Source organism: Aquarana catesbeiana, linkage group LG11 (genome assembly GCF_042186555.1).
Source record: "Aquarana catesbeiana isolate 2022-GZ linkage group LG11, ASM4218655v1, whole genome shotgun sequence".
Taxonomy (NCBI): domain Eukaryota; kingdom Metazoa; phylum Chordata; class Amphibia; order Anura; family Ranidae; genus Aquarana; species Aquarana catesbeiana.
Window position 1 is genome coordinate 49,846,492 of NC_133334.1, and position 288,358 is coordinate 50,134,849.

Sequence of the window (288,358 nt, forward strand, 5' to 3'; positions counted from 1 at the left end):
CTGGACCAGCTGGTCCACCAATTCAGTGAAGGCAGGAGGAAACTGATCACCCTCCAGGTCAGGGCGCAACAGCTTTGCCCACTCTGTCACCGTTTGAGACACCAGGGCAATAGCCGGCCGAAACGACGAACCTGCAATAGTGAACATAGTGCGACTCAGAGACCCTGCCTTCTTGTCAGCCGGATCTTTAAAAGCCGGAAAGTCTTCAAACGGAATCATGGTGGCCTTGTTCAATCGAGAAGACCCCCCTCAAAAGGATAACGCACAGCGGAGCACTTTGGGACCGCAAAGGGATGTTTTGGACGCTCCCATTCCTTATAGACAAACTTGTCAAAAAAAGGAGGGATAAGGGAACACTTTTGCTGCGTGAGATGGCTTGTGCATGCCAAACGGGACTGGCACCTCCACCGTAGCCGCATCCTCCATTTTTAAAGTTTCCTGCACAGATGCAATCAGTGTGTCCACCAGCACCTTCTCGTGCGTAGCCACCGGGGCAGAGGAATCATCCCCACTATTCGAAAAATCTAGGAGCGCGGCCACAGACCCCGCAGGGTGGGCCCCGTCCACGGCAGCCGAATCAGATTCAGGATCTGACAAGACAGATGAAGGGAAGGCGGAGGGTGCTTCTTACTAGTCCGCCGCCCAAGAGCCACCTCCAACCGGGACACAAAGGGCTCCAGGGCCGCCGTTAGTGCGTCAACGGATGGCCATGACCCAGAGGAACCTGCAGCCTCTGATAGGGGATCAGGTGGGGGAACATGCTCCTGAGACTCCATAGGGAAAGAAGAGACGCCACCACACCAAGAGCGACCACTGCAAAGGGACACCCCCACACCGGTAGCAGTTACTGAAACAGGACACCCCACAGCCTGCAGCAAAGGAAGGGACCCTACCAGACTCACCACCCCACTGGCGCAGCGCTTGCTGCCTCAGTAGACCCGCGCACGCACGTGGCGTCCGAAGAAGAGAATACAGAAGTCAGCACCGGGTTAGGAGGAGGAGCTTCCTCCTGTTAACCACTTAAGGACCGCCTAACGCCGATTTACGTCGGCAAGGCGGCACGGGCAGGCAAAATCACGTACATGTACGTGATTTGCCTCTCGCGGGTGGGGGGTCCGATCGGACCCCCCCCCGGTGCCCGAAGCGGTCCCGTTCTGTTCCCCGGCGATCCGAGATGAGGGGGAGGCCATCCGTTCGTGGCCCCCCCCTCGCGATCGCCGCCGGCCAATGGGAACACTCCTTTGCTGCTGTATGCTAAACAGCAGCAAAGGAAATGATGTCATCTCCCCTCGGCTCGGTATTTTCCGTTCCAGCGCCGAGGGGAGAAGACATCAATGTGAGTGCACAACACACTACACACACAGTAGAACATGCCAGGCACACAAAACACCCCGATCCCCCCCCCGATCGCCCCCCGATCCCCCCCCAATCACCCCCCCCCCCCCTGTCACAAACTGACACCAGCAGGTTTTTTTTTTTTTTTTTTTTTTTTTTTTCTGATTACTGCATAGTGTCAGTTTGTGACAGTTACAGTGTTGGGACAGTTAGTATTACCCCCCTTTAGGTCTAGGGTACCCCCCTAACCCCCCCTAATAAAGTTTTAACCCCTTGATCACCCCCTGTCACCAGTGTTGCTAAGCGATCATTTTTCTGATCGCTGTATTAGTGTCGCTGGTGACGCTAGTTAGTGAGGTAAATATTTAGGTTCGCCGTCAGCGTTTTATAGTGACAGGGACCCCCATATACTACCTGATAAATGTTTTAACCCCTTGATTGCCCCCTAGTTAACCCTTTCACCACTGATCACCGTATAACTGTTACGGGTGACGCTGGTTAGTTCGTTTATTTTTTATAGTGTCAGGGCACCCGCCGTTTATTACCTAATAAAGGTTTAGCCCCCTGATCGCCCGGCGGTGATATGCGTCGCCCCAGGCAGCGTCAGATTAGCGCCAGTACCGCTAACACCCACGCACGCAGCATGCGCCTCCCTTAGTGGTATAGTATCTGATCGGATCAATATCTGATCTGATCAGATCTATACTAGCGTCCCCAGCAGTTTAGGGTTCCCAAAAACACAGTGTTAGCGGGATCAGCCCAGATACCCGCTAGCACCTGCGTTTTGCCCCTCCGCCCAGCCCACCCAAGTGCAGTATCGATCGATCACTGTCACTTACAAAACACTAAACGCATAACTGCAGCGTTCGCAGAGTCAGGCCTGATCCCTGCGATCGCTAACAGTTTTTTTGGTAGCATTTTGGTGAAATGGCAAGCACCAGCCCCAGGCAGCGTCAGGTTAGCGCCAGTACCGCTAACACCCACGCACGCACCGTACACCTCCCTTAGTGGTATAGTATCTGATCGGATCAATATCTGATCCGATCAGATCTATACTAGCGTCCCCAGCAGTTTAGGGTTCCCAAAAACGCAGTGTTAGCGGGATCAACCCAGATACCTGCTAGCACCTGCGTTTTGCCCCTCCGCCCGGCCCAGTCCAGCCCACCCAAGTGCAGTATCGATCGATCACTGTCACTTACAAAACACTAAACGCATTACTGCAGCGTTCGCAGAGTCAGGCCTGATCCCTGCGATCGCTAACAGTTTTTTTGGAAGCTTTTTATTGAACTGGCAAGCACCAGCGGCCTAGTACACCCCGGTCGTAGTCAAACCAGCGCTGCAGTAACACTTGGTGACGTGGCGAGTCCCATAAGTGCAGTTCAAGCTGGTGAGGTGACAAGCACAAGTAGTGTCCCGCTGCCACCAAAAAGACAAACACAGGCCCGTAGTGCCCATAGTGCCCTTCCTGCTGCATTCGCCAATCCTAATTGGGAACCCACCACTTCTGCAGCGCCCGTACTTCCCCCATTCACATCCCCCAACGAAATGCAGTCGGCTGCATGAGAGGCATTTTTATGTGCTCCCGAGTACCCCTACCCAACGAACCCCCCCCAAAAAGATGTTGTGTCTGCAGCAAACGCGGATATAGGCGTGACACCCGCTATTATTGTCCCTTCTGTCCTGACAATCCTGGTCTTTGCATTGGTGAATGTTTTGAACGCTACCATACACTAGTTGAGTATTAGCGTAGGGTACAGCATTGCACAGACTAGGCACACTTTCACAGGGTCTCCCAAGATGCCATCGCATTTTGAGAGACCCGAACCTGGAACCGGTTACAGTTATAAAAGTTAGTTACAAAAAAAGTGTAAAAAAAAAAAAAAATATATATAAAATAAAAAAAAATAGTTGTCGTTTTATTGTTCTCTCTCTCTCTATTCTCTCTCTCTATTGTTCTGCTCTTTTTTTACTGTATTCTATTCTGCAGTGTTGTTATTGTTATTGTTATTATGTTTTATCATGTTTGTTTTTCAGGTATGTAATTATTTATACTTTATTGTTTACTGTGCTTTATTGTTAACCATTTTTTTGTCTTCAGGTACGCCATTCACAACTTTGAGTGGTTATACCAGAATGATGCCTGCAGGTTTAGGTATCATCTTGGTATCATTCTTTTCAGCCAGCGGTCGGCTTTCATGTAAAAGCAATCCTAGCGGCTAATTAGCCTCTAGACTGCCTTTACAAGCCGTGGGAGGGAATGCCCCCCCCCCCCCACCGTCTTCCGTGTTTTTCTCTGGCTCTCCTGTCTCAACAGGGAACCTGAGAATGCAGCCGGTGATTCAGCCAGCTGACCATAGAGCTGATCAGAGACAAGAGTGGCTCCAAACATCTCTATGGCCTAAGAAACCGGAAGCTACGAGCATTTTATGACTTAGATTTCGCCGGATGTAAATAGCGCCATTGGGAAATTGGGGAAGCATTTTATCACACCGATCTTGGTGTGGTCAGATGCTTTGAGGGCAGAGGAGAGATCTAGGGTCTAATAGACCCCAATTTTTTCAAAAAAGAGTACCTGTCACTACCTATTGCTATCATAGGGGATATTTACATTCCCCGAGATAACAATAAAAATGATTTAAAAAAAAAAAAAATGAAAGGAACAGTTTAAAAATAAGATAAAAAAGCAAAAAAATAATAAAGAAAAAAAAAAAAAAAAAAAAAAGCACCCCTGTCGCCCCCTGCTCTTGCGCTAAGGCGAACGCAAGCGGCGGTCTGTCGTCAAACGTAAACAGCAATTGCACCATGCATGTGAGGTATCGCCGCGAAGGTCAGATCGAGGGCAGTAATTTTTGCAGTAGACCTCCTCTGTAGATCTAAAGTGGTAACCTGTAAAGGCTTTTAAAGGCTTTTAAAAATGTATTTATTTTGTTGCCACTGCACGTTTGTGCGCAATTGTAAAGCATGTCATGTTTGGTATCCATGTACTCGGCCTAAGATCATCTTTTTTATTTCATCAAACATTTGGGCAATATAGTGTGTTTTAGTGCATTAAAATTTAAAAAAGTGTGTTTTTTCCCCAAAAAATGCGTTTGAAAAATCGCTGCGCAAATACTGTGTGAAAAAAAAAAATGAAACACCCACCATTTTAATCTGTAGGGCATTTGCTTTAAAAAAATATATAATGTTTGGGGGTTCAAAGTAATTTTCTTGCAAAAAAAAAAAAACTTTTTCATGTAAAAAATAAGTGTCAGAAAGGGCTTTGTCTTCAAGTGGTTAGAAGAGTGGGTGATGTGTGACATAAGCTTCTAAATGTTGTGCATAAAATGCCAGGACAGTTCAAAACCCCCCCAAATGACCCCATTTTGGAAAGTAGACACCCCAAGCTATTTGCTGAGAGGCATGTCGAGTCCATGGAATATTTTATATTGCGACACAAGTTGCGGGAAAGAGACAAATTTTTTTTTTTTTTTTTTTTTTTTTTGCACAAAGTTGTCACTAAATGATATATTGCTCAAACATGCCATGGGAATATGTGAAATTACACCCCAAAATACATTCTGCTGCTTCTCCTGAGTACGGGGATACCACATGTGTGAGACTTTTTGGGAGCCTAGCCGTGTACGGGACCCCGAAAACCAAGCACCGCCTTCAGGCTTTCTAAGGGGCGTGAATTTTTGATTTCACTCTTCACTGCCTATCACAGTTTCGGAGGCCATGGAATGCCCAGGTGGCACAAAACCCCCCCAAATGACCCCATTTTGGAAAGTAGACACCCCAAGCTATTTGCTGAGAGGTATAGTGAGTATTTTGCAGACCTCACTTTTTGTCACAAAGTTTTGAAATTTGAAAAAAGAAAAAAAAAAAAAGTTTTTTCTTGTCTTTCTTCATTTTCAAAAACAAATGAGAGCTGCAAAATACTCACCATGCCTCTCAGCAAATAGCTTGGGGTGTCTACTTTCCAAAATGGGGTCATTTGGGGGGGGTTTGTGCCACCTGGGCATTCCATGGCCTCCGAAACGGTGTTAGGCAGTGAAGAGTAAAATCAAAAATTCACGCCCTTAAAAACGCTGAAGGCGGTGATTGGTTTTCGGGGCCCCGTACGCGGCTAGGCTCCCAAAAAGTCCCACACATGTGGTATCCCCATACTCAGGAGAAGCAGCTAAATGTATTTTGGGGTGCAATTCCACATAGGCCCATGGCCTGTGTGAGCAATATATCATTTAGTGACAACTTTGTGCAAAAAAAAAAAAAAAAAAAAAAAGTGTCACTTTCCCGCAACTTGTGTCAAAATATAAAATATTCCATGGACTCAATATGCCTCTCAGCAAATAGCTTGGGGTGTCTACTTTCCAAAATGGGGTCATTTGGGGGGGGGTTGTGCCACCTGGGCATTCCATGGCCTCCGAAACTGTGATAGGCAGTGAAGAGTGAAATCAAAAAGTTACACCCTTAGAAATCCTGAAGGCGGTGATTGGTTTTCGGGGTCCCATACGCGGCTAGGCTCCCAAAAAGTCCCACACATGTGGTATCCCCGTACTCAGGAGAAGTAGCTGAATATATTTTGGGGTGCAATTCCACATAGGCCCATGGCCTGTGTGAGCAATATATCATTTAGTGACAACTTTTTGTAAATATTTTTTTTTTTTTTTTTTTTTGTCATTATTCAATCACTTGGGACAAAAAAAATAAATATTCAATGGGTTCAACATGCCTATCAGCAATTTCCTTGGGGTGTCTACTTTCCAAAATGGGGTCATTTGGGGGGGTTTTGTACTGCCCTGCCATTTTAGCACCTCAAGAAATGACATAGGCAGTCATAAACTAAAAGCTGTGTAAATTCCAGAAAATGTACCCTAGTTTGTAGACGCTATAACTTTTGCGCAAACCAATAAATATACGCTTATTGACATTTTTTTTACCAAAGACATGTGGCCGAATACATTTTGGCCTAAATGTATGACTAAAATTGAGTTTATTGGATTTTTTTTATAACAAAAAGTAGAAAATATCATTTTTTTTCAAAATTTTCGGTCTTTTTCCGTTTATAGCGCAAAAAATAAAAACTGCAGAAGTGATCAAATACCATCAAAAGAAAGCTCTATTTGTGGGAAGAAAAGGACGCAAATTTCGTTTGGGTACAGCATTGCATAACCGCGCAATTAGCAGTTAAAGCGACGCAGTGCCAAATTGGAAAAAGACCTCTGGTCCTTAGGCAGCATAATGGTCCGGGGCTCAAGTGGTTAAAAACACCGTCTGGGCTACACAGTAATGGCCGTGACTGCCTGAGCACAAAAACCACCAAATCATGGCCGTCAGCCATAAGTCGTCAGCAGGCACTAGGGGGAAAAGACGCCGGCTACACGAGGCTGACACAGACCCCAGGAAGGCCCCTGAAAGAGAAAGAGGATCCGGGCACTGGACCCCTGGGAGCACCCAGTGCCTCACCCTCCAGTAGGCACTGCACCTGGTGGCACGCAACCCCTGCCCACCAGTACTCAACCCTATCCCCCAGGATCCATCATGGCACCACACTACCCCATATAGAGGAGGGAGGGGGAAGGGGCTACCAGGGGACCTCCAGGGGACCATCCACCCCAGGAAGAGGGTGGAAGGGCGGAGGGAAACGCGCAGGACTGACCGACCCTGGGAGGGGCCCGCATTTACCGCAAACCCACAAAAGGGGAGAGGGGGGACATTTACTCAACATACCAGGACCAGGTGGGCACTGCTCCTGACAGAACCTCCTCGCCACCGAAGTGGGGGGCTGTGGGCCATGAGGGACACTGTGACTCGAGCCAAGACCCGGTCGTATACGATCTGTTGTATTGTTGGAAATAAGAAACTAAATGGATTTATAATCAAAGAGCAACTAGTCCGCCAGGTTTGAACACTGCATTATCCTTTAAATCCTTCCTATAGGGAATGTTTTGGAAGTAATCCTCACAGTTCCCCGCTGATCTCCATATACAGGTTATGGTCAGGTGTTAAGTTGCGACCTCTATATAGGAGTAATCACTTAGGCAGCCATGTAAACTCACCATTGTTTACATTGTTAGGTCTGCTTTCTTTAGCTATGTCATTTTATTATGATGGATATCTACTCTAATAGTGTTAATTAAATGTCCTGTCTAATAGTTCTAGATCGCACATATACCGCTGAGAGTGGATGGGTCATTTTCGGTGTTGGTTATATTGTTGAGACGTTTGGGTGTCCCCTGTGAATGGGGAGGTTAGCGTCTCCTCGACTACCAGCTGTCTTCATCTTCTTGGTAGCTGGGTGGCGCCTCTAGCTCTCCCTTCGCTGCTCACACGGCGGCCGGTGAGTCACTGCGCATGCGCTATCCAGGGGATACTCGTAGCAGAAGTGATGTTGGTGAGCTGACCTTGCACATTCACTTCCGGTTGGGACCATATGTAAAAGGGCAGCCCCAGATGAGCAGTCTGTTGTGACGCTCATCACGGCAGCCATGGAGGACCGCATTAAACACATATCATAGGTGGAAGAGGAGCTCCATCCAGCCTCTAGCCAGGACTGTGACGAGCTAGTAATGGCCTTGAATCGCAATGCTACTACACCCCAACCTTAGTATCCTATGGCTTATCCTCCATTTCCTTGGGTGGAAACACACCAGGTAGTTACTTATACTTCCTGTTCTTTGCATGTTTTGCATCTTTATATGTATACACTGTCCCTATGAGAATTCTATTTGCTCTTTGTGATATTATTCAGTGGTTACAAACCTTGAGGGTCAGTATGATATCTTTCTTGGCCCCATTCCTGGTTATAGATACATTAACAGTGACACTATTGGGCCGTGGGCTAATTGTTTGGTTGACGATCCCCCTATGTGCACGCTATTCAATAATTTGGTGAGGTATTTTCTGTAGTTTTACCAATATATGCCACCTTACCATCTACAATTGAGCCAATCCTGCACTCATGGGTCATATATATATATATATATATATATATGTTACTTTATGATGCTTGTGCATCTTAACATATATACTTTGAACTTCTAGATCATAAATGTTACAATTTTCTAAACCATATGGCCAGACGCCACAAGATCATATTGGTGATTCTGACATCACCTGTTTGTCACTGGATGTGACCCATCCTCTCTCTTTGATTAAGCGATATTTTCTCGATCAATGTCAGGACATTTTGGCGAGCACTTTAATAAAAATGTTGTTGAACTTTGCTAAAATGATTGTTAAAATTGTTGTTTATTTCTGGTACTAATGTTATATTTCTCTATAACTTGGACAACGAAGATGCATGGTGAACAGCCCCGAAGAAGCAGCGATCCAGTCTGTGATACGCGTCAGGTATCCTATACACACAAGCATCGGTTCAAGTTTTTTGAAACCAAGTATCAAATTTGGTCATTGTTGAAATGACTGAATACTGTTACCATTTTAAATTGGGTACATTTTGTAATAAATTCTATATTTTTTTAATTATCCCTTGTGGGTGTGCTTACCTTATGACAGAAATATGCATCTGTGAAAATCCCATTATTCCTTGAGGGAAAGATTTGCTCTCTCACCCTTTCTTGTTTCACATATCTCAGTATTATTATAGTGTGATTTTCTAGAAAAGTTAATTATCTTCCATCCTGCGCATCTGTTACTGCGTATTGTTCCAATTCAGAAAAGGATAAAATAACAAAACCGAATAACATTTCCAGTAGTCTAAAAAGGTAACTATGAATATTCCCTGGTTTCCCCTTCCCTCCACTACTCTCCATACAGGAGGGGGAGGAAGGGGGAAGACCAAGTCCATAGGCAATTCCAGAAGAAAAAGAGAAAGAATGAAAGTAAGAAGAAAATATCAGAGAGGGAAGTGCACTACCTAAGATTAAACTTTCCCTGAGATCTCACAAGGGGTCAGACAAGAAAAACGAAGAACCCCCCTAAAAACGGGGGTTTAATGCAGCCAATGGTATATAAAATTCAAGAAAGGTAATGGAATGGTCAAGTTTAAATTTTATTGGTACAAAAGTTAAAAAATTAATGACTTCTGACATTAAGAGTCAAGACATGAGCTGTAGTACAAAAATTTGTTAAAAAAGCCGGCAACAGTATATAGTACAGTACAATACATCCAAAGCAACAGGATCAAGTTTACTATTGATGTACTGACGCGTTTCGACCCTAAGTGGTCTTCTTCAGAGGACAGATGATTAACCACTGCGAAAAATGTAAACGTATATCACAATCTTTTAGAGTAACACAGATCGACATAAAATAAATAAAAATAATAAATACATTGCATCTATGTATGTACATAAGCATCTCTATGCATTAATTACCAATCCATTTGCTTTTAATGGTTGGCCGTGATGTAAGGGAGTTATGTATCACGGCCAACCATTAAAAGCAACTGGATTGGTAATTATATAATGCATGGAGATGCTTATGTACATACATAGATGCAATGTATTTATTATTTTTATTCTTCATTTTATGTCGATATGTGTTGCTCTAAAAGATTGTGATATACGTTTACATTTTTCGCAGTGGTTAATCACCTGTCCTCTGAAGAAGACCACTTAGGGTCGAAGCGCGTCAGTACATCAATAGTAAACTTGATCCTGTTGCTTTGGATGTATTGTACTGTACTATATACTGTTGCCGGCTTTTTTAACAAATTTTTGTACTACAGCTCATGTCTTGACTCTTAATGTCAGAAGTCATTAATTTTTTAACTTTTGTACCAATAAAATTTAAACTTGACCATTCCATTACCTTTCTTGAGTTATATACCATTGGCTGCACTAAAGCCCCGTTTTAGGGGGGGTTCTTCGTTTTTCTTATGCATCGTATGGGGTGCGCAGCCCTTTTATTCCCACTTCTCTGAGTGTCCTCCTCCTTTCCAGGGGTCAGACAAGTATTTAATACAGGGTTCCCAGATCTTATCAAATAGGGCTCATTTGTCCTGTAGGATCGCAGAAAGGCATTAATTTACCATGATCCATGGCAACTTGTTTTTTTACCAGATCGAAAGGGATCGTGGGCGTCTTCCATGATCTGGCAATTGTTATTCTGGCTGCCGTAACGATAAAAGCTACAAGTTTCCCTTCCTGTTTAGGTGTGCCTTCTACCGGGCGAGAAGATGAAATTATATAGAGACGGATCCAAAAACGTTTCACCTTGGGGCAGGACCACCATATATGGGTCACAGTGCCTTCCAAGCCGTACCCTCGAAAACAGGGAGGGAGGGAGAGGCCCCTGGGACAAATGAAGCTATCAAGTACCAGCTGAGCAAAAACTTGTCATTTGCTTCAATGAGGTATTTATATATATGATTTTGACGCACACTGTGACAATGTGGACCATTCATCTAGGAGTGAATGTCTCCCCGATGTCTTGTTCCCACGTCTTCATATAGAACAATTTTTCTGGAGTAGGAGGTCAATATATTACAGATTTTAGAGATAAAGCCAGTGTGCTTATCAAAGCATCTGCATAAATACTCCATTGAGGTGGACGTGGTTATATCAGCTGAATGTTGTAAGGTTTGCAGAAAATGCACTATTTGCACATAATGAAAAATTTCTGAGTTTGGAAGAAGGTATTTCTCTTGAAGGGTTCCTTGTGATAGAATCCCCATGTGATCACAGAGATCAGCAATACCTATGAAACCCTTGTTTGTCCACCAAGCAAGGGTCTGGGGATTGAGACCTAGGGTGAATTCTGGGTTGCCAGCTAGGGGGGCCATGGGAGTGTGGGGGGGGGGGATTTGAAATTATGGGGTTTCGTTAATCTATCCCATAGGTTTAATGAAAATGATAGTGTGGGACACATGACCGGTCTGTCTTTTGGTTTAAGCCACATCAGGTGACTAATTGGTTTTGTGGGATGTAGTGAAGATTCAATTTTCATCCAGAAGGATGGAGATGTTGAGGAGTGGTAGTGAATGAGCTGTGCCAATTGCGCTGCATAAAAAGATTTGGCTAAGTCTGGGACTCCCAAACCACCCCTCATCTTAGGCGTGTATAGAGTGCGCTTGTTCACCCGAGGTCTCCTACACCCCCATATAAATTTCAAAACCTTATTTTGGAATTTGTGCAAGTCTGACATACAGATTGAGATAGGCAGTGTTCTGAATAGATACAGTAACCTTGGCAAGATTCATCTTGATCGCGTACAGTCTGCCGAACCATGAGGGAGGATTATTAAACCCATTGTTGGAGATCAGCCACCATCTTGCTACATAGAGGGGGATAGTTTGCCTGATATATCTAAAGTGGGGGTTAGGAAAATTCCTAAATATGAGAGGGCTTTCATCTGCCATTTAAAATGAAATGAGTTTTGTAGTTGCGCTACTATGTCCGTGTCCAGTGAGAGGTTGAGGGCAACGGATTTCGAATGATTAATAGAAAGACCCAAAATCATGGAGAAGTGGTGCAAGGTTTGGCAGTGACATGACCGGGGATGAGAGAAGCAAGAGGATGTCGTCAGCAAACATAGCACGCTTGTACTCAAACTCCCCACAATGTATGCCCTTTATGTCGGGGTGACTCCTAATTTTAATTGCCAAGGGTTCCAGGGCCCATAAAAATAGAATATGAGATAGAGGGCACCCTTGCCGAGTTCCTCTATGAATATCCATTTGAGGTGAGGCGTATCCCTTAAACCTGGATTCTTGCCATAGGTACGCTATAAAGAGTCTGCAACACCCCCAAAAATTTTGGGCCAAACCCGTAGCCTTTCAATGCATAATAGATAATCCCATGACAAGGAGTCAAAGACCTTACAAAGGTCTAATGACAATAGCATGCCCTCCCTGGGTCCCCGATTATCCCAGCTGGCGGAATTGGCATTTTAATTCAACAAACATGTTCACTAGAGTTGAGGCCAAGGCTATGTTCAGCTCACTCAAGTTACTCCACACCAAACCATGTCTGTATGGAGCTGGCTTTGTGCACAGGGGTATAGTTATTGTGGAACAGAAATGGACTTTCCCCAAACTGTTATCACAAGGTTGAAAGTACACAATTGTCTAAAATATCTGCTGTAGCATTAATGATACATTTCAATAAAAACTCAATTGTGTCCACGTTTTATTTTTTTTGCCAAACTGGTGTTTTGCTCTCACTGGAATAGCTCTCAGTGGAATAGCAGTATTTCTAGGAATAGGTCAGACTCATGATGTTGGATGATTAAAGCAGTAGTAAATCCGCATCACACAAATCCCAAGAAATTGTAAGGCCACTATGCTATTTCTCCATGTACCTCAGTACTAATTATCCCCATAGCACATTTCCTACTTGACTTCTTGTTCCGGTCGAAGCCGGCGCCATATTTGTGATGTCCGATTCCATACAGCAGTATACTTAACCTTTTACTTGTGTTTGCTAGATAATCTCGCACATGCGCAGTGAACAATAATAGTTATGGGTCTGGACTCTCGCAGGATTGCTTTGCAATACCATGGAGTGCAACGATGGAGGCATGGCATCTGAATGAAGAGACTGACGGCACAATGAGTATGCTGCCAATGGGGAACAAAATGTGCATGCGGCAGTGACCTCACGCTGACAAAAATGAGGTGAAATCTCCTAAAGTGCGTGGATTGGGATAGCATGAAAGACACCTACAGTAGATATAAAAAGTCTACACAACCCTGTTAAAATGTCAGGTTTCTGTGATGTAAAAAAAAAAAAAAAAAAAAAAAAAGACAAAGAAATAATTTCAGAACTTTATTCACCCTTAATGTGACCTATAAACTGTATAACTCAATTGAAAAACAAACTGAAATATTTTAGGGAGGGAAGAAGTAAAAATAAAAAAATTAAAATAAATGTGGTTGCATAAGTGTGCACACCCTCTTATAACTGGGGAGCTGTGTTCAGAATTAAGCAATCGCATTCAATCTGATGTTAAATAGGAGTCAGTACACACTTGCCTCTGATTAACGCCAAATAAAGTTCAGCTGTTCTAGTAGGTCTTTCCTGACATTTTCTTAGTCACATCCTACAGCAAAGGCCATGGTGCACAGAGAGCTAGCTTCCAAAGCATCAGAAGAATCTTATTGTTAAAAGTTATCAGTCAGAAGGGTACAAAAGAAAAACCACCAAGCCGGCTAAACTTTGCAAAAACACATCTGAAATCTTCCAAAAGCATATGGGAAAATGTGTTATGGTCTGATGAAACCAAGTTTTAATTTTTTGACTAGAATTCCAAAAGATATGTTTGGCGCAAAAACAACACTACACATTCACCAAAAGAACACCATATCCACAGTGAAGCATGGTGGTGGCAGCATCATGCTTTGGGGCTGTTTTTCTTCAGCTGAAACAGGGGCCTTAGTCAACGTAGAGGGAATTATGAACAGTTCCAAATACCAGTCAACATTGGCACAAAACCTTCAGGCTTCTGCTAGAAAGCTGAACATGAAGAGGAACTTTATCTGCTTACATCCAAATCAACAAATGAATGGCTTCACCAGAAGATTAAAGTTTTAGACTGGCCCAGCCAGAGCCCAAACCTGAATCCGATTGAAAATCTGTGGTGTGATCTGAAGAGATCTGAACAGGAGATGCTCTCGCAATCTGACAGATTTGGAGTGTTTTTGCAAAGAGTCAAGATGTGCCATGCTGGTAGACTGATACGCAAAAAGACTGAGTGCTGTAATAAAATCAAAAGGTGCTTCAACAAAGTATTAGTTTAAGGGTGTGCACACTTATGCAACCATATTTATTTTTTTTCATTTCTACTTCCCTCCACCTAAAAGATTTCAGATTGTTGTTCAACTGAGTTGTACAGTTTTTAGGTCACATTAAAAGGTGGAAAAAGTTCTGAAATGATTCATCTGTCTCATTTTTTTTTACATTACAGTAACCTGATATTTTAACAGGGGTGTGTAGACTTTTTATATACACTGTAGATGTAAACCATTTCACAATGCTTTACATGGTGCAGAGTAGGTCAGGAGACTTTACTACCACTGTAACAAACAAGCTTTATTTCCATGGCTCACAAATGCCACTTCAATCAATCAATTTAGGGTGGTATACAACAGTTCACTTTCTGGTTCTAGTCTTCCTGGAGTATGTTCTTGTGGGGAATCTCTTACCCATCCAGAGAAAAACCACTATCCCAGTACAAACTACAATAGGTGTCTCTGGCTATCAGATCAGCGAAGAGCCTTTTGTCCTTGTCCTACCCAAGAATCCTACTCGATAGCCCCTAGGGGACTCAGGATCAGGACCCCCAAGGTATTAGGAGCAATCCAGCTTATCCTACGTTTATCTACACCTGCAATCACGAAGGGTTGCATTCCCTATCCTGTAGGGTGACCTCACTAGATGTAAGCTTTTTCTTTTCTACCCAATATCTAAATTTTTGGTTTGATTTAACAACTATAATACATATATGCTCTACTCTAGAAAGGCTCCCGATCCTCCTCGTCTTTTTCCGGTTGACATATTAAACCATCTTATGGGTCTAGAATTTGTTTTTTTTGGCTTGACCTGTTGGACCCCTGAGGACCACCACCACTCACACCCCTTGCCCCTGAGGACCGCTGCTACTCACAACCCTGGTGACTAGATTTATGAAATTGAACATATATTTTTTCATGCTAATTGCATGTGTGCCAAGTAACGTGTACAAGTATTTATTACCTCTCACAGGAATGACAGTACTCCCCTTGAGAATGCCTTCTTCTGTTTTCTCCAAATGGACAATTCAGACATCATCCATGGTCAGCATCTCCCTCCTGGCCTGAGATGCTGGCTCAGAGATGAAAGTCATGTAAATACTGGTGTCTGTGCAATTCTTGGCTGTGTTCACAAATTTCTGATACAGAGCAGCCCCTGCTGCAGTCTCTCACCTTGTGACTTGCGACAATGTTACATTGTTGTGTAATGATCCCTGGAGGGGAGGAGACGCTTCCTTTTTTTAAATGCTGTACCTATATTTGCAGAGGGCTTAGCGGTTACCTTTCGGCACACCCCACAATAACCCGAGAGAATGCTCTGATCACACAAACAGAAATCAAACAAAAACAGAGAATCTTTAGCTGGTGTCACAGGGTTTTACTGGCGCAATGCTCTGCAGATTCAACAATTGTTACATGAATTGAGTCATGCCCTAAAAAGGTCACAATGCATTATTGGAATGATGCTTTTTGCACAGCACCTTGAAAAAAAACAACAAAACAAAAAAAAGTGTTACACAAAAGAGCAAACCAACCAAGCATTACGGTTTACTGGAGCAATGCTCTGCAAGTCTTATGTTACAGCGGGGCACTGGAGTGATGCTCTGCAGGTTTGAATGACAGGAGGAAAGGGTAAACGACAGTCAAGTGAAAACCTTCCAGTACTCACTGCTACATAGTACACTGGAGCAATGCTCAGCCATTGAGATTAATGGTACAGCAGGGGTTAAAAGCAAGGCTCTACGATAGACACTAGCAATAAAGCCATTACTGGAGCAATGCTCTGCAGTATTGTTAATACAGGCATTGGCAGTTATTGTAGGCGGGGTTCAGTGGTGCTGCTGTACGCACTGAAAGGGAGGGGCTTTCATAAAAAGGGGGGGGGGGGGGGAAACATAACAGCCCAGCAACTGCCTTGGATTGTGCATCCTTCCTGCCAGTATGCAGCTCCTCACCGGCGCCCCCTGGTGGGTTACTGCAGGTAGAATGACTAGTTAAAATCTGCACAGCTGGAAATTTGGGATTCACATCAGCGGCTCTCATTGTATTTAGTTTAAAAGGGAAAAAAAAAAGGCTTTTTGTAGTTCACATGCAAGAGCTTTCAATAAAAACCTAGCCCATCCTGTAACATTTACGGTTAATACTGCCAACATTTATTAGGGTCTCCAAGAGACCGTGCCAAGTGTGCGTTAGTGGGTGCATACATCCGGATGAGCTCGCCCAAATGTCAAAGGTTAGGAGGAGTTGGTGGTTACCTGATGCAGCTGCTGGCATGCTGCTGTGTGGGTTTCTGGTAAACTGCTGATTGGTCTGGCAAGGTAAGGGTTAACACGGGAGCTGTGCTACTGGCCTCTGGCAAGGATCTGGGGTGACATATTCACACAAAGTAGGGGAACATTTATCCATCAGAATCAAACACACACACACACACACACACACACACACACACACACACACACACACACACACACACACACACACTGTAGAGTAGACAGAGAGGGCAGATAAAAAAAAAAGCTGTTTTAGACCTGCAAAGAAGGACAGGTCATATTTGCAAAAAAGATTAAAAAAAAACAAAACAAAAAACAAAAAAGCACATCTGAAAACTGTAACTGCAGCATTTTTTTTTGGAACATTTTGGCAATTGGGCAAACCATTGTAGTGAATGGGGGCTGATTATGGGTTTGTGACCACTGCAGGAGAATGAGTGTCTTACACTGAAAACAGATGCCACTCTGTGTGCATGTGGTGGAGAGAACCGATCGTCAGCGTGCATCGCTGAGTCTGAACGGAGGTGCAGAGCACCCGGACACGCAAGCCTGGCATGGAGGAGAGGCAGCTTATAGGCCTCGTCCTTCCCTGTAGTGCATGCATCCCTCCTTGAACTTCAGTCAAAGCAAGAAGGGCAGTAACAGTCTTATAGCAGCTCCTTGCACTTGACGGGGAAGGTTAGTGCTAGTTCCCCCGCCATGACCAATATATAGCTTTGGAAACAAAACAAAAAAACAAAACAAAAAACTAAAATCGGAACGGGGATTCTAATTGAGAAGACTCTTTTAGGTTCACCTTCAAGGGAGCCGAGAGAAGAGTATGAGCCTCAAACCCTTTCCTAAAGGGTGATTTGGGGGGGGGGGGGGAGAGATGTCTTTTTTTCTATACAAAGTAGGATGGGAAGAGAAGGGGGCAGTGTGATATAGGTCAGCTGCGATTTTACACTTCTCTGCACCTCCCCTCCGCACACTGGTGGAGGGTCAGCTATCAAATAAAATTTCACTGAAAGTCTATAGCACCATAATCCACAGCTCGAAAGCCCCCCACCATAAACAGGTGGTGGGGGAAAGGGGGAAATCTGTCCTTACAGCAGTACCAACTTGGCGACTTCACGTTTCTACCTCTCCACGCCTGGAAAGTTGCCGCTGTTCGGAGGTCGCGCATTAGGGTCACCGTTGTTATTGGTCAACGGCACTGGCAGTATGGAGCGGCTTGGCTGAAGGGGAGAAAGGCGCCTTTCCAGTTCTGCTACGGTCTCTCTAGACGTGGAGGGCTGTGCAGAGTGCGGGGTGGAGGCGCGCGAAGCTGAATCTGTTGCCGTCTGGGAGCTGCGGTGGATTCGGTGGCTCACGATGATGTTGTTGCCGAATCCCCCCATCGATGCCATGGTTGTGCTCTGCTCCCTCTGGACTACTGCGGTCATCCCTCCTTCTGCCATAAGTCGCTGGATTCTGCTCAGAGCGTCCTCCTGTCCCTCGCCTGTCGGACATGAAGGGGCAGAGTATGAGGGAAGCGAAGGACTGTGGTATAATAGAGAGAGAAGCATAAACAAGTCCGGTATAAGAGGTCAGCTACAAAAGACAGCACGTTTGAGGAAGGTACCCACCCAGGAGCAGTGATAAAAACAAACCACACTGTGACAGTTCAGTGACAAAACAACATAGCGCTGTACAATAAGGGCTCATTTACACTTGCTTCAACTTTAACACATAAAAGCGCCTACCGCTTCAACATGCCTTTTTGATGCTTCTGTGATACTTCAGGGATGCTTTTTTTGAAGCTTTAATAAAACTTGGCAAATGCCCTGTGTATGTTGATTTTCTATTTGTTTTAAAAGGACCCAGCAGTACCCCCACTCAGCAGATCTCCAGCTCCGTAGTACCCTCAGCTCTGCTGACGCCCCGCTCCGTAGTACCCCCAGCTCTGCTGATGCCCCGCTCCGTAGTACCCCCAGCTCGGCTGACGCCCCGCTCCGTAGTACCCCCAGCTCTGCTGACGCCCCGCTCCGTAGTACCCCCAGCTCTGCTGACGCCCCGCTCCGTAGTACCCCCAGCTCTGCTGACGCCCCGCTCCGTAGTACCCCCAGCTCTGCTGATGCCCTGCTCAGTAGTAACACCCAGCTCTACTGATCCTCTGGTTTGCTGATCCTCTTCCCTCTCTGGTCCCTGCCCACCTATTGCTATATTGCTCCCATGCTGCTCACCACGTTTGACATCTGCTAGTTTCTCCTGCTCTAGTCCCCCAGCTCTCCTGATCCTCTGCTGCTCATTCCCCTCTCTCTTGTCCCCACTCACCTACTTTAGCATCCCAGGTTGCATAACATTGCTCTGCTCACCTTCCTGATGCTCCATGTTGCACACCAGATGAGACATCTGCTCCAGACACTTCCAGAATATATACACATGACCCAGAAGTGACTGCTGATGACATCTTTCCGGTTTGCTTGATGGTTTCCCAGTGCATCCTGGGCTATCTCATATGTGCAATACCTCCAAAATACAGTGAAGCTAATGCTAAATAAAAGCGCCTCAAAAAACTCAATAGACTTCTATGGAGCCTTTGTAGACGCTTTGAAGCACCAAGAAAGCAACATGGGGTGTAATTTTTGAAGTGAAGCAATCACAACAACATGTGAGCAGGACTGAAAGGTAAGCATTTTATGACAGGTGCTTTGATTGGCATTCAGAGCGCTTTTAAAAAAGCAGGTAAAATGCCAGATTTTGAGGCAAGAGTAAATGAGCCCTAAAAGTGTATGTCCAACCAAACATTTATTCTTCGTTGTGGATAGAGCGGGGACGGATTAGAACCCCTGTCAGATTGCTGCATTAGACAGCTTTTCTCTCACTTCCTGTCCAACTGACGTTTACCATACACAAAAAGGGGAGCCATCCAACAGCAACACATACATAAGTAAAAATGTTCTCGTTAATAAAGCAGGGGGAAGACTAGAACCCGTCACTTCTGTCTGCAATTATATTGCTTTATTTCTCACTTCTTGTCTGGTAAGATGGTTGTCAGCGAGACAGGAAGTAAGGCGAGAACTCTCTAAGGCTACACTCACATGGGCATGCGATTATATGCATTTATAGAACATTTTTAAATGGATATAAATGCATGTTATGATTTAAAATGGTATATTTCACACCTTGCATTAACTTGTGTTTAGGTGCATTTGGTTTGGCCCCATTTAGAAAAAATAGAAATCAGTGCAACCAGGAGCAGGTTAAATACTCTGTATACATCTAAATACCTTAACACTAGAATCTCTGCATCTACAGACATCCACAATCTAACACTAACCTATCTAACTCTGTAAAGAAGAAGTCAGTATACATACCTTTTTTGAAGCCAACCTGATCCCACGCTGAGCTGTCAGGTGCATGAAGAGGACACAGCCCACAACGGAAGCCCCATAGTAAGTCGTGGGTGACGTCACTTACCATTCATTTCACAGCCATTGTCAGCTGTGACCTCTGCAGAGCTTCCGCCGCTGGAGACCGGACCGGTTAAAAAAAAAAGGTTATTTAAAGCGATTTCTTCTTTATAGGGCTAGATAGGTTAGGCTTATATAGTGAATGTCTGTAGATGTAGCGCTTTTAGTGCTAGGATGGACTACTATAACTTATGTAAACACATGTAAATGCAGGAGAAATGGAGCTGGAAGTAAAACAAACGTTTGGTTACAATTCCCAGATCAATTTCTCCAGTGTTTATTTAAATAAATGCAGGAAAGCCATGCTAATGAGGGCTAACAGGGCCCCGGAGAGCAGTAAAAAGTCAAAAGGAGTTGTAATCCTTCACCACTCTATTCAAAGCTAGAAAAAAAGATTTAGGCTTGACATCCACTTGCACAGACGAGCTTTAGCCTGATAGAACAGCGTGTACAGCAAGCATTTACAAAGCATTTGCAAAGCTTTTAACCCGCTTCAAGCAGCTTTGCTGAAGACTTTAAAGTGACCTTCACATACACTTTTAGTAATGGTAAACAGATATTAAAAGGGTCACTCGGCGGACTCTGCTAGCTCAGCGGGAGATTGATCCGTTTGATCCCCGCTGAGCCAGCGGATGACAGGTCTGGACCCATCAGAGGCCCGCTGATCTCTATGGGAAGATGGGATGAAAACGGACAGCATGTCCATTTTCATCCAATCTGCTGGACGGATGGCGAACGTATCGCCATTCATCTGTTTTCAGCGGATCTTGTCGGATAAGGTGGCAGGCGGACGTCAGTGGACACATCTGCCTGCCCATACAAGTCAATAGTTGGCCCGCTCGGATCTGCCTGAAAAATGGACAGGCAGATCCGAGCAGGTCCATCGTGTGAAATGGGCCTTACTCTATACAAAACAGAAAAAAAAAAAATTTTACCTACAGTGGCAGTTTTAAGGTAACATAGGATGTCAATTAAAACAAGCAGCTGTCAGGATTCAGAAAAACCTCATCTAAATTTAAAACTTTAAGCCTGCTAGCAAGGTGCTTTAAAATGCACATTCAGCACTCCCATTTAGACATACATTAAAGAATAACTAAAGACAAAACTTTTTTTTAGTTTTGGATAGAGTGGAGGGGGATCAGAACACCTTTCAGTTTTTATTGCTATCTGTGCCTCCGTTAGGAAGATTCACCCTCTATTTGTCCTGTTTATCATCATTGAAAGTAAAAGAAAATCCCAAATTTTGGGTTGTCCCCAGAAAAGTAAGAGGAGAAATCTTCCAATGGGGACACTAGTTCTGGTGAACTAGGGTACCCAAGGAATTTCCTTAAAGGAGTTAGAATGCATTAAGGTGAAAAACCTCAAGACTTTACATGCGCAGTAGGAAACCGGGAGGGTGAGATTGGACATCTGGGACATGCTACAGACTAAATATGGGTGGCACAGTGGTGTAGTGGATAGCACTTTCGCCTAGCAGTAAGAAGGGTCGCTTCTTTTCTTCCACCATGGGTGAAAGGAAAGAAAATTTCGATTCCCCCATCAACGCATGGAGTGTTGATGGGAGAATCCCTCCCGCATTGTGTTCTGCTGGCAGAAAGCACGGGTAACCTTCCCTGCCGGCAGAACACAATTACTGTTTTCGGCTTCTAGCCGGCAGGCACTAAGCGTTCGGGAAAAACACAACAGGCTGGTTGTAAACAAGTCAATTGATGGTTTGACTTGTTGGTTCCCATATATGGATAGATTTTTTTTCAGAAAGCGAACCCTTTAAAAATAGTCTTCAGCAGGGCTCTAACAATTAGACTGAAAAAAAGACTATTAAAAGGAGGCTCTATCCAAGCTGGAGTTTCTAGATTTTAAGAGCACATCTCAGTACTGTTCGTGATGCTTTTTTTATTTGCATTAACAGTCAATTTTTTTAGAATGAACTTTGGCGTTTGAGAGACTTGTTCGTCTCTGGGAGGATCACTGCTGGGTGAACTAATCTGGGAGAAAGGTTTGTCATCTTTGGTGTAAGGTTTAGTACCAATCTATCTAAATCTGTGAAGTTCTCCATAAACAGACTGCACAGTAAAAACCATCAACAAATTTACAAATATTCCAAATCCTTAAAGTGTCACTGAAGCTTACTTGTGGAATTCAGGAATAGAGAACACAAGCGAACATTTCCTCACCTGATCCAGGGATCTCTGAAGACTCCACATTCCCTTCTTGTGACTCCAATCTATTTCCCACCTCACTAGTAGAGCTGCCAGGCTGTGCTGTCTGCTCTATACTGGAGCCTGCTGGTACAAAAAAAAAAAAAAAAATTTATGCTATAAGCAGAAACAAGACACAGAGCTAAAATAGGCAGAAAACTAAAAGTTTCTACCTCCACTTACCATCTTACTGACTATAGTGGTATGGATTTCTATAGGTTTACTGTGCTTTGCATTACCTTACTAAACGAGCCTGTATATGTGCACTTGTGTACAACTTAAGTCACAAAATCTAAAAGCTCCACCAGCAGCATGTGCTTATTTAGAAAAGGATTTTGAATTGTTTACATGACAGAATTGCTAATGCTGCACATTACTTTGCAAGTGGTTGAATGATCAGATGAAAACAAGTCAGCTACCCACCCCATCTCCACTAGCCAAATCATGGAGCCCAAAAAGAAAGCCTTCTCTGAGAGATGACCTGCTAGCTTTAGACAAGCATGTAACCCAGGACCATTCCACCCCATCGTCCATTCTTCTGCAGTCTGGTACCTCTCTCCTCCACTTCCTCTTCTCTCCCGCAGAGCTGACATTTTGTAACGATTTTCAGTCTAAAGTTTGTACAGTATACCTAAAGCATGTTCTTTGGAATCTTTTGTTATATGGTTGTCAATGCATGATCCGATATAGTGGAAAACTATTAAAAACTGGGACAACTAATCACAATGGGGACGAAGATGTTCTGGAAAATACACTACAGAAAACAGTCAAGAGAGGACTTGAACCTTGATCCAGACACAGCCAAGTGGTAAAGAAGGTAAATTTAAGGGCACAGCAAGCTAACACTGATTCCATCACTGGATTGTAAGCTCCAAAATCACAATAGCTATTAATGATGTAGATCACTTACCCTCTTAAAAGGACAAATACAGTTTATGTCATGATGTTTCAAATAAATAGAAAAGAAGTGCGCACTGAAAAAATAATGTAGCAGCTAGCACAAAGGTGAACATACAACCTCCAATAGACCATATGATAAACAGATTTGGTGCAACGCTTTACACAAATGACAGAAAGTCCATGCGTTTGATAAAAAAAAACACTAAAGTCCTGTGTGTAATGGACTGCCGTGAACTGACAGTCCTTTCTCGATTCAAAAGCCCACTGTGACAGTGTCAAAACACTCACCAGGGAGCGAATAATAACCAGCATTCAATTATAAACACTTGCGCCCAAAGTATTACACAGTACTCCTTATCCGTGATAACCCTCCACTATTCTATACACTCAGACGGCAAGCCATTAAACACCATGAACCACTGACATAGGACTTGGCGACGACATATCCAGAACTGTAGGAGGTTCTCACAAGGAACCGGCGCAGTGCAAAAGCAGCTCACCAGTGGGAGCCCAAATAATCCTCATTAAGTGTAGCATTTATTAAAATCATGGTACAAATCAAGCAACATAGAAGAAAAAGGTAAGCCAAACAAAATTTACATAGATGGCCACCTGCACGAAACGCGTTGGGCTGGGCCTACACGCTGACGTCATTGGCCGTGGTAGGAGCGGCGGCCATCTATGCAAGTTTTGTTTTGCTTGCTTCTACTTGTATGCTGCAGCTTGATTTGTACCGTGATTTTAATATACTATGTGAGTGTTTTTGGGCTCCTGCTGGTAAGCTTTCTGTGCACAGCGCTGGTTCCTTGTTTCCTTGCGAGGTCCTCCTAACCCCCCCTACAGTTCTGGATAGGTTGTGTACAGTTCTATGCCAGTGGTTCAAGATGTATAAACATGTATCTGGTGGGTGTATTGCATGGTGGAGGGTAATCACGGATAGGGAGCACTGTGTAACACTTTGGGCGCAAGTGAATTGAATGCTAGATATTTTTTGCTTTCTGGTGAATGTTTTGACACATCGCACTGTCATGGAGGGCCTTTAAATCAAAAAAGGACTGTCAGTTCATAGCAGTCCATTATACACGGGACTTTCGTTTATTTATCCAACACATGGACTTTTTCATTTATGTAAAGCGCTGCACCAAATCTATTTATCGTTTGAAGTTTTCAAACATTGCTAAAATAGCTGAACTACCACAATGTTATATATGTGCGATTAACTAAATTAAACTTTTAATCGTACCTGCGTGTTACTATGTGGTGTGATTTTTTTTTAATCCATTTGAATGCAGCACTACTTTTTAAAACACGTTGCACCAAATAGCATGGTACTGTGGTACCATGCTATTTGGGGACTGCATGCGCACTGTGTTTACGATCTGCATATGGGTGTAACATGTTCCAAAAGGTGAACTTATCCTTTAGAAACGCATTTACTGCTTTTTGAGAACATTATATTTGAATATTTGACGGCCCATAGCCAAAAGTTCTATTAAAGCAATTTAAGCTATTTCCAAGAGAGTCTCTAAGAGATCGCAGACCAGAAACTAGCTAAAAAATGCGCCAGTATTCTTCTGGACTCAGACAGCCCACTCACGACATGAATTACTATAATCAGGAGGGTATTTTTATTTCAAAGCAAGTTACAGCAGTCTGCAAACCAATGCACCTACATCTTTTAAGCATTCATAGGTTGAAGACGTGACTGGAGAAATCTACAGCTAAATAAAAAAAACAAAAAAAAAAAACTCCCTTTTCACATTACCCTAGAAGGCAGAGTCCATTTAAATTAATCTTGATAACAGACTATGAATTTTTTTTTTATCCTGAACCAAAAAAAAAAAAAAAATGCACAGGTAAGCTTATATAAAATGTGCAGCCGGAGGGTGTGATCAGAAAATAAGTGAGTCACTACGGATGTAGATGATAATATGAAGTTTAACACTTACCTTCAGAGACAGAGACAGCAGGTCGAGTCTCTGGTACCTCCCGTTCTGTCTGAGTCTCTGCATTCTGCAACTGTGGGGCAGGGGTCTGAGTGCCCTGGGATGTCACCGAGGTGCTAGGATTGCGCGGCTGGAGACCAATAGCATTCATCAGACCCAAATCACGATCTGACCGCCACGTGGCACGGCTGGTCCTACAAGAATAAGAGAAATATGTAATACATGACTAGCACAGAGCTCATCAAATATAACCTCAAGCCCCTTTGTTTACTGGGTTCATTTAAATCAGAAGGATTATTATTCCTCTTACGGAAGTACACACGATCCCTTTTTATCATGTGCTTACTTTTATTTGAGAAAACAATGTTTTGTATCTAGGCCCCAAGCTAGATCATACAGTCTACCAAAATCATTAAAGCTGAACTCCAAGCAGATATAAAAGACACAAATTAACCCAGCCCGGTATTTATTAATACAAGCCTTAAATGTATTTTCTTTAAATGTAAGCAGTGTTAGTATCCAAATTCAACTTAATATCAGCCTTACAATCCCTGTATAGACCGTTGGAGGGAGAAGCAGCACACAGAGCTAATCAGATGTGTTGTAGTGCAAGGAGCATGCTGATAAGAAAGAGAGCAAAGTGACAGGGAGTTGAGCTCATACTTTTGCAACTTCTCCTTTCACTGTCCAGTCTGGGGGAGGGACCAGATCTGTAAGTGTTACTTGACTGCAGCAGAGAAAATTCAAGTCAGAATTTCAGTTACATGTGTATTCTAAATGGTTTAAAAAATTACTGCGCTGTCCTAAAAATGTGAAAAAAAAAAAAAAAAAAAAAAAAAATCAGTGATTACAGGCCCAGGCTGGGTATTAAGCCAGAAGCGAATGTGATCTCCTATAATAGGAGATCAACAGGAGTCCGTAAGCAGCAGTTTGTGTGGAGGTGGAAGGCACATCTTTTTCTCATCACTATTCCTGGGTGTACTGTGTGCCGATTTCACATTGGAGATCTACCATCAATAGAATGGACTGTTTATATTGTGTTAATAGTGTACTGATTGATCAATTTTTATTCATGAATTTCACTTCATAAGGGTTGAATAAGATTAATTCATTGCACCGATTCATTTTTATGGAAAATATAGCGCGACTTGATATTGGAAACGTGTATTCTACATGATAAAGAATCCACTGTGGGAGTGCAGCCCCAAAGTATGGCACTGCAATGGCCACAGCACTGGTAAAACCAGAAATTCTAAATAGGAGGCACAGTCATAATTAAAAGGAGAAGTACAGCCAAAGCTTCTCCTCTAAATCACAGGAGTGCAGTTGGTTCTGCCCGTTGTCAGCTGACATCACAGAGCCGGTCCAGGCTGGGGAAGATCGTGACCATATGGTCGAGATCCACCCAGGAGCCTGGACCGTCACCTGGCTCAGCCTCTCAGCGAGACGCTGAGAGGCTGAGCCGGCTGCTCAAGTCCCCTCCACAGCCCACCGCTTCAAAGAACGCCCGGGGGGGGTTCGGGGGAGCACAGTAGTGGTGACTGACAATCACCAGCTCTCTGCTCATGGAGCACCGAGAACTGAGCAATCAGCAGCCTTTTATCACTCAGTCTTAGAGCCAGCAGAGGACCGATGTTGCATCCACCTAAGCAAGTATAATTCTTATTTAAAAAAAAGCCCAAACTTCTCTTTGCAAGTCCCGATACTGAAGTTCCTCTGAATATGTAAACGTTTAGGTCTAATTTCCAGAGTGCCTTGGGATTCCCCAAACCACTTAGGGAGATCAAAAATGCAACTTGCTTACAATTGACCACTGCACTAGACTGGTACCCACCCATCAAGGCATTTTGATAGCTGCATACTAACCAGCTCACTGCCTGTATAAGGGCTGAGGGCTTTTGGCAAGAGTACAGAGGCAGGGTGCTGTGATGTTTTCAGGAAGCTATGTTCAGTACCATGCTGCCCCCCCCCCCAATCACCAGTCACTGTATGCCTGTATTGAATAGAGCAGCACCTTTCAACCAGGGTGCCTTCAGGTGTCCTTTGCCAAAATGCCTAAAAATTGCCCAAAAAGTTTATACAAGCCAACAGCTGGATCAAGCCTGCCTTTTAGTTACACAAAGCCATAGGTTTTCATTGTGCACCATTGCAACCTTCCAGCTGCTGGCGTCACAACAACCAATGGCATCATCGGTTGATAAGGAGGACATCAGACGCCTGCACGGCAGCATCCTTGTTTACTCCTGACTGCAGTGATGATCAAGTGGGGAAAAAATCCGACAAGACAGGCATTAAGACAGGCATTGCCCAGACATTGAAATTTGTCTGGTGCCTGCTCGATGTATGACCAGCTTAATTCACCTCCAATGCTGGGTGTTCTACCCGTGTGGATGTTGCTGCATTATGTAAAACTATTAAATTTCGCCCCCCCCCCCCCCCCATTTTAGAATGGGTTGTCTCGAGATTGTGAATAATTTTATGAGTGTCTTGACAGAAATAAGGTTGAGAAACACTGGTATAGAGAAGCACAGAGAACCAGTGATGACTTCATCAAGCCTCAAATAGATTAATGAAATGGAAAGCTCTTCATATAGAAATGTCATTAGCATGTTGATGAATGAGGAGGGAAGTAGCAGGAAAAGCAAAATATAAACAGTTCAAACTTCAGCTTTAATATCTTCCTGGAGTTCATGTTTATTTAGTCCACACCAGTGGCATTACTAAATTTAAACTCTTTACTTTCACAAACTGAAAACCTTACGAAGATAAATTTCACTTTAACATCATCATGTAACTTTTTTTTTCCCTTTACAATGGGCCTATAAAGTTTATAACCCCATGTAGGCTAATAAAGGCTTTCAAAAAGGGGGCCCCACTCCAGTGATCATTCATGTGTCTCACCCAGGTCTCTCGCTGCTCCGAGTAGTGCTATGCTGTAGAATAGCCTCATTCATTTGCTCCCAAAACTGGTCACATACATTGTCAAATGCCCTACATAAGAGAAAAATCAAAGTAAGACAAGTTCAGAAATAAATCCTATGAATTAATTTCTGTTACAAATTAGGCATTTAAAGTGGTAGTAAAGTCTGCTTTTTGATTTATATCTATAGGCAAGCCTATAATGAGGCTCAGTAAAGTTCTCCTAATTGTGCACCGTTTAGGAGAGATTTACTTTAGTAGCAGCTGATGTCACTGATGCATGCACGGTGGCGTACATTCAGAGCTCTGTGCGGCGGCCGTTACTCCCATGTGCATGCGTGGGAGTGACGTCACTGTAGGTCAAACGGTCAAAGCCCGCGAACATGGAAGGAAAACTGGGTGAAGATGAAGTGGTAAGGAATATAGACGATGGTAAGGTGAGCGCTAGGTGCTTTAAATCCTCTAAAAAAAACTCAAATAAGTGATGACAAAAAAAAAAAAAAAAAAAAGTATAAATATATACATGAATAATAAATACGCTGTCCTTTAAATATTAAGTGGGTAGGTAGGCTATCCTGCCTAACTAAAACAAAAAAATGTGATAAACGGGCAGCTGCCCTTTTAAATGCCAAATGGCACTAAGCAAAGCAGGTAAAACATTGAAAGTGGCGCTTGCCCAAAACTGTGCAGAACAAACTAATCCTCAAAAAAAAAAAAAAAAAAAAAAAGGTGATGTTGTAGATATACATACAATCCAGATCTGCAAACAAATCATACACGTTTTATAAGTGCATAATTTGTGAGTCCAATCACCAAATACGTTGGAAAGGCCTTCCTGCAAAACACCAGATTCGTGCTCCATCACATGCTGACAAAGTCTTATACTCACCAGCTTTAATAGATCAGCAGGCACTCGGTAAAACATTTTGATGTAAAGGCAATCCTCCCGCAGTTGTATCTCTCCTCTCCTGATGCTTTTCCCAATCAAAAATGCCAGGCTATAAATTCTGCACTGAGAAAACTGTATATACTGGCATTATCTATTGGGAAAAGCATGTGAGTGCATACATATACTTTTTAAACTTGCATTTTAAATAAACGGCATCACAATATATCCCCCTCTTGTTGGGATTTCTTTAAACTCTGGTATACTGGGAACCATCAGGAGAGGAGAGACAACTGCGGGGAGGATTGCCTTTACATCAAAATGTTTACCGAGTGCCTGCTGATCTATTAAAGTGTTACTAAACCCACAACAGCAAAATCAGTCAGCATATGCAGTACAGCATGCTTGTTACACTCACTGTGAAACTTAAGGGGTTAATCCTCTGCATTGTGTAAAAATGCTGTTTGACCCTGTCTTCTCTGATCCTCCCCAATAGATCTGCTGATAGTACAGAGCCTTTGGAGTCATTCCGCACATGCTCAGTTTGGAGTATTGCTGAAGAGTTTTTTTCTTCTTGGGTTGGTGCATGTGATTGGCACATGGCCAATCAGCACTGTCCAGACAAAACGTCAAGGGTCATGCAACCGCATAGGACAGTCAGAGGAGAATGAAAACTTCTCCTGTAAGCTTTAACCAGACACTGATAAAAGTAATAAGACTGCTATATACTGCTGATGAGAAAAGGTATTTAGCAGTTTATATTTACTAAAATAATTGCATTTCCATGTTCTGTGTACTGTGGGAGACCAGATATACTGGAAGCGAGGTCCTGGGTTTAGTAACACTTTAAATCCAGTGAGTAGGATTTTGTCAGTAGGTGGCGGAGTACGGATTTGGTGGAAGGGCTCTGCAACATCATTATTAAATTTGATGATTGGACTCACAAATTATGCACTTATAGAACACATGTATGATTTGTTTGCGGATCTAGATTCTATGTATATCCGCAATTTCATATTTTTGTGGAAGAGTTTGTTCTGCACAGTTTCCATGTTTTATCTGCTAAGGGTAAGGAATAGACAAAATACTTAGTTTGTGTTGTTACTTGTGTCCTGCTTGAAGAATTTCCCTTCACTTCCTGCCTTGGAGACCTAAAAGGGAAATTAGAGGAAATCTCTCTGAAGGAAACAGGATTCCCATCTTAGAGAGATGCCATAAAACAGGTTGAAGTTGAAGGATTTCCCTCACTTGTTGGAGAGACAAAACTAAAATGTTGGACCTAAACACTTTCTGCCTCGGTGTCAATAATTAGCAGAAGAAACACCGAGCTGAATCTCCCTAGCATGGGGAAGGGGGGTTCACACCTTCCCATATTATACCCAAGACTTAACAAAAAAAAAAAAAAAAAAAAGAAAGGGGGCCTTTTCATACACTTTAAAACTGAACTCTGGGATAAGCAAATATTGTCTAAATACAAAAGGCATGTGTATCCTTCCTTGAATCTTGGTGTTGTGTGTATTTCTTTCAGATCTGTGCAGTAATCCAGTGTAAAAGTTTGCCTCTGTAATAAAGACCGGTCACTGCTGCTCTCCCTCTTTATGCAGGGTGACTGGTCTTGTCTCCGCCCCCTCCTGTAGTTTTCTGCAGGCAACCTGTAGCAGGTGGAGCCTCTTTGGCCCCACCCACAGCTCTGCTCTCTACACAAGTACAGAAAGGTGATGTCATTACTACTTTTACAAGATAACTGGGTTTGTAAAGGCCATTGGTGCATACAATGTGGTTTCATATCAGTGGCTGTTGAGGAATATATTTAACTGAACATTTCTGTGCCTGGAGTTCAGCTTTAAGGGTTAAAAGTGGTAAACATGAAATTCTGCACCCTTATTTTTGTACTGTAACAGTTCAAGAAAATTGATACAACCAACCATAGATAGCCAGATGCTGCCTTAGAATAATTGGTGGGAATAAATCTTGCAATTTCTTGCACAATGCAGTATTGCGTGTGGCAATGTTCTGACTTGCTGGCTAACGCATTTGAAGCTGGGGGCACATATTATCTATCCAAAATACTAACTCTTAACGGCCCAATGTCCTACTGAACATCACATTGAGCGGCTGAATTAGGGACACGTTCTGGCCCCTTCTAAATCCACAGGTAAAACAAAAAATCCTTTTAACTGCCTTTACATACCATTACTTAAAATACTAAAAGCAAGCTGATAATCCATATTCACGTGAATATTAAAATTACAAAACCAAACACCCGTGTTCCCTGTGTGTGTGCGCATCAGACATAATGAACGGCTTTGTACCGGCCACACAGCCTCAACAATAGCTTTAAGCATGACGCTGTGACCTCCGTGGTGCTGCAGAAACCAGCCACAAGCTCTGAAAATAGCTGTACGTTCCCTACAATAATGAATTGTTTTGATCGGCACAGCCTCCTTCTCAAACTTTATCCTTTTGAACAAAGCATATTTCCAGCGGTTGCCAGGCAACGCCTCTGATGCCAATGACTGTTGTGACTATTGGCAAGCCTTTGTCTTCGTCATCTGATCAGGATACAATTAGACAGCCAGCCCTAGCGAATTTTATTAAAGCGGGGTTCCACTCAAATTTTTAACTTAATCTTACCCCCTTCAGTTAATTGCATAGATGTTCAAATGCCGCAGGAAAATTTTTTTTATCGCTGTAATTACCTTTATATTGCACTTTATTGTGGCACTTCCTGTCTCTCCTCCCATGGGAGTAGGCGTGTTTATTGCCTTTCCCCGATGCCGCACTGTCTCCTGGGAGCTTAGAGTCAGGCTTCCCAAGATTCAGTGCAGGAACAATGATCATGCACGTGAACAAGCTGTGAATGAACAGCATTCACCGCATCCAGGAAATCAATGCTTGTGGGCTTCACATGACCACAAGCAAGATGGAAACAGCCAGCATCACATTTTTAAAGTTATTCTTCAGTACGAAAACAGACAGAGGTGGAAATATTACACCCAAACTGAGTATTATTTTGGGATTAGCAAAATGTCTCGACCTAAAAAAAAAAAAAAAACAAACACATTGGTCGCCGGATTCCCACTTTTTCGCCTTGCTCAGTGTAAGTCAGGGCGATCTTCTCCGAGCTAAATCCATTGAATGGTCAACAGATTCAAACCATCTATGGGCAGGCCGAATGTACCAAAGTTGATCGATCAACATGGGTACATTCAGCCTGTCGGAAGATTTTACATGCGAGTATTGCTAGCAGCTATTATAGCCGCTAGCAGTAAGCGCTGTGTCCTTCCTGCGGGGACGGTTTCCCCCGTGGTTGCAAGAAAGAAAATCACTCCGTCTATGGCCAGCTTTAGGCTGGCCATACATTAAGCAATCTCCTTTTTTTAACCATGGGTTGAAGGAAAGAAATTCGCTCGATTTACCCATCAACACATTCAGTGTTGGAGGAAGCCCTGCGCTATTGTATCCTGACAGTGGGAGGTTTCTAGCCATCAGAATATGATCACTAATGGCAGCTATAGCCGCCGGCAGTGATGGAATGAAAAAAAAAAAAAAAAACCCAGACAGGTTGGAAGTACCAAAGTTAATATATTGATTGATTTATTGATTGATATGATTGACGGCCGAGATTTGAACTCTGATGTCTATGGCCGGCTTAAGACTGCCGAGTCCTGGATTGCCTCGATAACAACCTCCCCATCGAATTTCAATCCATCTATTGCCAAAAGTATTGGGATGCCTGCCTTTACACGCATATGAACTTTAATGGAATGTTTGATCATTCTTCCAGAAGCGCATGTGTGAGGTCAGGCACATAAAGACATGGACGTGCGAGTTTGGGGTGGAGGAACTTGACTGGCCTGCACAGAGTCCTGACCTCAACCCGATGGAACACCTTTGGGATGAATTAGAGTGGAGACTCAGAGCCAGGCCTTCTCGTCCAGATCAGTGCCTGACCTCACTTCTGGAAGAATGGTCAAACATTCCCATAGACACACTCCTAAGCCTTGTGGACAGCCTTCCCAGAAGAGGTGAAGCTGTTATAGCTGCAAAGGGTGGGCCAACTCAATATTGAACCCTACAGACTAAGACTGGGATGCCATTCACCTTTATGTGCGTGTAAAGGCAAGCGTCCCAATACAGACAGACAGACAGACAGACAGAGAGAGAGAGAGAGAGAGAGACAGAGACAGAGACAGAGACAGAGACAGAGACAGAGACAGAGACAGAGACAGAGACAGAGACAGAGACAGAGACAGAGACAGAGACAGAGACAGAGACAGAGACAGAGACAGAGACAGAGACAGAGACAGAGACAGAGACAGAGACAGAGACAGAGACAGAGACAGAGACAGAGACAGAGACAGAGACAGAGACAGAGAGAGAGAGAGAGAGAGAGAGAGAGAGAGAGAGAGAGAGAGACAGAGACAGAGACAGAGACAGAGACAGACACACACACCACCCACTCAATATTGAGTAGGTTCCCTTTTGATGACAAAACACTAATCCATTGAAGCATGGACTCCACTATACCTTTGAAGGTATTCTGTAGTATCTGGCACTAAGCTGTCAGTAGCAGATCCTTGAAGTTCTGTAAAGTTGTGAGGTGGGGGACCTCCATTGATCAGATTCATTTTTCAAGCACATCCCACAGATGCTCGATTGGAATGAGATCTGGAGAATTTGCAGGCCAAATAAACCCCTCAAACTCGTCCTGTTCCTTAAACTATTCTTAATCAATTTTTGCAGAATGTGCAGAGCGCATTATCCTTGCCACTGAGAGGCCAATGCCATCAGGGAATACAGTTTCCATGAAGGGGTGTACTTAGTTGGCATCAATGTTTAGGTAGGTGGTACGTGTCAAAGTAACATCCAAATGAATGGCAAGACCCAAGGTTTCCCAGTTGAACATTGCCCAAAGCATCACACAGCCTCCACTGGCTTGCCTTCTTCACACAGTGCATCTTGGTGCCATCTCCTCTCCAGGTACGTGACACACACCCAGACCATCCACATGATGTAAAAGGAAACATTCATCAGACCAGGCCACCTTCTTCCATTGCTCCGTGGTCCAGTTCTAATGCTCACTTGCACAATGTAGGCACTTTGGGCTGTGAACACAGATCAGCATGGGCACCCTGACCAGTATACTGCTATGCAGCCCCATACACAACAATCTGCAATGCCCATCTATTCTGCTTTCAACATATTAACCTCATGGACATGTTTACTTGCTGCCTAATATATCCCACCCACTTTCAGGTGGCATTGTAAGGAGATAATCAATGTTATTCACTTACCTGTCAGTAGTCAAAGCTATGGCTGGTGTGTGTCCTGTATCTCTTACCAATGTCAAGCAGAACTAAACCCATCAAATTAATGGCTTCCAATAACCATTACAATCAAGGCATGCCGTGAATGATAACTGTCACAGTTGCTAGTGCCCTCAACTGAACTGTCAAGCCATCAGATGGATGGTGTCATCGCTCATCATATGTGCGACACCATCACAACTGCAGATCAAGCAGAGGCCAAGCTGCCAGCTTCTATGGCTTAAATGAACTGGAGAGTTTAGTTCTGGTTTAAGAGCCATCTAAGACCACTGATAATTCTATATATTTAAAGATCTGCCAAATGCTTTTATGTCTGCACAACAGTTCCCCCTTCTTTTGACCCGTAACCACAAGATGTTCTAGAAAACCATTAACGAGAAGCGAAGAAATAGTTTCAAATAAAAACGAAAAAAAAAAAAAAAAAAAATAGATCTTAAATATCGCATAAGATAACGTTAGTAAGATGAGCTTGCTTTTTTATCTACATGCAGAGACCAATAGCTAGATCAGGATTAGGAACCCCCTCATGGTCCACAATTTGTATTTAAAGCTGAACTCCAGGCACAAAAAATGGTATATAAATAGGTTACTCAATAGCTACAAAGAATATAAATCCTTTTTGTGTTCATCAAATGCCTTTGCGCAAAGTCCGTTATTACCTTATAAACGTGGTGGTGACACTATCACTGTGCTGCACATAGCCTGTAGAGCTGTGGTTGGGGACCCAGTAGGCCCACCCTCTTCAGGCTCTCTTTGTAGAAAACTATAGGAAGGGGCGGATACAAGACCAGTCACCTTGCACAAAGCGAGAGCAGCAGCGACCGGTCTTCATTACAGGAAGCTTCTGCATAGAGGCAAAGTGCAGGAGTTGTTTTATGATGGATTACTGCACAGGTCTGAAAGAAATACACAAAGGACACCAAGATTCAAGAACGAATACGCAAGCTTCTTATAATCAGACAATACTTGTTTAGCCTGGAGTTCAGCTTTAAAGGGTGCAAATACAATACACATCAAATCTGCTGGTGCTTACACTGCATTGCTGAAACAAACATTGAGAGAGGGCCTTAGTTGACAAGCTTCTTTTCACTTCAGATATTGCACTCCCATACAAGTCTACAGGAATGCAAAAAAACATCTTGATGCAGGTTAAGTGGAGCTCAACTGCACCTTGCAAAGAATTCTAAATAAAACCTTAGAAGGATCTCAAATTGATGCCATCGACACAAGTCCAAAGTCTGCCGGCACAGGCCCTAGACCTGCATAACTAAGCTTCAACTAAGCTTTTAGTAGGCAAAGGTTATCTGGCATAAGACAAGTAGGTGCATTCTAGGGTTGGACCGATACTAGTATTGGTGCTGATACCGAGTATTTGCACAAGTATTGGTACTCATGCAAATGCACCGATACCTGAAACCGAAACTTTCAGGCTTGGTTCTTTGAACGGTCACTGGGCAAGGTCCATAAAGACATGTATGAGCAAGTTTGGGGCGGAGGAACTTGACTGGCCTGCACAGAGTCCTGACCTCAACCTGATAGAACACCTTTAGGATGAATTAGAGAGCAGACTGCGAGCCAGGCCTTCTCGCCATCAGTGCCTGACCTCACAAATGCGCTTCTGTAAGAATGGTTAAACAATCCCATAGACACACTCCTAAACCTTGTGGACAGCCTTCCCAGAAGAGTTGAAGTTGTTATATCTGCAAAGGTGGGCCAACTCAATATTGAACCCTACGGACCAAGACTGGGATGCCATTAAAGTTAATGTGCGTGTAAAAGCAGACGTCACAATACTCTTTGGTAATATAGAGTATTATTCTATGCAGCTCACAGAAAGCGACAAGGACACTGCATGGCTGTCAAAATCAATGGGTGAGCGAGTTTGGGGTAGAGGAACTTGATGGTCCTGACCTCAACCCAATAGAACACCTTTGGGATGAATTAGAGTGGACACTGCGAGCCAGGACTTCTCATCAGTGCCTGACCTTACAAATGCACTTTTGGAAGAATGGTCTACACGTGTCAAAACCTTGTGGACAGCCTTCCCATAAGAGTTAAAGCCGTTATAGCTGAAAAGGGTGGGCCAACTTAATATTGAACCCAACGGACTAAGACGCCATTAAAGTTCATGTGCATGTAAACAGAGGCTTCCCAATACTTTTGGTAATATAGTGCATCTTCCTTCCTAGCTATCCTCTTAATTACCGATTGCCCTGCCCCACCATATAATAGAGACATGCTTGTAGTCCATATCAGGAGATGCCTACAGTGACAACCATAGCTCCCCTTCATAGATACAGTGGAGAAGTAACAGCCACCCAGGCACAGGAAGTCTGCCATCAGCAGGATTACCAAGTAAAAATAAAGCAAAAAAGCTTGAAAGAAATAAACTGAACACAGCCACCACACCAAGAACTAGTAAGCTGTAATATATGACATTTTTGGCTTTATACTGAGGAGATGTGACAATTTTATTAAAGGACAAACACACACAAAACCAAAAGACCATTGTCTAAACTTGCCAGGTCATCTTGCTTTTTTTCTGCTCCTTCCAAATGTGTTACGTTCAGGCCGATTGTTTGCTGCTGTACCAACTACACACAAACATCATCGTATGTATTTAATAGACAATACACAGTTGCACATTTGGTTTGCTGACGTGGAAATCTGCTACGTTCTGCAGGAACATACATACGCCCCTGGCAGACATGAATGGAGGGAGCAGACAGCTGCTATAGGCTGTCAAAGTCAGCGGAGGAGTGTTGACATGAAGATCGCAGATCTAACAGCAGCCTCAGAAACCTAGGGGTACTCTATTGGTGCCTACGTGAAATTAAAAAAAGCGCTTTTGGATGCGACGTTTCGGTTTTAAATAAACACCTATAGACCGGAAAGCCGTTATCAAATAATGAACACGGTAGAGCACTGTGCCCTCATCCACCTGCCTACTTAATGTCACCATACATCCTCATTGCTTCTCTTCCCTCTGCTAGGTGACAGGCTTCACTGGAAGCGGCATGGGGGAACACAACAATGTATGTGAAAGGTTCTTGTTAATCAGGGATATTGATCCTTTAAATCAATAAACCGCAGGAAGCGATAAACTAATGGTGCTAAAAAAGATGAAACCTGATTTAGAACGAATTACGCCAAACTTCATAACATTAAAATGACACGCACAGCTCATTAGCAGCCATGTGCATACGGTGCGGCTCCCGGGGTGGCAGTTTGATGCCCCCGGGGAAGCAGCTGCTGGCCAGGCACAAAAACTAGCGACTGTACAAGGGCTTAACAGAGGGTGAGCATGAAAGACAGAAGTAGATTTCCCTTATAATCCACTATGGAGGAGCAAGAGAAAATGCAGGATGAAAAGCAGGCAATTTCTGAGCTATGAGCATTTTCTTCAGCTCATGACAGTTTTATAACTGCCGTCTATTGAATGTCAGACAAACATTTGGAATGAAAACCTGTTAAAACAAGATTCATCTCTTCAAGTGCGATCATCATCTCATATTAAGTCAGAGTCAATTTAAGTGAACCTTAGCATAGGGCAAGTATAAAACATTCATAAGAAAACCTTCATAATCATTCAAGACTGAATACTCAGATTCTTCCAAAAGTCCAGCTTTGATTGGTTCGCTGTTAGGGTGGCCAGATATATCTTATATTGGCCAATGATGCAAGTACTGTATATACTCGAGTATACGCCGAGTTTTTCAGCACATTTTTTTTCAGCTTATACTCGAGTCACTGTGTACATCTGCAGCCTCATGCGCCTGATCTCCCAGCGCTGTGACACGCAGTCTAGTTGGCGGCCGTCCAGTGTTACAAAGCCCCGCCTTCTCCTCGTCCATGATAGGCGGAACACTGACTCACTGCTGGGAACCTAAATCAATGTTCAGTCACAGAGGAGAAGGGCTTTGTTACACTGGACGGCTGCCGACTAGACTGCATGTCACAGTGTCGGAGATCAGATTAATGAGGCATGCAGATGGGCACAGTGAGGCATGCAGATGGGCACAGTGAAGATGGCCATTGTTGACCCTCTTTTCCCACTTACAGTAGCTACTGCATTTCTCACCCTAGGCTTATACTCGAGTCAATACGTGTTCCCATTTTTTTGGTGGTAAAATTAGGTGCCTCGGCTTATATCCGGGTCGACTTATACGGTAATTCAAGTATCATTTTCTCATGAGATTGTGCAGGTGTTGAGACCATTTCCCTAGATAATTTCTTTTTTTTATCTTCTGCTTTTGTTGTTTTAACTTTGGATAGTAAAACATTTTTTTTTGCCAGTAAATACCTTATACAGCCAGCTTCCTGTTTCTTGCCTGGTAAAAAGCCTAGGATTATGACACCATGCACAGCTCTCCCTCTTGTGGGAGTTTGTCAGGAAGGGAGGGAGATGAGCCATAAGAGGGCCAATGAGAGATGCAGAGCTGGAGGTGTGCCTCTGTGTGTGTGTGTCTGTAAATCTAGGAAGTGAACAGGCAGCAGCTTCAGCTGCCCACAGTTAAAATGGATGCAGCCAGACTCAGTGGAGGGAGATTTCTGCAGCATATTTGGCAAGTACAGAATCACAGTATATATAAAATAATGAGCAAAGTGGTTGGAGGGAAGCTTCAGAATGGCAAAGATGTTTTTATTACAAATTATGTGAGCAGACTGAAGTTCCTCTTTAAGGGAGTCATATTTGAGGTGAGTGCGCATTTGGGGAGCAAAATGCGGAAGTTTAAAAAACGCCAATTATTTGCACGGTGTGGGACATTTATCACATTTACAGATTTGGACATCTAATAGTCACTTAATCAATTTATAATAAGAGACATTTGTTATATGGTTATTATATAAGTGGGAACCACCTTATTTTTAATGTTTTTTTTTTTTATGGCAACGTGACCTAAAAACCAGGGTATGGAGGGTGGGGGTTGGGATATGAGTGCTATCAAAAATTGACACTCCAGAAAGTGTGGCATTCCTATAAAATCTGGGGCAGTTATAACTTCAATAAGGAGGAATACAAAATTATGTGATGACAGGGTCTCTTTAGGAAATGACAATTTTTGATAAAAAGTGAACATGAATAATTGGTATTTTGCAATTTAAAAGTTAGTATCACCACATAACCAATATTGTAAAGATTTCTTGTCAAATAATTTTTCCCCCTTTTTATATTTTTCCTCCTTGTGGCTATTCTCAGAACTTTCAGTAGTCCGAGCCAGGAGGGAACGCGTCACAGTGGCTCCAGGAAGACCTTGCAAGGCACGAGAGCCACATTATAGGCACATTATATTCGCTTAAAGATTTTGCTTCAAAGACATCTGCAAAGGGGACACAGCTATACTGCCACTGCGGCAGATGGGTTGTAGTTTTAAAAATGTACTGCAAATGTCACTGATGAGCGCCCTCATAGTCGAATGACACTTCCTACAGCTCTGAATGTGACAGCCCATGCGAAGTACAGGAAGAGCTGTAGACCGTGTCTGCAGGAGCGCACTGCACCCTTGATCCACCACCTTGTCATTACCTAAAAGCCAACAAATATTATAAAACTGGCTAATTAAAAGCGGAACTAAACCCTTCTATACATTACAGCAAAGGAAGCTGCCATCTTAGCCTTTGATCTGCAGTTGCCATGGTGCTGCACATATTGCTCTGTTATGACACCAGCCATCTAAGGGGCTTGACAGTTCAGTTGAGGGCAAAAGCGAATGACAGCATTCCCGGCATGCAACTGCTTTTTTGAAAATATGGGTTTAGTTCCACTTTAAGAGATGTAAAAATAGTCCTCTGAATGTTGGTTTTACAAATTTTAAGAATTTTAGCACATTTGATTGCAGTCTCTTACTTCCTGCTGTTTAACGGAAATTCACATATTAAGTTCCTTCCTCCTGTACTTAGAGTGTCTGTCATAGTCACATGTCTTGAATTCAAATGTTTTGGGAAACCGTTAAAACGTCAGGTTTAGTTCAGCTTTAACTGTTGCCCTTGTAAACATGGCATTTGGAGATGATTTGTATACTGCATAAAGAACTTCCCCAGAAATGTAATTTCCTGTTCATGTGATTATCTGATTTTTCCGTACTGGAACTCATCATGTGACTATGACAGACACTCGACATACAGGAAGAAAGGAAGTAACTTAAAGAGGAGGTCCAGCCCCCCCCCCCCCCCAACGAAAAATTGAAAGTCAATAGTTACAAATACTGCAGCTGCTGACTTTTAACATATGGTCACTCGCCTGTACAGGGAGCCCGCGATGTTGGCACCGCAGCCGATCTTCGGATCGGCTATTGGTTGCAGCCACCGCCATTCCTGGTAAGGGTAAATCTTTCGGCTTTACAACCGTTTCCCTACTGCGCATACACGAAGCGCGCTGCGTTTTCTAATTGGTCTGGCTGCGGGGGAAGGAATAGGGGGCTGAACTTCCGGGAGACGGTTTTCGGAAGTGGGGAACGGTACCTGTCAAAGACCCCTTCCCCCTGAAAGGTGCCAAATGAGGCGGATGAGACGGATAAGCAGAAGTTCCACTTTTGAGTAGAACTCTGCTTTTATATGTGAATTTCTGTTAAATAGCAGGAAGTAAGAGTCTGCAATGAAATGTACTACACTTCTTATATTCAGAGAACTATTTTTGACTCTTGTAAAGTGGAACTAAACCTATAGTTTAAAAAACAACTGTTACATTCACGGGAATGCTAACTCTCATTGGTTGGGCTCTCAACAAACCTGTCAAACCATGAAATGGCTGGAGTCATAACCGATCACATGTACAGTACCATGGCAGTTGCAAATAAAACAGAGGCTCGGAAGGCAGCTTCCTTGGCTGAAAGAGATAGGAGGGTTTAGTTCTGCTTTAACAAGTCCAGCAAAAAATGAGCAGTTTGTATGAGCTTCTCTTACAAATTGAAAAATAGAATTTGAGCGAGACTTTCGTCTGTGATTTTGGGAAAAATGTCAATCCTGTACAGCTGGGTTTAGTCAGAAAATATATCTTATACTTACTCTGGTCGGCAGATCACCAGGTCTCCCTTATTGGTACCATACGCTAATCCCAGTCCAGGCTCCGGCAACCACCGAGCCGAGTTGATGCTGACGTGACGCCTTTGGTCGGCAGGCATTGGGTACAACACGTTAAAGACACGCTAAAAGTCAAGAAAAGAAGAAAAAAAAAAAAATCAGCAAAGGTTCTACATCACCACTAAGATGTAAGCTACATCAGGTTTACATTCTCCAGGCCTGGGGAAAAGAAAAGTGCATGAGCAGCTGACAGCTACCATATTCCAGACGTCATGTTTCCAGTGTGTGAACAAAATGACAGCTGGCATACAACAATATGCTACAGGCAACCAATATTTACCTTGTATATTCAATCCTCTTGAATCTCTTCTATAATGTCCTTTTGACTTTTTTTCCCCCCTTTTTTAAATTTATTGGTTGCCAGGCATGATATGCACATACAGGATACACTAAGGCTAAACTCTGGGATAAGCAAATATTGACTAAATACAAAAGGCATCTGCATTCTTGAGTCTTTGTGTCCTTTGCAAAAAAAAACCCCAAAAAAACACTCTTTTGCACTTCTAACCGATGCAGGAGCTTCCTGTAAATAAAGGCCAGTCACTGCTGCTCTCTCTCCTTTTTCAGGGTGACTGGTCTGGTCTCCACCCCCTCCTGTAGTTTCTACATGCAGCCTGTAGAGGGTGGACCTGGATAGAGCCCTCCCACAGCCCTGCTTGCTGTACTTTACAAGGTAATAACTGGGTTAACAAAAACACATTTGGTGCACACAAAAGTGGATTTATAACCTTTGTGGACATTGAAGATATTTTAAATAAAGTTTTTGTACCTAAAGATCTGCTTTAAAGAAAGGTCCAACAAAGTTTCTTGCAAAAGGTGAATAATAAGTACCCTTTCTGGTGGGCAGACACTCCTAGCTTTGCGCTCCTAAGGTGGCAGAAGAACAACTTAACAAAACTTCCAAGTGTGTCAGATGCCTGGTCCCGCCACCTCTAGGCCAATACTGCTATCATAGCTCTTAAAGGAGGGTGAAAACAGGAATCACTGCCCACCAGAGAAGTACTGTCCATCTTCTTTTGCAGGGAGCTGTAGTTCTAAAGCCTAAAGTTTTTTTTACCTGAATGCATTCTCTGAATTAAAGTGGGAGTAAACTCCCATGGACCATTTTCACCTATAGGCAAGCCTATGGTAAGGCCTACCTATAGGTACGGTAAATATCTCCTAAACGTGCAATGTTTAGAGGATATTTACTTGTGAAGCCTACAGTGGCTTCAGAAGCGCATGCGCTCTGAAGGAACGGCATACAATGCATACCTTCAGAGCCCTGTGACGTGAAAAGCACCTTGCAGGCGCTGCAGGATTTCAGTCCTTCACGGCGTGGTGGGTTATCAATTGTTTTCCTGGTGACTATGGTCCCAGCTGCCTTGAGATCATTGACAAGATTCTCCCGTGTAGTTCTGGGCTGATTCCTCACCGTTCTCCTATCACAAACTCCATGAGGTGAGATCTTGCATGGAGCCCCAGACCGAGGGAGATTGACAGTTATTTTGTGTTTCTTCCATTTGCGAATAATTGCACCAACTATTGTCACCCTCTCACCAAGCTGCTCGTCTTGTAGCCCATTCCATCCTTGTGTAGGTCTACAATCCTGTCCCTGACATCCTCGGACAATTCTTTGGTCTTGGCCAAGGTGGAGAGATTGGAATCTGATTGAGTGCTGTGGAGAGGTGTCTTTTATACAGGTAACAAGCTAAGATTAGGAGCACTCCCTTTTAAGAGAGCTCCTAATCTCAGCTCGTTACCTGTGTGGAAAACACCTGGGAGCCAGAAATCTTGTTGATTGAGAGGGGATCAAATACTTTTCACTCATTAACGTGCAAATCAATCTATAACTTTTTTGAAATGCGTTTTTTCTGGATATTTTTGCTGTTATTCTGTGTCTCGCTGTTAAAATAAATCTACCATTAAAATTATAGACTGATCATTTGTCAGTGGGCAAACATACAAAATCGTCAGGGGATCAAATACTTTAACCTCACTGTACTTACCTGAACTTGTAAAGGAAACTTGTAAGTTCTGTATATAATTGTATTCTATTTTGTATGTATTGCACTCTGCCCTCACTGTGCAAACAGCGCTAATAAAGTTTTCATTACACGTTTGCATTCTTTTGAGTCCTGATTAGAATTAGTCTGCCTATGTTACGCCCCTTGTTACCATAAACTTACAATTGTAATATTAATGTGATACCTACGTAATCATGTGTATAAAAACCTTCAATTGTGTCATAATAAAGCAGAACAGTTATTTGGAAAGATGCTGAGTATATCTTTTGTGTGTTCCCCACTGGAGTAGTTATTAATTTGGAACCACTAAAAGAAGTCTATAAAATTTCATGTCAATCCCAATCCAGCGATGTGCACAAGACTACTTTGGCTCTCTCTCTCCTCACTGGTTTAGACAAACCAGGGGAAGCCATTGGCTCCTGCTGCTGTCAATCACAGCCAGTAAGGAGGGAGCAGGGGGTGGGGGTCCAGCCATGCTCTGTGTGACTTACGGAAACAGAGCAAGCTTGGGATCAAGCATGCACGAGTGCCCTCATAGCAAGCGGCTTGCTATGGAGGCACCACTGGGGGTGGAGTTAGCGGAACCAGGAGGGCAAGCGGGGGACCACAGAAGAGGAGGATGGGGGCTATGCCCAAAACCACTGCACAGAGCAGGTGAATATAACATGTTTATTTTTTTTCAAAAAGGAAAAGTTTACAAGCACTTTCAATGTACAAAACAGATTGTCAGCTTGAAATCATCTTGACAAATACTACAACCTACAGCAGCCTCAGAGGAAAGGTGTTTAAAAAACAAAACAAAAAAAAACAAAAAACAAAAACAAAAAAACAAAAAAACTGAAGGCCCCCCTCCCCCTTCATTTTTAACTTTTCCCCCAGCTACATCACTAGCCTAGTCTAAAAATACCAACCTAATAACCCTCTTCGTTCCTCCCAAGACCTCCTGCTCTCTAGCTCCCTCATCACCTCCTCCCGTATCCGCCTCCAGGACTTCTCCCGAGCCTCGCCCATCCTCTGGAATTCCCTACCCCAATCCGTCAGACTGTCTCCAAAATTATCCACTTTTAGGCGATCCCTGAAAACTTTCCTCTTCAGAGAAGCCTATCCTGCCTCGATCTAACAACTGCACTATTTTCTCCATTAGCCCATCCCCCACAGCTATTACCCTTTTGTAGAACTTGACCCTCCCTCCTTGTAAGTTCTAACGAGCAGGGCCCTCTGATTCACCCCGTGTTGCATTGTATTGCAACTGTACTGTCTGCCCTCATGTTGTAAAGTGATGCGCAAACTGTCGATGCTATATAAATCCTGAATAATAATAATAACAACAACAACAACACAACAACAACAACTTTACCCACAACACAAAATTTCAGACACAAAACCATAAAAGGATTCAGAATTATAATAGTATGGTCAATTTTTAGACAGCACGTGAAAATAAAATCAACGCATGGAATACATGTTTTGTTCATCTAGGAAATAAGTGTGGAGATTTCCTATAACTGCAGCTGCCATGACCATTTTTGGCTGTAGTGTAGAATAGGGATTGGACAGGCTGATAATCTCTATCTGGTGGGATGAGGACACATGTGGAATACTACATCCAATGTGACGTCTCACTAGTCCGGCCTTATCTGCTGTACGATGGGGGGGTGGGGGTGGGGGGGTGTTTGCACGCAATGTGCCACTGATAGATAAGCCATTAAGACTTCATGAAGAAGAATCGATAGCGGCACAGGGATACTGAAGTCTGGAGCAAGTGGGTGGAAGCAGATGTATTAAATGTCCTAATGTCAATAAGTGGCTTAACCCCAAAGTGCCATGGTCCCCCCTCCTATAGGTTATTCCATGCATGTACAATGCCACTAGCACAATTGCAGGAAAAAAAACCCTAATAAGCCTTCCATCAGATTGGCAGCTGATTTCTCCAAGCTCCTGCACTGTTAAAAAGGAAATTAAATCTTCCATAGTTCTGTTATTATATTAAAGTGTTCTGAGCTAAAAGAAAACATGTAATACATCTTTGCAATATATGCACATTGTCCCAGGTTTATTTCTTTAACCACTTGCTTACTGGGCACCTTCTACCCCCTTCCTGCCCAGGCCAATTTTCAGCTTTAAGAGCTGTCGCACGTTGAATGACAATTGCACGGTCATGCAACACTGTACCCATATGAAGTTTTTTTTCACACAAATAGAGCTTTCTTCTGGAAGCATTTAATCACCACTGGGTTTTTATTTTTTGCTAAACAAAGCAAAAAAGACCGAAAATTGTGGAACAAAACATTTTTCATATTTTGTTATAACATTTTGCAAACAGATTTTTCTCCTTCACTGATGTGCGCTGATGAGGCTGCACTGAGAGGTGGCACTGATGGGCGCCGATAGATGGCACTGATTAGCAGCACACGTGGGCGATAAGGGGACCAATGTCCCTCTAATTCCTCTAACAGAGGTTTTTTTTTTTTCCCCTTCATGCTAACAGTGTGCAGGAAAAAAAAAATAAATTAAAATGATAACTGGCATCTGTTTCCGTGATCAGCTGTAGCTCCAGCCATAATTCTGGTATTTAAAGTCAAAGCAATGTTGTACATTCCCAGCTAGGCAGTCAGTAAGTGGTTCAAATGATAACACATGGAAATGTGCATGTACTGCAGAGAAATACCTAAAAGGGTAACTCCACTTTCGTGGGGAAAAAAAAAGCAAATAAAAATAAATTACACAATTGCAACTTACGTCATATTGTAATTGAATGTTATTAAAAATAACCTTTCCTTTTCAATCTGCAGTTCTGTAAAATGCAATGCAATGTAATATGGCTACCTAGAGGTGTTCTGTACACAGAATGGGTACAGAACGCCCCCCAAAAACAATTTCCTACTTGTGTGATTGGCTCACAGATTTACAGATTTCCCCAGAAGTCTGCACTAAGATTCAAGTCAGATTTTTGGCATCCCCTGCAACAAAAATGTCATTTTTGGCGAGATACTTCCAATAAGAAATCACATCTAAAAAGGGATGCAGACCCTGCAATTTTCCTTATTAGAGCCCTGCAGGTGCAGCAGCGGGTTGATAATCAAGAAACCACTCCCACTAGATTACCTTTCCATAAACACACAAGGAACAGAATAGGTAGGAATCTGCAAACAAAGTTTGTTAAAACCCTTGCAATGTACATAGATCACCCAGAGGAGAATGTTTTTTTTTTCAAATAAAAGTGGAGTTTTTTTTTTTAAATATATATAAATAAAATGTGTGTATGTGTATATATATATATATATATATATATATATATATATATATATATATATATATATATATATATATATATATATATATATATATATATATATATATACACACACACATATATACACACGTGTGTGTGTGTGTGTGTATGTGTATATATATATACATATATATACATACACACACACACACACACACACACACACACACATTATGTCTCAATGGCATGCCATAGATGAGAGGAACTATGCTGTTAATTTGAATGATAAAGTATTAAGCACAGAAAGTATGCAAGGGTGTAGGGTATAGAAAAGCTTGTAATCCTATTACAAAGAACAGTGGTAACTGGTTATATTTAGTGATGGTCCTTTATATCTTAAAAAGCATGTAGCCATTTTATAACACAAGTGGTGCGGCCGTCCTCCATGAGACACTATAAATATCATGGCAGATGAGCGCTCGCTTTTGACATTTGCTTGCACAGATCTGACCTGACATTTTCAGAAGTGGCCTTACCTAGAAAGAACAATTCTAAATTTCCACAGGTTTACCCATACATTAAATGTATGTCTGTTCAGTGGTATCAAACGCTTGGAGATTGTATGGGCTAGCCCTCTGTGCACCTTGTCTGTTATTAGGAAGAAACCTATAGAATATTACTAGATCATTTTACATAAGGATAGCGTATCCACTGGCGTTCTTTGAGCTATTAAGCTCTCCTTAGTACTTTGTGTTTGTTTAAGTTTTCTAAACTGGTCATTAAGATCCAGAGTCTGTGCCTGCTTTCAGCGTCTAACCTCCGCTCTTTCCTCGCGTACATTCGATCCCCAGAGAGCTTTCAGGCTCATGTTGGCGATAAAGGCTTATCCATTCAACCCCTGTGCGGAGGCCGCATGTGTCATAATTACTGAGGAAGCTGCTTCTAATCGCATGACACTGTTTTATACAGAATTAACAAGATTGGAACTTTAGAAGAGATAATCAGTGGCACCGCCTGTGCTACTGTATATTCCCTAAACCCCAGCCACCATCCAGCCCGCGTCCTCTCCTCTCTGCAAATGTCATTTGCAAAGCCCTCCATCACGGCCTGCAGCGTTGCCTTAAAAACCTCCTTCCTGATGGTGCCACGAGCGTCGCTCTCATAATCCTGCACCTGTGCCCTGCAGCCTCAATTGCTTCTGAGCTCCGCACCCTCATATAGCACCTCCAGCTCACCCCAACATTCCCCAGCGGGTGCGGTTGCCATGGTGCCAGTGTCAGGTTGCAAACGGCTCCTTGTAATTAGAGCACTGACCTGCCGACCATGACTATCTAGTTGGATCCTTAACAGTGGAGGTTCAGCTTAATTACCTGTCGGGTCAGCTGCCACTCATTCTACCCTTCAATATTAAGTGACCATTAAGCCTAAAAAGCAAGGACCTAAAGGATCTGCACCAGAAACATTGACAAGCTGAAGCTTTCACCAAGAAAAATATTGCAGATTAATATTCTACAATGGAGAAAGCAGTTCTGCGTGCATGAGAAGTACTTATGAAGAGTAAAAGCATTTTTGGCAAATTTATCTTTGCAAGAACAAATGCACTTGTCAGATTCTGGGTTTACTAATGTACTGACCAGCAAATGGCTATAAACATGACTATTAATATAAAAAGTGTAAAGTCATCCTACAGTCGGTTTTCAGTGATAAATGTACTTCAGTTTTCACCTTTCTCATTTGCCTCTTTTAATCTTCCTCCGATATTTCTCTACACTTATTGTTGCAGCTTTTGCCTGTAAAAATATCCTTCTTTTCAGTTAGGAGCCGGTCTTTTGTTAAAATAAAGTTTATAGGTTATGGTTAAAGCAAACATGTAGCAGTTCTGTATATATACACTGATCAGGCATAACATGACGACCACTGTCAGGTAAGGCCCATTTCAAACGGATGCGCTTTTGCAACGCTTTTCCAGGGCGACAAAAGTGCATGAAAACTGTTCCCCATTAACGCCTATGTAACTGTTCACACTGCAGGTGCGCTGCTCTTTAAAAAGTGCTGCATGCTCCATTGACTTACAATGGAAGGTACCTGTTTGTTGCAGTTTTCAAAAGAGTACCAAAAAGGCATCTTTCATTGTAAGTCAAAAGGAACGCATCAAAAGTGCATCGGTGTGAAAGGGCCCTAATCTGCACAAAAGGGCATCAAGAGCGCATCAGTGCAAAAAGGCCCTAAGGTAAAAAAAATATTGCCTATCTTCTTACAATGGCATCTGAAGGTGGGTGGGATATGTTGAGGTGTTGAAAATATAAAATACAGGCAAGTGTAAGGATCTGAGTGACTCTGACAAGAGCCAAATTGTAATGACTAAACGAGGGGGTCAGAGCATCTCCAAAACTGCAGCTCTTGTGGGACGTTTCTGGTCTGCAGTGGTCAGATCTACCAAAAGTGGTCCAAGGAAGGAAAATCATAGAACCAGCAAAAGGGTCATGAACCGCTAAGCTCACTGGTGCATGCACAGAGCGAAGGCTGACTCGAGCAGTCTGTGTCAATAGAAGAGCTACTGTAGCTCAAATTACTGAAAGAGTTAATGCTGGTTCCAACAGAAAGTGGACAGAACACACAGCAATTGGTTGTGTATGGGGAAGGATAGTTCCAGACTGGTTGGGTGTCCATACTAACCTGTGTCCACAGGCAAACTAGCCTACAATGGGGTAAGTATCAGAACTAGATCATGGAGCAATAGAAGAAGGTTGTCTGGTCTGATGAATTCAAGAATAGTTTGAGGAACACAATGAGTTTAATTGTCGACTTGGCCGCCTCAATCAAATTGTGCCTCGGTGGGACGTGCTGGGAAAAAAGTCCAATCCATGGAGGCCCCACCTCGCAACTTACTGGTATTAAAGGAGTGTGTGTATGTATGTTATATATGTGTGTGTCTGTTACCTTCACTTTGCTTCCCTTGGTTTCACCGTCACCGGGTCTAGGGGTTCCGTTGAGTTTACTGCTGGACGACACACACACCAACACTGGAGTACGTTTTCAATGCTTTATTAAGCAGTCAAACTTTAGGAAGTAGCAGGAAAGACTGAAAAGGAAACCTTCAGGAGAAACTCAAATATCTTCTTACAAGATCTTAGCGACAAATGTCCCGGTAGAATTCAGATAATTATGTGGAATGCATTCCCCTTGTGGGACACACTCTTTGCTCGTCTGGATAGGCCTCTCTCACCGGTCTAGCAGCCAGTACGCAGCACGAATCTAAAGTCTCTGCCACAGACTTATTTGGAGGGGTAAATCTGCACGATCCTCTGCCACAGGATGCATCAGATCTTCTGCAGTGGTCAGTCACAGTGCCTGAACCTTTAAGCCGAACCGGCGACACTATGCTGTATAATTACTTCTTTTGGATACGTCCTGTAACAGAGTCACCAGGCCCCTCTATAGACCAGCACGCTGCGTGATCTCTCCAAGACGGGTCCTCCCCTGGGATCTCCTCGGCTGTCCAGCTTTGTCACACAGGACCAACAGCTCAGGACCATTCCTCGGCCGCGGTGGTAGGCCCCAGACAAGCCTCTTGACCCACCCCTGCGCCGCAGCATCGTGGGCCTCCTGATCGGAGGACCACGAGGTAGCTCCTTAACGCATACCTGTTGGCCAGGAGGGCCAGCAGGGGGCTGCAAAACGACCTTAGAACATGGCGTCTGTCCCATAAATACCCCCTTCCCAGAATGCAACTCGGAGGACCACCTCCACCGAGCTTGTCTCCGAGACAGAGGAACATCTATACACTTCGACACGTTGCCTTTCCAACACTGACCAGTGGTAACAGCGACACCCACCGGTCAGCACGGAAGCACACACGTCGTCAGCCAAGCTGGAAGAGGCGAACTTTTAACCTTCCTAACACACAATTTACCTAATCTGCGGTAGATTGTAAATCTACCAGCACATAAATAAATAAATAAATAAATAAATATATATATATATATATATATATATATATATATATATATATATATATATATATATATATATATATATATATATATATATATATATATTTTTTTTTTTTCCTTTTTGAAGTGTAGAGTAGGACCGCACACAGCTTTTAATCTAGTGCCAGCAAAGTCCTCCCACTGACCATGTATATACAAGAATAAAGTTCCAGAGGTTGCTGCACTTAAAAATTGTTGCTTTATTCCATCAAATCTTTGGAAAAAGATATGATGGAATAAGTAGGTAGAATCATTCCAGACAAAATCGTTACAATCATCTGTTCAGACAAAGATTACGTTTCGGGCTGATTTGTTTGCGCCCTTCCTTAGATCGGTCAGAATACACATGTGAGTCAGAACAGATGTGTTCTGACTGATCTAAGGAAGGGCGCAAACAAATCAGCCCGAAAACGTAATCTTTGTCTGAACAGATGATTGTTCTTTTTCCAAAGATTTGATGGAATAAAGCAACAATTTTTAAGTGCAGCAACCTCTGGAACACACATTTTATATATTTTTTTTTTTTATCTACCATTTCTAAGCGAGATCAACATCAAACACCTACAAAAAACATCATGGGAGCAATAGAGACTGGCACAGGCAATAATAATAAGTGCTATTTGGTGGGTGGCTTGTGGCACCAGTCATTTTTTTCTGAGGACTCCAGGAAGAGGGGCTACATGATGGCCGCTGACAAACGCCTGGGAATACTGCTGCCCCTTTTTTTTTTTAGGTCTGCTGAGAAGTCGGGCCTTCGACTCTGCTGCAAGCTCAAAACTTGGCAGCTGCGAGGAGGAGGGAGAGGGGTTGCTGAGGCCTTGGTGTCAGGGACGAGTCAAAGTAAGGAAATGGATTCACTGAAATTAGAAGAGCGAGGGAGGCTTGGCATGTGTTCAGATTCCTATAGAAGCACAGCCAGCCTGTGTGTGCTGAGTTACTGGACTACCCGCCTGCATGCCAATTTATTTCTGGCATCTCAGCGGAGGTCTGAAAACATCACGGTTATACACAAGCTAATGGGCTTTGGGGAATTTCACATTCGCTAACAGGCAGCAGGGCGCGAAGACCGTGTATTTAAATCTAGGCAGTATGAACAGGCTGAAAGTGGTGATCGAGAGTGTGTGAAGTGCTTGATGATCATCAGCTACAGAAAAAAAAAAAACGAAATTCAGAGTACATTACATAAAATCAAACCGAGCTTTCATTTTCAACCTGCGCTAGAAAAACGACACAGCTGGAATCAGATCCAGTGATGGTAACACAGAACAACACTAAAAGTACTGATTTTAAAAAAGTATTAAAATGTATTTATAGCCAAAAAAATTTTATGGTAGAAAAGTGTTTTTGCCGACTATGTACCATTAAGGAAATTTCCCATCACTTACTGCTGTAGAGATGCAACAGGAAGTTAGTGGAAATCTCACAATATGAGGACAACTCCCCTGCTAGACAAGTGTCCTCATTGGAAGATTTCCGCTCACCTCTTGTTCTGAGGACAACTCTAAAATTTTGGACCGCTTCTGGTAATTCTGGTCACCAGTACAAATAGAGGTGATGAAACTCCCAAATGTAGAGATGCAGACTTAAAGCAGAGTTCCACCCACTTTTACAAGATGGTCTTGAACTAAAGACCACCCCTCGTTTTTGGAAATCAATTTTTTTTCTTTCCTAGCTTTTTAGAAGTACTAAGTGTACTTCCATCCTAAGCCAGCGCAGTACATCACATCCTCTACTGCGGCGAGCCCTCCTTCTCGCCCGCTGCCTTCTGGGACCTGTGTGTCCCAGAAGACGAGCTGGCCATTTACAAAGCGTCATGCGACTCACGCATGCGCAGTAGGAAACCGGCTGTGAAGCCTGAAGGCTCCACTGCCGGTTTCCCTTTGTTGGAATGGCGGCGCCTGCACCCGAACCGGTGGACAAATTGGCCTCGGGGGGGCCGACATCGCGGGCTCCCTGGACAGGCAAGTGTCCTACAGTACTTGTAGCTGCTGAATTTAAAAAAAAAAAATTTTTTTGCTGCTGGAACTCTGCTTAAAAAACGTTCAGCCAGGTATGGTACATACATAGGACCAAAATTAACTGTATAAAATATCCATACCTGGAATTCATCTTTAATTCCCCATTCTGAACAACTAATAGAGAATTGTCATGTAAGAGGAATGAAAAGCAACATACAGTACCTGTTTTTTTTTTTTTTTTTTTTTAACTTAAGTGGATGTAAACGCTTATATATCCAGTGAAGTGACTGATGAAGCTGAAACAAATCCTCCTACATAAGTTGTACCTGATTGTCTGCAGTCTTCTCTGCATCTGTTCAAAGTCCATAATATTTCAAACCTGTCTGAGCCGTTAGAAAAAAAGGGGGCGGAGAGCTGGAATTACACTCTGCAGAGCTCAGTGAGGAGAGCTCTGAGAGCCGATTAGAGGGAAGGCACACTACTCTCCCCACCCCCACAGCATAAAGTAACAGAGCTGAGGCTGTCAATCAGCTGGAGCCCCCCCTCCCCCATCACCAATTTGTTCTTGGTGCTAGGAAAACTTGTCAGAAGTGAGTTATGCTGATTAGCAGCAGAACAAAACAGCAGACAGAAATGAAGCTTAGTGCTTTTAAATGAGACAAGTACACATTATAGAGGGATATCCTTTGTTCATATTTTATGTCTGGGGTTTACAGCCACTAAGTATCTTTTCACTTTTTTTGCATTCACATTTTCTACCGATCGCTAAGGCTATTCTATTTTGTTTATCGTTTTTCATTTATTTTGTCTCTTGCATTATGACGAGTCCTCTTTTTGTGTACAGCATATGTGCTGACCTGAAGCAGTATTTTAACCTAAACATTTTATTCATTAATGACATGAATATTTTTACATCCTAATAGGCTCCAGCTGGCTGATCTTTCTTCACTGGCTTCTTATTGGTTTTATCAGTGGCTTATGATGCATAAGCACCTATCTCTACACCAGATTCCCACCTCCAAGACTACGCTCTGTGAGCGAGACGAAACGCGTTGGTCACATGGCATGGATGGAGCCGGGCTGAAGTCGTGTCTATTGATCCTGTATTTGGGCTGTGATCGTGTGCGGCAGTTTGATCTGTTTGTCTCCTGCAAATAATTCATGTTTAAAAAAATGTTAAAAAAAAACTTTCATCAAATGGACTAAATGGACATATATCAGACGTGACTGGTCTTATTGGTGCCACGTGAAGCTGTTGGATCACTCAGCAGCACTCTAAGAAGCCTGCTTTTTTTGGCTGCATGAGGTTGTATAAAGTCCAGAATAAATGAGATTGGTCATGATAGGAATAGAAGGTGTACCCTTGATGGCCTTCTCCTTGCCAACTGCTGTCTCTGGCTTCATCACTTATAGATTCAAGTACTGAATCTATTGGATCAGCATGACAGCCAGGCATCTAGTATTTTATCTGGAAGGAGAGGGCAGCAACATACATAACCTAGGCTTCATTTATAAGGGGGAAGTTTATTACATAGGCAATATAGCCATTTTCCCTTATTAAAGCAAACCTATCGTAAGAGGAATAAAAAGGGTGCTGCTATTTGCTGACCATTAGATGCATTCTTCACGTGTAATGTGTCTACACCACTCCCTGTGGTCTCCCGCAGCCTCACCAGATACAAGTTATTTCATTCTTACCTATTTTCTCCTAAAAATTAATTTATCTCATTTTTTATGCTACTATACTGCGATTGCATTTTCTATGCCCTTTTTTCCTCTCTGAGTTTTTTTATTACTCCTGTTTTTGGAGAGATAAACATTCTTACAGTGTCTGCAAATGTCAGTTGACTGGCTGTCTCTGGTTTCAATACCCTCCGAATGATCTGTATAATACAAGTCCAGGACTCACAAGGATTAAAACCAGAGCGCCAGCATGACAGCATTTTCAGAACAGGTCAGTTAAGGCGGCCTCCATGTTCCTCTAACAGTTCAGTTTTATTTTACGTGCCATCTATGGTTGCTCATTAATAATAAACACAGCTATGACATATTCAATAAAGAAAATGATGAGAAACACAAGAACTTACCCTCATAGACGTCTCTCCTCCGTGTGGTTTTTGCAGCCGGAAGACCTGAGCCACCATGTGTTCTGTGGAAGGATGCAGCAGGATTCTGCGTGAGGCAAGGCCAACCATAACGTACCGGCCCATCGGAGACAAACTTACAGAGATGGCATTGGGACCTGCACAGAGATGATGTAGTCAGTCAAACATCTAACACCCAAGTACATTTGTTTTTATGCAGAACAGTTATTCCTGTGTATCCAAGCAATGTTATGTGCATCATTGATGTCAATGGGTGGTATCTAAAAAAAAAAAAAAGCGCATTAGAAGACACCTATACAGCTAGCAAATGGCAGAAAGTTATGTGAAGTGGAACTCCAGCCAGTAACATTTTCCCTTGTTTGGATATAGTAATGAAGTTAGACTTTTAATCAGATTTTCTTCTTTGCTGCCTGTCTCTCTTCCGGAGAGATCAGGTAAAAAGAATGCCAGCACTTCAAAGGCCCCTTTCATCCTGGCACACTCTGCCAGCAGGTCCGCTTGCTCAGCGGAGAAAATCTTTATGCCAATCCCCGCTGAGCAGACGGATGACAGGTCTGTGTCTGCTCCGCTTATGCGGAGCAGAAACAGACACAACCCACTTTCCTGTATAGACTGTCGAATGTAAACGGACTGTATGGACCGCCATCTGATCCACCAGACGGATGGGGAACAGATCCCCCATAGGACTATTTTTTAGCGGACAGGACGTCAACGAACATGTGTTGCCTCTCCATAGAAGGGAATGGATGGTCTGATTGGTCCGCCCATGTGAAAGGGGCCTTACACAACTTCAATTTACTAGTGTTTGGCAAACCAACATTTCAAGGACATGCATCAAGGTAATAACCTTTGTTAAAGAGGACTTGCATGCCCTTCAAATATCAGGTAGCACCGATTAGTGTGCACTTACACTTGCAAATGCACCCTGCCTGCGGTTATATGCGAGAACCCCAGTAGGGGTACCAGCAATTAGCTGCGAAAGGAAGCCCCATTGGAAGCAATGGGAGGCTGCCACAGCTAGTTGTGCCCACTTGCATGTAACCTCTCATGAAGAAATTACGTGAGTGATCTACCCTTTACCCAGACAGTTTGTGCCTAGGGCTGATCACTAGCATGCGATTGCTGCATGATAGATCACACGCGAGTGGGTGCAATTAGCTGCAGGCGCCAGCAGCCTCCTCGCTTGCTTTCGATGGGGCTGCCTCTCGCAGTTCCACAACGAGTATAACATGCATGCTTTATACTGCATATACAGACAGATTTTACTGCTGTAAGTTTACTACCACTTTAAGCCTGGTACACATGTAAAGTTTTTTTTTTGTTCCACTCAGTGGGTTGAACAAAAAAAATTGACAGACCACCGTGCCAACACAAGCAATGTTAGTGCGATGATCTTCCGTGCTGTGCCTCTGATCTAACAAGCGGACTGTCCCCCACTCCCACCAGAACACACTGATCAGCTGCGAGTGCTGATCGGATGCTGGTTTTCCAGCATGTACTTCCAACAAAAGCTGGTCGTTAGATTGGCTTTTGTTGGAAAGACAGCTGTAAACACTGACCGAATGTTGGCTGGTTCCTGTGGAACTGGCTGATATTCGACCCATGTGTACCCAGCCTTAGAGTCAATGAAAATTGCCTAAAGAGTGCTAAATTTCTCTATCAGATGTTTGGACAATAAAACCATTGGCTGTGCGCCCTTTTTCAAGATTAGCATTGGAGATACATGTGTGGAATGGAGTCAGATACATCCTTCTGGAGACATTTCATTCATTTTATTTACTGATGACACGGCAGGAAATCTATCCAAAGTTAGAGGAAAGCCTTCCTTTGAGAGTTATGTGGGTAGGTGCCCCACCTATTTGGGGGATTTTTTTTACTATTTGATAATGTCAACAAGGGGATTTCCTTTCACCTTATGTCCCAGTGACCACTGCCATGGAGACAGGAGGTGAGGGAAAGTCTCCCCATTGAAGACACATATGCTTATAAAGCAATGGTTGTAACTCTTCATAAAGTAGAGGAACTTAGTCACTATAAGTCTGCAAAGGTTTGTGTCATCAGCAAAAATGGACACATCCTTTTCTGTTCCATCCATGCGGTCTCTAATCAAAAGGGTGAAGAGGTCCCAACTGTATTGGAAACCTTGGATCACGTGTGCCAGAAAAGTCTGCTTCTTTGGGCTTCAGCAGTCAGTTTGAAGAGAGTAATGTAGTGCAATATAGCAAAACGAGAGTAGGAATCTGGATGCTGATGTGATATTTCACCACTCTTACATACTATGATCAGAGTACAAAAAGATATGTCAGGTTCCAGATGACATCTTACCAAAACGCTTAGTGAAGAGGATTTCGCCCAAGTTGTGCGGAGCCAAGGAATAGACAGCTAATATGCCTTCGTCTGGGAATCCTCGCTGGCTGCTTGGGATGAAGGCTGCAAGTAGCTGCCCATCAGCAGAGATGTCACAACTGGCATCGTTATAGATCTTACAGTTCTGAACAAGTACGTTAGCTGTAGCTGCAGAAAGAGGCAAAAAGCAATTATATCATTCTACAGTAGCAATAGAGGCAATAACATAGGAAAATAATAATAAAAAAAGCCAACAGTCATTGCAAGAGCCACTTACCATTACTGATCTCTGGTAAATCATATTTTGTGAAGTCCCACCACTGCAATCTGTAGGTTGTGTTTGCAATATTACTGGCCACAGCAGACTGTCCATCTCCAATCACAGCACCTACCGAAAAAGCACATCATCACTTCAATGAGATATGCCAGCAGCTTTATTTTACTTTTGTATAAATGTAAAGTTAAAAACCCTGCAATAGAACTGATTTTGTTTCTTTTTGGCTCCCCAGGTGCCATGATATCTGAACTGGTAATCCAGGGTAGTAGAGTTTACCCCACAAAACCCGGAAATTTGTGATTCTAGTTAGGACAGAACCAGGGAGGCAGGTGAACTGCGCTGCATTATAATTTGTCAGAGATTTACCTGGTATTTTCACGAAAACTGCATCTCTAAAATGATTGAAAATGACTTTTGAAATCATAACATCCTAAAGCTTACATTAGATTTTGGTGATTGGTTTTACATTAACTTTAAATAGAATCTTTACATCAGACCTGAAAGAGGGATCACTTTGGTTAAAAAGTGTGCAAAAGAAAAAAGGTTTGCATCATGCATGAAGGCCTGACTTAATCTATGACTAAAAGGTTTTAATCCTAGCTATACACAGCGCGAACTACCGCCAAACTCCTTCAGAATTGGATGAAATTCAAGTCGTGGGTAGCCCTGTTGCCCAACCCAGCTTGACAAACTTAATTTGAAAAGAAAGTGAAAGAGCCAGGTGAAAAATTGTTGGTTGCACAAGCGATGGCTTCCTATCAGATGCAGTCGCTGTTGTGGGAACTGCGGCTGTCTGAATACAATGGCAGGGGGTGGTAAGGGCAGGGAAAGTTCCATTAAATGTATGCATGTATGGCTAGCCTTTAGTCCCTATGTTTAAGTGATTGTAAAGGGATTTTTTATTTTTTTTTTAAACAACAACCTGGTATACTTACCTGCTTGCTGCAGTGGTTTTGCACAGAGCAGACCCAAACCTCCTCTTCTCGTGTCCGCCGCCAACAGCCCTGGATCCTCCGAGTGTTTGCTAGGGGGTGGGCACTCGTGCATACTCGCTCCCAAGCCACTGTCTGTGTGTCCATTGACACACAGAGTGCGGCTCAGCCCCGCCCCCTCCTTGCTGACTGACTGCAGACTGACCAATGGCTCCCGCTGCTGCATTTGAGCCAGGGAGTAGAGAGAGCGAGAGCAGTGATGCACAGGACTGGATCAAAATCAGGCTCAAGTAAAAGGGTGCGGGAGGGCTGTGGGGAGAGCAGCACACAGAAAGTTATGTAAGGTACAAAAACCTCTGCCTTAAAACTAATTTAAGTTGCAAACTCTCAGCTTTCAAGCATACTTAAAAGGAAAGTCCAGCCTGAGTTTTTTAGGCTGGGCTTCTCCTATGGGTCACAGGAGTGCAATTCGTTTTGTACTCCTGTGACCAGTTTTCAGCGGAGAATGGTCTGAAGTCCGCTCACTGCTGACATCACTGCTATCAGCGCGTTATCCCGACTTAGGACGTCTGGATCCGCCAGCTGCCTGGACTGATGGCAGTCTCAGCCTCTCAGCGAGCCACTGAGACAGCCGCTCCCCACCCCTCCACAGCTCAGTGCTCCAACGAGTGTGGAGGAGAAGAGCAGGAGAGATGCCGACTGACAGGCAGCAGCTCTCCGCTCAGGGAGGTGAGAGAACCGAGCCATCGACTATGTTTGGTGGCTCAATTCTGAGTGCAGAGGCAGCGGGGGACAGATACAGCATCGGTCGGATGCTGCATCCACCCAAGTATGAATAGGGGGAGAAAAAACAAAAAAATTCTTGTACGACAGGAAAAAAAAAAAAAAATCGGAAGTGATGTCATGTGTTGTAATGTTTTTTCAGACGACGACTAAACGAAAATCGTACGATCTGGAATTATACGAGGAAGATTTTCGTGCATGTGCGATCGAATAATATCGGATGAACTGTCGTGATCGGATGTCGAAAGTAGTGTACACACAATAAGAAAATCATACGATTCTTCCTCGGACGACCGTTTTCGCCCAATATTCGGATCGTGTGTACAGGCCATTAGACAGGTTATCTGGTTGTCTGCAGGTTGGTTGGTAAGTTAAGCTTGCTTTTTCCCTTGGATTTATCCTTGGCCTTGTTTGTACCTGATTTTGACAGAAACCTTTTGAACTGATAACTTCTTGCGCTCTCTGCCTGTGCACAAGGAGAGAGAGATGAGATGAGGAATGGTCTATGTTTTTTGTAATGGATCAGAAATTAGGTGGGCAGGGCTGACACCACGTGCATAGGAGTTCAGAAATGTGTTGTCATGTTAAAGATGAATGTAGGAGAACACTATATTTCTGGCAAGTTATTTTTCTGTACTTGCAGTGTGTTTCGAGGGATAAACCACTGCAGAAAACTGCATGCATCCCAGAGATATACTAAATATGTTTTGTTTTTATTTTGCCTTCAAATATGCTTATACTACAAGCCCGAAAAACAGGTTCAAGAAAATGAAGTGCCTGAAAGGGTTATATGGGTTACTTTCTGCTACACTTATGTCAGAAGCCAAGTCATGAGATAAAAAGACCCCTTGCAGCTTACTCAGGACTTTCATGCCCTGAAAACTCTGAAAGGGAACAGACAGGGAGACAGAGGGGTCAGTGGAACATGTCTCAGCCAGCCCATCATTCCGAAGCCCTAGAGGCTGCACACTCCAAGAGCTGCCTAATGGCAAAGAAGGGGGTGATTGCAGCAGACAAGCACTCCTAATGGAGGTCCCATTAGGCTGCCTTCACACTCTGCCAATGCATAACTGTCCCCATGAGGCTGATGGCTCATTAGGGAAACTCATTTGCAGCGTCTCCAACTAGACAAAAGCTGGACGCTCAATATGGAGATACTTAATGGAGAGAGATTCCTATACTGGTGCCCTTTCATTTAGGAGAGTAAACTAATTAAATGTCCCAGTTTTAGCCGCAGAACTGAAGCGGAGCAAAAGGGGTCACTTCTGGGTCACAGCATCGACTAGAGACAGCTTTTGTCAATTTCTCTGCAAAGTTTTACAGCCGACCACAAACAGGTAATGACATTACATTTTAAAACTGCATAACGAACAAAATAGATGAAAACTTACACAGCATAAAAAAAAAACTGCAGTCTATAAAGCATCATCGACTGAGTAGGTTGATTGCTCTCAGGATGGTGTAACATTTACAAAGTAAATCAATTGATCAATCAATATTTAAAAAAAAAAAAAAAAACACATGCTTAGCAGGCTGGCAATCAACTGTAAAAGAAACTGTTGGAAATCAAAGCCGATATATACAGGAAATATAAGGTTTAAAGGGGTTGTAAAGGTTTGTGTTTTTTCACCTTAATGCATCCTCCGAAAAATGATGCACATAGCATTTGTGAACAGTTTTTGGAAAACAACTGAAAGCTATTGCCCTGTGACATATCCTTATCGCTCTCTAATCTTGTAGTAAAGGCATTCACAGGTTTTAGGCAGGAGTAGCTGTCCAAAGCCTTTACAATGATGAACGGAGATCCCTCGAAGTATTGGACAGAATCAACCCTCTTCTATTTTAATGTATTGTATCTGTACGGTCCTTCCCTTTAGATCAATTTTTCTCAACCTTTCCAACACAGAGGAAACCTTCAAATAACTTTCTGGTCTAAAACGTACTATATCTACAACTCCGGGTACATGGTCAATGTGAAGAATGCTCCTTACACTTGTGGTCAGTGTGGCTCCTTAAGCCAGCCATAAATTCCCCCATCAACACATTGTGTTGATGGGGGAATTCCTCCCTGAGAACACAGTAGCTCAACGGAAGGATGGGGGGGGGGGGTTGGGTCAAGGGGAGCCATTCCTGCTGGGAGAACACACAGTGGTTATTGCTAGAGGCTGGCAATGATGACATGTAAAATCCAACATGCTGGTTGTACCCCAGTTGATCAACTAGGGTAAAATCAGCCAGCCCATGCATGGTTCGAATCTTGGACGGTGCCTGCTCAATCGACCAAGATTTGAACAGTCTATGGCTGGCTTTACACCTGTGGTCAGTGGGAAGATGGATAGCTAAAAATATCAATGGAGGAAGAAATTGCCCATTGCTCAAGGAACCCCTGGTAACCTCTGGAAGAACCCAAGATTTCTATGTAACCTGCTTGAGAAACCCCGCTTTAGATTGTAAAGCTCTGCGCAACTGTTGGCGCTATTCTATATGAATCCTGTATAATAATAATAATAATAATAATAATAATAATCTTCTCTTGCTGGGACACATACTCCTGTTCAAGACTCGTAATCACCTTTACTGTTTTCTATTTATCTGTTGTTCCAGTCCACCACCAGCCCTCATTTAGGTGAAATGTCGTCCAGTGAACATTTTACATTTGTCCTGAATAAGCGGGGTGGGGGGGGCGGAATGAGTCGGGGATCGTCGAAACGCATAAAATCTTATTCAACTATGCCATCGGAAAGGATTCCAGTAGTTTTTATTGAATAATAATATATACGACTTAATCTTAACCACTTCCCGCCTGCCATATAGCAGAATGACAGCCGGAAAGTGGGGTAAAGTGGTTTAATTATCCTGTCTGGACGTCATATTGTCATATTACATCCAGCAGGATAAGACGCAACCGCATACACGCAGGGGCGTGCAGCGTGGCGTGTCAGTCTGACACATCACATCTCCGATCTCGGTAAAGAGCCTCTGATGTAGGCTCTTTACAATGATTAGCTGTGTCAAATCACAGCTGATCACAGTGTAAACAGGAAGAGCAGTTTATCGGCTTTTCCTCCACTCGCACTGATAGACAAGAGCAAAGAGCCGCCGATCAGGTGCTCTCCTGACAGGGGGGGTCTGCGCAGATCAGTGTTTCTCAACTCCAGTCCTCAAGGCGCCCCAACAGGTCATGTTTTCAGGATTGCCATTATTTTGCACAGGTGATTTGATCAGTTTCACTTCCTTAGTAATTACCACAGCCGTTTCATCTGAGGGAAATCCTGAAAACATGACCTGTTGGGGTGCCTTGAGGACTGGAGTTGAGAAACACTGGCGCAGATTGATCACTGTAGACCCACCGAGGATACCCACCCGTGCCCACCAGGGATGCCCACCCATGACTACCAGGTATGCCCACCAGGGATGCCAATCAGTGCTCATCAGTAATGCCTGCCAGTGCCTCCTCTTCAGTGCTGCCCATCAGTGCCAGTGCCGCCCATCAGAGCGGCCTTCATGCCGTCTATGCGTGCCCATCAGTGCTGCATATTAGTGCCGCCTCATCAGTGCCCATCAGTGAAGGAGAAAAACGTACTTATTTACATTTTTATATCAGAATAAAGAAACATTTTTTCCTCAAAAATGTACGGTCTTTTTTATTTGTTTAGCAAAAAGTAAAAACCCCAGTGGTGATCAAATACCACCACATGAAAGCTCTATTTGTGGGAACAGAATGATAAAAATTTTGTTTGATAACAGTGTTGCATGACCGTGCAATTGTCATTTAAACTGCAACAGCGCTGAAAGCTGAAAAATGGCTTGGGCAGGAAGGGGGGGGAAGTGCCTTGTATTGAAGTGGTCAATTATGAATAAAATATAAAGTTTTTTTCTTTTTTTCTTTGGTTGACATCAGTGGTCTATTCAAAGTCCTATTTTCTAATCTTTTCTGAATCTCCAAGTTGAATGACAGTCCATCATGGGTTGCATCACTACATCGGCCCGGGTTTACAGTACTTCTGCAGAGAAATGCTGCAGACATTGGATAAATCTGAGGACACTCACATGACCATCAAGACTGCTCAGTTTATGATAAAAAAAAAAAAAAAAAAAAAGCGTGTGGGAGGGGAGGGAGTATTTTTTAATCATTTTAATTGAGAAACTGTGTTTTACCAATTTGTGAGATTTTTAGACCGCATCAAAAAAAGAAAAAAAGAAGAAAAAAAAAAAGCCAACAATGTAATGTCTGCCACCCCAATAATGAAAGCGAGAGACTTGTTGTTTATTACATCTCAGCAATCCACCTGTGGTTTTCAATATTGATCAACAAGCCACGTTCCCTCCTACTCCCAGCATGGCCTTGTGGCCGTGAATGTTTACATGCTTCCAGCTTTATGTCTAATTATCTTGCTAATAAGCTGAACATCTCACCCACCCTGGCTAGTTCTCCGCAACTGCTAGTCAGTGAAGGAATTGGTCAGCTCCATGTTAAAGGCCTGCCAAACCCAGACATTTAATGAAGCTGGACACAACTATTGAAGAAAACTTCTAATTAACTGCAGATTTGATACCGTACCGTTTTTCTCTTGTTTGCCACAGTCAGGAAACAAACCCTCTATTAACACATCTGTCACAAACTTTTCAGAGAAAGTTTAGAGGCGATGCTGTAGACCTTTTTCAAAACAAAACCTTAAATTTATCGACCTTTTAATTTAGGGGTTGATTTACTAAAGCTGGGGGGTTGGGGGTTCAAAATCTGGTGCAGCTCTGTACAGAAACTAATCAGCTTCCATTTTTTTTGTCAAAGCTGAATATAACAAGCTGAAGTTAGAAGCCGATTGGCTACCATGCAAAGCTGCACGAGAGATTCTCCAGTTTTAGTAAATCAACCCCACAGTGTTTGTCTATATATTTGCTCAATGATGTTCAGGGCTAAAAAAAAATCTTATCTAAAGCCAAAACATTTTTTTTTTTCATGTTGCATAGAATGGGCAAGGATTTGTTTTGTTTTTTTCAGTCGTGTACTCTTGCTAGGGAGAATCACCCTGTTAGTCCTAGGGTTCACATCCTGAGGACTGAAAGTTAGGGGAAATGCAGAAATTATGGGTGGTCACCAAAACAGTAACAGAAGGGAAAGCTTCCTTTTGGGGGACAACGAAGGTCCATTTCACATTGGCAGTGCTGCAGACTTGCAATTGTTGGCGGATTGCTTTGTCACCAGTGGCTGGCCCATGGTTAGCATGCAATCATAAGGCAATACGGTGGCTCATACACACTTGTTTAAAGAGATTTTACACTGAAATTCCCCTCGACATGTTGCAGTTGTGCGTGTTGCAAAAGTGCATCTCAACTGTCTGAATTTTTCTTAATGGAGAGTCAGTGATCCGTGCTGATCGCCAACTCTGTCTATGCATACCTGAAACATAGTAAACTAAGGAAGCTCTGTACACAGCTATTCCCGTCCATTCATTCAGTGCAGCCGAGTCTGCAGAGAAGGAGATTGAGGACTGTCCCCTCAATCTCCTTTGTCTTAAAGGTGAAACATCAGAAGTCTGTCAAGACCACTTATATCTCACCAAGTTCCCCCAAAGGGGGCTCCTAAATAAAAAAAAAAGAAAAAAAAAAAAAAAAAAAGGTAGAACATCAAATAAAGAAACTATTGACACCAGTAGCAGAACTACCAGGGTCACACTGGGCTCGGAGGGAAGGGCCCTGGCTGGGGGGGGTCAGGAGGGCCCTTAATGGGTTCTTGCACCAGAACCCTGAAATTTCTAGTTATGGCATTGCACCAAGGAAAATCTTTGTGAACTGTGTATTTACTACAGATCTTTTCAAGGCATAGGTGGCCCTAATATCTGTGCTAAACCATGTGGCCAAAAGTGTGCAGACACCTGACCATCACACCTCTATGCTGAATTTTCCAAAACCATGGCCATTATTATGAATTTGCTCACCAATTTTGTGGCTATAAAACCCCCCACCACTCCACTTCTGAAAAGGCTTTTCAGGTGATGTATGTGGGAATTTGTGCCCATTCAGCCAAATAAGCATTTGTGAAGTCAAGTACTAATGTTGGATCAGCGCATAAGGTGCACAAGAAGGTTCCTCCACAACAAACCATGTTTCTATGGAGCACAGGGGCATGGCCATGCATACAGGAAGGGGCTTCAACAAAGCCACAAGGTTGTAAGCTCACAATTGTTTTAGAATGGTTTGTAGGTTGTAGCACCCTTTAAAACCTGAACTTTGGACGCCATATAATTTATTTAATGGTCAGATGTCCACTAATTTTGTATTTTTAGTTACTCTCAAGATCATTTGACCAAGCAAACCTCACCACTACATCAAAGCAGCAAGGTCTTTGGAAGGAATAGATTTTATTTTTTGCTGGAAGTTACTTGGTGGCAACTACAACAGTCTAGATGAAGCCAATTTCCTCTTATATTCCATTAATACATTTTTTCCACCTTGGTTATGAGCTCTTTAACAACTGTACCAAAGCAAAAACGTGAATCTGCTCATTTGATCATGCATGCTCTAAGCTGGGACGGTAGCCTTCATCTCTGAACCTGATAGGTTAATGAGTAAACAGATGCTCTCTGGTTTGGAAAGAGTAAGGGGGAGCCAGTCTCGCTTTCTTTACAAACGCTTGCTGACCCAGCACTGACAAGCGCTACAGACGTGACATTTCAGAAAGATTCCAAGGCTGACGGCTCATCTGCGGGGAAATTCATTTCCAAATTATCCTCTGAAAACAATTCTGCGGCTGATTTAATGCTCAATCGAGTATTAAATGGCAGGGAGGATCAGGCAAACGAGCCCCCCACAGCAGAAAAAAAAAAAAAAAAAAATATGACTCGGATATTAAGGTGCAGTGAGGCAGCCATATACCAGCAGCACAGTTCTCATTGTACAAAATGTCTAATTATTCTGATATCTGTTAGCTCCCTATATTCCCTTACAAAGATTAATGCTGAAAGACAGGTAGAGCCGGCACTGAGTTTTGTCTAGATTCAAGGGGTGTTAAACAGCATATGCCCGGAGGATGTTTTAACAGTAGGTTAGGACATTATGAAAAGCATAAAACAGAATGCATTTTGTTTAAACTTCCTCAATAAAACAGACAGGTATTTTAACTTCAAAAATTCTGCCCAAGAGTACCTCAAATCTGAACTCCAGACCTTACTTTCAAGCGATTGTAAACTATTGTTTTATTTATTTTTTTTTAAGTGGCCCTGAACCACCTCCTCTCTGGTCCCCCTGCTGATGCTTGTGGCTCCTCTTCTTCTAAATACACCCCCATAGCAGGCTGCTTGCTATGGGGTCACACCTGCGGGCCTGCTCCCAAGCCTTTCTGCCTGTGTCTATAGACAAAGACAGCGGGGCTCAGCGCCATCCCCCTCAAAGGAATTGATACAAGCGGAAACCAATGGCTCCCACTGCTCTCAGCCAAGCCTGCGAGAGCAGAGAGAAGTGCCCATCAGTGCGGCAGGTTAGTGCCACCTCATCAGCGCACATCAGTGGAGAAAATGACTTATTTACAACATTTACCGACATTTATTTTAGTAAAAAATAAAAATCCCAGCAGTGATTAAATACCACCAAAAGAAAGCTCTATTTGTGTAAAGAAAATGATAAAAAAGAAAAATAGTTGTTTGAGTACAGTGTTGAATGACCGCGCAATTGTCAAACTAACAGCGCTGAAAGCTAAAAAATGGTCTGGGCAGGAAGGGGGTGAAAATGCCCAGTATTGAGGTGGTTAAAGTCTTTGTAAAGGCAGAAGGTTTTTTATCTTAATGCATTATATGCATTAAGATAAAAAGCCTTCTGTGTACAGCAGCCACCACAGCACCCCTTAATACTTACATGAGCCCCCCCTCTCTATCCAGCCATGTCCACGAGTGCCTCGGCCATCCGGGACTCTACCTCCTGATTGGCTGAGACACAGCAGTTCCTGTGCTCCATTGGCTGACTGACAGCAGCAGGAGCCAATAAGGAGAGAGAGGGGCAGGCCAAACGGGGCTCCGCATCTGAATGGACACACGAAACTGCAGCTCGGCTCATGTGCCCCCATAGCAAGCTGCTTGTGGTGGGGGCACTAGACAGGAGGGAGGGGCCAGGAGAGCTGGAGTTGGACCCAAGAAGAGAAGGATCCAGGCTGCTCTGTACAAAACTATTTCAAAGAGCAGGTAAGTATAACTTTTTTTTTTTTTTAAATAAAAACAAGACTTTACAAATCACTTTAAAAGGGAAAAAAGCTGTCTAAACCTGTCTGGCTCTGTTTTTTGTTGGGTAATAATGGGCACCTAGTGTTGCTATATGGTCTAAAGCTCACCACACAAAAATCTCCAGTAGATCTGCCAGTAACTATGTACAATAGTACAAGGGCCTACCTGATAGGATAGATAAGCTATGTCCTTATATTACATAGTTTTGGTAAATCTAAAGTTGAATGCACAAAGATTGTACAGTGAGGTTGGAATGTGATTGGTACCCCTAAGGGCCTTCTTATGGGCCAGTGCGGCCAACTAAGGCTTCCTGGCAAGAAATAGCTGAGGGAGATGACCAGTTGTAGATTGGAAGTTGTGTAGTCAGTACTTTCAAAACAGATCGTCTGGGTATTCAAGACTCCCGAGTTCCCGATGAAGCGAGGTGGTGTGCAGGCATCTAGAAGGGCCTGCTTTTGGGCCCAGCACCATTGGTAAGGCCAATAGACCTATTTATTTATTTTTTTTTACACACACAGCTGTCATAAATACCTGGTTCTGTCTCAATATCAAACTCCTTAAATCCAATACACAGCTGAAAGCCAGCAACAGTGTAAGTCAGTCCATCACCATTTCATTGTACGGTGCTGTTCACCTAACATGAAAATCTTCACAACAGAAGGTGGTACAAACAGGACCACTAATACTTCTGAGCTCGCATTGTCCAATCACAGGCTAGGGCAGGTCCTAGATCAGGATTCATGGCCCAACTGCAGTGAGATCTACAGAGGGGACACGGGGAGCAGGACCTAAATGTTTTGTCTAACAGGGGTGTCCATATCACAAGACAAAGTGAGCAGAACTACAAATCCTTTGGCGGGTTGGCAGTTTCTATATTGCAAGTGAGCTCCGCCTTTAGCTTTTTGCTTTGACTCTGCTGGCTACTATTAAAATGATCTTTAGAAATTCTTTGCCGATTGAGAGTGAAATGCTGAAACAGGTGACATAAGGACACATTACAGATATATGGAGAAACATTTTGTTACAGCTCTTAAATCATACCAGCAGTGAAACACATCTTTATTCCAAGGATGCCGCAGCTTTAATCACCATTAATTCCCGGAGGAATAAAGCCTGGTAACTATGGCAACTGGACGGGGGAGGGGTTGGGGGAAATCTAGCATCTAGGGTGCAAGCTTTGCACACACTCCATAAAGGGCACAGGACAGCAAAGGCAAAGTCCTCCGCGTGTAGAGCTCTCACGGATAGCATACAGCTGTCTGGGCTCCTGTGTTGTCATGGAAACCAAATCACTGGCTGGATCTCCCTCGTTAGAGCGCGAGGTAATTGGGTTAATTATCCCCTCACGGAAAGGTTTACTGATGCACCTATTCGAGGGGGTCAATGGAAAAAAATGGGAGACAGAAGCAGCTGCAAACGCGCTGCACATTTTTCAATCCCCTCAGAGAGAATGCCTTGTGGAATCCCCAGATAACGGGAAGTCGAGGGAATTGAATGAATGGGAGGTATGTTGCGGTTCACAGGAAACTGGAAAAAACCTCCTATAGTACCTCTAGAGACACTTAAATATTAGAATTGATAAAAGCAGACACAGGATACAGCAATCCTTTACCACCATGTAGGCCATCTAGCATTACAAATGCACGATCCATCCTTACTTACATGGGCCAAGGGCAGGAAGAAGAAAAAAAAAAAAAAAAAGAGAAAAGTGATCTTTTGGCCATGGTTACCATAAAATGTCAATGTTCGTGACAGCTGACCATGTGAGGCTTCCGACTGGGCTAGCAAATTCTTCTGTATTGGAGCTTGTTTTTGCCCACAAATCACTGAAAAATCTATGCAACAGTCACCATCATATGAAAATCTAGTAATAAACTGTGCAAGCATCATGACCACTCAGTATCAATTTAGCATTCTAATTACTGTACAAGGATCCTGCCGTGTATAGCGTGAGCATCAAAATGTACATCAATACTTCCATATATAATTTGTGACGAAACATGTAGGGCGGAACAAAGAGTCGTGATGTCACCATTCATGCGCAATCATGAGGAATTCTCTTATCCAGCAGGATAACATGCCGCTGCGCGCCCACGGGGGCGCGCATCGCGACGATCGGTGGAGCGGGGTGTCAGTCTGACACACTGCTCCACCGATCTTGGTAAAGAGCCTCCGGCGGTGGCTCTTTACCACGTGATCAGCCGTGTCCAATCACGGCTGATCACGATGTCAATAGGAAGAGCCGTTGATCGGCTTTTCCTCACTCGCGTCTGACAGATGCTAGTAGAGGAGAGCCGATCGGCGGCTCTCCTGGCAGGGTGTCTGCGCAGCCCCCCCCCCCCCCCGGACGCCCACACTACATCACCAGGGAAGCCGCCAGGACCCCCAGGGAGCCAGGCAATATGTGGATGGCCAGGTATGTACCCCATGGCCATCCACATGTGCCCAATCTGTCACAATTAGTGCTAACAAATGGGCACTGACGGGCACTCTTAAATCAGTGATGCCCAGCAATGCCACCGATCAATGTGATCAGTGCCAGTGTCCATCTGTGCCACCTATCAGTGCCCATCTGTGCCCACCCATAAGTACTCATCTGTGCCATCTATGAGTGCCCATCGGTGCTGCATACCAGTGCCACCTATCAGTGCCCAGTGCCGCCTATCAGTGCCACCTCATTTGTGCCCATCAGTGCCGTCGTATCAGTACCCGTCAGTGCAGCCATATCAGTGCCCAGAAGAAAACGTACTTATTTACAAAAATTTTTAACAGAAACAAAGAAAAACTTGTTTGTTTTCCAAATTTTTGGTCTTTCTATTTGCTGCGCAAAAAATAAAAAACGGCAGAGGGTATCAAATACCACCAAAAGAAAGCTCTATTTGTGGGAACAAAATGATAAAAAAATTTGTTAGGGTACAGTGTTGCATGACCGCGCAACTGTCATTCAAACTGCGACAGAGCTGAAAGCTGAAAATTGGCTTGGGCGGGAAGGTGTCTAAGTGCCTGGTATTGAAGTGGTTAATAAATGCTGCATTGAAGATTTTACACAATGCAAGCTTTGTGCTTTTTTTTACCTTCCCAGAGTACTGGTCTTGAAAGGTGTGTACGGGGTGAAGGAGCGATGGATTTGTACAAGTGCTTTTCCACTTATTTATTTGGGGTCACATGCTCTCAGGTAAGCATATACAGTATCTCACAAAAGTGAGTACACTCCTAACATTTTTGTAAATATTTTATTATATCTTCATGTGACAAAAAAGTATTATCCCTATCGTGGGGTCACCAGTACAACATTTATACATTGAAATCATATCCCCTCTTGAGCATCTCTTCTCCAGAGAGAATAAGTTCAGTGCTCGCAACCTTTCCTCATAACTAATATCCTCCAGACCCTTTATTAGCTTTGTTGCCCTTCTTTGTACTCGCTCCATTTCTAGTACATCCTTTCTGAGGACTGGTGCCCAGAACTGGACAGTTTACTTTAAGTGCAGCTGGACCAGAGTCTTGTAGAGCGAGAGAATTATCGTTTTATCTCAGGAGTTGATCCCCTTTTTAGTGCATGCCAATATTCTGTTTGCTTTGTTAGCAGCAGCTTGGCATTGCCTGCCATTGCTGAGCCTATCATCTACTAGGACCCCCAGATCCTTTTCCATCCTAGATTCTCTCAGAGGTTCTCCCCCCCAGTGTATAGATTGTATTCATATTTTTGCCACCCAAATGCATTATTTTACATTTTTCTACAGTAAAACCTCATTTGCCATGTAGTTGCCCACCCCATTCATTTGTTCAGATCTTTTTGCAAGGTTTCCACATTCTGCAGAGAAGTTATTGCCCTGCTTAGCTTAGTATCATCCGCAAATACAGAGATTGAACTGTTTACCCCATCCTCCAGGTCGTTTATGAACAAAATAAATAGGATTGGTCCCAGCCCAGAATCCTGGGGGACCCCACTACCCACCCATGACCATTCCGAGTACTCCCCATTTATCACCACCCTCTGAACTCACCCTTGTAGCCAGTTTTCAATCCATGCGCTCAACCTATGGTCCATGCTAACGGACCTTATTTTGTACAGTAAACATTTATGGGGAACTGTCAAATGCTTTTGCCAAATCCAGATACATCACATCTATGGGCCTTCCTTTATCTAGATGGCAACTCACCTCATCATAGAATGTTAATAGATTGGGTTGGCAAAAATGATTCTTCATGAATCCACGCCGATTACTGCTGAGGATACCGTTCTCCTTACTAAAATCTTGTATATAGTCCCTTATCCCCTCCAAGACCTTGCATACTATCGATGTTAGGCTAACTGTTCTGTAATTCCCAGGGATGTATTTTGGGCCCTTTTTAAATATTGGTGCTACATTGGCTTTTCTCCAATCAGCTGGTACCATTCCAGTCAGTAGACTGTCAGTAAAAATTAGGAACAATGGTCTGGCCCTCGGATGCAAGCCATCTAGTAGAGGTGATTTATTAATGTTAAGGTTCCCAAGTCTAATTTTAATTCTGTCCTCTGTTAACCGTGGAGGTCCTTCCTGTGATGTGTCTTAAGGATAAACACTGCAGTTCTGGTTACTGAAGCCCCCCCGATTCCCTCGTGAAGACCAAGGAGAAGAATAAATTCAATACCTTCGCCATCTCCCCATCCTTTGTAACCAGATGTCCTTCCTTATTCTTTATGGCGCAGATATGGTCTGTCCTCCCCTTTTTTATCGTTTACATACTTAAAGAATTTCTTGTTTTTTTTTTTTTTGCTCTCCTCCGCTATGTGTCTTTCATGTTCTAGCTTGGCCATCCTTATTGCACCCTTACATTTCTTGTTGCATTCTTTATAAAGTCTGAATGCCGATAATGATCCCTCAACCTTGTATTTTTTGAAGGCCTACTCCTTTGCGTTTATATGCATTTTTACATTGGAGTAAAGTCATCCAGGACTTTTGTTTGCCCTTTTAAATTTATTACCCAATGGGATGCACTGGGCAATGCCCTTATTTAATATGCTCTTAAAGCAAACCCATCTCTCCTCCGTGTTCTTTTTTCCCCAAGATTTTATCCCAATTCATGCCTTCTAATACGGTTCGTAGTTTAGGGAAGATGGCTCTTTTAAAATTCAGTGTCTTTGTATTCCCCTTATGTTTCCTATTTGAGTGATATATACTGAAGCCAATTGAGCTGTGATCGCTGTTTCCTAAATTGCCCTGCATTTCCACATCCGTGATCAGGTCAGTATTGTTGGTAATCAGTAGATCCAGTAACGCTTTATTTCTAGTTGGTGCGTCTACGATCTGAACCATGAAATTGTCCTGCAAAACATTTAGGAACTGCGAGCCTTAGATGAATGTGTGGTTCCCTCCACCCAGTCTATGTCTGGATAATTTAAATCCCCCATTATGATAACACGTCCCATCCTTTCTCCTGATCCAACTTGTGATAGGAGATCTGTCTCCCCTTCCTCCCTCAGGTTAGGGGGCCTATAGCATACTCCCAGTATTTTCCCCTTAGCTTCATCCCTTTGGAGCTCTACCCATATGGATTACACCTCCTTCCTAGCTCCCTTAGTGATGTCATCTCTCACATTCACTAGTACATTATTCTTGATATACAGGCATACCCCTCCCCCTATATCCCTGTGATAAAGGGTATACCCTTGAATGGTTGCCAGCCAATCATGAGAGCTGTTGAACCAGGTCTCTGAAATTCCCACAAAATCCAAATCCTCCTCATACAACAGCATCTGTAGTTCACCCATCTTGTTCGCCAGGCTCCTGGCATTGGTGACATGCCACGTAGTTTAGACCGATCGCATACTATATTCTTATTGGGTGTTCTGAGATTGCAACTAGGACTTGTTACTATACTTACGGTTTATGTGCTTTAGTCAACCTACCACTAATGCCACCAATACTACCCTCTGGAATATGTTCCGCACGGACTATCTCTACCTCTGGGCCCTCCCCACTTAGGGGTGTAATCACTTTTGTTGCCAGCGGTTTAGACATTAATGGCTGTATGTTGAGTTATTTTGAGGGGACAGCACATTTACACTGTTAAACTACACTAATTTACATTGTAGCAAAGTATAATTTCTTCAGTGTTGTCACAAAAAAAATAAAATATTTACAAAAATGTGAGGGGTGTACTCACTTTTGTGAGATACTGTATAGGTGGTCGCTTTGGAACAAGCACTGGGTGTTTTTCATGTTGAACTTAAAGACACAGAGCACTCTTAGGGACTTATTGACTGGTGCGTTCATTCTATAGATGTTTATTTCATGTTAGTTATTGGCAGTCTTGCTGATTTACTTAAATCTTTCACATTGATGTATTAACTTGATATACATTTTGATGCTTACAATAAGCGCGGTAGGATCCTTTGTAAATAGAACCCATTGTGTATGCTATTGTGCTTGACTGTAGGGATGTGTTCTTGGCATCATAGTCAGCATTTTTCTCCAAACACGGCGAGTCCCACTCCTCAAGAAGGCACATGTACAGTCATCCCAATGAACATCTAAATGATTCAGAGAAGGATGGGGAGAAAGTGCTGTGGTCAGATGAGACCAAAATTGAGCTCTTTGGCAATTAACTCGACTTGTCGTGGTTGGAGGAAGAAAATTGCTGACTGACTATGACCATAAAAACACCATCCCCAAAGTCAAGCACGAGGTGGAAACATGATGCTTTGGGCCCTGTTTCTCTGCTAAAGGTACAGGCTACTTTGTCACATTGAGGGGCCAATGGATTGGGCCAGGTATTGTAAAATCTTGGATGAGAACCTTCATCACTCAGCGATAACACTGAAGATGGGTCATGATGGGTCTTCCAGCATGACAATGACCCAAAACATACCGCCAAGGCAACAAAGGAGAGGCTCAAGAAGAAGCACATTAAGGTTTATGGAGTGGCCTAATCAGTCTCCAGACTCTAAACCTATAGAAAATTTATTGAGGGAGCTGAACTTCCAGTTGTCAGGAGACAGCCAAGAAACCTTAAGGATTTAGAGAAGATCTGTAAAGAAGAGTGGACCAAAATCCTGAGATGTGTGCAAATCTGGTAACCAACTACAAGTAACGTCTTACCTCTGTGCTTGCCAACAAGGGTTTCTCCACAAAGTACCAAGTCATGTTTTGCTTGGTGATCAAATTCTTATTTTACTCACTGAACAGCAACTTAATTTATAACATTTGTGTTTTTTCTGGGTTTTTGATTAATATTCTGTCTCTATCATTTAAAATACACCTATGAGAAAAAAAATGATAGACCCTTAATTTCTTTGTAAGTGGGAAAACTTACAAAATCTGCAGGGGGTTTAAATAATTATTTTCCCCACTGTATTGGTTTTGTAACCATTTAGCTTTGCGGAAAGACTTAGGGTTTACTCGCAGAGCAACGCATGGTAAGACACAGTAAAACATGCAGTGCAATGTTAATTGCACCACAATACACGTCTACAGTGTGCTATAAGACATCTTCATTAAGCCCATCACAATGCTGATACATATTGTTATGCTTAAAACACAGCACAGAACCTATTCATTTTGTGCATTGAGATACGTTGACAGTCCATTAATTTTTAACGCAATGAGCCTTAATGCACAAAAACATGCACTGCAGCACACTGACAATGCGATTAAGCCCCTAGGGAGTCAGAAGTCTCAATGCAATCATCTGAAACATACACAAGCCTTTGAAAGAGCGTATAACACTTAGTCCTTGTACATATAGGCATCTTTATGTTCAAGAGCAGTGCATACAGCAAGTTTTAACAAAGCTTTTAGCCAACTTGGAGCAGTACTGATGACGCTTTAAAAGCAACCTTCAGTTCCAGCTTGGAAATGTTGAAAACAGTTCCTACATAGAATGCAGGCTGTCACTTTTAACAAGCTGTTACCAGGCTTTAGGAAGCTTCAGCACTACGTATAACTCGATTAAAGCCTGAAAGCAGCTTGCCTAAAGTGACAGCTAGCACACCTTTTTGGATGTGTGGGAAAAATGTCTTTAAACCAGTTGCCTACTGGGCCCTTTTACCCCCTTCCTGCCCAGGCCCATTTTCAGCGCTGTCACACTTTTGAATGAAAATTGTGCAGTCATGCAACACTTTACTCATATGAAACTTTTTTCACAGAAACAGAGCTTTCTTTAGGTGGTATTTAATTACCACTGGGTTTTTATTTTTTGCTAAATGAAGAAAAAAAAAAAAAAAAAAAAGCGAAATTTTTTTTTTATAATTTGTTATAAAATGTTGCAAACGGGTAATTGTTCTCCTTCACTGATGTGCGCTGATGAGAGGCACTGATAATCTGTGCCCTAAATATCAGTGTACATGTCCCTAACATAAGTTATCGGCTCTCTCCTAAGGCTACTTTCACACTGAGGAATTGCAAAACCGCGGTAAAAACGCTCATCGGTAAAAATAGCGCTAACGCCCATGCGTTTTAATCGCGTTTTTTAAGCGTTAGCAAACCTGACCATGCGGTCATGTGATCTTCCCCACAGTTTCTGGGCGGTTTTAAAGCGGTATTACCGCGGTTTTACAGCGTTTCCCATTCATTTCAATTGGGGTAGACGTTTTTACAGCGGTATTTTATGCGCCCCAAAGATGCTCCAAAAAAGCTGTTTGCAGAATTTTTTCCAAAGCACAGCCAGCACAACGCCTCAGTGTGAAAGGTTACACTGAGATACATGGGGGTGTTTTTCATGCGGTATTTAGGCGGTGATTTTAGCGCTAAACCGCCTGAAAAAACGCCTCAGTGTGAAAGGGGCCTAACAGCGTGCATGAGGAGAGAAAAGCCAATAACCGGCTTGTGTTTACATCCTGTGATCAGCTGTCATTGGCTGACCATGTGGTAAAGGGCTGCTGTGATTGGCCCTTTACCCCAATCTGTATTTGAATATGTATTAAGGCTACCCACAGGGGACGCACGGGCAGCACAATCATGGGAGGACATCTCTCTACACCCACCCAGCATTGGAAGTCTGCACTGTAGCCGTCTTTCAGCTATAGCACGGTCAGCAAGCGATTAAACTGAAGCTGGGGTTGCTTTAAAAGTTAAACAAAGATACTCAATGTTGAAGCTACAAATATCTATGTTTTTCTGTGCCCGACGAGGTGCAGGTGGGGCCTACAGCTGGCCACAGAACTGAAAGGCTGTATGGTCCCTGTACTTGTGTAAATGTTGATGCTTTTGTGCATCAGCATTTATCTGTGCTTGCCTGAACAAGGTTTTTTCAGAATGTGAAAGTTTCACGATTGGGAAACACATGGTATACAAACCCACACAAGCATTAGTGTTTACATAAGTACAGGGGCATACAACCATTCACTTCCCCAACTTCACTTCTGGCACCAGAAATTTTACGTTAAGCATATTTTATGCCAGCTCACATTCATGTGCTTAAACTCTGCAAGATATTCACCTCAACCTACCAGCCATGCAACAATAACATACTTAGAAGGCAGTGTTATCTTCACCCCAGGCATCTTCCAGGTGCTGAGTTTTCAGTCCCTTGATTGGTGATGTGATCCTGAGCATGCTCACGGGAGTCAGTTCATTCCAGCACAGCCACAGTGTGCTGGGAATGCACGCTGGGCTGCACATATATTTGTTTTCCATGTACCCCATTCACACCGACCCACTGGTGTTATTTGTGGTGGAGTGAGCTTTAGTAAAATGCAGTATGCATTTTTTCCACTGCAAATCAAGGATGTGTGTGTGAGCTACTCAGGCTGTATGGGAATGAAGTCCTGTGCCTGCCGCTGCGAGTGCTGGCCAGGAAGGGAGCTCATCTATGCTCCAGGCAATGGTAGAGAGTGACTAGCTGTCCAATGAGCCGCCCATCAAGTCAAGACCTGCTGTATGATAGTGGATGGCAGTCTCAGCCTGGACCGCAGCCAGGCCATGCCCCCAACACATTTCACTATGCTCACCAGAGCTTACTCATGGGGATGGAGTTTCCAGGTGGAAGGGTGCGGTTAAATGCATTATTGGCCACCACTTAGTGAAGGCTTCACTGCCACTTTCTCTTAGTGGATTAAAGAATGGGCTCAGGGTGCCGACATCGCTGGATCCCTGGACAGGCAAGTGTCCTTATATTAAAAGTTAGCAGCTACAGTATTTGTAGCTGACAACTTTCCTTTGCCCTGACTGGAGCTCCTCTTTAAGGAAGTGCATACACAGAGCAACCATAGAAGATCTGGTTGCAAAAAAGTCCTAAATGGCCAGCCTCCTGCAGGGTTTGTGTAAAGAAACGACATTCGTTCCTTAAACACACAACCTCTATGACCAGCCCTTCACACACCTGATATTCATTCTTTCGCTAAGTGGTGGTCGATAATATATTTAACCGCCCCCTTACACCTGGAGACTCCATCCCATGCGTAAGCTCTGGTGGGAGAATGAAACGCATTGGGGACATGGCCTGGTGGGGGTCCAGGCTGAGACTGCCATTCACTATCATATAGCAGGTCTTGACTTGATGTGCGGCTCCCGGGACACCTGGACACTCTCAACCTCTGCATTTTTCCACAGAGCACTGGATGGTGCTGCATGCTATCACTGAAACACACATCACACTGCTTCCCCTGCTGGAGTTGGTCCTGTCATTAGCCTGCATGGTAAAAAGGTGCATTTTGCCATTTGTGCTAGCATAAACCTAGCTTTAGTGTTAAAATTGTCTTAATCCTCTAACCTTTACTGCACAGCTTGGTCTGTTTGAGCAGAAGTTTTCATACTATTGCCCATGGTCTAAACGTGGCTCACAGCTGCAGTCAGCGACATAGATCTAACAGCGGATGAGCAGAGAAAAAAGGTCCGCTAGCAACCAATCATGTGCCTGCCCCAGGATTCACAGGAAAATGGAACTTCCTCTGTCCAGATCTGCTGCTTCTATCAGCTCCTGCTCTGCTGCTACAACCATGCTCCTACCCAGAGGCGGACACTGGTGTGAAGTCCGATGTAAGGGAGCATTCTGATGTGGACTTTGATAGGGACCCTGAAAAGGAGTGGGGGGGGGGGGGGGGGATTCTGAAGTAGACTCTGATAAGAAAAGTGCATAAAGAATTTAGAAAGAATTTGTTTCACTAAAGTTTTTTCTCTTTTCTAAATCATATGCTAATTACAAATAAATTCCACGTAAAACATGTTTTTTTAAAACAGATTTTTTTAGCCCACGAACATATGTACGATGGCCCTCATTCTGAAAAGCTGGAGACCCCTGCATTAAAGGGAGATTGAAACGAAAGGTTCTTTAAACCATAAGGAGTCAAATGTGTTTTTAAATGCAGCAGATGCACAAAAGACAAAAAAAAAAAAAAAAAAAAAAAAAAAAAAGAATTTCAACCTAGTTTACACCACTGAAGCGCTTTCACGTGCATTTAAAAAATGTGCAGCATGCTGCATTTTCCCAGCCTGGAATTCACATGACTGCACTTCAAACACATGCAACTGCAACTCAAAAAAAAAAATAAAATATTTTTTTTAAATGCACCCCAAAAACATCACAAAATTCATGTAAACACCATTATGGTTTTAGTACAATTTTAACGTGTGTATGCAAATCCTAACATTTAACCTCTTATTTTCTCCTGCCAGAAATCTAGGAAGCTAACATCTTTTAGTGAGGTCATAATTCTGCACTGAAAACTCAAAACACTTATCAGCCCTGCCCAGTTCACTTTAGTGGACTACAGAACACTGCCGCCTAGGTTATTGAGGCGAGAAGGACTGTTCTGTATTCCTAACACACTTCCTACCCTGGGGCGACATTGCTGCTCCTCCATAGATACAGTACAGTGAGTGTTATTCCTCCCAGGACAGGAAATGTGTCATTGGCAGGATCAGGTAGAAAGAAAGGAAAAAAGAAAGCCTGAAGGAAGTAAATTAATGCCACCACATCAAACAACTCACTTATATGTTCCTGGGTTTAGATACACATAAAAATAGTCATAAAACAATTCTCCATTTCTACAGTTGTCTAAAGATTGTATTGTCTCCCTGTCCTTAAAGCCAAGTTTCATCTACCTGGATGTATTTCCAATACCTACAACTGTGTCATGCAGCTCGTGCCCAGTTCCCGGTCTCCCCGTCCCTGGCTATGGATCCCATTGAAGAACTGCTAGCTCAGGAATCACTATCTAAACTGTTGTCTGGTCTCTATTTAACTTTGCTGAGTGTGGAATCTCCTAAGATAGATGGGCTCTGAAACAAGTGGAAAACTGACCTTATTGACAGACAGGGAGGACTGGGAAGACTGCCTGGAAGATAGTACTAGATTATTGATCTCCTCAAAGGATAAGTTTATACAGGTCAAATTTTTACACAGAGTCTATTATACCCCCAGAGACTGCGAAGAATCTACCCTCAGAGATCACAAGACTGCCCTAGATGTGGTAACAATGTAGCGACGTATGTTCTGGAGTTGCCCGAGGATTGCTCGGTATTGGGAGGAGGTAGTGGAACTCATTAGTTGTCTCCTTCAGCTGACTCTCCTGGTCTCTCTAGAATTGGCTCTGTAGGGAATTCAAGATGACGAGCAGAGGCCTAGAGGCAATAAACTGTTGCTAGCCTATCTCTTCTATTATGCCGATGGGCAGAATTGAACGCCTGTTCCCCTACCCTCCATAGGGTCATGGAAAAAAATGAATTAATGCTGTTCTTCCTCTATATAAATTGACCTACATCAATAGGAATTGCCCTAAGAAGTTCGATAAGGTGTGGCAGCCATGGACAGCCTAGGAGGAGGTATTTCCTCCTTGAACCTTGCCTTGGGACTGATGTGGCTGCAACACCTTTCTTTCACCTTGATCAAGCCTTTGTAAGGCATTGTGTTTTTTTTTTTCTTTGGGTTTTACTCTTAGCATTGTGTTATTCGTTTACTTGATGTATACTTTGAGTTCTCCAGAGATGTCTGTGTGTAGTGCATTTCTTGATAATTGTCCATATCTTTGTCTCAATAAAAGGAACTTTTTTTTTTAAACAAAAAGAAAGAAGAAGATTGTATTGTCGTTTAATGTTGCCCTTACCCGCCAGGACTCTGTTCACAGAGGAGTGCGTGGCAAGTCCCGGCTGACCTCGCTCGTGGAAGATTCCAGCATATGGAAGGTATTCAGGCAATAGAAATCTCCTGCAATGAAAGGGGATGATGAATACAGTGCAAATCATTAAAATGAGGGAGAACAAAACATTGGCAGAGCGAGGAAGTGCTGGTGGTGATCACAGACAAAGCACGGTGCAGAGAAGTGACAGGAAGACAGATCTGAGAAGTTTGATGAAGACAGGTGGAACATGGAGGCAGCATCTCACGGAATAAGCCAAAAATGAAAAGCTCTGACAGATGCGTTAGCAGGCAAATGATTGTTTCACCTGGGAACAAAGCGGCCCAGTGATGGTGCAGACATGCGGGCGTTCCGAGGGGTCCTGTGCCTGGATCGGTCCCCATTATCCCTGAAACGGAGAGAGAAGAATTATTTCTGTTTGCCAACAGACTTAAAGGAAAACTCCACTTCTTTTTAATGATGTTAAAGCCAATTTAAAATACCAAAACTATATAATTGGACTACACACCTATCTATCCAATCACTGTATCAAATCAGACAGGCCTGGTCTATGTATGGTAGATCAAGCCTAATATACCATCAACTACATAGTTGATCGTAAAAATGCTCTTGGATAAAATATCAGGGGTATAAACAGACCCCTGCCATCTCACCTATGAGACAGAGAAAGGAATTGAGGACACATTCAATTCCTTTCTCTGCAGCCTCAACTGCACTGCAGATGAATGAACAGGAGACAGGGGCACCTGTTCATTCATAAAAATAAACAGCAGCGAAGCGCCAAGACGGCCAACATAAGGCGCTCACTCCAATAGGAAAGATCTCAGCTAGTGCTACATAGATAACGAAAAAAAATCAAGCACTACAGTAATCAGCAATACTAAAGGGTGACAAACAATAAAATCAGTCAAACCATGGATTAAAACATAAAATAGAAAAGCGGCTAGACAATTTGCTAAACAATCAAACCAGCACTAGAAGGTATGCTGCTGATCTAAATATGAAGGGGAGGCTCCATCTATATCAAAACACAAGGCGAGGAGGAGAGACCACCGAGCCCATAGTGCTGTATAAGGCCCCCTTCACACGGGCTGACCAATCATGTCCGCCTGTGTTTTTCAGGTGAACCCAATTGGATCAACCATTGCCCTCTATGGAGCAGTGGATGTAAACAGGCATGTAAACGGACAGGCGGTCTGTTTACTTCCGAATGCCCATAAAGTAGAGCGGCTGTGTCTACTCAACATAAGCGGAGCTGGCGCTCACCTTTCATCCACCTGCTCAGTGGGGATCAGTAGACAGATCTCCTGCTGAGCAGGCAGATCACCTGGTGGAGTCTGCCCCATGTGAAAGGGGCCTAAAAGGTTAAAAAGCTTTATTACAACTCCAGTAGTTCTACTCACGTACAAAAGCATAAGCAGAGCACTGCAGCAAGACAAGGGAGTCTGTGCTGGGGCTCCAAACCTAGACTCCAGAAGGGGAGAGGATTGGTGGACAGCCTCCAGACCGCTGTCATACACTCAGCTGGGTGGAACATGAAACAGCCGCTAGGATCTGCCGCTCTGGCCGGACCAGCACTGAAGCGAACGTCACCACAGGAGTCTGTGCACAGGATTTTCTCTATCAGTTGTGAGTGAAGGATCCCGGCAGCTGTTTCTTGTTCCTCCCAGATGAGTGTTTGACAGCTGTCAGGAAGCTGTCCGCCGATCTTCTCCTCCTCCTGTAGTCTGAGTTTGGAGCCCGAGGACAGACTCATCTGTCTCGTTGCAGTGCTTTGCTGATGCTCTTGTATGAATGCAGAACTATTGGAGTTTGCATAAAGCTTTTTAACCTTTTATACAGCACTACCCTAGTTATTTTAGAGTGACTCAACTTTAAATGTAAAAGAAAGCGTTGACACCCTCTATGCTGTGCCATCTGACAGATGTATGAATCACAAAGCTTAGGAGAATAACAAATCCTCTAATAGAGAAGATTAGACTAGATAAGATGTGTTTAGAGGTTTGCCTGAAGTTTAGTTTTGAAGTGCCTAAACACCTACCATGCAACAATGTGCTCTTCACCAACCACCCGTGTGAAAACCCAAACCAAATGTTTTTCAGGTATATGTAAATTAGACATACAATTGCTGCCCACTTCTATAAATGCAGGTTTGGGCTACATTCACACTGGTGATTAGGGCCGGTCTAAATTGTAGAGGCAGAAATGAGAGCAGCTAGCTGCAGCCGCTGGCCCCGTCTACTATAATGAAAGGTCACTGGCAGCCGCAGCTATTCCCGACTCTCCGCACACCCAGCGATTACTTGATCAATGCTGGGCACACTTTATGTTTGGTATAGACTCAAAACAGCACAACGTCCAAACCATTACCCTCAAAGTGAGTGGTTTAATTAATTTCAATAAAATTAATTATAATAATAATGAGAAAAATAAAAAGCGGAACATATTGCTTCATAAATGGAAAAATTATTCAGCTATTTCTACTGGCAGGAGGCCTGTGGAATCAAATTAGACTTCATGTACACGGGACATTTTAAAACCTCTCCTGAATGATTTACCTTGACACATAGTAACCCACGTTTAAAAACGTCCGTTGTGCTGTGTTTACATGCCGCGTTTGCGTTTAGATGCTTTTTTGCATTGCAAATAGTCATATGCATTTCCATTAAGAACGCCTGTAAACAGAACGTGGCTAAACGCAAGTTACCGCGTTTACAAGCTGTTACAGGCGTTTCAAATGCCTCTGAACATCTGTCCTGAATGCATTTTTTGCTTTTCAAAAAAATTCTTCTAAACGCAACTGCCTAGAAATTATAATAAACGACCCTGTGTACATGTACTGATAAGATAACATGGATAAGATAACAATGGCTCCTGCTGCTATCAATCTCTCCAATGAGGACCCAAGAAAGTGGCTGGAGCTGCTGGGCTTAAATTGTCACTTGAAAGATCGAGCTCAGGTAAGTAAAAAGGGGAGCTTTGGGGGGCAACTGCACCACAGAAGGTTTTTCACCTTACTGCATAGAATGCAGTAAGGTGAAAAACCTCGAGACTTCACTCTAAGTCAGAATAGCAAGAGGCCAAGATAAGAACAACACATAAAACTTAGTGTTCCTTTCAGATTGGGATTCTGGGTCTGCTCGCCACTGGAACGCCATTGACACTTGAAAACAAAGACACACTGGAGGTCCACCGTTTCCGGTAAGGGCATAGTCTTATCGTTTTTTGATTCCCCACCGATTTGGGGACCCTCTCTACACCTCCTTCTTCCTCTCTTTCCGTTTTGGGTGAGGGTAGATGAACTTTGGTTGCTTGTTCTTCCTCCATTGGAATTTGCTTGCCCTCATCAAGTGTTTTGATCTATGAATGGGACGTTTATAATTTTTTTGATGTACCGTATTTATCGGCATATAACACGCACTTTTTTCCCCTTAAAATCAGGGGAAAATCGTGGGTGCGTGTTATACGCCGATCCCCACTGTCTTTGTGCCAAAAAAAGAGCGATCGGTGCCGAAAAAGAGCGAGCGTCGCGAAAAAACCGAGCGCCGCCGGAAAAAGACTGAGCCTAGTGCTCGGCTCCACTCGCAGTCATGCCGTCCCGCCTCTCTGCTGTCTCTGAGAGGATGAGGAGCGAGTGCTGCTGAAAAGGACCGAGACGAGTGCTCGGCTCCACTCGCAGTCCCGCCCAGCTCCTTTGATGGACATAACACTCCGTCCAATGGCAGGACTGGGCGGGACTGCGAGCGGAGCCGAGTACACAGTATACTCGGCTTGGTCTTTTTCCGAAGCACTCGCAGGGAGGCGGGGCAGAGTGACGAGCCGAGTACACATCGGCGGCAGATTTAAATGGCGCAAAGGGCAGGCTGCACTGGGCAAGGCTGCAAATGGACACTGATCATTCTGCAATGATGGACAAGGCTACAGATGAACACTGATAAGGCTGCAGTGATGGGCATTTAAATGTAAGTTTTTTTTTCCTTAAACTTCCCTCCTAAAAGTTTTTTTTCCTTAAAATGCCCTCCTAAACTTGGGGTGCATGTTATACGCCGGCGCGTGTTATATGCCGATAAATACGGTATTTATGAACTTTATTCACTTACTTTTATTGGTCACTTTTAATCTGTCACTTTTACATCTTCATATGTATTACCTATAATCACCTTCTATGTCACTAATCATTGCATTTTTTACTGCAAGCGCACTTTACTTTTTAATATTGTTGTTTGCCACACTGATATTCGTTGGTTTTTGTTGCAGCCCTTTGCTCTTGAGCGCGGTTTTCCACCCCCAAACCCTCACATATACCAAGAGAATTGAACAGCCTCAGATGATACACAGAGATGAAACAAACCTTCCCACATAAGTTTTACTTGTATATATCTGCTGTTTTTACCTTTATATACTGTTTAGAAAGTGCACATGGTGTTAGAATTTTCTCTTCCTGGGTCCCCTGCAGGAGGGGATTATTGCCAGACACAGAGACAGCTGATTGGAGGAAAGGCACACATCCTCTCTCCACACAAGCAGAGGTTGCCTGTGTATAGTTTAGTGCTAATTTATAGCAACTTCCGACACACACTTCAGGCTCCTGTCTCAGAACTTGTCAAAAGATATCAGGCTGATAACAGAGGAACAGAGCAGGACAAAGCTATGGGACTTAGTACTTTGAAGAGAGATAAAAAAAAAAAAAAAAAAAAAAAAAAAAAAAAAAAAAACACTGCAGATAGATGTGCCCAGCTCATATCCCATGAATCGGGTTTATATCCAATTTAATGTGAGTTATAACATTTTTAATAATCTGCTCACTAGATGGCGCTTCCCTTTCTATACACACAAACCGGAGCGGTGGAGGAAACCGCATGCAATTTGGACAGGAATCGAACCGCATTCCTGTTGAAAATCACACAAGATCCTTTGCAGGGCAATTTGCGCTCACTTATTCTGTATTGATGTCAATTGCACCGCAAAGTATTGGTACTTGGTATCAGTGAGTACTTGACCGAAAGCATCAGTACCCGTACTTGCCGAAAAACAGTATTGGTGCAACCCTAGCATTTACTCACCACTGGGTTTTTCATTTTTTGCTAAACAAAAAATGACCGAAAATTTTGAAAAAAAAAAAAAAAAAAAAGTTTTCTTCCGTTATAAAACTTTTCAAATCGTAATTTTTCTTCTTCACTGATAGGGCTGCACTGATAATCAGGTCACTAATAAAACAATGTATTCCCTGTGACCAGTCAGACTTTTCGGTTATCGGCTCTCCTCTCCACACACACTGTGTGAAGAAAGGAATGCCGATAACAGGCAAGTTTGTTTACATGCGACCAGCTGTGATTGGACATAGCGGTTTACATGGTAAAGGGCCACTGTACTTGGCCCTTACCATGATCTGTGATCAGCTGTGTCCAAAAGGCAAAGGAGGTCATAGAGCGCGCCCGATGCACGCACCAGGGTGTGCATGGGAGGTGCGCACGTGGTAGGACGCCAATGAACGTCCACCCAGAACCGGAAAGCCATGTTATAGCCATATTTCAGCTATAGCGTGAGCGGAAAGAGGTTATTGAAAGCGACATCTTCAAAAATACTGCTAAATAACTTTTAAAAATGACATTAAAGTGGAAATTAAGCCATAAAAAAACCTGATAAAAATAATGTGCTTTAGCAAGAAGCATACATTCCACAATATTAATCATGTCACCAAAATTGCCTCTGGCATGCTGCAAATTGCCTCTGGCATTGTTCCAATTTATTTTTGCTGGAGGCTGCCATTTTGCTGAAGCCCAGAGCCCATGAGCAGCAGTAAATCTTTAGGCTGTCAGATCGGACTTTACAAATTTGGCAGTGCCTAAAAAGAGAGCAACTGAGCATGTGCAGAGCAGGAAGAGACGCATACTAGCTCATTATTTCTTGTCTTGCAGGTTTTTTTTTTGTTTGTTTTGTTTGTGGGTTTACAACCAATTTAATGTTCTGACTTTCCACTTTAACATGCTTACGTGAGAGTTTTAGTTACTGGGTTTACATCTACTTTATTGATCAAACCCTGCATAAATTTGATCACTTGCAAGGAAGAGGCAATTGCCGTGTTTTGGGCTGTGATGGAAAAACACCATAGGGGAAGGCGAGTTAAATCTTAGTAACTGTCACCGATTAGTTATCACCAAAAAATAGGTGACATGGTCCTTAGTCTTATGAAATGTCACACAAACCCGGATTGTCCATAGAGCGTCTTGGCCTTTAATGTTTTTAGAGTGATACTTACACCTGAGCAATTTTATGTCCGGACCTAGCCAATCTATGCATCTATAGGCAAATTGGAGAAGGCTCGGTATTGGCTGGGACCTGAGTAGCAATTAAAGACATCTCGGTGTCTAATGTTTTGATGTGTTGGCTCTCGTGAAACGTAGATTGCAGTGTTTCAGGAGTTAAGTATTTAATGACGCAGTGAAAACTGTAAAAACCTATTTCTGCTAACAAAGAATCTGCAGGTGCACAGACACAAAGGCGGTACTTCCCGCCACGCTGTAAAGAGCAGGCAGCAGCTAGGAGCCGCTGAGCAAAGAGAAAGGACTCTTCTCAAACTGTGTCAGCACCCTGCAGCCTACATATCAAAGGCGCATCTGACAGTTGCCCCCATGCGATGTTCAGACAGTTGCGGGATCTCACCACCATTCATATTCAAGAAATGCACACTATGCAGAAATCCACCTGCATGCGTATAGAAGGACTGCAGGGCAGATACAAAATGCAATACAGAAGGAAAAATAGCCAAAGACTGAGCGTTTGGGGAGCCCGGCATAAAATATCAAAACATGGCAACCTGCCACATGCAAGACTTAGCCCTGTTTCACACCAGTGCAACCTGACAGTCGTATGAGCGGCAATGGAACTGTTAAAACTGCTGCAACTCAAGTTGTGGCTACTTTAAAAAAGGTTCCTGCACTATTGCCGTGCAACTTGCATTGACATCTGTTAAATGAAATTGCACAGATGTCGTCAGCAAGCAGCACATGAAATCGCACTGAGGCTCCATTCACACCTGGGAGTTTGCGATTGTGGTCAGAATCGCTGCGACTGACAAGTCACACTACGCATGTTCAGAGGACATTCATTTTCAATAGCACCTAAACACAGGTGTTATTCTACTGCAATTGTGGTGCGATTCTTTTCACCCAAAAGAAGCCCTTGCTTCATGATTTACGATGCGGCAATTGTGGTAGAATTGCAGCCGCATTTAGGCACCACTGAAAATGAATGGTACCTGAACAAGCGTGGTGCGATTTGTTAGTTTTGTAGAGCGTTTTGGGATCGCACGTATTATGCCCACGATCGCAAACGTCCAGGTGTGAACGGGGCCTGGTAGTCAGCTTTGAAGTCGCACTGAAGTAGCGTGACTTCAAAGCCGCACTGGTGTGAATCAGGGGTTAAAATGAAACTATAATGTGGCTTAGCAGGGATAGGCAATTAGTTCACTTGCATCCACACTGACCTCCAACAGCACATACTTGCTTTTAAATTGCACCTCCCCACTGGTGCAGCAGGCACCTAAGTTGTAGCTTACACAAGACTATAGACTTTCCCCACGAGACCGTGCTGACGATCGGTGACTGGCCTAGGGCTGTCCCGAGTCATATGCACCTCCATGCATAGCTTACTGAAAACATCACAGCATCCTGCTGCCTCAATACTCCCCCTCCATGATGCCAGCAGTAAACTGACACTTGGGAGTGATGCAAATCTCAAAATGTCTTGATGGGTGAATGTTTGTCTGGAGGAGTGAGCAATTCTTGACAGACAGCATTTGCATGAAGTCCACCCAAGGTAACACCCACGATTCAAAGAACGTAAATCAGGGGTGGCCAACCACTGACCTGCGGGCCATGTATGGCCTGCGACATATCTGTTCTCTACACTGGTTACTCTGGGCTGCTTTCAAACTGTTCCACAGGTACACTGCAGTGCACCCGTGGGGTACCTGCACTGGGCCATAGACTTCTGACTGAGCCATAGACTGTTATTACCTGTGGGTTTGGTGCGCTTTCTAAAAGTGCGGCAAAACTCCAGAATGAAGGAGTTTCGTTGTGCACTTTCAGAAAGTGCTTCACACCTGCAGGATAGAATAATAGAATTCTACAGCAAAGTGCAGGTAACCATCAGGAAATCACAGGTGCACTGCGCAGCACCTGCGGTGCGGGTAAACTGCAGCACAGTAGTGTGAAAGCAGCATTAGGCCCTATTGTGGTACAATAATTTTTATTGAAAAAAAAAAAAATGCACAGGTGAACAGTTTACCCACGCAGGGGGATCAGATGAAAGACATAAATTTACATAGAAAATAAATGAACCCAAAACCGATCCAGTTTATAAAAGCAAGAGCTCAGGGCCTTAGGCCTTTTCATGTGATCGGTCTGATTGGGTTCGCCTGTCCATTTTCCAGGCAGACCCAGCGAGACCCTCCAGTCATCTCTGTGGAGTGGAAGATGTAAAATGGACTAGTGTCAGTTTTACATCCGCCTAACACCAATCTGATCAGCTAAAAAAACAGAAGGGGATATGTCTCCTGTCTGGGAAGATTGGAGGGCCCATAGAGTACAGCAGGCTTTGTCCATATCCACTCTGCATATGGGCCTGTCATCTGCCAGCTCCGCTCATTGTGTCCCACGACTGGTTACCAAGTTGCATAAGTGGCCCTCGCTCTTCAAAAGGTTGGGCACCCCTGATGTAAATTCAATGAAAGGGCGTGCTAGGGACAAGGCTAAAGGGAAAGGGCTAGATAAGGGGTGGGCAAGAGGAACAGGATAGGAGCAGCGAATAACAAAGCTAGACTGGTGGCAGACGTGGGGGAGCTGTAGGATGAAGACTGGAATGCCGTGCGGGAGTCCTGTCTCCCCATAACTTTTTGATCGCCTCACCTACCTGTATAATTTTGCATAGAACCTACCTAACTCCCATCCGTTGATCTGGATACTGGCCACATCATAGTACTTTGTGTCCTAGATGTGGTGAGACCAGCGGCACATTTAACCACTTGATGTGGTCATGTCCTGTCAGGACATGGCTATTGATCACAAGGTGTCCAATTTCTACATGACTGAATGAGCTCTGCCTTAACACTTTGCCCTAAGCCGGTGGTTCTCAAATCCTGTCCTCAGGACCCACTAACAGGCCAGATTTTAAGTATTACCTTGGGGAGATGCAGACTAGAATACTGCAATCACTGAGCAGCAAATGATATCACCTGTGATGCATTTCAGTTATCTTGCAAATCTGGCCTGTTAGTGAGTCCTGAGGACAGGAGTTGAGAACCACTGCCCTAAGCAGTGCCTTATGGGCCTCCTTCCCAATACGGATAATGACAAACCGCTCATTTTCCCGAAAGAAACACTTTATGACCAGATTGCTAGGGTATGGCTCAGGTCTTCACCAACAGTCCTGAATTGGGTGGCTGTCATTAACCTCACGCTGCTATATAAGAAAGTCATACATTCATAAAGGGTACTCGGCTAAATATCATAAGATTTGGGATATATGGCTAGATCAGATCACTAAATGCATAGACGATGAATCTTTAGTTGTACGGAAGTGTCAACTTTATGCGATCATTGCACTACCTGCTGTCTATACTTAATTTGCACGTCTATGTGTCATAAGCTCAGTACTAAATCGCTGAGTGTCCGCATGCTACTGTACTACTGAAACTTGTAGATCCAGGAATTACATGCCAAGTTCTCACTAGATCACTTACAGGAGAACATTACGGTTTTTGTAATGATTTTAGGTTTTATTTTTAAATGGAAATCATTATTTCCTTTGTAATGGTCTTTATTATACTGTTTTTGCTTATGTTTCTCTTTTCAATAAAGCATTTGAGAAAAAAAAAAAAAAATATATATATATAATAATAATAATAATAATAATAATAATAAAGCTGGGCGGGAAAGACGAGGAGTACAAGTTAGACAGGAGAGGTGATGTGTAATAAAGAGGGAGAAGAGACATGAGGAGTAATGAAGATGTGAGAAGTAACTGAGTAGGAAGAGAGGTGACGAGTAACGAAATAGGACGGAAGAGGTGACGAGTAATGAATTAGGACAGGAGAGGTGACGCGTAACGAAGTAGGACAGGAGAGGTGACGAGTAACGAGGTGAGATGTAATGAAATAGGATGGTAGGGGTGAGACGTAATGAGGAGTAATAAAGTAGGACAGGAAAGGTGAATAGTAAGGAAAAAAAAGATTGGGGGGGGGGGGGGGGTAATTAAGTAGGGTGGAAGAGGTGAGAAGAAATAAAGTAGGACAGGAGAGATGAGAAGTGATGAAGTAAAGCAGAGGAGGTGAGGAATAATGAAGTAGGACAGTAGAAGTAAAGAGTAAAGAAAAAAGACAAAAGAGGTGAGGAGTATTAAAGAAGGATGGAAGAGTTGAGGAGTAATAAAGTAAGTGGGGAGTACTGAAGTAGGATGGGAGAGGTGGAGATTAATGAAGTAGGACGGTAGGGGTGAAGAGTAATGAAGTAGGATGAGATAGGTGGGGAGTAATGAAGTAGGATGGAAGAGGTGAAGAGTAATAAGGTAGGACAAGAGAGGTGAGGAGTAATAAAGTAGGATGGAAGAGGTGAGGACTAATGAATTAGGACGGTAGGGGTGAAGAGTAATGAAGACGAGAGAGGTGAGGAGTAACGAAAAGGATGGAAGAGGTTAGGACTAATGAAGTAGGAGGGTAGGGGTGAAGAGTAATGAAGTAGGACGAGAGAGGTGAAGAGTAATGAAATAGGATGGAAGAGGTGAGGAGTAATAAAGTAGGATGAGACAGGTAGGGAGTAATGAAGATGGAAGAGGTGAAGAGTAATAAAGTAGGACAAGAGAGGTGAGGAGTAATAAAGTAGGATGGAAGAGGTGAGGACTAATGAAGTAGGACGGTAAGGGTGAAGAGTAATGAAGTAGGACGAGAGAGGTGAGGAGTAATGAAGTAGGACGAGAGAGGTGAGGAGTAATGAAGTAGGACGAGAGAGGTGAGGAGTAATGAAGTAGGACGAGAGAGGTGAGGAGTAATGAAGTAGGACGAGAGAGGTGAGGAGTAATGAAGTAGGACGAGAGAGGTGAGGAGTAATGAAGTAGGATGAGAGAGGTGAGGAGTAATGAAGTAGGATGAGAGAGGTGAGGAGTAATGAAGTAGGATGGAAGAAGTGAGGAGCAATGAAGAAGGATGGGAGAGGGAAGTGGCTTCTTGAAGTAAATGGCATTGGGAGAGCTAATGGGGTGACACCATGCCCCCCCCTCACTGTGGAATTGGAATTAAATGTCAGTTTTCAGAAGGCAAAATATGTCATGTACAGTAATTTCAAAGTGTGGATTTTCTTGCTCTATAAATCTCCACGTCATACAGCTCAGCATAGATACCTCACCACGAAGAAAAGAAAACATCCTGGCTTCTCATAATATTGCAAAGACCAACCAGCACTGTTTAAAGGACACACTGCCAGCCTTTCAAGAATGAGCAATAAATCTTTGTCATGTTTGGAGCACAAACAAAATAAAAAGCTTTTCTTTCACGTTCATAGAAATGTGGACTGGCACTGGATATGAGGAAACGCTCCAGGATAAAGGAATTTGATTACTTCACGTGTCCCTATTATATCAGGATTACAGATTACACGAGAGGCGACACATGCTGAGGGTTGAATATATAAATAAAAAACAGCCTGTGAACTCATTTGTCGACAGAAAATTTCAATGGCCCCACAGAATTTCTATTAGTCTACAATCCATTTGGAATCCATGAATAACTTAGCTGGATTGGAGTTAAAACCTCTTTCCATATCACAACACCACCATAACAATATGGCAATGTACGCACAGGTAACGTACTGCCTAGCACTGTGGTTTTAAAGCACACAAGGCAATGTATGTCGGGACCCTCATATGTATTTTTAAGGATTACCCATCCAAAAATGTATGTCAAGAACAGATCCCATTAAAGAAAACGTGGGATAGGTAAAGGTTTTCTTTAAATAATAATCATACATTTAAAGCACATTCACGTTTAATATACACCAAGCAAATTAAGCTATTAAAAAATGGCAATTTAACGTTTCCTTTATTATAACTCCACTTTGAGAATTGTTAATAAGGGCCGAGTCCATCAAGAATTGCTCACTACCCCTTTATTGTCTGTTTAAAATGAACTTACAATGGGGGGCGGGATTTGATCCCCTGCAGATTTTGTAAGTTTGCCCGCTTACAAAAAAAAAAAAAAAAGTCTAATTTTTATCATAGGTGTACTTTAAATGATAGAGACAGAATATCAACCAAAAATCCAGAACAAAAGCATGATAAAAATGTTATAAATTGAGTTGCAGTTCAATGAATAAAAAAGTATTTGATCCCCTACCAACCAACAATAATTCTGGCTACAGTATGTGCTCACACGGTACACAGATTAGTCCTGTTAGAAGAAGGTGCTCCCAACGACAACTCAGGTGTAAAAAAAAAAAAAAAAGACACCGTCCACAGAAATTTTTCTACCATTCAAATGTAACCATTATGGGCAAGACCGAAGAGCTGTCAAAGGACGTCAGGAACAAGATTGTAGACCTGCACAAGGCTGGAATGGGCTACAAGACCATCACCAAGAAGCTTGGTGAGAAGGAGACAGCGATTGGGGCATTTATTTGCAAATAAAAGAAAAACAAAATAACCAATCGCCCTTTATCTGGAGCTCCATGCAAGATTTCGCCTCATGGGGCAAGGATGATGATGAAAAAAGTGAGGGATCAGCCGAGAACTACATGGAATGGTCTCAAGAAAGTTGGGACCACAGTCACCAAACAAACCATTGGCAACACATTATGCCTCCATGGACTGAAATCCTGCAGCGCCAGCAAGATTCCCCTCCTCCAGAAAGCACATGTACAGGCCTGTCTTAAGTTTGCTAATGAACATCTAAAAATGATTCAGAGCAGGATTGGGAAAAAAGTGCTGTGGTCAGGTGAGACCAAAATTGAGCTCTTTGGCATTAACTCAACTTCCCGTGTTTGGAGGAAGAAAAAAAGCTGACTAAGACCCTAAGAACACAATCCTTACAGTCAAGCATGGAGGTGGAAACATTATGCTTTGGGGCTGTTTCTCTGCTAAAGGTACAGGCCGACTTTGCTGCATTGAGGGGCCAATGGATAGGGCCATGTATTGTAAAATCTTGGATAAGAACCTCCTTCCCTCAGACTCTGGTATAGACAGCTGTTGCAGATAGTCAAATGGAAGGACGCTGAAAAGCGTCCTTTAATACACACGCCCCGCCTGTAGTCAACCAATCGGCGTAGCCGATGCGACGTCATCCAGACCGGCCGCTCATCGCAAAATGCGCATGCACCCAACGTAATCACGCCGGCATTGAAAGATTCCGGCGCTCGGCGGAAGACAGGGGAGCAGCAGAAGCGAACAAGGACCAGGCAGAGGAACAGTGCCCTCTGTCTGGTCCAACAACAGTCCACAAAAAATTGCAGAGTTTGGCACTGGGCAGCCACATAGTACTAGAAAATTGGGCCTGACCCGACAGTACCAGACAGCAGATATAGTGCATTTACAATACATCAGTGAAACAGAATAATACATATAAACAGATACATAACATAGTAAAATATTAATTGGTACCCACTATTAAAGGTGGCAGAACCAACATATATTATCGATATTATCATCAATATCTGTTACACAGCCTATGTGTGGAATTTAATACTTGACCGTGGAATGAGTGGCTCTTCACCCCCAAGTTTTTTTATACCAATTACCCATGGCTATGTAGAGTATTCATTTTTAAACCTTGTTATACTGACTTTTTCTAATGTAATTTCTAGGTTTAATTAAACATTTTTACGTATTAACTACCCATGTGGTCGTGCCTAAAAAGTCCAAGCCTCCTACTCCAATTTTTCCAACTACAAGAAATGTCTTACCTCTGCTCTGTGCTTGGCAACAAGGGTTTATCCACCAAGTTGTGTTTTTTGCTTGAGGATCAAATACTTATTTTACTCACTGAACTGCAACTCAAATTCTAACATTTGTATCATGTGTTTTTTCTGGATTTGTGGTTGATATTCTGTCTCTATCATTTAAAATACACCTATGATAAAAATGATAGACCCTTCATTTCTTTGTAAGTGGGCAAACTTACAAAATCTGCAGGGAACCAAATAATTAGTTTCTCCACTGTATGCCCATGCAGGGCCAAGCAACAGGTTAATTTTAATTCCCGCTAACCTGAAAGCACAAATTCACCGACTGTCCACATCCATCTCATCCATCCATTCAGCATTGACAGCCATGTGTAAGCTCAGAGTCATTTAAGATTGAGCTTACACATTGCCGAGGACACTCCCCATCGCCATACAACAGCTCTAGGACAAATTAGAGTCACATGCTCCTCCAGACCAAGCACCTTCCCTACTTCTGGCAGTGGCGTATACACTATATTACCGAAAGTATTGAGACACCTACCTTTACACGCACATGAACTTTAATGGCATCCCAGTCTTCGCCCGTAGGGTTCAATATTGAGTTGGCCCACCCTTTGCAACTATAACAGCTTAAAGTTTTCTGAGAAGGTTGTCCACAAGGTTTAGGAGTGTGTCTATGGGAATGTTTGACAATGGCCAAACATTCCCACACACACACTCCTAAACCTTGTGGACAGCCTTCTCAGAAAACTTTAAGCTGTTATAGTTGCAAAGGGTGGGCCAACTCAATATTGAACCCTACGGACTAAGACGAGTTTAGGGTAGAGGAACTTTACTGGCCTGCACACAGTCCTGACCTCAATTTGATAGAACACCTTTGGGATGAATTAGAGAGGAGATTGTGAGCCAGGCCTTCTCGTCCACATAAGTGTCTGACCTCACAAATGTGCTTTTGGAAGCATTCTTCCAAAAGCACATTTGTGAGGTCAGACACTTATGTGGACGAGAAGGCCTGGCTCACAGTCTCCTCTCTAATTCATCCCAAAGGTGTTCTATCAAATTGAGGTCAGGACTGTGTGCAGGCCAGTAAAGTTCCTCTACCCTAAACTCGTCTTAGTCCGTAGGGTTCAGGGTAGAGGAACTTTACTGGCCTGCACACAGTCCTGACCTCAATTTGATAGAACACCTTTGGGATGAATTAGAGAGGAGATTGTGAGCCAGGCCTTCTCGTCCACATAAGTGTCTGACCTCACAAATGTGCTTTTGGAAGCATTCTTCCAAAAGCACATTTGTGAGGTCAGACACTTATGTGGACGAGAAGGCCTGGCTCACAGTCTCCTCTCTAATTCATCCCAAAGGTGTTCTATCAAATTGAGGTCAGGACTGTGTGCAGGCCAGTAAAGTTCCTCTACCCTAAACTCGCTCATCCACATCGCTTTGTGCACTGATGCAGTGTTACGTTGGAAGAGGAAGGGGCCATCCCCAAACTGTTCCTACAAAGTTGGGAGCATGAAGTTGTCCAAAAGGTCTTGGTATGCTGATGTCTTAAGAGTTCCTTTCACTGGAACTAAGGGGCCAAGCCCAACCCCTGAAAAACAACCCCAACACCATAAACCCCCCTCCACCAAATGATTTGGAGGGGTGGCCCAAAACTTTTGGCAATATAGAGTGGAAGAGCGAGTTTCAAGTGGAGATACTTGACTGGCCTACACAGAGTCCTGACCTCAAACCAATAGATCACCTTTGGGATGAATTCGAGCGGAGACTGCGAGCCAGACCTTGTCCAACATCAGTGCCTTACCTCACAAATGTGCTTCTGAAAGAATGGTCAAACATTCCCATAGACACACTCCTAAACCTTGTGGACAGCCTTCCCAAGAGAAGAAGAGTAGAAGAAGAGATGAAGCTGTTATAGCTTTAAAGGATGGGCCAACCCAATATTGAACCCTACGGACTAAGACTGGGATGCCATTAAAGTTCATGGCCGTGTAAAGGCAGGTGTCTCAATACTTTTGGTAATATAGTGTATCTGAGGCAGAAAAGGATAGGCAAATGAAATGAATGAAGGTGCCATTAAAGGCCAAGTCCAACCTTTAGCAACCTATTACATGTTGCAACCTTCCTACCTCCATAGCACCCATCTACACCCATGACAGCGTGTGGGGGTTCTTCTCCCCCCCTCAGCGGCTGTCAAATTTGAAATCAGAAGTGAAAGCATGAACCCCCTTTAAATGGAAAACCAGTGCAACATCACTGTTAACTGACACTTTCTCCAGCTCTCCAACTGAAAGCCCACTGATCGTAGGTGCAAGGTTTTTCAGGCCACTGTTAAAAAAATTAAAAAATATTTTCCTGCAAAAATGTGTGCATTTTATTATGTTAATATAGTTGATCTTGGCCTTTAAAAATGTAAGTTCACCTTTTCACAAAACATTTAAAAACTTTAACATTATTGATCATCTCCTCCCAATACCGTCCACCCCCACTCCCCCCCCCGTCCCCATTGCACTTACCTCCTTTGTGGAGCTAGGGTATGGCTCGCTAACCAGTCAGACGATATAATAGGCCTGGGATCTGAAAGTCGTGCTCTTCTTCTAGGATGGATCAGAGTGATTCTGGCCTGTGATCGTGTTGACCAATCAGAATCGTTCTGATTCGTCCCAGCATCCCTAAGGAAAAAAGAGAATATGACCACGGTTCTCAAATCCCCGGACCCCACACTGGCTGCCAGGGCAGCGAAAGTTTCCACAGAGGTAAATGCAACAGGGACTGAGGGGGAAGGAGCTGGGGACGGTTGTGGGGAGGGTCTACAGTGTTCATTAACAGTTAAATTTTTTGTGAAATCTGAACTTATAAAATTTAAAGCAAATAATAAATGCCTATTTTCTTGCAGCTTAAAAACTAAATAAAAAAACTTTTTTTTTTTTTTTGGTTTTGTTAGGTACCTGTAAAGCATTGCATCAGCAGATCATGGGTGTAAAGCCACGGTGCTGCAGACCGTCTACGTAGCCGTTTGCTCATACCTACGGGCAGGAAGTTACACTCTGACTCCATGAACTACCTAGTCCTAGAGCAATCAATAGCGCTCTGGTGGTTTTTTTGAGAGCTACAAGCTGACAGCCGCAAAGGCTGTTGCGACTTGTTTTCCCATTCACAGAATAATGTGAATAAATGCCGTGGCCTGGAGGGTGGAGCGGTTTTTATTTCATTTTTTTAAGATAGTGATAGCGAGCAGAGGATCTTCTCAAAACTGGGACGGGGGAGGAGGTTGGGTGTGGGGGCCAGTGCATTTGTAACATGGTACGCGTTACAAAAAGTGAACTTATCCTTTAAGCTCATTAGGCCGTCTTTATAGCTCTGGCCTCAGTAGATTTGGAGTAATAACACAAAACGCATCTCTGCCATTCTTGTGGGTGTTTTTTCTTTTAAAACATTACTTAAAAGTGACAATAATAAGTGACACTAAAGTTATTTTTTTTTATAAACAAATAACAAATATGTCATACTTACCTCCACTGTGCAGCTTGTTTTGCACACAGTGGCCCTGATCCTGGTCTTCTGGGGTCCCTCGGCGGCTCTCGGTTCCTCCTCCCCGCATCAGATAACCCCCTGGGAGAAGCGCTCTCCCAGGGGGGTTACTTTGCGGGCACGCTCCCGAGTCCAACATTCGGCGTCCATAGACGCCATATGCAGGACTGGGCCCCGCCCCCCGGCAGCCACGTCACTGGATTTGATTGACAGCAGCGGGAGCCAAGGTGCAACACTGCAAGGTGTTTTTTCACCTTAATGCATTCGCTGCATTAAGGTGAAAAAACACTTACCTTTACAACCCCTTTAATTTAGATGGTTGTGGGTCACACAGGCTGCCCTTGTGCTATTTTTTTTTATCTGTGGTTACTTCATTACATTTGCTGCAAGTCCTACCCAATGTTTAAGTCGTGTAGAAAAATCACTTTATGGTTCCTGGCACTGAAAGAACCAAACCATTCACAAAAGAAAAACAAAACAACATTTCATATTGAATTTTGACTGCGAAGAACCTTTAGATAATACAGACTGTTGTCCCACACCACCACACACAGATGACTCACTCAAACTCCTCAAATTCCAGGTCACCAGCTTCCACAGCGCTTTGACCTTCGCTGGAGGAAGGGGCCGATGCAGAAGACCTCAGGCGATTCTGCTGGTAACGCATAGAGCGCTGTCGGATACTGTCCCTCCGAGATAGGTACTGGATCATTCTTTGTGCGTAATAAGCAGCTGGAGACAACCTGCAGATCGCAAGAGACAAATTATGAGTTTCTTCAAATCAATCAATATTAAACAAAAAAAAAAGTACAAAGACTAAAAGGATAATTCAAACTATTTTTACACCTTTTAGCAGATAAAAGGCTATATGAAGAATGCTTGTTATTCAGAGAATCAGTCTAGCCAAGCACTTTCTGTATTGACAGTGGAAATCATCAATTATGCTGCTAGATTCACATGAGCTACTGAGATGGTGCATCAGTTAGTAGTTAAAACCAAAGCCAACAAATAGGGATAGCCAGCTTTATGCAGAACTGCTGCAGTAGTAAGAAAAGGTGGTCTTCTCTAGACTTTTACACGGTCACGATTAATATACAGGCGGTCCCTGGGTTACAAACAAGATAGGGACTGTAGGCTTGTTCTTAAGTTGAATCTGTAAGTCGGAACAGGTACATTTTTTTTTTTTAAAGTGTAACTCCAGCCAAAAAAATCTATTTTTAAGCTTTTTGGATAGCATAGGGAAGGGTTGTCACCCCTGTAACATTTGTTTTGCTCTCTGTGCACCTCTTCAGAAGATTTCACCTCACTTTCTGTCCCAATGAAAATTGGATTTTGAAAATTTTGGGTTATTAGGGAAACAAGGATTGGTGATAAAGCATCAGTGGAGACACCTTTTTTTCCCATATTAACTCTTACAGGAGAGAATTTCCCTTCCTAGGGGTAGGGGACCGCTTGTAATCAGGATGTCACTTTAGGGGGCACTTAAAAGGTACTATTGAAAAAATACCCCCCCCCCCACACACACACAGATATAAAACTTCCATGCAGTTCACTGCTGCACCATTCCTCTGTCCAAAAAGGACTAAGGTGCTGGGAAGGGTGCACAGCAGCTAGATGGCCCCCTGTGCAAGGGGCTTTAAGGAGAACTTGTATGGAAAAAGTAAGACAGACATTGAAGAGGAATGCATCATATAAACACATCGCTTACAAAAAACTGGGATCAGATGACCAACTTTCAAAGTACTGCTTCTTTTAGGTAGGTCCTATAGCTATGACTTAACACGTTTGTGAACCAAAAAAAAAAAAAAGTATGTTATACAGCACAGTGCTACACCCTCCCCCCGTACGCTGACCACGATATATCAGGGCTGCTGAGCCCTGACACCGCGGTCAAAGTACGTGCCTCCGTCATCCGCAGCCCTGCTAGCCGTCTCCTCTGTGCTCTCCCCCTCCCTCCCTGTCCGCTCGTGTCAGCGCCTGCGCCCTCTGCTCCTGCTGCTTTTATATTGAATGTAAAATGCTCCTATCCCCCCTGTATTATAACAATAAGTTACCCAGTGTCTTTATTATATAATAAATATGCTTATCTGTACCGCTAAAGCAGCAGCTATCTGTGACTCCTCGGCTCTCCCCCCCCCCCCCCCCCCCCCACTGGCTGGAAGAGGAAAAGGAGAAAGAGAAAGAAGGAGGGAGGGAGGGGGTGGAGGTGGAGGTGGAGAAGGAGGAGGGAGGGGGTGGAGGTGGAGGTGGAGAAGGAGGAGGGAGGGGGTGGAGGTGGAGAAGGAGGAGGGAGGGGGTGGAGGTGGAGAAGGAGGAGGAGGAGGGAGGGGGTGGAGGTGGAGAAGGAGGAGGAGGAGGGAGGGGGTGGAGGTGGAGAAGGAGGAGGAGGAGGGAGGGGTGGAGGTGGAGAAGGAGAAGGAGAAGGAGGAGGGAGGGGTGGAGGAGGAGAAGGAGAAGGAGGAGGGAGGGGTGGAGGTGGAGAAGGAGAAGGAGAAGGAAGGGGTGGAGGTGGAGAAGGAGAAGGAGAAGGAGAAGGAGAAGGAGAAGGGAGGGGTGGAGGTGGAGAAGGGAGGGGTGGAGGTGGAGAAGGAGAAGGAGGAGGAGGAGAAGGAGGAGGAGAAGAAGGAGAAGAAGAAGGAGAAGGAGAAGGAGAAGGAGGAGGAGAAGGAGAAGGAGAAGGAGAAGGAGAAGGAGGAGGGAGGGGTGGAGGTGGAGAAGGAGGAGGGAGGGGTGGAGGTGGAGAAGGAGAAGGAGGAGGGAGGGGTGGAGGTGGAGAAGGAGAAGGAGGAGGGAGGGGTGGAAGTGGAGAAGGAGAAGGAGGAGGGAGGGGTGGAGGTGGAGGAGGAGGGGTGGAGAGGGGAAGGAGGAGGGGGTCGCACTTTGCCGCAGCGAAGTCCTCTGGAAGTGGGTACCTGTCAAAAACAAGTATCTGCTCCCCCCAGAAAGGTGCCAAATGTGGCAGCAGAGGCGGGGAAGAAGCAAACAAGTGGAGCTTTCCCTTTTGGGCGGAGCTCCACTTTAAACTTCAACTTTTTTTGCTTTTGGAAAGAGGAAGGATTACAGCCCCTGTCAGGTTTGTTTAGTCATCGTTGTCCCTTTATATTTTCCTGATCTTTGCCACCAGGGCAGAAAGTAACAGGGAACACAACTTTTTTTTTTATATAGTCACAGGAACAGTAGGCAAGAGGAATTGCATCCAGTATGGTCGCCCTTAAATATAAAGATTATTTAACTTACCTGGCAGGGTCAGGGTAAATGGGGTGTTCTCGAGAACCAGTGCCATCATAGCGAGACAGAGAGATCAGTGAGGACTCCAGAAGCCTCCTAGAACGAGAGAAAGAAAAAAAAATTAGAAATTAGGAGAAATAAAGGATCTGAAATTAGTGATCTGCTGAAAATGGTAGTCTGACTGCTTTACTAATCTGCGGCTTAGTAGTTTGAGTCACTGACCTCGTACATGCATGCAGATCAGAAAAGTCAGATGTTCTTATCTGAATACTTGTTATGGATGTTAAAGTATTAGCGCTAAGCACAACAGCCAAATAGCATTTTAAGGAGTAAAGGTAGGAAATAGGGGGCTAAGTTTCCCTCAAATAAATTTTGTTTCAATTTCTTGAGGGTAAAAATAAAAGGGACTTCTTTGAGCAGCAAAAACATCTGTGAAATAGGCTTTAGTGGTAGTTGGCCTTTAAAGTGGTTGTAAAGGCTGTAGGTTTTTCACCTTCATGCACTCTATGCATGAGGGTAAAAAAAAAAGAAAAAAAAAAAAAAAAAGAAAAAAACCTGTGTGCAGCATAGCAGCTCCCCCCCAATAGTTACCTGAGCCCCATCTTGATCCAGCAATGTGCATGAGAGCCTCAGCTGTCCCGAGTCTCTCTCTCCTCTTTGGCTGAGGCACAGCAGCGGGAGTCAATCACAGCCAGTGAGCCAATGAAGAGAGTGGAGGGCAGGGCCAAGCTGTGGCTCCATGTGCCTTATGGATGCATAGAGTGGGGGCTCAGGAACGAGCATGCACCAGTGCCCCCACAGCAAGCAGCTTGCTATGGGGGCACTGGCCAAGGGGGAGGAGCCAGGAGCACCAGCAGGTGACCTGAGAAGAGGAGGTAAGAGGAGGCAATTATCACGTTTTTTTTTTTTTTTTTGAATAAAAAAAGAAAACACACACACACACACACACAAACCTTTAGAATGATTTTAGAGTGTAACTAAAGGCATTTTATTTTCTCATTTTGGATAAAGGAGGAGGATTACAACCCACATTTTTTTTTGCCATCTCATGGCAGGTATACGTCAATATAATTTTGTGTACATTAGCAGTGAACAGATTGGACAACTATATGAACTATTTATTCTCTTTAGCCCCAGATTTGTCCAACTGGGGAAGCATGTGTAGACTAAATGCAATTTTCCAAGTGCAGCAGCACTAAACCGGAATCGTCTGTACCATAGATGGCAAATTATTTTGACGAATGATAAAAATCTAAACACAAAATAAAACATGACAGAAGAATATTTTACATGCTAGAACACGTATTTGTATTCTTGCTCTAAGTCAGCGTCAACAGTAAAAGTAAAGCTGAACGCCAGGCAGACATATGCAAAAAACATCACTTGATGCAAGAATTTATGCATTAAAAACACTGAATGTATTTAAATACAACTAGCATAAGTACCCGAACCTGTATTAAATATTAACCCACTGTAATTCCCCATACAATACCACTTGAATCTGTAATATTAACCACCTGCTACTACCCACAACATCACAAAGTGGCAGCAATCTAAGCGAATTCTGTGCACAGCAATGATTACAAGTGGGGAGAAAGAACAGCTTTTAAGTGGTTCTAATGAATGGGGGGCTTTTTTTTTTTTACCTTAGTGCAGCTCAACCCCCAACCTTATACTTACCTGAGCCTGATCTTGATCTAGTGCTGTGTCACTGCTCTCTCCTCTCACTGGCTCAGAAGCAGCAACGAGAGCCATCGGCTCCTTCTACCGTCAATCACAGTTAGTGAAAGGGAGGGGGGGGGAAGCCACACTGTTAATAAACTTGGTAACGAGCCTGCATGAGTGCCCCCATAGCATGCGGCTTACTATTGGGGCACTCAGGAGCACCGGCTGGGGACCCGAAAAGGATCTAGGCTGCTCTGTGCAAAACCACTGCACAGAGCAGGAAAGTATGACATTTGTTTTTTTTAAAAAAACAAATATCCCATGCTTCGCTTTTAAACCCCCCCCCCCGAACATTATACATTTTCTGAAAGCAGAGGACCTGCAAAATAATAAGAGTTACAATTTTTAAGGGCACACAAGATTTGCCCAACTGCTTTTCAAAACTATTTCAGTAAAAAGGTTTTTTTTTTTTTTTTTTTTTTTTTACTTTAAGAGAAGACTGTCAAGCAAGTAAATACCAAATACGTCTATGGGGAAATTGCTTGCAAAATGGCAATAAATTACGACACTAAAAAAAACGTCTACAGGCATTGAAAACCTATACAGCTCATCAGTTTAGAGTTAAACTGTAAATAATGGCTCTAGAATTACTCGTCTTCCTCTAACAATCAATACGTTACGCAATGGTCCTTTACGTACATCAAATCATCCTCATCCGAGGCATTAGTCCAAAGCAAACCCATTCATATTTGTGTTGTATAAACCCAGCTGGTACCTTACAGTAACTTCTAGCTTTTTGACATTGACAGGAAAAAAAAAAAAAAAAAAAAAAAAAAAGCCGGCCTATCATTTCTGGCCTGTTACATATTAAGAAACACTTTGCATCAAGTAATTAATAGACCGGGGTTCATAAACTTTCTAATCCAAGAACCCAAAGAAGAAAACGGCTATCACACTGGGACCCAAGAAGAAAAATCTTACCAAAACGTTAGCAAAGCCAAAGACATAACGATGCGATGGCCGTATAATACATTGCAGGTGCTTCTCATCTTTTCTGTAAGCTTCATGAAATACATTTTGACAATTTCAACAATTTAAACTAGGGGGGGGGGGGGGATCTTGGGCAGGAAGGTTTATCACATTTTAATAATGGTGCCCCATCATTGGTGTCAGTGGGAGGAATAGTGCCCCCATCATGGGTGTCAGTGGGAGGAATAAGTGCCCCATCACTGGTAGGAATTATGCCCCATTGTTATTGTCAGTGGGAAGAATAATGCTCCAAGGGCCAGATAAGGAAAAGCAAAGGGCCACCATTCGGAGACCACTGCTCTATACTATTTCAACCAGTTACTAAGAAGCTGGAGCCGACAGCATAACCTAACCAGTCATCATGTGGAACTTAATACTAGGACTTGTTCTAAAATACACGACAACCAAAGACTGTCTATACTAAGTCATAGATAAGAATCACGCTGGATGAGATTCAGCACTGGTAATGTGTGTTTGAGCTTCCTTCCCTCACAGCTCATTGACTTAACAGTTGACTAAATGGCATTTGTTCAGCATTTTCTGTGCTCACTGATCCCGGACATTGAAGCCTTTTTTTTAGTCATGCAAACAGCAAACCTTTAATTCCATTAAATGGAGAATCATCTTCCGCAAGGAACATATTTTCTGCCTGGTGACAAAGAAGACAGGAGGAAGGATATATCTGCAAGGAGGGAGTAGTAGAGGATGGAGACTTGGGGACAGTATGAAGAAGAAACTATATAAAAAAAATAAATGCATTAAAAAAAAGAAAAAAAAAAAAAAAAAAACCACAACACTAAAAAAAAAAAAACCCCACAGTAAATCAAGCAAATTTGCAAATCTAATATTTAGTGTTCCTGTTGTCCCCTAAAAGTTATTCAAGGATCCTCAAATGTACTACTTAATTTTCCTAAGAATATTTCCGACACAGACTTAAAGGAGAAGTACAGCCAAAGTTTGTTTGGCTGTACTCCTGTGGATTACAGATGCTGTGACCCATTTTCAGCAGACAGCGAGCTGAAGCCTGATGTCGGCTGATGTCACAGAGCCGGTCCAGGCTTGGGCAAAACCGCAACAATGAAGTCAGGATCCACCCACATACCTGGGTTGGCAGGGGTTAGGTCGCTCAGTTCTCAGTGTTGAAGCGGGTGGAAGACTGCTGCTGCATCCACCTAGGCAAGTATGAGTCCATACTTCTCTTAAGTTACATTATAGAAAAGTTCACCAGCATCTTTGTACATGGGCATCCATTCCAGCCCTCCATCTCCTTTAGATATAAGCAATCTACAAGCTTATCCATGTAGCTGCCAATGTGCAGTCCTTTACAGTGGAAATGCAGTTTATCTTCTGCTCACTTTCAGGTTTTCTTCTGTTAAAAGTGGTTGTTAACCTTTACATATAGCCACTAAAGTGACTAACCTCAGCTCAGGTGATACATAAAGATTAAACAAAATCCCTCATATGTTGTACCCATCAGCAGCCCTCTCTTCTACAGCCCTTTAAAAATACAGCATTTCAACAGCGTTGCTGAGCTCCAGAAAGCAAGGCACAGGCATCTGTATGATGTCACGCACTGCACAGCATAGAGCAGGGAGCCCAGTGTAATCTGAGACCGCAGTGGAGGAAAAAGACACCCCCCACTCAGTCATGCACAGCTGAGGCCATCACCTGCTGGGTGCTGGAGGCAAGGAGGGGGGGGGGGGGGTGTTCTTGGATTGTCTGGTGTTGGCACAGAGCCATAGACCAGTGTTTTTCAACCCTTTTCAGTTAAGGCACCCTTTAAAATTATGGACCATCTCGAGGCACCTCACTCTAAGGCCCCTTTCACACTGGGGCGGTAGGGGGCATCGGTGGTAAAACAGCGCTATTTTTAGAGCTGTTTTACTGCGGTATTTGGCCGCTAGCGGTGCGGTTTTAACCCCCCGCTGGCGGCCGAAAAAGGGTTAAATCCACTCGCATAGCGCGGCTATAGCCGCGGTATTGCCGCAGTATAGCCGCGCTGTCCCATTGATTTCAATGGGCAGGAGTGGTGAATACACCGCTCCTTCACCGCTCCAAAGATGTGGCTGACAGGAGATTTTTTCTTCTCCTGCCAGCGCACCGCTTCAGTGTGAAAGCCCTCGGGCTTTCACACTGAACAAACAGCGGAGGCTGTTTTGGGGCGGTTTGCAGGCGGTATTTTTAGCGCAATAACGCCTGCAAACCGCCCCAGTGTGAAAGGGGCCTTAAACATAAAAAACTATTTTAATAGTTTTACATAATGCAGCAACTTTCATACATGTAGGAAACCCAACATTAGAGGTGATTTATTCTTCCAAAAGCAAACACACTTTTGCACACTGGTACGGACTAGTATTCCTAAGTTTCTCTTCTCCATCAATTTCTCTTCATCAATCAGCTAATATGGCCCCAGTGCTGAGGGAGATTGGCACCGGACAGGGGGGGTCAAACAAAGGATGTGGAGGCAACAGACGACCTCCTTATCGAATGATAACATTGATAGGTTGTTAAAATGCCAGTGTCTAGAAAGTCATAATGGTGCATAATGAAAACCCATAGCTTTGTCTAATTAAGGCCCCTTGCACACTGCAGCTTGAAAAAGCGCAGCACAGCTTTTTTTTTTTTACCGAGCTAAAATACAGTCCATTAATTGTAATGTGCCTATGCACACAGGTGCGTAAACAACAGCCGTGTATTCTTCAGTAAAAAAAAAAAAAAAAAAAAAAAAGAAAATAGAAAAATCTGCATTTTTGGTCAGTAACTTACGCCTCATGAGCGCAATTGTGAACAAATGTACGTGATTACACGCCAAGTGTGTGCAAATGCCCCATTTACATATTGTGCAGAACAAAAATACCAGAATACATTTTGCGCACGTGCGAGAACCCATATGTGCGCAAATACATGCAGAAAAATAACGTCTGAAAAAGTAGATGCTCAAACAGGAGTATGGTGTGCTCATACTTGGTGTGCTGGATAGAGGCGAGTACACAAAGATGTGTATTAGTCAATTTTCATTTCAGAGGTTTACAACCACTTTTAATTGTTTAGCTGCCAAATACTGCTGAATCTAAACAACCTGTGGACAAATTAATTGCATTATACCCGGGGTGGATTTTATTTAAATAACTAGTAAAAAAAGGTTTGATTTAAATCATAATTTTTAACCAATCAACCCTCGCCCATCCTCCTCACCTAAGCCCACCCTGGCAGGACGTACTCCAGATCCAAGAACGTTGGGGAGTGGAAGTCTCTGGTTTAAAGTTTAAAAAAAGGCAAGTAACCCACAATAAACAGAAAAAAGGAAACCCCTTTTGGAAAAAGAAAAAAAATATAGCAGACATAGCCACCACTAATGTCGCGTACACACGACCGGACTTTGACATCAAAGGCCTGACGGAACGAATCCGGACAATTCGATCGTGTGTGAGCTTCATCGGATCTTTTCGGTCGAAAAATCTGACGGACCTTAGAAATAGAACAAGTTTCAAATCTTTCTGACAGACTCCATTCCTATCGAACAAACTGTTCGCCTGTATGCTAGTCCGACGGAGGAAAAACAATGCAAGGGCGGCTATTGGCTACTGAACCTCCTTTTCTAGTCTGGTCGTACATCACTGCGTTCAAAACCATCGGACTTTGGTGTGATCGTGTGTAGGCAAGTCCGTTTCGTTGGAACTCTGTCAAAAAGTCTTTCGGAGTTCAGTCAAACGAGAAGTCCGCTCGTGTGTACGCGGCATAAGTCTAGCTATATACCGCAGGAGTGGGTCCGCCAACCACAGTTACCAGACCAATGGGGAAAGAAAAAAAAAACAAAAAAAAAAAAAAAAAAACACACGTTTCGGTGTGCACTCCTGGAGGGTCAGAGGAAAGGGAGGGGCCTTTTAAATTGTGTGATTCCTGTAGAGGGCGGAGCCAATCATCTCTCAAGTAGCTGTCCTGGAAGATGAAGGGAAATCATCGATTTCCATCCACCCTGGTTATACAGTAGCATCTCTAGCAACTCTGAAACCATAAATCTGGTTTGAGGAGCAATGCAATAGTTAAATTATATTATAAAAGAAAACTTGTTACGATAGGTCATTTCTATAGTAAAGAACAAAAAAATTGTGAAAAAAATGATAGCTCCGCTCAAATATCAGCCAAAGACTACAGTGACCTGCTCAGAAATGACAGTAAAGTGGATGTCTAAAAAATGTATAATCCACAATACTAAACTGCCATCCTGATACTCTCAGCTATTGGTAGAGGGAATTGAGCCCCTAATTGTTGAACTGCTGCGCTGGCAGATGAACACAGGTACCTCCACAGCCAGAATGTGGCTCTTCCTTCTTTTTGAAGAGTCTTTTAACAAGTGCCGAGCATCTGCTAGTATGAACACCTGCAGCTTTATAAGCTTATCATTATACCTTTTCAATAAAAGTGGTTCTTTGCTTTTATATGTATCCAATCCTCAATAATGAGAAAAATTTAACATTTCATGTGATGAACCCTTTTAAGCTCTTCAACCAGTGCAGATGAGCCCCTCTCTGCCTTTCTTTCATGTTTACATTATTCCTGTATGGTGCCGTGATATAGGGGGGGGGGGGGTCTGCTTTGTATCCATCTGATCTACTTTAGTTGCACGTATGGGGAAGGGAGGGGGGGGGGAAGCAAAAACATATTCCAAGAGTGAATGGAAGTGCGCTATGCTCAAAGGAGCTAACTGTACATGACACTTTGATTAATTCTGCCCATAAACTAATTTAAAAGTCAAATACAAATTACAATAACATGTCAAGAAACACCAGAAGCACAGATACTTGGATACACAATGTAACTAATAAATATCATGTTTCTTGTAATAACATACACCTGAAAAGAGGGTTTCCCCATAGGGTTTGCTCATGTATGGTCATAAAATAACCTGAAATTTCCAGCAAGAGGCAAACCAGAAGGATGAATAGGAGAAAGTCCAGCCTCTTAGGCATATTTTCTATTACATGCTGCATTGTGTCCTTCAAAAACTGACTTGTCTGAAAAGTGGTTGTAAATTCATAATAAATATTAGATAGAGATATATATATATATATATATATATATATATATATATATATATATATATATATATATATATATATATATATATATATATCTATATCTATATCTATATCTATATCTATCTATATCTATATCTATATCTATCTATATCTATATCTATATCTCTCTATCTCTCTATCTATCTATCTATCTATATATATACACCCAGAGGAGCGAGTGGCCTCAGGTGCTACACAGATGAAAAAATCTACCTACATAAATTGTACCTATATATGCAGTCTTCTCCACGTGTCTATAGGCATGTTTGACCATTCTTTCAGAAGCGAATGTGAGGTCAGGCACTGAATGAGAAGGCCTGGTTCGCAGTCTCCGCTCAAATTGATCCTAAAGGTGTTCTATCGGGTTTAGGTCAGGACTCTGTAGGTCAGTCAAGTTCCTCCACCCCAAACTCGCTCATCCATGTCTTTTAGATCTTGCTTTGTGCCCTGGACCAAATCGTTTGGTGGAGGGGGGATTATGGTGTGGGGCTGTTTTTTCAGGGGTTGGGTTTGGCTCCTTAGTTCCAGTGAAGGGAACTCTTAAGGCGTCAGCATACCAAGTCATTTTGGACAATTTCATGCTCCCAACTTTGTGGGAACAGTTTGGGGATGGTCCCTTCTTGTTCCAACATGACTGTACACCAGTGCACATAGCAAGGTCCATAAAGACATGGATGAGCGAGTTTGGGGTGGAGGAACTTGAGTGGCCTCCAGAGTCCTGACCTCAACCTGATAAAACACCTTTGGGATGAATTAGAGTGGAGACTGCAAGCCAGGCCTTCTAGTTCAACATCAGTGCCTGACCTCACAAATGCTCTTCTGGAAGAATGGTCAAACATTCCCATAGACACACTCCTAAACCTTGTGGACAAGCTTCCTAGAAGAGTTGAAGCTGTTATAGCTGCAAAGGGTGGGCCAACTTAATATTGAACCCTATGGACTAAGACTGGTATGCCATTAAAATTCATGTGCGTGTAAAGGCAGGTGTCCCAATACTTTTGGTAATATAGTGTATCTGTGAATTTGACATGAAGCCTGAATATAGGTTTGGTTAGGAAGGCCTAACAGCAGATTTTTTTTTTCATTTTTGAAGACCTAGACTATATATAGCCCTTTGTTGCTGCAGACTGCAATGCAAGGGTTACTTTAAAAAGAATAAAAATGTTTAAAAGAATGATGACATGCTAATGCTTATATAAGATCTTAGTCATTGAGTTTAGATCTACCTTAAATAAAATGATTGTAATAAGAAAAAGAAAAACCTTCTCACTAGCTTGTCAACAGGTTGACAGAAGTAAATTGTAATAAAGAGGATGCTCACTGGAAATGTGAAAGAGCATTATGTAAGGATAATAGGAAGCAGGACTTGGATGGAGTCATTGATGAAAGCCACAGGTTTAAAGATGCCCTGCAGCGCACAGTGCCGTATTATGTGTGTCCCTGCAGCAGGTGTGTTGAGGATGCATGCAGAGAACCAGACTCTGTACAGAGCAAACCTGCCTGCTATTCACACGGCTGCAGAAATTAGGGGGAAAAAAAAAAAAAAAAAAAATCTGCTTTAGTAGGGGGAAAAAAAAAAAAAAAAAAAAAGTGAAGACGCACACGCCATTCACCAACTCTTCGGAAATTTTTTTTTTAAAAAAACCCAAGTGCCCGATTCACGAGCGCAGGGATTTTCCTTTTGATTTGGAGTGCTTTTGTACTTGTCGTTTCATTAAAAATGTTTCATTTTCCCCCAGATTGGAATTTACATATCCTATTAGGACGAACAAAGCCGTGGAAGTCGTGGAGCTGGCAAGCCTTGTCTGCGTTCAGGGGCTGCACTCCCTCTCTCTACAACCCCCCCACCTTCCCCATCTCTGAAAAGGACGGGCGAAGCAGGCTACCATTCTCCAGAGTGGAAGAATGGAATTGAGGGCAAAGAAAGATGCTGAATTGTGTTTAACGTTACTCAGAAAAACTTATCTGTGACAGCAGGTTTAAAACAGCGCTGCAGGAAAACGCCAACTTGCCTCGACCGCATGGAGCCTGGAGCTAAGCTTCTTTTGAGAGCGGACAGATAAAGAAGGAAGGAGAGAGAGCAAAACCAGATAAGGCGTGAAAAAAAAAAAAAAAAAAAAAAAAAAAAAAGAGAGGAGAGGATACAGGAATGCATACAACTCAGAAGCAGGCAGAGAGAGAAGGGAATAAAAGGAAACACAGAATACACAAAAACAGGACAAGGGAAACACAAAAAAAAAAAAAAAAAAAAAGGGGGCAAAGGACATGCAGGCAGGACACTGGTAATAGGGCTGTGACCGGGGAAATAAGAGCAGGGATAGGCAGGGATTACAGCTCCCATATTCAGTGTGGATAAATAATGCAGTGCAATAATGCTATTTTAATGCAAAGCATTAATTCTTCTTGCTATCTGTATTCAGAAATGCCAAGAAATTTGTCATGTCGATTATTCTGCTTAAGTTGAAGGCTTCAGCTGTAAGCCGTTACCGCTGGACAAAATATAAAAAATGGAAATATACATTAGTCATCCACTGCGAGTTCATGGAGGAGAGTGCAGCGTAGAAATGACAATCACCTTACATACGTTCCACCATTTAATGCTTCCATCAAAGCGCTGCCAGGCAGGATTGGACATAGACAAAGCAGGGCTCTGGATCAAAATCAAAGTGGGGAAAATAAGCCAAAAAAAAAGGTGGCACAGCGCCAACAGCTTTATTATCAGAGGAAAAAACTATGGTGGCAGTGATGCCAACTGACACAAGTTCTGCCATTGACAATTGCCACGTGGATATGGTGGCTGGACAAAAATGGTAGAGATCTCTCATTACCAGCGTCCAAAGATAAAAAGCGTGGCTGTGATTTGACCTGCCAGCTGAAATACTGGTTTTAACTCCACTTTCATGGGGAAAAAAAATATATAGCACATATAATTGTAACACTAATCCTATTGTAATTGACTAAAATGACCTTTCCTTATCAATCTGCAGCCACTGTAATTTTCTAAGAATGCATTGCAATACATGGCTACATGGAGTGGTTCTGTACACAGTGTGTGTACAGACCACTCCTCAGATACAATTTCCTGCTTGTGTGATTGGCTCTCCAATTTTCCCAGAAGTCTGCCTAATATACAAGCTAAATTTCAGGCATCCCCTGCAACAAAAATGTAATTCTTAGAGAGATACTTTCAATAGGAACACGTCTAAAGGGATGCAGGCCCAGCGGATTTCCTCATTAGTACCCTGCAGCTGCACACCTGACAGTTAATTATGAAACCACTCCCATTAGACCCACTCAGTACAGAGGCACAGACAAACACACATGGATTACTTCAGAACAAAAAGGTAATTATCTGCAACAAAGGTTACATAGTTACATAGTAGGTGAGGTTGAAAAAAAGACACAAGTCCATCAAGTCCAACCTATGTGTGTGATTATGTGTCAGTATTGCATTGTATATCCCTGTATGTTGTGGTCATTCAGGTGCTTATCTAATAGTTTCTTGAAGCTATCAATGCTCCCCGCTGAGACCACCGCCTTTGGAAGGGAATTCCACATCCTTGCCGCTCTTACAGTAAAGAACCCTCTACGTAGTTTAAGATTAAACCTCTTTTCTTCTAATTTTAATGAGTGGCCACGAGTCTTGGTAAACTCTTCTGCGAAAAAGTTTTATCCCTATTGAGGGGTCACCAGTCCGGTATTTGTAAATTGAAATCATATCCCCTCTCAAGCGTCTCTTCTCCAGAGAGAATAAGTTCAGTGCTCGCAACCTTTCCTCATAACTAATATCCTCCAGACCCTTTGTTAGCTTTGTTGCCCTTCTTTGTACTCGCTCCATTTCCAGTACATCCTTCCTGAGGACTGGTGCCCAGAACTGGACCGCATACTCTAGGTGCGGCCGGACCAGAGTCTTGTAGAGCGGGAGAATTATCGTTTTATCTCTGGAGTTGATCCCCCTTTTAATGCATGCCAATATTCTGTTTGCTTTGTTAGCAGCAGCTTGGCATTGCCTGCCATTGCTGAGCCTATCATCTACTAGGACCCCCAGGTCCTTTTCCATCCTAGATTCCCCCAGAGGTTCTCCCCCCAGTGTATAGATTGCATTCATATTTTTGCCACCCAAATGCATTATTTTACATTTTTCTACATTGAACCTCATTTGCCATATAGTCGCCCACCCCATTAATTTGTTCAGGTCTTTTTGCAAGGTTTCCACGTCCTGCGGAGAAGTTATTGCCCTGCTTAGCTTAGTATCGTCTGCAAATACAGAGATTGAACTGATTTATCCCATCCTCCAGATCGTTTATGAACAAATTAAATAGGATTGGTCCCAGCACAGAACCTTGGGGAACCCCACTACCCACCCCTGACCATTCTGAGTACTCCCCATTTATCACCACCCTCTGAACTCGCCCTTGTAGCCAGTTTTCAATCCATGTACTCACCCTATGGTCCATGCCAACCGACCTTATTTTGTACAGTAAACGTTTATGGGGAACTGTGTCAAATGCTTTTGCAAAATCCAGATACACCACGTCTACAGGCCTTCCTTTATCTAGATGGCAACTCACCTCCTCATAGAAGGTTAATAGATTGGTTTGGCAAGAACGATTCTTCATGAATCCATGCTGATTACTGCTAAGGATATCGTTCGTATTACTAAAATCCTGTATATAGTCCCTTATCATCCCCTCCAAGAGTTTACATACTATCGATGTTAGGCTAACTGGTCTGTAATTCCCAGGGATGTATTTTGGGCCCTTTTTAAATATAGGTGCTACATTGGCTTTTCTCCAATCAGCTGGTACCATTCCAGTCAGTAGACTATCTGTAAAAATTAGGAACAACGGTCTGGAAATCACTTGACTGAGTTCCCTAAGTACCCTCGGATGCAAGCCATCTGGTCCCGGTGATTTATTAATGTTAAGTTTCTCAAGTCTAATTTTAATTCCGTCCTCTGTTAACCATGGAGGTGCTTCCTGTGTTGTGTCATGAGGATAAACACTGCAGTTTTGGTTACTGAAGCCCCCCGATTCACTCGTGAAGACTGAGGAGAAGAATAAATTCAATACCTTCGCCATCTCCCCATCCTTTGTAACCAGATGTCCTTCCTCATTCTTTATGGGGCCAATATGGTCTGTCCTCCCTTTTTTACTGTTTACTTACTTAAAGAATTTCTTGGGATTTTTTTTGCTCTCCTCCGCTATGTGTCTTTCATGTTCTATCTTAGCTGTCCTAATTGCACCTTTACATATCCTGTTGCATTCTTTATAAAGTCTGAATGCTGAGGATGATCCCTCAACCTTGTATTTTTTGAAGGCCTTCTCCTTTGCTTTTATATGCATTTTTACATTGGAGTTAAGCCATCCAGGACTTTTGTTCGCTCTTTTAAATTTATTACCCAATGGGATACATTGGCTAATGCCCTTATTTAATATGCTCTTAAAGCAAACCCATCTCTCCTCCGTATTCTTTGTTTCTAATATTTTATCCCAGTTTATGCCTTTTAGCAAGGTTTGTAGTTTAGGGAAGTTGGCTCTTTTGAAATTCAGTGTCTTTGTATTCCCTTTATGTTTCCTATTTGTGTGATTTATACTGAAACTAATTGACCTGTGATCACTGTTACCTAAATTGCCCCGCATTTCCACATCCGTGATCAGGTCTGTATTGTTGGTAATCAGTAGATCCAGTAATGTTTTATTTCTAGTTGGTGCGTCTACCATCTGACCCATAAAATTGTCCTGCAAGACATTAAGGAACTGGCGAGCCTTAAATGAATGCGCGGTTCCCTCCGCCCAATCTATGTCTGGATAATTAAAATCCCCCATTATGATAACACTTCCCATCCTTGCTGCTACTCCAATTTGTGATAGGAGATCCGTCTCCACTTCCTCCCTCAGGTTTGGGGGCCTATAGCATACTCCCAGTATTATTTTCCCCTTAGCTTTATCCCTTTGGAGCTCTACCCATAAGGATTCCACCTCCTCTCTAGCTCCCTCAGTGATGTCATCTCTCACATTCACTTGTACATTATTCTTGATATATAGGCATACCCCTCCCCCTTTTTTACCCTCTCTATCCTTGCGGTATAGGGTATACCCTTGAATGTTTGCCAGCCAATCATGAGAGCTGTTTAACCGGGTCTCTGAAATTCCCACAAAATCCAAATCCTCCTCGTACAACAGTATCTCTAGTTCACCCATCTTGTCCGCCATGCTCCTGGCATTGGTGAACATGCCACATAGTTTAGACCGGTCGCATATTGTCTTCGTATTGGGTGTTTCGAGATTGCAACTAGGACTTGCTACTATACTCACCTTGTGTTTTTGTGCTTTGGTTAACCTACCACTAATGCCCCCAATACTACCCTCTGGAATATCTTCCGCGCTGGCTATCTCTGCCTCTGGACCCTCCCCCCCATCGCCTAGTTTAAAAACCCCTCTAACTTTTTGGCCATCTTCCTTCCCAGCAGATCTGCACCCTCCTCATTTAGGTGCACTCCGTCCCTTCTATAGTACCGGTTACCAACTGAGAAGTCGGCCCAGTCCTCCAGGAACCCAAACCCCTCCTTACTACACCAGCTCTTCAGCCACTTGTTTACTTCCCTAATCTCCCTCTTCCTTTCTGGTGTGGCTCGATGTACCGGTAGTATTCCTGAGAATACTACCTTGGAGGTCCTTTTCCTCAATTTAGCTCCTAACTCCCTAAAATCGTTCTTTAGGACACTCCATCTGCCTCTGACTTTGTCATTGGTGCCAACGTGCACCATGACAGCTGGGTCTTCCCCAGCCCCTCCCAGTAATCTGTCCACAAGATCCGTGATGTGCCGAACACGAGCGCCCGGTAGACAACATACTGTTCGGCGCTTCAGGTCTTGGTTACAGATTGCCCTCTCTGTCCTTCTAAGAATTGAGTCCCCTACCACCAGAATCTGTCTTTCCTTTCCCTTTGCTGCCCCCCCACTCTCACTGGAGGAGTTCTTCCCCTGGCAGCTAGGAGAGTCCCTCAACTCCAGCAGTGCTGGTCCCTGACTGGTTTCACCAATGTCACTCAAAGCAGCGTACTTATTGGGATGCTCCAGTCCTGGATCGGCCTCCCTGGCACTTCCCTCTCTACCCCTCCTGACTGTCACCCATCTACTCTTTGCTAGTGCCAGCACCTCTTTGTCTCCACCCGCCTCTGTGCTGGCCCCTGCCGTGTACATTCCTGGCTCTCCTTTAGTATGGAGGGACTTCTCAGTGCTGACAGTTACTTCCCCAGATTCAGAACCTGGGCTTCCAGGGAAACAATGTGCTTACATTTTGCACAGCAGTATTCGCCCTCGATCTGATGATCAAGGAACGCATACATGCGGCAAGATGTACAAAGAGTCGCCTCTCCACACCCGCCGGGCATCGTACCTATTAAATTTAGTGAGGATTGGGGATTTTACCCTGTCCAAATTACCCAACAGCTAGCTTCCTGGCACTAATACTCAAGACAATACACAGGTACACAACAAGACAATACACAGGTACACAAGACAATACACAGGTACTCACAGACCTACGTGCAATCGCAGAACAGTCGCAGACCTATGTACACTCGCAATACTCAAGTATACAATACACAAGTACTAACGATCCACACACACACTACTCAGACAACACTCATGTACTCACACTACACAGGTACTATGACCCGTTATAATCTCCTGTTTTAAACTCTGGTTTTAACTCACCACTTAGAAAAGTTCCACTTGGTTTAAGTTCCAGCAATCTCCCAATGAGCAGGCTCAGGATGAGTCCTACACACAGTTATATAGACTGCAGGCACCTGTGAGCAATCACCCCTCCCCCTACTTAATAGCCTGAAGGAACCAAAGAAGAGAAAAAAAAAAAAGCTATTTAAAAAGTGACAGAAAAAGCTAATTGAAAAGCTAAAAGGAAAAGCCCCAAAAATGCTACCCAGCAAACAAAAAGTAAAACTTGTTCACTCTCCCTCTGGTTTTAACTCACCACTTAGAAAAGTTCCACTTGGTTTAAGTTCCAGCAATCTCCCAATGAGCAGGCTCAGGATGAGTCCAAGGTTGTTATACCCTTGCAATGTACTTAAATCACCCAGAGGGAAATGTTTTTTTCTCTCAACAAAAGTGGAGTTACACTTTAAAAGGAAAACTGGTGGACTCCAATCAAGTTTTAGAAATATCTCAAGGATGATCAGTGGAAACAGGATGCACCCGAGCTTAATTTTGAGTGTCATGGCAAAGGTTGTAAATACTTATGTAGATTTTTATTTTTAATAAATTTGCAAAGATTTCAAACAAACATCTTACACGTTGTCATTATGGGGTATTGTTTGTAGAATTTTGAGGAAAATAATGAATTTAATCCATTTTTGGAATAAGGCTGTAACACAAAATGTGATAAAAATTGAATTCACTGCATTCTGGTCCCAGGTTTAGAAGACCTGAAAATGGTTGGTCCGTTGCAAAAATGATTTTTTAAGACTTTGAGACGCCTGTGTGTGGCTTCATTCTTCAGGACCTCAAAGTGAACAGAGAGCAAGGGAAAGCTCTGGAGCGAACATTGCACCAAGGGGTCAGAGGGGGGTGCTGGTTGGTACTTACAGTGGTCCCTAGTTGTTGTAAGAGCTGTATTTGGAAAAGGACAGCCCAGAAGTACGTGACACTTTACCAGGGTTCCATTGAACCCCAAAGTTCTTGCAGAGGTTTGTAAGCAGTTCCTTGAGCAATAATTGTTGCCTCTCATAAGTTCCCATTGACACAATTGATCTTTTTATTTAATCTATAAAGGGGGGGGGGGGTTCTTCCCAATGACCACAAGTGTAAGGAGTATTCTTCCCACTGACCACCATCCCAATATATCATGGGTTGTAGATATAGTAATTTTTAGCAGGGGTTCCCCAAGATGGGAATAATAAATATGTGTGTGTGTGTGTGTGTGTGTGTGTGTGTGTGTGTGTGTGTGTGTGTTAGAGATATACACACACACACACACACACACACACGCGACCATTTCCACACGTTCAATCTCATAACAATGTATTTTTATTTATACTGTGCCTCATCTATGAACTGCAGAGACAGCTATTTTTTTAGTTGCAGCTCTATTCATGAGAAAGCAGTGACCTCAATAAGCCACTGTCTGTCTAAGCAAAATCTATGTACCTTAGCGAGCTGATAAAATGTATTCCTGGGACTAGAGCCTCAGCTATTGAGTCTAAGCGACATCAATTCCCAGCAAATTAACAGACCGCAGTCTTATGGCTATTATTACAGCTATTTTGTGCATCAGCAAAATTCTTAGCTCCTAAAAGACTGGACAAAAAAAAAAAAAAAAAAAAAATTAAAAAAACTACAAAAAAAAAAAATGGACTTTGCCAACAAATTTAAGGATTATCCTCCAGTGGGAACAGGACAAGTCTATTCACACATATAGGATAACATTACAGCCCTAAAGTTCTGACAGCTCAAAGTAATCCCTTAATTTCTGGGATTTTTAATGGGCTTTCATGATCATGTTCTTAGTCAAAGTCCAGACAAAAAAAAAAAACTTATTTTATACAGTGCGGGAAGGACTAGAACCTCAATCAGGTTATTAGATCTACTTGTGCCCATGTTAGGAATATTTTCCAGTGGTTTTATAATGCCAGCAATATTGAGGGGCCAAAGGGAATCAATGGAAGCACATACACTAGATTACCAAAAGTATTCAGACGCCTGCCTTTACGTGAACTTTAATGGCATCCCAGTCTTAGACAGCCTTCCCAGAAGAGTTGAAGCTGTTATAGCTGCAAAGGGTGGGCCAACTCAATATTAAACCCAAGGACTAAGACTGGGATGTCATTAACCACTTGCCAACTGCTGCACGCTGATCTATGTCAGCACAATGGCAGCTGTGGGCAATGGGCGTACCTGTAATCCCCTTTAAAAGACGGGGATAGCAGGTGCACGCCGCGTACAGCGTGACCGTGCCTGCGGGTCTCCCGGTGATCGTGTTCCGGAGCCACAGAACAGGGAAGTGCCTATGTAAACAAGGCATTTCCCCATTCTGGCTTGTGTCATGACAGAGATCACTGCTCGGTCATCGAGAGCAGTGATCGCTGTCATGCGAGTTGAAGCCTATCCCCACACAGTTAGAATCATTCCCTAGGACACACTTAACCCCTTCATCGCCCCCTAGTGGTTAACCCCTTCCCTGCCAGCATTTACACAGTAATCAGTGCATTTTTATAGCACTGGTCGCCGTATGAATGACAATGGTCCCAAAATAGTGTCAAAAGTGTCCGACATAATGTCGTATAAAAATCAGATCGCCTCCATTACTAATAAAAATGCCATAAATCTATGCCCTATTTTGTAGACGCTATAACTTTTGCGCAAACCAATCAATATACACTTATTGCGATTTTTTTTTACCAAAAATATGTAGAACACCACATATTGGCCTAAACTGAGGAAAAAAAAATAAATATAATATAATATAATATATATATATATTTTTTTTGGGGGGGGGGGTATTTATTATAGCAAAAAATAAATATTGCGTTTTTCCAAAATTGTCACTTTTTGTTTATAGTGCATAAAAAAAAACGGAGAGGTGATCAAATACCACCAAAAGAAAGATATATTTGTGTGTGTGTGGGGGGGGGACACGTCAATTTTGTTTGGGTGCAACATCGCATGACTGCGCAATTGTCAGTTAAAGCAACGCAGTGCCGAATTGCAAAAAGTGCTCTGGTCAGGAAGGGGGTAAAATCTTCCAGGGCTGAAGCAGTTAAAGTGCATGTGCATGTAAAGGCAGGTATCCCCCCCCCATATACACACTTTATTTTCCCTTCATTCCCAAGCAGCTTAGTTTACGAGAAGCCTTACATGCAGGGGATTCTGATTCTATGGGTAAGTTGGAACAATATAGAACAAGCAGCCAAAGCCAGCCATCCCTATCAGGGGCCAGGCAATGTTTATAAAAATCAGATTAAACATAACCAAGACAACTTTCTGTTTCAATGTTTGCAGGATAGCATTAACTAATATTTTCTGCAGCTGCTCTTTAAATATCTTACATAACTTATGTCAAAACCCCTTTTACACAAGAGGATTGCTAATTCATATTTAAGTGGCCTTGTGTATGGCTATGAGCAGCCGCCGTCTGTCCTAAAAAATAAAACATGAAAAATGTGCCGTTTCAGGACACAATGACGTTCTAATTCAAGGTTCATCCTGCTCCTTTTCCCCAGAGATGAGGCTCTGCCAGCTATCTGCCATTTCTGCCCCCAGAGGGAGCCGTTTAAGTACAGCAAGCATAGATCAGATGAGTTTCACTTCCTTTGAGGCAGGCGGCTGTGCCCTGGCACACAACAATCGGGGTCAGGAGACCCATCATCCCAACAGCTGTAAGGTTTGAGGTTACGAGTACAACCAAACGGAGCCAAAACTTGGCCCTCTGGCAATGCCCGAGTATACATATGGCACGGCTGCTCAATTATCTCTATCAGTGTATGATGCCATGCCAAGAACAGAACACAAAAAAAAAACAAAAAAAAAAAAACAAACACTTAACAGCCAAACTATGAAAATGATGCAATTGTACGATATTATGCTAGTGGAATACAAAGCACAAAGGCGGCTCGCTATATTTACAGCTTCAAACGCAGACCCTGGCCGAACTCAAATATGCTTTACCGGTAAAGAACACCACACTGCTGACACCCAGTCTGGGATCCTTTCTTCCTAAAACGGCTCCTTTACACCCATCTGTTTGTTTTTTTTCAAAGTGTCAACTAAGGCCCCTTTCACACGGACGGACCACCTATCCGTTAACGGACAACAATGCATTCCTATGGGCAAACGGATAACTATCCGTTACCCTCCGCTTCCATTTTTTTTTTTTTTTTTTTTTTTACGTACAAGGCTACGTCCAGGTCCGTCAATGTCCAATCAGTTAAGATCCGTTTTGAAGAAATAATTCAAAGTTCATACTTTGACAAAAAAAAAGTGAAGTGAAAAAAACTTTTAAAAGGGTTATGCAGAATAATAAAACTAAAACTGTTTTGAATATATCATGTGCTTTTGTGTCTTTTTATGCTACAGGTAAGCCTATAATTAGGCTTACCTGTAGCTACACTGGATATCTCCTAAACCTGCACGGTTTAGGAGACATCCCCTGTATTTATGCCAATGTCATCGGCACATGAGCACTAAAGCAAAGTGAGGCAACAACACGTACGTGCTGTTGCTTCAGTTAGACTGTGCCGTTAGCGGCAGCTCCCGCTCGCGGCTCCGGAGCCCGCGATACCCGGAAGTAGCTCCGGAAGTAACTCCGGGAGCATTGTCAGCCGCCGGAGCGGGGTACGAGGATGGGTGCAGGGGCTTTGATCTCAGGTAATAACGAGCTAGTGTGCTATGCATACTAGCTCATTATTCCTTTGTCTTGCAGGGGTTTTTTTTTTTAGTTTTTTTTCTAGGGTTTACAACCACTTTAAAGCTTGTAGGAGGAGTTTTAATTCTCCTCTGACTGTCCTTTGAGGCTGCAGGACCCCTGATCCTCTGTCTGGATACTGTCAATTGGCCCTGTGCCAATTACATGCACTCTCCCAAGTGAAAAAAAAAAATCTCTCTAGCAATACACACCAAACTGAGCATGTGCAGTCTGTCCCCAAGGCTCTGTTCTATCAGGAAATGATTAGGGGACAACGGGAAAAGGAGGAGGATCAGAAGAGACAGGATCAAACAGCCTTTTTACACAAGGCAGAGGATTAACCCCTTAGGTTCCACAGTGAGTATAACAAGCATGCTTTACTGCATATATACAGACTGTTTTTACTGTTGTTGGTTTAGTAACACTTTAGGCAATCTACAAGTACCAAATCAGGTATTTTTATTAGAGTATATATAGGAGTTATTGACCAAGGCTGATAAAGCGACATCAGGGATAGAAAGCCAGGAGCCCTAAGGTGGCCACACATTGGACAATATGTTCAACTGTGCCCTTTACAGGGCACAAGATATTGTATCAGAATGCCCCAGGGACTACTGTGTCACCATATGAAGTTGCTGGATTATTCTGTTATTCTCAGATAAATTAGCATTCTTTCACACTATAGGAGGGGGGGTCACCCAGTAAACTATAAATGGTGGAGTGTGCCTAATGAGGGAACTGGGGATCTCCTGCATGTTTCAGACTCAGAATTACAGCCATTTATGCCGTATAGATCCAGACTGCATTTCCCAACAATTATCCCCAATACCAAACTAGGAAATAGTTAAAAGGAATCACTTGAAGAAATGCAGGGCAAGAGGGAGCCCCCACCACCTGCTTCTATAAATAACTGGAGCCCCTTGCAGAGATTCCGCAGAATGAGGGCAGCACCTGCCTGCTCAGTGGATGTTCACTGACAAGAGGAGTTACATCTGGATGATGCCAGGAAAGCCGGACAGACCTTGGCCTGATGAACTTTCATTTCCTGGAGAGCTCATATGGTTCAGGTGCTCTGTAACCCCCCCTTACAGCTGAGTTGCAGTTGAGAAACTACAAGAATCAGCATGCCTTGCACAATTCTGGATGAAGAGACAAACTAGCATTTACATTTTCTCAACAGAGGTCTTGAGTTGTCAAAACATCACAGCTCTTGGTCTAAAGCCCCGTACACACGATACGAAAATCAGACGACAGATCGTCTATTTTTTGCATGCTAGTCCTTTATCAAATGTGAAGAGTTTACTAAAGTTATGAAAATTCTTATATGACAATAAAATAACGAAAGTGATGTCACGTGTTGTAGTGCATTTGTATTGTATTTTGGAACAACAACTGTACTGATTAAACAAAAATCATACGATCTGGTATCGCACGAGAACATTTTTCATGCTTGTCCGATCGGATAATATCGGATGAACTGTTGTGATCGGCTCTCGAAACCTCTGTACTAACGATCTAATTATCGCACAATCGATTCAAAAGCGGTAGTTTTTGTACAATTTTCGGATCGTGCGTACGAGTCTTAAGGGAGGGCTGCATAAATTTCACCATATAACGTTTTTTCTCAATCAAAACGGAGCTTTATTAATGGTTGAACATGCAAGTTGCGATACACGTATAGTAATATCAGCAGTATAAACATGTCATTATCCAAGCAGGTGTATTCTAGTGCGCTGGAAGGAATTCCACTTGGTTTATACACTACAGTCAAGCCTGTAAATCTGTTTTAAAATAGCAAAAAGAACAACGAAAACACAGTGAAGTGAAAGAAAATACACCGTTATTTCACCTTACAATAATAGGTTATACACTGGAAGGAGTGTGTGGTCTAGTGATTTTCTGTTGCTGTAGTATGGTAACAGCCTGTAGTATTGGTAAGGCCTCATGCACATGATACTCCTGTTTGCACATCTACCCTTTTCAGACTTTTTTTTAATGCATTTTCGCACACATTTGCACATGCGAGGAAGCTTGTTCTCGCATTTACAATGTCAATGGGCAAATATGTGCGAATTTGAGCAAATGTGTGCGAATGAGCCCTTACTGTTTTGAGCACCCTAGAAGGCTGCTTTCACACTGATCCGCAGGTGCAGCGCAATGCACCTGAGGCTTTCCTGTGGGTTAGCAGCACTGAGCCATAGACTTCCATTACATATTGCGGGTGTGGTGCATTTTCTGAAAGCACATCAAACCCGCAGGATATAATAAAAGTCTATGGCTCAGTGCTGCTAACCCACAGAACTGCGCTGCACCCATGGATCAGTGTGAAAGCAGCCTAATAGCTTTTTTTTTTTTTTTTTTTTTTTTTATAAGTGCTAGTATACCCATTGCAAAAGTGCAGTGTATGTGATGTTCAATACTAGTGGTGCACCGAAATCAAAATTCTGGTGTCGAAACTGAAAATTCAGGATACAATTGGCTGATAACCAAAACCTAAAAAGACAATTTTTTTTTTTTTTTTTTTTTTTTTTTTTAATTTGGCTGTCGATTTTGCATTAAAGTCAACGGGAGGCAATTTTGCACTGAAATCAATGGGACAAAGCATGCCATTATCAGCACCTTTTCAGCAAAGCGCTGATAACACTTTTTTCAACCGATAGTTTTCAGTGGCCGATATATCAGTGCATCCCTATTTAATACACTGACCTTTTCCTCTCTAACTTCTGCTGGCATCGCTCTTCAGGCTGCTAGAAAGGTCCCAGGTGAAGTGCACTTGGAATCACTCCGCCTGGGACAGGAGCGATGGCTACAGAGGAAGCATCAGCTAATGCAGCTTCCGCTCGCCCCACAGCCGCCTGCCTCCTCTGCTGCTGGTGCCATGCACTATAATGTTCTGGGATGGTGGGTCACCAACCCATTGATCGCAATCTGGCCTTGCCAACCCGCCTTTCAAGAGCATGGGCATGCCCTTTCCTGGTTTGAGCTAACAGGTCACATCAGAGGGCTCAGTGGGCCACAAGTTGAGCACCCCAGGGTTATGGAGATCCATCGATCCCTTAATTTTATTATTTTTGAAAGAGAAGCCCTAAAGCTGTAAATACTATACAATTTTCTTTAGATTTGTTTCCTTAAGATTTACCAAAACCATCAAATATGAGGTCAAACCTAAACACTTTCAGTTTGTATGCAATCAGGCAGGCCCTTGCACTACAGTTGAAGGTAAATCTAAAGGAAATTGAACAACAAAAGTTGTATAGTGTGTATCCACATTTAGGTTTATAAACAGGTTGATTAAATGGCAGGGTTGCATTAACTTCTGTCTTCTACTGGGCCAAGGCAGGTGGTCTCCAACTAGACTCTAGAGCTAAGCTAGCAGTGTCTTTGCCAAGAATAGAGATTACTAGAAAATGTTGGTATGTGTTGGGGTTTAGATCCAAAATGTTAAAAATGTCTAGTAGGCAGGCCTTTAGGTCCAGAGTAATTGGAGAGCCCAAGTCATGTATAAATGTCATTATTTGACACTAGTAGTCTTGTATTAACAGACAAGACCAAATTAGAAGTAGAAGATGACTAGGCTTCTCTGGCACTTGGGGTAAAAAGGACTATAAGAAGGTCTCACCCTAAATAAACAAATAGGGGTTAAGTATTTTGATGTGATATGTAAGTGGGTAAGCGAATCTGATAATTTTAAGATTTGTTTATAAGCTTGATTGTTTTTCCAGGCGGCGGGGTGGCTATGAGTGAATCGGACAGTGGAGGCTGTTTATCATAGAGCTGACCAAGGACCAGATGGTTCCCGGCCATCTCTATGACCCTTGGAGGCTTTTAGCGACGTCATGACATCACTTCCAGCACAGACAGATGTAAACACTGCCTTTTTTTAGCTGGAAAGCCGGAGATTGCGTCTTTTTTTTTTTTTTATCTTGTGCTTTCCAGCCTAGAGGAGAGATCTATGGACTTATTGACCCCCTATTACAACGGATGTTTACATTTCTTGTTAAGGGAATAAAAATGATCCAAAAAAAAAAAAAAAGTGTAAAAATATAATTTTTTAAAAATAAAACAAAAAACAAATAATGTAAAGCGTTCCCACATTTTTGCAGTCCACAAAGAGAACTGGGATCAGTGCTAACTGATAACAGTCAGCAGAGGCAAAGAGCATGGGATGTTCACTAGATTTCTGGCAGGATCAACGTATCTTTCAAACATTTATAAAAAATGTGTTAAATGCTATATTTAGCAGACCAAAAAAAGAAAATATATTTATAGCTAGGGTTTACATGCACTCTAAGGCCGGCCATACACGGTTCGAATCTCAGCCGGTTCAGATTCGAACCGTAATGGGCAGGCTGAATGTACCAAGTGGATTGATCGATCAACTTGGGTACAACCAGCCTGGTGAATTCACTTGCAATTATCGCAAACAGCTGCTATAGCCACTAGCGATAATCACTGTCTTTTCCCTGCGGGGACGGCTTCCCCTGCTTGTTCGCGCCCCCCCCCCCCCCCCCACCCCACCGGGAGAAGACAATTGCCAATTCCCCCGTTAGCACTGTCCGTGGTTGCAGGAAAGACATTTGCACTGTGTATGCCTTGCCTAAGGTACATGGATATCTCACTAACAAGTTTAACAGTCCTTTGTAACCCCCATACAATATCTCAACCTACTTATAGGTTAGAAAACTGATACCTTATAGACCACCTTTAGTGGTCTTTCCAAAAAAAATCAAAGTTTTCTATTAGCTGAGTTGCTGACAATGGCTGACTCAGGACCTTGTGTTTGATTTTATTCAATATCTACAAATCACTTAAAAGTAATTATTGTGAAATGAGAGGAATCAATCAAGCCAGATTTCCCCTGAGCTTTCCAGCTATGAGAGTCTGTCTGCAGCAATTGGCTGCAAGTGTTCAAGGTGATGTTGCCAGGGGCAAACCCAGTGTGATTCTGCCAAAATCAATCAGTGAATCTTTACAGTATCCACGTGTGCCCATTCACATTTCAAAGCCAGACAATGTATACAAGCGCTATGATCACAAGGCCTGAAGCAGATGACAGCAAAATTAAACCAGATGCAACAGAGCATTACAATGTGCTCTCCAGTATATCTCCAGAACTCATTCCTTAAGATGATGTCTGCCAAGTACCAAATCGAGATTTGTCATTTAGAATAAAACTAAACCCAATTACCAAAACAGCATATAAACTTTAACATATTACTGTAATCTACTGGATTTAATGAGCAGAACTGTAGCTCAGTGGTTAGCACTTCTAGGGTTCTCAGTTTGAATCCTGGCCTTTATGGAGTTCTCACGTTGTCCCTCTGTTCATTCTGGTTTCCTCCACTAAAACATGCTGGTGGATTAGGTGGCTATTGTCTAGCCCAGCGTTTCTCAACTCCAGTCCTCAAGGTGCCCCCAAAAGGTCATGTTTTCAGGATTTCTCTCAGACGAAAACGACTGTGGTAATTACTAAGGCAGTGAAACTGATCAAATCACCTGTGCAAAATAATGGAAAGCCTGAAAACATAACCTGTTGGGGAGCCTTGAGGACTGGAGTTGAGAAACACTGATCTAGCCTAAGGCCCCTTTCACACATGCGGACCGTATGTCCGTATTTCATCCATCCGTTTTCGGATGAAATACGGACATACATGCATCCCTATGGGATAGCGGGTGTCAGCGGATGTACATCCGCTAACACCCGATGTTGTCCGGCTCCGCTCTCGTCCGATTCTGCGGACGGAAGAAAATCCTATTTTTCTATCCGTCTGCAGAGCGGATCGGAGGAACACGGACAGACGGTCCGTGTTCCTCCGATCCCCCATAGGGGAGAGCGGAGATCTGACAGGGCGGTCCCTGCACAGTGTGCGGGTCCCGCCCTGTCATCTGCTGCTCAGCTGGGGAAAACGGAGCGATCCCCGCTGAGCAGCGGATAAACACGGGGCAGATCAACACGGATCCGTCCCGTGTGAAAGGGGCCTTAAGCCTAGTACACACCACTAGTTTTTTTTTTTTCCTTTTTTCCCCCCAACAGGAGGGTTAAAGAGAAAAAAAAAAACCCACCACTGACATCTCCAAATATTAGTTATTAGTAGGGGTGTTTATAACATAATTTCTAACTTGTGTTATATTTAAAGATCTAAACAGCTTTGCCAAAAAGAAATTACAGAAAAGATTTAAGTTCTTCAACACAGAAGCTTATTAAATCTAAAACCTTGGATTGCGAGCAAAATACGTTCCGGAACCGTGCTTGTAATCCAAAGCACTTGTATATCAAAGTGAATTTCCCCATAAGAAATAATGGAAACTTAGATGATTCATTCCACAACCATTTATTCATAAAAGCTTTAGTTTATATTCCATATAAAGAGATTTTAGCAATCTGATTGTGTAATCATAAAATATCCATCCACATACGGAAGCCTCCACAAGGGGATTAGAAGCAAAATCCAGCCGGAGCTACACAGTATAAAAAAAAAAGAAGAGAGGCGCCTCTAAGTGTAGCAATATGGTTACATTTAATGAAGGTACAACATTTAGCAACTCACATGGTTGATGATTAAAAGAGGCCCATCTAAGTATCCAGGCATCCGGAGTAAAGCTGTCCACATAAATCATCCGCCTCACCGCCAGCTCTCACCCGCTGTCAGTCTGAAATCGTGACCGGTGTTCTGCCAAATAAGTTCCGCTCGGCGGATAAGTTCCTCACTCTACTGCGCATGCGCAGTACGATCCGGCGGAGATAGCCGAAGCGGAACAGCTGAAAATCAGCTGTACACGGCGCCTGTAAGAGGGCCCCTCGCGGGCTCGCTTCGCTCGCCACGCTTCGGGCACGGCCTCGCTGCGCTCGGCTCTTTTAGATTCCCCCTCTAGGTCCACTTGGATGGTGGGGAAGGAATCTGGACCCAGAGTGCAGGCGCCGTGTACAGCTGTTTGAAGCGTTTGAGCTTCGGCTATCTCCGGCGGCTGACAGTAGTTGGTACTGCGCAGGCGCTGCGCCTGCGCAGTACAGGGGAGGAACTTATCCTCCGAGGGAACTTTCTCGGCAAGACACCGGAAAGACTACCCTGCAGTAGAGCGATCTGAAAGCGAGGCTTGAAGAGCTCGTAGAGCGCAGAGTGGAAGGGATGACGTCGATTGCAATGTGGACAGCTTTACCCCAGATGCCTGCATACTTAGATGGGCCTCTTTTAATCATCGACCATGTGAGTTGCTAAATGTTGTACCTTCATTAAATGTAACCATATTGCTACACTTAGGAGGCGCCTCTTCACTTTTATACTCAGTTGTGACATGACGCTACTTGTATATCAAGACATCGCTTATCAAGTCAAAATATATATATATATATATATATATATATATATATATATATATATATATATATATATATATATATATATATATATATATATATATATATATATATATATATATATAAAAAAAAAATCTGGTCTTGCAAAAACACTCTCAATCCAAGGTTTTACTGTAATTAGAAAATTAAAAGTACTCTTTCCTACATTAAAAGAAGTGTGGGATTCTAAAAAAAAGCACTGGTCTGATGCTGTGGCTATCCCCCCACCGGCTCTCAGAGAACTGAGCAATCACACGACCGCTGATTGCTCAGTTCCCTGTCTGCTCTGAGCAGAGAGAGGTGACAGTCAGCGGCTCTCTGCTCTGCCCCTCCAGTGCTCACTGGAGCACCGTGCTGGGAGTGGCCGGCTCAGGCTCTTAGTTTCTCATTGAGCCATCTGCGTGGATCCCGACATTATTAAAGGAGCCAGGACAAGCTCCGGTCTGTGATGTCAGCCAACAGCAGGCTTTCCTGGGTCACAGGAGAGCACAAGTGCATTCCTGTCACTAACCATAGAAGTATGGCCAAAAAAATAAAAATCTTTGGCCATTCTTCTCTTAATTTTCCACCACTGGAAAGATTACTGGTTGAAAAGATCTACTGAAGTAGACAAAAACACACTGAAGCATCTGATGAAACAATAGCAGGTGACTCTAAAGCCTAGTACACACGGGGCGAATGTCAGCCGGCATCAGCTGGTTCAATAGAAACTGGCCGACATTCAGGCTGTGTGTTTTGCAGCCGGTCCAACAGAAGCCGGCCACTTGGCAGGCCTTCTGTCGAAGGCTCGTGACCAATAAAAGGTCTGTAGCACAGCAGGGAAAATCGCTGTACTAACATCGGATTGGTGGTACAGTGGCTCTGACCTGAGCTGTGTGTATGAGGCTTTAGTCATGTCAGACCTCCATGGCTTCATACCTACAGCTTTCTCAGCCTCCCTATTGGCCAGTGAGGCTGACCATCTGCATGACAGACTAATAATGTGACTTCGGAGGCAGGGCCAAGCTCACCACTAGAAAATCTGGTCAAAATTTGCATAGGAGTGCACCCAACATAGTAGAGCTGCACGATTAATCGTTAAGAATCGTTATCGTGATTTTTTCCCCCCTTGCGAGCTTGACAAAGTATTTCCCGATTCTTTCTATGCAGAGAATTCTCTCTGCTCTGCTGAAGCAGTCAACCGTCAAAAGAAGGGAAAAAACAAAAAAAAAACAAAAAAAAAAACAAAAAAAAAAAAAAAAAAAAAACGGGGCTGTCTGCCAAGTATCACAGCATTCTTTAGCAGTTGATCCAAGTATAAACATTGTAACAATTTGATGTTTAGATCAAAAAAATACACTTCGTTGTGTAAAGGAGGAAAGTTTAACCACTTACGGACTGCCGCACGCCAGTAGAAGTCCTAAATTTGAAGAGGAATATCATTGTTATAGCAGCAGCTAGCTCCACTTTCCAAAAATAGTGGTCTCTGCGGCAGATTCGGCGCAAGATCACTTTTAATCGGTGGCGTGAGAGGGGCCCTCGCCTCTCACCGCGCTCTGTTGCCCTCCGCCGCTTACTGGAGCCGTCGGCAGCGGCAATCGGATCTTCTCCCTTGCAGGGTATAGAGACAAGTGAGGGGGAAGATGGCCCCCACCCGTCTCCATACCATTACAGGGCGGAAGCGACGTCAAAACGCCACTTCCGCCCATAGCTCTTAAAAGGGCCTTTTTTTAATTGCATTTTAGTGTAAATATGAGATCTGAGGCCTTTTTGACCCCAGATCTCATATTGAAGAGGTCCTGTCATGCTTTTTTTCTATTACAAGGGATGTTTACATTCCTTGTAATAGGAATAAAAGTGAAACCAAATTTTTTTTTTTTTTTTTTTTAAAGAAGCGTAAAAATTAATAAAAAAGTAAAATAAAAAAAAAAAATTTTTTTTAAAAACGCGCCCACCGTTTCCCACCGAGCTCGCGTGCAGAAGCCGACGCATAAGTGAGTAGCGCCCGCATATGAAAATGGTGTTCAAACCACACACATGTAAAGTATCACCGCGATCGGTAGAGCGAGAGCAATAATTCTCGCAGTAGACCTCCTCTGTAACTCAAAACATGCAACCTGTAGAATTTTTTTAAACATCGCCTATGGAGATTTTTTTAAGGGTAAAGGTTTGTCGCCATACCACGAGCGGGCGCAATTTTGAACCGTGACATGTTGGGTATCAATCTACTTGGCGTAACATTATGTTTCACAATATTAAAAAAAAAAAAAAAAAAAAAAAAAAAAAAATCGGGCTAACTTTACTGTGGTCTTATTTTAATTCTAAAAAGTGTATTTTTTCCAAAAAAAGTGCGCTTGTAAGACCGCTGCGCAAATACGGTGTGACAAAGTATTGCAACGACCGCCATTTTATTCTCTAGGGTGTTAGAAAAATGTATTATGTTTGGGGGTTCTAAGTAATTTTCTAGCAAAAAAACACTGTTTTTAACTTGCACACAACAAATCTCAAAAAGAGGCTCGATACTTAAGTGGTTAAACACAAACTTTTTCTGACATTTGTTGGTCTCAAGTTAAAATCATTTTTTTTTTTTTGCTAGAAAATTACTTAGAACCCCCAAACTATACAACTATCTCTATCGACCCTAGAGAATAAAATGGTGGTTGTTGCAATATTTTTTGTCACACTGTATTTGCGCAGCGGTCTTTTTTGGAAAAAAATTACACTTTAATGACTTTTAAAAAAAAAAACTAACCAGTAAAGTTAGCTCAATTTTTTTTGTATTATGTTTAAGATTTAATGCCAAGAGAATCATGATCTTTATTCTAAGCAAAAAAAAAAATTGCGATTCTCATTTTAGCCAGAATCATGCAGCTCTACAACATAGGGGTCCCAGAAGACCAACAGGATTGCACTTGACATGCCATCTCGTGTCAGAAGTGTGTCAGTGCCTGTGATGACACAGGGCCCTGTTTTGTGAATAGTAAAAGAGAGGGTGGGAGCAGAGGCACAATCTGGGAATGCTTCTCTGTAAGAAGAACTCTTCCCATGCAGCTGGGAGCCGAAAGTGCTGTTGGCGCTATAAATTCTGGCAGCTGCACAGTGGCCGCTTGGCCTTGATTAATCATGTTAAGAAGCACTTAGTTCATTAAATGAGAATAATAGAAACGATTAAAGCTTTACAAAATGTACAGCTGGATGTCAGGTACAAAAAAAAAAAAAAAAAAAAAAAAAAGTAAAATTTACACCGATCAGCCATAACATTATGACCACTGACAGGTAAAGTGAATATCCTTAATTAACTTGTTACAATGACATCTGAAAGTGGGTGGGATAGATTACGCAGCAAGTGAACTTGTTGGCCCTGAAGTTAACGTGTTGAAATCAGAAAAAAAAAAAAAAAAAAAAAAATGGGCAAGCGTAAGGATTTTTGGTCCTCTGACAAGGACCAAATTGTAATGGCTGGACGACTGGGTCAGAGCAACTCCTAAGCTGCAGCTCTTTTGGGACGTTCCTGGTCTAGGGTAGTCAGGATGTAACAAAAGTGGTCTAAGGAAGGAAAACAGGCAAACCAGCGACAGGGTCGTGGGCAACCAAGGCTCTTTGATGCACGGGGAGAGGGAGAAGCTGGCCCTGTGTAGTTTGATTCAATAGACAAGCTCAAATAGCTGAAAAAGTAAATGCTGGTTCTGATAGAAAGGGGTCAGAACACACAGTGCATCGCAGTTTGTTTTGTACGGGGCTGTGTAGCCGCAGACCTTTCAGTCAGGGTGCCAATGCTGACCCGTGTCCACAGCCAAAAGCACCCACAATGGGCCTGTGAGCATCAGAACTGGACCACGGAGCAATGGAAGAAGGTGACCTGGTCTGATGAACTCAAGAATGGTTCAAGAAACACGAGTATGAGGTATTGACTTGGCCTCCAAATTCTCCAGATCCCAATTCAATTGAGCATCTGTGGGATGTGTTGGAAAAACAAGTCTGATCCATGGAGGCCGCACCTCACAACTTATAGGACTTATTACTGATGGATTGGTGTCAGATACCACAGCATACCTTCAGAGGTCTCGTGAAGTCCATGCCTGTATGGACTATGTTGGGTGGTCACAATGTTTGTGGCTATTGAGGAATATACAAATCGATCAGTCATAAGGATATAAAATCCACTTTGTGTGCATACACTGACTTTACAAACCCAGACACAACCTTCTGAAAAGGTAGCAGTGACATCATCCGTGTGTTGTGCAGAGCCTCTGCAACCCGCATAGCTGTGAGAATTCCAGAAGGTCCACCTACTACTGGCTGCCTGCGGAAAATGAAGGGAGGGGGTGGATATAAGAGTCATCCTACACAAGGAGAAAGTATGGCGGCGACCAGTCGCTATTACAGGAAGCTCCTGCACAAAGACAAAGCTCAATACTGGACTACAGCACAGACCTGGAAGAAATACACAATGCACACCAAGATATAAGCATACTCCTACATATACCCAGTGAAGTGGCTGGCCTCAAGTGATCCTCTTACATTAGGTAGTACATGTTTATCTGCAGTCCTCTCTTCTCTACAGCTGCTCAAAGTCCAGAATTTATACAGTTTGAGCCATCAGAAAAAAAGGGGGAGGAGAGCTGAAATTACTCGGCAGAGCTCAGTGAGGAGAGCTCCGATAGCTGATTGGAGGGAAGGGGCACAGCCCCTTCATACAGCAACAGGGCTAAGGCTATCACAGTGTGCTGGAGATCCCTCTTGGTCACCATTTTTCTCTTGGCGTCAAGAAAACTTGTTTGAAGTGATGCATGCTGATAGTAGAGGAACGAGGCAGCAGACAGAAATTACACTTTGTGCTTTTAAGTGAGACAAGTACACACTATAGAGGGTAGGGTTGCACCGATACTAGCATCGCTGCCGATAGAGTATTTGCAAAAGTATCAGTACTCATGCAAATGCACCGATACCTGTAACCGATACTGACAGGCTCGGCTCTTTGAGCTCAGCGGGTCTCCCCAGGGTTAAAGGGCGTCCGGTAATTGGAGCTGTCAAAAAAAAAAAAAAAAAAAAACACATTGCTCAGCCCTGAAACACTAAAATAAAAAGAAACCTTGTTTCTTTTTGTATCTTTGTGTTTCTTCATCTGCAGATCAAAGGGATGAACAAATGTTCCTCTGTTTAACCTATTAACCCTTAATATACTCTAATCAGCCTTAATTAACTCCCTATTCTCCTCCATTAAATTATTATTCTCCTGCTCTTTTTTTTTCACGTCTATTTTATAAGTGATAAACAATTAAAACTTTTTTGTTTGCTTCGTTCGTGAATATTTTTACACATCTATATTAACATACACATTTCACGTTGAAAAAGCGCTTAAAAAAAAAAAAAAAAAAAACACACAACAATTTCATCTGTAAATAACTTTTCAATGCTTTGTACCATTGCTGATAGCTGAAGTTACAACAAAACAGTTGGGGTAGGTATCGGCGAGTACAAAAAAAAAAAAAAAAAAAAAAAGAAGTATCGGTACTCTTACACGTAAAAAATGGTATCGGTGCATCCCTACTAGAGGGATATGCTTTGTTCATATTTCATGTCTGAGGTTTACAACCACTTTAACCTGGAGTTCAGCTTTAATAATGGACCTGCCTGGAGATGGGTTTTGATACGGCAAAAATGCAATAATTGCCAACCAAAAAAAAGGCATTGCTCTTTACCTTCTCTCCATCACCTTGGCCTACTGGCTCTTATAGGTACAACTGAATACTGTTCATCTACTCAGCAGTGTTTTTGCATACTGATCCACAGATCATACATCATAATACCAAACCCTGTGCTTCTATCTATACAGTACATTCAGATGAGCAGCTCCCTTTACACCAAACAACCTCCCCTCCACCTGTATGCACTCATAATAAGATGCACCACCAAACAGTATCAGTCAACCATCCCCTGCTCATTAGGCATACAACAGCTGAGTCATTAACCGGAACAGAGATAATTAACCTAGCACCTCCGATCTGTGATGAGTGTGAAACCTCTCATTTTCCATCTCTGTCAGGGAACAGGTCTCATCTCCTCTATAGGCTCATCTCTCGCTGTGAGGTCCTGACTTTTGCAATGTGTTATTAAGAACAGTTTTTGTGTCAGCTCTGAACATGTATCGTATTGCCTCTAATTGTTATATCCAAATGAATGCCTGCAGCAAATCACACCCTGCAGCTTTCTATATGTCAGTTTGGAAAGATTCATCATGGGAGCAAGCATCCTCTATAGCCAGCTGGTGCTATTACACAACATTCACATCCACAGCTGGAGGGAGAGAGCGGGATACATATATAAATATATATGAAGCTAGGCCACCTATATATAGAACAGCTGCACCTAGATCAGGGCTGAGCTACTGTACTATCCCTTTACTCATACAGGAGATACGGCTATACTGTATGTGTAGAGATTGTGCCATTGAATTCTATTCAGAATGGAGTTCTGAAGTTTGATCTGCAACAGATTTGCCTGAAAAACATGGTGGTGAAGTGGATGGCACTTTTCAGCGATGGGGTCCTGAGTTCAAATTTCATCAACTACAGTATTCTGCATGCATCAAAACAAAAATACGGTCTGATTTCTCTTATGCATACAGTATCTCACAAAAGTGAGTACACCCCTCACATTTTTGTAAATATTTTATTCTATCTTTTCATGTGACAACACTGAAGAAATGACACTTTGCTACAATGTAAAGTAGTGAGTGTACAGCTTGTATAACAGTGTAAATTTGCTGTCCCCTCAATATAACTCAACACACAGCCATTAATGTCTAAACCGCTGGCAAAAAAAGTGAGTACACCCCCAAGTGAAAATGTCCAAATTAACCCCAATTAGCCATTTTCCCTCCCCGATGTCATGTGACTTGTTAGTGTTACAAGATCTCAGGTGTGAATGGGGAGCAGGTGTGTTAAATTTGGTGTTATCGCTCTCACTCTCTCATACTGGTCACTGGAAGTTCAACATGGCACCTCATGGCAAAGAACTCTGAGGATCTGAAAAAAAAGAATTGTTGCTCTACATAAAGATAGCCTAGGCTATAAGAAGATTGCCAAGACCCTGAAACTGAGCTGCAGCACGGTGGCCAAGACAATACAGGACATGTTCCACTCAGAACAGGCCTCGCCATGGTCGACCAAAGAAGCACGTGCTCAGCATCATATCCAGAGGTTGTCTTTGGGAAATAGACGTATGAGTGCTGCCAGCATTGCTGCAGAGGTTGAGGGGGCGGGGGGGGTCAGCCTGTCAGTGCTCAGACCATACGCCGCACACTGCATTAAATTGGTCTGCATGGCTGTTGTTCCAAAGATAAAGCACAATGGAATACAGAGTAAAAATAAATATCAATAAATTGTTTTAAATTGGCAAACAAATAAATTTGAAATTAAATATTTTTTTTTTTTTTTTTTTTGCAATAACAGTGTGGGCGGATTTCTGCCAGTCACAGGCTGTGTCACACCCCTCCAGCCGGTGTCTTAGAATAAGGAGGTGAAGACTCCATCAAGATGTAATATCCCACTCCCATTGTGTTTAGCTGGTTAATGGGCATGGAGGGAGGGATGGAGGGAGGGAGCAGGCTGTCATTTACCACTGTGTATATGCCCACGTGTGACTCTATAGTCACATGGACTGCTTAGATGTGATAGGGCGGAAATGCTCAAGGTAGAAAATACACTGAAAACTGAGCATGTGCAGAGCTGCCAACACAGCTCTGCAAAATCCCCAGCTGCATTGGGGACATGGACAGAAGGGGGAGATGGAGAACAGCAGGTTTTTAATGATGTGGGTTTATTGACTAGACAGATAGATATCCTTGTTCCAAGTCAGAGACTCACTAGGAATAAAAAACACAGGAAAAGGAACAGAATCCCAGAGCCTCATCTTTAAAAAAAAAAAAAAATGTACAAACATCAGCTGATGACCGTGCAGGCAGAAAGAAAAACAGGGAAAACAAAAAGGAAACCCAGGTGTCAGTATCCTGAACCCCCCCCCCTCCCTTTTTTTTTTTTTTTTTTTAATTGATCTATTTAAATGCATCTCCAATAAATCACAACTGATAGAAGACTGACTTCCACATTAATAAAAGGGGATCACCACAAGAAATAGAAGAGAAGCTCCATGCAGCATCCTGGTCAGGATCATTCTAGAATTGACAGTGTTTAAACTTATTGATATCCATCGTAGACCATTACTAGTTTTATTTTTGGTTTTGAAGGGTACATGCAATAACAAAAAAGACAGATCCCTGATCTCATTCAGTCCGTGATACACTTTATACAAATATAGATGGGGCATCGGTCTGCCATATAAAAAAAAAAAAAAAAGAAGAATTTGCCATAAATGGTGTAATATGTGCTTAGTTTTTGCAATTAAAGAAAATGGATAGTTTTTAACACGAAATTTAAGCTGTCAGTTCTCCAGAAAAAACGTATGAAGTCAGTGAGGCGTGCACGGCTGAGAATACAAGATGGCTGTGTCACCTGAGATTGTCTCTGCGCTATTTAATGTCTTTTCATATACCGAGTACATGGAGACGCAGAGCTCCTATAGGCTTCTACAGTGTTACTGTGCAGTCCACCAGCGCCACCAAGTGGTAAAACAGAGAATGCTGATGATATAAAGAATAGGAACCGATTTTAATACTAATTTTTATTTAAACTAAACAGGTACTGAATGCATTCTAAAGTAACTGGAAGATAGAAATCACCATAATTATCTTCCATTTTTATCTTTGTCAAGAAGGGGGACTGCCTGCTCTCACCAAATCCCAGAATTTGGGTTGGAGTGCCTTATTGATAGGATCAAGGTGGGGGTCATGCTTAAACTGAACAGGTACACATTTAATGTCCTGGCACCAGGAAAGCATACTTGCCTTTAGCTGCTGGAAGTGAGAAAATTGAAAAAAGCCCTGTGAAGCCGACTGACTCGATAGATTTGGGAGTTGAATTCATTTTCAGGGCAGAAGTCTACCAATTCCTACTATTTACAGGTTAGCTTAAGACTTTTTTTTTTTTTTTATGCAGTACAGGTATACTTAAAATGGATTTGTACACCTTTAAAGAAAAATAATAAAATGCACTTTTTTTTGCAGGTAAGAAAAAAAAAATGCATAATTTTTTTTTCTAAGGAACCTGTATAAAGCATTGCATTGGCAATTAGCAGATATCGGGTGTAATGCCAGGGTCCTGCAGACTGTCAATAGAGCCATCTGCCCATACCTCTGATTACGGGAACGCATATCAATGAACTATGAGCGAGCTCACCACCACCCTCAAAGTTCATTGAGAACTACAAGCTGTCTGCCGCAATGGCTGAGGGTAGTTCTAGATCGATTATTCACAGAACTCTGAATGAATGACATGGCCATGTGGGCAGAGCCACCACATATCCTTACCGTTTTGGTATTTTGAAAGCGGATGCGGGGAGAGGATTGCCCACCCTGTCACAATAGGGGATCAGGGGTGGCGGTAGGTGATTTAGTAACATGTAGCATATTACACCCCAAATATGAGTAACATGTTACTTAAAGGTGAATCTATCCTTTAAACACAAATGACTAAGAGGTTTGGCACATCAAGCCACCCATCGACACAACAAATTAGATAATACGCAAATGATTTGCGGTAAAGTGATATTAAAGTGATATTTTTTCAGAAGACGAGGTCCACACTTCCCTATTGGGTGTAGTCCACTTCTTCCGAAATTTCTTTTTCCTTTTGTAGCAGGGTGTCCCAAGGCCATAGCTCCCCGTTTGCTGGTGTCTCCTTAGCAAGCCCTGTACTAAGCAGACACCTCCCCAAGCTGAGCTGTGTGAATCCATAGACGAACACAGCATTGGCAAGCCACACCCCTGCACCCTCATTCCAGCAGTTTGATGCCAGCAGAAACCCAGCAGTTTGATGCCAGCAGAAACCCAGCAGTTTGATGCCAGCAGAAACCCAGCAGTTTGATGCCAGCAGAAACCCAGCAGTTTGATGCCAGCAGAAACCCAGCAGTTTGATGCCAGCAGAAACCCAGCAGTTTGATGCCAGCAGAAACCCAGCAGTTTGATGCCAGCAGAAACCCAGCAGTTTGATGCCAGCAGAAACCCAGCAGTTTGATGCCAGCAGAAACCCAGCAGTTTGATGCCAGCAGAAACCCAGCAGTTTGATGCCAGCAGAAACCCAGCAGTTTGATGCCAGCAGAAACCCAGCAGTTTAAGGATACAGAAAGTCCAGGGAGCGGCGCTAATGGATCCTGTGTCCATGACCAATGACAGCAGGTAACTGTCTGGGGGCAGAAGGAATCATAACATTGCTGAGACGCATTTGCCTTAATGCTGTGAAGGCATTGAGGTATAAAAGTGTAGCCCTACTTTAATGCTAGAAACGCTTTCAGGCGGACCAAAACGGACCCGCGAGTCTCCCCTATGGAGTGGCGGATGTCAGCAGACACATATCTACTGACACTCGCCGCCATCCAATTCCCGCCCACAAAAAAACAGAAGGATGGTGATCCTATTTTCTATCCGTCCGGCTGATCAGAGCAGATGAAAACGGACAGGCGGTCCATTTCTATCTGATTTCCCCATAGAGGAGAACGGGACTGGTGTCTGTATCCGCTCTGCAGAGTGGAGCAGAGACGGACCTGTCATCTTCCTGCTCGGCAGGGATCAGTGGAGCATTCCCTCGCTGAGCAAGCGGAATCCGCTACACAGAGGTTCTCGTGTAAAAGGGCCCTAAACCAATGTTTTGAGTTTAGATACACTTTAAATCCGTTTGTGTTTTTTTCAATTTAGTTAGTCTGTACTAGCTGTTTGTACACAGCAGCATTAAGACTGGGAGCTAGAAGCCAGTCATGTGCTACTTGCAAATGTAGCAAAGAACATGCAGACGGAGAGTGAGAGCAGAGTGAGCTCAATTAAAGGGGTTGTAAACCCTTGTGTTTTTTCACCTTAATGCATCCCAGCACCCCCGTTTTACTCACCTGAGCCCGTTCGTTCCCTCTGCGGAGATGCGCTCACCTTCTCTGCCTGGCTCTTGATTGGATAGATTGATAGCAGCGCAGCCATTGGCTCCCGCTACTGTCAATCAAATCCAATGACGAGGGCGCCAGGGGGTGGGGCAGAGTGCTGCATTTTGTGCCTATGCACGCTAATGCTGGACTCGGGAGTGTGTCCTCAGGGACAGCGCTTCTCCCAGGGGGTTTACTGATGCAAGGAGGAGCCGCGAGCGCCGCCGGGGGACCCCAGAAGACGAGGTTCGGGGCCACACTGTGCAAAACGAACTGCACAGTGGAGGCAAGTATAAGGTTATTAAAAAAAAAAAAACACACACCAAAGGTTTACAATCACTTTAAGTCCTAGTGCAGCCTGAATGTGTCCTCTGGGCTGGTCGGAGCTGCTCTCACCACTGTGTGTCTGGTGGGAAGTGCCCAGCTACTCAAGTGGAGAGGACACCACTGTATGTGGTTATCCACCTGGCTGTGCTGTGTGATGGGTTTGTGTACAAAAATACAAATGGGTTAGCAGATAAAACCAGCTCCCATGTGTTATTTTATCTGTGCATCTCAAAATCTGCCTGGAATACAGCTTTTAAAGGCAGAGTTTGCTTTTCAGGAAAAAAATAAATGCACATTTTTGCATTTTTTTTTCCTGCAGAAGCCTAGAAAGCATTCTACCCGTGATCAATAGATCAGGCTCCTGCAGACTCTCAGTATAGTTGTCTGCTCGCACCTCCCATATGGGCAGACAGCTACAGAAGAGCAGGAAGGATCCATAAACTAAGAGAGCGCTCACCAGCACCCTCACAGTTTATTGAGTACTACACACCGACTGCTGCAGTCAGTGGTTGTAGTTCATTCACAGAATTCTGTGAGGGAATGATGCGACCGTCTGGGCAGAGCACCGTACAGCCACGCTATTGTTCAATTGTGGCAGCCAGTGTGGATAAAGAACCCACGCCCACTGTCACAGGGGGAGGATTTGGACTGCTGGCGCACGTTACACCCTAAATATGAGTGTAATGTGTAACATGCTCCCAAAAGTGAACTTATCCTTTAACTAGGACTATGAAAAGTGGAAAAATCTCTTCTATTTTTATTGAAAAAAGGTAAAGATCATGCATTGGTTGAAATGAATATTTATAAGTACAATAACATCCATCTAACCTGGTCGGATTGCTGACAGGACATAATATAATCAGCCTTCCAGTGAGGAGAAAAAAAGAAAAACAAAAGCTTTGCTCTGTTTGGACTGCTTAACATTAAAGATTTTTTTTTTTTGCATGTTCTGCCCTATTTCTTACCTCCTCAAAGAATCCTCTTCTGTGCTCTCCTCTGGCAGATCCTGCGGTAAGGCTTCTTGGGATACATTCGGCGCTCTGGTGACTGTAGCAGGCTGACTGTAGACCCGTTCCCAGTGTCCAGTCTCAGGGTTATACACTACACCCACTGTTCTCTCGTCCTGTGATGTCCCAGGTTCCAAACGGGCACTTCCACCTGGCACACTTCCTATATCTGTTCTATCCACCCCTGATGCCACAGGCTGCTCTGTGCTGCCAGCTGTCAGGCCAGCTTGGAAAGAACTGGGTGAAGGGACTGGTGGAGTTTGCCAGGATGATGTGCCTGCTGCTTCAGGATAAGCTGGTGGCGTCCTTTCCCAGCGCAGCGTGTCATTGTTGAAGGTCAGCAGGTTGTGGCATGCACGGCAGCGATTCAAGTGTCCTCTGGGCTGGTTGGAGCTGCTCTCGCCACTGTGTGCCTGGTTTGGCTGGTGGGAGGTGCCCGGCTGCTCAGGCTCTAGGTTATTATTGAGCATCTCATGAGCCTGTCCCTGTGATGTGCCTGATGCCCCAGGTTCAAGCTCATGCAGCCTATCATACTCCAGGAAAAAACGCCTAAGGTCACACTGCAGATCCGTTCGGGCAGAGGTGGGGTGGACAGGTGGCGGAGCTCCTGAGCCCTCCTGCTCTGTGTTTGAAAATCCTCTCCCTTCAGTGGCTGAAGTATATACAGATGAGGAATCTCCTTCCTGTTGGCGCAAGACAGACAAAAAACCTACAGATGCAGCACTTGTTCTGGGAGGAGGCATGGGTTCCGTTTCCGGCCTGGATCCCATGTTCAGTACAGTGCGAGTCCATTCAGAACCAGCCATCTCTGTTGAAGGCTGCTGGTAGCGGGACAGCTGCCCTGTAAGGGAGCGACGTGTAGGTCCCAGGCTCAGATTGCGCAGTGTGTTACCGGCTGTACTACTGTGTACACTGCTAAAGGCAGAAGGTCGGCTTAAAAGTCCGTGGTCATGCTGGGCAGATGACTGGTGCTGCTGACGTTCCAGAGAATGCTGGGGGTCACTCTGTACTGGTGAATAGGAAGTGGAGGTCAGCCCTGAAGAAGTAGAGGGAGCACCAGGCGCTTCGGGGTGGGGGAACAGAGGCGAAGACAGCCGTGCACTAGAGCAACGGATGCATAGGCACAGCATATTAGGGTCTTGGCAGCAAGGAGCACTGACCCCGGGGGCCCGCTCCCGCATGCGAGAATATAAGAGCCTTTGGTTGCTCTCTGCTGCGGGTGGAGGGGGAGGAGGAGGTGAAGGCGTGGCTGAGTCTTGTACAGGAGGCTGCTCTCCAGCTTGTGTTCCAGAGGAGCGGGATGACAGCATGTGCAGGAAGTTGTGGAGCAACGGGGTACGTCGTACCGGCTGAGTCGGTAGCAGCGATCGCTGGCGGTAGATGGGGATCTCCGCGCTGTCCAAGGAAATCTCAGACTCCTCATCACTCTGAAAGAGAAAAAAATATCAACAATGGTGTGTGGAGTCCAGCATGCAACCTGCTAAATGTGGCAGAGAGAAGACAAGGAGCAGCTTTTGTGATGGCTGCCCTGCCCAGTGGAGAAGAGGCAATAAACAGGTGCTGAAATACTGACCTAAACAGGATCAAAACTCTGGTTACATGCAACCCTTATTCTTCTTTGCTACCTTCTGTGTTTAGCAGTTGGTGCGTCTTACACACCCCCAGGAGCTGTATATGTCGGGACAAGTGGCTGACAGGAAAACTTATTTTAAAGCTGAAAGTGGTTGTAAAAGCGGAAGGCTTTTTTACCTTACTGCATTATATGCAGTAAAGTAAAAAGCGTCCTGCATGCAGCTCCCCCAGCAGCCCCCTCTAAATATATACCTGAGCCCGATCTCGATTCATGGATGTTCACGAAAAGCAGAGACTCCCGCTTCTCATTGGCTCAGACACAGCAGCGGGAGCTTTGGATCCTGCTGTTGTCAATCACAGCCAGTGAGGGGGGAGCAGGGGGCGGTGCCAAGCTTCACTTGGTGTGGGCTCGGGAGCGAGCACACACAGGTGCCCCCATAGCAAGCAGCTTGCTATTGGGGCATTCTGCAGGGGGGAGGAGCCAGGAGTGCTGGCAGGGGACCCGAAAAGAGAAGGATTAGGGCTGCTCTGTGCAAAATCACTGCACAGAGCAGGTGAGCAAACCATGTTTTTTTTTTTTTTTTTTTAATTAAAATAACAAACAACCCACACACAAGCTTTAAAATCACTTGAACTCCTGGAAACTTAAAGACTATCCTTTGAAGCAGGGTTGTGCCCACATAGCGAGGGAATAAATGCTTGTTTCTGTCTAGGGGATTTGGTAAAGCAGAATCTTTGATGTCATCAAGACCTATGCAGGAACCAAAGCCCTGTAATGGACCTGAGGATTTTGAAGGACAGTCCACCAAAGCATGGGAAAGCACCATCTACCAGGGGAGTAGGAGATAAGGCAAGTAAAGTGCTTCTTGCTGCCCCTACACAGAAACAAGCAGAATATTTAGGTTTTCAGAAGTTGGGCATTAAGATTTAAAGCAAACTTTGACCCGGACTAAATATTTCAGATTAATGCTCAATCCCAAACAAGCCTGTTTTTTTTTTTTTTTTTCCAAAGAGGACCTTTACTATGAAAGCTGTGCCTAAAAAGGCAAGTTAATAAATCAAGAGCAGGGAGATGCATGCACTCCAGGTCCTTAGGTACAGCTTCCTCTCCATCATGGAGAGTAGCACAGTAGTGGCATCACCATTATCATCTAGCAGTTAGAGGCAACAGTGTTTTAAATGATTTCACAATGCTGACGTACATTTTGCCTGGAATTCCTGTAATCTCATAATTGTATATTTTTCAAGGTACTGTCGTGCCACGGGTAAAATGTCCAAACTTTCTATAGAACATGAATCGTTGCTTTTTGAGCTCAGGTCCACTATAAGCATCTTACCGGACCAACTAGTAGTATAGGAGGTACTGCTGTTTAATGCACTGCCTGCCATACATAAATCCCCCACAGAAAAATGTACTTTATGCTCCCATTTATAAGGGTTATTTTAATGGCGTTAAAGACTTCATGACACAGAAGATAAATCTCATCATTGCTGCAACCAACAGGTTCACAAAGCTGTAAATGCTCTTTGCAGCAAATGTAATAAAACCTTTCTATGGAGAAACCCTTGCAATTTGCATTAGGCAATAGACTTATCCATGAGATTACAATTACATCTGCATTATATTTATGGTCTTACCTGCTGGTTAGACGGGTTTACAATAGCAGTAAGAAGATAATGCCCAAGGGGATCAAATCGTACCAATCTAAGAGATAAACACAAGAGCATTAGAAAGAAATTACACAGGCAGTTATTTCTTGTTGGTTTAACATGATATTTGCACTCAGCCATTCATTAGTAAAGTATTACATATCACATATTACCGAGAGCAACAACCTACGTGCCAGGCAATGCAACTTTACTGTAAATCTTTAGGGTAGGGTTGGCCTAGAACCTCTGTCGGGTATTTCTTACTGTCTGTGTCCACTGGCAGGGTTCACCCTTTTCAACTGCCCTGGTGACCACAAGTCTTAAGGTGTCAGCATACCAAGACATTTTGGGCTATTTCATGCTCCCAACTTTGTGGGAACGGTTTGGGGATGGCGCCTTCCTGTTCCAACATGACTGCACACCAGTGCACAAAGCAAGGTCCATAAAGACATGGATGTGTGAATTTGGGGTTGAGCAACTTGATTAGCCTGACCTCAACCCAATGGAACACCTTTGGGATGAATAAGATCGGAGACTGCGAGCCAGACCTCTTCGTCCAACATCAGTACCTGACCTCACAAATGCACTTCTTGAAGAATGGTCAAACATTCCCATAGACACACTCCTAAACCTTGTGGACAGCCTTCCCAGAAGAGTTGAAGCTGTTTTAACAGCAAAAAGGTGGGCCAACTCAATATTGAACCTTTTGGACCAAGACTGGGATGCTATTAAAGTTTATGTGCGTGTAAAGGCAGGTGTCCTAATACTTTTGGCAATAGAGTGTATATACTATAGTCTGTACTTTATAACTTTCCTACAAACTAAATATACCCTGATTTAGGTTATTTTCACCAAAGACATGTAGGAGAATACATTTTGGCCTAAATTTATTAAGAACAATTATATATTTGCAAAACTTTATAACAAACAAAAGAAACTGGTTTGTTTTTTTGTTCAACATTTTCTGTCTTTTTTTTATTTAGCAAAAAAAAAACCCAGTGGTGATTAAATACCACCAAAAGAAAACAAAATGATAAAAATTTTGTTTTATAGTGTTGCACGACCGCGCAATTGTCATTCAAATTGTGACAGCGCTAAAAGCTGAAAAATTAGCCTGGGCAGGAAGGGGGTAAAAGTTCCCAGTATTGAAGTGGTTAAACACTAGTTGATTCTGTACCTTCTAGCCTCCCAATAATAGTGTGATGTTACACAGCACCCTTGATCCCTGACAATTTTACCGCAGACACAATGAGGCCATACTTTCAAAAGTGACAACCCAGAATATGCGACAGGTAAGAAAGTCATCTGCCTTACAGTCAGTCAGTATGAATGCCAAAAAAACAAGCCAAAAAAGGCGGCACAGTGAAAGTTACATGCTGTGACAAGCTGCAAAGAAATGGGGACACATGAAGTACACCTGCATCATGTGGAAGCAAAGTATAAAGCACAGGCATGGACTGCAAAGCCAAAATTTAGCATGTTATTATTATAGGCTTACCTGTAGGTAAAAGTTAATCATTTGGGTATACAACCACTTTAAGTTCACGAAAAATAGAAGAAAAAAAAAAAAAACTAAGCTCAACTATACTGACCACCCTTTCGGACATTGCAGCCGTGATGCCCTATGCTGCCGGTGTGTGAGTATCCATCATAATACTCTCAATGGCCGGCACGCACTCGTCAATGTAACAACGTGACTGTTTTGACCAATGAGAAGTGCATCTGAGGCTCTCTTCTGGTAAGCTGTCTCATAAGGAGAAAGCGCTTTCCATTGGTAAGGGCTTGCCATTACAAGTATTATGATGGATACTCACTCTGAAGCTGTGTTTTTCAGTGTACGGCAGCTTGAGGTACCATGGCTGCTATGTGCAGCAGAGTCTGGATGGGTGGCCAGGGTATTTGGAGTTGGTTCACCTTTTAAATTTTATGAAAAGGTGAACTTTAAGCAGTATGGGCAAAGCTTTTTTGGCCCTAGTTCTCTGATGTTCTCCCATTGTCAGCTGACGCCACTCAGCATGTCCAAGCTATGGATCCACCCAGATGCCTGGACCGCCAGCAGCTCAGGGATCCTCCACAGCCTTGTCTTCCAGTGAGCACTAGAGCAGCAGAGTCACTGGTCCTCTGCTTGCTGAAGACTGAGAACTGAGCAATCAGTGGTCTTTGATTGCTCAGTTCTCAGTCTTAGAAGCAGTGGGAGACCAATGCTGAATCCACCTAGGTGAATATAAAATTTTTTTATAAAAACCCATACTTCTCTTAACCTTAAAATACATTTTTGCTTTATGTACACTTTAATTATTTACACTTTAGAATGTCACAACTGGTCAAATATGAAGACAAAAAAAAATTCCCAAGATGCAGCAGGTAAGATACTGTACCTAACCCAGGGCTTGACAAATTTGCTTTCAATCTAGGTGCCAGCTAAAAAAAAGTTAGGAGACAGTTTGTGCGCATGCACATCGATATGTTACATGTTTTGTAATTGACGTTTTCATGTGTAGGCGTCCCAAAGCGGTTTACGTTTGTACGTGTGTATATGTGCATATCTCCCCAGTGCTCCACTGAATGTAATACACTGCACTACATGCTTTCCTGGGGAAACTGTCAACAGGGATCCGGAGGTGATATCATTCACATCGCTTCCAGGTCAGGAAAAAGATGGGGAGGAGAGTGGACGCAAGTCTGCTCTCCGCCCTCTCCTCTACCCTGCGGCACTCGCTATGCTGGTCCAGTGCCCACATAAGGGCAAGCGGAGCCTGGCATACATAGCCGAGGGGTGCGCAGGCACTTTAATCAACAAAGCAGAAGGCACGTGGACCATCCCCAGTAGGACACAGGCCCAAGGGGGAAAGGCAGCATCACAGCCTGTCTGTCACCTAGTCTCCATATGCATATGATGGGCAGCGGCTCACCAAGGAAGAACAGTGCAGCAAGGTGGGGGTGATTAGGAGATTCAGTGACCAGGCATTCTCACGCTACCTTAGGCTGTGTGGTTGTGGCAGGACAGGGAGAAACAGAAGAGAATGCAAAAACTTAAGACAAAAATAGGGGGAGGGTGTGTAAAAGGAACTGAAGCTGTTCCAGCCAGCTGCCCCACACTCGCCGGCGGTAAGGAAACGGCACCAGATCAAGCCTGCAACACCTTTAACTACAACCCAGCTGTTAAACTAGAAAGAAGATGTCGGAGGTGGATGGGCAGTGAGAGCAGGTAAGGCAAACCCTCTGCGCCGTGACTGCTTGTCGCAGACACCGCACACCAGAGGGCACCAGTTCCTCTGCAAATGTATGCCTTGTATCTCCCCCCTTCAGCAGGCTGCAAAGCAACGGCCTCAGTTACTGTCCAACCTGACCACTTAGTCTGCGTACCCGCACGGGGTTGGCACATGGGAAGACCAAATCCAGGCAAGACCCCTGCTGCAGTGTAGCCCAGACACCAGGATGCCATTTCTAGTCGCCATGGTGACCTGGCGCCTGGGGTTTGTCGAGAATGTACCTAACCCATATAGGTCAGGCATTGCCTTTTGAAAGACATATGGTTTCCCAATGCATTTTATGGATTACTCGCTGTAGCTTCAGTCTAGTTTCACATAACTTACCCGTTAAAATCTTTTTAAAATGAGACGGATTAAACTATATTGAAGAAATAGGTTCACAAGAGTAAAGCTATAAAAAGTCAATAAAACATGTTGCTAATTTTACACTCCTTTAAAATTTAGCAACACATCTCTCCCTCCTACATTTCAGTACAAAGTAACTGCTCCCAGATCGCTGTGGGTTTATGTGCCGTGTAGTAAATTTAATTTCTCTTGAGCCTCAGTGAATACTGACACGAGTCCAAGTTGCTGGGTTTCATTAACTGCTCGTTTTCATGGCTTAGGGTTCTAGTATTACACCGCAATATGACAAAGGTTGGGGCAGATAGATGCTGTGTCAAATTGGTCAAATACAAGAAATGCTAATAAAGGGTTTGAAAGCATTTTATTAGCGCTCACCCGAAGTTCTAACACATTTGTGACATCTTTGCATTCCAATTTAGAAGCAAACTTAGGAAAAAGTTCTGGACGTGCAAGCCTTTTTCTCAGACCTTTGATGGTGTTCATAAAGAACGCAGTGTTCAAATCCAAAATGTGTGATCTTTTGTTGGCAAAGGCGAGCATCAACGGCTGGAGAATTGGTTGAGGCATCATATAGCAACATCCCGCTAACAGGCCAGGGAGGGGCACAACCGGCTTTTAGAGTTTTTCAGGCTAGCTTTTAAAAAGCAAAATTTTCAGCAAAAAAAATTCAATTAAAAGCAGTGTTCTGCCCAAAAAAAATTAAAGCCAGCAGCCACACATACTGCAGCTACTGACTTTTAACAACAATGGGACACTTAGCTGTCCTGGAGTCTAGCGATGTCGGCACCACAGCTGATGTTTCCATCAGCTGTCGGGTGCTGCTGTCGCCATTGCGTGTTAGAGCCGGTTCACACAGGGGTGACTTGTCAGGCGACCTAGCCGCCTGACAAGTCGCCTCCCGTTCTGTACAATGGAACCGTTCTAATAGGAGCGACGCAAAAAGGTTTAGAAAAAGGTTCCTGTACTACTTCGGGGGCGACTTGCATAGACTTCTATACAGAAGTCGTTTTGCAAGTCGCCGCGGAAGTCGTTTGCAGGTCGCCTCGCTGAGGCGACCTGCAAGTCGTGCCGCCCCTGTGTGAACCTACACTAAGGGTACCCGGTAGTGTAGCTTCAGGCCGGGAACCGTACTGCGCGAGGCCCCACTCCTCTCTCCTACTGGCCCGGCGACAGGGAGGAGAAGGTAGCAATAGGGAGGGACAATATCTCTTCAATTTACTAAATACCATTATCAAGGATGCTACTGATCACAAGAACATCCATCTTTCTCGGTGGAAGAAGTCTTCTCCCTCTATAGTCATTTTTGTGGCAGTCCTTTCTGTCCAGTTTTCCTCCATACTACTACAACACAATATTTGGTCACTGTAAGACAAGTTAAACCAGTCCTTATAAAGACAAAACCATTAGCCACTAAGGCTCACGCTAACCCTGGCCCAGTGACTCCATAATCTGGTACTGGATTGAGGAGAAGATGCACGCAATGCATGTCAGCTTGTCAGGCTGGGAAGGAGCTCTGGACTCAGTCAGTGCAGGGGACTTAATCGTTGGAGAAATCCCGGTCTCCCAAATCAACATCCTGGAACTATTTTGAAAACCATTTATCATTCTCCTTCCACTTCACAATTATGTGCCACTTTGTGTTGGTCTATCACAAAAAATCCCACAAAAATACATTTACGTTTTTGGTAGTAACATGACAAGATGGAAAATTTCAAGGGGTATAAAAGACTTTTTCAAAGCACCGTATGTGTGGGTACGTTTAAGGCTAGGTTCACACCTCTGCATGTGGCCCGGGGGGGGGGGGGGGGGGGGGGCAGGAATCACATTTGTTTCCACACCCAAACTGCACTGCTCTTATGACAGGCGAAGAGCTGCCATTCATTCTGAATGGCACCTCCACGCATCTCAGCACATAGCGCGATCGCAGGTGCGGGAACCGCAGGGAAATCGTATGGTCAAAGAGACCATGCGATTTTCCTGCGGCCACATTATTGAAAAAGGTGCATGTACCTTTTTTCTGCAGAAATACGGGCACAGCAGCCCATACCATTAAAACGGGCTGCCGTGCCCACGCAAAACACGGCTCACATGAAATGCAGAAGTGTAAATCTAGGCTTAAATCTGTACTACAAACAGATATAAAAAGATAAAAATAATTCAAGTTGTTTTATTAAATACATCATTAAAAATATTTTTTATGCGATTAACACAAGTTTCTGAATTTGACTTATTAACTACCTGCAATCTACTGCAGAGCAGTACTAACACTGCGGGAGTGAGGGAGCAGAACTGTAAGTCAATCAGTTGTGTTGCATGTAGTCACCCAAGAAGGAATGCAATGACAGCAGAAAAGAGCAAAGTGAGCAGACATATGATCTTATATGTCTTCTGTGGATCTTTTACTGGCCACAGATCATTTTTGTGATGGCGAGAAGACACTGCTGTATTCATTCTACAGTTGAAAATCAGAAAACAGTAGGCATAATCCACTTGGCTGCTGACTGGCAGGGATGTGTTAATCTTAAAGCGATTGTAAAGTCTCTTAACAAACATGTTATACTCGCCTGCTCTGTTGCAGTGGATTTGCACAGAGCAGGCCAGATGCCCCTCTTCTCGGGTCCCTCTTCTGTGATCCTGGCCCCTCCCTCCTGTTAAGTGACCCCAGAGCAAGCAGCTTGTTATGGGGGCACCCAAGCCGAGCCAAAGCTCCATGTGTCCATTCAGACACGGAGCTGCAGGTCGACCTCACCCCCTCTCTCTCCTGATTGGCTGACTTTAATGACAGCAGCTGGAGCCAATGGCGTCGCTGCTGTGTCTCAGCCAGTCGGGAGGGAGAGTCCTGGACAGCCAAGGGACTCATGGACATCACTGGACAGAGATGGTGCTCCGGTAAGTATTAGAGGGGCCGAGGGGGGCTGTGGCACACAGAAGGCTTTTTATCCTAATGCACAGAACGCATTAAGATAAAAAAACCTCCTGACTTTAAAAGGCTGGATGGACAGAAATACACATTTTGTAAAACAGCCTGCATTTCATGTGCATGTGAAGGGGGCACGAAACAGACTTATGAAAAGATAACTAGTAGCATGAAACCCCAAATCACACAGGAGGATGGGACAAATTCACGGGCAAGTAGAAAAAAAAAAAAAAAAAAAAAAAAAAAAAAAAAACTTTGTCCCCCTCCACGTTTTACCACATCAAATCTCTTGGCAAAAAGGAACTTACCGCACACGTTCCATCTCACTGGCCGTCTTCACTACAGCAAAGGGTTCTCGCCGACTCCAATCCCAAAAATGGATTTCATTGGCAGTGGCGATGAGCAGCAGCTGAACTGTGGGGTGGAAGGCCAGGGATGCAATGGCGTTGTTACTATCTGTGAACCAGCTCTCACTGCCGCCCTGAAGACAATAAAATTAAGGAATGTAATTGGTTACAGAACTCCATGACGCTTGTAAACCATAAAAATTAAGTTCTCTTATTTGCTACGTTTTGGTCAGTTAAAATTTATCATTGGAAGCATTGTTTTTTTTTTTTTTTTGCATTCATCAAACAAAAATAAGTAAAAAAACAAAAAACACACCACTCGTTTCAAACATGCTTGTGTTGTCAGCCCACAACAGGACTTGGGATTTGAGTGCATTTCTGGTAGATTAACAGGACTATTTTATTTCCAGGGTCTTTAAAAAAGAGATAGAACATGGGGAAATGTGCAGAGATATCTTGCCTTAACATACACTTTAAGTGCAGGTATCACGTAGATTAGCCCTGCACTATTACTATAAACCAATGGAGGAATCGGGCAAATGTTTTCAGATATTTTTTTTTTTTTTTTTACACAACGGAAATCATTTATCAGCAGACTGACAGGTAAGTCTCTTATTAGCAAAGTGTCTTAATGTAAGAACAAAACTAAGCCAGAGACTATTTTGCTCTACTCGAATCCTAATAAAAAACATTACCCATGAAGTAAAACATGAACAACTCAAGGCAAAGCAAACTCCACCAAAATGCACTTAAAATGAATTAGACCCCTTTCCCACTGAGGCAGTTTTCAGGCGTTTTAGCGCTAAAAATAGCACATGAAAACTGCCTCTTATTTACTGCAATAGGTGCTTTCACACCCGGGCAGTGCGCCTTCTGGGACGTTAGAAATAGTCCTGCAAGCAGCATCTATTGGGCTGTTGCCCCTGCCCATTGCAGTGAATGGGCAGCGCTTCCGAAGCGCCTGAAAAGTGATTCAGAAACGCCGCAACACGGGAGGTTTCAACCCCATACTGCGCACTGCTAGCGGCCGAAACGCTGCACCAATGCACCACTTAACCAGCGGTAAGTCGCTGCTTAAACAAAAAGAGGCTTTACCGCAAATGCACAGGCGGCCCCAGTGTGAAAGGAGTCTTACACTTAACTTCAGCCAGGTTATGCACATTTTAAAATTTACATAATCTAAAAATCGGCAAATAAGCTTTAAACAAGCACCTCAAGGACTGCTGTAGCTGCAGGCACGATACAATAATACATCTTCAAAGTTCAGGGCAAAAGCACCCCCCTCAACTATGACTCAAAAACCAAAGCTCATCCTGTCCCCCGACACCTAGCAGCAAGTATGCAGCCTTCTACCCCTTAAAAAAAAAAAAAAAAAAAAGAGAGCAGGTACTCTGGGGAAAACAAGGGTAGTCAAGCTGCCGAGAGAACCGCTTCAGCTGGAGACGTTTGAGGATGATTTGCTCCACAACGCCTAACACTACAAAGGTTGGTGAGGGATGGTTTTAAAGCTCATTTCCTGCTTATTAAGAACATGCAAACTACTTATAGAGTAACTCCACTTTTTTTGAGGAAAAAAAAAAACAAAAACAAAAAAAAAAAAAAAAAAAAAAAAAACAACAACATTCCCCTCTGGGTGATCTATGTACATTTTAACAAACGTTGCAGATTCCTATCTTTTGTTATTCTGAAGAAATCTGTTTCTCTGTATCCATTTGGTAAATTAACCTAATGGGAGTGGTTTCTTGAAGCGGAGTTCGTCATTTTTGTGTTTATGAAAAGTCAGCAGCTACAAAGAGTGTACCTGCTGACTTAATAAACGTGCATACAGTCAACATCAACCATAAGTGCTATTCGAGCCAGTCTTGTGCAGACAGATAAACAGGCAAAAATCAATAAGAAGAACCATTTAGGCTACTTTCACACTGAGGCGCTTTACAGGCGCTACAGCGCTAAAAATAGCGTCTGCATAGCGCCTATAAAGAGCCTCACCTGTCTCTCCAGTGTGAAAGCCCGAGTGCCTTCACACTGGGGCGGTGCACTTGCAGGCTGGTCAAAAAAGTTCTGCAAGCCGCATCTTTGGAGCGGTGTATACACCGCTCCTACAGCGCCCCTGCCCATTTAAAACAACCGGGCAGCACCGGCAAAGCACCTATTTGCGGGCGATTTTAACCCTTTTTCGGCCGCTAGCAGGGGATAAAACCGCCCTGCTAAAAATAGAACCACTTTACCGCCGACGCCGGCCCCAGTCTGAAAGTAGCCTTATCGATTGTTGCAAATTAAAATTCTCCTCTGCGTAGATGGTAGACAATCAGCTTGCTCAACACTATAATTTACCTACATCAATACTGAACCATGAAGAAAACGAATGATAATAATGGAATTGGTAGATATAATTAACGTAGGTATAAATGAACTACCATTGAATAAAGAAGGAGAGGGGAAAGGGGAAATAAATAAAATTAAATGAAGGATTTATGTATATGTACAGCTAAGTGGTTATATAGTAACACCATGTAAACCAACAGAAGGTTATACCCTGTGACCAGACAATATATAAAAAGTGTTGTACAACAAAAAACAACAAATGATGATGCAGGGTCTAGAGGATACTATGGATCTCAAGACCCTCATTTAACGTATTGGGGGACAAAGAAGCCAATTTGTAGATCCAGAATGCTTTCCGTTTGCACAATAAAGAGAACCTTTCATTGTCAGTTAGGGAACCACTTGAAATATATTCAAATGGCTACAACCTTTAGACACTGGATGTTCTTGGCATGGTGACTTTTGAAATGGCAGGGAACACTAATAAATCGATAAATGGGTCTTTTTATTGATGTTTGCCTGTTTGTCTGCACAAGACTGGCTCAAATAGCACTTTCCTTATGGTTTCCATTGAGTGTATGCACTTTTAATCACATCTCTCCTGGTGTGTCCATCCATATAGCTGCTTATTGGGCACAAGTAGGACATAAAAAACTACTCCCATTGTTACAAACGTCCCAGTTTTCTGTTTTCATGCCCTTTAACAACCACTCACCTGTCCCACGATCCAGCCTCACCCCACGTTACACACACACACACACACACACACCCCCGTCCTCCCTTTGCATCTTTACTATGGGCACCCGGCTGTGACAGCTTGTGGCTTAACAGCCAGGTGCGAGCTGCGCTCTGTAACGGGTCCCGAAAACTTCTGGAACCTGTCATATGTCCCAGAAGAGTTCAGGAGGGGGAGGAGAACTTTTGATTGTCTAAGGCGACCGGAACGCAAGTGGGATCGGATACCCGCTCCCCCCCCTCCCCAAAAGCTCAGTTTCACAAACAGGAGACAGGGAGGAGGCCTTAAAGTGGAGCTTTGCTTTAATTATCAACCAGCTGCTGCACCTGAAGGGCTCTAAAAAAGCAAACCTGCAGGGTCTTCAGCCTTTTATATGTGATTTCCTATTGGGAATATCTCACCAAAAATTAAATTTTTGTTGCAGGGGATGCCTGATATCTGATTTGCATCTTAGTGCAGACATCTGAAAATCAGGGAGCCAATCACACATGCAGGAAATTACATTTCTTGGGGGAGCTCTGTAAACATGCTGTGTACAGAACACCTCCAGGTAGCCATATTGATTTGCATTTTACAGAAAATTATATAGAGCGGCAGATTGAAAAGGAAAAGGTAAAAAAGTGGAGTTACCCTTTAATGAACAAAGCCTGTCAAAAGACTCAATATAAATATGAATTAGAGAAAGAGAAAAAAGCCTCCCATTTGTGCAAGGTAGTAATTACTTAGAAGAGATTTAGGATGGAGAGAGCTTAGGGTTAGTATAACCAGTGTGATTACGTTCACCAGAGGTCCAAGAGAAAGGGTGGATTTACAGGCTCTTGAATGTATTGTCAGTCTCCTAGCTCAGAAGGGCGGGGTTAACCACAAGAGAGTCTGCATTACTTTACAAATCTTTTGGATGAATAAATAGTTCCTGTGATATCTATGAACAGAGATAATCACCAATTCTATAATTTGTAACATACTTACATGTAGATCCCATATCCGCACTTCCCCATCAAGGCAACCAGATGCAATGAGGCCTGGGATGGTAGGGTGAAAGGTTACACACCATGGGGTACGACGATGTCCCACCAGAGAATGTATACAGCGTCCAGTTTTCACTTCCGTAATGTAGATGTTGTGGTTGACATGTGTGGATGCTAACAAGGTTCTAGAAGAAACAGGTTCAAATTTAAGAGTTTTAAAAAGGCAAAACACACAAAATATTGATCGTCCATATTAAATAAGAGAAAGAGCAATGCCTAAAAAAGGTATAGCCCCAAACATTCTTAAAAAGAGAACTTCAGCCACTTCAGCCTGGCGATGAAGTCACTCCAGCACATGTGCGCAGGGGTCGCTGTTTATGGCATGGCTCTGAATGAACGGCACAGGTATGCACCAGTGATGTCATCGGCTGCATCTAAAGTAAATATCTCCTAAACTGAGAACGTTTAGGAGATATTTACACTACCTATAGGTAAGCTATAGTATAGACTTACTTATAGGTAAAAATCACATATGGGAGTTTACTCCCACTTTAAAGTACAATTAAAGCTCAACTCCAGGGTAAGCACAAACTGTCTAAACACAGAAGTCATGTGTATTCTTCCTTGAATCTTGGTGCGTTTTATATATTTCTACCAGATCTGTGCAGCAATCCAGAGTGAAACTTACTCTGAGCAGGAACTTCCTGTAATAAAGACCGCTTACTGCTGCTCTGTCCTTGTGCAGGATGAATGGTCTTGTCTCCACCCCCTTCTGTCGTTTTCTGCAAGCACTGCAGAGCGGGGAGACGCCAGTTTATTGGACCCATACACACACTCTTATGGGATGAGACATAGATATGAAATTTGGATGTCTTGGTGTTACTGACTAATTAGGAGCCTTATTAAAAGAAGCTCTGATCAGCTATCTCTACTGGATATAGGACATCGTCCTGCCAAGCTGACAGAATTTACTTGTTGCTACCCAACAGGTAGATACCAATTTTGGAGCCTATTGTGTTCTATGACCTCACCGATTCTTGTCAGGCGCCCATCTACGCCCCCTCCTGCGCAGTGGCTTCACCTATTTTTTCCTCTGTTGGAATAATTTTGCATGTAAAAAACAAAATTGTGACTATACTTACTCCTATACCCCCGACAAAGGTGTTTAACCAGAAACGCGGCAGGTACCAGGCATTACTATATATCGGAGAGTATTATTGTGTTGTCATACTGGTCATGTAAATTGGTGTTTTTTTCCCCCCTTTGTTTTGTATGTATTTTTTGTACAAAGTGTGATGTTTTTTTAACCATCGATCACCTTTGTGATCGAACACCTATGTACATTTAATAAAATTGTTTGGTTTTTTTTTTGCATTACCCAAGTGTATGTTGCCTTTAAAGTCCCAATGAAGGGGGATTTCTTTTTTCCTGTAGTTTTCTGCAGGCAGCTTGTAGTGGGTGGACCTGCACTCTGCACAGCACAATACTACTTTTACAAATGTGAAATGACATTTGGTGCACACAAACTACATTTATATACTTTGTGGCTATACTTCAATGTTTTTGTGCCAAGAGTTCAGCTTTACGTGAACAGAGTGTACAATACTGTTGTTGGTAGAATAAAACTAGTATTCACAATTTTTGGCAAGTAAAGTAGATGACTCCGCCAGCGGGCAGGGTGGCATCAGAGTATATCTGTCATGAATAAAAATAGAGGAAGAGGCTCACCTGTCTGGGCTGAACGCCAGTAGGAATGTAGAACGCGGACTGTCCGGAAGCTCCACCTTCTACAAGACAAAAAGCAAACGACAGTCACAAGATCTGCAGATGACAGGTCACTGAGCAGGCAAGAGATAATACATGAAACAGCACTTTGACAGGACTGTAATGTCCACAGTAAAGAGAAACATTTTCCCTTTAATCCACTTAAAGTAGAACTACAGGCAAAATGTTTGTTTTCATTTTGGATAAAGGGAGGGTTATAACCCATCAGGTTTTTTTTTTTCTCCACTATGCATGTTCCATTGCGGCAATTTCCTTTCACTTCCTGTCCCACATCCAAACAGGAAGTGAGAAGAAATCCCGGAATTCTTGAGGTCCCCCAGGTCACCAAAGCTCAGGACTTGACAAATTTGCTTTGATTCCAAGAGCCAGCAAAAAAGTTAGGAGCAAATTGTTTTTAGCATAGCGTGGGTTGTCAGCACCTGGGGCATGGCAAGTACTTTGTGCCCCCTAACCCTAACTTACAGCAGAGCAGCCAGCCTATACGTCGGGGTAATTGGCTGGCTGCTCTGCTGTAAAGAATGACAATAAAAACCTGTTATAGGGGGAACTCCGCTCCATTAGGCCCAGTTCACAGCTGGGCATTTTGGGATTGTGGCAGAATTGCTTTGATTCTGCCCACAATCTCAAAACTACAAAATCGCAAAAACACAGGTTCAGGTGTCATTATTAATGGCAAGTAAACATGCATGACTAATCACACTGCGTGAAACTCGTCGCCCAAAAATGGAGCAGGAGCTTCTTTTGGGTGACAAGCTTCACAAAATGCGATAGTAAGTAATGACACCCGAACCTGCGTTTAGTGAATGCAGGAAGAATGGCAGCAATTCTGCCGCGATCCCAGAACACAGGTGTAAAATGGAGCCGCCCGGGTTCATACATGTGAGATTCTGGATGCGTTTTCAAATTCACATAACAGGCTGTATCTTATGTGTTCCTATTGAGGTGGTTCTCACAGATGCGATCCACATGCATTGCGCTTTGAGTGCCAGATTTGCAAGTGATAGAGTAGAGGGGCATGTGGAGAAAACTATTTCACATAGGATTGCTATAGACAGGGGTTTTGAATTGAAGTCAATGGGAGAGAGAGAGAGAGAACAAATAGGAGGGAGTGAATCTCCTTAAAGCGGAGTTCCACCCAAAAGTGGAACTTCTGCTTTAAGAACTCCTCGCCCCCTTACATGCCACATTTGGGATGTCAACATTTTTTGGGGGGTGGGGTTGTACCAGATTTTGACAGGTACTTCCTGTCCCAGTTCCTGCTTCCGTCCTCTCGCCGCCTAGGCGACTCCCCCTAGGAGGCCCCTCCCTCTCTGCTATCTTCTGGAAAACGTCACAGGTCCCAGAAGATTGCCTGGCCACTAGGAGAGCGCAGAGTGGCTCGCACATGTGCAGCACACACCTGGCAGCGAAGCTGCAAGCAGTCACAGCTGGGTGCGAGAGAGAGAGCGCGAGCGAGCGCGAGAGAGAGCGAGAGAGAGCTTATTAAAAGTCAGCAGCTACACTTTTTGTAGCTGCTGACTTTTAATAAACTGAAAAACAAGTGAAACGCTGCTTTAACTGGGGCACAGGCAGCAATAAAAACTGACATGTATTCAAAGTTTTGCCTTTAGTTCATTACGATTGACCACTACAGAAAAGATGGATCTTGTTAGCAGCATCATACACCAAACCAATGGTAGAATAAAAGTATTTATAGACAATTTTCAGTTACAAATATTTTCCCTTTGGAGAGATCTCTTCACTTGCTGTCCTAAAAATATACCAAGTAGTGAGTGGAACTCTTCACAAAGTGGGAGGAGTTTTCCCACTTAGACAGTTGTCAGAAGGCACTCCCATTAGAGGATTTCCCACCTCTTGTACTTGTGGCAGCTGTAAAATGTCCTATTCACTTTGTTTAGGTGACAGTGGTGAATCCACTCAAAGTGGATGTAAACTCTTACATATACCCAGTGAAGTGATCATTATCAGGCGATACAGAGATAAAACAAATCCTCCTATATAAAACTTGTACATGTTAATCTGCAGCCCTCTACTGTACAGCCATTCAAAATCCAGAATGGAACAATTTAATAAAAATCCCCCAAAAATTTTTATTTTTTTTTTTACTTGACAAGGTTGCTTTAAACTGACTTCCTTTACAGAACAAAAGTTCATCCCTTTGATCTGTAAATGAACAAAAAGATATGTTTCTTTTTATATCTCTCTTTCAGCCCTGAGCAATGTTGTTGGTAAACATTACCAGCTGCTTTTCTTTTTTTGACAGCTGTGAGCAGGGGACTGCTCTGCACTTGTTACATGAATCGTAGAAATGCTGGATTAAGATCATGTGGGGGGGTTGAATCGAGATCACGATCCATCATGCAGCTCTAATATCTATATTTTTTTATTTGCTCTTTTCCCCTCCACCACAGGTGCACAGTGAGAAAAGCTATCAGACTCATGTGCCCTGACAGGCCCCTCCGCCACCAGGGGGAAAAAATACCCTCAAACTTCACTAACATTTAGAGAGAAGAGGGCTAGAGAGAGACCCCACAGTAAAGCTGAGCAGAAACTACAGTCTGCTCCTTACCTGGGCCTTGCTGGTGCCTGTGCCTGTTCCACTCGCTGCGGTTCCTGAATCCATGCTGAGGCAGCAGCGTGATGCTTGTGGCGAAAACGCCGGTTCCGGACTCCAATAGCACCTGTGCGCCGGACCGGAACCGGCAATAAATAGGCACCAGACCTATTCCTCCCTCCTCCCCCTGCGCTTCCGGCGGAAATGACGCCTGGCGCCTGCTCCATGGATGCCGCCCCACTTCCGGATACCTCACATCCGGCGGATGCAGTCCTCTGACTGCCCTTCCCAAGATGGCGGCGGCGTCAGGGAAAAAAACATGTGCAGGCAAGAAAAAACAAACAGAAATGCCTGACATGCCCGACGCCTCCGCCTGGGAGCAGCAATACCCGGAGCAGTCCTGGCTCTCCCCGAGCACTGACGAGGGAGAAGGAGCCCATCCACCCGGCACCCGTAAGCCTGTGGAAAATGGGAGGAATCGGCTCTCCTGAGGTAGGTAAAAATAGTGGAGTAGGGAGCCTGTTCTCTCAGGACAGAACCTTGAGAGCTCCAAACTCCCACATGTGTTCCCGCCGGAGGAAACACATAAACTGATGATAAGTGGGAAGGAGCCTCCTTTTAAAGTTTGGTGGAGGTGTGTTTCCTGTCAAGTGGGTGGAGCCACGCTCTCAAGGTGCTGTCCTGAAAGACGATAAGGGAAAGTTGAGTTACGCTTTAAAGGATCTGGAGCTGGTGGCAGATACCATAGCATACCTTCAGAGGTCTAGCACAGTCCATGCCTCGACGGGTAAGGGCTGTTTTGGTGGCAAAAGGGGAACCTACTCAATATTAGGTGGGTTTGTCATAATGTTATGGCTGATTGGGATATGCGTTTTATACGCATTATATGTAATTGTGAAAATACAGGCCTTTTTCCACTTATGTGCAACTGTAGGAGTTGAATATTTGAAGATCTAGTATTAGATATTAGTGGCATTTCTACTGCTCCCTGGGCTGCACTTCCTTCGTAGACTGTAGGCATGATGTTCATATGCAAGTTATTGCTTTAGTTCCAATTAAGGAAATGCTGCTAGGTGGGTATTTGTTAAATTAAAATGCAAATTAGTTACCTCAAATGCACCCAGGAATAATTGACAGTTAGGCATTCATGTAGCTAGAATAGCTGATGAGACTACTGTAACAAATAAACAATTGGGACATTGTATGTATTAAAAAAAAAAAATAATAAATTAAACTGCTTGGAAACTTTCAAAGAATTCTTTTATAAGTGGAAAAACTTCCAGCTGCCATAGCGGACCTCCTCCTGAGAAAGCGGGCTGCCAAGCTCTTCTTCTGGCTTTAAAACGACAGGTTTTATTTCTGCTGTGACCAATGTAACTGACCGGTCACTTGCTGAGAATTGCATGGACCTGCTCATGGCTATTACTACAGGACAGCATACTTCAAGCTGTGACACCCCGGGCTGTTCTCCATTAGCTGTTCATGCTCTTCCATCCCCTACAACAGAGGTCTCCAAAGTATGGCCTGCAGACCACATCCGGCCCACTAGAACATTTTATCTGGCCCGCACCAGCAGCAAGGGCTCCCACCTCCACCGTACTGTGCTATTGGTTGCTAGGACTGACGGCTTCTTAGCAACCAGGGACGTGCTTCTGTGCTTAACTGCTGTGCTTCCAGACTATTGCACCACAACCACAGGTGTGCTGTAATTACAGCAGAATTACAGTGGTAAGGGAAAGGGGGGGGGGGGGGGGGGGGTGAGATGAACATATTTTAAAGTGTTATTAAACCACGGACCCCGCATTCACTATATCTGGTCTCCCACAGTACACAGAACATAGAAATGCAATTATTTCTGTCAAACACAGCCAGAGGACAGTGGCTCAGACGCGCCTGCTCGGGTGCCCCCATTACAAGCTGCTTGCTATGGGGGCACTCGGCAGGAGGGAGGGGCCAGGAGGGCCAATAGGGAACCGAAGAAGAGGAGGATGGGGGCTGCTCTGTGCAAAACCACTGCACAAAGCAGGCAAGTACAAAATGTTTATTAAAAAAAAAAAAGTGCCTTTTGTTGGTAGTCAACATTGTTTAATATCGTATTTCTGGTATTTACACATCAAAGCTTTGTAGCATATCAGATTAACAATGGCTTGGCTCAAGCACACCTGGTGTGATAAAGACTGAAGTGCTTGATTAGCACGTCTGCAAACAAAGTTTCAAAGAGCCACTGCTGCCAAGATGACTGATGGGTTAAGCTAAGATTTGACCCAGGTCGGAGAGTGGCGATTCATGGACAAACGCTGCCCCCTAGTGGACAATACTGCATGCTTCCTGGAGAATGGATATATATTACAAGGAATACCCTCTTGGCAATATCTATGGGGAGGAGGCAAGTGGTGGTGGCTACGAGTGGGCGTGTATGTTTGAGTAAAAAGGAGCACACACAGGCAATTTGTGCCCCTTTTCCCTTCGGATCATGGCTTGGGTCTAAGCCTCATGGCTCTGGCCCTCTAGCCCTTCAACATCTGAGCATAGCTGATAATACAAAGCCTTGTGGAGCGCCTTGTGATAAGTATCCTTGATATTCTAGTATTATATGTTCTGATTGTAAGTTTTGTAATATCTTTCTCTAGTATTTCATGTTAGCTTTCTTATTTCCTTGGGAAATAAGACTATTACTTGTGTAATATCATGTGATTGGTTTCATCGCCAACCTTGTATTATTGTGATATCATCAATAACGTGTGCTTAGAGTTTATTATAGACTATAGGGATTAGACAAATACACAGGTAAAACGCTTATTGTACCATTTACTTCACCTTGATCACTTTAAAGACTTCCTGTATCCCTCAATAGATGAGAAAGTAAATTCACTAAACACTTTAAATGTTTATTATTTCACCTAGGAAATCCAATGTAGTCAAGAGGCACAGGAGCCATAATCCAAGTATGTAGCCACAAAAAAGGACCACAGATGTCTAGTGAGACCATGACCACAAGGCTTCAGGTGCAAACTGGATGGCAGAGGAGTGAAAAGGAGACACTTGTGTGGATTTAGATACATAAGTAAGGCAGACAAGCAAAAAATACAGCTTTGTGCAAAAATGGGACATGAGTTTATGAGGAGCCTCACCTTGCCTTCCCATTTCATGAACCGAGTCTTATCCTCCACCAGGCACTGTAAGAGACGCTGGGCACCCTGCACCTGTGTTCCCCTCTCTCGGCCCGAAAGGATCCGGACCGCATTCTTCTCCGGCACAACCCTCATGGCACCGCTGGTGCCGTCACTACGACTTCTCAGAACAAGACGAAGGAGCTGACATTCAGATGCAGAGAGGCAGACTTCATGGAAGCCTAAGTGGGTAAAAGGGAAAGAAAAGGTTAGGTTGCTGAGCATGTGGCAAATGTAGGTAAAACTGGATAAAAAAACAATTAGGTGTCACAATTAAAGTGTTACTAAACCCAGGACCCTGCATTCATTATATCTGGTCTGCCCCGCAGTACACACAAAATGGAAATGCAATTTTAGTAAATATAAAATTGCTAAATAAATCTTCTCATCAGCAGTACATAGCAGTCATGTGACTTCGCTCAGTGTCTAGTTGAAGCTTGTCGGAGGAGTTTTCATTCTCCTCTGACCGTCCTAATAGGCTGCATGACCCCTGACCCGCTGTCTGGACAGTGCTGATTGGCCCTGTGCTGATCACATGCACTCTCCCAAGGAAAAAAAGACAAGAAAATCGCTCCCGGAGTTACTTCTGGGTATTGCGGGATCTGGCGCTGTGATTGCCTGGAGCCGCCGGTAACGGCACTCTAGCTGAAGCAGCGGCACGAACGTGCCATTGCTTCAGTGCGCATGTGCCAATGACATCGGCACATGCAGCTACAGGGGATATCTCCGAAACCATGCAGGTTTAGGAGATATCCGGGTTAGCTACAGGTAAGCCTTATTATAGGCTTACCTGTAATAAAAAGTGGTCTTTAAGGGTTTACAAACACTTTAAATCACTAGTAAAAAGGCTTCATTTAAATCATAATTTTTAAAGAGCAACTGTCAGCTCTCCCGCAGCAGCCTCGCCTCTGACCCGCTGTTGGCTCACCGACAGTCTCATTCCCTTTAATGGGACAGCTGGTGATGCAGCAGTGACACAACAAGGTGAGGGACGTGGCGGCAGCAGCTGAGTGGATGCCCGCTAACAGGCGCTGCCATGATGGATCTGAAATGACAGGTGCTCTTTAAATGCAAGGACTTATTCTTAGTGGTAATTAGAATCTTTAATATTTGCAGACAAAATGAAGGTTTTCTATTTAGAATAATAAGCTGTCTGGTTGTAAAACAGTGATATCTGAACCGATTCAATCATACAGTTTGTAGTGTACATAGATTTGCAAAACAATGGGATAAAAGGAATATTCCTGAACTTTGTTATCTCATGGTTACTGTGACATTGTGTGAATGCATCAATGCAGTGCATGTTACCTCAGCTTGCAGCGCTTGGATTCATTGAATGAGTTTACCAAAAATTGTAATAATTCAGAATATACAACCTTATGCTACATAACCAAGCTCCATTTCATGCTGAATAAACTAAAATGATTAATGTATCTTAAATAGAAGACTATCTTTTAGATAGATTTTTACTCCAAAAGCATTTTATTAAAATAAATTTGAAAAAAAAAAAAAAAAACCACGATTCAAAATCAAAAAAAAAAAAAATATGATAAAAAAAATCATTGATTCATATCCATCCTGTTATTATTTGATACAGACTCACACTGTAGAAAGCATACATCAGCAGAGTAATAGAAGCCCCTCCAAACAGTATTTCCCTGCAGATGCCAACAGAGACAGATCATGTGACCACACAACAGCGCTGCAGGAATAAGGTACTTAGAGTATTTAAAAAATAAAAAACATTGACCCTGCGTGTCTCAAAGAGAACCTGTCACCTAAAAATCATCACATAGGGGACTTTTTGTCCCCTATATGTGATGGAAAAAAAAAAAAAAAAAAAAAAAAAAAAATACACCTAAGCACATAAATTCCCCCCCCCCCCCCCATAAAAAGAGGAGACCCCCACACATACGCACGTACAAACGTAAACACATGCGTTGGGGCGTCTACTCCTGAAAACGTCAATTGCGATACACATTACATATTGCTGCGTACGTCAGAGTGAGAGCAATAATTCTAGCACAGGACCTCCTCCAAAATACTGAACTAAAGACCTACAGGGGGGCTTTGGAAGCATCGCTTACAGAAAAGCAGCTCCAGTCGCTGTCTGGAGGAGGCTGAGGGCAATAGAAGATATTTTTTTTTTTTTTGTTGTTAATTAAAGGGGTTGTAAACCCTTGTGTTTTGTTCACCTTAATGCATTCTGCAACCCCCCAGACCCCCCCATTTTACTTACCTGAACCCGATCTTTTTCTGCCCAGGTACAAGTACACCAGCTGTAGCTGGTGACTTGTGTCCTGATTGGATAGATTGATAGCAACACAGCCATTGGCTCCCGCCAATCAAATCCAGTGACATGGGAGCCCCAAGTCCTGCTGCCTGCGTTAATGGATGCAGCAGCAGGACTCGGGAGCACAAGTGCCCCCTTGAAAAGCGGGTCTGAGGGGGGCACTCGATGCAGGGAGGAGCCAGGAGCGCTGCTGGGGGACCCCAGAAGAGGAGGATCAGAGCCGCTCTGTGCAAAACCCTTGCACAGAGGAGGGCAGGTATACCATGTTTGTTATTTACCATGAAAAAAAAAAAAAATAAGAAAAAAAAAACAAACACACACACACACACACCCCCTTTAACATGTTAGCTATTTATTTACTCGGTACAACCTCATCTTTTATATTTTACCAAAAATTGGGGTCATTTATTGCATTTGTTTGCCTTAAATTCAGGCTTTTTCTAGACCTTTTCGATAATAATCAAGTGACATAAAAAATTGTGTCTCGCAGCAAAAAAGGATAAAGGGCCAGGATGCATGCATAGACAAATGAAAGAATGAAAGAAGAGAATGAAGAAAAAAAAATAAATAAAAAAAATAAAAAGTTAGACACCAACTCCAGAGACTTGGGCACCTGAGATAAATGTCATTTTTAAATTAGAACAATTCCTGAAAACTCCACTTGCGCCGGCAGTCGCTGGTGGTGGTAACCTACAAGTTAGAACACAGAACAAAAAACGCACAGACATCAAAAGAAATGAACAGAACTGGGACAAATGCCCATGCCGATGCAATCAGATATCCACACCTCTGTACAAAGCAGCCCTAATATACAGCAACATCATTTAGAAGAGTAATGATAGAGAAGAGGATAGAGAGAAGTGCGTGTTTTGATATCTCAGTATTGTTAAGGGAGAAGGAGAATTTAGTACAGCATAATAAAAAGTCAGATGTAGAGAACAGAAGGTGCTGAATTCAACATGAATTTGTCTACCTCGGCTTCAGGAGGGAATCACATTTATGGCTTTTGAATACATGATCAGCAATGTTATATAACAGAGACACAACCAAGAAAGGTTATTTAAGGCTGACTCATACATAAACTGAAATTAAAGTACCATCATAAATAATACATTAGAAGTAATACAGGCTGACACACCAGTGTACACACTCTGCGCTCATCAAGAAATGCAAATACATCACTTAGCAGCTTCTGCAGGTATTATTGGATTCTTTACACAATGAGCCCTCTTACATAATTGCAGATATTGGTGCCACAAGAAACAAAAAGGTAATGTCAATACTGTTCTAGATACACCATCATGTTTAGTTAACAGCTCTTGCAAAACTGAAAAGGAAGATGAGAGCATTACACAGCAGAGACAAGCCAAATGAGACAGCCGACAAGTGACGGGGCTTGTCAAAGGTCTAAAACAGTGGTTCTCAACCTTCTAACGCCGTGACCCCTTGATAAAATTTCCTAAGTTGTGGGGACCCCTAACAGTAAAATTATTTTCGTAGCGTGGGTTGTCAGCACCCAAGGCAAGACAAGTAATTTGTGACTAACCCACGGACATTTAGCGCTCCCCGAGTTCCTTCCACTTGTACAGTATTAAAACCCCTTATGGTACATTTTAGGGTGTACCGCTCTTTGTTCTCCTTTCTTTCCCTTTTATCTCTGTCTTTTTCTTATTCTCTCTCTCCCTTTTTATTTGTCCCTCCCCCCTTTTCCTCTCCCCTCCATGTATTCTCTATTTTTATGCCTTCTCTTACGCCTTGGGGGGGGTGGGGGAAATGGGATGAATATCAGTGCTGGGGGAAGTTCTGATCAGCCAACTTAGGTGCTCCTGATCAAGGTCATCTGCTGATCTGAGAACTATAGTGGGGATTTTTAATGGCAACTTTAATCACAGGTAGTGTTACCATGTCTCCGGCTTCACTGTGTCTCACAGCAGTGACACCTATGCCAAAATCAGGAGATAGGGTCTCCTCCAGCCCCTCCCACTTCACATTCCTCACCAGTCAGCTGACCTTCTAGTCTCTGCCCCCCAGCCATGCCGTGAACTGAATGGGCGGCTGCGAGGAGGCTGAGTGGGCGGCCGCAGGCTCCAGGGACAGCCCTGCTGTGTGGCCACAAAAAGGCTGGTATAGCGGTGCGGGCTTCAGGAACAGCCCAGAATTTGGTAACCCCTGGCAAATCATCATTCAACCCCCAGGTTGAGAACCACTGGTCTAAAGCATCTAACATAACTCTACGTGGACATCGGTTAAAGTGGTTGTAAACCCTTACATATACCACCCAGTGAAGTGGCAGACCTCAGGTGATACCAGGGATGAAACAAATCCTCCTACATAATTTGCACCCCTTTATCTGCACTCCTCTCTATATCTGTTCAAATTCCAAAATTTATAAAGCTTGGACTTAATCCATCAGAAAACAGGGGGCGGAGAGCTGAAGTTACACTCTGCAGAGCACAGTGAGGAGAGCTCCGAGAGCTGATTGGAGGGAAGAGAAAACCCCCCCCCCATCACACAGGAAGAGAGCTGAGGCTGTCAATCAGCTGGAGGTCCCTCCCAGTCACCATTTTTCTGTTGGTGTCAGGAAAACTTGGCAGAAACGACTCATGCCGATAGAGGAACAAAGCAGCAGACAGAAATGACATTTAGCCCAGGTTCACACTGATGTGGGTTAGAAATCGTGCGAGTTCAGCTGAACTCGCACGATTTCAAACTGGCAATGCAGTCCGACTTCGGGTGCGATTTCACAGACATCTGTGCAGGTTCATGCACAGATGTCTATTCAAAAATCGCCCGGCAAGTTGCCAAAAGCAGTACAGGAACTACTTTTGGGAATCAGTGCGGCACCACAAAGTCGGCGCCGCACCGATTCGGACTGTGCCATTGCCGGAAATGGCTGCCGATTTGGCATGTCAAATTGGTCCAATGTGAACGTGGGTAGAGTACTCTTAATTGAGACAAGTACACACTATGGAGGGATATGCTTTGTTCAGAGTTCATGTCTGAGGTTTACAACCACTTTTAAAACATTACAAATGTGATTTTCAGTCAATGAGTGACTAGTCCAAAAAATGGGTTAAGACAGTGGCATAACTGGCAAACTGGGCAAAAACTAATATGCAAGCAGATGAAAAAAAAGCTATAAAATTTTATATCTACCACCTACTCTAAAACAGACCTACATTCATAGTTAGGAAGAAAAAAATAAAAATAAAGACAGGTCTATGGAGCCTAACCAATAGAGAAGAAGAAATACACTTTTTAAAAAAATTCAAATGTAAAACTTAGGAGCACATTTAGATCTACATGTGTGCGTAGTAGAGTTGCAGTATTTTGTAGCGTTAGGCAGCTTGACATGCTTTTTGACAAGTTTCAATGAGTTATTGAATTTATAATTCAGAGCGGCTGTGGATCTCAGCCATTGGCTAAAGATTGTCAAATTTATGTTGCCGACGTATGTTTTTATGTGCTGCTATTGATGTCTATGGGCCTCCAAACATATTGGGGGGGTGGGGGTGTATATTGGTACAAATGTACAGTTCTAGTTTCGGCTAAAAATATTTATATGGTGTAGTTGTGCCACGATTGTTGCAGGATTAAAAAAAAAAAAAAAAAAAAAAAAAACGCAGCAAATCGCATCGCAGGAAGCTTGTCGCCCAAAATAGGAGCAAGAGGTCGCCCAAAAAAGGAGCGATTTATCGTGGCAAAACTGAACCGCGTTCAGGCGCCATTAAAAATGAATAGCACCCAAACAAGCGTAGTGCGATTTGAGATCGAGGGTAGAATCGCAGTGATTCTGCCAAAGATCCCAAAACGCCAAATGCGATCAGGGCATCAACTTTGTTACTGTCACTTTTGCTGGATATCTTGGTCTGTTAAAATAGTTGGGAAAACGCAGACTTACTGGCCAGATCACCAGGTAAACGTAAAGGAAATAATAAATCAGCCATCACATCTAAGAATTGGCAAACTGTAATTGTAAATTATATATATATATATATATATATATATATATATATATATATATATATATATATATATATATATATATATATATATTTTTTTTTTTAACTTTTTCTGCAAGCTCCGCCATACTGTTTATCAGGACGCAGAAGGAACGCTGCAACTTCTGTACTTGGCTCACTAGTCTATTTGCAATGGAAGTCACTTGATCTGCATCTCACAAGACTTTGGCCCCAGCCAGTGAGTAGTACACCACCTCCAGGCATCAGGAGGATGCCAACATTACACAAGCATGATGAAAAAAAAAAAAAAAATTTATATATTAATATATATATATATATATATATATATATATATATATATATATATATATATATATATATATATATATATATATATATATATATATATATATATATATATATATATATTACAGTCATTTCCAATAGCTGGCTATTTATACCACTGGATACACTATTCAAAAAAGGTCCTCATATGTTATCTGCAAATGAAAAGATCCTCATAAAACATCTTCCGTTACACATATGTTGCTGGTTTACTAGGCCAGCCAAGCTTAAAGAAATCAGCATTAACCTGTAAACCGACCACAGAACTCCAATCTGTCATCTTCCACCAAAACATCTCCAATCCAGGAAAAGTCTTGGCTTGAATCCACTTTTTTTTTTACAGCTAGTCATTTGACAATACTTTTCTAAAGACATTCTGATAACCAAAGAAGTACAAAGAAAAAACAAACATCAATCTGTGAAGTGCTCATTATCTAATGCAGTACATTCTATACAAGCGGATCCATAGAGAGCGGTTGTCGGCACCCAAGTCATACTGACCCCGTATACTAGACGCTTTTATCTTTTCCCATTTCTTTCTTGCCTGCTTTATCTAGACAAGAAAGAAAGATGGAAGCTTGAATTATTAAAAGTCAAGTTCACTTTTGTAATAAAAGTTACCATGTAGTCAAGGGGGGCCCATTAGTTAAAAAAAACAAAAAAAAAAAAAACAAAAAAAACAAACAAACTGTACAATACTTTGTCACACCATATTTGCGCAGCGGTCTTACAAGTGCACTTTTTTTAAACAAAATACAATTTTTTTTAATTAAAAAAATAAGACAACAGTAAAGTTAGCCCAATTTTTTTTTATATTGTGAAAGGTAATGTTGCGCCGAGTAAATTGATACCCATCATGTCACGCTTCAAAACTGCGCCCGCTGGTGGAATGGCGACAAACTTTTACCCTTAAAAATCTCCATAGGCGACCTCAGATCTCATATTTACACTAAAATGCAATTAAAAAAAAAAAAAAAAAAATTGTCATTTAAAAAAAATACAAAAAGAAAAAAAAAAAAAAAAAAATGGCCATTTAAGAGCTATGGGTGGAAGTGACATTTTGACGTCGCTTCCGCCCTGCAATGATATGGAGACGGGTGGGGGCCATCTTCCCCTCACTCGTTTCCATGTCACACAAGGGACAACATCCGATCACCTACACCGACGGCTCCGGTAAGCGGCAGAGGGCACCAGAGCGTGACAGAAGGGGGCCCCCCCCTCTCCTGCCGCCCATAAAAGTGATCTCACAGCGAATCCGCCGCAGAGACCACTTTTATCTTGAAGCAGGCCACCCGCCGAAGATGATACCGGGGTTATGGCAGCTAGCTGCTGCCATAACAACGATATTCCTCTTCGAAGTACCGACATGATGGTGGGCGGTCTGGAAGTGGTTAAGGACCACTTCTTTATGAGATTAGGTGTTCACAAGTTAAAAACAGTTTTTTGCTAGAAAATTACTTAGAACCCCCAAACATTATAATTGGATTTTTCCTACAGCTTACCTATAAAATCGTTTTCTTGGAATACATGACGGGACACATAGCAGCTATAGTAATTACTATCTTAGTTATACGCCACCTATAGGTGAATGGACACTGGCACACCAAAAAGACAGCAAGTCCCCCTCTACAGTGCCTTGCAAAAGCATTCACCCCCTTGGCATTTTTCGTGTTTTGTTGCCTCACAACCTGGAATTAGCATGGATTGTTTGAGGATTTGCATCATTTAATGAACATGCCCACAACTTAAGATTTTTTTTTTTTTTTTTTTTAAATTGTGAAGCAAACAACAAATAGGACAAAATAACAGAAAAAGTCCATGTGCCTAACTATTCACCCACCTAAATTCAATACTTAGCCACCTTTTGCGGCTATCACAGCTCCAAGTCGCTTTAGATAAGTCTCTATGAGCTTGCCACATCTTACCACTGAGATTTTTGTCCATTCCTCCTTGCAAAACCGCTCCAGCTCCTTTAAGGTGGATGGTTTGCGCTTGTGAACAGCAATCTTTAAATCTGACCACTGATTTTCTATTGGATTGAGGTCTGGGCTTTGACTGGGCCATTCCAAACACATTTACATTTAAACCACTGAAGTGTTGCTATAGCAGTGTGTTTGGGGTCATTGACCTGCTGGAAGGTGAACCTCCACCCTAGCCTCAAATCACAGAGTGGTACAGGTTTTGCTCAAGAATATCCATGTATTTAGCACCATCCATCTTTTCCCACAACACTGACCAGTTTCCCAGTGCCGACTGCTGAAAACAGCATGAACCTGCCATTACCATGTTTCACTGTGGGGATGGTGTTCTTTGGGTGATGTGATGGGTTTGCGCCAGACATAGCGTTTTCTTTGATGGCCAAAAAGTTCAATTTTAGTCTCATCAGACCAGAGCACCTTCCTCCATACATTTTGGGAGTCCCCCACACGCCTTTTCGCAAACTCAAAAACATGCCATTTTGTTTTTTGCTGAATATAATGGCTTTCTTCTGGCCACTCTGCCATAAAGCCCAACTCTATGGAGCGTACGGCTTATTGTCGTCCTATGTACAGATACTCATCTCTGCTGTAGAACTCTGCAGTCCTCCAGGGCTACCTTAGGTCTCTGTGCTGCCTCTCTGATTAATGCCCTCCTTGCCCGGTCCGTGAGTTTTAGTGTGCGGCCGTCTCTTGGCAGGTTTGCTGTTGTGCCATGTTCTTTCCATTTGGTTATGATAGATTTGTTGGTGCTCCTAGGGATCAAAGATTTGGATAATTTTTATAACCTAACCCTGACTTGTACTTCGACAAAATTGTCCCTTACTTGTTTGGAGAGTTCCTTGGACTTCATGGCAGTGTTTGGTTAGTGGTGCCTCTTGCTTAGGTGTTGCAGCCTCTGGGGCCTTTCAAAAAGGTGTGTATATGTAATGACAGATCATGTGACACTTAGATTGCTTACAGGTGGACTTCGTTTCACTAATTATGTGACTTCTGAAGGTAATTTGTTGCACCAGAGCTTTTTATGGGCTTCATAACAAAGGGGGTGAATACATACGCACATGCCAATTATCAGTTTTTTTATTTCTGAAAAATAGTTTTATGTATATATTTTTCTAAATTTACTTCACCAACTTAGACTATTGTGTTCTGATCCTTCACATATAATTCAGATTAAAAAAACATTGTAATAAAAAGGCTGTAACGTAACAAAATAGGTAAAAAGCCAAGGGGGGTGAATACTTTTGCAAGGCACTGTATATAACCCCTCCCATACAGGAAGTACCTCAGTTTTGTAGCAAGCAATTCCCAAAAAGAGGGTAGGGACCTCTGTGTCCCGTGATGTACTCCAAGAAAAAAAGGATTTTACAGGCAAGCTGCAGGAAAAAATCCTATTTTCTTTATCGTACATCACGGGACACAGAGCAGCTATAGTAATTATCTGGGATGTCCCAAAGCAATGCCCCTGAGGGGAGGGAGACACCATCATAGAAACTGCCACCAAAGAAGGGCCTACTCTGCTATTTGTAGTACGCCGAGGCCAAAGGCAGTATCTTCTACCTGATTGACATCGACCTGGTAAAAATCCTGTAGATGTATAAAACAAAAAAAACCAAATAGTGGTCTTGTACACCTGGGCCACTGACACCCAATGATGGATGGCCCAAAATACTCCCACACCTCTCTCCCCAGAAAAAAAAATAAAAAATTAGTTTTTGCCATTTAAACCATAGGCATCATTGAAAACTGGCAGATCCACAGCTGAATATTCGACCTGGATGCCGTCCTGCCCTTCTTGGGCTCTTCTGGCAGCACAAACCAGGATTCCTGACTTAGGCCGATAATTCAAGTAGACCCTGAGCGTCTGAACTACCTTTGGAGTAGGTAGCGATCTTTCTCTTGCTGACTGTGGATTAGGAGAAAAATTAAAAAGCCAAGACACTGTTCTGATTCAAGTGAAAACTAGAAACCACTTTAGGCACTAAAAATGGACGAGGACGCAACATCACCTTATGATGCGAGACCAAGAATGGCTCCTTGCATGAAAGGGCCGCCAACTCTGACACTCCACTTCGTGAAGTGATAGCAACCAAAGAAGCCAACTTCTGAGATTAAAGGACCAACAAAATCCCCCGATTGGTTCAAAAAGTGGCCTCTGCAATAACAGTCAAGATCAATTCAAGTTCCAAGGACACAAGAATGGCCCGACAGGAGGGACTGTCCAAGTTACATGCTGTATGAGGTATGAAACAAGGAGTGAGAAAACTCCCACTTACATATTTCTGCGGGTGCCACTTCCTGGCTTCACCCAAGGTAAAAAAATTAATTTTCAAGTCCTGTAATTGAAGTTCCTTGAAGCTGGCTTCCAGGGGCTCAACAGTGCTGAGATACAGGACTCAAGACCATCAGGTGCCGCTGGACTGGGAGTGTCCAAGGAGCAACCCCTGCAAGACTCGCTATGTCAGTGTACAAAGTCCCACTGGGGTAATTCAGCCAACACTAATAGTGTTACCACCTTACGGATTCTTCCCAAAAGAAGTGGCATAATCTGTAACGGGGGGGGGGAGAGACATCAAATAAGGGAGAACCAGACCTTAAGGTGTTACCAGCGCATGTACCCCTATTGGCAGTCGGACTCTTGTCCCGAACACAGTTGTCCCAAACTGTTGTAGAATTCGGAATCTAGTAGATTCCCCTGTAGAGAGTTCCCCTTGCCACTATCCCATACCTGGAACATGTATTGGCGATAGAGACAGCACTTGTACTGTCCCAGACAGAATGTGGTACACCTCCCTGAGTCGCATGACCTCTGGTGCCGCCCTGGTGGTTGATATATATGTCTGTATAGGCATTTCCAGATTGAACCTACAAAAGGTTTGTCCTATAATCCAGAGCACAGCATACTGGCCAAAAATTCCAAGCTATTGGACAGTAGTCTCTCCTGTGGAGACCAAGCCCACTGAACTGTAGCCAGCCTCAAGTCAACTTAGAGAGACTGGCATCAGTGGTTATTTTCCAAATTCCTGAAAAGGAAGAATATCGATCACCATTTTTTGCTCTGCAACACCCAGGAAACAGAGCCTTCCGGCAATGCCTGGATCTTCAAGTTCCAGACAGAGAATGAACCTCTACCAAGACCTGGAGTAGGGCTGGATGTAGGGAACGTGCTTTGACCTAAACACAGCTTCCTCCTGTAGAAATATATTGAAGGAACCCCTGGAATTGACTGCTTCTTGAGCAAAGATTGAGGTAAAGAGTATTGAGGCGTTTTCAGCAAGCCTAGCACTGGGGCTAGGCACTTTGTAAACCCTCCGGAGCTGTGGCCAACCCAAAAGGAAGATTTCCACTGCAATTACAGAAATCTTTGACAAGCCTGGAAACAAAACCACCACGTGCGTTTACAGATGATTATGGACCTCGAAATCTACCTCTTGCAGAGAGGTTATCACTGAGCAGCCTAGCCTATCTGAAACAGAAGGATGTTCAGTGGCTTGAGATCTTAAGATCGACCTCATGCCCCCATTTGGTTTTGTAACTGCTACCATTTAATTGTCTCACAATAACGAGCCCATAACTTCTGCTCCAAGAGCAAATGCAAGGCAAAAGACAACTCTGTGACAGACCCAGACAGTCCCAAGAGGTGCATTTAACCTACCAGGTTTCTGCTGGCTAAAGATGGAAAAAAACCACCTCAGAGACTGCCCCAAGTTATTCTGGCCTGAGATACTCTCAAAACAGCAGCCTCAGATGCCTCCCTCACCCAGGTGGGGAAAGCTTGCAGTATGTGGTATTCCCAGGCAGTCTCCCATCTATATACTAATCAGGCTTGATCCTGCTTAGGCTTCGATCAACCGAGATCAGGCATGATCAAGGTGATGCGGCCGCAGTCGGACGAAAAATGAATGCGACAGGAAACACTCACTGCAATCCCAAACACCACAGTAGCTCAGATGCACCCGATACGACTGTCCATCGGGAGATGTGGACACAGCCAGATCCCTGAACCCCTGCCTCCTCCGGCTGCCCCTTTTTCTGGAACCATTTAACTGTTATAAACAGGTAGATAACGCAGTAACTATATCAGCCAATCTAATATACAGTCCACCAAGGATGCAGGCCTAAAACAATGTTGGTTTACCTCTATGCAACCCCTTAGGTATGCAAATATGCAGGTATACAAGTATTCTTGCCATTCATGCATTTACATATGCAGTACAGGGCCAATAAGCACACACGCATGTACCCCCAGGCAAACAAGCACATATGCATGTAGTCCTATGCAAATAAGTACATATGTATGTAGTCCCAGAAAAACATGTACATATGTATATAGCTTAATGTAAATAAACATAAAGTATGCAGTACAAATTAAAACATGCCAGCATGTGTTTAAGCAATATGCATCTATGGAAGCATGTGCTTATGCAACTATGCATTTAGGCAAAATATGAAAGCGTGTGTCCCTGTAAACACGCATCCATGCAATATGTGCCCATGGAAACAAGCATTTACACAATAAGCAAGCATGCGTTTATGAAACATTACGCAACACGTATCTATGCAGACATGTATAAAGATGCATCTTTATGCAACCACGTATCTTCATGAAATCCTATATCCTTATGCAACCATGTATCCTTATGCAATCATATTTAAGCAAACATGTATAAACATGTATCTTTATGCACCAATAATCTTTATGCGATCAAGTATCTTCATGCAAACATGTATAACCATGTATAGTTAAGCAAACATGTATACTGTACACATGTATCTTTATGCAACCACGCATCTCTATGCGATAATGTATTTTTATGCGATCATGTAAAACCATGTATATCTATACAAACATGAACATGCATCCTTGTGCAACCATGATCATGTATCCTTATGCAAACATGTATAACCATGTATAGTTATGTAAAAACATGCATCTTTAGCAACCGTGCGTTTCAGCAAGTTTGCAAGCATGCACCTGCTTAACTGCAGCTGGCCCCATACTAGTCCGGCAGGACCTAGCCAAGCACATATGCACTATACTGGAGATACAACAACTCCTTAACCGGTTCCAGACCAGCCGTCGCAGTGTTACTGTTGCAGAATTGCACGGGTGGGCGAAACGTTACCTTACGCGCGTGAAACACCCCCCCCCCCCCCCCCCCAGGTAGCCACGCCGATCGGATTCATTTCAGAACCGATCAGTCTCCAGGCCCAGGACAATGATTTCTGGCCTGGACCTGCCGATTGGTTCTGACGAATGAAATGCTTCCCCTGCCTGTAAGTGTAAACACAGGCAGGGGAAGTGATGTCATCTTCCTCTCTGGAATTATTTTCCGTTCCAGAGGAGAGAGGACATCCAAACGTGAGCTGCACCAACACCACACTGATGCAGTACACGTAGGTACACATTTCAGCCCCTGACCACCCCCCCCAGTTAACCCCTTCACTACCCGTCATCTAGTGCAGTGTTCATATTTTTCATTGATCACTGTACTGGTGTCATTTCAGGCACAAATCAGCATTAGGGTACTTCGTAGTAGGCCCAGAAAGGGGGGGTTGGGGGGGTCCCTAGACCTAATAAAGGTTTAACCCCTTGATCACTTTTGGATTGTTGATAAAAGATTGCAACAACAAGCATTCCCCCATTCTCATGCATCTGCCGAAGCCAACTGTACAAACACAACGCACATCAGGAGGCAACCCTGATGCTTTCCTTGTCCCCAGCTCTGGTCTGGTAAAACTCAAGCTTTTCACATTTTGTGATCTATCACTCCAGTAAACGCATGAAACCAGTAAAGAAATAATAGCCCCCAGCATTGAAGACAACCATTCAAATGCAAAACTATTTAACCACTTGACCTGTGGAAGGTTTTACTTCCTTCATGACCAGAGCATTTTTTGCTATTCTGCACTGCGCTACTGGCCATTCGCGCAGTCATGTAACACTGTACGCAAATTTTTTCCACACAAATAGAGCTTTCTTTTGGTGCTATTTGATTACCACTGGGTTTATTTTTTGCAATATAAAAAATAAAAATGTCTCCATAAATTTAGGCCAAAACTATATAGTCTGCTACATCTTTAAGAAAAAAAACAAAAAAAATAAATAAAGTGTATAACTGGTTTGTGTGAAAATATATATATATATATATATATATATATATATATATATATATATATATATATATATATATATATATATATATATATATATATATATATATATATATATATATATATATATATATATATACATATACACACACACACACACACACACACACACACACATACACACACTGTGATTTACGCAGCTATAGACGCTATATAATAATGGCGATTTAGGCCTCATGCACACTGGATGTTTTTTGCAGCTGCTTCTAGGGGAGTCTGGCATGTATTTTCCTGCCTCTAAACAAATGCTTGATGCTGCTAAAGGGCCTACATGCGCATTAACACTAGGCATCATTAGTGCTTGAGCGTTAATTCAACGTGCCTAAAAGTTTGCTAAATCTTTAGAAATTTTTACAAGTGTCAGGCTGTTTTTCTGCCAAAACACTGCTCTCAGGAAGAAAGGGGAGTCTGCAAAACGTTCAGTTCAGGCAATTTGTTGTGATAAGGCACTGCGTTATTTTAACAATTGCACAGTTGTGCAACACTGTACATAAGATTTATGTCCATTTTTTCCCACAAATAGAGCTTTCGTTTAGTGTTTTATTTTTTGTACTATAGAAAAAAAAAAAAAAAAAAAAACACACACACACACACACACACCACAGCAGGAGTAATATCCCAAAAACAAACAGTTGGCTGCACTCTCGTGTTCATGGTACAACTTTAGTAAGTAGAATACTCAAAGTTCAAAAAGTAGTGCCAGGCTAATAAATGGTCCAGAAAAAGTTTCAATTTTTATCAGATTTATTTATAAGCCTACACATTTCAGGGGTTACAAGCACCACTTCATCAGAGCCTAAACATCACTAAAACAAGGGATGTCTAGACAGATAAAAATCTAAATTCCTGAGAGAGATGATGAAATCAATATGCTGCCGTTATGTTCTAGTATGAAAGGAATGGGCTTTCTAGGCAAATTTACTCATGTGTGGAGGTTGTGAGACTGATAGATGCCTGCAACCTTTCTGGGAGATCATGGAGAACAGAAGTGCTTTATAAGTGGGATTAATAAGTGGTTATATCGATGTTGGGGTTGTAGAATTATAATCCTTTCTCTGCTTGGTAAAATTCAGTGCCCTCTTCAGGAGCTTTCCAACTGACAGCTTTTTCTCAGATGATTCCCTGACTTGCCTCTCCACAATTTGGGATGATTGTAACTTTTCTATGTAGTATTTTGTAAGTATCGTTTTTGTGATGAAAAACAGACATCAATGCATCTCTATAGAAAAACAGATGTAAATGGATGAACATCCATTTATATCCGCAATCATCCGTTTTTTTTTAAACTGACCAAAGCTCTATTTTTCTTCCGTTAAAAAAAAAAACAAAAAAAAAAAAACGAAGTGGTCGAAAAACGGCCGATAGATGGTCAAAAAACAGACGAATACTTAATCTGTTTTGACGTGACTGAACTGATGAAATGAATGGTCTGCATGTGTGAAAGGGGCCAAAAGCGTCTGTCACAGGTTTGACGAAGTCCCGAAGAAGCGGCATCACCGCGAAACACGCCGATTCAAATAAGTGACAGTAGCTATTCACTTGAGATGTCTTTTTTTAATCACTTGCCGCCCGCCATATAGCAAAATGACAGCAGCAAAGTGGTTCCGTTATCCTGATCGGACGTCATATGTGATCAGGATAACTAGCCAGCGTGCGCCCGGGGGGGGGGGGGGGGGGGGCATGCAGCACAGCGATCGGTGGTACGGCGTCAGTCTGACACACCGCAACTGTGATCTAGTTAAAGAGTCTCTGACAGAGAGCTCTTTACCACGTGATCAGCCGTGTTCAATCACAGCTGATCACAGTGTGAACAGGAAAAGCCGTGTAGACCTGAGTAGAGGAGAGCCGATCAGTTGCTCCTCTGACTGGGGGGGGGGGGGGGGGGGGGGGTCTGTGCTGACTGATTATCAGCGCAGCCCCCCCAGGATGCCCACACTGGACCACCAAGGATGCCCACCGCTTGTGACCGCCAGGTATGCCACCCATGGCCTCCCTGGGGTCACCTTGCAGGCACACTCCCGAGTCATTCATTCGGCGTCCATAGAAGCTGAATGTATGACTTGGCTCCGCCCCCTGGGTCATTGGATTTGATTGACAGCAGCGGGAGCCAATGGCTGCGCTGCTATAAATCCATCCAATCAGGACCCGAGACACTGGCTTTTGCTGGTGTGCTCATCCCCGGGAGGAGATAGAGGGGGTACAGGTAAGTAGGACAGGGGCTCGGGGGGCTGCAGCATTACAGGAGGTGTTTCAACTCAATGCATAGAATGCATTGAGGTGAAAAAACTTGAAGGTTTTACAACCCCTTTAAGCTCTAACAATAAAACTTGGAAGCCGAATGGTTACTATGCCGAGCTGCACCAGACTTTGCTCATCTCCCCTATGTCTCTTCTGCATTAAAGCATCTGCCGGGATGAATGAACTCCCGTGTATGCGAGAGACTGATGTCATCTAGGCCTAGCCAAAGAAAGCGGCCAAAGGTCAGTACCAGAAGACGACCGGCCAAAGATGTCAGTGACTGGGGAAGGAGATCTGGGATACCACAGCACTGGAGAGGAGCTGCAGTTACACATTCTAAAACAATCCGAAGTTTGCACTTGGCCAAAAACATTGTGATGTGCCAATGTGCATTGATATACTACATAAAGTGCATTGGGAGGTTGCTCTTCCAGTTACTTCATTGTAAAATGCATTGGGCAAAAATGCACAGGTGTGAATGGCCCCTAAAAGTTGTGTTGTATTACTCCTTACAGACCAGCCCTGAAAGTTTTGTGAACGACACAAATATTACACTATATATTAAACATTTTCACAAAGTCTGCTGCCTCAGAGAAGCAAGCCCACACAAATACTCGTGCAAATGCCCCGATGCCTAATCTGATACCTGGGCAGTCACGGGTGATCGGTGCAGGGAGTTAAAATCACCGATCCCCCCCCCCCCCCCATGGTGTCTACAATGTCTCAGTTTATGAATGGAGAGGAGCCTCTGTCTCCTCTCCATTCATTTCAGTGCAGCTGAGGCTGACAAAGAAAGGTACTGGGGAATCTGTGTCCTCAGTCTCTTTCCCTGTCTCAAAGGGGAGATGTCAAGGGTCTGTTTGGAAATTAACTCTCCCAATCGATATTGATTATTTTTAAACCTCATTCTGCTAGCAATAGTAAATATTTATACTTTTCTATTTACTAGTTACAAACTTTTTTTTTACATTTCTTCAGTTAATTCCTGGTTTCTTCCCTAGACAAATGATGCCATATCCCAGGAGCCTTCGGGGTGCAAAAATCCTGAAAGTGCACGGTGCTCAGTGAGATTCATCAAGCAATCTTCCAACTGCTACCACCATCTCCCCCCCACCAGTAAATATTCAATCCCTGTAGAAGAATAAAGGAAGACCACACCGTACTCAACATTGAATCACAACCTCCATATTTGGTCTTATGTTTCCTTATGCTATCCAGGGAACAGTACACTTGGTATGCCCATAAAACAGAAACCAGGGAAGACACCATAGCGCGCGCGCGTGTGTATATATATATATATATATACATACATACATACATACATACATACATACATACATACATACATACATACATTAAGAAAAAAAAAAAAAAAAAAAAAACACACACACAAATATGGTACCCTCCATAATGCCACCAAACCATCAGGCAGGCTTGCGATTGGCCCAAAATGTATTCTGCACCAGAACCAAACATCCAGACAATGTTATTAAGAATAAATGAATATCAGCATAAAAAAGAACAAAGAGTCCTGGAAGTGATGGTTTGGCCCCCACAGAGCCCTGATCTCAACATCATGGAGTCTGTCTGAGCTTACATGAAGAGATAGAAGGGTTCGAGGCTGCCTACATCCAGTTAGTTTGTTGGTTCTCCAAGATGTTTAGAACAACCTACTTGCCGAGTTCCTTCAAAAAATGTGTACTTAGAAGAAATTATGCTGGTTTGATGCCAAAGGGTGGACACACCAAATATTGATTTGATTTTTTTTTCTGTTTGCTCAATTTGCATTTTGTAAATTGATAAAAACAAATATACAGTATCTCACAAAAGTAAGTACACCCCTCCCATTTTTGTAAAGATTTTATTATATCTTTTCATGTGACAACACTGAAGAAATGACACTTTGCTACAATGTAAAGTATATGACTGTACAGCTTGTATAACTGTAAATTTGCTGGTATACCAGTATGAGAGAGTGAGAGCAATAACACCAAATTTAACACACCTGCTCCCCATTCATACCTGAGACCTTGTAATACTAACGAGTCACATGACACCGGGGAGGGAAAATGGCTAATTTGGCCCGGTCTGGACATTTTCACTTAGGGGTGTACTCACTTTTGTTGCCAGCGGTTTAGACATTAATGGCTGTGTGTTGAGTTATTTTGAGGGGACAGCAAAATTACACTGTTATACAAGCTGTACACTCACTACTTTACATTGTAGCAAAGTGTCATTTCTTCAGTGTTATCACATGAAAAGATATGATAAAATATTTACAAAAATGTGAGGGGTGTACTTACTTTTGTGAGATACTGTACATATTTAAAGACATTCTTATGTTACAGCACTTCTACACACCTGCCTAAAACTTTTGCATACATAGAAAGGATCCCAAAATGGTAGATCTTGCTATGTAATATCTGAACAGGGCCTAAACAAAAAAAAAAAAAATAATATATAAAAAAAAGTGATAGAGATAGATAGATAGATAGATAGATAGATAGATAGATAGAGATATACCCAGGTGTTTCCACATCACAAAAACACAAGCAAAGGAAATAGCCATTCTGGGAACACAAACAGGTGGAAGAAAAAAAGTTGAGAGAACTCTGGAGTCATCTTCAATGCAACTCCCAAGTGTACACAGACAGACTCCATTAATCTTCAGGCCTCATGCACACTGGGTGTTTTTAAGCTGCTCCTAGGGGCATCTGGCTTTTTTAATTTTTTTTTCTGCCCCTGCACGTTAGCCCATATGTTCACGCACACATAGGCAGTTAAAGGCAGAAAAAAAAAAAAAAAAAAAAAAACACCAGTGCATCCGGGAGTAGCAGCCATTTGGCAGAAAAATTGCTCGACGCCTGTAAATGTTAGACTCGTTTAGCACTTGATCGTTAATTTAACTGGCCGAAATTATTTTTTTTTTGGCCTTTGAAATTAACAACCACACACATGACGTGGATAAACAGATAAAATACAAACACATTTCCAAGTGCCTAGCGTCTTCTCTGCCAAAATGGCGCTGCCAAGAGGAAAGGTTTCTAGGACAAATAGAGAAACGTACTGCATGAGGCCTTAAAGCTGATTTTCAGGTCACTTTAAATAGTTTGTACCAACTTGATCCCAACAAACGATTTGCTTCACCAAGTACTGCATGTCATTTCAGCTCCATATAGTACACAGGGCTGGGATCCGGCTGTGTGACAGGCTTCCCTTCTCACACCCACAACAATGCAGAGTCGGTCTGAGTGGCGCTCAGCCATTCATAGGCAGGTTTGTATTCTGTGCATGAATACAAAGCTTTCTCTGATTGGGTGAGTGGGAGGGGCGGGGCTGATGACATCATGCTCTTGGACTCAGCCTGAGAAAACTTTATTTTCATTCACAGAACACAAACCTGCATATGAATGGCTGAGCACCACTCAGACTGACTCTGCATTGTTCTGGGTGTGAGGAGGGAAGTCTGTCTCACAGCCGGATCCCAGCACTGTGTACTGTATGGAGCTGAAATAAAATGCAGCACATGGTGAAGAAAATGGTTTGTCTGGTCCAGCTTGATCCAAACAATTCAAAGAGTTTGTTACCCCAACATTTCATATTCCCGATATGTGCCTGCTGCCCCATGTACTTGTATGAGAAGGTCTCCTGTTCTCTGTGTATCCTTTATGTGAAATCCCTGGTGTTCCTGCCAGTCCCTCTGCTTTCCTTACAAAAAAAAAAAAAAAAAAAAAAAAAAAAAAAAAAACGACCACACTAGGCACAAGAACACAGCGTGGTTAGCTCTCTAGATATGCTGGGAACTCTCCTCCAACGGTCAGACTTGTCCTGAAACGCCTCTGCTGCACAGTAAGGATGAGCTCCGGGGTGTTCGCATGCTGCACGCACCAAGCCCGCCGGGAAGTCGGCACTGCACAGCGCTAATCACAGGCGAGGAGACATTTCCCTATCTCTGCAGCCACGCATCGGGAAATGTCTCACTGCTTGTGATTAGCGCTGTGCAGTGCCGACTTCCTGGCGCGTGCAGCATGCGAACACCCCGGAGCTCATCCTTACTACACAGCCATTCACTGGCAAGCTCAGTATGCTGCTGCTTCTCCTCCCCCAGCTCTTATGTAGCTGAGAACAGAGGGAAATGTGATCACTTGGGTGGGGGTGTGGGTGTGTATATATATATAAAATTTTTTTTTTTTTTTTTTTAAATATCTATACACAAAAATGTTTTGTTTTTTATTTCTATTTTAAACTAAATGGATTGTTTTACAAGGCAATTATTTACAATCACTTTAAAGTGACATGAAAAACATGATCACCTTTAATGTCTCTCCCCTGAGCATCTGCAAACGCATGCGTTTGCTTGCACACCAAAAATGCAAGAGCCTGGGCAATCAGGCCGTGAACTACAAATCCCATCATCCTCAGGACTCATACCTGAGGCCGTCCGGCCGGCAAGGAACTTGTAGTTCCACAACAGCTGGAGAGGACTGCTGAAAAGAGATAGATATATACATAGAGAGATAGAGAATAGAATAGAATATAATTAATATATATATATATATATATATATATATATATATATATATATATATATACACACACACACACACACACACACACACACACATATATATATATACACACACACACACACTAATAAAATTATAAAAATATACACACACATATTCTCTCTCTCCACTCATTTTTAAACCTCACACAGATATATAAAACACACAAAATATAAAACCATACACAGCAGTATATGGGATGTATATATCAGGTATATTGCCCCCTGCTGTCCCTCCTCCGGCTCCCCCCCACACCCCCGGTATCCTCCTCCAGGTTCCCCCCCTTTAGCACTCACCTCTCGGGCGGCGCAGGCCTCCTCTCCGGCCTGGGTGTTCCCGGTGACGACGAGGCCCGGTAGGGCAGGCCGCTGCGAGCCCCGGAGCTTGCTATGGCAGGGATCCCGGAGTGCGGGGCGGCCGGCGGGGAGGAAGGTAAAAGCGGCGGATGGACACAGACACCGAGAACAGCTACCATCCGGGACAATGGCGGCCGCCAGACCGAACCAACCGAGCGCCGAGGTGGACTAAGCAGATGCCCGAACGCATCGATGAGAAGCCAGCTAGGAGCGAACTGAGCCAATCAGAGGGCGGCGTCTTAGTTAGACTAGAGCAGTCGAGCGCTGCTCGGGCAGCATTGATCCCAGCAGCGTAGGCTGAATAATCGAGCTGCTGGCAGAGAGTGGAGAGCCTGTACGTTGTGGCTGGGTTGCTGGTTGGTTGGCTGTTCTAGTTGTTTAGCTGTTCTGCATTATCAGTAATTACTGATGTAGAACAATATGCGCATCTAGAGTTGTGAAATCACTTGCTGCATGCTTGTTTGGGTCAGCAATTCAGAAAATATGGAAGGCAGACAGCCAAGCAACTAGCATTTTCAAAAGACAGTGGTAGAATGTATACTCTGTGTAGCACGCCACCGTACAATAGGGGCGACCAAGCGCTTAGCAGTGGGAGGGTCTTCAGGGATGTGGTTAAACAAAACCCATTCCCTCGATCCCATCCCAACTCTGTTCATCCCCCAATCCCATCCCAGCTCCATCCATCATCCCCCAATCCCATCCCAGCTCCATCCATCATCCCCCAATCCCATCCCAGCTCCATCCATCATCCCCCAATCCCATCCCAGCTCCATCAATCCCATTACAACTCTATCCATCCCCCGATCCCAGCTCTTTCAATTCCCCTGATCCCATCCCAGCTCCATCCATCCGCCGATCCCATCCCGACTCCATCCATTCCCCTGATCCCATCCCAGCTCCATCCATCCGCCGATCCCATCCCGACTCCATCCATTCCCCTGATCCCATCCCAGCTCCATCCATCCGCCGATCCCATCCCGACTCCATCCATTCCCCTGATCCCATCCCGACTCCATCCATCCGCCGATCCCATCCCAGCTCCATCCATCCCAGTTATCCCATCCCAGCTCCATCCATCTCCCTGAACCCATCCCAGCTCTACCCATCCCCCTGATCCCATCCCAGCTCCATCCATCCCCCGATCCCTTCACAACTCTATCCATCCCCCGATCCCATCCTAGCTCCCTCCATCCCCCGATCCCATCCGGACTCCATCCATTCCCTTGATCCCATCCAAGCTCCATCCATGCCAGTTATCCCATCCCAGCTCCATCCATCCCCCTAATCCTATCCCAGCTCCATTCATTCCCCTGATTCCATCCTACCCCCTGATCCCAGCTCCATCCTTCCCTTTGATTCCATCTGTCCCCTGATCCCATCCCGGCTCCATCCGCCCCCCTGATCCCATCCCAGCTCCATCCTTCCCCTTGATTCCATCCTGGCTCCATCCATCCCCTGATCCCATCTCTATGCCTTTAACCACTTGACCTCTGGAAGATTTACCCCCCTTCATGACCAGGCCATTTTCTGAGTTATTTTAATTTTGACAATTGTGCGGACATGCAATGCTGTACGCAAATAAAATGTATGTTATTTTTTTCCCACAAATAGAGCTTTCGTTTGGTGGTATTTGATCAACTCTGCGTTTTTTCTTTTTTGCGCTATAAACAAAAAAAGAATAACAATAACAAAACAATATTTTTTTTTACTTTCTGCTATAAAACATATCCAATAAAAAAAATGCAAAAAAATTAAATTTTTTCATAAATTTAGTCCAATATGTATTCTGCTACATGTTTTTGGTAAAAAATACTTGTATATTGATTGGTTTGCACAAAAGTTATACTGACTACAAACTATGGGATATTTTTATTTATTCATTTTTTACTAGTAATGGCGACGATCAGCAACTTATAGCGGGACTGCAATATTGCAGTGGACATTGTGGCACTAACTGACACATTTTGGGCACCAGTGACACGAATACAGTGATCAGTGCTAAAAAAATATGCACTATCACTGTACTAATGAGATTGTCTCGGAAGGGGTTACCATCAGGGGCGATCAAAGAGTTAACTCTGTGCCTAGCCAGTGTTTATGTGTACTGTGTAAGGTGCTTTCACTAGGGGAAGAGATGTCATTTATTTCCTGCTTCACAGGGACACAAATTCCATCCCTTCGCTCCTATCAGAGCAGCCATCTGCCTGGTTTACATAGGCAGAGCGCTGTTCTGCCTCTCTGTCTAAGGATCGTCTGGTCCCGGTGGACATTGGGTACCGTGCACCCGCCCATCGGCTTCCATTGTGTGTGTAATGCATGCGCGCCCCCTACCCAGAGTGTTAGATCACGTACATATACATACAGGGCTATTTTTCAGCGGGAACGTGGGGGAACGCAGTTCCAGCACTAAATGCATGTAAGGGGTGTGCTGGAGGGTCTATTGATGCTGGCTGCTGGGGGATCTTTTGTCACTGGGATCTGTTTTATGTTGCTGGTAGGAATCTGCTATTGAGGGAGAGGTCTATTGTTGCTGTATGCTGATGGGTCTATTGATGCTGGCTGCTGGGAGATCTGTTGTTGCTGCTGGGAGGTCTAATGTTGCTGGGTGGATCTTTTGTTGCTGGGGTCGTATTTTGTTGTGGGTGGTATATATATATATATATATATATATATATATATATATACAGTATCTCACAAAAGTGAGTACACCCCTCACATTTTTGTAAATATTTTATTATATCTTTTCATGTGACAACACTGAAGAAATGACACTTTGCTACAACATAAGGCAGTGAGTGTACAGCTTGTATAACAGTGTAAATTTTCTGTCCCCTCAAAATAACTCAACACACAGCCATTAATGTCTAAACCACTTGCAACAAAAGTGAGTACACCCCTAAGTGAAAATGACCAAATTGGGCCCAATTAGCCATTTTTCCTCCCCGGGGTCATGTGACTCGTTTGTGTTACAAGGTCTCAGGTGTGAATGGGGAGCAGGTGTGTTAAATTTGGTGTTACCGCACTCACTCTCTCATACTGGTCACTGGAAGTTCAACATGGCACCTCATGGCAAAGAACTCTCTGAGGATCTGAAAAAAAGAATTGTTGCTGTACATAAAGATGGCCTAGGCTATAAGAAGATTGCCAAGACCCTGAAACTGAGCTGCAGCACAGTGGCCAAGACCATACACATACAGCGTTTTACCAGGACAGGTTCCATTCAGAACAGGCCTCGCCATGGTCGACCAAAGAAGTTGCGTGCACATGCTCTCCATTATATCCTGAGGTTGTCTTTAGGAAATAGACATATGAGTGCTGCCAGCATTGCTGCAGAGGTTGAAGGGGTGGGAGGTCAGCCTGTCAGCGCTCAGACCATACGTTGCACACTGCATCAAATTGGTCTGCATGTTGCCTCAGAAGGAAGCCTCTTCTAAAGATGATGCACAAGAAAGCCTGCAGTTTGCTGAAGACAAGCAGACTAAGGACATGGATTACTGGAACCATGTCCTGTGGTCTGATGAGACCAAGATAAACTTATTTGGTTCATATGGTGTCAAGCGTGTGTGGCGGCAACCAGGTGAGGAGTACAAAGACAAGTGTGTCTGCATGAGTGCTGCCGGCACTGGGGAGGTACAGTTCATTGAGGGAACCATGAATGCCAACATGTACTCTGACATACTGAAGCAGAGCACGATCAACTACCCATCGGAGACTGGGCCGCAGGGCAGTATTCCAACATGATAACGACCCCAAACACACCGCCAAGACGACCACTGCCTTGCTAAAGAAGCTGAGGGTAAAGGTGATGGACTATCCAAGCATGTCTCCAGCCCTAAACCCTATTAAGCATCTTTGGGGCATCCTCAAACAGAAGGTGGAGGAGCGCAAGGTCTCTAACATCCACCAGCTCCGTGATGTCATCATGGAGGAGTGGAAGAGGACTCCAGTGGCAACCTGTGAAGCTCTGGTGAACTTCATGCCCAAGAGGGTTAAGGCAGTGCTGGAAAATAATGGCAGCCACACAAAATATTGACACTTTGGGTCCAATTTGGACATTTTCACTTAGGGGTGTACTCACTTTTGTTGCCAGAGGTTTAGACATTAATGGCTGTGTGTTGAGTTGTTTTGAGGGGACAGCAACTTTATACTGTTATACAAGCTGTACACTCACTACTTTACATTGTAGCAAATTGTCATTTCCTCAGTGTTGTCACATGATAAGATGTAATAAAATATTGAAAAAAATGTGAGGGGTGTACTCACTTTTGTGAGATACTGTGTGTGTATATATATGTATGTAGCACCTAAATTTACCTGCCAGGTATAGTTGCCTTGGCCAATTGTTAGGGATCAACTGATTTCACCCTAAGTCTGGAATTGCTGTACTTCTCTCTTCTGTCATTAGGTGGCCGGGTGCTTGGTTACATTAGACACGACAAGGGCATTGCAAGGACAGATTAGGAGTATATGGGGTATCTCAGGCAATGGGTAGGGGTTTTCTTGAATCCCTTGACCTGCTGGGAGAGACTGTATATTTGGCTGGAGTCAGGTGATCGGGGTTTGGTGCCACCTGGATGGCTGTCTGGGTGGATGTGTGTTGTACTGCCCCGGGCTGCTAGGCCAGAGCCTGAGGCCTATCTCGGGGACATCTGGCTGCTATGCTGTTTGAGGGCCTATCCAGAAGCAAGAGAGCAACATAGGGTTGGGACTGTGGCTTGCAGTCCGACCAGAAGTGACGTTCTGCCAGCCAGAGAACCTGGCGTGGTCGGAGGTAGAGGGTAAGCTGTCGCCACTGAGGGACCAACCACCTTATTACCAGGAACCACAGTGAGTAGCTGAAGCAAGTACCAGAGCAGTGTTCTCACCAACCGGGGATGGTGAAGAATTGGGAAACTTCAGCAGGTGTCAAGCCAGGGACCCAGCTAGCGGAGGTGACGCTTGCAGATCATTCTTGTGTTTCAAGCCAGGGACTGAGCAGGCCAGTGGGGTGAAACTTGAGGAGTATCTGTGAGTGCCAAGCTAGGGACCCAGCAGGGACGTGGGGGTGATGCTTGAGGAAGATACTGAGTGAGAAGGTTGGAAGAGCTCAGGAGATCCAGTAGCAGTGGATCAGCAGGTCTAGTGAGAGAGACTGGGAGCTTAGTGAAGATCTACAAGAAGTCATTGTAGAGGAAGTACAGAAGTCCGTTACAACTTGTGTTAGAAACTGTTATAAGTCTGTTGCCATAGGAGACAGCAATCCTAACACATGCAGATGTGGTGTCTTGCTGGATGCCTTTCCCTGCATGGCTGTCTATCTAGAGAAGTCTCTGAGTCTGCTAATTGACATTGCAACTACTAAAGGGTGTCCTGGTCCTAAACCCTCTCTCCCACAGTTCTGTTCAAGAGAAAATAAATCTCTTTGCATTCAAAAAGTGTCTCACGCCCATGAATCTACCTTTCACTACATCCACCATTAGAGTTGTCACCTCATCCCTTTAAACCCAAACACCTTTGAATTACACAGGTTCTGAGGCTAATTAAATGCAGATAAGGCACCAAGTGAGTTTAATTACCACCTTAATCAGCCACAGAACCTGTGTAATTAACATGTGTTTGGGTTTAAAGGGATGAGGTGGCAACCATATCCACCATGCCTTGTAACCCACTCTACATAGAAGGATGTCAGCTGTCCCTAACTCTGGAGGTTCTCATTAGACCAAAGGGGACCTGGGACCTTGCTACATATATATATATATATATATATATATATATATATATATATATACGTGATCTGGTGCATAGGTGTCCTCCTGTAGCAGTAAAACTGCTATAGGGTGGTCTGGAAGCGATTAAGCTGATGCTGCAGCACATTTGATGATGATTTTAAAGCCTCATTCACACAGGTATACTTTAGCACACACCCGTGTTTTAGGGCCACGTTTACCTGAACAGAGATGCACAGGTGTTCCGTGCATCTGCGTGCAGGCAGTCTCGTATAAGTCAATTGGGATGCATTGTCAGTGGTGGATTGCTTTTGAGAAGATGGTTGACAGTCAATTGGGAGACAATGGGGGTTAATTTACTAAAGGCAAATCCGCTCTGCACTACAAGTGCACTTGGAAGTGCAGTCGCTGTAGATCTGAGGGGAAGATCTGAAATAAGGGGAAGCTCTGCTGATTTTATCATCCAATCATATGCAACCTAAAATGCTGTTTTTTATTTTCCTTGCATGTCCCCCTCAGATCTACAGCGACTGCAATTCCAAGTACACTTGGAAGTGCAACGGTGGAGTTGCCTTTAGTAAATAACCCCCATTATGTCGCCTGCTTACTGCCTGCTTTATCCATAAAAAGTCGCACAACAACCATGTGCATGGAATGCAGTTGCAGGCTGGTTAGAGAGATCATGACCACACCGCCCATGTCTCCACCTCATTCAATCAAAGAACACTTGAGAAAATGAGTTCTCTGAATGGCGTGCATGCCAAGTGACTAACTTCCTGTGTTCACAATGCAGCAGGGCGACGGCTTGGCAGGGCCACTCATAAGCCAGTACAACCAGCCCTGTTGTACCAGGCCTGGCCAGTAGGGGGGGCTCGGGCAACTTCACATAAATTTCAGTGGAGGAAAAAAAAGGCCTTCTAATTTACACCCTCCGCTCACAAGGCTGCTGATAAGGGGGTAGCACCGGTCCTCCTGTAGGTGGCCCGGGCCCTATACATAGGCGTGTGCACAGGGTGTGCCTGGGCACACCTTAATCACCCTGTGCAGTGCCAATTTCCTCTGTTTTCTGGCGCCCCCTGTCTCCCCCCTGTAGTGCTGGCAGCTTCCCTCCTCTCCCGCTGGCTGCTGCGAGGGTTGTTTCAGGATGGAGAGTGGGGAAAAGGGCTGGTAAATATTGCATTTACCGGCTCCTTCCATTTCTGAATGATCACAGTATGTGATCTGTACTGGTCGCTCCTGTGTTCATTCCTAACTAAAGCATAGTAAACTATGTGAATGAACAGGGAGCCGCTCAGCACAGAGCACTTCCCATTAGTTCACTGTCCAGTGCAGCTGAGGCTACAGAGAAAAAGACTGGGGAAGCTCTGTCCTCAGTCTCTTTCTCTGTCCCAAAAGTGAGACATCAGGGGTCTGTTTAGACCCTTGATATTTTACCAAAACCTCCCAACAAGATTCCTAAAAATAATTGTAAAAAAATAAAATAAAAAATCATATTGTAAAAAATTATTAAAAAAATAAAATTATAAAAAATAAAACAAATAAAAACTACTAACACCAATCTATGTTCTACTAACACCATCCACAGCTCTGCTGATATACACGCACATGTGTTTGTGCTCTGGAGTGCACACCCTAACGCAATAGGCTGCTCACACCAATGGCCTTATCACTGCTTCACATAGGGTTGCCACCTTTTCTGAAAGTCAAACCCGAACACTTTAGCGGTGCACAGTAATTTTTTTAATAGTATAAACTATACATACATTTTGTGGTTAAATCGTTTGAAGTTAATCACAAGAGTCCCCCTTTACATCAGAGTCCACAGAGTTCCCATTTTACATATGAACCCACAGAGTTCCCTTACACTGTAAGGGGGAACTCTACAGACTCTGATGTAAGGGAGAAATCTGGGGACTCTGACATAGGGGATGCTCTGGGAACCCTGATTTAAGGGGGAACACTGAAAATTGCAATGTACGGAGAGGACTCTGATATAAGGGGGAACACTGCGGCCTCTGATGTACTTAGGGTAATCACTCAGAGGCAGGAGAGAGAAAGGGGGGGTGGACTAGCGCCGCTCGTTTTTGCGGCCATTTAGCGCTGTTTAAGCAATGCTTTTCAGCGCATTTCAAACCCAAAAGAAGGAGCTGCCCATTCATTGCAAGGGCAGGGGCATTTTGGGAGCGCTGTATACCGCCCCAAAGATACTGCTTGCAGGACTTTTCCGAACGTCCCGCAAGCGCACCGTCCGGGTGTGAAAGCACCCATTGTAGTGAATGGGAGGCAGTTTTTTAGACATTTTACAGGCACTATTTTTAGTGCTAAAATGTCTGAAAACTGCCTCAGTGTGAAAGGGGTCTTCGTGTTCTTAACCACTTCAGCCCTGGAAGAGGCCATTTTTTTGTGATACAGCACTGCGTCTCTTTAACTGACAATTACGCGGTTTTGCGATGCTGTACCCAAACAAAATTGATGTCCTTTTTTTCCCACAAATAGAGCTTTCTTTTGGTGGTATTTGATCACCTCTGCGGGGTTTTTTTGCGCTATAAACAAAAAAAGAGCGACAATTTTGAAAAAAACACAATATTTTGTACTTTTTGCTATAATAAATATCCCCAATTTTTTTTTAAAAAAGCTAATTTTTTCCTCAGTTTAGGCCTATATGTATTCTTCTACATATTTTTGGTAATAAAAATCGCAATAAGTGTATATTGATTGGTTTGCGCAAAAGTTATAGCGTCTACAAAATAGGGGAAAGATTTATGTCATTTTTATTATTATTATTTTTTTTTACTAGTAATGACGGTGACCTGCGATTTTTATCGAGACTGCGCGTGCGCGTCTGCTATCCTGCTTAAAGGAGCTGACGTACAGCTACGACGGTTCGCGGGATCGTGCCGACCTGCCGCAGTATAATGACAGCAGCTGGTCAGCAAGCGGTTAAAGCTGGGTTGCCCTCAAGTTTTTTATTAGTATTATTATTATACAGGATTTATATAGTGTCAACACTTTACGCAGCGCTTTACAATATAAAAGGAGACAATAGAGTTATAATACAATAGAATACAAGAGGATTAAGTGGGCCCTGCTCAGAAGAGCTTACAATCTAATAGGGTGGGGCAGGTGGTACAAAAGGTTGTAACTGTGGGGAATGAGCTGATGGAAGTGGTAGGAGATTAGTTGGAGACGCTTTCTTGAAGATATGAGTTTTCAGGGATCGCCTGAAGGTAAGAAGAGTAGGGGATAGCCGGACCGGTGGAGGTAGCGAGTTCCAGAGGATGGGAGCGGCTCTGGAGAAATCATGGAGACGAGCATGGGAGGAGGAGACAAGAGAGCTTGAGAGTAGGAGGTCTTGAGAAGAGCGTAGAGGATGATTTGGGTGATATTTGGAGACCAGATTGGTGATGTAGCTTGGGGCAGAGTTGTGAATGGCTTTGCATGTTGTGGTTGGTATTTTGAATTTAATTCGCTGTGTGATTGGGAGCCAGTGTAGGGATTGGAGGTGAGGGTTGGCAGACACTGAGCGGTTGGTAAGGTGGATAAGGAGAGAGAGAGACTGCAGCTGGTAGCGTGAGCATACGCTCTAAGGAGCAACCCAAAGGCCTAGGCATGAGGTCTGAAGCAGCGATGCTACAAGGGAGTAAGCCAGGAGACTGAAGGTTTGAAGTAAACAGTAATGGTGGAACCCCCTGCAAGGGAAATTGTTGTTCTTTTCTTTGAACTTTGTTTCCTTTAAATAAAAGTGGGCTGCCAAGCCTTTAAAATACATTCTGGACTGAAACATGTTCCGGGTCAGTCACATTTCCTTACCCTATCAGTCTCTGAAACTGATCCCTCTGTGGCTCCCCCTTCAGCGCAGCCAACTTCTCCTCCTTTCATCCCTGCCAGCTTTCAACTGCTGCAGGAAGAGCCACAAGGGGATTGGTCCCAGTAATGCCCCCGCCACACCAATTACCCTCCCCTTTCTCACAGCTCTGATCCTTCTGTGTAAAAACTAAAAAAAAAATAAGGGCTCATTCACATGAGTTCTCTGGCCCTTACAGTGTGAATGAGTGGTTTGTTCATGCAGCTAGAGTGCATGTCATGCCGCGTACACACGAGCGGAATTTCCGTCGGAAAAATCTTGGATGGTTTTTCCGACAGAATTCCGCTCAAGCTTGGCTTGCATATGCACGGTCACACAAAAATTCGCTGAACTTTCGACCGTCAAGAACGCGGTGACGTACAATACGACGAGCCATGAAAATGAAGTTCAATGCTTCCGAGCATGCGTGGGAATTTTGCACGTCGGAATTGGTACAGACGATTGGAATTTCCAATCGGAACTTCTTCTGACCGAAAAATTGAAAACATGCTCTCAATCTTTTGCTGGCTGGAATTCCGCCAGCAAAAGTCCGATGGAACATACACACGGTCACATTTTCAGACCAAAAGTTCTCATCGGACTTTTGCTGGCGGAATTTCCGCTCGTGTGTACGGGGCATTACTCTATGGGAATGCAGAGGCTGTACAAACACAGACGCAGGTTTGATCTTGACAGGTGTGCAACTGTGGGTGAGTGTCCCTGAATGTCCACTGTCTGCAGTTAGGGCCATACAACTGCACCCACATGCCTTCCAAATTACAGTAGGACTTGTGGCTGTGTTTGTACATGCTTCCCCATAGTGTAACAGGCTGCCTGCAAACAGCAACAGCCACATGAACAAACTGCTATTTTACACAGTACAGGCCATAGCGCCTATGTGAATAAGTCTCAAGACCCCACACAGAGCTTTATTTATCACCTTAATACAATTTTATCTTTTAGATTTATCATGAATTGTGTAAGCTATGTTGTGTTTGTGTCTGCTACATAGGCGTGCGCACAGGGTGTGCCGGATGTGCCTGGGCACACCCTATTCACCCCATGCGGTGCCAATACCCCCTGCTTCCTGACGGCCCCGTCTCCCCCCCTGCAGTGCTGCCAGCTTCCCTCCTCTACTCTCTCACCGGCTGCTGCAGGGGATGTTTCAAGATACACTCCTTAACTCATATCTTCAACCTCTCCCTCTCTACTGGCATCTTCCCCAACCCTCTAAAACATGCGCTAGTCACTCCCATACCAAAAAAAGGCCTCACTAGACCCCACCAATCTTAACAACCTAAGACCCACCTCTTTACTCCCTTTTGCCTCCAAACTAACTCCTTGAACGTTTAGTCTACAATCGACTGAGCGACCACCTCATTGAGAATAACCTTCTTGATCCCCTTCAGTCTGGATTTCGCCCACAGCACTCCACAGAAACTGCCCTCCTAAAACTCACAAACGACTTACTAACAGCTAAAACCAACGGTCATTATTCCATACTCTTAGACGGCTCTCACACCGAGCTGCGATAGCGTCAGCGGTAAAACGCCGCTATTTTTAGCGGCGTTTTACCGTCGGATTTGCGGCGCATTTCCGCCGCTAGCGTGGCGCTTTTACCAACCGCTAGCGGCCGAGAAAGGGTTAAAACCGCCCACAATGTGCCGCAATAGCGGCCTTTTGCCGGCGGTATCCCATCGTTGCCCCATTGATTTCAATGGGGAGCAGCGGTGGAGGAGCGGTAAACACACCGCTCCTTCACCGCTCCAAAGAAGCTGCTGGCAGGACTTTTCCTGACGTCCTGCCAGCGCACCGCTCCACAGGGCTTTCACACTGGAGATAATGGAGCAGCTGTTTGAGGGCGGATTTTTAACGCTATAGCGCCTGTAAAATGCCCTCGGTGTGAAAGGGATCTTACTCTTGGACCTTTCTTCTGCCTTTGATACAGTTGACCACCCCCTCCTCCTCAAAAAACTAAATTTGCTTGGTCTCCATGGCTGCACTCTCCGTTGGTTCGAATCTTACCTATCTCATCGCACCTTCAATGTCACTTACAACTCCACTTCCTCTTCTCCAACACCTCTTACCGTTGGGGTCCCCCAAGGTTCTGTCCTTGGACTTCTACTATTCTCGATCTACACGTCCTCCCTGGGTCAGCTGATAGCCTCCCATGGCTTTCACTACCATTTATATGCCGATGACACCCAAATCTATCTCTCTGCCCCTCAGCTCACCCCATCAATCTCCTCACGCATCACTGATCTACTAACAGACATATCAGCCTGGATGTCAAACCACTTCCTCAAACTGAATCTATCTAAAACTGAGCTCATAATATTTCCTCCCCCACGTGCCCCTTCCCCTGACTTCTCTGTCAAGATCAATGGCACATCTATCAGTCCGTTCCCGCATGCCAGGGTGCTAGGGGTAACCTTAGACTGTGAACTGTCCTTTCAGGCCCACATCCAATCCCTGTCCAAATCATTGCCGCCTTAGCCTCCGCAACATTTCCAGAATATGCCCCTTTTTAACTAATGGCACCACCAAGCTTCTAATTCACTCCCTGGTTATCTCTCGCCTCGATTACTGCAACTCACTCCTCATTGGATTACCTTTACATAGACTATCCCCCCTTCAGTCCATAATGAATGCCGCTGCAAGACTCATCCACCTTACCAACCATTCAGTCTCCTCTACCCCTCTCTGCCAATCCTTCCACTGGCTTCCACTCACCCAACGAATAAAATTCAAAGCACTAACAATAATTTACAAAGCCATCTGTAACTCTGCCCCCAGCTACATCACTAACCTAGTCCCAAAATACCAACCAAGCCGCTCTCTTCGGTCATCCCAAGACCTCCTACTCTCTAGCTCCCTTGTCACCTCCTCCCATGCTCTCCTCCAGGATTTCTCCAGAGCTTCTCCCATCCTTTGGAACTCCCTACCCCAATCTGTCCGACTGTCCTCTAATCTATCCATCTTTAGGCGATTCCTGAAAACCCGTCTCTTCAAAGAAGCCTATCCTGCTTCTAACTGACACTGTTTTACTTCCACCCCACAGCTATTACCTTTTGTATCAATTGCCCTTTCCTTTTTCGATTGTAAGCTCTAACGAGCAGGACCCTTTGATTCCTCTTGTACTAAATTGTAATGTAACTGTAATGTCTGCCCTCATGTTGTAAAGCGCTGCGCAAACTGTTGGCGCTATATAAAACCTGTATAATAATAATAAGATGGAGAGCGGGAGAAGGGGCCGGTAAATATTTAATTTACAGGCCCTCTTCCTTTTCTGAATGTGAGTACCGTTCACTCCTGTGTTCATTCCCAACTGAAGCATAGTAAACTTAGTAAACTATGTTTATTATGCTTCACTTTGTGTATGAAAAGGAAGCCCCTCAGCACAGAGCACTTCCCATTCATTCACTGTCTAGTGCAGCTGAGGCTGCAGAGAAAGGAAAATCTCAGTCAAACGTGAGACATCAGGGCTCTGTTTAGACCAGGCATGTCCAAAGTACGGCCCGTGGGACAATTGCGGGCTGCGTTCCGGTTTAATGCGGCCCCACTGGTAATTTGGATATATATATCTTTTGTGGCCCCAGCAAATCCCCGAGCGCCACGTGGCGTTCGGGGATTCGTTGGGGGGCCACAAAAGATATATACCGTATTTATTGTTCTGGCAGCCTCGCAAGGGGCAGGGAGGGGGCAGGACAAGTGCCATCAGATTACATACAGGAGAATCTCCTGTTTACTCGGCAGCCTCTGTAATAGGAAGTCCCGTCACCTGGGCTGGCATTGGATGACTGTTCTGTCTATCATAGGAGGCGGGACTTTGTATTAAAGAGGCCGCCGAGCAAACAGGAAAATCTTTTGTATGTAAACTGTTGGCGCTCGTCCTGCCCCCCTCCGTGTCCCCTCTGAGCATGCAGATGGGCATCGATCAGGCCGCACTGAGGGCAATGGTGAGGCTGCATTTAGAGGCTGCATTCATGGCAATGGTGAGCCTGCATTCATGGCAATGGTGAGGCTGCATTCATGGTAATGGAGAGGCTGAATTCATGGCAATAGCGAGGCTACATTCATGGAAATGGCGAGGCTGCATCCATGGCAATGGCAAGGCTGCATTTATGGCAATGGCGAGGCTGCATCCATGGCAATGGCAAGGCTGCATAGGCTGCATTCATGGCAATGGCGAGGCTGCATTCATGGCAATAGTGAGGCTGCATTCATGGCAATGGAGAGGCTGCATTCATGGCAATGGCGAGGCTGCATTCATGGCAATGGGGAGGCTGCATTCATGACAATGGCGGGGCTGCATCCATGGCAATGGCGAGGTTGCATTCATGGTAATGGCGAGGCTGCATTCATGGCAATGGCGAGGCTGCATTGAGGGTTACTGACCCTAATTTTGCTTCACAGTTCTTTATTTAAAATGTTATTTTTTTCCTGAAACTTCCCTCTTAAAGTGAAGGTGCGTGTTACACGCCGATAAATGCAGTATATCCAAATAACACGCCCGAGCTCATACTTTCACTCTTCACCACACACAGCCACAAAGGCAAGAGAATTCTTGTTGGGCAGTGTATTCATTAATTTGCATTTAAAGTGGATTTCCACCCACTTTTACAACTCTTCAGCATCCCTCACTAAACTGCGCACTGTAAATTAATTGGATATTTTTACTTTTTTTTCTCAGCACCTACTGTATATCTGCTGTATTCATTTTTCACTTCCTCCTCCCTGGCCGTGGCCCATCGCATCATTCCCTGTTTGCAATGCCTTCTGGGAAGAGGCGACAACTTCCACTGACACTGCCGTTGCTATGGAAACCTGACCTGAAACCTATTACACTGCTTGTGCTGCACTGAGCATGTGCAAGATCTGCAAGGATGAGATCCAGGAAGAAATACAGTCTGGCTTCAGATGCCCACACTTAAGATGGCCACGGCCTGCTGTAAGTTTATAAAATAACAAACTACTGCTATAAACTAACAAAACAGACCTTAGTTTACAGACTAACTTTACTAGAATACATTAAACTTGTGTATTATAGGGGTATTTTTATTTAAAAAGTATAATTTCAGCGGGAACACCACTTTAATTTTAATGGTTCAAAGAATGTCAGGCAAAATGGTCGGCCCTCACGCATGTTCACTTCATCAAATCTGGCCCTCTTTGAAAAAAGTTTGGAAACCCCTGGTTTAGACCCTTGATATTTTACCAAAGCCCCCTAAAAACATTGTAGAAAAAATAGTAAAAAATTATTTAAACAATAAAATTGTAAAAAATAATAAAGAAATAATAAAGATAAAAACTACTGACATTGTTCACTGCTCTACTGACACCGTCCACAGCTCTGCTGATATACACACATGAGTGTTTGTGCTCTGGGTGCACACCCTTATGCAATAGACTGCGCACACCAATGGTCCGCTAATAATGATTTTATTGTATTTTTAGCTAAATATATACAGTATATACAGTACATACAGAAGGTTTATTGACCCAAGCTGGACCAATGTAAGTACAGTATGTACAAATGACCATAACTAAACTGCAGCTTCTCTTTCCACAAAGGGACTTTCTATTAATTATAGTCACTTCAATGCAGTTTTTTTTTACAGAACTGGATCCTTGTAATAGTACTGTTCAATGCATGTACAGTATAACATCTACTTTTGCAAAACTTTCCAAAATGATAGAATTATGGGTGAAATGTATTAAAGCATTCACCACACTTTTCTGACATTAGGCTAAGTTTACAATAAGACTCGGTTCACACAGGGACGACTTGTCAGGCGACCTAGTCGCCTGACAAGTCGCCTCCCGTTCTGTGCTATGGAACCGTTCTAAGGGGAGCGACGCAAGTCGCTCCGACTTAGAAAAAGGTTCCTGTACGACTTTGGGGGCGACTTGGGGCGACTTGCATAGACTTCTATACAGAAGTCGTTTTGCAAGTCGCCCGGGCAGTCGTGTGCAGGTCGCCTCGGTGAGGCGACCTGCAAGTCGTGCCGCCTCTGGTGTGAACGGAGGCTTACAGTTTCGCTTGCCACCCCTCTGAAAAGTGATCAGTGGTGGATCTATTCTCAGAGGTGTTCAACAGGCAGTAAGAAGGCAATACACGTCTTTGAAATTTCCAACAGAACAAGACAGGGGTGCCCCCTTTTTCCGATCATTTTTATATTGACCCCAGAAGGCAATACACTGATCAGCCATAATTTTATGAGCACCCAGCTAATACTGAGTAGGTCCCCCTTTTGTCATCAAAACAGCCCTGACCCATCAAGGCATGGACTCCAGTAGACCTCTTCGGGTATGCTGTGGTATCCAGCACCAAGCTGTCAGTAACAAACCCCTTAACCTCTTTAGCTCCAGAAGGTTTACCCCCCTTCATGACCATGCCATTTTTTGCGATACTGCACTGCGTTACTTTAAGTGACAATTGTGCGGTCATGCAACGCAGTACACAAATAAAATTGATGTCCTTTTTTCTCCACAAATAGAGCTTTCTTATGGTGGTATTTGATCACCTCTGTGGTTTTTATTTTTTGCACTATAAAAAAAAGACCGACAATTTAAAAAAATATATATATATTTTTTACTTTCTGCTATAAAACACATCCAATAAAAAAATTTTAAAAATCTAATTTCTTCATCAATTTAGGCCAATATCTATTCTGCTACATATTTTTGGCAAAAACAAATCCCAAAAAGCGTATATTGATTGGTTTGCACAAAAGTTATAGTGTCTACAAACTAGAGGATATTTTTATGGAATTTTTATTTATTTATTTTCTTTACTAGTAATGGCGGCAATCAGCAACTTATAGCGGGACTGCGAAATTGCGGTGAACAAATGGGACACGAAGTGACACTTTTGACACTTTTTTTGGGGGGACCAGAGATACGAATACAGCGATCAGTGCAAAAAATATGCACTGTTACGTGTTTGTGGCACAGCCTCATTCACTTAACCACTTTCTGACCCAGCCTTTTTCTGACATTTGCTGTTTAAGTTAAAATCAGTTCTAGTCAGGAAAGGGGGTTTGTGGGACTTTATATGAGACGATGACGTAGTTATCAGTCTCCATCCCTGTCAATATATAGGAGCATAGAGGCGGGACTTTAAATGAAGTACGAGGTGGGTCAAAAAATGTTTGGTAAATGTAATCATAGCTGAAAGATTTACGGGTAATTCATAATACACTATCACATATATACAGTATATTTCGTATTCAATATATTTCATATATATACACATAATTTGATACCTGCATGATGGTTGCTATGGACGTGTTGCTATGGATGGTTGCTATGGATAGTTTCTATGGACGGTTGCTATGGATTGGTTGCTATGGACAGTTGCTATGGATTGGTCGCTATGGGTGGTTGCTATGAAAGGTTGCTATGGACTGGTTGCTATGGATTGGTTGCTATGGACTGGTTGCTATAGACGGTTGCTATGGACGGTTGCTATGGATTGGTTGTTATGGGTGGTTGCTATGGATTGGTTGCTAGGGACGGTTGCTATGGACAGGTTGCTATGGACTTGGTTGCTATAAATTGGTTGCTATGGACAGTTGCTATGGATGGTTGCTATGGACTGGTTGCTATGAACGATTGCTATGGACTGGTTGCTATGGTCGGTTGCTATGGACTGGTTGCTATGGACGGTTGCTATGGATGGTTGCTATGGACTGATTGTTATGGATGATAACTATGGACTGGTTGCTATGAACGGTTGCTATGTATTGGTTGCTATGGACTGGTTGCTATGGATTGGTTGCTATGGACGGTTGCTATGGACTGGTTGCTATAAATTGGTTGCTATAGACGTTTGCTATGGATGGTTGCTAATTCACTTAAAAAGATATTGTTTACGTTTTCAAAAAAACTATGGGCTGGTTGCTATGGACAAATGCTATGGACTGGTTGCTATGGACGATTGCTATGGATGGTTGCTATGGACTGGTTGCTATGGACGGTTGCTATGGACTGGTTGCTAAGGATGGTTGCTATGGACTGGTTGCTATGGATGGTTGCTATGGACAATTGCTATGGACTGGTTGCTATGGAGTGGTTGCTATGGACGGTTGCTATGGACTGGTTGCTATGGACGATTGCTATGGATGGTTTGCTATGAACTAGTTGCTATGGACAGGTTGCTATGGACTAGTTTCTATGAATGGTTGCTATGAACAATGCTATGGACAGGTTGCTATGGATGATTGCTATGGACTGGTTGCTATGGTTGGTTGCTATGGACGGTTGCTATGTATGGTTGCTATGAAATGATTGCTATGGATGGTTGCTATGGACAGTTGCTATGGACTAGTTGCTTTGGTCTGGTTGCTATAGACGGTTGCTATGGATGGTTGCTATGGACTGATTGTTATGGATGATAACTATGGACTGGTTGCTATGGACGGTTGCTATGGACTGGTTGCTATAAATTGGTTGCTATGGATGGTTGCTATGGATGGTTGCTAATTCATTTTTAAAAAAATATTGTTTACGTTTTCAAAAAAAATGTAAATTTTGAAAATTGTTTTGAAAAAAAAAACTTTTGTTTTGAAAAAAAAATTGTTTCCCTCGTTTTTAAAATGGTTGCTATGGACTGATTGTTATGGATGGTAACTATGGACTGGTTGCTTTGGACGGTTGCTATGGACGGTGGCTATAGATGGTTGCTATGGATGGTTGCTATGGACTGGTTGCTATGGACGGTTGCTATGGATGGTTGCTATGGACGGTTGCTATGGACTGGTTGCTATGGATGATTGCTATGGACTGGTTGCTATAGATGGTTGCTATGGACGGTTTGCTATGGACTGGTTCCTATGGACGTTTGCTATGGACGGGTTGCTATGGATTGGTTGCTATGGACGGTTGCTATGGATTGGTTTCTATGGGTGGTTGCTATGGACTAGTTGCTATGGACTGGTTGCCATAAACGGTTGCTATGGATGATTGCTAATTCATTTGAAAAAAAAATGTTTACGTTTTCAAAAAAAATGTAAAAAAAATTTCCTCGATTTAAAAAAAAAAAATTCATTTTGAAAAAAATATATATTTTTCGTTTTGAAAAAAAAATGCTTTGTGGGTCGTTTTAACCCTTTCTCGGCCTCTAGCGGGGGTAAAAGCGCCCAGCTAGCAGCCGAATAGCGGTGCGAAATTGACAGTAAAGCGCCGCTAAAAATAGCAGCGCTTTACTGTCGATGCACCCACCGCCCCAGTGTGAAAGGGGCCTAAATCAATGATCAGGTAGCAGCAGTGATAAGGTACTGACAGCCTGAGGACCAGTTCACACCACATGCAGTCCAGTGCGTCTTTTTTCTGCATCAAAAAAACGGATGGCTAGTAAGTTATATGGCTTTCAATTGCATAGTTCACGCCAGTGCTTGCAGTTCCAGATAAAAAAAGTAGAACATGCTGCATGTTTTATGCACTGGACTGCACTGGAACGCGGTAAGGGCCAGTTCACACCATAGAAACCCAGTCCGGATGCATTCCAGATCCTTTTCTGCATGCGCGTTTTTGATGCAGTCCAGTGCATTTTTTCCCCCTCTTTTTTCTTAAAGGGGTTGTAAAACCTTGTGTTTTTTCACCTTAATGCATCATTAAGGTGAAAAAACACCTGGCAGTCACCGGCCCCCCAGCCCCGCCTTTTTACTTACCTAAGCCCCTGCATCTCTTCGGCGGGGACACGCTGTCCCTCTCTCCACGGGGTCCCGCCTCTTGATTGGATAGATTGATAGCAGCGCAGCCATTGGCTTCCACTGCTGTCAATCAAGTCCAATGATGCAGGCGCCGGGGGGGGGGGGGGGGGGCCGAGTCCGGCATTCGTGTCTGTGGACGCAAATGTTGGACTCGGGAGCGCGCTCACAGGGTAACCCCCTCGGGAGAGCGCTTCTCCTAGGGGGTTATCAGAAGCAGGGAGGAGCTGCGAGAGCCGCCGGGGGACCCCAGAAGAGGAGGATCGGGGCCACACTGTGCAAAATGAGCTGCACAGTGGAGGTAAGTATGACATAAAAAAAAAACAAAAAAAAAACAATCCTTTACAATCACTTTAACCTTAAATAAGGACATGTGTATTCCAATCCATTTTTGGTGCATTTCTGCTTTTACAGCGTTCCAGTACAATCCAGTGCAGAAAAAAATGCAGCATGTTCTACTTTTTTTTTTTTTTTGTAACTGGAATGCACTGGAACTGCAAGCACTGGTGTGAACTATGCCATTGAAAACCATATAACCTACTTTCCATGCGTTTTTGATGCAGAAAAAAAAACACACTGGACTGCATGTGGTGTGAACTAGCGCTACCTAAATTTTTTTTTTTTTTTAACCACTTCACCACCCGGCCATAGTCAAATGACGTCCACAGATGGGATCTCCCATCCTGGGTGGACGTCATATGACGGCCTGGGCTTCCTGGCCATCTAGGGGGCACGCGCGCACCTCCGCGTTGCTCGGGACCCAGTGCGTGTGCCCGGCGGTCGCATTGTCTGCCGGGCACCCGCGATTGCCCGTTAACCAGGCCGGACCGTGGATCTGTGTGTGTCAGTTTTGAGGAGAGCGATCTGTGTTCCCAGTACAGAGGAACACCGATCGGTCTCCTCCCCTTGTGAGTCCCCGCCCCCTACAGTTATAATCACTCCCCTAGGAAACATTTAACCCCTCGTCTCCCCCTAGTGGTTAACCCCTTCCCTGCCTGTCACATTTATACAGTAATCAATGCAATTTTATAGCACTGATCGCTGCATAAATGTGAATGGTCCCAAAAATGTGTCAAAAGTGTCCGATGTGTCCGCCATAATGTCGCAGTCACGAAAAAAATTCGCGATCGCCGCTATTACTAGTAAAAAAAAAAAAAAAAAAATATTTTTTTTTTTAAAAAATGCCATAAATCTATCCCGTATTTTGTAGACGCTATAACTTTTGCGCAAACCAATCAATATATGCTTATTGCGAATTTTTTTTACCAAAAATATGTAGAAGAATACGTATTGGCCGAAACTGAGGAAAAACATTTTTTTTTTTTTTTTAAATTGGGATATTTATTATAGCAAAAAGTAAAAAATATTGTGTTTTTTTCAAAATTGTCGCTCTTCTTTTGTTTATAGCGCAAAAAATAAAAACCCGCAGAGGCCATCAAATACCACCAAAAGAAAGCTCTATTTGTGGGGAAAAAAGGACGTCAATTTTGTTTGGGTACAACGTCGCACGACCGCTCAATTGTCGTTTAAAGTGCGACAGCGCTAAAAACTAAAAATTGGTCTGGGAAGGAAAGGGGGTGAAAATGCCTGGTATTGAACCGGTTAAATTAGAGAGTAAAGAAACCATTATGGGACACTTTGTAATAGTTATAACACAGAACCCTATGACCCGGTTGATCATAACTCTGATCAAAGATGATCAAAAAGGAAGGAAAGGGTTAAATACTCCATAGGTGACAATTTAAAAGCCTGTACAGGACATCAGTTTAGAATTAACCATGAAATATATTTTTGGAGTCAGCTCTCACTCTGACATTTGTTGAGACACCTAACGTGTGAAGCAATCGTCGGTTATGTACACATGCATGCCCTACGCACGTTTATTCACATGCAGATATTGGGGTCGGTGGGGATGGTTATATTTTTTTATTTGTCTCTTTTTTAATTTTTTTTTTACTTAACAAGGATCTGCCAACCTTCTTTGAATCAGTCTTCTAATTCAGATCTTTTATTAAGGTTGAGTCAGATCCGGAGCTTCAGTTCACTTGCTTGTCAGCAGACTCAGCAAACGAACCGATTCACAAAACAGATCCGGACTTCCCTTCACTAATTGAATGGCTGTACAGGGGAGGCGTCAGGACAAGTCTGATCGTTAGAGGAGAGCACACTGATTTGCCACAATAGCTAGAGAACTGAACACGCTGTGCTCTCCTGCTCAGTGTGGTCAGTTTTTAATAGGAAAGCAGGGGGACTGGCAGGAACACCAGGGATTTCATACAAAGGAAACAATAAAAAGAGAACAGGAGACTTTCTCATACAAGTACATGGCACAGTAGGCACATATCAGGAATATAAATAAAGTGTTAGGGTAACAAACGCTTTATTGGTGGAAGCCTGGAAATGAGTGTGCCATCTGGCAGTATGCCCAGGCTTGGTAGCACTATGGAAGGGGCATTGGGAAGAGACTGGTATACTAATGAGAGCACTTTGATCCCCCTGATCCTCAGCTGCGGGTCCTGCGACTGGGTGATGGAAGCTAAATGCTGTGGGCTTGGGGAACATATGGGGAAGTCGTTCTCTGTGGTGCTCCCAAGGAAAGGAATGGAGGTGTAGCTACTTGTACTCTGCACTGAAATTACAAGTACAGAATATCTAACCCTGCATGTGGTGTTCCACGCCAAGATCTCTGCTAGTATGTCAGTGTGCTATGTCATGGAAAAGTAACAGCAAAGTGTGGAAAGTGCATTTACACTATATTACCAAAAGTATTGGGACGCCTGCCTTTATACGCACATGAACTTTAATGGCATCCCAGTCTTAGTCCTTGGGTTCAATATTGAGTTGGCCCACCCTTTGCAGCTATAACAGCTTCAACTCTTCTGGGAAGGTTGTCCACAAGGTTTAGGAGTGTGTCTATGGGAATGTTTGACCATTCTTCCAGAAGTGCATTTGTGAGGTCAGGCACTGATGTGTACGAGAAGTCCTGGCTTATGGACTAAATCATTTGGTGGAGGGGGGATTATGGTGTGGGGTTGTTTTTCAGGGGTTGGGCTTGGCCCCTCAGTTCTACTGAAGGGAACTCTTAAGGTGTCAGCATACCAAGACATTTTGGACAATTTCATGCTCCCAACTTTGTGGGAACAGTTTGTAGATGGCCCCTTCCTGTTCTAACATGACTGCACACCAGTGCACAAAGCAAGGTTCATAAAGACTTGGATGAGCGAGTTTGGGGTGGAGGAACTTGACTGGCCTGCACAGAGTCCTGACCTCAACCCGATAGAACACCTTTGGGATAAATTAAAGATGAGACTGCAAGCCAGACCTTGTCGTCCACATCAATGCCTGACCTGACAAATGCGCTTCTGGAAGAATGGTCAAACATTCCCATAGACACACTCCTAAACCTCGTGGACAGCCTTCTCAGAAGAGTTGAAGCTGTTATAGCTACAAAGGGTGGACCAACTCAATATTGAACCCTACGGACTAAGATTGGGATGCCATTAAAGTTCACGTGCGTGTAAAGGCAGGCGTCCCAATACTTTTGGTAATATAGTGTATGTATGGACATTCCTTTATTCTGAAATATTAAGGCCTCAGGCCAAGGATGTCGTAAGTGGGCCTCAGGCCAGGAGAATGGCACAAGATAGTGGAGAGTTCAACTCAACAACAGGGGTGTGGTTGTCCTATCTGAGAAGGACAGGACTACTTGTACAGTTTGTTGCCAAAACCTACCCAATCATAGTCCCACTCACAAGGTAAAACGCAGCCTCTGAAGTTTCTGCCATATTAAAGTCTTTGATTTTTGCTGATCTGCATTTGACGTGCAGAAGAACAACACCTACCAATGTATCATACCATGCTGGTATGAAGTACACCGTGCACCCCACTACAATGCAGTCGTGTGAACTGCCCTCACAGGGAACAAATTTTTTCAGTCCCAATGTACCTGGTGTGAGCAATTCCTTAGCTTCATATTGAAAATACTTCACTCCTGAACCACATTCACACCCTTTATATATTTAAAGCTGAAATTGAGTATAAAAATAATGTTTTACAGCATACAGCTCCTGTCTAATAATGTACTTGTCATGAAGCGTATCCCAGATCCTGCTGGTTAGTGTAATAATCCTCCTGTAAGTGATGCTGGACACTCCCCACAGCTGCGATCTTCCTGGGTCTGCAAAGAATTGTGCCACCCGCCCTTCCCTTTCTGTCTCCTTGGCCATTCATAAACGCGTAGTATGTTTTTTCCAGAGTGCGAGGCATTCTGTGAATGGAGGAAAGCTGTCCTGTCATTCATCCACCCCTTCTCCATTCACAGAACACCTCCTATTGTGGAAAAATAATAATAGGAGATTCATGAACTGATAAAAGGACAGAAAGGGAAGGACAAATGTCTCAATCTTCTCAGAAACAGAAGATCACCACTGTGGGGAGTATTCGGTAGGGTTGCCCCGATACTAGTATTGGTATCGTTACAGAGCATTTGCGCAAGTACTTGTACTCGCACAAATGCTCTGATGCTTGATCCGATACTTGGGCAGTCAGGGGTCATTGGTGCGGCGCTAGGGGGGAGTTACAAGCACCGATCTCCCTGTATAGATTTCAATATAGCAGCTAACAGCCGCTTCTTCTCCTCTCCCTTCCCCCGCAGCTTTCAGTTGCTTTATTGAAATCTATACAGGGGAATCAGTGCTTGTAACTCCCCCCATCACTGCACTGATCATCCCTGACTGCCCCTGTATCCTTCTCCAGGCCCCCACTGTGTCCTTCTCCGGTCCCCCCCTGTGCTCCACCCCCCCTCCATGGTACTTCCCCTCTTCCATGCTATTGTCCCCCTCCGTGCTCCTGCCCCCCCCCCCCCCATGCTCCTGTCCCCCTCCGTGCTCTTCCGCCCCATTTGTCCTGGATCTGTCAGGATAGAGAGCAGAGGAAGGAGCCGGTAAATCTGTATGGTCAGTGACTCTGTCCATTCATAACTGAGCATCATAAACTGTTCTTCAGTTTAGGAATGGAGAGGAGCCTCTGCCTCCTGTCCATTCATCTTTAGTGCAGCTGAGGCTGCAGAGAAAGGAACTGGGGAATCTCTATCCTCAGTCCCTTTCCCTGTTTCAAAGGGGAGATGTCAGGGATCTGTTAATACCGACCCTTGATATCTCACCAAAGCCCCCCAACAGGGCTGATAAAAAAAAAAGAACTGTAATAAATATTTGAAAGGTTAAATTGTAAAAATAATAAAAAATAAAATAAAAACACACTTACACCGACCACTCCCCCCCCTCCCCCAAAAAAATAAATAAAAAGAAAGCATTGTTAAAAAATACAAAAAAATAAAAATAAAAAAATTGTAAAAAATAATTTAAAAAAATAAATCATAAAAAAGAAATTAGTAAAAAAATAAAATAAAAAACTACTGACACAGTCCATGCGTCATCAGTGCTGCATAACAGTGCCACTGTCACATGACATTAAAAATAGTATCGGTAATCGGTGAGTACTTGAAAAAAGTATCAGTACTTGTACTCGGTCTTAAAGTGGTATCGGTGCAACCCTAGTGCCAATTATGGCCGACAATAAATTAATAAAGTATCGGTACTTTTACTTGGTCTTAAAAAAGTGGTATCGGGACAACCCTAGTATTTGGCATTACAGAGAAAAGGATTGTTACACTAATTATCAGCCAGCAGGACCTTCGGTTATCCTTCATTACAGGTACATTATCAGGGAGATTATTCAAAAATTGGACAATAAGACTGGAACACGTTTGACAAGCTTCCAGCAATGCTTCCACTATACCCAAATGTAACCTGTCAAATGCAAAGAAAATCCCCCAATGATTGTGCCTAAGGGCTGATCAATGCACTTCAACAGACATGGTGAGAATGAAGTGAACCCCATTTTGGAATCCCCTTTGTGTTTTGATCACCAGGACAAATAGAGGGGTGAATCTCCCCAGTGGGGAAATACACAGCTATAAAAAAAAAAAAAGAAATTGGCAGAGTCTAACTTTGTCACTGTATCCAAAACTCAAAACAAGGTTTTGTCTGGATATACACTTTAGGCCACTTTCACACGGTCGCCTCCGTCTAATGGAATCCGCTTGCTCAGCGAGGGGATCACTCCGCTGATCCCCACTGAGCAGGAGGATTACAGGTCCATGTCCGTGTCCGCTGGGCATAGCAGACAGTCCACTTTCCTCTATAGGGGGGATCGAATGGAAACGGACCATCTGTCTGTTTCCATCTGATCCAATCCGTTCAGATCAGTTTCTCATCAGGTTCTTATTAGTTTTACATCAGCTTTTTTACATCCACTACCAATGGAAAAACAGGTGCAAAACAGGCCGTTTGTCCGTTTACACCTGTTTTTCTTCCATTCTGTTTTTTAAACTGAAGAAAAATAGGGCTTTGATCTGTTCCAAAAAAAACGGATGTTGATGGAAGCGGATGTAAATGGATAATCATCTGTTTTTTCCATAGAGATGCACTAATGTCTGTTTTTCATCAGTCAACGGATGGATGAAAAAGAGACGAATGGAACTCTTGTGTGAAAGAAGCCTTAGGGTGCCGTTCCAGTGCACTTGCTGAAAGCAAATTTCTGAGTGGCAGGGCCTGCCTACTACAATCACCTGATCAGTTCCAGTATAATAGTATGATAGGAAAACTTTCCCAACTCTGCTTCCCTTTGAGTGTGCAGGATGTCTGCATGTATCAAACTGATGAAATTGATTTAGTGCAGGAGATTGCTGGTGATGCCTGGAATTTGACCTCAGACTCTGAACTTACTTCTGGGAAAATCAGTATGCCAGGTATAGTTTGATGAAGTATTGCAAACAGTGTACTGTTGCCATAATTGAAAAAAATCAAAATTCAAATATTTTGGCTTTTTTTTTTTTTTTTTTTAATTCCAAGCTGGCCACAGACTGAAAGTTGTATTTTAACAGCACTTAAATGGTAATTTATTACAAAACGTCATTTATATATGTGATTCGAGATTGGAGTTAGCTGAAATGTGTGAGGACAAGTTCCTGCCTCATGCGATAAGCTTCAGTCTCCACCGTTTCCATAATGTTACAGTCCTCTTCGGCCTCCAGAGCAGTACATCCGGCCTCACACCAGATGTCCAGGCCATGCTGTAGTGCAATGTTGTGTAATATGCAACAGGCCAAAACAATCTGAGATGATTTTTCAGAAGAATATTGTAGTGTAGCCCGAGAGCCATCCAGACAACGAAAGCGGTGCCGCAGAGCTCGCTGGGTGCGCTCCATGACACTGTGAGTAGCCGTATGGGCCATATTGTAACGGTATTCTTGGGGACTCTCAGGAATCTGCACTGGGGTCATCAGCCAGGGCCGCAGAAGAAAAGCGCTATCCGCTGTTAAAAAAAAGATAAAGAACATAACGGTGAACAAGTATATAAAAAAAACTTTTATTAGTGGAGTATTTAAATTGTAAACATTGTTTACCTGCATAGATTGGGATAGGATTAGACCCTTGTATCCTTGACACTGCTCTGGATGCATGCAGACTGCAATAATAAAAACTTGGCACAGGTTCTGTCCTTTTCCCACTCTACTAAAACTGTTTCAAGACTATGGGGTTGATTTACTAAAAGCAAATTGACTGTGCACTTTACAAAGTGCAGTTACACTCTGCAAGAGTGTAAGAGTTGCTCCAGAGCTTAGTAAATGAGGTAAGGCTTCACTTTGCAAAGAACACCCAATCACATGCAAGGAAAATTAAAAAAAAAAAAAAACAGCATTTTTGCTTGCACATGATTGGATGATGAATGTCAGAAGAGCTTCTGCTCATTTACTAAGCTCTGGAGCAACTGCACTTTGCACAGTGCACATTTTCTTTAACCTTAGTAAATCAACCCTTATCTGTGTTCCTTTTGGATAGTTCCCCCCTTGCTTTCTGTTTCTGTGACCATCATCACTGGCACAGCAAATCATCCACAAGGGGGAAAAGGGATAGAAATAAAAAGCCCTTTTAGCTTTATGCAAAACAAAAAGTTTTGATTTAAGTTCCATTTTAAACTCCAACTTAATTTTAAAATAAAAAATAGTTAACCCGGCAAAAAAATCAGCAATACTCACCTCCTTTTCAAAGCAGTCCCCAAAGACTTACCGCTCCCTCCTCCTGCTGCTGCTGGTTATCCAGGTCGGGGGGTGAACCTTCTGCTCAACCTGGAGTTAGCCATTTGTCTCACCATCCAATCACAGTGACTGTTTGCACAATTATATCATCTTAAAGTGATTGTAAACTTTTTTTTTTTAATAATAAACATGTCATACTTACCTGCTTTGGACAATGGTTTTGTACGGAGCAGCCTCAATCCTCTGGGGTCCCCCCGCCAGCGCTCCTAGCTCCTCCTCTTTGGCTTTGATTCCGAGCAGCACTGACTGCGTCTATAGACGCAGACATAGAATTTGATTGACAGCAGCAGGAGCCAATGGCTCCCGCTGCTATAAGTCTGCCCTGTAAAAAGGAACTTCACCCACCCCCCTTTTATATATTTTTTTTAATTCCTTCTTAGCTAATGCTGGATTGTCCTCAATTCACATACTCACCCACCCAGCAAACAGAGCCATGTACCCATTTCCCTAGCGGCTATCTTATTCCCTGATGTCTTTTTAAGCTGGCTGTCTCTTCTGGGTTCAAGCAGCCAGCCTCAGATGATGCACATATTTTAGGAGACAGAAAAAGCAGAGCACAGCATTCTCACCTAGGTGATGGAGGGGTGGGTCAGAATATGGATAATTAAAAAGTGACTGCCCCCCCCCCCCTCCCCCCCAAAAAAAGACATGAATTTCATGTTGACAGGGTAGGGGGGGTGGGAGATTTCAGAGGAGCAAAGTTAAATTTTATGCCGCGTACACACGAGCGGACTTTACGGCAGACTTTGTCCGGCGTACTTTTCGACGGACTTTCCAAATGAACGGACTTGCCTACACACAATCAACCAAAGTCTGACGGATTCGTACGTGATGACGTACGACCGGACTACAACAAGGAAGTTCATAGCCAGTAGCTGCCCTAGCGTTGGTTTTTGTCCGTCGGACTAGCATACAGACGAGCGGACTTTTCGACCGGACTCGAGTCCGTCGGACAGATTTGAAACGTTTCAAATCTAAGTCCGTCAAACTTTTGAGAAAAAAAAAAGTCCGCTGGAGCCCACACACGATCGAATTGTCCGACGCAATCCAGTACACCGGACCAAGTATGCCGTAAAGTCCGATCGTGTGTACGCGGCATTAGTATGAAGGTCTGATTAAAACTCATCATAGCAAAGTTCATGGGCCATATACAGCCTGGGCACAGAAGGGCATAACTGGGACACAGAGACTGTTTTCAAGACTAAAACCAGTATCTATAGTTATGCAAGGAAGAGTAAAGCTGGCTATACATGGATTGAAATTTGGACTATTCAGCAGGGACCAGCCAAATTTTGATCCATGTATGGGCAGGGTGGTTTTACAGAAGGCGATTGGTTGTACCAAGCCTATTGGATTTTCCCTGCTCGATCAGCACCACCAGCTATAGCCGGCAGTGCTGATCAATGTAGTCTGACGGCGGGTAAGTCTCCCCACTGTCAGAATACAATACCTCAGCAGGGAGGATTAACCATTCGCAACAAGTGTGTGGATAGAGGAATCAAGTGTTTTGTTTTTTTTTTGTCTGACCCGAAAAAGAAAAAAATTCATGTATGGTCTGCATAACAGTGCTGATTCTAAAACCAACAATGAATAATCCCTCAACAGAGCAGCATTGGACAGAAACACATATGTAAGAAACATCTACTTCTTGGCGTATACAGGTAACAACTATTGAATTTTCAAGGCACGCAGGTATGTAACATTCCCTTTTTGGAATCTCACCCATATAACAAAATATTAGGTTCTCCTAGATCTTCTGAATTTGACTTACCCAGCATCCAGCCCTCCTTGTGCATTTTTGTCTCAAATAAACAGGAGAGCTCAGATTGATGAAGGACAACATTGTCCTGTGTGCTGCCTGGCCGTTGGGTATCAGCCCACAGTAGAACCCCTTGAGCATCACAGACTAGAAGACAGTTCAAAGAATGCAAACCCCTCCTGTTTACATATGACAGGTCCTCTGCATTAGGGGCTTTGATTGTTACATGCATACAATCTACAACTCCCAGAACCCCAGGAACCCCAGCCAAATTATAGAAGTCATCCTTTAGCTTCTGCACTGAAGCCTCCTCATGAGGGAAACTTATAAACTGCGAGGCTCTTTCCACCAGTGCTTCAGTTACGTTGGTGACGCAGCGACTCATAGAAGCTTGGCTGATCCCTATAGTGTCTCCCATGCGTGTCTGAAATGATCCTGAGGTGTAAAACCCAAGAGCGGCCATAATCTGGGTCTCTGGGCTGATCGCTCTGGAGCGTTGTGTTGGTCTGGACAGGCTTCCACCCAAAAGCTCAACCAGGTAGTCGATAAAAGGACGCGGGAAACCATAAGTAGAAAGCAAGTATTCATCCGTGACATCATCCAGCCGAAATCGGTCAAGTGTGCGGTGTCCTCGACCATATAGCAGCAGGTCACAGTCCAGGATAGTAATGGCAATGGCCATGTTTAAAACTACAAATGGACCATCAACGCTAAAACCAATTTTCTCAAAGTAGTCTGACACATCGCATCAGGAATTGCTGGAAAAAAAAAGAACAAAAGCAGACTGAAGATTCTGAGTGTACTGTATTTATTTTTAATAAATCCATATCCAAGAAAAAAGCATCATATATGTAAGGGCAGCTTTGTTAGGAAAACAATACTGTCTAGGCAAACTACATAAATTGTAAAATAGGGAAGGGGGAGAGGAAAGGGGAGAGAGGAGAGGGAAAGGGAAAGAGGAGAGGGAAAGGGAAAGGGAGAGAGGAGAGGGAAAGGGAAAGGGAGAGAGGAGAGGGAAAGGGAAAGGGAGAGAGGAGAGGGAAAGGGAGAGAGGAGAGGGAAAGGGAGAGAGGAGAGGGAAAGGGAAAGGGAGAGAGGAGAGGGAAAGGGAGAGAGGAGAGGGAAAGGGAAAGGGAAAGGGAGAGAGGAGAGGGAAAGGGAGAGAGGAGAGGGAAAGGGAGAGAGGAGAGGGAAAGGGAGAGAGGAGAGGGAAAGGGAGAGAGGAGAGGGAAAGGGAGTGAGGAGAGGGGTAAGGAGAGGGAAAGGGAGTGAGGAGAGGGAAAGGGAGTGAGGAGAGGGAAGGGGGGAGAGGAGAGTGGGATACAGATATATAGGGGGAGGAGAGAGAGAGGGGAGAGAAGAGAGGGAAGGGGAGGAAAGAGAGAAAGGAGTAGAGGGGAGAGAAAGAGGGATAGGAGAAGATAGGAGATGAGGAGGAGAGGGCAGACAAAGAGGGAGAGGGGAGAGAGAGGGGAGAGAGAGGGAAAGGGGGAGAGAGAGAAAAGAAGAGAGGGGGAGAGAAAGGAGAGAGAGAGAAAGGGGGGGAGAAGGAGAGGGGGGAGAGAGAGAGAAAGAGGAGGAGAGAGGGGAGAGAGAGAGAAAGAGGAGGAGAGGGGGGAGAGAGAGAGAGAAAGAGGAGAGGGGGGAGAGAGAGAGAAAGAGGAGGAGAGGGGGGAGAGAGAGAGAGAAAGAGGAGGAGAGGGGGGAGAGAGAGAGAAAGAGGAGGAGAGGGGGGAGAGAGAGAGAGAAAGAGGAGGAGAGGGGGGAGAGAGAGAAAGAGGAGGAGAGGGGGGAGAGAGAGAAAGAGGAGGAGAGGGGGGAGAGAGAGAGGGAGGGAAAGTAACAGAGGGGAGAGAGGGGGAGAGAAGGGGAGAGAAAGGGGGAGAGAGAGAGGGAGGGCAGAGAGAGAGGGAGGGAGGGAAAGGAGGAGAGAGATATTGATGGGGGGGGGGGGGGGGGGGCGGCGGGCGGAGGAGACAGGACTGCTTTTTGAAATCATGGGGCCCTATACAGCCTACCTCCGTGGTTCTCAACCCTGTCCCCTCAAGTACCCCCAACAGGCCATGTTTTGGGAATTTCTCTAAGACCCCTTTCACACTGGGGCACTTTACAGGCAATAGCGCCTGTAAAGAGCCGCTCCTGTCTCTCCAGTGTGAAAGCCGGATGGCAGGACGGTAGAAAAACACCTGCAAGCAGCATCTGAAACCGCTCCTGCCCATTAATCTGAATGGGCACCGCTGCGCTTTCATGGTCGTTTTAACCCTTTTTCGGCTGCTACCTGTGGTTAAAACCACCCGCTAGCGGCCGAATAGCGCTGTTAAAACAACAGTAAAGTGGCGCTGTTTTACCGCCGGCACCGCCCCAGTGTGAAAGGCTCTTAGATAAAATAGCTGTCCAAAATTCCAAGCCATTGACTTTAACCACTTCCGGACCGCCGCACGCCGATATACATCCTAAGTTTGAAGAAGGATATCTTTGTGATGGCAGCAGCTAGCTGCCAAAACCCCGGTATCCTCTTCTTCGGCCGGCGGTCCGGTTTCCAATAATAGTGGTCTCTTTGGCGAAGATCACTTATCGGTGGCGGGAGAGGGGGGGGGTCAGTATACTCACACTGTTCCTCTATATAGAAATGATATGGGGGGTCAGTATACTCACACTGTTCCTATATAGATGATATGGGGGTCAGTATACTCACATTGTTCCTATATATATAGATGATATGGGGGTCAGTATACTCACACTGTTCCTATATATATAGATGATATTGTGGTCAGTATACTCACACTGTTCCTATATAGATGATATGGGGGGTCAGTATACTCACATTGTTCCTATATATATAGATGATATTGGGGTCAGTATACTCACACTGTTCCTATATAGATGATATGGGGGGTCAGTATACTCACATTGTTCCTATATATATAGATGATATGGGGGGTCAGTATACTCACACTGTTCCTATATATATAGATGATATTGTGGTCAGTATACTCACATTGTTTCTCACACATCTCCTATACAGACAGCCCGGGGAGGAGGGATCTGTGATCTCTCTCTATCTGACCATTCACACCAGCAGATTCGGCTTCCCTCGGACTAAACGACAGACGGAATTAATCTCCCCTCTCCCTATCTATGGACACAGGGTGAGATTGTATGTGTATTTATGACTTAGAGCCCGTTGGAATGATGTTTGATTTTTTTCCTGTGTGGAATGTGCGGTCGGGAAGCGGCAGCCGGCTTTACCTTCCATCAGCCAGCAAAACACAAACAATAATGGCGACCTCGAGGTGTGTTGGGGGGACGTGATCCTGGGGAGCCGAGCAGTGCCGGGCCTGAAGGGGACATTCGCTGAGGGACAGCTGGGTACAGAGCAGTGGAGTAGCCGAGGCTGTGCGGGTGAGCTGGGCCCAGGCCGGGCCTCCATTACCATAGAGAGGAGAAGGAGGAGTGGAATGAGAAGAGGTGAGGTGATCGCTCATACAGGCCTCACATACACTGACAGACCTGTGTGTATTCATAGGACCTGGACAGCTACTGATATCCTTCACACCATCAGGGGACTTCAATAAACCATTCTGGGGGTTTGGACCATTTAAAATGGACAGACTCTAATTCCAGAAAAGCATGCAGCAGGTTAATTCTGTGTTTAATACGGAAAGAAATGCAAAAAGTTAAAGATTGTGAACAGGCGGGCTTTTTATTGCTGAGGGGGACATGCAGTGCTGCTTCTGCAATAAAATACACTTACCTGCATGTTTGCAATCCCCTATGTGCATGCGCGGCTCAGTTTTCAAGACGGCAGAAGACCGGCATCTGAAAGAAGCTGGGGAGAGAACCACCCAGGGGAGAGGACCCCCGAGGGGAAAGGACCACCGAGGGGAGAGGGACCCCGGGGAGAGGACCACCGAGGGGAAAGGACCACCGAGGGGAGAGGGACCCCGGGGAGAGGACCACCGAGGGCAGGGACCCCGGGGAGAGGACCCCCGAGGGGAGAGGACCCCCGAGGGGAGAGGACCCCCGAGGGCAGGGACCCCGGGGAGAGGACCCCCGAGGGGAGAGGACCCCGGGGAGAGGACCCCCGAGGGCAGGGACCCCGGGGAGAGGACCCCCGAGGGCAGGGACCCCGGGGAGAGGACCCCCGAGGGCAGGGACCCCGGGGAGAGGACCCCCGAGGGCAGGGACCCCGGAGGGGAGAGGACCCCGGGGAGAGGACCACCGAGGGGAGAGGACCCCGGGGAAAGGACCACCGAGGGGAGAGGACCCCGGGGAAAGGACCACCGAGGGGAGAGGGACCCCGGGGAGAGGACCACCGAGGGGAGAGGACCCCGGGGAAAGGACCACCGAGGGGAGAGGGACCCCGGGGAGAGGACCACCGAGGGGAGAGGACCCCGGGGAGAGGACCACCGAGGGGAGAGGACCCCCGGGGAGGACCACCGAGGGCAGGGACCCCGGGGAGAGGACCCCCGAGGGGAGAGGACCCCGGGGAGAGGACCCCCGAGGGGAGAGGACCACCGAGGGGAGAGGACCCCCGGGGAGGACCACCGAGGGCAGGGACCCCGGGGAGAGGACCCCCGAGGGGAGAGGACCCCGGGGAGAGGACCCCCGAGGGCAGGGACCCCGGGGAGAGGACCCCCGAGGGCAGGGACCCCCGAGGGCAGGGACCCCGGAGGGGAGAGGACCCCGGGGAGAGGACCACCGAGGGGAGAGGGCCACCGAGGGGAGAGGACCACCGAGGGCAGGGACCCCGGAGGGGAGAGGACCACCGAGGGCAGGGACCCCGGAGGGGAGAGGACCACCGAGGGCAGGGACCCCGGAGGGGAGAGGACCACCGAGGGCAGGGACCCCGGAGGGGAGAGGACCACCGAGGGCAGGGACCCCGGAGGGGAGAGGACCACCGAGGGCAGGGACCCCGGAGGGGAGAGGACCACCGAGGGCAGGGACCCCGGAGGGGAGAGGACCACCGAGGGCAGGGACCCCGAAGGGGAGAGGACCCCGGGGAGAGGACCCCCGGGGAGGACCACTGAGGGGAGGGACCCCGGAGGGGAGAGGACCCCGGGGAGAGGACCCCCAGGGAGGGACCTTGCAGGCATTAGACTGCTGGAGCAGAAGTATTTGTGCTTTTTAGTACCACTCTAAAGCATAATTCCACCCAAAAATGGAACTTCTGCTTATCCCGGTCTGCGGCTGCACAGATCGGGAAATGTCTCACATATTTTATTTATTTTTTTTATTATTATATTTTCAGCCTGGGTTCACACTATTGCGATGCGGGAACCAGCGTGATCCCCCGATCAGATCGCAGTGTGAATTGTGAATTTGGACAGGAATTGGATTGCTTGGGTGTGAACACCCATGCGATCTGATTCCAGTGCGGGGTAAAATAAAAAGCTTAATGCAGCATTTTCGTGCAAAGGTCTGGTCTCTCCTCTAGCTTTTGAAGTGACTGTGGAAGGAGAAACAGCAGACCCATAAGCTCTTGTCACTCTGCTCTCTCTTTCTATCAGCATGCTCATTATTAACACATGAGCACTACAGTGTAACTGATTGGCTCCTTGTGTTTCTCCCTCTCCCAGTCTGCAAGTCTATAAGGCAATATAAAATACCGATACCAGTTCAAATTCAGGTACTTGCATAGAAAAAATACATTTAACGATGTATTGCTTAATACAGAGCTTCAATATATTGTGTCTTCTATATCTGCCTGGAATTCAGCATAAAGTGGTTCTAAAAGCTGAAGGTTTTTTTACTTTCATGCATTCTAGGCATGAAGGTAAGAAACCTTCAGTGTGCAGCTCCCTCTTAATACTTACCTAAGCCAATCTTGATCCAGTGATGTGCACAAAAGCAGCTGCTCTCCCGGGTCTCTCCCTCTTCATTGGCTGAGATACAGCAGCCATTGGCTCCTGCTGTTCTCAATCAGAGCCAGTGAGAAAAGAGCAAAGATTGTGGCTGAGCTACGCTCTTTGTGTTATGGACACAGAGAGCTGGCTCAGAAGTAGGCATGCATGAGTGCCTCCATAGCAAGCAGCTTACTTTAGGGGCATTCAGCAAAGGGATGGCACCCAGAGCGACGGCCAAGGACCTGAGAAGAGGAGGATCAAGGCTGCTCTGTGCAAAACTGTGCCGGACACAGGAACAAGCTATTAGACTGGGAATTGCACCCAGGAACTAGACGACACTAGCTTAGGTGCAAACGGGAACCACTCTATTGAACAGAAATGCAGGTTTTTATACACTTCAAAAAAGGGGGCAGTCAACACATGAACAATGCAAACTTCAAACAGCAATCTAATGAACAGCTAACTAACTGACCAGTAAGTAAATTAACAACTAGGCACCTAGACACGCCTTGATTAATCGGGGAGTACCAACCACAGACTGTCCGGCAACGGTTCTCCAGCATTTAAGAAGACCCAGATGTGTCCAAATCTCATTACCAAGCTTTCTTTTCACATCCATCTTCTCACCGAGTTTCAAGTTGGCAGAGACCATCATGGCTTCCTTGGCTGTTAAAGGGGTTGTAAAGGCAGAAGGTTTTTTTTTTTTTTCTCTTAATGCATTCTTTTCATTAAGATAAAAAACCTTCTGTGTGCAGCAGCCCCCCTAATACTTAAATGAGCCCACTTTCTATCCAGCGATGTGCACGAGTACTGTGGCGGTCCGCCAATCAGGAGAGGGGGGGGGGGGGGGGGGGGCGAGGCTGAACCACAGCTCCGTGTCTGAATGGACACAAGGAGCTGTGGCTCGGCTCGGGTGCCCCCATAGCAAGCTGCTTGCTGTGGGGGCACTCAACAGGAGGGAGGGGCCAGGAGCAAAGAAAAGGGACCTGAGAAGACAATCTGGGCTGCTCTGTGCAAAACAACTACACAGAGCAGGTAAGTATAACATGTTTGTTGTTTTTAAAGCCGAAAAAAGGAGACTTTAGTACCACTTTAAATGTGGTAGTAACATGTCATCTTGCATTGTATAACAGGACATCTTCCTGAATGCCTGTAGCATCCTCAAAAGCCAGGGCCCATAGTCATTAGGCAAGAGACTACCCTGCAGGTAGGGTAAATTCCCCTCCCCCCCCCCCCCCCCAGAAGCCCCTGTCCCATTTGGGTCTGTCGCAAAAGACATTGCACCAAGCAGGTAATTATATCACATATTTTTTCTATTCCTTTAAAAACACAAAGTTTCTTTAGATGGTTGAAGGAAAACGCATTGTTTGAGTTGTGTTTTTGGAAAGGACGTTGTTTGAGTTATTAATGCACTGCTTATTTCACAGTTCTTTCTGCTATGACTTCTCTTTTTGTATTGTTCTTCAAATATTTTTGTTAATGCAGCAAATTGACATATCTGTAGAATAGATTAACCACCAGAGGGAATTGTGTATTTCATGGCGTTTGCTCACTCTCTCTTCTTAAAACCGGTTAACTGAGGAGACATCAGCCATTCAGGGAGTGCATTGTTTTTAATACATCAGCAGAATCGCCCACTTTCATTGTGACAGAGCAGTAAATTTAAACCACTGCACTGCAAAACAGGGAGGAGAGCCTGAATATGTAATCACTGAGCAATACAAGAAACCTGCACAGAGAACATATGCAGGGCGCCATTTCTGAAGTCTGCATTTCAAAAGGCTAGTTACTTGCCTGGTATGCGTCTTCAAAGGTTCCATGCAGATTAGGAGCTGTGACTCTACTCCCTGCTCATTCTCCCCTTGAGGTATAGTGTGCCTTTGGGGGAGTTGACTTTGTTTTGTTTTCTTCTAACCACTTGAGGACCGGCCTCGTTTCAGATTTTAGGTGTTTATATGTTTAAAACAGTTTTTTTTTGCTAGAAAATTACTTAGAACCCCCAAACATTATATATTGTTTTGTTTTTTTCTAACACCCTAGAGAATAAAATGGCGGTCATTGCAATACTTTTTTTTCACACCGTATTTGCGCAGCAGTCTTACAAGCGTGCTTTTTTTGAATAAAAAAATAAGACAGTAAAGTTAGCCCAATTTTTTTTTTTTTTTTTTACATTGTGAAAGATAATGTTACTCTGAGTAAATTGATACCCAACATGTCATGCTTCAAAATTGCGCCCGCTCGTGGAATGGCGCCAAACTTTTACCCTCAAAAATCTCCATAGGCGACGTTTAAAAAAAATTCTACAGGTTGCATGTTTTGCGTTACAGAGGAGGTCTAGGGCTAGAATTATTGCTCTCGCTCTAACGTGTGGTTTGACCACCGTTTTCATATGCGTACGCTACTCACGTATGCGTTCGCTTCTGCGCACGAGCTCGTCGGGACGGGGGGGTTTAAAAAAAAAAAAAAAAAAAAAAATTCTTATTATTTATTTTACATTTATTTTTACAGTGTTTTTTAAAAAAAAAAAAATTGTGTCACTTTTATTCCTATTACAAGGAATGTAAACATCCCTTGTAATAAAAAGAAGCATGACAGGACCTCTTAGATATGAGATCTGGAGTCAAAAAGACCTCACATCTCATATTTACACTAAAATGCAATAGAAAAAAAAAGTCATTTAAAAAAATGACATTGAAAAAAATGTGCCTTTTAAGACGTATGGGCGGAAGTGACGTTTTGACGTCGCTTCTGCCCTGCAGTGTCATGGAGACGAGTGGGCGCCATCTTAGCCTCCACTCCTCTCCAGGCACAGCAAGGAGACAGATGCGATCCCCTCCTCCACTACCGACGGCTCCGGTAAGCGACGGAGGGCACCGGATCGCGGCAGGAGGGGGGCCCCTCTCCCGCCACCGATAAAAGTGATCTCGCGGCAAATCCGCCACAGAGACCACGTTTATCTGAAAGCCGACCGTCGCACGAAAACGGGGATACCGGGGTTATGGCAGCTAGCTGCTACCATAACAGCGATATCCGCTGCCAAACTTTGGACGTACATCGGCAAGTGGTTAAATCACACTATTCCCCCAGCAGCGCTATTGTGTTCTGCAAGCAGGAGGTGGGGGTGCGGGGAGACTGCCAGGCCAGCAGAACACAATGATTACTGCTAGTGTCTGTAGCCACTGGCGGTTATTGAATGTACAAAATCTGACAGGCTGGTTGTACTCAAGTTGATCGAAGGGTCGACTTGAGTATCATCATACTGCCCATACATGGATCGAATTTCAGCTGATTTAGTAAGAATTTTGATCCATGTATGGCCTGCTTTAGGCTCCGTGCACACTATGATGTTGTGCATCGTGGGCATAATCGCCGTGATTCTGCCCGCGATACCGATTTGCCGCAAATCATGGGACACCCTTGCGATCCCTGTTATATTTAATGGCCTCAAATCGTGGTGCGATTTTGCTGTGATTGTCGCCCGACAAATCATTGTAAAGTCGCACAAACAGAATCGCGGAACGCCTGTCGCCTAAAAGAAGAAATAAACAATAGACGAGTTCCTAACTTTCTCCAAGGTAAAAAGAAACGGCTATAAATAGCTCTGTGCGGCTTTTATTCAAAGAGAATATGTAATTTACAGGTTTCTTGTAACTGATATTGGATATATGTTACACCAGGATAAGGTGACAGTAATAATTGTCTGAGTCTAATGAGATTTGAAAGTAAAGATGGTTACCTTTATTGTTGCTCTATCCCACCTCCCTGTTACACAATAACAAAGTAGTTTTTTTTTTTTTTTTTTTTTGTCCACCACTTCCTTATTCTTTGCCTAGGCATAAAAAAAAACATAGGACTTCCCCCACTGACTCCTGGGGTGGCCAAGTCACACATCCTAGGAGTCAGTGTTTCAGTGAGGGGGTGCATGTGCAGACATGCCATGAATCTCTGCTATGTATTGTGGACTTTGCCTTGTGGAATCCCCCTCAACACATAGCCCTTGATGTCTAAACCGCTGGCAACAAAAGTTAGTACACCCCCTAAATGAAAATGTCAAAATTGGGCCCAATTTTCCATTTTCCCTCCCCAGTGTCATGTGACTCGTTAGTGTTACAAGGTCTAAGGTGTGAATGGGGAGCAGGTGTGATCGTTCTCACTCTCTCATACTGATCACTGGAAGTTCAACATGGCACCTCATGGCAAAGAACTCTCTGAGGATCTGAAAAAAAGAATTGTTGCTCTACATAAAGCTGGCCTAGGCTATAAAAAGATTGCTTAGAGCCTGAAACTGAGCTGCAGCATGGTGGCCAAGATCATACAGAAGTTTAACCGGACAGGTTCCACTCAGAACAGGCCTCGCCATGGTTGACCAAAGAAGTTGAGTGCACGTACCCAGCGTCATATCCAGAGGTTGTCTTTGGGAAATAGATGTATGAGTGCTGCCAGCATCGCTGCAGAGGTTGAAGGGGTGGGGGGTCAGCCTGTCAGTGCTCAGACCATATGCCGCACACTGCATCAAACTGATCTGCATGACTGCCGTCCCAGAAGGAAGCCTCTTCTAAAGATAATGCACAAGAAAACTCGCAAACAGTTTGCTGAAGACAAGCAGACTAAAGACATGGATTACTGGAACCGTGTCCTGTGGTCTGATGAGAACAAGATAAACTTATTTGGTTCAGATGGTGTCAAGCAGCAACCAGGTGAGGAGTACAAAGACAATTGTGTCTTGCCTACAGTCAAGCATGGTGGTGGGAGTGCCATGGTCTGGGGATGCATGAGTGCTGCCGGGACTGAGGAGCTACAGTTCATTGAGGGAACCATGAATGCCAACATGTTACATGTACATGTAACATATCTGTATGGATGTCACACCACTTCCTCAAACTCAACTTGTCCAAAACCAAGCTTATAATATTTCCTCCCCCACGTGCCTCTTCCCCTGACTTTTCTCCCCACATGTCAGGGTGCTAGGTGTTATCCTGGACTCTGAACTCTCCTTTCGGCCCCACATCCAATCACTTTCCAAAGCTTGCCGCCTCAACCTCCGCAACATGTCTAAACTACGTCCCTTTAACCAATGAAACCACAAAGCTCCTGATTCACTCCCTGGTTATTTCTCACCTTGACTACTGCAACTCCCTCCTCATTGGCTTACCTTTAAATAGACTATCCCCCCTGCAGTCCATCATGAATGCTGCTGCCAGACTTATCCACCTTACAAACCGCTCAGCGTCTGCTATCCCTCTCTGTCAATCCCTCTGTTGGCTGCCACTCGCCCAACGAATTAAATTCAAAATACTAACAAGTTTCAAAGCCATCTACCACTCTGCCCCCAGCTACGTCACTAGCCTAGCCTCAAAATACCAACCTAATCGCCGTCTTCGTTCCTCCCAAGACCTCCTGCTCTCTAGCTCCCTCATCACCTCCTCCCATATCCGCCTCAAGGACTTCTCCCGAGCCTCGCCCATCCTCTGGAATTTCCTACCCCAATCTGTCAGACTGTCTCCAAATTTATCAACTTTTAGGCGATCCCTGAAAACTTTCCTCTTCAGAGAAGCCTATCCTGCCTCCATCTAACAACTGCACTATTTTCTCCATTAGCTACCCCCCCCACAGCTATTACCCTTTTGTATAACTTGACCCTCCCTCCCAGATGAGCAGGGCCCTCCGATCTCCGATTCCCCCCTGTATTGAATTGTAATTGTACTGTATGCCCTAATGTTGTAAATCGCTGCGTAAACTGTTGGCGCTATATAAATCCTGGATGATGATGATGATGATGATGATGATGTAATACTGAAGCAGAGCATGATCCCCTCCCTTCGGAGACTGGGCCGCAGGGCAGTATTCCAACATGAGAAGGACCCCAAACATACCTCTAAGATGACCACTGCCTTGCTAAAGAAGCTGAGGGTAAAGGTTATGGACTGGCCAAGCATGTCTCCAGACCTAAACCCTATTGAGCATCTGTGGGGCATCCTCAAATGGAAGGTGGAAGAGCACAAGGTCTCTAACATCCACCAGCTCTGTGATGTCATCATGGAGGAGTGGAAGAGGACTCCAGTGGCAACCTGTGAAGCTCTGGTGAACTCCATGCCCAAGAGGATTAAGGCAGTGCTGGAAAATGGTTGGCCCTCAAAATATTGGCACTTTGGGCCCAATTTGTACATTTTCACTTAGGGGTGTACTCACTTTTGTTGCCAGCGGTTTAGACATTAATGGCTGTGTGTTGAGTTATTTTGAGGGGACAGCAAATTTACACTGTTATACAAGCTGTACACTCACTACTTTACATTGTAGCAAAGTGTCATTTCTTCAGTGTTGTCACATGAAAAGATAGAATAAAATATTTACAAAAATGTGAGAGGTGTACTCACTTTTGTGAGATACTGTATACAGCCATACCCCACTTTTAAGTACACAATGGGGATTATTTACTAAAGCTAGAAAGTGCAAAATCAGGCTCACTTCTGCATAGAAACCAATGAGCTTTTAACCCCAGCTAGTCTTCCTAAGCTGCCTCTTCCTTTTCCACGGCTTGTCCTGCTCCTCGGTGAGTGGCCGCGTTGCCTTCTGGGAACTGTGTGTGTTCCCAGAAAACCACGGAGCCATTCACAGAGCGCCGCTCGCGCGTGCACACGCAGTAGGAAACTGGCAATGAAGCTGCAAGGCTCCACTGCCTGTTTCCCTTAGTTAGGATGGCGGTGCCGGGACCCGAGGGACGGGTCGGCCTCAGGCGGCCGACCGACATCGCGGGCACCCAGGACAGGTAAGTACTTATTTAAAGTCAGCAGCTACAGTGTTTGTAGCTGCTGACTTTTCAATTTTTTTTTTTAAGCTTTGGTAATAAAACCTGGAAGCTTATTGGTTTCTATGCAGTAGTGAGCCTGATTTTGCACTTTCTAGCTTTAGTAAATAATCCCCATTGTGTACTTAAAAGTGGGATATGCCTGTATACAGTATCTCACAAAAGTGAGTACACCCCTCACATTTTTGTAAATATTTTATTCTATCTTTTCATGTGACAACACTGAAGAAATTACACTTTTCTACAATGTAAAGTAGTGAGTGTACAGCTTGTATAATAGGGCGTACACACGGTCGGACTTTGTTCGGACATTCCGACAACAAAATCCTAGGATTTCTTCTGACGGATGTTGGCTCAAACTTGTCTTGCATACACACGGTCACACAAAGTTGTCGGAAAATCCGATCGCTCTAAACGCGGTGACGTAAAACATGTACGTCGGGACTATAAACGGGGCAGTGGCCAATAGCTTTCATCTCTTTATTTATTCTGAGCATGCGTGGCACTTTGTCCGTCGGATTTGTGTACACACGATCGGAATTTCCGACAACGGATTTTGTTGTCGGAAAATTTTATCTCCTGCTGTCCAACTTTGTGTGTCGGAAAATCCGATGGAAAATGTCTGATGGAGCCCACACACGGTCGGAATTTCCGACAACACGCTCCGATCAGACATTTTCCATCGGAAAATCCGACCGCGTGTACGGGGCATTACAGTGTAAATTTGTTGTCCCCTCAAAATAACTCAACACACAGCCATTAATGTCTAAACCGCTGGCAACAAAAGTGAGTACACCCCTAAGTGAAAATGTCCAAATTGGGCCTAAAGTACATTTTTCAGGTTTTATTGAACCAAGAGAAACAATAACAATCCGGTTTCAATACCAGGGTGGATTTGATTTAAGTCACTAGCAAAAAGGCTTGACCCACTGTTGACTCACTGACAGTCCCATTCGCTTTAATGGGATGGCTGGTGATGCGGCAGTGACACAACAAGGTGAGGGACGTGGCGGCAGCAGATGAGTGGATGCCCGCTAACAGCCGCTGCAATGATGGATCTGAAATGACAGGTGCTCTTTAAATGTAAGGACTTATTCTTCCTGGTAGTTAGAATCTTTAATATTTGCTAACAAAATGAAGGTTTCCTATTTAGAATAATAAGCTGTCAGGTTAGTAAAACAGCGATGTCAGAACCGATTCAATCATGCAGTTTGTATGGTACATAGATTTGCAAAACAATGGGATAAAGGAATATTCTTGAACTTTATTTTCTCTCAGGGTTACTGTGAAATTGTGTGAATGCATCAATGCAGTGCATGTTATCTCAGCTTGCAGAGCTTGGATTCATTAAATGAGTTTACCGAAAATGTAAATATTGCAGAATATACAACCTCATGCTGCATAACTAAGCTCAATTTCATGCTGAATAAACTAAATTATTCTATCTAAAGATGGTTTAATTTAAGATATGTTTTTACTCCCAAAAGCATTTTATTAAAAAAAATTGATAAAAATAAAAAAATCTGATCTAAATTTAAAAAAAATCATCCAAATTTTCTGATCTTGCCTGAAACTAGGCCACTACTGGAAAGAAGAACGAAGACTCGCTCAGTAATTCATAGACTTCCCGGTCCCTGATGATCCTGCCTTCTTCCTTCTCCCCTGCCCTCATATTCCCATCACTGACCGATAGGAAATCGGTCCTCCGTCACTTGATTAATGCTGCCAAAGCCTGTATTGCTCTGTTGGAGGATCCAACCCCCCCTTCCATCTCGTTGTGGCTTAACAAGGTTGAGGACATCAACTCGCTACAGGATTTGGTACTTGTCACCCAGAAAATGTAGGAGCAATATACAAAAATGTGGTCAGCTACACCAGATTTTGCGCTCTCCTTTATCTTTGACTTCACTTGTTGTCTACTTGCTCTGGCCATAGAAATCAAGGCAACTACTATTGTTAAAAGGAGCTCAGCAATGGGATTCTGTGAGCGCTGTTTTCCTTTTTAATTTTACTAATTATTGGCATCACTGGCACATTCTTCACTGCTGTGTACTTTTACCATTGGATGTGCTCAGTGAGGGAACACAGTGTTCCGTGTGACAGAGTATGCCAGGTCTCTGAGCCTTTCATGTTCCTTCATGTTGTCTCTGCATGTCTTTAATGTATCAGGAGGTAGAAGTGCAGAGAATTAATAAGGATTAATTACTCCGGAACCCTCGGGAGTCCTCTCAGAGCTTCTCTTCAAATATGTAAACGAATATTTAGATTCTGTGGTGCCCGGGGGGTATATTTTGCAAAACTGCTGAGCATGGCAAGGTTGGCTTCAAAAAGCTGAGCCTGGTATCAGTCGGCCCCATAGGAAAGCAGGCAGGACGTGCGTACGTAATCTGTTGTTGTCCCAGTGTGAGGTGTCCTAGTTAGCGCTTCTCTCTAAATATCACCTTCAGGCCATATGTAGTGTTAATTAGTGACCACCGAGCCTCTGTGTGGGTTTTGATTATTATAATATGCATGAATGTGCTGAGGTGGTCTAGAACAAGTTTCCTAAAATGAACTCGAAGAATCATGGCTTGCTGATTAACTACTTCAATACCAGGCACTTACACCCCCTTCCTGCCCGAGCCAATGTTTAGCTTTCAGCGCTGTCGCTGTTTAAATGACAATTGCGCGGTCATGCTACGCTGTACCCAAACAGAATTTTTATCATTTTGTTCCCACAAATAGAGCTTTCTTTTGGTGGTATTTGATCACCTCTGCGTTTTATTTTTTGCTAAGTGAATAAATAAAGACCTAAAAGTTTGAAAAACAAAAAGTTTTTCTTTTTGTTTCTGTTATTAAATTTTGTAAATAAGTAAGTTTTCTCCTTCACTGATAAGGTGGCACTGATAGGTGGCACTGATAGGCGGCACTGGCAGGCATTGGGGATGGGCACTGATTGGCATTTTGGGTGAAATGTGCAGCGCTTATGTGATCATATAAACCATAGCAAATAATATGAGTACAAAAAACGTGAATAATAAATGATGTGCTCAAAAATACTCCAAGCAGTCCTCTATTATGACATGTGATGTCTATAAACAGAGGAACTTGGACGTGTGATGTCCAAAAAAGAAAAAAGTCAGTGACAAGCTTCAATCATATTTGATGATAATCCTCAACCACATGTGGATATAATATAGTGACAGTCTTTAACTTCAAATATGTATGATGTAATAACAGTTAATAGTAGGTCCACCACCAAAGACACCAGAAGCTGCTTACCAGAGGGATTGAACTCAAATAGGTGTACATCTAGTGAGTCAATCAAGCTTTGTGGTATAATATACCAAGGGGATCAGATGCTCTATCCAGATATGACCTCCAAACAGATGTAAGGTATGGATGGACTCAGTAGATATAGGCAGTCAGCCCCATCATTAAAAGAAAGAGGAAAGCATATAGTGTAACTCCGTATGGAAATTTTAATACATAAAAAGCAAAGGAAATACACTCACGTGTTTAGCAGTAAAATCAAGCGCTTGTATAAAAGACGACAGTGGTCTCAGCATATCCTTCCGACGCGTTTCGACTTAGAAGTCCTCATCTGGGGATGACGATCAACGACTCTTCCTGTTTACATTGTGATCAGCTGTGATTGGACACGGCTGATCACGTGGTAAAGAGCCTCCATTAGATGCTCTTTACCGAGATCGGTGTGTTGGACTGGCACACCGCACCACCGATCGCCATGGGCGCTTGAGAGCGGTTGTTCTGGAAGGGCGGTATTAGACGTCCCTGCTGAACCGCCCAAAATACGAACCATCTATCGCCGACTTAAAGTGGTTGTAAAGCCTCAAAGTTTTTCACCTTTAATGCATTCTATGCTTTAAGGTGAAATACCTTCTGTGCTACAGCTCCCCGCCCAGACCCCCCCCTTTTTTTCTTACCTGAGCCCAATCCAGCGATGTGCACAGCGGCTCCAGACGCTGTCCCTCTCCACATTGGACAGACTGATTGCAGCTCCTTGCTCCTATCAATCAAATCCTGTGACGCGGGGCCATTGCTGAGTCCCGCTGTCTATGGATGCAGCAGCAGGACTCGGGAGTGACCCCGCTTGGGTGCCCTCATGGAAATCGGCTCCCAGAAGAGGAGGATCAGGGCTGCTCTGTGCAAAATGTTTTGTTATTTCACAAAAAAAAAAAAAGATTTAAAAACCTTTTTAAGTTGGGGATTCAGATGAATGTTGCACAAGGGAGCTGCAAGTGGTCCAAGGCTGCTTTACTCTTGGAGAAACCAATCTAGTTTAGTTGGGGATCTAGCAAATTGGCATCCATCTGGGGTAGTTGAGGTGGTCCTTTAACCCATTCATGCCAACATTACGCATATATGCGTCGTCCTGCTTCAAGTGGTTGTACCGGGTTGATGACTGATTACTGTTTTTTTTTAGAGCCGATTTGGCTAATCACTTGCTCAGCTGTTATTACAAGCAGCGGGAGGGGACGCAACTCATCCCCCCCCCCTTCTGCAGCTGGCCCAGGCCCTCCCACTGGGAGGCCAGGGCGACCAGCCGGAACGTCCGTTGGAGACCCGAATGAAGCCAGAATCGACTATGATCGGGTCTCAGACCTAGTAAGCCATTAGTAAGCCAGATATTTAGAAAAAAAAAATGTCAGTATTCAAAACAGCCAAACTTGGAGTTTTGAATGCTTTTAAGTGCAAAGGAGGGATTTGGGGTCTTGGAGACCCCAGATCCCTCCAAAAAAATACCTGACAGCAATTAAAGTGTTAAATTTTTTTTTTTTTGTGTGTGTGTAAAAATAAAATTAAAATAAATTAGAAAAACTTTTTAATTCAAAGCGCTCGCGTTCAAACAACACATGTGAGATATTGCTGCGATCGTTGGAGCGAGAGCAATAATTCTATCACTAGAACTCCTCTGTAACTCTTAACTGGTAACCGGTAAACGGTTTCAAAGCGCCAGCTATGGAGATTTTTAAGTACCGTAGTTTGTCGCCACTCCACGAGTGTGCACAATTTTAAAGCATGACGTGTTGGTTATCTATTTACTCGGCGTAACATCATCTTTCACATTATACAAAAAAATTGGGCTAACTTTTTTACTGTGTTTTTTTTTTTTTTTTTTTCATTTAAATTGTATGTATTTTTCAAAAACAAGTTGCTTTTTGTAAGACTGCTGAACAAATACAGTGCGACATAAAATATTGCAACGACTGTCATTTTATTCTCTAGGGCCTCTACTGAAGAAAAAAAAATAAATATATATATATATATATATATATATATATATATATATATATATATATATATATATATATATATATATATATATATTAATATATGTGTTTAGGGGTTCTAAGTAATTTTCTTGCAAAAAATACTGATTTTATCTTGTAAGTAACAAATGTCAAAAAAAAGGATTAGTCTTCAAGGTGATAGAGTTCTCCTCACTAAGAAAAATAAATGCAATAAATGACTTCAAGTGTATATAAGCACGAATCGCCATGTGGCTTCAGTTTAATTTACTACTGATTCCAGCTATCCATGTTTGTAGTATATGCCAGAGAAAGGATATCACAGATTGATTATTGGTCAGGTTTTTCCTTCCTTTTGTGCACCATCCATTGATTTGTATTCTGTGAGCCGGTTCATGCATTGCTGTTTGTCTCCTTGTGGTCTGGCTAACGTTGTTTTCTCATGTTCAGGCCTACAGACACCATGGACTCAGACCTCAGCCCACAAGACCGGAAGGACTTGGACAAGTTTGTCAAATTTTTTGCCTTGAAGGTAAATTTTAAAAAAACTTCAACATAAGTGTTTTTGATCAAGTTTTGTCAAAATCGAAAAATAACTGAATAAAACTTCTTTTTTTTTTTTTTTTTCTTTTTCAAACAAATGCAGGGAATTTCATTTGAAAACACCCGAACAAATGTGGTAGAAACTGATTACTTTCTATCAGATTCTTTAATGGGATTCCTGTTTTTGATTGAATGCATAATTGTGATCACATAGGAATCAGCCTATGAAATCTATTTCATATATAAAATTGATCAGTGTTTTGCCGGTCGATCAGACTCATTAAGTTTGGTTGCATTTGGTATTTCAACAACCTTCCTATCATATTATTGATGGGAAATGGTTGAAATTTATGGTTGTAGGACTGGTCTCAGATCTGGTCTACCTTTTCCAAATCCTCAAGTATCCCATCACAAAATTCAGCATACAAGGTTCTCACCAGATGGTATCTGTCCCCTCCACGACAGCTCACCTTAATCCTACAAACGCCAACATGTGCCTCAAGGAATGCAGCACGGTGTGATGTCATGCATATATGGTGGTCCTGCCGCTTTTGCAATTCTATTCTGAACAGAAAACTACTGACTATTCTCAATACTTTTTCATACTTGAGTAAAAGAGAGGCGCCAGGCATACATGTGATATAAGGCCAACTGGATAGATTCCAACAAAATAAGGTAAACTATATTCTACTGGCAGACAAGCAAATATTTTCCTATTGTTAGAAAAAAAAAATAGTCTCTTTTTTATTAAGAATTTAAACAAAGAATAAAGGCATTTCTGGCAAACAACCAACACTCTAGCTACTTTACAGATTCCTAAAATTTATGTGTGAATGTCTTGGCTCACCACTAATCTTCCCACCGTAGATCCACAACACTATCGCGAGCCGCTGCTTACTGTAGGTTCACCTTGCAGTCTGACGCTTACCTTAAGCCCCGCCCCTTACCTACCTTTCTTCACTCCCCTCCTTTCTTTTTCTACACACTTGTTCTTCTTTTATTAGCACCCAAATCATTTGAGACCATTATATATATCACTCACCATACAGCCTCTATGCAACACATCCAAACTACCCATGGGTGCTGTTGACTTGTCCACATGCCATATTGCTCTAGTAAGATTTATTTGCCTAATGCCCAGGTCTGCTGTTCCTGTTTTACCATATGAGTCTCAATAATTAGTGACCTTGCCAATGCATTCTCTATTATTTATAAAGCCTTCAGGGCTGGTTCACACCACAAGAATGCACTCCAGATCTGTCTCGGATGCGTTTCTGCATGTGTGTTTTTGGCACGTTCCAGTGCGTTTTTGATGCATTCCAGATGCTACTCCTTTTTTTTTTTTTCACTTTACTGGGGTCTGGTGTGTTTTAGATGCATTCCAGTGCATTTTATGATGCGTTTTACTGCGTTCCAGTACAGTCTGGTGCAGGAAAAATGCAGCATGTCTTCTACTGCATGTTCTACTTCTTCTCCCCCCCCCCCTTTTTTTTTTTTTTCCGGAAACTAGAAAGTCCTGGAACTGACTGCACTGGTGTGAACTATGCCACTGGAAACATGTAACCTACGTTTTTTTTTTGTTTTTGTGATGCAGAAAAAAACGCACTGGACTGCATTTGGTGTGAACTGGCTCTTAAAACCAATAAACATATTGAAATGGAAAGTGGTTGAAATTACAAATTGCATACAACCAGATCCATATTTAACTTTACTTAATCTAAAACCGGAATGGTTAACACTCTCTCAATTCAAACTTATGATCCAACTAATAACGGCTGCAAAACAAACAGTGGCCAAGGCATGGAAATCTCCTACATTGGTACTAGCAGAAACAATTCACAGAATGAATAATACAATGTCCCATGCTAAGATGGTAGCCATCGATCAAAATCAAATTCCAAAATTTGAAAAACTTTGGCATCCTTGGATAAAACAACAGTTCCTGTCAAATTTCAATGACTCTGTCCTGTTGCCATGGTAACAGATTAAATGACTTACAGAGACACCCATTCTAAGGCTTCAAAGAGAACTAAAAAGAATAATAAACTGACGAGCCGGACAACCTTGTGGACCATACCTCTACCTTTCAACCCTTTTTCTTCTTTCTCTTTCCTTTTCTCCACCTTACGATTAAAGCTCATTATCAGAATTTATTTGACCTATATACACTCTACTAGTAAACAATATGTATAGTAGGTATAAATCATTTAAATACCTACAAAAATTACTAAGGAAATGATATATATCTTTAATTTAGGTTTACGTGAACCCAATGTTTAATATTTGAAATTTCATGATATTTACCTATATAAACCCTACTGTAAAACAATGAGCTTACTTTATAGATCCTTGTAAACTTACTTTATGTATCTTTATGTATCTTTATAACATTGTATACTCAATAAACTTCTTTTGACAAGGAAATTACAAATTGCTGCATATACTGTATATCCAGCATTGGGTAGTAAACATTATTATAGCATTAGAACACCCAGTATACACATCGTACAGTTGATATAAAAAGCCCACACACCCCTGTTAAAATGTCAGGTTTCTGTGTTGTAAAAAAATGAGACAAAGATAAATCATTTCAGAACTTTTCCACTTTTAATGTGACCTATAAACTGTACAACTTAATTGAAAAACAAACTGAAATCTTTTAGGTGGAAGGAAGTAAAAATAAAAAACTAACCTAACCGAACATCCTAACCGCTCTTACAGAACCCTCTAGGCAGTTTAAGGTTAAACCGCTTTTCTTCTAATTTAGTGAATGGCTGCGTGTCTTTTTATTAAACTCCCTTCCGCAGAAAATCTTTATCCCTATTGTGGGGTCACCAGTACAGTATTTGTATATTGAAATCATATCCCCTCTCAAGCGTCTCTTCTCCAGAGAGAATAAGTTCAGTGCTTGTAATCTTTCCTCATAACTAATATCCTCCAGACCCTTTATTATTTTTGTTGCCCTTCTCTGGACTCTCTCCACTTCCAGCACATCCTTCCGGAGGACTGGTGCCCAACTTCTTTGGTCGACCATGGCGAGGCCTGTTCTGAGTGGAATCTGTCCTGTTAAACCACTGTATGGTCTTGGCCACCATCCTGCAGCTCAGTTTCAGGGTCTTGGCAATCTTCTTATCGCCTAGGCCATCTTGTGTAGAGCAACAATTCTTTTTTCAGATCCTCAGAGAGTTCTTTGCCATGAGGGGCCATGTTGAACTTCCAGTGAGAGAGAGTATGAGAGAGTGAGAGCGATATCACCAAATTTAGCACTGCTCCCCAGTCACACCTGAGACCTTGTAACACTAACTAGTCACATGACACCGGGGAGGGAAAATGACTAATTGGGCCCAATCTGGACATTTTCACTTGGGGGTGTACTCACTTTTGTTGCCAGTGGTTTAGACATTAATGGCTGTGTGTTGGGTTATTTTGAGGGGACGTCAAATTTACACTGTTATACAAGCTGTACACTCACTACTTTACATTGTAGCAAAGTGTCATTTCTTCAGTGTTATCACATGAAAAGATAGAATAAAATATTTACAAAAAATGTGAGGGGTGTATTCACTTTTGTGAGATACTGTATATTGGTAAAGCAGTGTCAGGTACCAATAGATCGCTACATACAGGCAGCTCAGGTAGATATCACATCATATGTTGTGTATACTGCTGCTGGACTACAAGAACAATTACAATGATAAGGCTGGAGTGAAGATTGCAAAAGCAGTCCATACATCCCATCTAGATACTCATGATAGGAGATTCACCAAGCATATGAGGTCTGGCCTGCAGTGTATGGATGAACCCATAGAGTTGGGTAACCTATCCCAAATTACAACCGCAGCCGATATGACCTATACATATACATCTGGGGTCTATGTGATGTAGGTTACTCACAGTCCTGCAGCAGAAATAAACGATCAAGGGGTTAATAGGGCGCACAATGGATGTAGCCGAGTACATATAACTAAACATGGTGGGGGGAAGGGGGTGGGGTGGGTTGGGTTTTCCTGAGAGGGGGAACTTGGTGGTGGTAGTTAATGTTTCACAACAAGTTCAGGTATTAGTCCATGTAAGGATAAAATGATGCTGAATAAATGGAAGGCAGCCACTCTATAAAAGCTAGAAGAAGCTCTGGAACAATAAAAATCCTGCAGCAGACCAGTCTTATTATCCAGCAGCCGTCATGGGTGATATCGGTCTCAGTTTGATCCTTGAGCAGTGCACCCTCTAGAGGCTGAAACCCTGCTGTGATGCAGATATTTCAATCAATGATGGCAATAAGTCCAGGCAGTCCAAGTAGCCCTCATGCTGGTAACTGATCGACAGTGTAGTGCTGGCCGGTTTCCGAAAGTGCTGGATTGAAGGCAGGCAAACAGGATCAAGAAGATCAAAGTGTGCGTTGACACAGGGAGATGGGGACCCATCCTTCCATCGCTTTAATGCCGCGTACACACGAGCGGACTTTACGGCATACTTGGTCCGGCGTACTGGATTTCGCCGGACAATTCGATCGTGTGTGGGCTCCAGCGGACTTTGTTTTCTCAAAAGTTTGACAGACTTAGATTTGAAACCTGTTTCAAATCTATCCGATGGACTCGAGTCCGGTCGAAAAGTCCACTCGTCTGTATGCTAGTCCGACGGACAAAAAACGACGCTAGGGCAGCTATTGGCTACTGGCTATGAACTTCCTTGTTTTAGTCCGGTCGTACGTCATCACGTACGAATCTGTCGGACTTTGGTTGATCGTGTGTAGGCAAGTTCGTTCATTCTAAAAGTCCGTCAAAGTATGCCCTAAAGTCCGGTCGTGTGTACGTGGCATTAGTCTTTAATTGCTTTGCAGTCACAACATAGGATTAAAAGTTCAGTTGATATTAAATGACCACATGTATAGCCAGCTTCTTAGGTTTCCCCCTTGTCCATTCGGTTGGGATTGCCTGCAAATTGCCGTGTGTGGTCAGCAAAAGGCTAGCCATTGATAATAGGGGGGGGAGTCCATCCATTGAAAAACATTTCAATAATCCCATATAAGATTGTGTGTATTATGTGGATATTCCTGGCAGTGGTCTAATCTCATAGAAACAGTGTTGGTTCTTTGGAAACCACAGTGTCCATATACACAACATAGTTTCTCAATATGTTTGGTATTGGCTGTACCATACATCAATTAAAATAAAAAAGTCAGCGCCACTAGGCAATGAAAATTCCCTGCATCTGCAAAACCAAACTGTCCCCCTGGACAGATCCAAATAAAATCAACCACAACCAGTGCTCTTCAGATTGTTTGTTTGTTTGCACATGGAAACTGGTTTTTATTTATGAACTTTTCCATTTTAAAGGAGGACTACAGTGCCTTGCAAAAGTATTTACCCCCCTTGGCATTTTTTGTGTTTTGTTGCCTCACAACCTGGAATTAGCATGGATTGTTTGAGGATTTGCATCATTTAGTTTACAGAACATACCCACAACTTTGAAGATATATATATATATATATATATATATATATATATATATATATATATAATTTTTTTATTGTGAAGCAAATAACAGAAAAAGTCAATGTGCATAACTATTCACCCCCCTAAAGTCAATACTTTGTAGAGCCACCTTTTGCGGCTATCACAGCTCCAAGTCGCTTTGGATAAGTCTCTATGAGCTTGCCACATCTTACCACTGAGATTTTTGCCCATTCCTCCTCGCAAAACTGCTCCAGCTCCTTCAAGTTGGATGGTTTGCGCTTGTGAACAGCAACTCAAAACGTGCCATTTTGTTTTTTGCTGAAAGTAATGGCTTTCTTCTGGCCACTCTGCCATAAAGCCCAACTCTATGGAGCGTACGGCTTATTGTTGTCCTATGTACAGATACTCCAGTCACTGCTGTAGAACTCTGCAGCTCCTCCAGGGTTACCTTAGGTCTCTGTGCTGCCTCTCTGATTAATGCCCTCCTTGCCTGCTCCGTGAGTTTTGGTGTGCGGCCGTCTCTTGGTAAGTTTGCTGTTGTGTCATGTTCTTTCCATTTGGTCATGAGAGATTCTAGAGATCATCTAAGATTTGGATATTCTTCTATAACCTAACCCTGACTTGTACTTCTCAACAACATTGTCTCTTACTTGTTTGGAGAGTTCCTTGGTCTTCATGGTAGTGTTTGGTTAGTGGTGCCTCTTGCTTAGGTGTTTGCAGCCTCTGGGGCCTTCCAAAAAGGTGTGTATATGTAATGTTAGATCATGTCACACTTAGATTTCACACAGGTGGACATCATTTCACTAATTATGTGACTTCTGAAGGTAATTGGTTGCACCAGAGCTTTTTATGGGCTTCATAACAAAGGGGGCGAATACATACGCACATGCCAATTAATAGTTTTTTATTTCTGAATAATAGTTTTATGTATATATTTTTCTAATTTTACTTCACCAACTTAGACTATTGTGTTCTTATCCATCACATAGAATTCAGATAAAAAAAAAACATTGAACTAAAGACTGTAATGTAACAAAATAGGTAAAAAGCCAAGGGGGGTGAATACTTTTTGCAAGGCACTGTATAGAAACCATCTGAAGAGCACTGGTTGTCGTTTAATTTATTTGTACCATACATTGTTCATCCCGTGTCTATGAATTAACTAATGATATTTTTTATATATCTGTATTTGTATTATACACACTCTGGCGTTCATAGTGGGTAAGTTCTGTAGTCTGCCCTAAACTGTTTTTTATGTACTAGTTCAGATGGGAAAATGAGGAATGTTTGACAAATGTCCTGAACGGCATTGTCACTTATATGGATCTACTCTTAAACTTATGACCTTTTATTGAAACTCTCTTCATTCTGCAGACTGTCCAGGTGATTGTCCAGGCTCGACTTGGGGACAAGATATGTACCCGTTCTTCCTCCTCTCCAACTGGTTCAGATTGGGTAAAACTTTTTTAAATACAGGTCAAAGTTTCAGTATAATCATTCTTTTCAGTTTAAAGAACATCACTGAGCACAATTTTTATCTGAAATTACAACATCGCATATAACCTGCAATTTCATTGAACCACCTCCCGTGAAACGGATTAGTGTGTTCATGGGGACCCATGTGTCTTTGCGGGCTCATTTTTAAAAAGAATACAAAAAAAAGGAGCTATGAGCGACTCTTTCTCTGAATTATGTTGTAACTGAGAGTGTTCTTACACCAGAATGGATGACTGCACTCCAGCCTGAAACTTAAAATTCCTTTATCGAATATTTTCCAAAAGTACAACAGGAAAATTAGACCTTTTCACGTTCCAAGTTTAACTTCACTTAATCATAAAGTTCATTCTTAATCACTCTATAATTAAATGTTGTTAGGCATGAAACGCCTAAAGGTTAAGTGTGGAAAATGAAATAAACATACATACTCTCATCTATATGGCTGTGACATCAGTCCAATGCTGCATCTGTCCCCCACCAGCTCTAAGACCAAGAACTGAGCAATCACATGACCGCTGATCACTCAGTTCTCAGTCTTCATAGAGCTCTATCCCTCCAGGGCTCACTGGAGCACCAGGCTGTGGAGGGGCGGCTGGCTCAGGCTCTCAGTGGTGTGCTAAGAAGCTGAGCCAGAGCTGGGCAGGCATGTGGGTTGATCCTGATGTTAAAGACAGGATCCTTGCAGAGCCTGGACTGGCTGTGTGACGTCAGCTGACATCGGGCTAACCGTTGTTGTCTTAACCTAGATCACAGGAGTGCAGAAATAAGTGCACTCCTGTGACCCAGAAGAGAAGTATGGCCAAAAAGCTTTGGAGATACTTCGCTTTTAAGAGGTCCCATTTTTTTTTTTCCTGTTGTACTTTGCCTTATGGAATATATTCAGTAAATTAGTTGAGTTTTACATTATAGTGCCGTCTCTCATTTGGGGAAGCAATATATTGTCAGTGACGAGCTGGGTGTGCACCTAATCTATTTGTGCAGGTAAGTCCCCTTTCACATTGCCGCGACTTTAAAGTCGCATGATTTTACCGTAATTTCGCGGCTGCGATTTCAGGGAATGCCTGTGTAAAATTGAGGTCCATGGACCTCAACTCGCATGAAAGTCGGACCAAAGTAGTACAGGGACTACTTTGAAGTCGCACAGATATGAATGGTACTCATTGGAAATCATGGGGTACGACTTGTCATGCGACTTTGAAGTCCCAAGTCGCGCAAGTGTGAAAGGGGCCTAAGTGTGGATTGACCTAGAGAGGTATCATTTTTTTTTTTTTTTTTTTTTTTTTCATAATGAGCATATTTGAATCTCAACTAGTTAAAAAGAACTTATTTCCTATGTGTCATGCTCTCTGCCAAATTACTTCAGTCCATGAAAGCAGAAACACATATTTTTCCAGTTGAAAGCTGAGCTTCAGACAGATTGGGGGGAAAAAAAACAACAACAAAAAAACACCAATTAATGCAGTTATGTATTTATTCAGGCTATATGCACATGAACATTTGCAGGCATAAAATATGCGTAGTGTAAAATTCCCAGCATTTTCCTGCACCTAAGGTGTAGCAGGGGGAGTGTACAGCCGGTCATAAATGTGAATCCATTGCAGTAAAATCCTGCCAGTTTCTAATCTTAAAAACTAAGACTAGTTTTACATCTACACATTGCGGCAACACGTTAATTTTAATTGCCCCAATGAAACCTGTGTTGCAGCATAACACAGTAAACGGTAACCCACTACTGTGTGTCAGATACACTGCATTGGAAAAAATAGTGCAGGTCTGATTTTAGGCCTGGTATGCATTGGCAGCCCATTCAATTGAATTGTCTGCCTTGGCACACTAAATTGGACTTTACAGGTATGAAGGGGACCTAGAGAGAAAATAAATCAATAAGTAAAAGTAAAAAAAAAAAAGCAACAGTCTTAGCCTTCCCTTCTTATGTTCTTTGCTGTCTTTTGTCCACATCTAAATAACAGGTACACATTTAACAGGATTGTAACATCCTTCTAGATTGTCAGCTCTAACGAGCAAGGCCCTCTGATCCCTCCTGTATTTGATTTGTATTGTAACTGTACTGTCTGTCTGCCCTCATGTTGTAAAGTGCTGTGCAAACTGGTGACGCTATATAAATCCTGTATAATATAAATCCTGTATAATAATAATTAGAAAAAAAACAAGTGGTACATAAATATTTTCCAAAACAACAGATTTTAGGAGAAAAATACTTTCCCGGGAATGTGGCTTCTGAAGCTTCTGGGAGGTGATGTCTGCTCAAGCACATTCTCCGATTTTTAAGGAATGTCCACTTCAAAAATGTGCTGCATCATTTGTTATGTTTGTATTCAGTTTGTAAGCCTCAGGGCTCATGTACATGGGTGTTATTTTCCCTGTGCTTGACACAAAATTCAGATGCGGGTTAGTAGATTCCTATGTACATGACATCTCAGCATTTCTTTAAATGCAGCATGTACAGTATGCTATTACAATGTATTTAACCTGCTGGAAAAGCAGATTGAACTCAACCTTCTCTTGACAAATGGTGTGTTTTTTAGTCCAGTGTGTGTGTTTGATGCCCATTGACACGAATCCCCTATTGGGATATTTATTATTATTATTATTATTATTATTATTATTATTATACAGAACTTATATAGGCAAATTGCTTGTATAGATAATAGACTATGGGATGTTTTTCTGGTTTTGCTGATGGTTTTCCAGCGTTTATAGATTAAACATTTTGCCTTTTGCAGTTTAACTTGGCAATCAAGGACATCCCTGAGGTTACCCAGGAAGCCAAGAAAGCCCTATCTGGTCAGCTGCCTGCAGTTGGACGCTCCATGTGTGTCGAAATTTCTTTAAAGACCTCAGAGGTATGACGGCTAAGAGTTTTTGAAGTAATAAGTGTAAATCCACTTTTTATTGAAAAAAAAAAATCCTTTTCATGTCAAACAACCTTCATTTTGTGCTCTTATCTCCTGCTGTTTGAAATCTGCATGTGCATTCCATTCACTTCCTAGGCACATAATCAGTCCCAGTGTTGTGATGAGAGGCAAAGTGCTGGAAAAAATCTTGTTCATGCACACATTGCAAACCACTACCAGCTTGCCATTTTACATGGACACAGGTTTACTTTAAAGTAAAATGTTCCCAAAGGTGAACTTATTCATGTCCCATCCATTTTCAGAGTGGAATATGTAACCTGTTCCCACTGCTGCAGCCGCTCCCCAACCCTATCGCCTCTAGTGACAGCGAGCGGGGGATCTTCTCCCTGAACTAGCTGTCACAATTTAAGAAAAAAAAAACGCCACAGAGTTCTGTGAATAAATTACAAGTGCCGCAGACATTGCGGCTGTTGGCTGGTAGTTCTCAATGAACTATCAGGGTGCTGTTGAATGCTCTAGTAGTTCATTGAGTCTTCGGCCTCGTACACACGGTTTGATTGTTGTACGACCGAGCGTCTGATTTTCATCCAAAGGGCGTGTGCAGGATTTTGTCTTGAATACTAACTATCCGCAAATTGTCGTTTGACAAACACGAACGTAGTGACGTACTATGAGAGTATAAAGAGGAAGTTCATTTCTCAAGTGCCACCCTTTTTGGGCCGCTTATGCTAATTTCATGTTAGTAGAAGTTGGTCGAATTTTGGTGAGCGTTGATTCACGATTTTCAGATCGTACAAACGAAATGCCTTTTTAAAATGTGTTTGGCATAACTACATCTGTATCACCAGCAAAGCAGCTTCATTATAACCATTTCAGCCCCGGAGGAATTTACCCCCTTCCTGACCAGGCCATTTTTTTGCGATACGCACTGCGTCGCTTTAACTGACGATTGCGCGGTCGTGCGATGTTGTACCCAAACAAAATTGATGTCCTTTTTTTCCCCACAAATCTTTCTTTTGGTGGTATTTGATCACCTCTGCGGTTTTTATTTTTTGTGGTTTAAACAAAAAACAAAAAAAACGATAAGTTGGAAAAAAAAAAAACACAATATTTTGTACTTTTTGCAATAATAAATATCCCCCCAATTTTTTTTTTTTTAAATATTTTTTTTTTTTCAGTTTAGGCAGATATGTATTCTTCATATTTTTGGTAAAAAAAATCGCAATAAGCGTATTTTGAATGGTTTGTGCAAAAGTTATAGCGTCTACAAGATGGGGGATAGATTTATGGTTTTTTTTTTTTTTTTTTTTTTTATATCGCCTTTTGACACTTTTTTGGGACCAGTGACATTTATACAGTGATCAGAGCTAAAAATAGCCATTGATTACTGTATAAATGTCATTGGCAGGGAAGGGGGTTAACTGTGTTCCCTAGGTGTGTTCTAACTGGGAATGGGACTGACTGTGGGAGGAGCGTACATCTTCGCCAGCACACCATGGATCAGCAAAAAGTTGTCCAAGAAGGCTTTTTTTTGTCTGATGTTCCAGAACCCAACTGGTAATCGCTGCAGCACCCACTATTTGTGTGTCATTTGACCAGGAACGTGTGCGATTGTAATATCGATTTGACTGTGGGAGGAGACTGATCGGTGTTCTTACTTAGTAGGAGCACACGATCTGTCTCTATACCCCCGAGAGAACCGGGATTTGTGTGTTTACACACACAGATCCCGGTTCTCGCTCTGACACGGGCACGTGCATCGGCTCTGGGGACACGCTGCAGGCGCGTGCGCCTTCTAAAGTGTCTTAAAGAGCCGACGTAGAGCTACGATGGCTCGCGCAGGGGAGCCAAGCTGCCGCAGTATAACTGCGGCGGCTGGTCTGGAAATGGTTAAAGAAGATGAGAATGTGCGCTGCATTTTAACATTTCATCAGCTGCCGCGTCACGAATGTTAATTCTAGATTACGAATGGTAGTTTACAGAACCAAACTGTTCTGGCTCGTTCCTTGATTCCGAGGATGCGTGTTTGTACTTTCGACTTTTGTGTGACGATTTCTGTACTGACCGTCCGAAAATCAGATGTTGAGTTCACATCCGACAAAAAATTTATAGCCTGCACATCCAGCTTCTGTCTGATGAAAAAGTCAAACCGGCTGTCGAAAGCACCGTACTGATGATCCGAAAATCCGCAGACAGCTCGTCTTACGACTTTTCCCTTCTGATTTTTTTTGTACTGTGTGTACGAGGCCCTCCTGTCAGTGTGCAACTGACTGCCTGTACGAGGTATGAGCAGACAGCTTACGCCAGGGGTGCTCAACATTTTGGAAGAGTGAAGGCCACTTGGTAACCGGTCACGGCCATGATGAGTGGATGACAGGTCCATGTCCACTTTGCCTTTGCAGAACGGATGCAGACACAGCCCGCTCTACTCTATGTGCCTTCCGATCCACCCGGATGGAAGAGGACAGGTCCCCTTCTGTTTTTTTTTTTTTTTTTTTTATTTAGCGGATTGGATTGGAGGTAGGTGGGTTTAAATGGACAAAAAAACATTTACATCTGCCGCTCCTTGGAGATGAATGGAGGGTCCGATTGGGTTGGATATATTTTAATTTTTTTTTTTTTTTTTTTTCTCTCTACCTTTTTTAATAACCCTCTTCCATTCTGGTATTGCCGGTGGTTGCTATTCCAGGCAGAGTGCGTTTGGTATAATTCCACCTGAGGCAGGAGTTGGCGCTATACAGAAAGCATCAGCTTATGCGGCTCTGCTGTGCAGCCGCTTGCTTCCTCTACTGCCAGCTTCATTCACAACACTGATGCTCTGAGATGGCGATTTGGCATCCCGCGATCTAGGCTTGCCAACCTGCCATACTAGTGCACGCTGTCGCTGGCCATAAAAGAGAGCTCCGTGAGCCACTGTTTGGACACCCCTGACTTGCACAGACAGTCTGCAGGAGTCCTGCATTTCACCTGTGATCTGCTGATCGCTGGAGCAATGCTTTGCAGGCTCCTAGTAAAAATAAAAAAAATAAATACACTTTTTTTATTTTTTTTATTTATTTTTTTTCCCAAAAGTGATCCTTTTTAAAGCAGATCTTGCATTGTAAAGAATCCATTAAATACATATAATGTTGCTACTGTTGGCATATTAAAAAAATGCAGTGATTCATACCATCCTCTTGAATTCTAGAGACTCCATGGGGTTGATTTACTAACAGCAAATCCAATTTGCACTACAAGTGCAGTTGAAAGTGCAGTCGCTGTAGATCTGAGTGGGGGGAGGCAAGGAAAATTAAAAAAAAAAAAAAAAAAACAGCATTTTAGGTTGCACATGATTGGATGATAGAAATCAGCAGAGATTCCCCTCGGATCTACAGACACTACACTTCCAAGTGCACTTGTAGTGCAAAGTGGATTAGCCTTTAGTAAATCAACCCCCATGTCTGATCTCCACATGCAATTTAAGCCGGAGCCGAATAACCTACCAGCATGTCTTTGGAGTGTGGGAGGAAACCGGAGTACCCGGTGGAAACCCATGAAAGCACAGGGATAACATATGGACTCCATGCAGATAGTGTCTTGGCTGTGATTTGAATAGAGGACCCCGGTGCCGCAAGCCATGTGTGCTGACCCATTGTGGTTTCTGTGTAATGTTGATATACAGTTTGCTTCCCTCGAGCTGCAGAGGAACTACAGGTCCCTGTATGGTGGGGCTTATACTTTCTCAGTATGTTCAGGGTCCTGCCTATGACTCCTGCCCAAATATTAATCATAATTCTCAATATGTTGCAGGGTGATTCCATGGAACTTGAAGTGTGGTGTTTGGAAATGAATGAAAAGTTAGTGACATTTTTTCTTTCTACTTCTGGGAAATACATTTGAAAGTGTCTTGTCATTTTGTTTTAGTGTGACCTTTAAATATATGATTGCATTGTGCATTGTGTCTTGAGCATATTGTATGTTCTTCTGTGTGATTTTATCTGGTAGTATAGATCTGAAATGTCACATTTGATGACTAATAACTTTTAATTCCTCTTAAATCCACCCAAATTCCAGATGTGTTTTCTCTAAGGAAGATTCCTTCGCTAGTTACCTTAACCTTTTTCATTTTTGTTCTGATAAGTAAACACTAGATCCCTCAGGTATAAATGTTCTTAAAAGTGAAACTATGGAACAAAAAAACGTATTTTCTAGTTTTGGATAGATCTGGGAAAGGCTTAGAACCCTGTCAGATATTCTGGTCACCCCTTAATATTTGTCCTGGTGACAGAAAGCGAAGGGTAATCCAGAATTTTAAAGCGTAACTAAAGGCAAAACTTCATATTTTTAAAAAAATTTTTTATAGAGTGGAGAAGGATTAGAACCTCTGTCAGGTTTCACACCTCAGTGGTGCATGACCATGGGGCACTCAAACATTTGTTTTTGAGTGCACCATGGTCATGCACCACTGCGGTGTGAATTGGGCTCAAGAGACAAGGCATTTTGCTTTTACCATGAGGTGGAACATTGCTGGAAAAGCTTTCTAACGCAGTGCCACCGCATTTGGTGTGAACCAACCTTAAAGTAGAATGATAGGCAGACTTTAATTTTTTTTTTTTTTTTTTTCCATTTTGGATAGAGTAAGGGAGGGTTATAACCCTTGTCAGATTATTATTTGCCATTGGAAATATTTACCTTTTTACTTCCTGTCCCGTAACCAAAACAGGAAGTGAGAAGAAATCTCTGTAAATTGAGGGAATTTGCATGCATGCAGCACTTTTTTTTTTTTTTTTTTTTTTTTTTTTTTCTCAGCGCAGCTCAGTGCGAGGCAATACCTTGCACTGCGCAGCTGGCAATTGAACTTTGAGTTCTGTGTGACCTCTCAAAGTTAATTTAAGGCTTCATTTTCACGAGGCGGATCTGCTGCCCTGGAGTCCGCCTCTGTCCGCCAGCTCAGCGGGAGATCTCTCCCTTGATTTCCGTTGAGCCGGCGGATGACAGGTCCCTCTCTGCTCACTAAGCGGGGAGGGGCTTGTCGAGCGCCGCTGGTTGCTATGGAGAGGTCAGATGAAAACGGATAGCATGTCCGTTTTCATCAGATCTCATCCGACCTGCCAGGGATGGATGCGAACGTAGGGCCATCTGTCTGATTTTAGCGGATCGGACCGGGTCAGATGTCAGCGGACATGTCACCGCTGACATCTGTTGCTCCATAGACTAGCATGGAGCGCCCGTTCAGGTCCGCCGACAAAACTGACAGGCGGACCTGATCTGTCCGACAGTGTGAAAGGGGCCTAAAAACAAACGGTGCAATCTCAGCTGGATTACTTCGCTGATGTGAACCAACCCTTAGCCCTGGTTCACATTGGTACTATTTGAGATGTCAAATCGCATGTTAAATCGGTGGCAATTGCTAATCGGTGCAACGCTGCATTTGCTTCGCCTCACCGATTTTAAAAAGTAGTTTCTGTACTACTTTTTGCGATTTCGGTCTGCACTTTACATCCACATCTGTGCAGAAACCTGCACAGATGTCTCTGAAGTTGCGGCCGAAATCGGGACTGATATGCGGCAGTGAAATCGTAAGAGTTCAGCTGAACTTGCGCGGCTTCATTGCCACACCTCAGTGTGAACCTGGGCTTACTGTTTTTTTGAATGCTTAGTATAGGAAAATCTGCTCAGTAGGGACATTAGTAGTAAGGACCTGACAGCGGTTCTAGCCCTTCCCCACTCCTATTTTATTTTGGTCTTGGATAATCTTAAAGTTGACAACAGATATATAGTCTAAATACAAGACTGTTGTGGTGTAGGTTTTTTTTTGTTTTTTTGTTTTGCTTTTTTTTTTGTAGGTTTGTGCAGTAATCCAGCATAAATTCACTCTTGTACTTTGATTTGGTGCAGCAACTTCCTGTAATAAAGACCAGTCATTGCTGCTCTCTCCCCTTGTGCAGAGTGACTGGTCTTGTCTCTGCCCCCTTCCTCTTATAGTTTTCTGTAGTGGGAGGACCTGTTGGATCCCTCTTACAGCTTTGCGCTCCACACAGGTTATGCAAACTGATTATGTCACTGCCACTTTCACAAGGTGGTAATTGGGCTTGAAAATGCATTTTGTGCAAAAAAAAAAAAATGGATTTATGTTCTTTGTGCCAACTTAGGACTATAGTGAAGGGGAATATGTTGTGCCCATTGTTTAACTTTAAAGTGATTATAAACTTCCCTTTTTTTTTTCTTCTTTTTTTTTTTTTTTTCCCAAATAACAAACCGGTCATACTTCCCTTCTCTGTGCAATGGTTTAACACAGAACAGCCCCAATCCTCCTCTCATGGGGTTCCCTGGTGGTGCTCCTGGGTCCTCCTCTTTGATAAGTGCCCTCCATAGGAAGCCGATCTCTATGGGGGGTCTCTTGTGGGCTCGATTCCAAGCTGAGCTGCCTCTATAGAGAAACGGCGTGGCTCGGCCTAGCCCCCCGATCCCTCATCACAGAATTTGATTGACATCAGCAGGAGCCAATGGCTCCCACTGCTTTCAGTCTGCCCAGTGAGGAGAAAGAGCGCTTGGGCACAGCGCTGGATTGAGATCGGGCTCAGGGAAAGTACAAGGGGGGGGCTGGGGGATCCTGCAGCACAGAAGGGTTTTTACCTTAATGCAGAAGACGCATTAAGGTAAAAATCTAGCGGTTGTATACCCACTTGGTTATTTTTACCTACAGGTAATCCTATATAATAAGGCTTACCTGTAGATAAAATGAATATATCCTAAACCTGCACAGTTTAGGAGATATTCACCCTGCATGCAGCCGCTGACGCTTTAAGCCTTTAAGTCTGTAATTTTGGCAATGTTAGCCTGTTTTGAATAGAAGAGGGGAGGATTAGAACCACTGTCGGGTTTATTGCTTTCTCTGTCCTACAGCAGGGATTTTTCCAAACTCCCTGTCCCAATGGCAGCAGTCATCAGTACAGGAAGTCGGGGCACATTTTTCAAATGGATATATAGACAGAAATTATTAGATGAGAGCTTGTTATTTTTTTTTTATTTTTTTTTGCTGTGTCTGTGTTCCTTGCCCTGGACACTGTATTTTACACCCTAATGTGTGTCATTGGAAGTGGGACAAAATCTTTCCAGCTGGGTCATAGACAGACAGCCATAAAAAGTGAACAAGAGGCTCTAACCTTACCCTATTCTATCCAAAATGCAGGAATAATAGCTGTGATTCCACAGTTCAAAATGAAAGATACATTTTTTTTTTCTAAAGTGGGATTTGTGGGGCAAGCATGTAAATTCCTTTTGGAGGAATTGCCAAGGTTTTACCTGGACTAAAATATATACTTGAAGAATTCACTTGCTGCACCACCTGCTGGTGAGATTAATACAACCATGAAGTAATCTTTATCTTTTTTTTTTCAGAGGCTTGATTTCTATGAGCTTGCTGTGTATACAGTGTACTGGTATGAGATATTACTTGTCAGATTTTATTTTCTATGACTTATTGGAGTTTTTTGTATTTTAGATGTGACCGGGAGATAAAGGTCTCCTATACTGTGTATAACCGGCTGTCGCTGCTACTGAAATCCTTACTGGCAGTCACTAGGGTAACGCCGGCCTACAGGCTGTCCAGGAAGCAGGGGCATGAATATGTCATTCTCTACAGGTAAGTAGTCCAGAGATGGGATTTAGGGACTATTGACACCTGTGCATTTTTCCCTTGATGCATTTTCAATTAAAAATCAATAGAAACACATCAAAATGTATGTAATTGTGCATTAACACGAGTTGTGCATTTTTTTAACACATAACCATGATTAGAGCTTGTTGTCCTAAAATTTTACTCCTAACCTAACCTCTTGATAGGAGAATGCTACAGTGCATCCTTGGAAGTGTTTGTTTAAAAAAAAAAAAAAAAAAATCATACAGGATGTGTATTAGTATATTGTATTCATATCTGTGTGTAAGGGTAGTTTTATGCTGATATTAATGGTGTGTGTTTTGTTTTTTTTTGTGTTTTTTTTCTTTCCTGAAATTTTTTTTTTGCAGGATATATTTTGGAGATGTTCAGCTTTTGGGTCTTAAAGAAGGTAAAATCTATAATTAATTATATGTGACATTCACAAGAAATAACTGAGTTGTCATATAATATTCTCACTGTCTGTCATAATTTAACTATAATGTAAGCAAGATTTATTCACATTTGCACCTCAGTAGTCGTCAAAGGTTGCTTGGTGGGCCAAAGCATAGCTGGGTCCAGTTTTTTTAGTCAACATAATTGCACCAGTCTGAAGGGCTCATTCACACAAGGAGGTGCGTCCAAGCGCTTTTTTTTTGCATGTTCTCACATGTTGCATTTATAATAGGCTGATCTATGCTTGTGCTTGCACTGTGGTACCATGCATTTTAGGGAGAGCAAATGTACATGCAATAGGTGTAATCGTGAGGGGTGCCATTAAGAATTAACGGAGCCCGTGCATCTGCAAAAGGCAGAACATTTATTGTGCTGTGTGGGCAACCCACAATTTCACTTTGCATTGCTGCTCTATGCTAAATGTAGTTTGTAAGTCAGAGTTAAGTGGTCTATAGGTTGAATCCCGCTCTCCATGCAAGAGGATATTTGTACAGGACTGTGCAGGGTTTGACTACCACCCCACCCTCAATTTCTGCTGCTGTGACATGAGCACCGTGGAGAGGAGATATGGGGAGGTAATCAAGCAGTCTGATCATGAAAGCGTTACTTTAACTTCTGTGTACAGGGAGGAAGGACACCCCCCCTTCCTTCTTTTAATTGCATATGGCATCCTACAGGGGAGGGAGGAGTAAAAGATGGCTGCAAGTAAAAAGAAGATTTGAAGAGGCTAAGCCCTGGATAGCACCTCTCTAAATGACATGAAAGGGTAGATGTAAACTGGTATATCTGCAAAGTTCCTGTGTTTACCTAAATCTAAACATGGATTTGTGCTTTGCAGTTCTTTTAATTTATCCATTTCATTTTAAAACTGAGAAAATGAAAGGCTCCACAAGTACCTGGAAAGCAATGGTTTCTATGAGGGCTTCTAAATCTTTTCTGCGTTTTTTTTTTTTTTTTTTTTCATCTCTAGAAATAATCAGAGGATAGACAGGATGCACTGATACCTGTGTGCCCAAGTGCTTACAAAATATCTGTGTTGACTAAATACTTTTTTTTCCCCAGGTTTCCAGGCGGTACGTGTTGGAACAGTGGGGACCCCTATAGGGACGCTTACCCTGACCTGTGCCTACAGAACTAATCTGGCTTTTATGTCCACTCGGTAAGCCTGGTCATCCCTCTGGTATGAGGTCCCTTACCAAAGATTGGTATTGTTCTCAGTATACACTCGCATCTTCCTAAGGATCATCCCAGAGCAGTGTTGCATGACAAAGGGCCTGACCTACCTCCATGGTGTTTTTTTTTTTGCTGCCTTTGTCATATGCACTTTTCCCACCTGTCTCCTGCCCTGGTGGGATTGGGTGATCTACAGGACTGAGGAGCAAGGCAGCTCAATAACATATCAATGTGTTTATTGCATTTCAGGCAGTTTGAGAGGACTCAGCCCATCATGGGGATTATTATTGATCACTTTGTTGACCGACCTTTCCCCAGCACCTCACACATGCATCCCTGCAACTACAGGTGAGGACACGGGTAGCATGCACACGTATCGCCTACAAGCACAGAGGTCCCCAGCCTAAAGACCTATACCCCCAGAGACCCCATAGAAATGCACAATGCCTTGGAACACAAGAGGCTTTATTTTCATAATTAGTCTGTGGTATTTTTTAAGTGTGACATTTAAAGGTGAAGTTCATCTTTTGAAACATGTTACATGTTCCACCCATATTTAGGGTGGAACATGTAACAAGTTCCAGCTCCTACTGCCAGTTTCCCCCATCCCCACCTCTGTGTGACAGTGGGTGGGGAAACTTCTCCCCGCATCCACTGTCACAATTTAAAAACCATGCGGCATTCGGAAAGTATTTATAGCGCTTCTCTTTTTACACATTTTATGTTACAGCCTTATTCCAAAATGGATTAAATTCATTATTTCCCTCAAAATTCTACAAACAATACCCCATAATGACAATATAAAAGAAGTTTGTTTGCAAAGATTTCAAATGTATTAAATGAAAAAAAATCCCATGTACATAAGTATTCATAGCCTTTGCCATGACACTCAAAATTGAGCTCAGGTGCATCCTGTTTCCACTGACCATCCTTGAGATGTTTCTACAACTTGACTGGAGTCCACCTGTGGTAAATGCAGTTGATTGGACATGATTTGGAAAGGCATACACCTGTCTATACAAGGTCCCACAGTTAACGGTGCATGTCAGAGCACAAACCAAGCAATGAAGTCCAAGGAATTGTCTGTAGACCTCTGAGCCAGGATTGTATCGAGGCACAGATCTGGGGAAGGGTACAGAAAAATTTCTGCAGCATTGAAGGTTCCAATGAGCACAGTGGCCTCCATCATCCGAAAATGGAAGAAGTTTGGAATCACCAGGACTCTTCCTAAAGCGGGCCGCCCGGCCAAACTGATCGATCGGGGGAGAAGGGCCTTAGTCAGGGAGGTGACCAAGAACTCGATGGTCGCTCTGACAGAGCTCCAGCCTTTCTCTGTGGAGAGAGGAGAACCTTCCAGAAGAACAATCCTCTCTGCAGCACTCCGCCAATCAGACCTGTATGGTAGAGTGGCAATACAGAAACCACACCTCAGTAAAAGGCACATGACAGCCCGCCTAGAGTTTGCCAAAAGGCACCTGAAGGACTCTCAGACCATGAGAAACAAAATTCTCTGGTCTGATGAAACAAAGCCTCTTTGGCCTGAATGGCAAGCGTCTTGTCTGGAAGAAACCAGGCACCGCTTATCACCTGGCCAATGCCATCCCTACAGTGAAGCATGGTAGTGGCATCATCATGCTGTGGAGATGTTTTTCAGCATCAGGAACTGGGAGACTAGTCAGGATCGAGGGAAAGATGAATGCAGCAATGTGCAGAGACATCCTTGATGAAAACCTGCTCCAAAGTGCTCTGGGGCGAAGGTTCGTCTTCCAACAGGACAACGGCCCTAAGCACACAGCTAAGATAACAAAGGAGTGGCTACAGGACAACTCTGTGAATGTCCTTGAGTGGCCCAGACTTGAACCTGATTGAACATCTCTGGAGAGATCTGAAAATGGCTGTGCACCAATGCGCCCCATCCAACCTGATGGAGCTGGAGAGGTCCTGCAAAGAAGAATGGGAGAAACTGCCCAAAGTACAGTGGGGACAGAAAGTATTCAGACCCCCTTAAATGTTTCACTCTTTGTTATATTGCAGCCATTTGCTAAAATAATTTTTAAGTAAATTTTTTTTCCTCATTAATGTACACACAGCACCCCATATTGACAGAAAACCACAGAATTGTTGACATTTTTGCAGATTTATTAAAAAAGAAAAACTGAAATATCACATGGTCCTAAGTATTCAGACCCTTTGCTGTGACACTCATATACTTAACTCAGGTGCTGTCCATTTCTTCTGATCATCCTTGAGATGGTTCTATGCCTTCATTTGAGTCCAGCTGTGTTTGATTATATTGATTGGACTTGATTAAAAAGCCACACACCTGTCTATATAAGACCTTACAGCTCACAGTGCATGTCAGAGCAAATGAGAATCATGAGGTCAAAGGAACTGCCTGAAGAGCTCAGAGACAGAATTGTGGCAAGGCACAGATCTGGCCAAGGTTACAAAAAATTTCTGCTGCACTTAAGGTTCCTAAGAGCACAGTAGCCTCCATAATCCTTAAATGGAAGCTGTTTGGGACGACCAGAACCCTTCCTAGAGCTGGCCGTCCGGCCAAACTGAGCTATCGGGAGAGATGAGCCTTGGTGAGAGAGGTAAAGAACCCAAAGATCACTGTGGCTGAGCTCCAGAGATGCAGTCGGGAGATGGGAGAAAGTTGTAGAAAGTCAACCATCACTGCAGCCCTCCACCAGTCGGGGCTTTATGGCAGAGTGGCCCGACGGAAGCCTCTCCTCAGTGCAAGACACATGAAAGCCCGCATGGAGTTTGCTAAAAAAACACCTGAAGGACTCCAAGATGGTGAGAAATAAGATTCTCTGGTCTGATGAGACCAAGATAGAACTTTTTGGCCTTAATTCTAAGCGGTCTGTGTGGAGAAAACCAGGCACTGCTCATCCCCTGTCCAATACAGTCCCAACAATGAAGCATGGTGGTGGCAGCATCATGCTGTGGGACTGTTTTTCAGCTGCAGGGACAGGACGACTGGTTGTAATCAAGGGAAAGATGAATGCGGCCAAGTACAGGGATATCCTGAATGAAAACCTTCTCCAGAGTGCTCAGGATCTCAGGATGGGCCGAAGGTTTACCTTCCAACAAGACAATGACCCTAAGCACACAGCTAAAATAACGAAGGAGTGGCTTCACAACAACTCCGTGACTGTTCTTGAATGGCCCAGCCAGAGCCCTGACTTAAACCCAATTGAGCATCTCTGGAGAGACCTAAAAATGGCTGTCCACCAACGTTTACCATCCAACCTGACAGAACTGGAGAGGATCTGCAAGGAGGAATGGCAGAGGATCCCCAAATCCAGGTGTGAAAAACTTGTTGCATCTTTCCAAAAAAGACTCATGGCTGTATTAGATCAAAAGGGTGCTTCTACTGAATACTGAGCAAAGGGTCTGAATACTTAGGGCCATGTGATATTTTGATTTTTCTTTTTTAATAAATCTACAAGAATGTGAACAATTCTGTGTTTTTCTTTCAATATGGGGTGCTGTGTGTACATTAATGAGGAAAAAAATGAACTTAAATGATTTTAGCAAATGGCTGCAATATAACAAAGAGTGAAAAATTTAAGGGGGTCTGAATACTTTCCGTCCCCACTGTAAGTGTGCCAAGCTTTGTAGCATCATACTCAAAGACTTGAGGATGTAATTGGTGCCAAAGGTGTCATTATGGGGTAATTGTAGAATTTTGAGAAAATGTATTAATTTAATCAATTTTGGAATAAGGCTGTAACATAACAAAATGTGGAAAAAGTGAAGCGCTGTGAATACTTTCCGGATGCACTGTACAACTACCGTCTCCCAGGGCAGCTGATCTTGTAAATCATTCACAAGCCATGCAGGTATCAACATTTCAACAGACCGCACATATAAAGGTAGGGGCAGAAAGCTGCAGGACTTGTCTGCAGAAGCCTGACATTACACCCCTGATCCACTGATGAAAACCACTTTTTAATGCCAGCCATAGACCAAGGGAATTGGCTCGATTTCCCCATCAATACAGACTGTATTGACAGGGGAGTGCCTCCCACGGAACCATAGTGTTCTCCCAGAGGGCGAAGCGGTCCCTGCTGGGAGAACACCGGGAATATTGCTATCGGCTATAACGGCTGCTAGCAATAATCGCATGTAAAATCTGTCAGGCTGGTTGATCAAAATTTAGTACAATCAACTTTGGTACATTCAGCCTGCCCATACATGGTTCGAATCTTGGCCGGTTCCTGCTGAACCGGCTGAGGTTCGAACCGGCTTAGGCAGTCCCCTACTTGTATGCAAGACTAGCCTGGCAAATTAAGCAGGAAGAGAATTGTGTGAAGCTTGCACCGATATTCTCCTGAGATGCTGCAGACAATTTAACGGACTACAGAGAGAAGACAGAAGCATGAGACAAATGCAAATACAAAAAAATCATAACCATTCACCTCTACATCTTCCTCTCTGCAGCTCTTATGATCTGATTTTTTTAGATAGCTCTAAGCCCCTTTGCTTTTCAATGGATTTCTGAGGCTGAATTGCCCGCAACCTGCCTTGCTGGTATCTAAAAGTGGGTGGCCTGGCCCAAAGAAAAACAAACAGTGATTTTCAGTGCTGGCCGCTTTTGGCTCATTAAATATCTGATCCGTGATGAGATTAAGGGCACTCCTGCTGTTCTGAGGCAGAGAAGTGCTTCGCTTCTCCTTCTTTTTTTATCTTTTTTTTTTTCCCAGTTTCTCTAAAAATCAAATAACCTTTTTTTTTTTTTTTTAATGAGGCAAAGTGTAAATGTCACACTTCAAAAATATACTAAAACGTTTTTAGTTTACCATCTTTCTTCTTCCCAGTAATCTGTCAACTGCAAAATGACAAGTCCTCTTTATATTATATTTTCTATGGACAAAACTACAGTAGGCATAATATATGCTCATAAATACAGTCTTCATATAACTGAGGAAGATCTTTTGTGTTCTGGGCCATGCTTCAAGCTAATCCCATTTGCTTTGATTTCCTGTGATTTGACACTATGGGATTGATTTACTAAAACTGGAGAGTGCAAAATCTGGTGCAGCTGTGCATAGGCCCCCAGATCGGCTTCCAGGTTTTATTGTGAAAGCTTAATTGAACAAGCTGAAGTTGGGGTCCTTTCACACAGGCTTTCCGTTCAGGTCCGCCTGTCTGTTTTTCAGGCGGACCTAATTGGACCTTGCAGTCTCCTCTATGGAACGGTGGATGTCAGCGGACACATGTCCGCTGACACCCGCCGCCATCCGATCCTGCCCGTAAAATCTAGATGAGTGGTGGTCCTATTTTTCATCCTTCTAGCTGATCAGATCAGATAGGATCCGATGAAAATGGACAGGCGGTCCGTTAACACCCGATTTCCCCATAGAGAAGAGTGAGACTGTCATCCGCCTGCTCAGCAGGGATCAGCAGAGCGATCCTTCTGAGCAAGCAAAATCCTCAAGACGGAGGTGCCCGTGTGAAAGGGGCCTTAGAAGTCGATTGACTACCATGCACAGCTGCACCAGATTTTGCACTCTCCAGTTTTAATAGATCAAACCAAATGAATGTTTAGCAAAAAATGGCAGCTTTCACTGCTGTAGGTGATAGGTTAATATTTCATGAAGACTGTTAGCCCAATTCCAGCCAAAACCTTTTCATTTTTAGAAGAGAAGCAAAGTTAGAACTTCTGCAATGATTTTATTGCTGCCTGTGTACACAGTGGGAAGATTTACCCACATTTTCTGTCCTTGTCACAGGGGCTTCGTGGAACAGGAGGTGATCAAAAATCTCTCTCAAAGTATCAAATACTACTTTTTTTTTTTTTTTTTGCAAAACAGGACAGGATTAGAACCTGTCTGTGTTGTGTTTTCTAGTGACACTCATATATATAATATTATATTTTATATATATATATATATATATATATATATATATATATATATATATATATATATATATATATATATATATATATATATATAATAAATTTTTTTTTTTTTTTTTGTCCTGATGGGCACAGGGACAGGAAGGAGATCTCCCCAGTGGGGTCATAGCTAGCAGTAAAAACCTGACCAAATTTCTGATGTTTCCCCAAGCTATCCAAAACTAAGTTTTGGCTGAAGTTGAGCTTTTTAATAGAAAATTCTGGTTCCTCACCTGAAGTATTGTGGGATCATTATTATTTTGCTCACTGGTTTGTTCCCATAGCTGGACCAGCTTTTGTACTGCTTCTGCAATTTGTTAAATGGACTGTTCTTTTCTGGAGTAAATTTTAATGGAAAATTAGCTGTACAAGGTAGGCGCATACTGCACTAAACGTAAAAACGTTTTGTTGCTCTGACCAGCAACTGTCAGCCTCTTATAGAGTTTGACAGGCTGCTGGCAGCAGGGCTGGACAATGCGCCTGTACCATCCACCCGCACATGAAACCTCGGAGCCTCATGCCTCCATGGCTAAGCGTCCAGTGTGCATGAAGTCTAATTGTGAACAGTGGTGTGTATTGGAAAATTTATTTTTTCTTTGTAGCTAAACTTTTAGGTTAAATGTACTCCAGAAGTCTTTTAGGTTATATTGGGCTGGTTGCACATAGGGAGAACCAGTCAGACATTTATGGCATTTTTTTTTTTTTTTTTCAGGTTGGCATCATATTGCACTTGTAGTGATCACTGTATATGCCATGTAGAACCCTTTTTCCATTTTCATGTGATCACACAAGCCAAGAGTGTGGTCATAATGATATATTAAAAGACCAGGTCTTCTAATATATCCGTGCAGCTTGACACAGGAGGGTGTGTGTGTGTGTGTGTGTGTGTGTGTGTATGTATGTATGTATGTATGTATGTATATATATATATATATATATATTTTTTTTTTTTATTACTTCCATATACTTTATTATTACTAAAGCTGGGGTGTGGGGCAATCCTGCCTGGGAAAACAGTGATCATTGCTAGCAGCTATAGCTGCTGGCAATCTCATGAACAACTCGACATGCTGGTTGTACCCAAGTTGATTGATTAATCAACTTGGGAACAATCAGTCTGCCCATACATAGTTAGAATCTCAGGTTGTCCCTGCTGAACTGTCCGTGATTTGAACAGTCTATGCCTGGCTTAAGACCTGGTTACTGAGAATTATTGACCAGACACCTTGGCTATGCTAACTACACACAAAATATTTTGTTGCCTAAAAGTACAGTTCACACAGTAAAGGTGTGCTTCAGTTGAATGTAAGCATTTTGCTCTCTTTCTCATTCAGTGGACATACAGAAAAATACCTGTTGATCTTTCAGACATCCAGTGTGCTCCTAAAATCCTGCTTGAGCTGATCACAACATGCCACATTGAAATCCCAAGCAGCGTTTTCATTCCTGCCCAGATCTCTTGTATTGGACTACATAAAACTTGTTCTGTAGTTCAGGAGAAAAGAACTCTGGCAGGACTGACAGCACTACTTGGGATTTCAGTGCAGCAGAGGCAGTGCTGAGAGCTGCAGGTAGGAGCTCAATTGATTTCTTGCAGATCAGCAAATATTTTTGTAATTGCAGCGTTTTAAAGGACTAAACCTGGGGAAATAGGCATGTACTGTATTTTTTTTTTTTCCCAATTGTGACAGACATTCATTTTAAGTGTCAAATGGATGTTTTTGTTTACTTGCATTGTTCTCTTGCTAGAGTTAGCACATCTCTGATTGATTTACCTGTTGCCTGGAATTTTTGAGGTCATGCATTAGTAGACATAACTAAAGTTGGGTTGTAATGAACAATAGCTCCCTTTCCTTTTACCCAGATTTTTATAGCTTATGTGATATTTAACGCTAAAGCCAACCAAACAAAAAGAGGCTGCAGGAGAAATCAATCAGTGAATTTCTATAGTTAGCCAGGAAACTCTGTAAATGTGCCAAAGTCAGAACGGCCAGCCAGCTTCCTCTGATCTGTAGCCCACTTATGCTTTGGTTCTGCAGGATCCTCACATGTAGCACTGCAGCTGCTGGTCACATGATTTGGTGCCATGCATCTCTGTCTCTCTTTGGAAGACACAAGGGCTGGTGTAGATTAGGAAAATGTGGCATAATTTTAGGATGCTTTCAGCTTGTATATGAGCATTTGATTTTCATTGCAGTTCCTTCATAGGTCATTCAGTCCTGCTGTTGACCTCCTAAACTGCATCAAACTTTTTTGCATACCCATTAATGTGTAAGTAGAGAAGGAAATTCTCAAATGTTCAGAAGCCCGTGTACATAGGCCCTAAAAAGCTTATGGGTGGATTTGGGAACATCAGGGCTGCCTATAGACATGACTAGGTAGCAGGTGTTCCCAGAACACATGATCATAATCGGCAAGGCACTATGGGGGGGGGGGGCTGTTGCATTGCAGCTATACCTGGATGAAATACAGTAACCTCAGACAGGTAGACCTATACTGCTGTGTATGTGTTCCGAACTTTAATGTTATAAAGATGATTGATTTTTTAATTTATTTTTCCATTTGCTGTACTAATTACAGGTTTTTACTTTTAACCAATACAATTTTATTTTTGTGCATTTTTTTTTTTTTGCAATATTTGCTAACAGGGCTTCTGAGGAGCAGGGCACCGTATACCCGTCTGTGGAGGATTCCCAGGATGTCTGCGCCACGTCTTTTTCTACGTCCCCACCATCGCAGGTGAGCTTGTCACTTCCTGTGATGTGGAGCACACGCCATCTTCTGCCTCCCTAATGCAAATCTACACGATGCTCAATGAAGCAGAGATCCACTTTGAGCTTATTGCTCTGACTGTGGACCTGCTGTGTGAAGCTCGTGTCTGGTGATGAACGGGGAGATTGTAGAAGTAGGTTATTACTTTTAATATGGAAGATGTATTGCTGTCTAGATGTTAGGGTGGTCTTGTACCTGCACTCATATCTTTCTTATCTTTCTTTTCTTTCATCTCTCTCTGTCTCTTTTTGTCTGTCTATGGTTTGCTGTGTGCAGTGTATGTTTACTTTCAGCAAGGCACAGGGTCAGACAGCTAATACTGTGGTGACAGATTCTCACAGGGTCCCGACAATGGGACTGGCCTTCTCACACCAAGTGAGTTCAGAAGTGGCATGTACAGTGTGTGGGTGTGTGCAGAGAACCTCCTTAAAGTGACTCTATCCCTAAAACCCAAACTAAATGCTCCCTGCAAAGAAGGACTTGGATACTACCCTCTCCTAACTGCACTGCTGTTCACTGAATTAGTAGGGGGAAATCACCTGCTGTAGAAGCAAGGAATTGACAATTTCAGATTCCTAGTACCCTCCTCTGCTCTCAGGGGTTCAGTCCGCTGTGGGAAGAGTGCAGCAAAGAACCTAGAAATCTACAAAACTTTTTTTTTCTTTTTTAAATTCAATCTACACTTCCAAAAACTTAGGTTTCTGAAGATTCTTCCATGTTTGACTTCCCTTACTAATACAGCAGTTGACGATACAAGAAGCAGGAAAGGCAGTATATGCATTTTTCTTTAAAGGGAGCTCAGTATCACTTTAGTCAAAGCATCGTTTTCCTGTACTTATACGGCATTTTAAAAATAGCCTTTTCTGCATCAAAAATATTTCTTACCTGCATCCCAGTGTCTGAGTGCATTTCTTCCCTGAAGGACAGTCCTGTAATCCTTTCCTGGACTACATTTGCCAAAGAACCCCTTTCCAGTTCATGTGGCTGCCTCTGATTGCTTGTTTTTTGAGCATGCACAACCTACTAGTTGTAAATTCCCATTTCCTATAAGAGTGTCTTCTTCCTTTTCCTCTGCAAAAATGTATCAACTGGTGTGGAGGTGCAGCCTCGCTACACTATAATATAAAAAAAAATTGTCAATTTCACTGAATTTCAGTTTGTCAGTTTCATTAGTTAAACTTTATCTAAAGCAGGGTCGGCAATCGGCCTATTTAACAGGAACCAGCTGACTTTTGGTCCGTGGCATGCTGCTGTATGTTCAACAGAAGCAGGTCTAACAGTCGTGCTGGAAAATCAGCATTCGATTAGCACTTTCAACCAATGGCAGCAATGCTGATCAGTGTATTCTGCGGCGCTTTACTGACGCTATTTGGCCGCTAGCGGGGTAGTTTTAACCCCCCCACCCACCCCCCAGCGGCCGAGAAAGGGGTTAAATCCGCCCGCAAAACGCTGCCACAGCGGCGCTTTGCCGGCACTGCCCTATTGTTTTAAATGGGCAGGAGTGGTGTTTTCACCGCTCCTCCACCGCTGCAAAGAAGCTGCTGGCAGGACTTTTTGTGACGCCCTGCCAGCGGAGCGCCCCAGTGTGGAAGCACTCAGGCTTTCACACTGGGTTTGCAGCTGAGGCTTTTTTTCAGGCGCTATTATTAGCACTGTAGTGCCTGAAAAACGCCTCCAGTGTGAAAGGGGTCTTATTCCCAGTTGCAGTGATGATCTGGACAGTTAGAGAAAGTGAATGTCCTCAGTGAGAACACTACAGCAATAAAAAAAAAATAACTGACAGTGGTTCTAGCCCACCACCACTACCACTCTTTGCAAATCTAGAAAAAAAAGTTTTACTTTTAAGACCCCTTTCACACTGAGGCAGTTTTCAGGCATTGTAGCGCTAGAAATAGTGCCTGTAAAGCACCTGAAAACTGCCGCCCGAGAGCTTTCACACTGGGGCAGTGCGCTTGCGGGATGTTAGAAAAAATCCTGCAAGCAGCATCTTTGGGGCGGTTTGGGAGCGCTGTATACAGTGCTCTCAAAACGCCCTGCCCCTTGAAATGAATGGGCAGCGCCTGAAAAGCACTTCGGAAGTGCCGCAACACGGGCGTTTTTAACCCCTTTCTTTGGGGTTAAAAGCACCCGCTAGCCGAAAAGCACCGATTAAACAGCGGTAAAGCATCGCTTGAACGAGCAGCATTTTACCGCTAATGCACAGGCGGCCCCAGTGTGAAAGGGTGAAAGGGGTCTGAAGCTGTGGGCTTTTTTTTTAGTTTTGCATAGGGGGGATTGGGGAAGTGAAACCAGTTTATAATAGGCGAATAGCGTGAGCAGAAAACATCTCAGAGGAAGTAGAAGCTCTGTGGGAAACTGCCGAGCCACAGCCTGAGCTGCTTGCAGATTGATCAGCTTGATTTCTATTCTTCTTACTGTCAGGTGTAATGTCAGATTAGGCATTGAAGCGGGGTGTTGAGATGCCCCTAGCATCTAATCTGTCCCTGGCAGTGCTTATTGCCATAGCTGGCAGATCAGTGCCATGAAGAGCTGATGAGCAATAGAGGGGAGAAAATAAATTGTTGAACACATGCCAGATACAGAGCAACAATGGCCAAACAGAGCTTTATAAAAGCTGATAACTGGATCATAACGAAATAGGCTTAATGGAATTCTCAAGTACATTTATGCCCTGTACACACGATCGGACATTCCGACAACAAAATCCTGGATTTATTTCCGACGGATGTTGACTTGTCTTGCATACACACGGTCGCACAAATGTTGTCGGAAATTCCGAACGTCAAGAACGCGGTGATGTACAACACGTACGACGAGCCGAGAAAAATTAAGTTCAATAGCCAGTGCGGCTCTTCTGCTTGATTCCGAGCATGCGTGGAATTTTGTGCTTTGGAATTGTGTACACACGATTGGAATTTCCGACAACAGATTTTGTTGTCGGAAAATTTGAGAACCTGCTCTCAAATTTTTGTTGTCGGAAATTCCGACCGAGTGTATGTAGCATTAGAGTAACGAAACATGGAGAACCAAGTCGTTCTAGGATAGCAGTCCTAAATGTGTGGGCTGCCTCACATATACTTTGCAGGCTTTACATATCATTTTGGGACTGTAGTGGTGAAATATATCAGCTTTCATACATTTTCCCTTAGGCAGGAGATAGATTATGCGATTTTCTTTCCTGCAACCACAGGTCTGTGTTGATGGGGGAATCCCTTCCTTGGAAACAATTGTGTTCTAACGGGAGGTACGGGGAGCCACTGGCGATATTTGCATGCTAAAAATCCAACATGATGGATCAACTTGGGTACAATCAGCCTGCCCATAGATAGATTGAATCCTGGCTGGTCCCTGTGACCCGGCTGATCCATCTAATAGCTAGCATTACAGAGAGTTTAGCAAGAGGAGTGAGATTTGAAATGGCTGCAGCAGGATGGATCTGAGCCAAAAATTCTATTGTAGTGTTTTTGCAGCTGAAGTCAATGAGTCGGTGAACAACAACCTAGCATCCATCCATGCCGTAAATGAATTCTTACTGCAGGAAAGAAAGTAAAACTGATCACTTATGTTCCAGAGCACCCAGGGAGCCCTGAAAATCAGTGCTTCATTGTGCAAATATTGGCTTCAGCTTGGAAGTTGGCTTTTTAGGTCCCCCCCAACTTCTCACTGTTGGTCTATCAGTGTGATAAGTGGCACTTTCTAAACCAATAGTGAGGGGTAAGAGTAAGCTGGTCAAAGCACCAATATCCAAGTTCATAATAGAGTTCCCCCCATTTTTTGGGCTCACAGTCCCAGGAAGCTCTTGAAGTTGATTGCAATAACCTCTAGGTACCTCCATGTTATGCCTCATTGCTGTCTGCTTTTAGCACAGGTACAGCGCCTTGAAAAAAGTATTCATACCCCTTGGAATTTTCCACATTTTGTCATGTTACAACCAAAAACGTAAATGTATTTTATTGGAGTTTTATGTGATAGACCAACACAAAGTGGAAGGAAAATGATAAATGGTTTTCAGTTTTTTTTTTTTTTTTTTTTACAAATAAATATCTGAAAAGTGTGGCGTGCATTTGTATTCAGCCCTCTTTACTCTGATACCCCTAACTAAAATCTAGTGAAACCAATTGCCTTCAGAAGTCACCTAATTAGTAAATATCATCCACCTATTTGTAATTTAATCTCAGTACAAATACAGCTGTTCTGTGAAGCCCTCAGGTTTGTAAGAGAACCTTGGTGAACACACAGCATCACGAAGTCCAAGAAACACATCAGACAGGTCAGGGATACAGTTGTGGAGAAGTTTAAAGCAGGGTTAGGTTATAAAAAAATAAATAAAAATACTCCAAGATTTGAACATCTCACCGTTCAATCCATCACTTGAACATGGAAAGGGTATGGCACAACTGCAAACCTACCAAGACATGGCCGTCCACCTAAACTGACAGGCTGGGCAAGGAGAGCATTAACCACTTCCATACCGGGCCTATTCTGGCACTCATCTCCTACGTGTAAAAATCATACATTTTTTTTGCTAGACCACTCAGAACCCCCAAACATTATATATGCTTTTTTAGCAGAAACTCTAGGGAATAAAATGGCGATCGTTGCAACTTTTTACATCACACAGTATTGTTTACATCCGCTGGCCTGGACGTGACGTCATAACGTCTTGTCTGGGCCTCTGAGGGTCATGGAGATGACCATCTGGTCACCAGAAGTCTCTATGACCAAATTCCGGAGGCAACCGATACGTTCTCAGGCTCCCCGATCGCACGGGCAAGCCCGGAAGGGGGTGGGATGTCCCCTCTCGCCGCCTGTAAGATCGATCAAGCGGCCCGAAAAAGATGATATCTGGATGATGCCTGTAGGTGCAGGCATCATTCGAATATCGCAACTCAAAATTCAGGATGTCATATGGAAGTGGTTGATCAGAGAAGCAGCCAAAGAGGTCCATGGTAACTCTGGAGGAGCTGCAGCGATCCACAGCTCAGGTCCACAGGACAACTATTAGTCGTGCACTCCACAAGTCTGGCTTTTATGGAAGAGTAGCAAGAAGAAATCTATTGTTAAAGAAAGCCATAAGAAGTCCTGTTTGCGAGAAGCCATGTGGGGAGACACAGCAAACACGTAGAAGAAGGTGCTCTGGTCAGATGAGACCAAAATTGAACTTTTTGGCCTAAAAACAAAACGCTATGTGTGGCAGAAAACTAACACTGCAGATCATCCTGAACGCACCATCCCCACCGTGAAACGTGGTGGCAGCATCATGTTGTGGGGATGCTTTTCTTCAGCAGGGACAGGGAAGCTGGTCAGAGTTGATGAGAAGATGGATGGAACCTAATACAGGACAATCTTAGAAGAAAACCTGTAAGATTCTGCAAATGAATTGAGACTGGGGAGGAGGTTCACCTTCCAGCAGGACAATGACCCTAAACATACAGCCAGAACTACAACGGAATGGTTTAGATCAAAGCATATTCATGTGTTAGAATGGCCCAGTCAAAGTCCAGACCTAAATCCAATCGAGAATCTGTGGCAAGACTGGAAATTTGCTGTTCAGAGACGCTCTCCATCCAATCTGACAGAGCTTGAGCTATTTTTCAAAGAAGAATGGGCACAAATGTCACTCTAGATGTGCAAAGCTGGTAGAGACATCCCCAAAAAGACTTGCAGCTGTAATTGCAGTGAAAGGTGGTTCTACAAAGTATTGACTCAGGGGGGCTGAATACAAATGTACATCACACTTTTCACATATTTATTTGTAAAAAAAAATGTAAAAACCATTTATCATTTTCCTTTCACTTCACATTGCCACTTTGTGTTGGTCTATCACGTAAAATCCCAATAAAATAAAATAAATATGTTTTTGGTTGTAACATGACAAAATGTGGAAAATTTTGAGGGGCGTGAATACTTTTTCAAGGCAGTGTTTACTTTATTATTGGCTTTGTGTGGACTGAGCCTTCAAAATCCTTTTTTATTGCATGTGATAATGTAATAGGATTTTTTGTTTCCAATTTATAACCCAGCATGTGCAAATGATTTAATTATGTTCTGCTGGTGAGAGGTTCACCAATAGCTTGCCTAGTGGAAAATGGTAAATTGAATAATGACAGAGAATTCATTTCCTTTTGCAGTGCTGTGTGCATGTGTTTTATAACCTTAATATTCAGGCTGTGCTAAGTCTAGCAGATCTAAAACCTACATCAGTGGAACAATAAAAAGCAGCGCTGCCTACCACCCTTTATGTTTTAAAGAACAGCCTATCATTTTTTAGAGTTACAGGCACATTTTTTCAATGTGATTATTATCTAGATCAGGGATATGCAATTAGCGGACCTCCAGCTGTTTCAAAACTACAAGTCCCATCATGCCTCTGCCTGTCATGCTTGTGGCTGTCAGAGTCTTGCTATGCCTCATGGGACTTGTAGTTCTGCAACAGCTGGAGGTCCAATAATTGCATATCCCTGCTCTAGAGTTTCCCCTCTCACTGCCTGCAAACTCCAAGCAGCATTCCTTATACACTTATTCTTTAGCAGGTTTAGGTTCCCTCTGTTACTGACTGGCCATTTCTTCCTGGTGCTTTCCAACTTTAAACGATGATGGAGGCACGAACGTCTGGCTCAGCCTTAGCAGCCAGTCGGGGACATATCTGCACAGATTCTACCTGCTGTAAGCTGAAGGGACCAGGAAGCATTAGATGGTTGTTAATTGAGAAAGCCTAAACCCCCTTAAGGCTAAATGTTTAAAATGTGTTTGTTTTGTCTGGTGGGAAGCATCCTACCCTAGAGCAGACACCACAAAGATGACACCATTATTGGCCATAAAATGATATCTGAATTGTCACTTTTTTACCAAGGTAAGGGCGCTTCTGCGTCTCCCAGACTAAGCCCCACCAATTGCCACACTTCTGTCCAATGATAGTGTCTCAGCTGCTAATAAGGGCATTCTCATTGGACAGGGGCATTGCAGTTAGTGGGGCTTAGCCCTAAAATCAAGGAAGTTTTATCTCTTGTAAAAGAAATTAAATTAGTTTGAACTTGGAGGGCTTTCTAGCTAACAAAGGGAAACGCAGGCATCTTGTGTCTGCTCTCGGACAATTTTTTTATTTTTATTTTTTTAAAGATTTACAATGACTGAGATGATCACTTTAAACCACTCCACCCTAAAAAGTTCAGTACTGGGTGAAGGGTAATTAGTCACTTTTTTGTAGAAAGATGTGCAACCTCTGGAGTTAGGACATTTCTCCCATTATCTCCTCCTGCTGCTTGTATGCTTGTACAGTAAATGTCAGATCTGAAGCTTGAGAGAATAGACTGGACATTCTGACCACCAAAACAACTGGAGTGTTGGGAACATCACAGTGGCAGCAGTGGAGAGAGGAATACTGGGAACGTCACATGGGGTGCTGGGGACATCACAGTGGCAGCAGTGGAGAGAGGAATACTGGGAACGTCACATGGGGTGCTGGGGACATCACAGTGGCAGCAGTGGAGAGAGGAATACTGGGAACGTCACATGGGGTGCTGGGAACATCGCAGTGGTACGGTGAGAGGTAAAGTGTAGAATGCTGGGAATGTCACAGCGGCAGCAGTGGAGTGAGGGGCGCGGGGAATGTCACAGCGGCAGCAGTGGAGTCAGGACCGCTGGGAATGTTGCTGTGCAGGGGCGGGGCGCTAGGAATGTCACAGCAGCAGGAGTGGAGGGAGGGTGCTGGGAATGTCACGGTGGCAGCAGGGGAGGGGTGGTGGGAATGTCACAGCGCCAGGAGGGGTGGTGGGAATGTCACAGCGCCAGGAGGAGTGCTGGGAATGTCACAGCGGCAGCAGTGGATTGGAGGGTGCTGAGAATGTCGCAGTGGGGTGGGGGATGCTGGGAATGTCGCAGCAGTGCAGTGGGGTGTGTTGGAAATTCACAGTGGGGAGTGCTGGGAATTCACAGCAGCAGACCCTGGCATATGGAAGCTGGTATAAACATTTTACATTTGATTTGCAGTCTTGGCTTTTTTTCTTTTCCTGCTGCACAGTAATGTGAGTTGTGGAGTCGTGTGCACAGCCAATAAGAGCACAACTTGCATTACTGGAATGATCAGGGAACCTGGGAGGGTGTTAAGTGCTTATTATTATTAATCTTGGATAGACCTGCCGTTGTTCCATCTCTTTATTTCTTCCTTCCTCCTTTCTCTGTCTCACTGTCTAGCTGTACAGTTCTCGCCTTTCCTATCAGCCGACTGTCCTTGGAGCTGGATCCTCTGAGCCGTGCTACCCAGTGGCTTTAGCTGCTGGAGTGAGCGCTACCCTTCCACACCAGGTAGTCCTCTGCGGAGGAAAGGGGCGCACTGCGTGCATGGGGGCGAGTGAATGGGCATCTCTGCGCCTGCCTGTGTATTCCTGTGAAAAGGAATGTTTTTGTGATGAAGCAATGTTCTGTAACCGTTTTTATGGCACCAGAGGGAATGCAAGGGTTATTTTCCCGAAGCTTAAATCCTTCTTTATGAAGTTGTAAATTCTTCATATTGGTTTTCATACCATTTTTAAATTTTATTTTTTTCCTTTCAAAATGCTTTATCGCTAGTCTTTACACAGACCTTAATGGAAACATATAGTGAGGGCGTAGGTTGGCTGTTACCGCTGAGCTCCTATTCCTAAAATTCTAGTTCTGTCTGTCATGCTGATCCAGTGGCTTCAGTATGCAGATTAGCAGACTTCATTTTTTTACTTTCTTGTTTGTGTGCTTGTGGGGTTGAGTTACTAAAATTTGGGGCAGCTGTGCATGAAAGCCAATCTGCTTTTGGGCTTGGTTCACACTGGGGCGACCTGTTGGCTGACTTAGCCGTCTGACAAGTCGCGCTCCATTCAGTGCAATGGAACGGTTCTAATTGGAGCGACTCAAGTCACTCCAACTTAGAAAAAGGTTGCTGTACTACTTGGGGGCGACTTTGGAGCGGCTTACATTGACCTTTATTAAAGAAGTCGCACTGAAGTTGCGCTGAGCGGGGTGGTTTCAGAGTCGGGAAACTTTGAAGCCACCACAGTGTGAACTGAGACTTGACTTCAGCTTGTTCAATTAAGCTTTTAATTCTGATAGCGACTGGTGCACCAAATTCAGGTAGATGTACAATGTGCCACTTTTACATTGTGGTGCAATGCTGCGCCAAATACAATAAAACATACCAAGCGTTCATATGTTACTAAAGTAGAGCTGATTAAGACCAACTGTCCTTTTGGTGTAAAGAGAGAACTTGGAGCAGACAGATTTTGCGACAGTGTCTCTCATGAGTTCTAAAAGTAACGCAGCGCAAGCCAAACTCAGTACAAGTTCTAGATCGGTGGATAAATTTGGCGCATTCTGCACCACTTTTAAAACACGAGAGACAGTTTCACTAAATCTCTCTGTGCCAGTCTTTGAGTGCCAGGGAGTGTGTTTTACCCAGAGCAACCAGGTTCTCTATTTCATTTTCTTACCTGTTATTGGACCTAGTAAGGTGGGATCTGATCAGTGGTTGTGAGCAATACAGAAAATCTTAGATGAAGTCCTCCAATTAATTATACACAACAGTCAAATAGCTGGAAATTTAGCAATAAAAATGTCATAACGCATGTAGTGCGGTCGCAGCCAGCTACATAAAGGTCTGGGAACTACTGTTAAAGCCAAAATTCTAATTAAGTTCAACTCCACTAAATATATTCTGGGTACATTCAAACAAAAGATGTATACAGTCTTAAGGTGGCTATACACATAGTGATTTATGATTTGATTTTGCTGCAAGCAGTCTATCATCCATTTGAATATGGATCAATGCAGCTGTATTCCATGTTTTGCGATCGTCTGGGAAAAAAAAAATTGCCAAATCAAGGTAATTACTGCTCCAGGTGGTATCGCTTGTGTTCACACCGTCCTAGTAGTAGGAGATGAAGGGTGCCGGCATAGCCTATGATTAAGCGCCTTTAATGGTGCGAAACGCGTCAGTTATCATCTGGACCTGTCTCTCTGATGTATGGATTAAGCTTTATTCAATAAAGGCATTATTTGGGAGTGCTGCCGTCCTTTTTCCATTTTCTGCTATTGAAATAAAAATCTATTGAAAAAATGATTTATCAATGATAAATGTAAATGGTCTATTAAGAATCATCACTGTGTTGATCTGAATTAGAGGTCTGAAACGCAAAGATATATGATCAACAAAATTCTGCCACAGCAGATCATCTTGGCAGTGTTAAAATTAACCAAGCTCCCTCTATTGATCGAAGAATATATCTTTGGTTCGCCTTTTTATTTGAATTCGATCATTTTAGTCGCACTGAATGATCAATTGTGTATGGCCACCTTTACAGTTTGTTTTTTTAATTTTTTTTTTTTTTTTTTTTTTTTTTTTTTTTTTTTTTAGAAAACAGACATGGCTTTAGAAGAAGAGCCTGTACTCTGCCAACATGCTGCAGAGAAGTACCCTTGCTCTTTGTAGTGGAAGCAGTAGTCTCTCTGCGGAGATCTGATACACCCCCCTGCTGAGCCAGACCTATAGCTGTGCTTTTTAAGAGCTTTTCTAGCAACAGGAGATAGCCAAAAAATCATTGTCAGGATTTAAGCCTTCCTCACACTATTCAAAATGTATACCTGTTGGAGAGACTTCCAATCACTTCTGCCTTGGTATGCAGTTTGGGTAAATCTCAATAGGAACACTGGCAGCCTGACACAAAATATACAATGTTGTCCCGCTTTGTAAATAATCACACACATCGTGTAGTAGTTAGAATCCTACTTTAATTATAAGACAACTCTTTCTAACTCTGGGTCCTCTCTGTAGATGATGGTACCAGGAAAAGAGGGCGGATTACCCAACATCACTGCCCAGCCTGCGCATGGTACTCAAGCTGAACGTGATCGGGTTCTCCTGACCTCCCCATCTAATGTAACGGGCACCACTTCCAGCAGGTAATTTATTTCACAATGTCGGATAAGTGTGGAATTTATATATATTTTTTTTTTTTGTGCTCATTCTGGCCTGTCTTCCACAGCGAAGAAGCTGACACCCCATCAGGAAGCAACACTACTGGACGAAGCGGCTCACCAAACAAGACCCCTCACATCCTCTTCACCCGCAAAGTAGGGGCCTTTGTGGACAAGTCCTCCCCACAGGTGAATAGAGTAGTATACTCGGTGCCGCTGTCTGTTAACTAAACTTTAATCAATCTCTTATAATGGCATTCCCAGTAGACGGTTACACACAGCTGAAATGCCTATATGCAATGGCTTTAACTGCGAAAGGATTTATAATTCCACTCAGCCTGTAACCTACACAGCTCTGCCATGCTTCATAACCAGAAAGTTGCCTGCACCGGTTTATTTACCGGTTCATCTTTACAGCTTCTTGTCACCTGCCTGCTAATTTGATCTGCAGAGTGGTGATGGGGATTCATTATGCAGTGAGCAGACAGGAAGGTAAAGTGCACATGGCCTAAAAAAAACGCAACAACAGTGCTGACACCATGTGGAGCCCCTTGCATCCTAAAAATCGCCCCCTTTTACCCCTTTTTCTACATCCAGACTATATACGAGTCTCAACTTCTCACAAAGCTAAGATACATCCCCCTGGATGACCCAAGATGGCTTTTTTTCTGTTCACAGGTCACCTATGCCAGCACCGATATTCCTTTTGCTGTGTTTGCACCCAAGCTTGCTGAACTTGAGGAGCATGACCCCATGGTAAGTTCTTAATGCCTACACCAGACCTATTTTCAGTCAAGGCACCCTTTAAAATTCTGCACAATCTTTAGCCATTCTAAAATGTAAAAAATGAAACTAATAGTTTTACAAAATGCAGCAATATCCACACATAAGACCATTAGTGGTAATTTATGCTTCCAAAGCAAATACACCTTTGCAGACTGGTATTGATCAGTATTCCATTGTTTCTCTTCTCCCTTACTCCTCTAATGTCACCCCAAAACAAGGGGCAAACAAGGATTCTGTGCAGGCGCCCAACATCCTCCTTATCGACCAAAGAAGTCCTTGGTTGTTGGAACACTAACGGCAAGAAGGTTGTAATGGTGCTCAATGAAAACTTGTGACTTTGTGTAACTATAAGGCAGGCTTCATCCACTTGTTGGGTTGGATACAGTTTTTGGGCAAATTGTAGGCATTTTGCCAAGGCACCCCTGTTGAAAGGCTGGTCTAGACCACAGTTAAAGTTATACAAGGTACACTTATGTTCCGGGTAACCCCACCCCCATATGGCTGCAATCACCTTCTGTATCGCTGTCCTAGACAAAAATTCAAGTGACTAGTAAAAGGCAGACTAAGTGCTTAACCAGAACCTCTGTCAGGTATTGTTTCTATATGTACTGCCTTAGTGGAGATTCATGCCCTTTTTATTATCCCAGTGACCACTATCACAAGTTCCATTGGAGACACCTGTTTTGATGACTAAGGCAATTTCCCCATGTTTGGGAGATTTCCTCTCCCTTCCTTTTGTGTCCCTGGAAGTGAAGGGAATCTCCCCAATAGGCCTTGGATACTGAAAAAAAAAAGACAGACAGGTCTTTCACCCCTTTTCTACACCATGCAAATCTAAAATGTAATGTTTGGGCTGGAGCTACCCTTTGAGTAAATGGAGAAAAAAGTTTAACCCTGCGCTTACCCAACAAAACAGCAGCTCACACAACAAATAAGGATTTTGTCAAAAATAAGTGCACAGACAAGTGTAGCGCTATAGATTTTTAGAAGCTTATGATATAACTTGTATAAAAATATGAAAAAGAAAAGTCTATGTCAATCCACAATATACAAAAAATTAAAAAATTAAGTCTCTGGTACTCTTCAGGTGTCTCTTCAAATACAAAGGACTGTTGTTAGTCCAAAGGGTATATAATTCCTTAATCACCACGTGGATAACACATGCAAAGAATTAGGTGTGATGGACCCTCCACATAGAAAAAGTGAAGGCTTACCAGAGGGATTGAACTCATAGGAACATACGTTCAATGAGTCAATATAGCTTGTATCACCAGCAGGCAATTAAAAGGAAGGACCTCCCAACTGGATGGCGACAAAACTCCAAATGTATCCAGAATTGTAAAGGAACTTTCTTTGAAATGGATGGCAAACCTTCCCATGGATCATCAGCTACTCCAGTGGTTCTCAACTCCTGTCCTCAGGACCCACGTGGCTTCTAAAAATCTATAGCGCTACACTTGTCTGTACCCTTTGAGTAAATGTGGTGATAGTATTCAGTTTTTGAAATTTATGATCAAGGTGGAGGTTGTGACATCACTTCCCCCTCCTCTCCACCTGGTCCAGTCAAAGAACCCCTTTTGTTTATTGCAAAAAAAAAAAATAGGTGGTGTTCTGTTAATGGCGATGGTGCCATCTGAAGCAGCTGCTCTCATAGAAACTAAGCAGGACCTGGTAGATCGCTGCTATCACTGTAATGGATCTGGTTAACAGTCATTTTCCAGCTTCCCCCGTGGTCCCTCGGGTATGAGATATGCATACTTGCATTTTGCCAAGCTTATAAATTAAGTATGCAATATAAATAATTCCTGATCTTTGGCATAATTTTTTCCATAAAATAAAAGAGATAAAATCTGATTTTGGTTTCTGGTAATCAAAAAATGTTGTGTTCATGTGCTGCTCTCCAGTTTTAGTAGTTTAGTTGTGATGATTTTGAAATTGGTTTTACCATGATTCTCTGTCCAGTTGGCTCCATAGGGAGAAAGTGAGTGAGCGGAAAGAGATCATTCTAATTCTGAGAGTATCCGTCTTCCACACTTCCTGCCTTTCCTTTTGTAGGTGATGTGTCCTGACAGTCCCGAGGACGTGTCGCCAGATGCTCGAAGCTTGCAGAGTTCCTGCTCCAGCAGTGAGGTTCCTCAGGATGACTTTGTGATGGTGGACTTTGTAAGTGGTTATTGACACAACATAATTAGAGTGCCCCAAAACCTGCTGAACGGCATGGTGTCCACAGAATATGCAACCAATACAGAAAATATAGATCCCCTTTTTTCACTGGTTTTCTTTTCTCTTGCAGCGACCAGCCTTCTCCAAAGATGATCTGCCCATGGATGTTGGGACTTTCTATCGGGAGTTTCAGAACCCACCGCAGCTGAGTAGCCTCTCCATAGACATCGCTGTGCAGTCAATGGCAGAAGATCTGGTGAGGACAGACCCTTATTCTACAAGCCAGCCTGATGGTGGATCTAGCACCTAAAGCTGTGTGTGGAACAACTCCTATTCCGTGATGCCCAGGAGGGTTCAGTAACCCAAGATTCCTCTGAGAGGCCAGTCGGCAAGCAGTAATAGTATTTATGACAGTGTAGTCACTCCTTGATATAGGATTATGCAAAATAAAGCAAGTGCTGCGTGTGCAACATCTTCAATGGAGCTGCCTCCTCTGTTGGGGATGCTAATGGAAAGAGAATGTAGTTAGATCATTTTGCTAGGAAAGGCAAAGTCCTACTTGGGACGGCATTTTACTTTTTTTTTTCCTAATTTAAGTTCATAAGGTAAAAGTTTTGCTGAAACTTACATTTGTTACCCTGCCATGCACAGGTAAAACCCATATTTGTTAAACGTTTTACACTACCCAAGAGTTTGTAATTCTTAGCCGGCTTGTAACGCAGACACCCCTTGCTAGAAAGCACAGCTAGGTCCTGGATCTCTACACAGTACACTTCTGAGCTGTTAAAGCTGCTTATTCTGTTTTCACCACACATAATGAGCTTCAGCATGTCATATAGAGCCTGCTTTATTTCCTGGCTGGAGGATGTCCAGCATCCTTAGCTCATTCCTCCCTAGCCCTGCTGTCTCTGGCCAGCTGCTTTCATTCACTGGATATCAGTTTTTTTAGTCATGGACGTTCTGCATCCCTTGTGGACTTTACTTTATGCAGTCTGCCTTGGACCACCCACTATTCCATTGAAATCCTTCCAACATGGAATTTTGATATTTGCATTACTCCTCCCAAGATCCAGCCAACTGCTTGCATTGGGGCTGAGCGCTCTTCAGAGGAGTACTGAGGCAGGGGCCTGTGATGCTTTTAGGAAGCTATGTACAGCACCCTTTCAGCCCCTCCCACCAGCCATGATCTATCTGCATTTCATAGAGAAGCACAGACACCCAGCAACTATGTCACTGGGTCTACAGCAGTGTTTCTCAACTCCAGTCCTCAAAGCAAAGCAATAGGTCATGTTTTCAGGATTTCCCTCAGATGAAACGGCTGTGGTAATTACTTAGGAAGTGAAACTGATCAAATCATCTGTGCAAAATAATGGAAATCCTGAAAACGTGACCTGTTGGGGCGCCTTGAGGACTGGAGTTGAGAAACACTGGTCTACAGTAAGGTATCAAATGGAAAGCAGGGAGGGTCAGGGGAACCTTCAGTATAAATGAAACTGCACCAGTTGTGCAGTTGACATTTAAAGACTAAGGGGATGATTTACTAAAACTGGAGAGTGCAAAATCTGCAGCTGTGCATGGTAGAAAATCAGCTTCTATCTTCAGCTTGTTCAACTAGAGGTCGACCGATATATCGGCCGGCCTATATCGGCCGATATTTGGCGTTTTTTACTTAATCGGCATCGGCTGATTGTGCTGATAAAAAAGGCCGATTGTAACTTCAGCCGTGACTTGCAAATGACTTCTGTAATAGAGTCAATGCAAGTTGCCTGTGGAGAGGATTCTCTCCTCCTCTGGGCAGCCTGCCAAGTCTGATAAGAAGATACATTGTATCTTTTCAAGTTCTTTTTATCAATAGACTGAACTCCGCGTGTAGAAGCTCTCAGTTTAACCATTTAAAGACTAAATCTTTTCTGACACTTGTTGCTTACAGGTAAAAATCCTGTATTTTCTGCTAGAAAATCCCTTAGAACCCCCAAACATTATATATATTTTTTTTAGCAGAGACCCTAGGGAATAAAATGGTGGTTGTTGCAATATTTTATGTCACACGGTATTTGCGCAGCGGTCTTTCAAACGCAATTTAAAAAAAAAAAAATACAGTAATGAATTTAAAAAAAAACTAAGCAGTAAAGTTAGCCCATTTTTTTTCGTCCAAAAGTTTTGATTACCTGTTTTTGTGTATTTAATATTTAAAGCGGAGCGCCGCCGAAAGTTTTTTTTTTAAAAGTCAGCAGCTACAAATGCTGCAGCTGCTGACTTTTAAAACATGGACACTTACCTGTCCAGGGCGCCCGCGATGTCGGCACCCGAGGCCGAAGCGTCTCTCCGTCCTCGGGTGCTGCCGCCTCCATCTTCGGTAAGGGAATCAGGAAGTGAAGCCGTGCGGCTTCACTTCCCGGTTCCCTACTGCGCATGCGCGAGTCGCGCAGCGCAATACGGATGGTCCCTGCTGCCTCTGGGACCCGTGTGTTTCCCAGCAGGCAGCGGGGAGGGAGCAGGAAGTGGCGTAAATAACCGCAGATTCTGCGGCTATCTATGCCGGAAGTGGGTACAGATAAATATACAGGTATCTGTACCCCCCTCCCCCCTGAAAGGTGCCAACTGTGTCACCGGAGGGGGGGAGGAATCTGATGAGTGGAAGTTCCACTTTTGGGTGGAACTCCACTTTAAGATAGTTTTTTTTTTTTTTTTCTAAATTATACATACAAGTGAACTGATCGGAGGTTTGTTTTGTTTAATGTTTAAATGTAAAAAATTTTCTGTATCACTTATTACTTAAGGCTGCTTTCACACTGGAGCGGGCAGGAGTTGATGGTAAAACGCTGCTAGCTTTAGCGGCGCTTTACCGTCATTTTAGAGGTGCTATTCGGCTGCTAGCGGGGCGCTTATAACCCAGCTAGCGGCCGAGGAAGGGGTTAAATGCGCCCCTGAAGCGCCGCTGCCAAAACGCTTTGCAGGCGCTTCGGCAGTGGTGCGCATTCATTTCAATGGGCAAGAGTGGTGGAGGAGCGGTATACACCGCTCCAAAGATGCTGCTCGCAGGACTTTTTTTTACATCCTGCCAGCGCATAGCCTCAGTGTGACAGCACTCAGGATATCACACTGAGACTGCAGGGGAGCCGTTTTACAGGCACTTTACAGGCGCTCTTTTTAGCCCAAAAGCACCTGAAAAATGCCCCAGTGTGAAAGGGGTCTAACTGTTAGATTTTATGAGATGAAGGAAAAAAAAAAAAAAATCGGCCAAATATATCGGCCCAAAAAATCGGCATCACATATCGGCCATCGGCCACCGCGATTTCTAAATATCGGCATCGGCCAGAGAAAACCCCATATCGGTCGACCTCTATGTTCAACTAACCGGTTCAGGACCCCCCTACTCTTATTGGGATGTTTTTTAATAAAAATATGTAGCAGAATACATATTGGCCTAAATTTATGAAGAAATTAGATTTTTTTTATTTTATTGGGCATTTTATAGCAGAAAGTTAAAAAATATTGTTTTTTTTCAAAATTTTTCAAAATCGGCCTTTTTTTGTTTATAGCGCAAAAAATATAAATCCGCAGAGCTGATCAAATACCACCAAAAGAAAGTTCGATTTGTGGGGAAAAAAAAGGACATACATTTTATTTGGGTACAGCGTTGCATGACTGCGCAATTGTCAGTTAAGGTAGCGCAGTACCGTATCGCCAAAAAATGGCCTGGTCATGACGGGGGGTCAGGGGTAAATTCCGGAGTTAAAGTGGCTGTAAAGTCAGTAGTTTGTTTTTTTTTTTTTTATATCTTAATGCATACTATGCATTAAGATAAAACCACCTGTGTGCAGCAGCACCCCCAACCCCCCCCCCCCCCAATACTAATACTTACCTGAGGTCCCTCTCTGTCCAGCGATGTCCACAAGTGTCTCAGCTGTCTCAGATTCTCCATTCTGATTGGCTGAGACACAGCAGTGGCACCATTGACTGCTGTTGTCAATCAAGGTCAGCTAGAAAATCGAGGGGAGGGGGCGTGGTCAGGGTTCTGTGTCTGAATGGACACAAGGAGCTGTGACTCGGCTTGGGTGCCCCCATAGCAAGCTGTTTGCTGTGGGGGCACTGAACAGGAGGGAGGGGCCAGGAGCACCGAAGAGGGACCTGAGAAGAGGAGGATCTTGGCTGCTCCGTGTAAATCCACCGCAACAGAGCAGGTAAGTATAACATGTTTGTTATTTTTATAGGAAAAAAAAAAAAAAAAAACGAGACTTTACAATCACTTTAACCTTAGACAAAAAACTTGGAAGCTGCTTTCTTTGCACAGCTGCACCAGATTTTGCACTCAGTTTTAGTAAAGCCACTCCCAAATATTCAGATTCTTGCAAAAGCCCAAACCCGATTGGTTCTGCTGACTGGGGGCTTTCATTTTCATGAATATAAAAGCCAGTCCCAGTGTACTTAAATTTTCACCCTCTGCTTTTCTCCACAGGATTCCTTGCCAGAGAAGTTGGCTATGCATGAAAAGAACATGGAAGAGTTTGATGCTTTTGTTGAATCTTTACAGTAAGATGAAGGACCCTGACCTTGGGAGGTGGTTCTGGATGATCTTCCATTGCCTGACCCCTCTGCTAAACTCAAACACTTCCCTGTTGTGCCCTGTCCTGTAATTCATTAAGGAACACCTTCCAGTCTTCTATAGGGGCATCCTTGCAGCCTGGCTGCTGACTTTAAGCTTTGAGCAGTGAAACATAGCAAAGCTTTTTACAACCTGCCTTGTATGCTGAAAACAGAGACTGTTCCTAAAACAAGGGTACAAGAGCCAGGTCCAAGAGTTGTACTGCTGGATATGGAGGCTAGATGAAAGCCAGAAGACGGAGAGCTGTATGGTGTACCGGCCCTTAGTGATCAGAAATGCACCTCTTATATCTGTGCAGTCTATTTGCTGTAAATATAAGGTCACAGACTGCCCCGCACCTTACATGTCCTACATGCATATGTACCATCCGCATTACGGTAGCACTACAACTGTACCTCCTCCATCCCTTCTCATTTGTTCTTTTCTCAGGTATACCAGAAAAAAAGTTTGTTTCCCCCTCCGATGCTCACAAAGTAGCATATCCACACGTTAATGACAATGCTTTCTTCTCTGTGTCCCCCTGATGAAGGCAGGCCATAGATGCAATTTTTTTTTTTTTCTGCAACCAGGGGTTGCAAAATTGCTTGATCTCCCCATCAACACAGTCAGTGTTGATGGGGGAATCCCTCCTATGGAGCCATTGTGTTCTCCCGGTGGGGAGGGAGCCGTTTCTGCTGGGAGAATACAGTGAATTTTGCTAACAGCTATATCAGCTGGCAATAATCGCCTGTACAAATACGACATACTGGTTATACCCAAGTCAATTGATGAATCTACTTGGGTACAATCAGCCTGCTCATAGATGGTGTGAATCTCGGTCAGTTTAGCATGGACTGGCTGAGATTTGAACCATCTATGGCCAGCTTTAGTTTCACTTTGTAACTTGGGCCTGACTTTATGACTACACCTCCCCAACTTTCATTACCCTGCCCATTTAGACTGACTCCTTGTCAGCAGGGCTTGGCTATGATATCGGGAAAGTCCGGCACCAGTAACAATGTAAACCTAAAGGACCTTTTTAAAACCTAAAATGGATATCACTGTCTGCACTGCCCTGGAGAGTTTACTCCACGCTGTGCCTACATTTTGCCTGCCATTAAATACAGGCCATGGTGTGTAGAGCCTGCAGTGCAGATCAGAATCCTCTGCAGCGCCGGCCCATCCATTGAGGGCACAGCCTCCCCTATTCTGGAATGTGGCTTTGCTTGCTTTGGCACTCCAAATGCTAGGTACGGTTGTAAGGCATAGCTCAGCACAATATAAATGTGCATTTTGTTTTTGTTTTTTTTAACAAAGTGGTAAGGCCTTACCACTACTTTATAACGGGGCCCTGAAATCATGGGGGGGGGCACAGAAAAGGGCATCTTGTTGTGCCTACTCTTATAAAATGACATTTTTTTAAAGTTTAAAATGGGAGTACAGGTTTACCTGAAGAGAATGAGAATTCAGACTGCCATTACATGTAATCCTTCCTTCCTTCTTCGATATTTGACATTAGTGAAGATGCAGCAGGATTGAGATCCCTTTCTTAGTATCACAAGGTCTGTGATGGCAAAGTTGGGTTTCCTGGTGACTTGGTCTTATCTGGAAAGTTCCAGTGAATGTTTTCGTCATCCACATATTACTGAGACATCAGTTTTGGGTGGAATTGGTGTATTAACCACAATGGGCCTCATTTATCAAAGTATATGAAATAAATGCTGTAAGCTCACTTCAACTCGTTAATTTATAAGGTGAGAATATTCTCATATTGTTCAGTTCACTAACAGAAATATCACTTTGCTGCCCATTTGTATACATGAAAATTGCAATTCAAGTCTTTAACCACCTCAAACGCTTTCTGTCCCTTATCTCCCCAGTAAACACTTTAACCATTTCCTGTCCAGGAAATTGTTTTTACATTTTCACAAATGTTAAAATATGTATATTTTGCTAGAAAATTACCTAGAACCCCCAAACTTCTATTTTCGGAAAGCGGAGGCCCTGGAGTATAAAATTGTGGCTGTTGCAATGTTTATCTTGCATAATAATTGCACAGCTATTGATCGAAGGCAATTTTTTTTTTTTTTTTTTAGGAAAAGACATTAAAATTTAATTTTACTGCATCAAAAGACGCAAAATACCAAATTTTTGGTAAAAATTATGTTGTATTGAGTAAATAGACACCAAACATGTCAAGATTTAAAATTGAGTGTGCCTGTAAAATGATGACAAATTATGGCACCTAAAATTGTCCATAGGTGACACTTCTAAGCCTTGGTTCACACTTGTGCAGTTGGCTCCTCCTGTCGGTCCGCAGCCACACCCCCCCGTACAGAAAATGTAAGAGATGCATGTGGATGCCATCAATCCTAAATCGCAACAGCCGATTCCCACAGTGAGAACCACACTGCACTTGCGGTTTCTGTGCATGCTGCAATTTTAAAAATAGAGCAGAGACCTTTTTCCTGCGTTTCAGAAGGCACGGCAGCCCATTCAAATGAATGGACTTCTGTGCCCATGCTAAACGTGGCTCGCCGAGCCGCGGAAGTGTGAACCAGGCCTAAAAGCCTTTACATGTTACCAATTGAGAGTTAATTGCGAATTATGGCTCTAGAAATATTGTTCTTGCAGCAACATTCACAGCGATACATCATGTGTGATGCAATCGCTATTTACATATACATACAGGACCTACACGCGCATTTACAGGCACAGGGGTGCTTTTAAATTTTTTTTTTTTAATTATTTTTATTCATTTTACACTATATATTTTTATTTTTTGCATTTAACTTTCATTCATCATAGAGGAGATGGGGGAACGGTTGTTCTTCCATGTCCTCTGCTCCTGGTCTCTTACCACTGGCGGTGGCCTCTCACATTGCTGTAAAAGTAATTGGGCGGTTGTGAAGCCACCCAGACCACTTTTACAAAACCGTTGATTGCTGGCTGAAAAATGATCTTGTAATATCCATTTTGCTGACAGGATGTTTTATATACATACAATGGTCTGCAAGTGGATAAACTCTGTTATTGCCAACCTAAAGCTAGCATTATTTTAAAGTGAACCTGTGTCCAAGCTACTGACATTCAAATATGTAATATATATTTATTATGACCAAGCAGTAAGCAAGCTTTTCTCACTGACCTCTGTAGCTGCAAGTACCATGGAGCGCTTCATTCTCAAATTGCACAGTAGAAGCACATTTGTTTTACTTTTTTTTTTTTATTTGTTTTATTAGTATTATTTATTTTTTCTTAGCTGCTTCTCCTCCTAGCAGTGATTAAGCCCCATGAAGCTTATACTGCTTCATGGGGCCTGCAGCTACAGAGGTCAGGGAGTTTTAAATGTAGAAAAATAATAGACAAAATAGGGTGTCCACAATGTATTCAGCTAATCTGTGAAGTGATCCCTATTTTAATTTTTTATTTATTTATTTTTTTTAACGGTTTGATTGTTAAACAGTAGTGAAAGCAGCACGTGATTTATGCTATTGTGAATTGAGCCTAGCTTGTAACGTCAGATGGGAGAAGAGCAGATTCCAGCTGTTTCAGCTGTCATTTGCAAATCTGAATCTGATTGGTTTGCGAATGAGCACCACGTACAGTTATAAGTTCCTCAACTTTGATAAATGTGATTCATTGTGGTAGGCTCGCTGCCCCCTGGAGGCAGACATTATAACTACAGCCCAGCACTGTCATCACACTACTCAATGCTGCCTGACTGCATTTGGCAGCACTAGTTCCTCTCTCTCTCTGATGCTTTATTTTTTTTGGCAGTTTAAACTTTCAATGTACATATTAAATACACTACATGTAATAACTAATAGTGATGAAACCATGATTGCCCAAAATGGTGACAGCAGAAAGCCTTCTCAGTTTGTACATGGATCTTAGGGAGCTGCCATGTACACTGTAGAGTAGAGAGATCTGCAGGAGTTAGGTTACCAGTCACACATCATTAGGTGTTTTGTAGGACTCAGTGGGGGGTTTAATGCTGCTACCCCTCCCCCCAATATACCAATCTCATACAGTGAGGGGAAATTCAGCACTGTTGTAATAAAAGAGATGTAATTCAGAAATGTATTATAAAATTAAATATATGTATTTACATGATATATCGTGTCTTCTTTTTTCCTTCAAAACTACTGGTTGCTAAATATCAAGCAAAATGCTTAACGTGTTACTAAACCCAGGACCCTGCATTCACTATATCTGGTCTCCCACAGTACACGGAACATGGGAATGCAATTATTTTAGTAATTATAAACTGCTAAATACCTTTTCTCATTAGCCGTATATAACAGTCTTATGGCTTCTATCAGTGTCGGGCCGAGCACTGGTTAAAGCTTGTAGGAAGAGTTTTCATTCTCCTCTGACTGTCCTATGAGGCTGCATGACCCCTGATCCTCTGTCTGGACAGTGCTGATTGGCCCTGTGCTGATCACATGCACTCGCCCAGAAAAAAAAAAGCAATACACACCAAAAACTGAGCATGTGCAGAGTGCCCCCAAAGCTCTATGCTGTCAGGAGTTTGATTGAGGAATGTGGAAGAAGGGGAGGATCAGAAAAGACAGGATCGAACATTTTACACAATGTGGAGGATGAACACCTTACGTTCCATTGTGAGTATACAAAGCATGATTTACTGCATATACAGACTGATTTTACTGTTTTAGGTTTAGATCTAAGGGAGCTGTTTTACCTGCCAAACAATAGGCATTGCTATCCAGCCAGTCCTGAGATTTACTCAGCTCTGCCACAAAACACAGCAAGAATCATTACACCATTTTCTTTGATACAGTTTTACACTGTTGAAGGAATACAGTGGTGTCCTGCCTCCACCCTAAACCTGCTGACTAGACTGTGAAGGAGAAGCAGCAGACTGATGAGGTAATCTTTCTGCTCACTTACAGCTGGCCGTAGATGGGTCAGTTTTTTGTCATTCAACCAGTTGTCTCAATTCCTCAATCCACACACTTGATGTGGATGGGGGAATCCTCCACTGAGTCATTGTATTCTGACACTGGGGAGACTGCCCTGCCTTCAGAATACACAGATCAGCACTGCAGTCTATAGCTTGCAGTGCTGATCAAGTGAGAAAATACAGACAGAGTGGTTGAAATGAAGTCGATTTTGTAGATCAACCTCTGTTCAGTGGCCACATATGGATTGAAATCTGGCCAGTTCCTGCTGAACCGGGCAGATTTGTGTTTCAATGGATTTTTATTGTTTTTGAAAAAACAAACATGCAAGGAAGACATGGGTCTGAATAAGGCACCATATCATATATAAAAAGTCATGTGTATAAGGATCATCACGCAAGGTCAGTTTATGTAAAGAGTACAAAATACAGAGTTCCGGAGCCCCCCAATCGTTACATACATTAGATTCTCGAATGAGGCATGAACCAGATTCCCATCAACAGCACAGCAAGATCCAGAAATAAATTGCTACCACACATGTAGATGAGGACATATAGTTGATAGTGAACTACTGAACTGGCCAAATTTTGATCCATCTATGGTCAGCTTTACTCTCTCCACCTATCGCCATATTTGCATACAGATCATCGACTGGCTCCAAGTTGTCCCCCTTCCTCTCCCAGGCTGCACACTGCTGCAGTGTTATGCCCGGTACACACGATCCGATTATCGGACGAATGATCGTCCGTTTTTTTTTTTTGCATGCTAATCTCACGTCGAATCTGATGAGTTTACTAAAGTCAAAATTCCCGTACGACAGCATAAAAATTCGGAAGTGATGTCATTGTGTTGTAATGCATTTGTATTGCATTTTCGAACGATAGGTTTACTGATTAAACGAAAATCGTACGATCTGGCATCGTACGAAAAACATTTCCGTGCATGTCCAATAGAATAATATCGGATGAACTGTCCTGATCGGCTCTCGAAAGCTCTGTACTAACGATCCGATTATCGTACGATCGACTCAAATGCTGCATTTTTCGTACGATTTTCGGATCGTGTGTACGGGGCTCTAGTGTAGATTGATAGTCGAGTTTAGTTACTTGCATTAAAAGAAAATACATGCTGCAGAGAAGGACCCTTTTGCTTTCTGCGTGGAAAGAGTGGCAGTAAAATGAATACCAATGGTCAACAAGACAAATAGAGAGAGGGCGAATCTTCTCTCTATCTCTATAGAACCAGACAGCAATAAAAACCTAGAAAGGGTTACAACACTTCCCTACTGCATCTAAAACTAGAAGGAAGTTCTATTAGACCAGGGGTCCTCAAACTACGGCCCGCCAAGGTCTTTTACACGGCCCTCCCGGCCTTTCGGGCACTGGAGCCCCCACAACGGTCCGCCCGGAGAGATGCTTTCCTTGCGGACCCCGCTTCATAGGGGGAAACGGTACCAATTTCGGGCACTGTCCAGAGTGGGGGCGGAGACACAGAGCCCGCTCCAGCGCGGGAAAGCTTCACAAGGATTCTCCTCGCGGCTGCCTGTTCATAGCGGTAAGTCCCGCGGCGCTCTTCTCACTAATCCCCGTGCACTGGACAGGCTGGCTGCATTACTGGGCACAGACCACGCTGCATAGCTGGGCACAGGTCAGGCTGCATAGCTGGGCACAGGTCAGGCTGCATAACTGGGCACAGTTCAGGCTGCATAGCTGGGCACAGGTCAGGCTGCATAACTGGGCAATGGAGAGGCTGCATTACTGGGCATAGGTTAGGCTACATTGCTGGGCACAGATCAGGCTACATTGCTGGGCACAGATCAGGCTGCCTTGCTGGGCACAGATCAGGCTGCCTTGCTGGGCACAGATCAGGCTGCCTTGCTGGGCACTGGTAATGCTGCCTTGCTGGTCACTGGTAATGCTGCCTTGCTGGTCACTGGTAATGCTGCCTTGCTGGTCACTGGTAATGCTGCCTTGCTGGTCACTGGTAATGCTGCCTTACTGGGCACTGGTCAGGCTGCCTTGCTGGGCACTGGTCAGGCTGCATTACTGGGCACTGGTCAGGCTGCATTGCTGGGCACTGGTCAGGCTGCATTGCTGGGCACTGGTCAGGCTGCATTGCTGGGCACAAGTCAGGCTGCCTTGCTGGGCACTGGTGAGGCTGGCTGCCTTGCTGGGCACTGGTGAGGCTGGCTGCGCTGCTGGGCACTGGTGAGGCTGGCTGCGCTGCTGGGCACTGGTGAGGCTGCATTGATTTGGCCCCCCAACAATCTGAGGGACAGTGGACTGGCCCCCTATTTTACTGGGCATAGGTTAGGCTACATTGCTGGGCACAGATCAGGCTGCCTTGCTGGGCACAGATCAGGCTACATTGCTGGGCACAGATCAGGCTACATTGCTGGGCACAGATCAGGCTGCCTTGCTGGGCACAGATCAGGCTGCCTTGCTGGGCACAGATCAGGCTACCTTGCTGGGCACAGATCAGGCTGCCTTGCTGGGCACAGATCAGGCTGCCTTGCTGGTCACTGGTAATGCTGCCTTGCTGGTCACTGGTAATGCTGCCTTGCTGGTCACTGGTAATGCTGCCTTGCTGGTCACTGGTAATGCTGCCTTGCTGGTCACTGGTAATGCTGCCTTGCTGGGCACTGGTCAGGCTGCCTTGCTGGGCACTGGTCAGGCTGCCTTGCTGGGCACTGGTCAGGCTGCCTTGCTGGGCACTGGTCAGGCTGCATTGCTGGGCACTGGTCAGGCTGCCTTGCTGGGCACTGGAGAGGCTGGCTGCCTTGCTGGGAACTGGAGAGGCTGGCTGCCTTGCTGGGCACTGGTGAGGCTGGCTGCGCTCTGGTGAGGCTGCATTGATTTGGCCCCCCAACAATCTGAGGGACAGTGGACTGGCCCCCTATTTAAAAAGTTTCAGGACCCCTGTATTAGACTGTTCAGTTTCTGACTACTCTCAGTTTTCGCACAACAAACATGTAGTTCCAAGTATCTTTCACAAGATGGCGACATTGCCTCCAAAATGCTTTTATATAAAAACTTGAAAGCACCCTTTATGTTTGTTCCAGAAGTTGCCAATTCTGTTTAAACAATGGCCATCACATTCACCAGTATCTGTAAAGAAGATCATAAATGTTATGACGATAGCATGCATATGAAAACTGCAGCACATTTGTACAAAAGAGCAGTGAAGGTTTCAATTTACAAATACCATACTGGTGACCCCACAATAGGGATAAAACTTTTTTGTGGAAGGGAGTTTAATAAGACTCGTGGCCACTCATTAAAATTAGAAGAAAAGAGGTTTAACCTTAACCTCTCTGGCGATATGATTATTTCAGATTTTTGCGTCTCAAAGCGGTACAAATATTTTGCATAGAAATTTGGCGTTTTATATTGTAGGTCTGTAATTCTTAGCAATAACACACTTATATCTGTCCACCTAGAGTCTAGTAGATATCCCAGGTATGATGAAGTTTGAAACATAAAATCATAAATTATAATATAATAAATAAATAATTTAAAAAAATAATAATATAATAAAATAAATTTCCCCACGATTCACTATCGCTCAATTCTGCAAGTGTTCTAATTTACTATCGCTGTTTTCTAGCTGGTCTAAAGCCACTTTTGACGTAAAGGGACACTTTTTGTTTGCTATGGACAATCTTAAGTTTCTAGGCAGAAACAACAGTATATATAATATAAAACTGCATGCAGGGCATGAGCCAAACACTGGGGACAAAAGGGACAACAGTGTACTGTATGCGTTATGATTTTTCCATTTTTTTATTTTGCCGCCAGGCTCCGCCCCCGTGCGTCGCGACGCTCGCAGGGAACGGAGCCTGGCACGGAGAGGCTTCGGGCACAGGACGGAGCCCGCAGACAGCACAGGGGAACATCGCAGGATCCTGGGGACAAGGTAAGTATACCGCACCAGGATCCTGAGATGTAATCGCGGGTTACCGCTAATGGTGCTGAAATTTAACCCCGAGCCACACTCGGGAATACCGTCAGGGAGGCTACACTACGTAGAAGGTTCTTTACTGTAAGAGCGGCAAGGATGTGGAATTCACTTCCACAGGCGGTGGTCTCAGCAGTGGGGGGGGGGTATCGATAGTTTTAAGAAACTATTAGAGTACCTGAACGACCACAACATGCAGGGATATACAAGGTAATACTGACATATAATCACACACATAGGTTAGACGTGATGGACTTGTGACTTTTTTCGACCTCGCCTACTATGTAACTATGTAATGTGGGGGGGGGGGGGGGGGGGTGTCCAAGATGACCACTGAAGCAGAAGCACATTGAGAGAGCTCCGGTCTAATCCGCAATCTTTGATCTGATTCCCTGCAGATCATGGGCATATCTCCCAACTGTCCCTGATTTGGAGCAATGTCCCTCCTGTCCCTCATTCCTCCTCATTTGTCCCTCATTTTGGTCTGATCTATATAGATGTTTTTAAAATGCACTTTTTATCTATCAAAAAGTGTTTTCCAGCACTAAACCTTTCATATGATATCTAAATTCCAAAAGCCAATATAAAAGAATAGTAGTGGTAATAAAGCAATTGTGGGTTTAACCAATCTTGTTTTTTTTTTTTTTTGTACAATTCTCCTTTAAGGGGGCGTGGCAGGGGGTGTGTCCTATGCCTGCATGCTTTTGCTGATAGGTGTCCCTCATTCCCATCTCAAAAAGTTGGGAGGTATGCACAGGTCACAGCATAATTCCAGTACCGGGTCTGATCCCTGTGCCGATTATGACCAGCGGCAGACACTCTTCATTCCCCGTAACTCCAACAGCTCATCAGCCAGCAGGGTGGGAAAACTTTCCGCCGTGGCCGCTAATATGGTGACCCAGATGGAGGACCCTGAGCCCACTCAGTTAGAACAGGCTAACTTTGCAGGCAATTATCACATGCCAAACCACCCTCACGGGTAAGATTGACTCCCTGCAACTTGATATTGGGCTAGTTCGGAAGGACATGGACAAGTTTCGCACTCATCTAAAGGAGGTCGAGGGTGAGTTGGAAAACATCCTCCACGATCACACTGCACACTCTTAAAACAAAGGTGAGGGTGCTTGAATTGAGGGCTGAGGACACGGAGAATTGTAACAGGAGAAACAACCTACGTATCATGGGCCTGTGGCACTGGGCCAAGATGGCTGCTCTGACAAGATGGATGCCGTAACAAACTGGTTGCTTCTGACAACATTTTTTCACTTCAAAAGTTCCAGTAGACTTTTGACATTTAAGAGTTTCCACCACCTGCATCTAACCCCCTTTTCCTCCCCCTCTCTTTTCCTGTTAGGGCAGTTTAGCAGCTTGTATCGAAGATAAGACATATCAGTGTGAAACTGCAAATGTCACTTGCCAACAAGCTTTTAGATGTATAAGAAATGTTTATGTAAAGGAAATTATACTTTTTGACGCAGTTGCTGATATTGATATATATATATATATATCTATCTAGATAGATATAGATATATATCTATATCTATCTAGATATATCTAGATAGATATAGATATATATCTATATCTAT

The 288,358-nt window shown here is 43.5% G+C and overlaps 3 protein-coding genes across 13 annotated transcripts; 1 reads left to right on the top strand and 2 right to left on the bottom strand.

Moving 5' to 3' along the window:
* Positions 1-15,371: 15,371 nt before the first annotated feature.
* On the bottom strand, positions 15,372-184,206 carry AMBRA1 (autophagy and beclin 1 regulator 1). Of its 6 annotated transcripts, none has more exons than XM_073604291.1 (20): positions 183,954-184,204; positions 162,066-162,286; positions 156,324-156,382; positions 154,597-154,780; positions 150,528-150,700; positions 143,674-143,740; positions 140,422-141,890; positions 100,587-100,673; positions 97,913-98,092; positions 96,335-96,490; positions 80,183-80,263; positions 79,843-79,943; positions 56,888-56,998; positions 56,590-56,778; positions 54,247-54,401; positions 40,897-41,036; positions 27,658-27,747; positions 24,760-24,950; positions 21,887-21,997; positions 15,372-17,758 (listed from the first exon to the last, which is right to left on the bottom strand). In XM_073604291.1, the coding sequence occupies exons 2-20, from the start codon at positions 162,198-162,200 to the stop codon at positions 17,397-17,399; spliced, it is 4,041 nt and encodes a 1,346-aa protein (XP_073460392.1). In that variant the 5' UTR covers positions 162,201-162,286; positions 183,954-184,204; the 3' UTR covers positions 15,372-17,396. The 6 variants fall into 6 exon arrangements, with proteins under 6 accessions (XP_073460392.1, XP_073460393.1, XP_073460394.1 ...); XM_073604292.1 differs by having other exon boundaries at positions 21,887-21,994; positions 183,954-184,203; XM_073604296.1 differs by having other exon boundaries at positions 17,601-17,799; positions 183,954-184,205.
* Positions 184,207-209,966: 25,760 nt separating this feature from the next.
* Positions 209,967-216,341, bottom strand: HARBI1 (harbinger transposase derived 1). Its single transcript, XM_073604304.1, has 3 exons — positions 216,191-216,341; positions 213,205-213,950; positions 209,967-210,649 (listed from the first exon to the last, which is right to left on the bottom strand). The coding sequence occupies exons 2-3, from the start codon at positions 213,872-213,874 to the stop codon at positions 210,276-210,278; spliced, it is 1,044 nt and encodes a 347-aa protein (XP_073460405.1). The 5' UTR covers positions 213,875-213,950; positions 216,191-216,341; the 3' UTR covers positions 209,967-210,275.
* A 61-nt stretch (positions 216,342-216,402) lies between these two features.
* ATG13 (autophagy related 13) lies at positions 216,403-282,006 on the top strand. 6 transcript variants are annotated; one of them, XM_073604298.1, is made up of 18 exons: positions 216,403-216,660; positions 231,546-231,627; positions 238,469-238,549; positions 241,336-241,455; positions 245,257-245,303; positions 248,951-249,091; positions 249,475-249,515; positions 250,622-250,718; positions 250,982-251,080; positions 259,292-259,382; positions 259,692-259,790; positions 267,609-267,719; positions 270,214-270,341; positions 270,425-270,545; positions 271,035-271,112; positions 273,198-273,305; positions 273,436-273,561; positions 277,765-282,006. In XM_073604298.1, exons 2-18 carry the CDS (start codon positions 231,559-231,561, stop codon positions 277,840-277,842), a joined length of 1,635 nt encoding a protein of 544 aa, XP_073460399.1. In that variant the 5' UTR covers positions 216,403-216,660; positions 231,546-231,558; the 3' UTR covers positions 277,843-282,006. The 6 variants fall into 6 exon arrangements, with proteins under 6 accessions (XP_073460399.1, XP_073460400.1, XP_073460401.1 ...); XM_073604299.1 differs by lacking the exon at positions 259,692-259,790 and having other exon boundaries at positions 216,404-216,660; XM_073604300.1 differs by lacking the exon at positions 250,982-251,080 and having other exon boundaries at positions 216,404-216,660.
* The last annotated feature ends 6,352 nt before the right edge of the window (positions 282,007-288,358 follow it).

Coding starts and splice junctions, on each gene's coding strand:
- AMBRA1 (XM_073604291.1), bottom strand. CDS start 162,200: ATGAGGGTTGTGCCGGAGAAGAATGCGGTCCGGATCCTTTCGGGCCGA. Junction 54,402..56,589: donor CCTCTTCACTAAGCGTTTTG/GTAAGATGTCAT, acceptor ATCTCTGTGCAG/GTCCCAATGCCATCTCTGTA. Junction 21,998..24,759: donor TGCTGTCTCTGTCTCTGAAG/GTAAGTGTTAAA, acceptor TTTTTGTACCAG/CAGGCTCCAGTATAGAGCAG.
- HARBI1 (XM_073604304.1), bottom strand. CDS start 213,874: ATGGCCATTGCCATTACTATCCTGGACTGTGACCTGCTGCTATATGGT. Junction 210,650..213,204: donor CAAGGAGGGCTGGATGCTGG/GTAAGTCAAATT, acceptor TTTTTTTAACAG/CGGATAGCGCTTTTCTTCTG.
- ATG13 (XM_073604298.1), top strand. CDS start 231,559: ATGGACTCAGACCTCAGCCCACAAGACCGGAAGGACTTGGACAAGTTT. Junction 231,628..238,468: donor TCAAATTTTTTGCCTTGAAG/GTAAATTTTAAA, acceptor TTCATTCTGCAG/ACTGTCCAGGTGATTGTCCA. Junction 271,113..273,197: donor TTGAGGAGCATGACCCCATG/GTAAGTTCTTAA, acceptor TTCCTTTTGTAG/GTGATGTGTCCTGACAGTCC.